Raw genomic sequence first — 288,358 nt, forward strand, 5'->3', positions numbered from 1 at the left:
GTGTTTGCACATACTTAAAACGGGGGTCCCCAGAATGCAATGCCTCAAGTGCAACAAAACGTGATCACCATGAACATGGATAAAGCACATGATTAGTATTGAAAGAACACAAGGCCTTAAATTACTCCTGGAGTTTTATCTTATTTTGTTTTGTCTCAGTCATTTATAAGATAAATTTAAATTACTCACCAACATACCCAGATACATATTTGTTTCGAACACATCTTGGTTGAACCCAGTTTCACATCAATGCTGAGTCTGATTTTTGGGTAACAGGTGCTTAAGCAAACTGTATTAAAGATTACTGACTAGTTTGTGAATGGCAACAACTTTTCTTTTGAAGTCAGATTTTACCCCATGTACAGTAATACCTCGTGCATTTGCGTTTCTGGATTCACGAAAGTTTCATTGGAACCTAACTAACTGCTGGAAGGGTTGGAAGTAGCCAAACACACAGCAGGGTACCAGCTTTCCTCGTTGCTGATTGGCTTGTAGCTCGGATGCTTTGTGTACGTACTGTCACTAGTACATGTATATGAGTGAAGCCGCGGTTCATCTTCCCGCATCTCAGTTCAACAAGCGCGTATTCCGTACAAGTGTGGTAAGTGTTTTCAGTGCTTTTTTCCTTGGTTTTTACTTAATTCTAAAAACCCTCAAGATGCCTAAACGTTCCTAGCAGTGTTCCTAAGCGTCAGAAGAAGGTGATGACACTAGAGGAAAAAGTAAAAGTTTTAGATTTGTTGAAATCTGGAAAGACTGCTACAAGCGTAGGACGCCAATATGGCGTGAATGAAAGCACCTTCCTGACAATGACAAAGAAAACGTCAGTCATTAAGTTTACAGTCCCATTCGTTACTTGGTTTTACTTTACTGTGAGTGCAAAAGAAAATGGCAGCCAATGAATCAGCATAGGGGTAATCTTAGTATCTTCTTGGCATCCGTCCGTCTACGGGAGACGATGGCGTAGCTCCAAAGTACGCTTTTGCTTATCCTTCTTTTTAGCTCTCTTTTCAGCTTGTTTTATTCTTCTCTTTTCCTCTGCGTTTTGAACTCCCTGCCTGACAGCTAGACGCCAGCTGCAACGGTTGTTTGCACAGCTCTCCCAGTCGTTGACATTGATGTTTGCTGTCTTCATATCCTTCTTGCAAACATCTTTGTAGCGCAGATGTAGTCGTCCAGTTGGTCGTGCACCTTCTGCTAACTCCCCATATAACAGGTCCTTGGGAATGCAACCTGGGTCCATTCTCTTGACATGGCCGAGTCAGCGAAGGCGCCTCTCGCTGAGTATGGAGAACATGCTGTTCATGTTGGCGCGTTCTAGAACCTCTGTGTTGGGTACTTTGTCCTGCCACTGGATGTGCAGAATGCGCCGCAGACATCTCAGGTGGAAGCTGTTGAGTTTCCTCTCGTGTGTTGCATAGGTGGTCCATGTTTCGCTGCTGTAGAGAAGTGAGCTGAGCACGCAGGCTTGGTAGACATGCAGTTTGGTCTTCTCTGTGAGGTTGGGGTTGTTCCAGACCTTCTGGTTAAGTCTGGCCATCACTGCTGCTGCCTTGGCAATCCTGCCGCCCACCTCAGAATCAATGGAGAGTGAGCTGGAGATGTTAGACCAGAGGTATGTGAAGTTCTTGACAACTTCCAAATTGTACCCATCGACTGAGACAGAGGGAGGGGAGTCTGTGTCCTGTGCCATGACATTCGTCTTCTTCAAACTGATGGTCAGTCCAAATTCCTTACATGCATGGGAGAGGCGGCATACCAGCTGCTGAAGTCCATCTTCCGTGTGTGATGTCAAGGCTACATCGTCGGCAAAGAGCAATTCACGGATGAGTACCTCTGTGACTTTAGTCTTAGCACGGAGACGGGCGATGTTGAACAGCTTGCCGTCAGCCCTGGTATGGATGTACACTCCCTCGCTGCAGTCCTTGAATGTGTACTTGAGAAGCATGGAGAAGAAGATGGCAAAGAGCGTCGGTGCAAGGACACAGCCTTGTTTGACTCCGCTAATGACTGGGAATGTTTCAGATGTTGCGCCATTGAAGCACACTGTGCTGTGCATGTTCTCGTGGAACGACATAATGAAAGCAAGCAGACGTGGGGGGCAGCCGATCTTCTGCAGCAGTCTAAGGAGTCCACTCCGACTAACCATATCAAACGCCTTCGTCAGGTCTATGAAGGCAATGTAGAGGGGCATCTGCTGCTCGCGACACTTCTCCTGCAGCTGACGTAGTGAGAAGATCATGTCTACAGTTGACCTGCTGGCTCGAAATCCACACTGGGACTCTGGGTAGACGCCGGAGGCTAGGATCTGCAAACGTGCCAAGGCAACACGGGCGAAAGCCTTTCCGACGATGCTGAGGAGGGAGATGCCCTGATAGGTGTTGCAGTCGCTACAGTCTCCTTTGTTTTTGTACAAAGTGACGATGTTGGCGTCACGCATGTCCTGTGGGATGTATCCCTGTTCCCAGCAAAGGCAGAGGAGTGTGTGAAAGGGGCTGGAGCAGTGCTGGTTTTCCACTCTTGAGGACTTCAGGCGGAATGCCGTCGCTTCCAAGAGCCTTCCCACAGGCAAGGCAATCGATGGCTTTTCCGAGCTCTTCCAGGGTGGGCTGTGTGTCTAGCTCCTCCATGACAGGCAGGTCTGGAATGGCGTCCAGGGCAGTTCCAGTGACATTGTTTTGGGTTGCATATAGTTCGAGATAGTGCTCAACCCATCGCTACAGTTGTTTCCCCTGGTCTGTGATGACTTCATCCGTCTTGGACTTGAGGGGGGCGGTCTTGTAGCTGGGGGGGTCTGTCGCCTTTTTGATACCCTCATACATTCCTCTTGTATCCCCGGTGTCAGCAGCTGTCTGTATACTGTTGCAAAGGTTCAGCCAGTAGGTGTTGGCACAGCGGTGGGCGGTCTTCTGGGCGTTATTCCTTGCAATCCTGAGGGCTTGTAGTGTTCTGGGGCTAGCTGCAGCCTTGTATGCCAGGAGGGCTTTCCTCTTTGCCTCAGTCACGGGCTCCATCTCCTCCCAGTTTGCCTCATACCAGTCGACATTCTTTCGCTCCCTCTTCCCGTAAGGTGTGATGGCTGAATTGTACACAGAGTCACGGATATGGGACCACTTGGAGTCAATGGTGTCATCAGGTGTCACTTTGGTGAGGGCTTCCTTCAGTTTGCTGATGAACTGCTGTGTTTTCTCTGGGTTGCTTGCACAGCAGGTGTTGATGCGTGGGTGACCCTTCTTCTTGGCGTGGTGCAGCTTCTTGGGTAATATTTGCACCTTGCTGGCCACGAGGGAATGGTCCGTGTCACAATCGGCACTGTGGTAGCTGCGGGTAAGGAGGACACTGGCCAGTTCTGCACGCCTGGTGATGACGAGGTCTAGCTGGTGCCAGTGTCGTGAACGTGGGTGTCTCCACGACACCTGGTGGATCTCCTTGCATTTGAAGAAAGTGTTGGTCACACATAGGCTGTGGGAGCAGCACATCTCCAGTAGTCGCTGACCATTCTCATTGATCTGGCCCCTTCCGTAAAAGCCGAGACAGGTGGACCAGGCCTCATGGTCAGCTCTCACTCTAGCATTGAAGTCTCCTAGTAAGTAAAGGCTTTCATTGTTGGGGATACTGGATATTGCCTGATCCAGAGCCTCATAAAACTTGTCTTTCTCCTCGTAGGTGGAGCAGAGGGTTGGGGCGTACACACTGAAGATGTTGACCGGGCCTAAGGATGTTGACAGCCGGAGGGCAAGGATTCTCTCAGTACCTGATGATGGAAGTTCAGTGAAGGCGATTAGCGTGTTCTTGATGGCAAAGCCTACACCATGCTGCCTAGGTTCATCCAAGGGCTTACCCTGCCAAAAGAATGTGTAATTGACTTCCCTGATGGTGCCGCTGTCAGCCACTCGGGTCTCCTGGAGGCAGGCAATGTCGATGTTCAGTCGGGAGAGTTCTCTGTCAATGACGGCAGTCTTCCGTGCATCGTCGATCTGCTGTAGGTCAGTGGTCAATCCAGGACACATGGTCCTGATGTTCCAGGTTGCAAAACGAAGAGTTGCAGTCTTTTTATTTCTTCTTTTAGTCTTTCCTGGTGCAGAGTTTTGTGGCCCACTTGTCGAGATGGTTCTCTAAGCTCCACGCACCTAGTGAAGCAGGCAGGCCATGGCGGGCAGCACCTTACTGACTGGGGGCAGCCCAGCTTGAGGCGGGCGGTAGCTGTCCAGTGAGACCTGGTGATCTCTCCCACCGTCAGAGGTAACCCCTGGCGCCAAGCTCTACGCCCATCGAGCTTTGACTTAGAACCGGTAAACTGCTACTTCTCGTGTTGTGCCGACGCCGTACGACGACGCTGGAGTGTCCTCTCCAGTGGAGCTATGAAGCCTGGGCAGGGTGGTATGGAGAATCAGCTGTTGCCCATGGGGCGCTTGTCTCCCACTCCCACCCCGGGCAATGTCAACCTTAGACCACAATATTAGTATACCATACTGTAAATGCGCTAGTGTGGCAAATACCCATTAGGCGATACTGTACTCTATTTTTACGTCAACCATTTATTTCTCTTTTTAAGGGTAATCTATTAAGCTAACTTTTAAATGAAATTAAAGTGCTTTGGGAGCACGATTTGGGTCATATTTAGGGTTTAAACCCTAGAAATAAGCATTTATTAGCATTTTTAGTGACTCGTACCAAACATTCGCGCTTCCTCCTGATCCGCGACTGGTTCTGGAACCTAACCTCACGAATGTTCGAGGTATTACTGTACAAAAAATGAAAAGCATGATTATTACAGTTGCTTGAATAGTGTCCAAATGTCGAAGGTGATTTAGGAAGCAAAGCAAGCAAAACTAAATTTCAGAACTCTTTCTTTGACAGTTTTCTTTGTCAAGCATGCCAGCAAAAAGAAGGGGCGTAGGAGGATTTGATTCTGGACACATATGGCAAACAATTTATTGGCTCATGATATCATTTCTGTGTGTACGATCAAATAGGAGACCATCTTTATGTCAAGATATTCGACACATTGAATTGAACCTTCCCATTAGTTAATTGACCTATGCTTTTCAGTATGATTTTATCAATGGAATAGATTGGCTGACAGACAATAATATGCACGTGCTTGTTTTTTGAACAGTTGCTTTGTGTTGTTTAAAAGATTAACTATCTGTACTCGACAGGCATTTAATTGTAATCCGGGCTTGTGGAATTTTAGTCAGGCTTGTGATTATTTTATAGTCACCAGCCCTGGGCATTTGTTGACATTTTTAATAGGTATCTGCTTTAACACAAGCAATAATTTAAGAAAGAAAAAACAAAAAGTGTTCAAACTGGAAATTGGGGTCCATCATCCCAGACACACAAAGCTGAAACTGGGGTCCCATAAACGCCAGTTAAAATTGGGGTCCCAAATGCATATCGTGCATGCACAAATAGTTTATTTCCCTAGAATACAAAATGAAAATTATTTTTTTTTTACAATATTGTGATTTAAATCCCGAATAGTGCTAAAAGTTCGATCACAAATCCAAATGTTTAAAAAAAAGTGTTAAAACTGGAAATTGGGGTCCCATCACCCCAGACACACAAAGTTGAAAATGGGGTCCCATAACACTCTTAAAATTGGGGTCCCAAATGCCTATAGTGTATGCACATGCTTAAAACTGGGGTCCCCAGAATAGTGACTCAGTTGCACAAAACCCCAATCACCATGAACATGGATAAAACACATTATTAGTGTTGAAAACACACACGGCCTTAAATGACCCATGGAGTTTTATATTATTTTGCCTTTAGTCATATAAAGGTAAATTTAAATTTACTCACCGACATAACTGGATATGTATCTTTTTTTCGAACCCATCTTGATCCAGCCCCATTTCACACCAGTACTGGGCCCATTCTTTGGGTGAAAGGTTTCTCATGCCAGCCTAAAATAAAATAAAGGTCCAATAAAGAGTCAAACTGGACTTAAAATCTTCTAATGGTCAGTATCCAGAATTATCTGCATAATAGACTAGTCTACATTTCTAAAGATTTCATAACTGGTGGCTACAGCACTTACTGGGCTATAACTTATTTTAAATCACATGCCCCCAGCCCCTTTTAATGTGTATTCTGGGCAAATGTTTGTCATAACAATTAATTGGTAGGCCTATGTACATGAAGTCAAGTAGGTTACAAAATAATAGGTGTTCTATAGCAGCAGAGAGGGTGAACAGACCACTTAAGGGAGTGGTCACCCTTGTGTTTGGACCAAAAAAAAATAGTGACCGTTCATAGAGGTCAATACCACGTCTACGATTATTGTTTGTCCCAAACATAACCGTAGACGCCCCCTCTCTGCTGCTATCCATGTTGTAAAAGAAATTTTAAGTTTGATGAATATTTTTCTTTTCATCTGAATCATGGGAATCTTCATCTGTTTCATCTTCATCTGTTTCATCTTTATTTGTTCTATGTTTCAAGTAATATTCAAGTTCTGATGGTGGTTTTTCTATTTTTGGATTTATGTTTTTTCTTTTTTTGTAATATATCATCTAACTTCTGTATCGATCTCCACCGCAATTTTTGCAAATCTGATATAATCCTCTAACGCCGTTGTTACATCCAACACATTTTCGTGAACCAGCATGAGGGTTTTTCTTTATAAGATAATTATGTTTTTTGCAATATTCTCCACGACACCTTTTGTTGCATTTATCTGTTGTTCCTTGACGCAGCCACGCACAATTGTTCATTATGTTAATGATATCAGTTTAATTTTATCATCACCCCTTTGGCTGTTATAATAATTAAATCATTATGTTATAATAAAATGGTACATCCGGAATCTTATACTGCAAGGATAGCTCGAGAACGATTAGAAGCAATTAAAAAATTTCTTCCTGTTAGAGATTCATTTAGAAAAAATCTACAAGCGCAGCAAGAAGCTCAAGTTGAGTACGAAGAAGAAACTAAAAAACTGTTTAAGCCCGTCACAGCAGCTACTGAGAAAGTTACAACTGTCATCAAAGAAGATCTTCTTCCGGTATCAAAACAAACTGCGGCGCAGACTGAAAAAATAGCAAGAAGAACTAAACAGACAAAAAAGATTTTACGAGATCTTCCACCTGGCATAGCCAGGGAAATAGCTGCGGCTCAGCCTCCACCTGTCGGTGAAGAAATACTTGAAGGTATTGAAAAACTTCGTACTGAAGTCGCCGACGTGAGAAAAAAACATACATCTGAATCCAAACCAGTAGGAGAAAACTTAGAATTAATTGCAAGATTTAACGAAGGGGTTGTTGATGATATTAGAAATACTGAAAGAGAAAAATTACCTGGGATGATATTATTTGGTATATTTAATAAATCTAGTATTTTAAAACCACGTCATGAAAAAGTAAATGATGATAATTTCATTAAATGGATATATCGCGTATATTACAATAAAAAACAAGCTAGAGGTCCAGAATACGAAAGTCTTCATGAAGAAGTAAAAAGACTTTATAAAGAGAGAATGAAACAACTAGGACAAGAACAACCCTCCCAGCGGAAACTTCCTCCACCTTTACGTAAAATTCCCGCGCCCGAAATGACATTTACACCGACGGATTCACCACATGGATTTCGAAGAAGTGACTCCCCGGTCGTCACTGAAGTACTTTCTCCGGTAATGCAACCACCAGTATTTAAAACACCTCAAGATGAACCTAAAACAGGATCTGGTTTATGTCCTGATAATATCCTCAATGACTTGTCACGGTTAGAGGTTCTCATAGGAGGAAAACGTGCCGGAAATAATTCACCAGAAATAACCAATGAAGCAGCTGATATTTGCCGGCGACTATTTCAAGGTGGTATCATGGATATCGGCGTTTACCGAGAACTTATTGATGAGCTCGTTGATGATTAGTCACCGCGATTAGATAAATGGTAAACAAAATAAGATGATCGTACACAATAATCATCGTAAAACCCGTACAGGTCAGAGCGGTAAACTCACGATTACCAATCTATAGTGTTATTTACGGAGATGGACTTGGTGATGTCATTCGGGGATTATTCACAAGGATAGCTCCAAAAGTAGCACCTATTGCAAAACAATTATTGATGAAAGCTATTGATATTGTTCGTGAAAAAGCTCCTGGTGCAATTGTCGATGTTGCTGGTAAGGCGTTCTCGGCGATCAAAGATAGACTAGCACGATTATTGCGACGAAAACGACAACCACCAGTGAAACTGGCAAGTACTGATATTATGCCCGCAGACGTAAGTAAAATAATAAATCAAGCTGCAAATCAAAAACTAGCAGCGTTAGCAGATCAGGGACTCGGTGAATCGGGAAATAATATCTCAAGTTTGATATCCGGAAGTGGAACTTCCCGAAGTGGAATTTTCCGAACGCGGTAATCAACGTGTTAGACGAAATAATTATAATAAAATGTTCAAGCGCGTATCCGACACAGCATTTGACATGGAAGCACCTGTCCTTAAAGATGAATCGGTACGTGATTATCAGTTTTATTCTTATGACGCACGAGTACCAGATCAAAGTGGAAGAACTGAACTACAAGTTCATGACACAAGTAGATACTTTTTACCCGCTGAGGCCTTTATTGAGGTAGAAGGTACAATTATAAAAACGGATGATACTAATTACGCAGGTGCAGTAAAAGTTGGTTTTGTCAACAACGGGATCATGGCATTATTTGATAGTGCCACGTATATGATTGATGGAAAAAATATTGAATCGATTGAGAAAGATGTAGACGTTGCTACAACAATAATTGGTCTAGCAAGATATTCTGATGATTATACAAGATCAGCAGGTCCCACAATGATGTTTGTGAAAGATAACTCCAATCACCCTGAAAGCAATCCGTATAATATAAGACGACCAAGAAACGATACCGATACCGCTGATGCTCCTGTGTGGCCAGTAGTTCATGGTTCTAATGAAAATTTCAACTTGGGATTTGCAACGCGTAGAAATATGTTGTCAGGAGACAATAGAGGTTTTTCATGTACAATTCCACTATCGCACATTTTTGGATTTTGCAGGAATGTTAAAAGGGTTATTTTTGGAGCTAGACACACGGTTGTTCTTGTAAGAAAAGTTAATGATAACGACGCTCTGTGGAGACCTGTTGGTGATGCTGGTAAAGTAATATTATCGAAACTTTCACTGTGGATGCCGGTAATGACTCCAACGATCGCAGAAGAACAAAAATTGATTTCCTTCATGGACACAGGTGGTAAATCCTTGTTGTCATGGTTGATAACAAGCACAGATAGTATGTAAACTAACGTTAACGGTCAGTTTACATGGCATATAGCATCACAACAAGGTGTTTCTGCACCACGGCATATTTTTATTGCGTTTCAGGAAACTAATCGTTTAAACTCACAAACTCACTCTCATATGATATTTAACCAACTGGGTCTCACAAATATTTCCTTACGGATAAACGGACAACAAGAACCAACGGAGAATATACAACTAAATTATGCACAAAATCATGTAGGACGTGCATATCATCGTTTGATGTCATTTATGGGGCATGATCAAAATGTAGATACTGGGTTGCAAATATCACAATATGATTTCAGAACCTTGTATCCGATTTATTATTTCTCACTGGAGCATCTTGATCTATCAAAACAATCTGTCGTTGATATACATCTTAAAGCAACATTAGATACAGGTGGTGTTGATTACAGAGCAATCGCGGTTATACTTAGCGATAAAGCCATGTTACTTGAAGGTGGTAGTGGTCGAATGAGAGTCGTTGATGCACCAGTGGAAAATCTTTAATCGTGTTATTTAAAAACACGAGTATTATCATAAAATGCCATATCAACACGTTAGTGTCAGTCTGACTCACGGTCAGATTAAAAACCTTCAATCAAATTCAGCAAAAAACTGCGGAATGAAAATATCACTAAAGCGAGATCAGATCACGGGTGGTCAAAATAAACTATCATTATCAGAACGCCAGCTTAAACATTTCAACGACGCTAAACAATCAAAAACAGGCGTCAAACTCAATCTCTCTGCGGGTGCGGTTAAAGACTCAATTAAAACAGGCGGTATATTTCCACTTCTTGCGGCTATTCCAGCGTTAATAGCTGCTGCCGCGCCAGCCGTAGCAAAAGCAGCCGCGTTAGGTGCTGTTGGAACAGCTGCTGGAATGGCTCTAAAGAAAGCAACAGGGCAAGGATACAAAAAAAAGGGACGCGGCTTAAGATTGCCAGGATCTCGTTGGGGAAGAGGCCTGAGGCTTCCACGTTAGACGTTCCAGCATCAAATTTTGATTTACTTGATGCCGCTAAACGATTAAAAATAAAAGCCTTTAGAGGTGTTTTCATGCGAGATCAATTACCAAAACAACCAAACAAACTCGAAACAGGTATTATTAATCTCGACGAACGTTCCGGACCTGGTACTCATTGGGTATCATACGCGGTTGATCCACGTGGAATCGTTTATTTTGATTCATACGGGTTAGCTCCGCCTGTTGAATTTATCAAGTATGTTGCACCACTTCAAGCAACAACCAAAGTTTGGTATTGAACGCTACCCAAACAAACAATGACAGATCCGCCAATATGCGGCCGTGAAGTAATTAATGTACTCGACGCTATATGAAAATCATCCAGGCCGCTACATAAAGTTGTGCATGATTATACAAGCAACCGATTCGTTTTAAACAACAGGTCTTATTATAATGGTTGATATTTACGGAAGATCTTCTTCACGTGTTAAGAAAAAGCCCGGCGACGTTGATCTATGGAAGTACGCGACTAAGGATGACCTCGCTGATATTATGAACCTGGCTGGAGTTGACCCAGATGAGGTTGTTATTTTTCAGGATCGACATGGTAAACTAAAAAGCAGCAATATTAAATGGAATGATATAGTTCGACGAGTACTCGGTGTAGTTACAGATAATATTCCTGTGTTCACTGACGGTGGTAGAATCAAAGATTCGAGTATATCGTTTACAACCATTAGAGATGAAATTACTGCAGCTGCTGCTAATCGCGTAAAATATACCGGTGACACAATGACAGGTGAACTCAGCATGAACGGAAATAAAATAGTAGTTTTAGGAAATCCAACATCCGGTGAAGATGCTGCAACGAAAAATTATGTTGACACCGTAGATAATAAATTATCCACGTTACGGGCTGAGTATGACGCTCACGTGGGCGCTTTTGCAAGATTTCGCAGAAACCATCAAAGAACCACAGAAGAATTCTTCGGAACTCCGTTTGTCGTTAACATAAAACTCGTTGATATCAAAACCAACATTGACACGATCAAACAAACACAGCAGGATATCAAGACCAACATTAACACGATTAAACAAACACAGCAAAACATCGTAGCGGGAATTCCTGAGATCGTTAACAAAACCAACTTGATTAAAATTCCAACCGGAATAACTTCCGGGCATATCACAAACATCGTGTACACGGTATCATCGGGATTTGCTACATGGTCGCAGCAAAATAATACAATCAAATATACCGCAACAGTCACTGGCGTGTACAGGCTGTCTGTGTTTAGTGCTGCAAAATTTGAAATATTTACAACGTTTCCATGGCGTCATTCCACCGACAGGTTTTCCGGGGTTGTATCTGTTATATTAAATAACGGAACCGAAGAAATATTTATTCTGGAAGCAGCTGATAAGAAATTAACCGCAACATCTTACTGGTGGTGTTTGGAATTTGTAGCTGAAACACCTCAATTGGTTACGGCATAAAATATAGTGAGTGCTATCGACGTTCAAGGATTTAGGTACGATCAAGCGCGTGAATGGCAGGCAGCGTTGAAAGATCGAGTCGAACAATATACAGTAAAAATAAAAAAGTATCAACGACGATTAGTTATCATCGACGTCGTTGTTTATTCGGTATCCGCTGTTGTTGCCGGAAGTGGAATAATATTATCCGCGGTAACAATGATGGCACCAGTAGCTGTGACTATTTGTGTTTGTGCAACTACGACAATTGCAGGTGTGCTTAATATCGTTGCAAAAAAAATATGTACTTGCACGAATGAAAAATTATCCGATTACAAGATAAAATTACACATAGCAACTGTCGCATACACGAGGTTATCCTCGTTGTTATCAGCGAGTCTCAATGATGGAATTATATCCGATTTTGAGTTTTCAATGATGATCAGCGTATACAATTGCGCTGGTATTAAAGGTACGAGTATCAATAATGACGGAATTACTACAGCAGATCGTGACGAACACAACCCCGCACAAGACCACGATGATCTCGCTAAGCTCGATTAATCCTGAATTTAACATCAATTTTCCAACAGCAATTCGCGCGAATGAAATTGCGCTAGCACAATTACGAGTATATTACAGCTGGCCAAATATCAGATCGAGATCATTTAATGGTACACCAGCAAATAATTCGCTTGTATTTGCTGATAAAAACAAACCCGATGGAACACCTGACTGGGTTGTTGTTGGAATACCAACTGGCAGTTATGAGGTCGAACAAATCAATGATGAATTTGCTCGTAGAATAAAATCAATAACGGGAAAAGAAGCAAAAATATCAATTAATGTTCATGAGCCGACCCTGTCCTCAACGGTTGAAATAAACTCGCCTGATTACGTCGTTGATATTTATCAATCTTCAATCAGATCCGTACTAGGTTGGCCTGAAATTCCCCCGGTGTATGAAGGACTACCAGAACCAACTCGGGATAATTTTACATCATCGAAAAGTTTTCATCATAATATTAAAATGAATTACACAAGTTTTTGGTGGAATATAGAAAAACGTGTATGGGATAAACGGGATCAATTTCATGTCAATAATATTGGTGAATACTATTGGCTCTTACACAACGTTGATGGTGGTAATTTATTTTACGATATAAATATCAATAACGTCATTAATATCATAAATTCAGATCACGAAGAACAACTGGTTAATTTACGTGATAGTTTTCATGAATATTTGTCTGATTTGACATCTACGCGTGAAGAAATTATTAAACGAGTGGAAATTTTAAATCATATAGCTGATACTATTGAATATTTTCATAACAGAATCATAAACCTGGTTTTTGAATCATCAGGCGATTATAGAAGATTTTTCGCAACCAAATACAAAATATCCGAAGCTGACATTGTAACATTTAAATTTCCTGATTATAATCCGGATAAATTAAGAAAATCTGTCATTGATGTCATTGATGAGTTTTTTCCTAAAATACTCGATGCATGGAGAAAACTAGCACCATATCCAACTGTTCTCAGACATAATAATGATCCACTCGGCGGCGGTAGACACGTATCTCCGGGAATCGTTGATATAACATCGACGATCGCGGTTAATCTAGTTTGTGACGTAATCGAAGGCAGTTATCAAATAGATCTTGGAAAATCAAATCAGGCTCAACAAGGATACATCCTATACACGTTCACACCACAAGTTCCCCCTGGCGATTTGATCGTACAAGTACCAACCAATCCTGTTTATCTACGCACACATAATCAGTATTTGTCACGAATAAATTTCAAACTCACGGACCACCTTAATCGCTTAATTGACCTACGTGGAGAAGAGCTTGTAATAAATCTGTATGTGAAATCGTAGATCTTTATGTAATGGAGTGTTTTTATACACGAGGATTTCTTAACAGAGATCAGACTCAAATTCGATCAACTTAAAAAAAATAAATAAAAAAATATTTTATTACTGATACAAATTAATCGGCCTTGCAAAAAAAATATTTTTTTTCTGAAAATTTGATCATTTTACACTACACGTGGTCAGCGTTGACAGGGACCCCAGTTACCAAAACTTTCATTTTCATTATCACCAGTAACGGGGTTACTTTGGATCGTTTCACCAGTAACGAAGTTACTCTCTGACATAATTTTTCTTAATTGTCTTATACGAGTACTAATCGTTTTCTTTGCCTCGTACTCGCTGGATAACAGCGATCTAATTTTTTCCACTGCGGCGGAGAGAGGAACGAACTCCTTCACATGATCATCTTCTACGGTAGCTAGCGACTGAAACATAGCTGCCTGAATCCGTTTCATGAGCTTATATTCAGATGATAGTGTGTGTATTCCTTGGTTTTTACGTTCTTATAAAATCTCAAAATCAGAAACTATTTTTTCAGGATTTAGTTCATCAGATATATTAATTCTGTTTTCTTCTAGTTTTTTTATAGCAACAATTACATCATTGATATTTTCATGGTTCATTATATAATATATAAATCTTTAAAATAAAAAATAGAACCCCTATCGAGTTCGTCGGGACAGATTATGAAATGAATGAAAGACAGTACAGCCAAGAACTCGTAGCTTGCCACCGCATTCTACCAAGTTCACCAGGCACACGAAACATTACCCTCTATGAGAGCCCCTAACCCGTCAAACAACGGTCTAGAGGCCCAAGAGGGTAAAGATAATCCTCATTAAACTCGCAGATTGCCACCGCATTCTACTGAGTTTAGAGGACACACAGAACATATAAAGACAGCACAGCCAAGAACTCGTAGCTTGCCACCGCATTCTACCAAGTTCATCAGGCACAAGAAATCCCATAACTCCTAGTTTGCCACCGCAACCTAGCAAGTTCAAGGATATATATAAAGACAGTACAACCTCATAACTCCTAGTCTGCCACCACAGACTAGCAAGTTTAGAGGCGGCCCCATAACTCCTAGTCTGCCACCACAGACTAGCAAGTTTAGGGGCAAAACACAGCGTATGAGGCCAGTATATATAGTGGAGAAACCTGGAAAAACCCATAATTGGGGGAAAACCCAAGAAAAATCACTCATCATCACTACAACAGATCTACTATTACAAAATGAAAACGGTCAAGGGGAAGTAACCCAGTTGCATGAATATGCTCAACGGAGTTATCCCCCTTCAGGTAAGTAGTAATTTCTGACCAAAAAAATAAATAAATATAATTCAATGTGGTGATGATAATTATTGATACTGAAAGATGATTTTCTGTTTATATTTCTTTGAGAAAGCAGATCTGTATATATTTTCTGCTACTTTTTGTACCGAATGCGGGCAAATATTAAAATATTTCGCAGCAGCACACATCGAACGAAATATAATTACTTCGCCAGTTTCTGTGTTTGTAGCCTTGATCACCCTTCTAGAAACTGTCTTACATCTTCCAGTATTACCACACGCAGAGTTCACGCTTTGTGTGACAGCTCGAAGATTGGATAAATTATTGTTCTGAGGGTTCCCGTCAATGTGATCGATCACAAGACCCTCTTTGATCAATCCGTTGTGACACTCGAAAATAAATCTATGACAGCGATAATGTTTCTTCCCAACAGTAAATATGAGATAACCATGATTATTAATAAAACCAACTTGTTTTTTCAATCGACAATTTCTGATCATACCATCAATATTTGATTCGTAGTTTGTTATTGTAGGATGTTGGACAAATTCATTTTGCGCCATATATGATAATATTATTTGTTTAAATCATTGTTTGTCTGAAAACTTAGTTAGATAATCCTCCACGGATTTTATAGCATTTTCACCATTATTATTTTTTTTGTCATAATATCTTTTAAGTTCTCTGAACCGTTTTCCGCCGCACATTCCACATAATTCTGTTTTTCGTCGCACTCCAATACCACACCGCAGACATGGTAGTGGTCCTAGACTTCCTCGTCGTATGTTTTGTGAGTGCATCCAGCAAAATTCCTTTCTGCAGGATTTGTTGCATCGATTTACTGAGCCGATCATCAACCATCTGCATTGAGACATTGTATATATAATATTTTTTATTTTAAATATTTGTTTTAATTATATGAACGAGTTTGAGAGATTATCCCAAACTAGGCCTGTTAAATATAAATTAAACCTCGACAGATTATCTCCAGACTTGCAAATGCGAGATTTGGTTGATCCGAAAAATAAAAGTTTGATCTCGAAAATTCACGACGCCAAGAAGGAATTTTACACGGATGGTGCATCTCATACATGGTCAACGTTCAAGATTATACGCCCTGACGGAGTCAAGGAAGCTGACAAAGTCACGGATGCCACAATGAACGACAAGCGAGTGGCAACTATCATCAACTACATCGCTGAATACGAGGGTAATCAAAAATATTTCTTCAGAGTAAAATTTATTGTATTAACAGAAACAGGTAGTTGGATTATCCGTGACAAATATGATCCTGTCCTTGGTAATAATAAAACTGTCATATTAAGTAAAAATTCCAGACCGGGTCTACTGACGGGTATTGACAAACCGTATTATGAGCGAGCGTATCCTGTAACAGCGGTTATTTATGGAATCTATGAGATAAATAAAAAACCCAATGTTGATAAACTAGCGCCGATGAAATTTTCAAGGTTAAATTGTGTAGCCGAACGAGTAATAGAACACTTTACAAACGCGATGCGTGGAAATGGATTAACTGATTTAAGGCGTGAAAAAATAAACTCGTGGGCTGATTCAGTTAAGGATACTGGTGCTACAATAAAAGATGTTGCTGAACTTGGAAAACTATTAAAATTTCCAATAACCGTAGCGACAATAACGGGAGAAATTCTGTATGAATCTAAATATAAATCGAAAGGAGCTCCAATAAATATTCTCGATCATAACGCGCACTCATGGACTAACGCAGTAACAATATTTCCACGTGATCGAACTGTTAGATTTTACCCCTCAGATATGTTTGATTTTATTAAAGAAATAAGTAAAAACGATCCTGTATCGGTATGGTTATTTAAAAGTAATGAGGAAGGTGAATTTGATCAGTTTGTCAGACCAAATGGTGAAATATATCGCACAGAATCCCTCCATGACGAGATGAAAAATCTTGCGGAGATGTTTTTAGAGTGCAAGCACGCGGAAAATACTGACAAATTACTAACTAATTGTTTTACCGTTCCATCTGTTGCGGCTCATTTTGCTAGAGAAAAAAATTCATGGAAACCGACACGATTTGATTTACTCGAGGACGTACGCGTAAGTTGCGTCGAATACGGACATGGCGGATTATGGAATACCAAATATAATTACAATGATGTTATTTCGGTTGATATGGTTGCATGTTATCCAGGAAGTTTTCTGGGATACGGAGATTGTTCTGTGTACTTTGAAAGATTTGGTCACCCAACAAACGAGATGACGCGAGTGGCAATTAATGGACCATTACCTGAATTTGATCTGACTGGATTCGCCTGTATTGAATCATTCGAGTTTAACGAAAATCTTCACAAGATTTGTTATGTTTGGTTTGGTAGACATTTTTGTGAAAAACGTTGGGCACCTATAGTTTTATTACGATATATGCTAGATTGTATGATACTGACATCGTTGGTAGTCAGTGAGGCAATTATATCATCTCATGCACAGACCAAAGTTTGGTTGCCCATGTCAGATTCTGAAGTTATTAGCGAGTTTAAGGATGTTTCCGAAGATGATATTCCTAATAAACTCAAAACCGCAAAAGATCTCGGTAGAAAAATTATAGGTAAATTTACTCAAGGTGGTGCATATGATTATAAAAGACATCACGCACGATTAATTCTAGATGATGCCGAGTACGATTTTATAATCGCTGATACAACAGCGAAAAATATATTTGTAAATCGAGAAAGTGTTTATTTATCCGACGGAACAAAATTGGGTACGATCGTTAGTTACATAAATGACGCCTCCCCACAGTATACTCATCTAAGATCTTCCATGTTGGCTTATGTTTCCATAAATTTATTATCGATGATTAATAGATATCCCAAGACCGCAGTCGGAGTCGCAACAGACTCATTTTATATTTCAAGTAAATATTTAGAACCTGTTATGAAATTTACAAGTGATGATAAACGATGGGGTTCGTGGAGAATAAAAAAAGAACTATTACACAATTACACACAATCAGCAGATGTTCCAATGAGAGATTTTTATCGTAAGGGTAATAAAATATCAGAAATGTCGAAAGCGCCATCGTTGAGTGATCCAATAACTAGATATAAGACAGTATATCTCAATGGACCTGGTGGATGCGGCAAAACGACTCGAGCGATTAATGTTTTTAGAAATTCAGATATTATCGTGCTGACACCCACACATAGACTCGCACGTGAGATGAAACAGCGGCAAGTACAATCGTGTACGTATCATAGTTTCTTTCGGTGGCGTGGCGATACATGGACTCCTGAACGGATGGGAGAAAAATATATACCTAAAATAATTATTTGGGACGAGATATGTACGGTGTCATTGGATACATTAAAAATGTTTCTTGATTGGTTGTTGACGAAAAATACTGCTATAATAATGTGTGGCGATAATGGTCAACCGCCGCCTTTTGTTGGACCATCTCCACATGATTGGTTAAAAAATTTCGTTGATTATTATGAAGAAATAGATGATGATCATAGAGCTCTCGATGCAAATTTAAAGGAGTTTAAAAAATTAATCAGATTGCAATCAAACAAAATTCAGTGTGAAATAATACGTGGAGTGATCTCAGAGACATCAATGGGTGATTTTTTAAATTTATGGAGACCCACCGATTTGATCGTAGCAAGTAGAAAAATAATCAGAGACAATTTACAACAACAGTTATTTCAACTACATAAAGAAAAATACTCAGAATTACCCGTACCGTTGTGTTATAGACCATCAGATACACGAAAACAGAATATTAATGTTGATATTCCAGGACAGACTGAAAAACAGAATCTCGTATTAAATGATATTGTCGCCGTTGATATCAGTGTGGTTGAAGATGCATTACACGCTGACAAATCTCCATGGGTGTTGGGATACGCCATGACAATCCACTCGTCTCAGGGATTAACTATTTCTGATACACGAGTCTGGATTGTAGACGATCGTATCGAGTGGTCAAATTTAGTTTATTTAGCGGTATCGAGGGTCAGAAAAATATCTCAATTACGTAGAATTATAATTCCTGAAATCGTTGATAAATTTAACATCATCGATGATGATATAATAAGAAAAAAATTAATCGGATACAAACAATCTGACAAAAAAAATAAACGTGACTTTGATCTTGATGTTGAATTTATTATTGAGTTAAAACAGCAGCAGAATAATCATTGCGCCAGTTGCAATTGTATAATGCTGTGGAGGTCTTCGAGTAATGATTCAAGACAATTTACCGTAGCAGAAAAGATAATAGTCGCGGTCATATACGAGAAAATACCATGTTGACCTGTCTTGAGTGTAATCGACGTAGAGGCGCCAGCGCCCTGGGTGCTAGTTAAGTGATCGAAATCAGTGAAGTGATTTTGGCGGTAATTGTGTATCCGTGGGGATTACTTGTAATTGTTCACGTACAAATCCGCGTTGAGGAGCAGCCGAATCTAATCTGTAGATTGCAGGTCTACCTGAGGATCTTGTCACGGTAGATATTTTGTGTGTGGTAACGCTCCAAATAGGATCAGTCGGTCTCGCGCTACCACCTTCAAGTTCGCCGGGCTCAAATAAATATCTAACTGTAACATCACCCAATATTTTTTGTTTTTCAATATCTTTTCGTTGTGTTGGTATATTTTTTTTTGTGACCGCGCTAATGGGTTTCATGTTGGTTGTTCGTGTGATCTCGCTATTTAATGCAGCTATCACGCTTGGTAATCTTGCCACCCATTCACGAGATCTTTTATCCTGAATCAATTCCCTCGCGTACTGATATCCAAATAACCGCTCAGCGAGTGTTCGATTAAATCGCTCAACAATTGCCTGATCACGATGAATTGCAGTATGTTCTCGTCGTATTTTGGTATTATGTTGTTTCATCAACGATGATACTGGACCAAGAAATTCCTTGCCAGGATCAACCTGTAGCAGCTGTGGCCATCGCAGACCACCTTGTGGTCTGGGTCCTCGTTGATAAATTCGTTTAAATGCGTCGATTACTTCAGCAGCTGTTTTAGTCGCTAACCGTTCTGCTTCTTTATATCTACTTGCAACGTCAATGACAGTTAACGCGTACTTGTACGTTTTTCCACGCACAGTATCATGCGGTAAAAACAGAATATCATCTTGATGAACTTCATTGGGAACACTGACATCGAAATACGCGTACTTAATTTGTTTAGGACGTGGTAGATAAATTTGCCATATTGTCTGCCTGGACAACCACGCGCTAGCAGTAGAATGTTTAACCGCTGCTGCATCAGCAAGTTTACCAATTGCTGCTTTACCCTTCCAGTATCCAATTGGTGAATAATAAATCGATTCCATTATATATTACCAGCCCCTAGCGCTAATTTACTTTTCATCGCAGATCTTACTAACCAATTAGCTAATGATTCTCTGATACTTTTATTTTTTATAGAATGTAATGCATGAATTAATTTCACATCTGCAATATGCCTATCTTGTAGATTTTTACTCTTATAAGCTACATTATGAACATGACAAGCTCGATCAATAGCATTTATTGGTTCCTCGCCTGGTTTTGGTTGATCCTGATTATCAAGCCTGATATCGAGTCGAGTACCAGGACCGCAATAATTATATCCCGGTAGATGTTTTTCTCCGCTGTATTTAGCCCATGGAGCACCTGGAAACTTTGACATCAAATTAGCAATATCACCACCGCGCCTATTAGGTAAAAACGAAAATTTCTTTCTACCGCATGCAGAACATTTTCCACCATACGCTATTTTTTTATTTTTTGTTATAACCGTAGGTAAATCAGTGGTTGGAGTTTTAACTTTACAGCGTAAACAATATAAATTCATGTTTTAATATATATGGATATAATTGATTTCTCAGCAACTCGGCAGCGAGAGCCAGTTAAGCACCATCCTGCACTACCAAATTCCACCAGAATGATTATCATGGGACCATCTGGATCGGGTAAGACGCAATTATTACTTAATCTGATAATGAGATGGTTGAAATGGGATAAGTTGTATTTGGTAGCACCATCCGCTGATGATCAACGAATTATGAAGTACTTAAAGATTTTAACGAAAACGCGCGATTACTGGACGAAAATAATGATGTTATAGAGTTTATAACAGATATTGATGAAGCACCGTCCGTAGATGTTTTAGACGGATTTATTAATAATTTAGTTGTATACGACGATGTGATGCTAGATAAACAGTCAAATCCAGCCAGAATATTTTCTCGCGGCAGACATAAAAATACAGATGTGATCTATGTTACTCAACGATACACACAAATACCAAAAGTGATCAGAGATAACTGTAATATTTTAGTTGTGTTTAATGGCGTAGACACATACACGTTGCGAAATATTCATCAAACCTGGTGCAGCGGTGACATGGATATAATTAAATTCAGAAACTTCTTTTCACGAGCGCAAACTACTCCGCACGGGTTTATAACAATAAATTTGCACGATCCTAGAACAAGATATCGTATTGGACTTGATAAAATATTTGGATAACAAGGTGATGATAAAATTAAACTGATATCATTAACATAATGAACAATTGTGCGTGGCTGCGTCAAGGAACCACTAACAAATGTGATAAAAAATGTCGTGGAGAATATTGCAAAAACTTAATTATCTTATAAAGAAAAACCCTCATGCTGGTTCACGAAAATGTGTTGGATGTAACAACGGCGTTAGAGGATTATATCAGATTTGCAAAAATTGCGGTGGAGATCGATACAGAAGTTTGATGATATATTACAAAAAAAGAAAAAACATAAATCCAAAAATAGAAAAACCACCATCAGAACTTGAATATTACTTGAAACATAGAACAAATAAAGATGAAACAGATGAAGATGAAACAGATGAAGATTCCCATGATTCAGATGAAAAGAAAAATATTCATCAAACTTAAAATTTCTTTTACAACATGGATAGCAGCAGAGAGGGGGCGTCTACGGTTCTGTTTGGGACAAACAATAATCGTAGACGTGGTATTGACCTCTATGAATGGTCACTATTTTTTTTTGGTCCAAACACAAGGGTGACCACTCCCTTAAGTGGTCTGTTCACCCTCTCTGCTGCTTCTATTTGTAGCATATTTTACTGTATAACTTTGGCAAATGTATGTTATCTGCATACAAAGCCATACATATGAGGTAAAGGGTTAATTATGCATGGTATTCTGCTTTTTCTACTGTTAGGGGCCGTCCATTTAGTACATACGCATGGTGGGGGTGGGGTGTTAACCCAAATGCGTACGCCTACGTATGATGGGGGGGGGGGTCTACTGATAATGTACGTACGCATAGGAAATGGGTGGGGTGGGGATGGTTTTGAAACCTCGATAATGATTTGTCTAATACGTAACCTGTTCGACTGGGTTCAGTTAGCGTTTGAATTTTAGCAGACACTAGACAAATGTTTTAAAGTTACGCAGCTTATTTCTTTGATGCAGCCAGATATTCTGTGGACTGTTTTATTAAACACATTAATATTATTATTAATCCTTGATCGTTTCTGCATGGATTAAATATAGGCCATTCTATATAATTTGGGGTGTGTGGGGGGTCAGCTATTGCATCAAGTGTACGTACGCAGGGGTGGGTAGGTAAAAAAGTATGCAGGTGTACAGGGAGGGGTCAAGCTTTGCCAGATCTGTGTACGCACTAAATGGATGGCCCCTTATGACTCTATTGTCTTTAAATAATAAAAAAAGAGCAAAAAGCAACAAGTGTGTGTGTGTGTGATTTGGTTTTTTAATGTAGCTTTAACCCTTTCATCACTGTAGACTGGTTTTCTGGTCATGGGGAAGTAAGTCCGTAAACTCTATGGACCGCTTTACCGGTCTGGTGCAGTGTGCTTCTTTACAGTCATAGTAGCCGACTATATATATTTTGGGATATCTCTAATAACTTCCTTCCTGTAATGGAGATATTATATTTGGATTATCTCATGAGTTAAGCTTGAATACAACTAGAAATCTTGAGGCAAGAGGACACTTTTTGAGCATGTTTTCCGAATGGTGAATTTCTATTCAAAATGGCAGAGATCAAAGTAAGATGAGAATGAAGCGTCAAATTATGAATTATCAAAATATTTTGTTGTTGTGATCTAATACAGTTGATTGAAAATGAGCGAAAACATCTGTAGAGGCATTTGAATGTGCTTGTGGGTGACAGTAATGACGATGAAGAGGACTTTGAAGGTTTTCTGGACGAACCAACGGGATTTATTTCAGTTTTCTGGGAGAGTTGGACCCACCAGAGTGTTAGATGGCTCCAGAAAAGCTCTGGAATACTTTCAAATCCTTGATTTAGATGAAGTTTTTGAAAATAATGTTCATGTAATGAGGCAAATAAAAAATTGCTTGTGCATTTTACCTGTTGTGTTACCTGTTTGCACCTGTATTTTAACAGTTATAATATATATACAAATTTGATTGAATTAGTCATACAATTTGACTTTTAACCTTTATTTTGATACTTAATCCATCCAGATATCTTTAAAATTGTCAAAGTTATATTATTTCAAAATCCACAGGTCATTTTGCTTTAAAAGTCTAAAGTTACTTAATATGTGTTTAGGGCTCTATGCCTGCAAAGTTACTTAGTGATGAAAGGGTTAACAGTTTTTCAGTCCTCCCCAGTCACATAGATTTTTATTATATCGTGCCGACCAGTCCTAACACTGATTTCTTAATGCTAAGCGCCTAGCGAGGTGAATAGCAACAAGTTGTGCCAAATTCAACAAATAGTTCATTTCCCTAGAATACAAAGTGAAATTGAAACAAAAAAATTTAAAAGTTACAATACTGTGAATTAAATCTCGAACAGTATCTAAAACAAATCCAAATATATGAAGTTCCAATTGAATTCCAGTGGTATTCCAAATAAATTCCAATACTGAATGTGCTGATGTGCCAAGTCAGAGGAAACTTGGATTATGGCTTGGAGTGTGGTGATGTGCTAATAGTCTTCTGATGTTTCACAGTAATATAATCCAAAATCTGAATTCACTACAATTCCAAATTAATGCTGAAGTTCAAGAATATTATTGAGCATTAATTCCAGTGAATAACAATTTGAAATAAATCCAGCCAAATTAAAACCTGAACACAGCAATAAGACCGATTTTGCTTCAGATGTTAATGCAAATATGCACAATTTTTCAAGTAAACAAAATAAATAAAAGCTAAGACAATAATACAGCCAGGATGTAGGCCAGTTTCCTTTAAGAAAAACATTTAAAGTTGTCCACAAGTTTAGGAATTTCCCAGTGGAAAACTATTGTCCTTTACTCTGATTCAAGAAAACGTCTACTTCCATCGAGAATGATCTGAACATTTAATCTATGATCTTAGAGAAATATTATCTTTGTATCATGTTGTTTAAAAAATAAAAGTCACTGGTCAGGTACAGCATTAACTTGATTTTGGACAAGTACAAAATACAAATATGCAATGATATATAATCATTAAGAAAAGCAAGCAAACAAATATACATAACCTGATAACATTACATGTACATGTAATTTCAAGACACCCTGAATCGGGGACTAACCAGTATTCCGTCTGTTTTTGTCCATCTAAAGTACATTAAACTCAAATTCATCATTTTCAGGCTCAAATGGTATATCCATGAACACTTCTCCAGCTCCAATAATCTGAAGTACTTCAAAACTTCAAAAATGAGTCAATAGCCAGTTTTTCCCCAATAAAGATGAACCATTTGCAGTTTTCTAGGTAACCTTTATTTAAACACGCATTTGTAAAACTTCCTTGTTGAATGCAAGGTCAAAACTATGAGAGATTGATTGTTCCAAGGCCAATCAAAATTAGGTTAAGAACCATTTATGTCAAGAACAATGAAGCGTCATGACAAGAACCACAAGACTTCTACTGGCAGCATGACTCACGACAAGCACTCTGTATAATGCGCAAAGTACATTTAAACTACTGTATATACTTGTGCATAAGCAGAATAATTTTGTAAAAAATAAAAGCCTGGAGGGGGTTGGGGGGTTGTGCAGCTCATACATGGGCCAAAGTATATATCTGAAAATGTTACTTTTTTGGGTTGGTTACCATAATGGCTGTAAATCTTGAGACATGAAAAGATAAGTATTTTTCCTGCATCCCAAGACTTACATGCATGTACAAAATAAAAACAACACTTTTAGTGTCCCAACACTTGTAGACACAAAAAATGTCATGACAAAATTGTCATGATTGACACAGGTCAAACAGCAGTGACCAGATCTTTCAATAACCACATCAATAAACTGTTAAAAACTGCTATGATTTTTTTTGTAATTATTTGGAATGTATGTATTTTCTGATTTCTCCAACATGAAATTAAATAAAGGTAAACAAAGATTTCATAATTCTCAGGCTGGTTCGAGCTAACCCAGGAGACCTAGCTGGTTACAATATAGTAGTACTAAATATGTAGAATTATAAGTAATATTTAATTTAATAAGAGTAAATGAGCTTACATGACCACGTTGACATGCACTTTAATTAACTTAAGAGTAATCCATGTCCAGTTCATTGGAATTGTTAATTAAATATGTCTCATGTATGTAGTTATTAATAGTGTATGCAAATTAAGTGAGCAGTCAACAACTGAGAAAATGGAGACTTAAAGTGTTAACATTCAACAATTACTGATTCAAATCTAATCTACATGTATCAGTATACCTCTAAATATAGTCACTTATTTGATGAGTGTCTTTGAGTATCATCATGACATCAGTTTCTGAGCAGCCATTGTATTTCATTGATATCACGTAGCTGATAATGCAGTTTTCGTAGGTTTCCTTGACAGTTATGTCATGCTTTGCTGCAAGTATAGAAAATGCTTTGAGCTTGTCTAAATCCCATAAATATATACTTTAAGCATAACAATGACCAAAACACATCAAACTGCCTATTACACTTTTATACCCATTCAAAATATCTTTACTTTTTTATAATGTCAGTGAATTGAAACCCTTGATGCAACTTGTTTGTTGCTGTCTAATAAATAAAACAAGGGAATTTCTTATTTCTGCTGACTTCACATTTTGTTTATCCTATAGAAGCCCATTAATGAAATATCAATTTCACTTGAATTTAATGACATTGTTTTGTTCTTTCCTAATTTCCAGTATTGAATAAATATAATATATTGAAATCAATATATTTTCAATAAAGATAAATATTTAAATTTTGGTACATTAATATTTACATAATATTAGAAACAAAACAGTATCAAATGCCATTCGCATCATTTCAGAATAGTAGAAAACTGCATAGTTGCTATGACCAAGAATCTTTAACAAAAACATACAACGATGTTAAGGTGAAGAAAATACTGATTCATATTAAGATTATTTATTGCAATAATCGCCATTGTTGCCATTTAATGTGGTCGTACATTTCTTATCTCATATCATTGATGGCCACAAGTGGTGCTGTGATCAACCACTTTGAAACTGATGATGTTATAAACAAGGAAAGCAAAACGCGGTACCAATAAATAAAATCACAGAACAATGTGTGCAGCAATGAAAAGTTTAAAATTTAGAAATTTGGTACAGGTATAATGATTCTTCAAAGTGTAAATGATCTTTTAATCACACTAACATTGTTTATGACGTATTCCGCGATTTGTTTAGGGCTCAGAAACATATTGGATGATATACTGGAGTGATTTGCGTAACAAGACGTGCCGGACAATGACGTGAAGATTCAATCAGAAACAGACGCAGATATCATTCGCTATGCTGTGCGGAACTAACATATAACCGTTAGCCTCACCGAGGGTATCGTAGCTAGGAAGGGTCAGAAGAAACTCAGATTTGGTAGAATTGACGCAAGCCTGATTCAATTCCAATTTTCACTGATTGTCTGTGCTGACTCTACCGATGTGAGTGTGAGTGTTTATGTTAAAATGTTTAAGTGAGATATAAAAAAATGGTCAGCTTGAAAACGCGAACCAATACTGTGACGCTGAGTATTTTGATGTGGTAAGAAAAAATGGTACAACACACACACAAAGAGGGCTTGTAAGTTCACATTTCAGTCTGTCTGCACTGTAATGGTAACAACGCAAGAACATAGGGATTATTATGCCACACAGTCCTAGAACAAAACAATGCATCACCCGTTGTAAGCCATTTCATTGGCTATACTTATTTTCTTACCGCGTTCACTTCGAATTGACTTGAGTAGCTATTCACACAGTGACGAGAATGGCCATGCTTTACTGGGTCTATCCTATAGGCGATTTATATAAAAAAATATTTTAAAAAATTAAACTAATGCACGAACAATCGTAGCATGGGCGATCCCATGGAAATTGTGTCCGTCTTATTGCAAAATACATCAACATTTAATTTAACCGTGCAGAACGCTAGAACAAACCTCTGATAATATACATTTTGAAAAGTGTTGTGTGACATGGATCGCCATTGTCGCTTGGTGTCTGCTTTCTTGTTCGAAAAGAGATCGTTTCGTCTTGACTATAAAAATTTAATTTGACTAAGTTTTGCGCACTACTTGAACTCATACATTTACGTTGTAGGTGTAAGCCGTCGTTCTCAATTTTCTGGAAGTTCGTTTTTGCGTTTCTCAGATGTGATACTATTTTTTATGGACCGAACGAAATTTCTTTTGGCGTGAATCAGGACTCGTGGTTTTGTGGCATAAATGGAGAGCATTGATTAAAGCTCAGTTATGTCGTCTTCGAAATCACTGACACGGATTTGAACTAACACTTCAGGTTTTGTGTGAGGCGATACGGTACATTATTGCCTTTTACTTTCTCAATGAAATCGTTTCATCTTATTGCAAAATTACATTTGACTAGGATTCATACGCAGCAGGTCCCTGTATATAGGGAGAGTGTCTTAGCGTCAGAGTATTCATTCCACTCTCAAACAATCAAGAAGACGGAAGAGTCAGCACAGATCGACCTGCTGGTCAAATATTTGCTAAAAGTCATACAAAAGCATAATTCACATGCGAAAGTGGCAACAAAACTTACTCTTTTGGTCGTTGATTTGATGAGCGTCATACGAAAGTGTGTAAGTGCTAATGAAGTTTGCTATATCTGCAAAGGTAAATGGGTATTTGTCTCCAGAATACCTGCTTCGTCTAAGAAAGAGAGACAAAAGTCAAGATACCTAATATCGTTGTCGGGAGAAAGGACACTGGGATTCAGAGTGCCCTACGAGAAAAGAGAAGAAACAGAAACAAAACGAAATAGAGAAGAGGGATTCAGAAGAAGAAGAAATTGAAGATGATGAAGAACTTGTGCCGGTAAAGACATGGAAATGGAAAAATTGACAATGTGAGCCGATGCGTTGGCCCTGATGTGAAATTTCATACTACCTTCTAAAAGAGAATAGACCAGAAAGAAAACATAAGTGTCTCTTAGTCTTGACATTCTATAATAAGGATGGCGTGATTTGTTTTTTACTCACACTTTATGAAATTGTGCTCTTTCACCTATCTCTATCCCTCCGGGACATGTTTTAGTTAGAATTGAAATGAAAGGATGTTTTCCTTCACGGACGCTCTTTAGGCATGCAAGTCGGTAAACAATAGTCAGTCTATTCATCCATCATTTTGTGTCTTGATGTTTCCTAAATCACACACTGATGCCATAAAATAACGGGTTAAATGGGTTTTGTAGTGTTGGGGGTGGGGTGGGGTGTAGGTGCTTGGCAGAGTTGGTCATTGCAGGTGAGGGCTTAGGTGCTTTCAAAAAACTTTTTCTTCTTCACTGTGTTGATGGAATATAATGGGTTATTTTCTTCATTCTATGTTGATAGTATATATAAAGGTTTATTTCTTCACTCCGTGTGGATAGTGTATAATGGTTTTCTTCTTCCCTCTGTGTGGTTAGTATATTATGGCTTTTTCCTCTTCCCTCTTTGAGGATAATGTATATTGGGTTATTTATTTCTTCCCTCTGCGTAGATTGTAGATATGGGGTTTATTTTATTTACATCTCACCTCCGTGTGGATAGTAGGTATGGGATTTGTATTCTTCCTTTTCCATGTGTAGATAGTATATCTGGGGTTTGTATTATCTCCCTTCTGTGTGGATAGTATATTTGGGGTTTGATTTTTCCTCTTCCCTGTGTGTGTGTGTGTGTGTGTGTGTGTGTGTGTGTGTGTGTGTGTCTCTGTGTGTGTGTGTGTGTGTATTCGCATACGTTGTGTACATCGTATATTTGGTTGTTTTTTTCTTCTTCCTCCCGAGTGTAGATCGTATATTTGGGGTTTGTCCGCGTTAGAGACGTTGTGTGGATAGTATATGTGGGAATTGTATGCGTTCGGGTACGTTTGTATGGAAAGTATATTTGTTGTTTGTATGCGTTTGCATACGTTTGTATGGATAGTATATTTGGGGTTTGTATGCGTTCGCGTACGTTTGTGTGGATAGTATATTTTGGAGTTTGTATGCTTTTGCGTACGTTTGTGTCGATAGTATATTTGGGGTTTGTATGCGTTCGCGTACGTTTGTGTGGATAGTTTATTTGGGGTTTGTATTATCTCCTTTCTGTGTTGATAGTATATTTGGGGTTTGTTTTTTCCTCTTCCCTCTGTGTGTGTGTGTGTGTGTGTGTGTGTGTTCGCGTACGTTGTGTAGATCGTATATTTGGTTTTTGTTTCTTCTTCCTGCCGAGTGTGGGCAGTATATTTGGTGTTTGTATGCGTTACCGACGTTGTGTGGATAGTATATTTGGGGTTTGTATGCGTTAGCGACGTTGTGTGGATAGTATATTTGGGGTTTGTACGCGTTAGCGACGTTGTGTGGATAGTATATTTGGGGTTTTATGCGTTAGCGACATTGTGTGGATAGTATATTTGGGGTTTGTATGCGTTCGCGTACGTTTGTATGGATAGTATGTTTGGTTTTGGTTTTTTCCTCTTTCCTCTGTGTGTGTGTGTCTTTGTCTGCGCGCGTACGTTGTGTGGGTGTGTGTGTATTGGTCTCTGTTTGTTCCAATAAAACTCATTTTATCCCTGTCAGATACACTCTACCTACCTACCTACAGTAGCATGTATTCAGGTCAGCCACTTGCAACACTGTTGACATTTATCCCTTAGTGTTCAGTACAGTGACGTCACTGACGCTGGAAATTTTGAGACTATAAATATGGACTTGGGGATTCCACAGGTTGTAGCTATACATATGTATTAGAGTTCATAAACAGGAACGTCACTCAAGCTGAGGCTATGAAAAGATAGTGGGATTTTCCAAAGGAATAATCCACAAGTTGGAGCTATAAATAGATAGTGAGATTTCATAGGAACTTCAGCTGATTATAGATACATAGTTATTTATCCACGATCGTCACACAAGTTGATATTGTAAGTAGTTACTAATTTTATCCATTTTATAGTGGTTGTGTGTGTGTGTGTGTGTGTGCGCGCGCGCGCGCGCGTATGTCTGCGCGCGTACGTTGTGTGTGTGTGTGTGTGTGTGTGTGTGTATTGGTCTCTGTTTGTCCCTATAAAACTCACTTTATCCCTATCAAATACACTCTACCTACCTACCTACAGTAGCGCGTATTCAGGTCAGCCACTTGCAACACTGTTGCCATTTATCCCCTAGTGTTCAGTACAGAGATGTCACTGACGCTGGAAATTTTGAGACTATAAATATGGACTTGGGGATTTCCACAGGTTGTAGCTATACATATGTACTAGAGTTCATAAACAGGAACGTCACTCAAGCTGAGGCTATAAAAAGATAGTGGGATTTTCCAAAGGAATAACCCACAAGTTGTAGTATAAATAGATAGTGAGATTTCATAGGAATTTCAGCTGATTATGATACATAGGTATTTATCCACGATCGTCACACAAGTTGATATTGTAAGTAGTTACTAATTTTATCCATTTTATAGTGTGTGTGTGTATGTGTCTGTGTGTGTGCTTGTGTCTCTCTCTGTGTGTGTGTATTCGCGTATGTTGTGTAGATCGTATATTTGGTTGTTTTTTTCTTCTTCCTCCCGAGTATAGATTGTATATTTGGGGTTTGTCCGCGTTAGCGACGTTGTGTGGATAGTATATTTGGGACTTGTATGCGTTCGGGTACGTTTGTATGGAAAGTATATTTGTTGTTTGTATGCGTTCGCGTACGTTTGTATGGATAGTATATTTGGGGTTTGTATGCGTTCGCGTACGTTTGTGTGGATAGTTTATTTGGGGTTTATATTATCTCTTTTCTGTGTTGATAGTATATCTGGGTTTTTTCCTCTTCCCTCTGTGTGTGTGTGTGTGTGTTCGCGTACGTTGTGTAGATCGTATATTTGGTTTTTATTTCTTCTTCCTCCCGAGTGTGGGTAGTATATTTGGTGTTTGTATGCGTTAGCGACGTTGTGTGGACAGTATATTTGGGGTTTGTAAGCGTTCGCGTACGTTTGTATGGATGGTATGTTTGGTTTTGGTTTTTTCCTCTTTCCTCTGTGTGTGTGTGTGGGGGGGGGGGGTGTCTGCGCGCGTACGTTGTGTGTGTGTGTGTGTGTGTGTGTATTGGTCTTTGTTTGTTCCTATAAAACTATTTTATCCCTATCAGATACACTCTACCTACCTACCTACAGTAGCATGTATTCAGGTCAGCCACTTGCAACACTGTTGACATTTATCCCTTAGTGTTCAGTACAGTGACGTCACTGACGCTGGAAATTTTGAGACTATAAATATGGACTTGGGGATTTCCACAGGTTGTAGCTATACATATGTATTAGAGTTCATAAACAGGAACGTCACTCAAGCTGAGGCTATGAAAAGATAGGGGGATTTTCCAAAGGAATAACCCACACGTTGGAGCTATAAATAGATAGTGGGATTTCATAGGAATTTCAGCTGATTATAGATACATAGGTATCTATCCACGATCGTCACACAAGTTGATATTGTAAGTAGTTACTAGTTTTATCCATTTTATAGTGGTTGTGTGTGTGTGTGCGTGTGTGTGTGTGTGTGCGCGCGCGTATGTCTGCGCGCGTACGTTGTGTGTGTGTGTGTGTATTGGTCTCTGTTTGTTCCTATAAAACTCACTTTATCCTATCAAATACACTCTACCTACCTACCTACAGTAGCATGTATTCAGGTCAGCCACTTGCAACACTGTTGACATTTATCCCCTAGTGTTCAGTACAGAGATGTCACTGACGCTGGAAATTTTGAGACTATAAATATGGACTTGGGGATTTCCACAGGTTGTAGCTATACATATGTACTAGAGTTCATAAACAGGAACGTCACTCAAGCTGAGGCTATAAAAAGATAGTGGGATTTTCCAAAGGAATAACCCACAAGTTGTAGTATAAATAGATAGTGAGATTTCATAGGAATTTCAGCTGATTATAGATACATAGGTATTTATCCACGATCGTCACACAAGTTGATATTGTAAGTAGTTACTAATTTTATCCATTTTATAGTGTGTGTGTTTGTGTGTGTGTGTGTGTGTTCGCGTACGTTGTGTAGATCGTACATTTGTTTTGTTTTTCTTCTTCCTCCCGAGTGTGGGTAGTATATTTGGTGTTTGTTTGCGTTAGCGACGTTGTGTGGATAGTATATTTGGGGTTTTATGCGTTAGCGACATTGTGTGGATAGTATATTTGGGGTTTGTATGCGTTCGCGTACGTTTGTATGGATAGTATGTTTGGTTTTGGTTTTTTCCTCTTTCCTCTGTGTGTGTGTGTGTCTTTGTCTGCGCGCGTACGTTGTGTGGGTGTGTGTGTATTGGTCTCTGTTTGTTCCTATAAAACTCATTTTATCCCTGTCAGATACACTCTACCTACCTACCTACAGTAGCATGTATTCAGGTCAGCCACTTGCAACACTGTTGACATTTATCCCTTAGTGTTCAGTACAGTGACGTCACTGACGCTGGAAATTTTGAGACTATAAATATGGACTTGGGGATTCCACAGGTTGTAGCTATACATATGTATTAGAGTTCATAAACAGGAACGTCACTCAAGCTGAGGCTATGAAAAGATAGTGGGATTTTCCAAAGGAATAACCCACAAGTTGGAGCTATAAATAGATAGTGAGATTTCATAGGAACTTCAGCTGATTATAGATACATAGTTATTTATCCACGATCGTCACACAAGTTGATATTGTAAGTAGTTACTAATTTTATCCATTTTATAGTGTGTGTGTTTGTGTGTGTGTGTGTGTGTTCGCGTACGTTGTATAGATCGTACATTTGTTTTGTTTTTCTTCTTCCTCCCGAGTGTGGGTAGTATATTTGGTGTTTGTTTGCGTTAGCGACGTTGTGTGGATAGTATATTTGGGGTTTTAATGCGTTAGCGACGTTGTGTGGATAGTATATTTGGGGTTTGTACGCGTTAGCGACGTTGTGTGGATAGTATATTTGGGGTTTGTACGCGTTAGCGACGTTGTGTGGATAGTATATTTGGGTTTTTATGCATTAGCGACGTTGTGTCGATAGTATATTTGGGGTTTATATGCGTTCGCGTACGTTTGTATGGATAGTATGTTTGGTTTTGGTTTTTTCCTCTTTCCTCTGTGTGTGTGTGTGTATGTGTATGTATGTCTGCGCGCGTACGTTGTGTGTGTGTGTGTGTGTGGGTGTGTGTGTATTGGTCCCTGTTTGTTCCTATAAAACTCACTTTATCCCTATCAAATACACTCTACCTACCTACCTACAGGAGCGCGTATTCAGGTCAGCCACTTGCAACACTGTTGCCATTTATCCCCTAGTGTTCATTACAGTGACGTCACTGACGCTGGAAATTTTGAGACTATAAATATGGACTTGGGGATTCCACAGGTTGTAGCTATACATATGTATTAGAGTTCATAAACAGGAACGTCACTCAAGCTGAGGCTATGAAAAGATAGTGGGATTTTCCAAAGGAATAACCCACAAGTTGTAGTATAAATAGATAGTGAGATTTCATAGGAATTTCAGCTGATTATAGATACATAGCTATTTATCCACGATCGTCAAACAAGCTGATATTGTAAGTAGTTACTATTTTTGTCCATTTTATAGTGTGTGTGTGTGTGTGTGTGCGCGCGTATGTCTGCGCGCGTACGTTGTGTGTGTGTGTGTGTGTGTGTGTGTGTGTGTATTGGCCTCTGTTTGTTCCTATAAAACTCACTTTATCCCTGTCAAATACACTCTACCTACCTACAGTAGCGCGTATTCAGGTCAGCCACTTGCAACACTATTGCCATTTATCCCCTAGTGTTCAGTACAGTGACGTCACTGACGCTGGAAATTTTGAGACTATAAATATGGACTTGGGGATTTCCACAGGTTGTAGCTATACATATGTATTAGAGTTCATAAACAGGAACGTCACTCAAGCTGAGGCTATAAAAAGATAGTGGGATTTTCCAAAGGAATAACCCACAAGTTGTAGTATAAATAGATAGTGAGATTTCATAGGAATTTCAGCTGATTATAGCTATAAATAGATACATGGGTGTTTATCCTCGATATAATATTAAGGATATATTAACATAAAACCTAAGGCCCTTTTCAGAGCCATTCATAGGTCTCGAAAAGATCTTGACTTTCATTGCCTACCCCTTTCTATTTTTTATTTTTTTTTAAAAAAATAGAGACCCCTCCCTATTTCAATTTTCGTATGTTCCCTTTTCATAGACCCATCTGGTCGGGACTGTATTAAAATGAGGTCCCGACCCTGTTCCATTTTCCCTTGTCGCTCAACAGTCCCAAATTATATTTCCCATGTTAAATTCCCCTTGTCGCTCAACAGTCCCACGATTTATTCCCCATGTTAAATTCCCATTGTCGCCAGGGTACAAACCTTTTTCTCTAATGTTAAATTTTCCATTGTCGCCAGGGTACAACCCCCCCCCCCCATTTTAACATTAAAGTCACATTGTCGCTAGGGTATCCCCATTCACTACTTCTGACAATCAAAGAAATATTTTTTTAATAAAAAAAACTCATTTGTTGACTTGCTTCTGGAATATATGTTTCAGATCTTTGTGTACATTTCTGATAGTACTATATATTTTGTCCCATTTGTAGTAACGATATAGTATCGTCTTAATTTTGTCAACTAAATAGTGATTGATGTCAAATACAGACATGGCGTCCGTATATACCGTAGTAGGGGCCCCGAGTGGCCGAGTGGTCTAAAGCGCTCACCGTTACGGATCACTACCATCTCACCTCTGTCTGCGTGGGTTCGAGGCTCGGGCTCGGCCAATGTGGGTATGTGAGAAAGCTTGCCGGTAACTTCTCGTGGGTCGGTGGTTCTTTCCGGGATTTTCCCGGGTTCATCCTCTACCATTAATGCTGGCCGCCATGCAAAATGGCGTTAAACCCTATAACAACAACAACATGCTGTATTCCATATCTCAGTTATTGTAATAATTTATCAGATGTCTAATATATCTATATGTTATTAGCAACCTCATTTTATCTCTTTTATGTTGTTGCAGTAGACTTCTGGTTATTTAAGTATTGATAAATATACTTTACTTCTATTTTCAAATTTATGTCACGATCTGGTCAGGGTAGACCATAACAATGTGCAATTTGTAATTAGTCATGTAGACATTGCTTATTGTATTTTTTTTTTAAATGTGTCACAAAATATTAAAGTACATCCCTTTACGTAGAGGCCGCATAAGTTACAGACGGACTTTCAGTTTTAAATATTAACATGACATCTTATACGTAATGAAAATCCCCCGTTTTTCCTGACTCTCTTAGAAGGGAAAAATAGTGTGACTCATTGTAATTTGGTTTTTCTTAGACCTTTACAAGACCTAATTGGTTAATATCTTTTCTCAAATGTTTGGATTCCATGTCTTTTAAATGTTTTGTGGTTTCTGTGAATTAGTCATCCTCGAGATTTGGTAAAAGTTGTTCTAACGTATGTTCTATGAACCAGAATGTATCAGACATTGTCCTCTAAACAACAACATATTTAGCATTACTGCCAAATATATCCTGTACTGAAATATATACTTTGCAAAACATATTTATTTTATTGTTTTGCGGTATTGTCACTCTTTAATCCGGGTTGTTTTTCACCAATTTATTGATAAACAGATGAGAATCAGTCATTCACATCATAAACATGCTATATATATATATATATATATATATATATATATATATATATATATATATATATATATATAATATAATATAATATAATATCTTTTTTTTATTTTTTATTCCCGGTGGGTCGAGCAAAAGAAATCGAAATTTTAAAGTACTAAACAGATGTTAATTACATATGTACTACAAATATCTACAAACCTTATCAACTGCCATTATATGATATTTCCTGAATATCTTTATAGTTAATTACCAAAGGCAGAATTTGAATTTACCGAACGTCTGTTTAGATATCAAACTGTCACACGGGGCATCCATTTATCGATGACCTCTAATGAATTCAGCGCCAGACGCGGCAAAATTTAATACAAGATTTTGCTTATTTGCGAACCAAAGTATTTGAATAGACGATGTAAGGAAATCAATGTGAAAGTTCCAGTTTTAAGAAATTATCCTGTTGAGTTGTCATTATTACCTGAAAACAATCTATACATGTAAATATCCACCTCATGTACTTATTCTGTTTGGGTTATAATTTATAATTTTATCTTATCTTTGCAGAGTATTATTTAAAAGATCCAACTTTTTGAACTACACTAAAATAAATTCCATGTAAATTGAAAAAGGAAAATCGCTTTTCCAAGACAATGCATGAAGCCAAAGGTATTTAAGTTGTATTACGTCATTGCCGCATTGTTTTTGATGAAGTAGGCCACGCGATAATATGATACCATTGAATCACGCTTGGGTATGCGTCTACGCAATTCTAAATATTCTCTACAAATTATAATAAATAGAGACGTGTTCAGGTCGACCGTCAAGTTGACCGAGGCGATTCACTTCTTTAAAAAAAAAAATAATTTGCTTGATATTTCCAAGAAAATTCTACAAACATCGAGCTATGGTCGACTACAGTTGAAATTCCGTTCGTTATAATTAAGATATACTTTACACTGAACCACTTAGGTATGCTAGGCTATAATAAGTACGACTAAATTACATTATAAAGATCATAATTGGAGGCAGTTGTTTCGCACGAAATTATGCCACCCTCTCACTACAAAATCTTGATTATGAGTCTCGTACCTGATAAAAAGGGTTGTTTGATGGGAACTTTGAACTGTAATTTGGTACGCCCTCCTCCCTTCCCCCCAACCTCCTTTCTAAACAAAAATTCAGAACTTTATAGACAAAGGTTTTGGTATCACCCCCTCTGAGGGTGTCACCCGGTGCGGTCCACAAATCCCCATCCCACCCCCAAGTGACACCACTGCCCCACCCAACTCATATTCCCACCTACTATATACCTTCCCCCACCCAACCTCCACGTTTGAGAGAAATATATTGAACACCAATGAGGGACACAACTAACATACATAAATAAGTTATTTAAAATTCATGCAGAAAAAATCAGTTTTATGTTAATATCCATTCTACAGAAATACACAGAGGAAGTTTAACTGTCACTGGAAAGGTACGTGTCTCAGTATTGATATCATTTGTGCAATAGCTGTATTCTGTTCTACGAGACAGTGTCTATTTAAACGCGTGTGTAATAAAATGTTCCTGGCTTTTGTTCAATCTGATATTTGTTCAATGTGTTTTCCATATCTACCATTTTCCACTTCTTATGGTACATGTTTAGGCTCGAAAAAACAGTAACAAAGAAAGAGTGAAAAGAAAATGCTTTAAAAAAGTTAACAAATAATTTACTTCCCTGAAAAATGCTTTAAAAAATAAAATGAAAAGAACTTACGGTTTTAGGAATCAAATTTAAAAATAACCCAAGAATAATCCACGAATTAACTTTTAGAACTCCTATTAATGAAATGTTCTAATGAATTTAATTTCGAGTCCCGACGAAGAATCTAAGATGTAAGGTGATGAAGTATACTATTTCCTTTGTGGTGTTGTAAGGTCAACAGTTCTGTTATTCACAAAACAATAATCCGGTGTTTGAATTTCCCAACAAAATTTAATAAAACGTCTTTGTCCAAGAATTATGTGTGAGCACTCATATATTTCCAGGAAAAAGAATTAATAATTTTGAATCCAAATAATTCGAATAAACATCAAAATGTAATTCCCAAAACTGGTTACAAACAAACGAACCCCTTGACATCAAGTGGTTTAAGCCCAAACTGAGAAAAATCTCTATAAACAATGATTATACAGTAACTCGAAACGCAAAATAAATTCCCGGATAAGGGTAAACTTTACAGAACGTTCGAGAAGTATTTACGTATAAAATCACTTTGTCCCATTATGACCTTGACAAAACCCAGTCATTTTACTCTAAGAATAGGATACAAATTAAAAGTTATTTATTTCCCTCACTGATTTCTGAATCAAGGTCGAGAACTAGGTCAGCTTTAGGTGTTTACAAATGAACCGTCAAGGTCAAACTATTTTCTGGAAAAGTATCGAGTTCCATGTTAACAAAACTACATTATTTTGACATATAATAAATTTAAAAATAAAATGATTTTCAACTTACAGACAAGTTAAAACAAATATAAATTAAATCAAATATACATAACACTCTATTTTGCAACTTAAGATGTTACCATTTCTTTTTATTTACCATGCTAAATTTACAACAGCCGAAGCAGCAAAAATAAGTCGTACTTGAAATATTTGAAGGCAGAGCCGTTTTATCCGATAGATACAGTAGATCGTGTGACCGCTCCGGTGGTCTTTTGGTTAGAGCGTCCGCCTCAAATACGGGAGGTCGTTTGTTCGATCCCCGGCCGAGTCATACAAATGACTTACAAAAATGGTACTAACAGCTGCCTCGCTTGGAGTTCAGCATTAAGAGGTTATTGTTATGACTGATCGGCCTGGTGTCAGAATAATGTGACTGGGTGATACATCATGCTACATGTCTGCGGCATGATGCCCCAGTGCTAGACATCACTATAAACTGGCACATTGCAGACATTGTAGCGATATGACTGAAAAATTGTCAAAGCTACGTTAAAAATCAAAATCACATCACATCACATCCTTAGGAATGTCTGAATTGTATGCCTGAATCATTTTTATCGTCTTTACGGATTTAGAATGAATTGCTCGTTTGTAATCTGCTTGGAAGCGAATTTAGAATAAGTACGTATCGCTAATAGTCGCAAAGATGGCTGCGACATTTCTCAGTTGTACACAGTTATAATCGATAAATCCACATTGTCTGGCTTTTATCCTTTAGAAAATAGAGAACAAAAGAAACCGTTTTTCGTATATTTATATAACAAGCTGTAAACGTACTTTGCACAAAAAGTCATTTCTAATTTAAACATCGTTCAATCAAATCCATGCTGGAATGACGTCACACATTACAGCTAACTGAGTAAAAGTCTTGGTAGACAATTCAACCGGTACTTTGGTAACTGTTCACGATAAAAAAAAAATAATTGGAGAATTCTGCTGGACTGAGTTTCACGTATTTGTCAACAAAAGTACATGAAAACATCTGCTCTGTATTGAACATGTAATCTGTCAAATAACACTGCATATTAGCCATATATGTAATTGTCTACCTCTTCTTTACCGAGTGTTTGACATATATTTACGCAATGTTTCTCAACCAATCTACGGTATATTTCACGATATTAGTACATGTACTTAAAAATTTATTTCGGAGGAATAATCTAACATACCTTACTTTAAATATTTCGACAGGCCTAAACTTTTGTCAGAATTTTTTATTCCACAGTCTTGCTGCTGCTATATATTGAGTCGTGCACACATATATACATATACATGTAAAACAATTATTTGTCTTCAACCAGGATGTTTGGGATTTGCTTCGTTCAATTTATTGACTGACACTTTAAGTGAAAATTCTAAACAGTATGGTAGTTACGTAGCTTCAGCACATGCGCTGAGCCTACTGTAAAATGATCCAGTGTTGGATCTTCTTCCATTGTTAAAAGTCAAATAAAGCTCTTCGTGATAAAACTGTAATTTCACACCATGTCAGTGACATGCTACGTCAATGAATAACTTTTCAAAGCATTAAAAAGTAAATAATGTACAGTATGGTGTTTACTGCTTAGAATGCCAGCATATACTGATGCTATATGACCTATACAAATGATGCGTAAAACTGAAATGTATGTAATATTACATATTTTATTAAACTGAAAGCGCTTTTCGAAACAAGATAGAAATGTCCTTGAATGTCTCAAATGAGCACAACCATGTATTTTGTCAAGAAACCACTTTACAGACAAGATAGAGGAATACAGTCCTACCGATACCTCGGTTCGTATGTCAACCCGAACTTGATATGACTAAGGTAAATCCCCTACCTAATTGTAAATGTGCAAATAATCTGAAGTATGAATGTAAATATAAATTACTGTACATAGAAGGAAGGACAATCCACGATTCGTTCTGAAATTTCTTTTCAATTTATAAAGTTTGAAGTATACATCCAAAACCTTACGTATCACACTAATTAAATTAAGAGCATGTTCATTTTGGGACGTTTACTATCTATCTATCTATCTATCTATCTATCTATCTATCTATCTATCTAGCAATCTATCTATCTATGGGCAGACAGACGAAAGGACGGACGGACGGACAGACAGACAGACAAGCAGACTGACAGATAATTACAAATATGAACCGATATAGGTTTGAAAGTGCCATCTCTGGATCCTACCGGAGAATGCAAAATTGTATGTATGTATGTATGTATGTATGCATGCATGCATGCATGCATGTATGCCACACACTTCAACAATAATAACAAATAACTTTAAAGTGTTGACAAAACGCAATTTGTGACTCAATTATTATTTCTACCAAACCATTGATACTAAGGTGCAATAGTCTACCTAGAAGAGAAGACGGAAATGCAACTTCCCTTACTAGGCGGTACACAAATGATGTTACCTATCTCATGATGCATTTTCTTAATTTTTTAAATATAGTATAAAGTTCCCAAAAGATCATTTGTAAGTATTATAATGTCCGAAACCCTCTCTCTCTCTCTCTCTCTCTCGCTGTTAAATGTCAGTAAATATTCCAGTTTTATCTCAATTGACCGGCATCGTCTATCTCGATGTCTCTGCCTCTCTGCCTATCTGTCTCTCTCTCTCTCTCTTTCATGACCTTTTGTGGCTTAGTTAGTAAGCCTAATTTGCTATATATATATACAAATTTATACATATTGTTGGAGGAGGAAGTGCTGATCCTTTGAATCACCACCGCCTAGCACAATGATAGTAATTAGGAAGCAACAGCTGATGATTTTTTTCATAATTTTAGAATATAGAAAAATGGAATGTTCTCTGCATAACGTGAGTGTGCAAATTTCAAAAATGAACCCATCTGTATGATATCTTTTCAAATAAATTCACAGGAAGCATTCAAACACATGTACCGTCCACCATTTTTAATATTGGTCTTTGGCAATTTTTGAAAATTCTTGACCTCATGTTATTTCAAGCTGAATTTTGCATATTTCTTACATATATTTTATATAGAAATGTGTTGTAAACATTCAGCTTTAAGAATAAATTGACATTTTATATGTTCCAGGTACTTCACGAGCCCCCCTCGTGCCTTTTTTATCACCTCCCCCCGCCCCGAACATTTTTGCATGAAATGCTATATTTTTTAGTCATACACAAGTTGAAATTATATGTTGCTTTTAAAATGGAATATTTCCTGCTTAATTTGAGTGTGCAGATTTTAAAAATGAGCCAATATTTATGATATATATTCAAATAAATTCACAGGTAGCATTAAGACACATGTACCGTCCACCAGTTTTACTATTGGTCTTTAGGCACCTTTTTCTGTGAAAATTCTTGACCTCATGTTACTTCATGCTGAAAGTTGCATATTTTTTAAATATGGTTATATAAATAAATGTGTTATGAACATTCAGCTTCAAGAATAAATTCACTTTTTATATGTTCCAGGTACTTCTGAAGACTTTATGTGCCTTTTTATTACACGCCCTCTAACATTTTTGCATGAAATAGCATAATCATGAGTCATACCAGGTTGAAATTGTATGTTACTCTTAAAACCAATAGTGCATATTCATTACAGTGTTCTTGTACATATATACATTTACCTGAAATCACAATTTAGTAAATAACAATTGCTATTTTAGAATTTAATTATCATAAGATATATTTGGTCAGTTTTCATATCTATAAAATAAAAATCAATGACAAAAGGTTTTCCACTAAGTTTTCATCACAGTAAGTCAAGATTTCATTCGTGTCGACTTAGGATGGTGCAACATTAAATTTTGGATGTCCTAAATTTGCGATATTTTCATAATAATTCTGAACATTGTTTTGAGCAATATTACATAGTTCATGAAGTTCATGAAGTAAAGACAATTGTGACATCAGAGATAGATAAGAAACTGGCACTGAGTTGGTTCTCAAGAAATATTTATGATCATGTATTTGTTTAAATGGAGAAATACTACAGATCGATTCTTTATTCCTTATGATGACTATATTCATACTGATATTCACAAAAAATGGCATGACAATTTTAAATGAATTTGTTTTCATTCTTCAAAATTCAGAAAAATAATTGAACTTTTACCTCTTTTCCGTCCCTACTAAACATGAACATTTTAATTTTAATACCACTGTCTCTATTATCAATACGTCTAGTATCACTGAGTCGGTGAGTGATACTCCCGTCGAGTCTCTAACCTCGAAAATATATTACACAACAAAAGATGTACAAATATTTTGTAACAAGTTTGGTAAAATGAATGACAGTACGTCTGTATAATCCGATTCCTTGCTATAAACGTCTGCCTTTTCATACAATCAAGTTTTCATGTGTTTTTGACACCAAATTATATCGTATTATTGTCATTGTTTACATTTTGTACGTACCCATGTGCCGGGAAGAGTTACTGTTCTTGCTGGCATGGGTGACCTTTGAAAAAGACGTAATTCGTAGGTTTTCCGCAAACTTTCGCTCACATTTTGCCATTATTCTCGTAAAAAGAACTTCAAAGTATTTAAAAAGTAGACGTAGGTGAGCGTATATGTTCGTTTATTTAGTTTTTCAGCGTTTTGAAAAATTCGTTTTTCGTTTTTTCCGCAGAATAAGCTGTAGAAATGGCCAGAGTGTCATATACGCTAAATCTAGACATTTGGACTTTCAACCATGAATACATTCGGATGTAATAATGCCGGCATTTACATATTAAAGCGGAGAAAGTACTGGGTGAAATGAGGTTGGCATTTTGAGAAAACGTTAATCTTGATCGCCAATGCCCTCTAGCAGCGTCCCTTGTTGCTAAATTAGGCGACACAAAACGTTGCAAGGGTCGCTTCATGAAGGAGAGACGCGTTAAGCAAGAAAATGTAAACAGTGAAAAACAAAAGATAGACAGATTCGCAAGAAACCAAAAGAAACTTAATTTCTTTTTATTCACTGAAGTGTATTTGTTTATTCTGCATGCACGTTCTGCATCTGCATGTGTAGTAGTGTTACAGAAGGCGTTTATCATTGTTAATACTGGTCTGGGGCCTCACCTTACATTCTCCCTCCTTTTTTACCAGATTAGGGATTTACAGGACGCATTTAACCACGAGTCGCAACGCGTAGCCCTAAGTTTTGTTGATTAGGAGTTGCCCCTCCCCCGCAATCAGGTATGGAATGAGGAATCATAACCAGTTATCTAACCAGTATGTGGGGAGATTCAGATAAACCCAGTCCTGATATTTGGTTGAATTCAGTCTGACATTTCTTATATTTAACTGTTATTAATTGTGCAAAGAAACTATGCCTTAAATTTGACTGAATTTTTCTAACGCACTGCCCACCCACTGATGCATTGGTTTTATATCAGAGAAACGTACATCCAGATATTATTGAGCAACACTGTTGACAGTATTACTTTAAAAACTCATTCATCATTAATTATATAAGACATCAGTGATATCAGTTTGTTCACTTTAGGTATCACGCCTCTTGTCAAAAATGATCGAAGATTACAGCAATATCCATTTTGCATGGACCAAAGAACCAACGCCAGGATTTTATCAAGTGAAAACCGTACATTGAAATGAAGAGTTCGATGAAAACTCTACAGGAAAAAAGAAATAAACAAACGTCCACGCTATTGTGGGTGAATAATCATATACTCGTGGATTCACAGTGTAATATTAAAACGCAAATACATTGAGCCCATTAATAAGGAAATCGAAAAAGTGTTTGCAAAGATTCTCGAGACGCCGAAAAAATTCACCATTGCAGGATCATGATGGAGTCTGAGCAGATGCGTGGACGTTCAACTACATATTTAACAGTAAAAGCCTTCCGCAGGACAAATTATATTAAAACACCAGTATGTATACCGTAGCGACCTGTAATCAATGTGGAAAATGATGACAATCGATGATTTGAAGTGGCACTCCTATCCGAGCTGCATCTCGCGACCGATATCAAGAGAAACTTCGAAAACACAAGACATACCTGAGCGAATTTAAATTTGGTAGCATTTAATTTTCTTTACAAGTTTGAACGACTAGATCCAGACATCGCTGAAACTGTGCTTGTGTTTGGGAACAAAGGCCTGCAACCGATTCGACTATACATGTACACATGCAGTCAGTTTAATATTGATTTTCTATTGCTGCACGGTTCAGAAACGCGGTATCATTGCGTGTCAATAAAAGATTTTTCATGAATTTCATACAAGTATAGTAAGTGAATTTAGAGCTGGGCAACGAAACATGAGGGTGCCATGTATCATTCACGTGCACCTCGAATGCTTGAACGTTGCTGTGGAAGCCTCGCGTTTCAGCGACCAAATAGATACAACGCAAGTAGCTGAACATAGTCCTTGCGGGGTTTGCTACACTGTAGTCAGATGTGATGGAATGTTTGAGTCACCAATGTTTCACCGTGTCCAGAACTCGGTTGAGGTTTATCTAAACTCGCTCAAAGTTACCGCGCGATGGATCCTACACCAGCTCTTTTCGCCTGTGGAAATGACTATGACCAATAATAATATTCACAAACTGCCTACGGCAACCCATTGCAGGAACTTTGATGGGCCCTTTGACACTTGTGGTATAGTTTCCACATCACTGGTGCATACAGAGGAGCCTCACACAGCGCAAGCAATCTAACGTTGTGAATGTAAAATAAAACTACCTGTTGTGTTTCATAACATGCGTTGGTATGATGGTCAACATATCAGACAAGGAGTTTTAGCAGCATCAAAGGCACCAATAAGATTATTCCCCAACAACATAGAAAAATACGTGTCTATAGGGACATGTACAACTCCGGTTTATTGACTCTTGCCTGAACATATAAGTAAACAACCGTCTGGCAAATAAATACAATCCTTTTACAATCACTTCTGTATATAGTGTTGCTGTTGATGATGTAATGTTTGCCTTTCTTACTCATAAAGGAGTGCATCGCTATGAGTACACGAAGGACAGGGACAAGTTTTCAGAAACCCATTTGTCGCACATTCATGCATTCGATTCGTCTTTGTCTCAAGAAGATATTAACAATCAACGACTATGTACTTGCAAACAATTTCCGGTCCGCCTTTGGTTGTCAGATTATGACGATCTGCATTTGAAAAATGATGTGCTTCTGCTCGTGGATATCTTGGAGACTTTCCCTGATACTACCAAGCGCGTTTATATACTTGATCCTGGACATTACGTTTTGTCACAGGAATGACTTGGGACGTATTGTTGTATAAAATCAAAATTAATTTGGCATTGTTCAATGATATTCATCAGGATACGTTTGTGAAACGTGGAATTCGTGGCGGGATTTCAATGGAAAGCCACCGATATGATTAAGCCAACGATCCGCTTGTTGACTGATTTAAACCTTCTGTCACAAACAGTTACATGTTTTTTTCTTTACCATAACTCGTATGACCCTGATGTACCTCACCAAAGAAAAAACGATTATCCGCTAGCACCGAAAGCGATGTCAGTGTCCCTTGAGTGGTTGTCCACTTATCAGGGTAAAATATGGATGATTTTCTGGTAGCAAGTTTACAGAGTACGTTGAGATATTTCTGAATCTGAGAACTAAGAACTGTTATTTAATACGTGATTTCCAAATATATCTGAGATTAGGCATGTATATACAGCGAATCCATCATGTACACACGATTCGCCAGAGCGAATAGATAACGCATTACATAGAAATGGGTACGGATACGCGTACCACGGTAACCAACGAGTGTCGAATATATTTCTTTAAATTCACGAAGAACGCTTTGTTTCGGAAAAAAGTGGATAATCTACGCAAGCGTATCCACTTTGACCTTGTTCAGCACAGTGAGCAAGAAAACCTTCACTTCCCTATTACTGACTCTGCGTTCGAGTCCCAGAAGATCTTCGACGGATGATTCATTGTCGTACACAGTTAAAGGCAACAATAATAAAACTAACGAAAAATATTTATGGTGTCTAGTTTGTGTTCGACTTATCCAAGGTGCTCATGTAAGTTATGCAATGATAAAATCAAGTCGCAGCACGGTAACAGCATCAATATGTTGTATACTAATACAGATTCTTTGCTGATGCACATCATAACCAATGACGTGTGTACGGAAATGGCGGACCCATTTCTCGATTTTGACACGGGAGTATGCGAAGGAGCACCATGCGTGAAGTGCAAAAGCATCTCCGTCACAATGTACATTTTGCAGGTAACGGTGACTTTCTTTGAACGAACTGACTCAGCGGGTTTAACCGATTCGTGAGTGTGGTTTCATTTTTTTTTTCACTCTCTGGTGAGTGATGTAATTCATGTCACCTTCTCATGAAACCGATCTAGTGTACTCGCACATCCGGCCTGAGTCATTATTAACAATTCCTGCGCTCAGTGATGCGAATAGTCTCCGAATAGTAATCGTTTCGCAAGTGTACAGTTAAATAGTAATAATACTAGTATGTTCGCGATGTACGTTGACATGGCAAAAGCCAACATACAGCTTATGTTTTCTTAACAACACAGCATCGGCTCCGATTCATTCTGTCTCCAGATTCACCTGCAACAGCCGTGGCCATATTAGTATTAAACGTGTGTAAAGTCATTTAAGCGCATGTGCGTCACTCTCTGAATCTATAGACTTCAACGGCTTCTTTTTTTTATCTGCTGTAAACATCTGCTACGGTCAACGCGTAAGTGTATATTCATCCGCGTACGAGATCATATGGAATAAACTAATGATCAACATGATAAACTTCGTTGGGAGTTTTCATACCAAATCATGTACGGGAGATATTCATCGACGCAGGTAGATAAATGTTCCACAACATTTGTTTGTCCATCTATGCTTGAGCTAACCAGTGAGTGGCTTTTCATCGGAGGTTTCAGACTTCCGATAACCTCGAAGACTGTAGTAGATCGGATCTATATCAGATATATTACAGTTTTACCTCCAATAAGTGGTGCGCTAGCGACCATGTGCGGATCTTCAAGTTCGCCAAGTGCAAATCTTAACATTCGTAACTCCATTGATCATCCATCTGGTAATTATTTCTCCTAGTGTATGATTAATACCGTTCGAGGTATGGATGAGATCTATAACAGCACGTTGGTGTCAATGGATATCAATTGATACTTGGTATGCGAGATTAGGCCGGTAACGTGCATATTTTTACATGATTTATTTGTGCTTCTAAAGGCTTTGGTTGGTTGTTAAAATCAAGTGATATATCAAGTAATTTTCCAGGACCGCAATAATTATAACCATGAATATGTTTTTCAGCAGGGTATTTAATCCACGGTGTCCCAGGTAGCTTTGATAACTCAGCAGCGATCACCGACAATATAGTATAACCTGCGTTGGCATTTACCTATGGACACGCCAGATCGCGCAAACATAAACTTCTTTGCTCCACACACAACACCAGTTCGAAGATAGCATCTGAATTGCATTGGATGTACAGTACACGTACATCGCAAACAGTATGTGGGAATGATGGTGTTATACAACAGGTGACATTTAACATGGCATCACGCAAGAGGAAATTCAATGTCATTCACTTCTTTCCCACGGCAAGGCGCATATCACTCGAGTACGGTGATATGTTTCAAACTGAGGTCACGCTCTGATTATTCGCCCAGCCGGATCCGGGAAAAAATTAAACTTTATTAAATCCGATCATTGGATGATTAACTTGGATGCCCGAAATGCGCTTGCACCGTCGGCGGAATGTGAACCACGTGATGATGTCCACAAAGATTTTTTCGGAAGCGCTTCAGTCATCAAAGATATCGTCATCGTACACCATTGATTGTGTTTACAAAATAGACGAAGATACTGCCATCAATCTCATTGACCTGAGCGTGAATAATCTTTTCGTGTATTGTTTTGAACACCAAGACAACCTTGCGAGAATATTCTCCCAATGTCGACACAAAGACACAAGTGTAATATATGTGACTCAACATTACGCACACGTGTTAAAGTGATCGCTGAAATATACAATATGTTGATGATATTTCGTGGTATCGATGCTCATGGTCATGAAAAGATTCACTGGACTTGCTGCGCCACAGAACACTCGTGCGATGCGTTTCGGAATACGTTTGTTGAGGTCACACAGTACCCGTTAGTTTTGTCATTATTGACTTAACTAGAACTTCCGGAAAGATCGCACCGGTTCGGATATGATTTAAATGTCTATGGTAAATATATGGTCAAAACTACCAGTAATTTCACAACCGATTATGAGAAGAGGCGCCCTAAAGCTTCCCAAGAACACATTGAACTGATCCATAATGATATATCAAAGATATGTTACAGCACAGCCAAACTGTACAGGAAGATCCCACAGAATGTTTCAAACAAACATTTGCACCGGAAGCCACTCCAGCAAAAGCAGTTGTTGCCACGATTGCGGAAACGACATAAAAGACAAAACAAAGTTGCGAAACCATGGTGGGGATAGTGGGAACAGAAGGATAAATGGATTCGATTCTCAGTACAGCCCTAGCCATTGAACAGGTGCCAGCGAAATTAGAGTGAAAATGAGACCCAGTAACTTGACGAACACGTTAGTGTGGCAGTTGAAAATTCTATGCGACCACTGCAACCATATACGAGTCAATGATGAAACAGAAACACAACAGCAAGTTAATGGACGAGGTCACATGTGGATATTTGAAAATTCCGACAAATACCGTTTATAAGGCATCCCCCTGAATGGAACAGTACGTGTTGGAAAAGCCATCGAATGTAAAAGAAGGATGGAAAAATGGATATAGATGGAAAGCATTAGGTTTAACAAAGCCGCTAGCTCGATTTCTTATTTTTATAGGATACTTAAAACGCTAGCGGAGACGAAGGCGTGTGCTTGCACATACACTTTCAACTTAACATTTGTCTTCACTGGTACAACTGCCATGACATTTTAGGAAAAAATATCATTATTGCTAAATATCACCAGTGTATTAGTTCATCAGTGATTCGTGCTGTCGAATGCAATAATGTTATGGAATCGTTCACATTGCATGATCGATATCTTTAGTCGCTGGACACGAAATTCAGTTCGGAGTACTCAGTACAATATCTTTTTAAGCTGACGCTTAATTGTTTTTTTCGCGTGTGTTTAAGATTTATCATAATATATGCGTGATAGATTCTGAACATAGACTCAAACTGTAAGCTCGCATATCATTTAGGGCAGGAACAATCGGACCCGAGTAGCCTTTATATATACGTAATGTTTCGTCGCAGCATTAGCATAGCTGATGGGTTATTGCATCTGTCCAATTCGATATCCGTTTCGACTTATTTCTACCTTTTAGTTCCGTATGCTCATCGACTTAGTCTCCCTCGTAAATAATCAACACGTGGCGATGTAAGCCAGTACGAGTAAAACTACAAAGATGTTATGGTGTTGTCGCGTACGCGTCCGAGTGAGATGTAGGTCCTGTTGACGATACCGGTTTTCACGTGAGGGGGGGCTCTTCTAAATAAGTTCATCCCTCGTAAGGACTTTATCGAATTTGTAAGCTCAAGAAAATCAAAATTGGACATCGGATGCACGGCAAGCTTCAACCCGCCTGGGCAGTAGGGGACCATTTCTTAACCTTAGATGACCTTAAACCTTCTTTATCAAAACCATACCGGATGCGTTTCTGAGGGCCCCTAACTCAACAGCTTTGGAATCGCAGGGAATGAGAATATTTGTGTTTCATCGCCCCCACCCTCCCAAAAAAAAATTTTAAAAAATGCAGAAACCTCGAAAGGTATGCCAAAGCCTCGACATACGACTGCTGTGAACAGTTGCTCCTGCGTTAGTGTCAACATAATTGGTTTGGTTCCGAGTAATTTGTCACTGTTTGTTGTTTCATCGTGTTGCAATATTTTTAGTTTACTTTGGCTTAACGTGACAAAGTTATCCTTTTGTTATGTTTTATTTGAAACGCTACATGTTTAATTACCCACAATGATGTTGGAGGAATTACTAAGATTTAACGAAACCCAGTAAAACTGTATTCTGGCGCGTCAATGACCTTCTTACGACCATCCGAGCACTACACTAATATACTCATCGAGGGCACCCAAAACATAAGTTTGTATAACACAAATTTACCGTCGGCAAAGGGCACCAACAAACAAAAATGCATTGTTGTGCTTGGCCTCTAAAAAAATTTGCCAACGTCGCTGAAACATCTGAATATGTGCGTGACTAGGCTTATGCAGGAAAACTCCCACGAAAGTTAATCTGGCTCGTCGCGATGCAAAGCCTACGTTATAATCAGGATTGTCTTCGGTTATGTTTAAGCGGCGATATGGATGTGTCTTTGTCGAACCTCAGAGAATAATCAGCGGTTCTTGCATAATCGTCCCTGCAACTGGCGAGTCCAAGAACTGCCGAGCAAAGTCAGAGGTGTCAAAACAGACTTCACGTTCCTTCCCCTCGAAGAATCCAGATCCACCTGCAACAGCCGTGGTCATGTTAGTATTAAACGTGTGTAAATTCATTTAAGCTCATGCGCGACACTCTCTGAATCTACAGACTTCAACGGCTTCTTTTCTTTGTATCTGCTGGAAACATCTGCTACAGTGAGCACGTACGTGTATATGCATCGTCTTACGAGATCATGTGGAATAAACTAATGATCAGCTTGGATGTTTTGCCGTTTGCCGGCGTGTACAGGCTTTAATTGGACTTCCGAGAATGCCGCGCATGAAGAAAGTGTGTAGTGTTCCCTAGCCCAGTATGAATAATCTTGTTAATTTTGAATGCTTCTATCTCACACCACAGGCGGGTCCATGTTCCACCCGGGTTTATATATATATATATATATATATATATATATATATATATATATATATATATATATACACACACACACACACACACACACACACACTAGAGAACCTTAATATGCGCCACAATACGAGATTTGCAGTCCTTGGATCAGTATTGGCTTGTGCCAGATGGATGGTGGAAGCATGTATGCATGCATGGTTTGATATTTTTCTCATGTTTCAAGAAACTAATGAAGCGTTATTAAGAACAGTCATTCAAAATGTATGAAGAAATCGTTTATTGTAAAACAAAGAATGTTCTTGCTAATAAATACTGATAACAAGTACCTGCCGCAATCATTTCAGTATTGATGTATTATTTTGAAGTGTTATAAAATGTGCATTTCATTGTTGAATTGTGAATATCGGATTGCATTGTTACGTTACAATATGCCGTACATCCCTGAAGGTCCAAACAGCGTTTACAACAGTAGGAGTTGGAAGAAAGGTCCATCGAATATATATGTAGCTCGCTACGTTCACACTGCGCATTTGATTGACAAATTACGCTTGAACAATTATAATTTGGCATATCAAGGGTGACATTTCCTGCAAAAGAGAAAGTAAAAAAGTAGTATTCATGACTGTCGCTATTTGGTCACAAAACATACTATTTTAATTCTGAAATATGAAAGGAGATATTTTAAATTTTATTCTTACGTACACAGGAAAGTTTTTCCACCTATGGTTTAAACAAGAGCATCTGGTCCTATAATATGTCATTATTTTGTCATTAGTTATATTAGGTATACAACTAACAAGAAGATCGAATTTATCAAACCGTGTTTGGAATTTTGATGATGAACAACGTATATTATCGCAATGATGGTGACCTGCAAACTTAGTCTTGGATTTCTAGGTATAACTTCAGAAGTTAAGTCGGTGATGTTGCCGTTAATATACGTTTTTAACCACACATATTTTAAAGTTTCTGATTTATTATTAAAATGTTTTACCAGATATTGTTGCATATATATTGACGTCCAGAGTTATCCTGCTTAGTAATGACGTATTTGTGGAGTTGTTTGTGATGGTTATATTATACTCCCCTCCACTGCTGCAATTTGCAGATGGTCCAATTAGTGTAATACTTGTTTTATCCTCTTTGGAAGTGTAATTAATGGTCCATCCATCGCTATATGGATTCTGCAATTAAATAAAGTGATAGAAAGAAAACAAAAGAAAAGGGCATGAAAACAGTAGTAAACATTTTCCACCTAATTAAATGTCTATAGTAGATTTAGTAACGACATAACAAATATGCCCAATTTGTAAGAAATAAATGAAAATGCCCTATATAGCAACTATGCAAAAAGCTTTCTTTACAATGATAATTTGTGATTTGTCGCTATCTCTATTCGATTTTCTGTCCTATAGTAATTGATGTGTTTATATGTTTGCATGCGGTGGTGGTAGTGTGTGGACTTAACGCCATCTTTCAGCGCTTGATAGGCTATACACAGCGGCCAGTATATACAGTGAGGAAGAACCGTCGACCCACTGGAGGCCAATGGTATGCTTACTCACATGTCCACATTGGCTGAGCCGGAGACTCGAACCCATGCGGACAGAGGTGAGATGTTTTAATGTATTCGTTCGTGTCTTAAATACATTTGCCTATATACTAGGATATTTCCTTGCCTGCTAAATGATTCTCCATGCTGATGGACATATATTTTTGAATAAAGTAGGCTGCTTCGATAAGCTCACAACTCATGTATTCTAGCTATCTTTTTGAATTTCACAGCATTATTTAATATGTTTGTATGTCTATAATTACAGGTGCATATCTGAGTATGTCTATATTTGTACGAATATGTGTATATGTACCTATTAATGTATATCCGATTGTGTGTATATAAGTGTATGTAGGTATGTCCTAATTTTATAATCAGAACTTGATTTTATAAGATCGGTAAAACAAAATGTGTCAACACAGTTTGAAATTATTTTATTTATACGTATTACGCAGATAAAGAAACACTGAAAACAATTAATGAAATATTTGAAGAGACATCATTTTAATTAAAGTGTGTATATATATATATATATATATATATATATCTATATATATATATATATATATATATATATATATATATATATATATATATATATATATATATATATATATACTGTACTTGGTTATGAGTATTTGATAAGAATGGGACTTTCAGCTGTATCACTGAGTTTTGATATACGGATTATTGTCACTAACACAAGGAATGTTTAACTTTACATGAAGTAATATTCCCCATACTCACAAATAATTTAAAATAACATATTTGTTTTTATGTCAGACACCTTTCACTAGACTGCTCACTAAGCATTATTTATGTGAAATTCCCATATTCTGTAGCGTGCTATTAGGGTGTGGGTGGAGGTGGACGTAGCTGTTGCCCCGGGCACCAGAGATCTTAGGGCGCAAAAACAGCTGATACAAATTAAATTGCAGGAAAATGGATGGCGAGAGAACCTTAATATGCGACATGCTGACTCAGCCAAACATTATTAAAGCCTTTATCACAACATGAAAATCAGAAGTATTGCTTTGAAAAGTATTGATGAAGGTCAAGAAAATCAAACATGTTCAAAAATACAAAAATGTAGACAATGGAGGCATACAACCCAACGAACTCTTCTTATGTCAGTTGATATTTGACATTTCTCTCTAGATTTGATGACACAATTGCATTCCTTTAGAGGTCATGGCAAGGTAAAGACGGTTTACCAAAACCTCTTTGGTTAGAAATGGTAGGTACTAAATGTTACGCAGCAGCTAAGTCATGTTGGTGGCGTACTCTTGTCTACACCATTTACAGCGACGTGAAAAACATACCAAACCATTGAATCAACTAATACTGTACGGACATGCAGGGTAATATGTCATTCCCCCACCACTTTTTCTACAGTCAGTTGGAACTAAGAAGTATATGTGTACAGCTTGACCTGGCTATCACTTAGTAAGTACACATGACCTGGCTATCACTTAGTAAGTACACATGACCGGGCTATCGCTTAGTAAGTGCGAATGACCTGGCTATCACTAAGTAAGTACACATGACCTGGCTATCACTTAATAAATACGAATGACCTGGCTATCACTTAGTAAATACGAATGACCTGGCTATCACTTAGTAAATACGAATGACCTGGCTATCACTTAATAAGTACGAATGACCTGGCTATCACTTAGTAAGTACACATGACCTGGCTATCACTAAGTAAGTACACATGACCTGGCTATCACTAAGTAAGTACACATGACCTGGCTATCACTTAGTAAGTGCACATGACCTGGCTATCACTAAGTAAAGTACGCTCCTACTTCAAAGAACAAATTACATTCTCGAAAGGAGCGTCCCTCGACCAGAACGAGCTCTGGCTGACTTTTGATGAAGTTTTCTGGTTTGTATAGTGGTATCGAAGTCGTAAAATAAATCCTCTGTCTACTGAAGTGATACAAAATTGAATTCTTATAAAATAGAATACAGCAGTCAATGAAATTAATAAGCTTTATTTCATTACCTGGCTTGTCAGTTTTATAACTTCGGCGCTCGAAGGAAGGATCATGAGGATGCTGATATTGGACACATTCTTAAACGTGGTGTTACAAACGATCGTAAGGTTCTTACCGAACTCAACCCCATAAGCTATGCAGGCTGAAACATTTAGATTAATTGTATAAATATTGTGATCTTGCCCTGAAAAGATTGTAAAAGACAGCATCTGTGTAACAATACTGAATTAGTATAGAAAGGATACTGACTACACTGACCTAAAATATATATCAAAAACAATCATCAATTGTATACATTTGTAAATTATCAGTTTATTGTGCAGGAATATATATATATATATATATATATATATATATATATATATATATATATATATATATATATATATATATATATATATATATATATATTCTTTCGTGCACAATAGACTGATAATTTACAACAGCATACAACCATACAATTTGTATGTATATGCCCATTCTCTTTGTATAATGCATAATTGGTGGATATAGCTTACGTGTGAAGAAAACGTGTAATTAATGGTTAATTAGGAGACATGGTATTTTTTAAATATTATAACAAATACCGATAGATCACAGCCAGTCAGACATGGCTGAAATTATAATCAAAAATGAATATAAAAGCGAGTGATATTCAAAAGACGAATTAAATACTTAATGAATAATTTCACAAAAGAAATTATAGTATCATCGAAATTTCAATGTCTTCAACACGACATGCTCATAACTGCGATAGCTATCTATCTATCTATCTATCTATCTATCTATATATATATATATATATATATATATATATATATATATATATATATATATATATATATATATATATATATCTTCCTTTCTATCTCTCACTCTATCAGAATATTTGAATGGAAATTAGTCTATATAAAATTCGAATCAATTCCATTTTTCTAAATAGTCTCATTAAAAAATTCAGTGTGCTGATGTCATTAATTAATTACACGGCTAAAATAAATGACATTTGTAACATATATTGTGTAAAACACACGCTATATGAAATGATATGAGGATCCCGTTTCCTCGAGCGTGTCGTCTCTGACCCATAATGCTTCGCACGGGTGCGCTGACCGTGTTGATCAGAATCAGCCCAGAACCACTGGCAGCAATATCAGCAGGCATTTGGTTATAGTGCCAAACGGCATCTGCGCATGGTACATTTCAGGCTGACAGCAAAGGCTCTAAATGTGCAAGTCAAGAAGAATTGTACTTTGGGTCATCAGTTGGTCCCATTTCCTGAGGTCAATCTCAATAAAATCAGATCTCTTTTGTCCTGTGTGAAGGTCTAACAGCGACCGCTTAGGGGACATGTTCTGGTGACCATTGTATTAGCCAAAGAAATGCATCTGTCAGAAATCCGAAATTGAATCAAATCGTTCGGCACAAATTGATGCTCTTCAGCTATACTGCTCACTCTCCCAAGCGTGAAGATATAAGCCTTCATCTGATTGTCTGACACGATTAGCGATTATGGTAATAACATATGTCACCTGAACATGACCCCTAAATGGTCGCTATCATATCTTCACGTAGGACAGTGGAGATCTGATTTTAATCAGATTGACCCTTGGGTTTGCTTGTGTATGGGGAACACGACACACCGATAACAAATGTGAACTGATGCTCTGGGCATCAACCCTTCAGCTGTCTCTCCAAGACGGTCTCCTGGCCCTTGCAGATTCATTGCGTAGCCAGTCATGCTACATTGTCATGCCGACAGCTTTAAGTTGTCCGTTTTCCTCTTCTACAAGACGTACATGTAGATAGATAGATAGATAGATAGATAGATGGATAGAGAGGGAAAAAACAAGTAAGCATGTGCGTGTGTGCATGTGTGCACGTGTTTGTATATAACAGAATCGTCAGTTCTAATATTTGTTTGTTCGTTAAATCTTACTTGCTGTGTCAGTAGTAGCCATATCTGCAAATAAAGAAAATCATGGAACAAATTTGATGCGTATGTCAAGGACAGAAGAACATTTAGTAATCAATCAATCGTTTAAGGAATCATTATGCCCGTCTTTCCCACTATCCGTTCATCTCTACGTATCCCTTATTCTCTCTTTTTGTTGCTATTGTTGGGTTAACTTAACTCTTCATCAGATGAATGGTTAAACGACGGCGGTCAGTTTATCGAGTGGAAAAATCCGGAAAACCCCAGAAAGAACCAAGCTGTGATGGAATTTAACAATTATTAGTGATCATGGATCATCTAAATGTTCATATCTCAAGTAAAGTCGATATTATGTCTTTTGTGATGTTATTGATACAGTGACGGGTTTACATCCTTCATGACTTATTTGGGGCGCAGTTTTTAAACGAAATGTAACCATCACAGGTATGTTTGGTGTAATTATAAAACAAATGAGAGACAGACAAACATACATACTTGGTATGTTTGAGACTTTTAAACCAACAATTGGATTTATGGATGAAATATGTAGAATCAGCAAGCGTGTACTTTGTTCAGCTCAAAAAAGATTACACGATGATTGAAATATGCATTTAAGTTTTATGTTCAACAATGTGTTTAGAGCCATACCTGGAGATTCGTATTTTCTAAGGAAGTGAATGAGAACGCCAATTCCTGCTGCACACAGAAGAAGAACAACAAAAAAGAAGCACACCCTCATCTAGCAAGTAAAAGAAGAAAACAATGTTTAAACTTCATTTATTCATATGCACCACACTTTGAAATAAATTAAAAAAATGAGATTAAGTTAGAAATTTGTATTTAACTTTGAGCCCCTGAGACTATCTTTTAAAAGGCACATTCTGGCAAGGCTCGCATGGGGATTGCCTATCGTTTGCCTATCCATTGCCTATCCATATAAACAGATCAATCTTCATTCCAACCGGCAAACTGTGCAAAGTCTCAAAACTATCGAAACACTTTAATATGACACATATCTCGATGTACATCTGAGGAAAACAAATATGTATTGTCTTTACACACACACACACATACACACACACAGAATGTGTTTGACGATGATTTTATACGGTATCATTGCAATTCAGTGTCTTGAATTTTCATCTCGCTCGTGGAAATCAATGAATTGATCTATAATTTGTATGCCTACGTGTATTTATATTTGTTGCGGTTTTGCATTCCCAGTTATATTTGTGAATATTAACGTAACCATATATGAGAGAGAGGGAGAGAAAGACAGTGAAACAGAAAGAAGAAAAAAAACATACGTATGCAGGCACTCCAGTTGTCTTCTTGTTTTGGTCATATTCGTGTGATGTCTAAAGAGAGGAAAAGGTTACATCAATAATTAAATTGTCTAATTTATCCTATTTAAATACGAATACTATCTTTCCTTTCAATGAAAGTTTCAGGAGAATTTATTCTGCGTTTTAGGGAAATGCATCTAGTAAAAAGTACCTTTTGACCTTTAAGGTAGAATAAGGGTCAGATCATTAGAATGTCAATTAGTCATAAAGAAGGATTAAGTTAAAGATAACAGTTGATATATCAGTTTGTGTCGATCAACACAATCTTAATTTGAAATATATGAATGTAGAACCAATTGATTATTATAGTCATGATTATATGATATCGACTGTTTGACTTCAAACTTTGGAGCAGAAACATGACTTTAAGGATGATGTGAAATTCTTCCTGTCAAAGCATAGTTAAATAAAGACAATGGAAACACATTTCTTGAGAAGTTAAATCTGATTAGAACTCGAAACTGTCACAAGTTTAACAAAGCACCCAAAAACTTGATCTTCTAGATTTCAGATTTCTGACGCAAAGAAAAGCTTTTAAAACGACTTACCCTTTTGGAACTACTCTTGCTTTTTGATGTATTAGTAACACTGTCTTGCACAAGTTGAGATCTTGCTTTGTTTCGTATAACGTCTCTGAGTGACTTGGATAGATCCTTAAATAAAATGATGAAATTAATACTACAATGTTTTATTCCCTAATGGAATGGTGATTTATTGCTACTTCTACGTAACTGCTGTTGTTTATAAGAACAGAAAAGATAAAAAGAAGAACCCAGAAGATGTCGATGGTGATGTTACTGCTGGTGATGATGGCCGTAGCAGTTAAAGGAAAATACATGAAGACTTGCCAAATATATAAAAGAAAGTAAGCACAAGAGTTATAAGACTATTAACAGTTGCATAATTGTTTGCACTTTTCTGAAAATATTTATTGACAATAGCAAAACAAAAGGACCCGTTTTCGAGTCCTTGACTGATAAACTATTCGTGTCAGCCCGACAAAAGATAACGTGTAACTGAATATAATTTACGTGTAACTGAATATAATTTCAAATGTAGAAAATATTACCCTGGTACGGCTTTGTCCTATTTAAGTTTTTTTTCTCCTTTTTAGGAAATACCCCCTACATCTTCACGAGGATTGCAATAAAAGTAATTATGTGTGCACACAGGAAATTATTATTCTTTTACGGCATTCATTTATTGGAATAAATGCGATGTCTGGTAACATCGGTGAAAACAAAACTCATCATGTGAGATTTGTTTTATTTGATAAACAAACAGTAAACGGTTTATTTAGTCAGTACGTTTAAATTTAATTGAAATATGGAACCTGTTATAGGAACGGTTGCAACAACCATGAGGTGATTAATGAATATTTTGTACAATTACGATCTCGATGGTTTCGGTACTTAAGTAGGCAGTTCTTGTTGAATAGAAAACGTCGAAATAACTTTCTGATCTGAGACGTGTGATGTCATGTAGCACGCATCTGAAAACCATTAAGGGCGTTTCTCAAACCATGAAGTGTCCTGGCTTATATAGTTAAGAATAATACCCTTGAAAACGGTGTACTTAAGACAGAAAATAATAAAGCACAAAAACAAAAATAAAGCTTGCATATTAAGCTGCATCAATTAGGGAAGTCAAATATGTCAAAAATTGTCTCAGGTGATAGCGGCTTAATATTCTAACAAAACATATGTTGCTACACAAATAGGTCGGGGCAATTGTAAATTTGTTTACACACTGTTCATGAATTAAAATAAAATAAATGTAGGCATCACAATTACCTTTTGTATACATTTATTTACATTCTTCATTTAAACGTTTCTGCAGGGTGTTTTAACGATCCATAACCCAAAATGTTTGGCTTCTTTTAACAAACTCTAATATTTTTTAAAAAAGAGTTAAACAATTCATATGCGCGGCATAGATGTAATTTTGAAGAAACAAATACGTTGAATTATGTACAAAACTCTATCAAATACAATACCGTCATTAGATCGCTCCCCTACGTTTTTCTATTACTTTGCCTTATTTAATAATAATCAATCTGAAATTTCACTTTATAAGAACCATTGCTGGATGTAAATGTTTTTAAACCAATACCGATTTGGTCTTTAATATACTTACATCCCTTTGATTGTTAGTTACTGAAACTACACTCTCTTGCTTTCCTGAATCATAGCCTTCGGTTCCAAAGCTGCCATTTATTTCGTTTATTCCATTAGCAGACCCACGTCGTGCGTCATAATTCTGAATGGAAATAAATTTTGTCAAATTTGCGGGAGTGCAGGTTTGAAAAGACATTAAAATATACTGATATAAAATATGTAAATTTTGAAACAAAAAGTTAAATAGATGCAGTATTCTCTGTGCAACACAAAGACAGGAAAAATGTAGTCATGTTTGTGTTTTCTACTATATTTCTACAAAGACCGACGAAACTTAATTCCACCATGAACAGGCGAGGCTATTAAGGTAATTAGCGTGACAGTATGAAATGTTATCAAAAAGAAATCGCCCCTTTAGCAACAAAAATGTGCAATTTGATCCTCACGATTATGTCTTATCTCACCGTGTATATTTACTACCTTAAACGTCACCTGTACTATTTTTTTTCAGTTATGTATAATAATGGTATACGTACGACAAAAATAATTACAACTGGAAACGTGCTCATCAACAAGACGTTTACATTTTTGGAGTAAGAAAGAAACAAACTTACTTTCTGAATATTTATTTTGCTGAAGTCTCGTGGGGGTTTTCCGTTCATAATGATACGCTGTGTGCTGCTTTCCGAGCTAAAGGACTAAACAGAATTGTTGTGAATTAATAAAACAATGTTTTATTAATATCATCTGAACATGAGAATCCTAATATATAGAGGATCTCAAATGGGTAATGATTTAATACTGAGGATATCAAATGGGTAATGATTTAATATTCAATTTATGAAACGAGTTGAATAATGTTCAGCTTTAGCTCACCAAAGCTCGCACAAGATGGACATTATTTAAAGAGTTTCATAAATTGAATATCAAATCATTACCCATTTGAGATTCTTTTAATCACTTAGGTTTTATTTCAGTGGAGCAACCGCTTCGGTGGCCTAGTGGTTAGAGCGTCCGCCTCGGATGCGGGAGGTCGTGGGTTCGATCCCCGGCCGAGTCATACCAAAGACTTACAATAATGGTACTAAAAGCTGCCTCGCTTGGCGCTCAGCATTAAGAGGTTAGTGTTAGGACTGGTCGGCCCGGTGTCAGGATAATGTGACTGGGTGGGACATCATGCTACATGTCTGCGGCATGATGCCCCAGTGCTAGACATCACTATAAACTGCCACATTGCAGACATCGTAGCGATATGACTGAAAAACTGTTAAAGCTACGTTAAAAATCAAAATCACATCACATCACATTATTTCAGTGGAAATTGTTTAGATAGAAAGAAGAATGAAGAATTTCGTTCAGACTGACAGACGGTGCACTTTCATTTGCTGTGCATAAATATAGGCTCAAACAATGTTGATCTAGTAAAGTAGATTGTACTCTTTTACAAACTATAACTCAAAGAACAAGCATCCATCCGAATAAACAGAACATTTTATAACGACAAAATCATTTTTAAAAACAGAATGATCAATGCGTGCGATGTCACATTGTTTGACGATACACAGTAGCCCTAGATTACTTGTTTACCCTAAAATGTCACATTCACAATTAAACATTACATTGTTGCGATTGTCATGTGAAATAAGATTACTGGATGTAGAAATTCCCATATTTACTGTAATATATTTGTGACCGGATATTTGCAGTATTTGATTTGGAACAGTAGACTATACAAAAGACGTAAATCAAAAATCTTTCTGAGTCAGATTTACATCACATATATACTGCGTAACTATGCTGCGGTTGGATAACGCTGTCAGGTGGGAGACCGGTTTATGTCCACATTCTTGTGTGAACAGAGGTGGGTTTATTTACTTCTGTAAGTTAATATTTAAACAATGATTGTATATAGGGTGTATGCTATGTCACATATATACCGCCGCGCTCCACCCCCAGCCCGCACACTATCAGATGAGCTATAACCTTAGTTTTACTTCTACTTGTTCTTCTTTTCTTGGAGTTTCACATCATTTTTCTCATGTTGATATTGACATACATGACATAACAAACCCATGTCGAGGTAAACTGAACATATTCTGACAGAAGAGATAATTTTTCCTCGATTTCCTTTCGCGAATCGGGTTAAAAACAACCGCCAACATTTTCATTGAAAACAAAACATTCCGTAAGGTGAGGTTGAAAAGTTTTTTTTTTTTTCATCGCATCCAATCAGTAAGGAGAATACTGCCCAATAATTTCATGGGCTTATTTGGACCAATCAGAATCACATACCTGTATATATATATATATATATATATATATATATATATATATATATATATATATATAGAGAGAGAGAGAGAGAGAGAGAGAGAGAGAGAGAGAGAGAGAGAGAGAATAAACAAGCAGTCAAACAAACAGGCAGAAGATTGACAAACAGATAAATGTATATTTATAGAGATAATTTGATAAATAAATAACGCTTTTTGAAATATATTTAGTTCCAAAACTGATGGAGTAAGGACTTGTATGGATAATAGTTGTTGCTGAATGTCTCAAGTTTCAGTAAATATTTGCAAATTTAAAATAAAAACATCACACAGGCACGTGACAACTACTATAGCAAGTAAATAGCGTGTGCGATTGAGTCTAACATCGCCACCTCCACGAATGAAATATCGCATCATCTTTTTTGAAATATCCAAACTTGTAGCTCATTGGTTTGCCATTTTACTGTTTGTGATAAGTTCTTGAAGACATTTCTGATCCGACGAATTCTCGAACTCGCATAAATATATCGAAATGGGCAGTAGAAGTCAATATTGATAAAAGAAACATTAAAATAATACCGAATATGTCGACAGTACAATAAACAATTGTTAAAGCATCGTGAAATATTGGATAGGTTATAATAGTCCTCAACAATATTCGTGTTTGCATCTTTTTGCGCTTTTCCTTATTGGCATGAAAACTGAATTAGGACCGAGCAAAAAATGTTATTCAATGTATATTGCTAACATTGATCCTTAACTTGCATTCCTAATTATCGTGCTGATGAAGATGGCATGACGTGTGTTCTTCTATATTACTTACGGCTAATGAATCCATGCTCACTCTGGTCTCTGTCAGTTCTCCTGCGCCACGGGTTGTAATCTTTGATGGCTTCTTGAACTACTGAAGCAAAGCCGAAGCATATATGTTCGTGTCTCCTGATGCATTATTATTTCAAGGAAACGTGCTATAAAGACACATGCTTTTAGAAACACCTATAATTTTAAAAATACTATAGATCCTTTACTGTAAATGATTCCGAAAGGTCACCGAGCATTTAGTGGAACCTCTTTTATTTTTTCCAATATTCCAGACAAGATATGGGAAACGTAAGGATAGTCGCTAGTTCGTAATAACGAGTATGGTTCAACCAAATGCGTTCGGTGCTATAATTGTGGTACGTACAAACTAAAATAATCTACGGGTTTTGTTACGAGTTAGAAGAAAACACGAGTCCAATAAAACTCAAGGATACATCGATGTCATAAGGCCAAGACGAATATAAAAAGAATACCCGCCCCCTCCATTTTTTTAGCAACGAATTAAGTTTGGTATTTATTACACGATTTCCCGTGATTTTTTGTTGTACAGTTTGTAAATGAATATCAAAACCAAACAGGATTTTTTCATAAGTTCGAATTGGATGCCTCTTGCAATATCGACGCACGGACTAAACGAAAACACTGAGAATCGAACCCACGAGGACAGTGGTGAGATGTCAGTGATTCATTGAGGCGAGCGACTTAAACAACTCGGCCACCTGCGTCCGCTGGATACGATGATGAGCAGGTATGGTTGCTGGTCAGTAAGATGGTGCAATTGTCAATTTAAAAGATAAAGTACAATTCTTCTCGAATGCATTTATTTGAAAATGCTATCAAATAAACCGATATATTGTGAGGATTTAGAGTGATAATAAGTGACTGCATGAAACATTTATATGGGAACAAAACAAATTTCATACTAGCATGCTCTCGTGCTTAGATGTTTAATGCGAGTTGGACCTAATCAAACCTTTGGAGAACATAAACTAAAATCAATCATTCAGTCAGTCAATCAATCGAACAGTCTATTTATATATATCTATCTATCTCTCTCTCTCGATCCAACCATCCATTTATCTATATATATATATATATATATATATATATATATATATATATATATATATATATATATATATAGATATATAGATAGATAGATAGATAGATAGATGGATAGATAGATAGAAGAGATATGTAGACATTTTTAGAGACAGGAAGGGAAAGAAACAAAGTAAGTGAATGTATTTATGCGGAAAGAAATAAAAATGTTATTTTGTAAATTCATCTCTTAAATAAAATAATTACGTACCTGTAAAACTGATAGACCTAATTCTTCCTGTATTTCTTCGATTGCCTCTATTCTTTCGGAACCCTTTCTATTTCCCTGCAATTGAAATTGAGCAAATTAAGAAATAATATATCATTGGATGGATGGATGGTTGTAAAATTATTTGTATGTATGTTCTATGAGAATGTACTTACATTCACACCTGATAAACTTGACGCGTTAGACGATGATCCATCCATATTTGTTGGAACAGAGAGAGTCGAGAGATTTATCTGCAAAATATGAAAGCTGTTTCATTAAAATATGAACAAGATTAGTTCTACTTTAATTCAAGATATTACATATCCCGCCCCGTTTTCTTTGTTTTATATGTTGTTTGGTAAGTTCGTCCGTTCATCTATCACTCTAGATTGTTAGCTAGCTATCACATATAAGTATATGACAATATATCTGAAATCCAACGTCATTTTTGTTCTCCTTTCCGGAACTGTTACTCATATTTCTTGTAGAACAATCGTGTGCATCCATGGGTATACGTATATTCTATCCCAGCACTAAATAATTATCTGACAGCCAGAGAACCAATATATGATGGCGCAAAAAATAGAGTACTAAATATTTCATAAATGTAATATATGTACTATATTTCATGACAAGTTATTTACTTTCATTTTAATGTACTGTATTTAATTTCTTACTGCCAGTATACCATGTTGACTCTTGATGCGATGGTATGTTATTAGGTGCAGACAGGAAGTCTCCTTGGACAACAACACATGCTCCAAAGCACCAGTTTTTCACGGCTGGAAATGTATTGTTCTAAATCTAGTCAATGGAGCCATGTGTGGCTTGTATGCCAACCTATGGAAGAACTTCTTTGTATCTTTTAATATATTATCATTAAATTATATGGGAAATTAATTCGTGGTCTGTCCATATATCACTATATCTCGATAGATATATATCTCGATAGATAGATAGATAGATAGATAGATAGATAGATAGATAGATAGACAGATATAGATATATGGATAGATATATAGAAAGGTAGGTAGGTATATAGTTAGGTAGGTAGATAGATATGGATGGGCGGACGGACGGACGAACAGACATACGGACGGACGGACTGTCAGACAGACAGACAGACAGATTGATTGATAGATAAATACATACATACATACATACATACATACATACATAGGTAGGTATGTAGGTAGGTAGACAGACAGACAGGTAGGTAGGTAGAATGACAGACAGACAGATATATAGATATATTGATAGATATATATAGGTAGGTATATAGTTAGGTAGGTAGATAGATATATATATAGATGGGCGGGCGGACGGACGGACTAACAGACATATGGACAAACAGACAGACAGATAGATAGATAGATAGGATGCAACTACTTCGGTACCATTTGAGAATGAACAATGGCATTTATTTCTTTATTTCTAAGGAGCTACACACGCATTGGAGGCTACATCGGTTTGCATTATTAAATTAAATTTCTATTCATCTATTTAACTTTTCTTTCGTTTGAAAAAATAAATTACTGTAGCTTTTGTAACACAGCTTTTGAATAACTCTGATAAACGATTAACCTATACCGTTGTCAATCGATTATTAGTTGTTTTGAAGTATCATATATTTCTGTACAATAGGCACGACAACGTCAATAAAATATTCTATTGTGACTTTGTTTGTTACGTGCTTAAAATAATTCAGAGTCGGAGCTAGCCAGCAACTTCCTTGTTCGATGTGACCACAAAGAAAACTGAGTATATGTTTCGCTTCACATACTAGTTTGAATAGCATGCACTTTTGCAAGGCTATCAATAGAATATTAAATTCCGAAATATTTTTTTCACAGATTATATCAAGATAGTAAGGTTAAAACAGTATGAGGAAGAGAAAGGATGTAATTACGTTGTTTGTTTCGGCTTATCTGATTTCCCACGCCTTTTATGAACTCTTATTTAATTCTCGTTTACTGACCTTTTTAATACTCAATACTTAGCGTGAAGAGGATTTTGATATAAGGGCAAAAGGGACAGAACTCTACCACCAGGAAGAAAACGCCTTTCCTTTGTATTTCTGCCATACCTTAATTTCAGTTTTGACTGTGTAGAGTGAAGATTAGATCTTGCTACTCCACAAGCCTTTGACAATATATATTTGAAATCAGAACTATTGTGAGAAGATTAAACCCTGAAACTTCGGTTGAAAGAAGTTTCTCTTTTAATAACTTCAATAGTCCACGGACATGATGTCCAAAAATTAGTTCAAAAAGACTAAAACCTAATGATTCTTGAACTGATTCCCTAAAAGCAAACAGCAGCAAATGAACAACCTCTTCCTGGTATTTTCTTGTTGTAAAGCAATATGATTAAATCATATTCTTCAAAGTTCAATGAAATCTTTCTAAAGCCCATCCTCCCACCCCCGACTTTCAAGACGATAGGCATAATACTTAAACTATTGCATGCCTTATTCATAAATAATTTGCTGAAAAATTACAGATATAAAATTTGACCCATGTATAGGTTGCGGATATTTGGAAAGGCCAGAAATTGTAAACAAAACCTTTATCATAGCTTTTATTATGGTTTTTTTTCTAAAAATATTTTTCAATGGAAGTGTCTCTGGAAATATTGAGGACGCAAACATTATGTTCAAGAAGTATTGGTTACCTGACGTCTTATTAGGTAAGGGACCAACACAGCCTAGCATTATTCTGCTAAATGGTTAGTCAAATGTAGGAAAAGATTGCAGATGGGTCTTGTATATCTTCTGACTGGGTTTTCCTACCATCTGACAAGTATGACAAGATCTACAGCATTTAGAAACATTTAATCTTTGGCCAAAGAAATGATTCAAGATCCTGTAATAAATCTTATTGACTCCTAAATGATCAGCCAAATGTTTTCAATGGGCTAGACTAAGAATTTCCTGTCGATATGACTTAAGAAGAACAATTTGATAGCTCATTGACCACTGGTCACCATCGGGTACCTCAGATGGTATCCATGGGGTTCTCATAATGACCCCATTGTTAACAAAATAACAAGCAGGTACTGGTATGGCTACAGTAACGCTAGGAGCCCTCTGAGACAAACAGGACATTTCAGGATCGTATTCCTGTTCGACAACAAGTGACCGTCTTTTGCCACCCTGATTAGAATAAGAGAATCAGTAGTAAAAAGAGGATCAATGTGACCAATACCTCTTGATTGATCAATACCAGTAGCAAAATTGAACTCATTCAAAAACTGACCAAAAATGTGTCAGCAAAAGGAATAAGTTCCTGATAACATCATTTTCATGAATTCGTTCGGATATGCTCTAGTGCTGCACAAGCAAGATGTAAATCAGGAATTTCATTTTCAATAGGACCGACTTTTGATCCAAAAAAGGCATGTATGTTACAAGAGGGTTACTCACAACCTTACTTCCAGATAAGTCATTGGCTAGTAATAAATGAATACTCTCGATGGGTAACGAAGTATTGGTTCCGACTGTCACGGGTTATTAGCCTAAGTCTGATGACAAATTTACACAATGGAGAAAAATGCTTTCTCTATAAGAAGACGTCTCATTTAAAGGCAAAGTACCTGATAAGAAACGACTCTGATAATCTCTTGTATTCCTTAATATTTTAACAGTGATAATCGTAGCAGAATCACAAATAAGCGAGATAGAACATTTCGACATGAACGGTTTATACTTCTCCATAATGAAATCAGACTGGGTTTTCTTTGACTTAACATAATGTATTGTTCAGTGCATGACTGTCAACTCGACTTCTTTTAAATAAGAACATTTGGAATAGCTCTGCCTTTATTATGTTCCTTACTGTTCAATATATATAAACCAGAAATAACGTCCCCTTTCTTCTTACAAGAGAAGTGATAAGGATTCTGATCAGTCCTGTCAGAAGTTTGACTCCTTAAAGTTGTGCCAGATTCAGATTTGGAAGTATTCGTATGAGACTGAGATTTTCTAAACAAACTGCAGAGAGAAAGACTTATACACAAATGAAACTTTGTGAGTCAAGGAATAGTCATCAACGGTTCAAACAGCATTTTATAAGGTTTCGACTTTTTCCTCCTTAACGTAGGTCTTGGAGTCACTGTGACAATTCTTTAACTCTTCAACTAATATGATCAACCTAATCAACCGAACACCACATAGCAAATAATTGTTATTTTTACCTTGCAAGGAGGACTTGAGGGTGTCCATTTTATTTTCTTCAGTTCCTAAACCTTTGTCGAAATGCCTCAGGTACCAACTCATCATCCTACCAGATACATTCCTTAACTACATCATAATTGGGACTTTGTTGTACAGACAGTGAAGTGTATTCTGCACGAGCTTTGCCATTAAGTACACTTTGTCATAAAAATGTCCAGTACTCTCTGGGACAATTCAAATGTTCAGAAACTTTTCTCAAAATGAGAAAGCTTTTTCATTTACTTATTTTTCTTTAAAAGGGGTACAAACCAAATATTTCTGGCAACATCAAAACCAAAGCTTTGCGTAAAGGGGGAGGGTGTGCTTTCCGCTTGCCAGTTCAAATTATTTAAAGTCTAAACTGTATTTTCCTTTCTTCATTCTGCATTTATATTTATATTTCTTCTTTTTTTCTTTCTCTTTTCATCTGTATTTCCTTTTCGGCTTTTTCTCTTCGCATTTTCCTCTCTTTCTGATTCTCTCTCTCTCTCTCTCTATCTCTCTCTCTCTCTCTCTCTTTCTCTCTCTCTCTCCGCCTTCAGCAATTGCATCATTTCCTTCTGAAGCTGAAGTTTTTTGTACTAAAAGTTAGTTTATTAAAAACTTTAATAAGAAAACAAATAGAATTATTCAGTGTTATGTTTTACAAAGTTTTATACCGGATTATCTCTCCAATTTTCTTCTACGACTCCGTGTATGAAACAAAGTAACATGTAAGAGCGAAAAACAACAAGTTTTATAAATTGCAACAAATCATTCATTTCCTCTGAACACAAAGTGAACACAAAGTGAAATTTAAAAAGAAATTACACTTTTGTGAATTAAATACAGAATGGTCTTAAAAGTTCTATCCCAAGTCAAAAAGTATAGAATATTCTGAATGAGCCCTAGTGGTATTCCGAATGACTACCAAGTTCGAATGTGCTGATATACCAATAGACTGGAATAATGCTGAGTTGCTAACAGTCTTGATGTATCACAGTGATATAATCTAAAATGTCCTCAAATGAGTTCGTAATAATTCCAAATTAGAAATTTAGTCCTAAATCAATGAGCACAATGAATAATTTAAGTAAATAAATATTAAATCTTCTCAGCTGAATATAACTACAATTGGTTCCGCTTAGACTGATATAAAGATATGAAATGAGTAGTTCTGAAGAAAACAACTGTAAATACCTCTCCACCTGACCTATGTCGCAACAATCATTTTCTGAAAACACTGTCATCTTAATGGAATTTGCCATCAGATTAGCAAGTTACATCGGAAAGGGCAGGTAGACCATGTTTTTTTCCCATGCTAATACCAATGTCCTGAATTCATCCAACATGTTTACCTCAAAACAGTAATAATCTTAATATATAATCGAAAAACATAGTCAATACTTAGCTTTTAAATGTGTTGTTTACGAAACAGACATTAATCAGGTAGGCCCAAAATGCAAACCCTTAATTATGGATAAAGGTTAATCTCACAATACAAATTAAATCTACATAACACTTTATAAATCTAGATGTTTTGCGCAAGTGACATACCTTCCTTGTCTGCTGTATGTACATCTAGATGTCTTACCTAAGAGACATAACTTCCTTGTCTGCTCTATGTACATCTAGATGTCTTACCTAAGTGACACAACTTCCTTGTCTGCTCTTTATAATCTAGATGTCTTACCTACGTGACATAATATCCTTGTCTGCTCTATATAGATCTAGATGTCTTATCCAAGTGACATAACCTCCTTTTCTGCTCTATATAAATGTATGTCTTGCCTAGGTGGCATAACCTACTTGTCTGCTCTGTCTACATCTAGATCTCTTACCCAAGTGACATAACTGCCTTGTCTGCTCTATATATTATTTTCTAGATTATACCTTTTGCATAAATTTTATAGTGTAATAGTGTTCGATTCACACTTTGTATTACCGACCTTTGTGCTGTTGTAGTATAATCGATTCTTGTTTTTAAAAAAAATGCGTAAGCAATTAAATGTTTAAAATACAAAATGGTCGCTAAAAGGTATGAAAACGTAGTGTCTATATACATTTCAATTGTCCCAAATAATATAACTGTTTTAATTCTTCTTCTTCTTCTTATGAGTATTATTATTATTATCATCGTTGTTGTTGTTGCTGTTGTTTTTTATTATTATTTATGAACGTGTTTTCAAAAATAGTTACCTTTGATATTTATTTTAAATTTTTGTTAGTACTTACATCTACATAAGTTTGGGGTCTGCATTTTCGGCCTGCTGAAGTTTTTAGTGGTTCAAACAATCTTGTCAATCTTTACAAGGCGTTCTGACAATTCCCAACCTCGTCATTAGCTGTAAGCATCCATTTTGGATAGGGCCTTGCTCGAAATAGTGCGGATGTGCTTCCCTTTTATTTAATAAGCAATTTGCATTATACATGTAGGCATCTAGGATGTGTGCTATGACTCGAGAAATAATACCAGTACTTTGTATTCAGCACTCTCCATGTCGTTGTTCTGTTTTGTTTTGGTTTCTCTCTCTTTTTTACAGTATTGGGATAATGAGAGGTTATGTTGATGGTGTTGAAGAAAGTCGATAAGGATGATAGATTTGCTTTACCTTTATATCAAAACAATTTGATTTATATTCCAACGTTTGAGAACATATAGGCTATTCCTTGGTACTCATTGACTGTGAAACTGTTCATCCCCTCTTCGGATAGATCATGTTAATTATTTGTTTGGGTATCGAGAGGAGTCTGAGGATAATTTCTTGGTCATCAGTAGCTGTACTATGTTTACACTTTTATAACTATTGCACTGAAGATAGAAACTATAGCATGGTTGAGTAGTGGGTGAGTCTGCAACGTAAACTCCCATAGTGGGAACGATATAGCCACTCTCTCCCTCCCTTCCCCAGAGTTGCCATACTTTCTCTTCACCCGTTCTGCCCAATGCTCTTACTGTGCTAGGGCTTCGTTTTATTGACATGATACACGAATTCTCTACATCTCATTATTGTATTTACGCGTTTATAATGTATCACTTTTCTATGCATTTTACTTTTGTTATCTTTAGTTGATCACAGTAAATATGCTGCATTATACTATCCATACAGTAGTGTATATTTTAACGTGTGTATGTATGTATGTATGTATGTATGTATGTATGTATGTATGTATGTATGTATGTGTGTGTGTGTGTATGTATGTATGTATGTCTCTCTGTGTGTATACTATATATATATATATATATATATATATATATATATATATATATATATATATATATCCTAGCTTACATGATAAACATGGTTGAATTCTACATCAAATATGTTCATGGAGAGCTATCACCCATGTTTCAACCAGACAATATGCAAATGCGTGAAGATCATTCTTTGCATCCATGATTTAAGTAAATATTAGAATTTATATATTCTTTTCAGGATGTATCCGTTTAATTTCGGTTTTAGTTTTATGATTGAATCTATTTTGGGGTCTTTCTTTTCTTTGCATATTTCCTCAATCTTCCTGCATGTGGAAATGACATTTTGCGTTTCTCAGTTTCCTTATAATGAACATATGCACATTCAGACAATATGCAAATGCGTGAAGATCATTCTTTGCATCCATGATTTAAGTAAATATTAGAATTTATATATTCTTTTCAGGATGTATCCGTTTAATTTCGGTTTTAGTTTTAAGATTGAATTTATTTTGGGGTCTTTCTTTTCTCTGCATATTTCCTCAATCTTCCTGCATGTGGAAATGACATTTTGCGTTTCTCAGTTTCCTTATAATGAACATATGCACATTCAGACTACCGTTAGATAGGATGCAAAAGGCACTGCTGAGTCTTCCTATACCATAGTCCTGTCAGTAAATTTGTATTAACTATTAATGTAGATGCCATAATACGTCATCTACATATAACCAGCATCGTATACTAAATATTGATCATTACACAAGATATACCCAAGTCAATGCATATGTTCAAAATCTTTAATCTTGGCTCCAGGGTTTAATTGGAGCCACGTGTTATGTTACAACTGGTACATCCCGAAAAAAAAAAACCTAACCAGGGACCTAATCGTATACCCATCAATTAAAATAGAACGCCTTGCACACAACTTAATGTAATGCCAACCTGAGGAAATGTACCCAAACGGTGCGCTTGATATCTCTATAAAGGATGCACCACTCGCTTCACTTCCCAGGATAATAACATACATGAAAAACATAAATGTGTTGCAAGGAGGAGTTCCTTTTCCGATTGAATGTACCAAGTAAACTTTTCAATTTGAACTGCAGAATCTCCATCGTGTCAGACTATTATGATCATCATGGCGATTCCAGAATTCCTGCATGTCATGACCAAATACAGTGGACACAATTTTTTTTATATAAATTGAAAAATTTGTTGATCAAATTAATTTGATCAAAGCATTTTAAAGCATTAGTGGATTTAACTAATAACAAATCCAGTATTGCCTGACTGATATTTAACAAAATTTCATACTGTCTTTTTTAACGTGATAGACTTAGAAACAATTAAATTCGAAAAAGAGAGAAAATAATTTTGATGGAGCTATAGGAGCAAAGCAGAAGCACGTGATACAGTCGCGTGTCTGTTTATACACATGTATAAATGGCGGGACTAAACGCAAGCAACCAGTGTTTACTACAGAGATAATTAATGTTATGCAGACTGAACACATTGGTTAATTTTAAAATGTGTTATAAACTCTATGTGTCTGTGCCCACCCACCCACCCCATCCCTCCAGTGTAGTGGTACAACATGGGCGCTGTGACGTCATTTGTTTGGAGTCACGATTACGCCTGGGGTCTTCGTAGATGCCAGATAGACAAATTTTATTTAGTACCCGATTAGCGTTACATAATAAGAAACATTAGCTTGTCGCAGCTATTTTACCAGTTGCAAACGATAATATAAATTACTTCAGCAAACATACATATTAACAATCATTTTCTAGTATATACAGTTATGCCTCTATGCTAAAGCTGTATACTTATTGTTATTTATATTCTGATATTCTATATTTCAGGAAAAACATTTTACATGAAAAGATTCTACTCTCTCACCAACTATATGCAGCGTTAAAATGTACATGAGTAATGAATGGGCCAATGCACACTTCAGATAGTCCCCTCCCCCAAATTGATACTTTTTATTTTGTTTAAAACTTCAATGCAGAGAAATCAATTAACATGAATAGACTACACCCATCACTTACGTGCAGTGTTAAACTATACTGGGCAAAGTAATGGCTGTGCAATACATTTAAAATATGCCATCTACATGCATACTGATCTTTAAGTATACAAGGAAAAGGAGTAGACTATACAAAACACACAAAACACAGATTAAATGATAAGATGACACCATGCTAATAATAATTTAAAGTCTAAGCATTTAGTGCAAACTGTGTGTTAGCGAATTACGATAATCTGGGTAATATATACGATGTAAATGTGTATTTGTCACATAGCCTTTATAGATAAATATGTTTGATTAAAAATATTGTAAAATTTTGCCTAAGCATTATACATGCCTGCTTGAGTTCTGTGGAGGCAAATTCGTGTTTATTCGTCTTCTTCTTGAACATTCTGGAAATTAAGCATTTTATAAAGAACTAACTGCACAAGCGTCGGCATTGATGAATATTTTTAGACATTTTACACCTATCAATAACTAACTTTACACATTATTGCAGAAAAAAAAATAAATGAAGTAAATGAAATAAAATAAAATCATTCCCATTTTCAAAGATATCGATTACTATCGAAATTGTATATGGTATCGACTAGGGTAATATATAATACGTAAGACAAACAAGATCTGATCTGAACTATAGAAAGCAAAACGTTAACAAGTATGTTCATGCACAATATATATATATATATATATATATATATATATATATATATATATATATATATATATATATATATATATATGCGGGATGCGGGAGGTTGCGGGTTCGAACCCCAGCCGAGTCATACCAGAGACTTATAAAAATGGTATCCGCAGCTTTCTCGCTAGGCGCACAGCAATTAGAGGTTATTGTTAGGACTGGTCGGCCTGGTGTCAGGATAATGTGGCTTTGCGGAACATCATGATACGTGTCTGCGGCATGATGCCCCAGTGCTAGACATCACTATAAACTGCCACACTGCAGATATCGTAGCGATATGACTGAAAATTTGTTAAAGCTACGTTAAAAATTCAAATCACACACTCTCTCTCTATCTCTCTCTCTCTCACACACTCACACATAAAACAAACACTATCTATCTATCTGTCTGTCTGTCTGTCTTAATGTCTGTCTATTCATCAAACTCTCTCTCTCTCTCTCTCTCTCTCTCTCTCTCTCTCTATATATATATATATATATATATATATATATATATATATATATATATATGGAGAGAGAGAATATCTAAAGATATTTATTGCAACTTCACTTTTATGTAGGGGAGTTGTGTTAGCTATTTGGTATTAAGAATGACTCGTACGCCCAGCAGACTCTCCATTTGTGGATTGGCATCTAGCTGTCATTCTGCATAATGTAGTCATTATTGTCCTAAAAATGCCGCTCAAAACCACCACGCAACCATGAACATGGTATTAAGCAACCAGGAGCATACCACATACTTGCCATCTGAGCAGTGGCCTTGCTAGGATATTTGGGCCCCTATGTAAGACCCTTATGCAAAACTTAACCGATCGGTCCCTGCCGAATCTATATTGCAAATAAAAAAAGTTCAAAAGCTCCTACGCTTTGTACACTTTTTTAATGGACGCTACGCCCCTGCCCCTGGCAAGGAAAATAAAATCGCTACACGGCTGGCCACCCTACAATTTGAATTAAGTTTAGAATTCAGCCATGAATTTGTTGTAATAGTTATAAAGAGAGATAATTCTTCCGATTCTTTGTTGCTTGTTGAGTAAAAGTAAATGAAAACAAAAAGGTTTACATACCTGTGAAATTGTTGGTTATCTCCAGAGGTTTGATTCTACTCAGTGTCCAAACAAGATAGTCATGCTGCATACGAAAATATCTGCCAACCCGTTCTTTCCTCTTGAAATAAACCCGGAAGAAGAATAGCAATACCTCAGTCGCATGATCGATTCGTAGTTGAGTTCATAATACATATAACTCTCATGGGTATTATTCAGACTTATTCAATTGCCCAATATCAATACGAGTACATGAATCGGACGAGAATATTGATCTAATATGCTGACTCGAATGTCGTTTTATTCCGATCAACGAACCATGCAGAGTATACAAAAGTAACCATAGGAAGGTTATTCGGTGTTAGGTAGTATAATAAAGTTTTCTTAAAAGGACATCGTAACGACTGCCGTACGCATTCATATGGAGGACTACAGTAGGAATACAGTTTGGAAGTAAGCCTTATGGAAGTCAGTATATATATATACATATATATATATATATATATATATATATATATATATATATATATATATATATATATACACGTTTTAGGTGCGTTGTGGGCAGTCATCCCGAAAGTGGGTTTACGGGAAGGACATGATATAGTTTACATTTCAAATCAAAATACATATACATAGGTTGTATTTCTTACATAGTAATTATGTATATGTTGAAAATAAGTATATACACTTATGTTATAGTCCTATTCATGTTTTCGGTTCGTGGGCAGATATATATATTTCATGGGCAGTTTTGACCTTTAGGTTGAAGATGACAAAGTAACTGCCCAAAAATACGTTCACGAAGAACAAACATATAGCATTCTGCCCGTGAATACGGTCACGGGAACAATATATAGCGTACTGCCCACGAATACGTTCACAAGTAACAAATATATAGCATGACTTTCCGGTGTGCGCGCGCAAAATGGTTGTCAAGACACGACGATAAACATTAATCTATTAAAGCATCCTTTGCAATGGCCAGCGTACATATAGCGGACGTGAGGTTCGTTTTTCACAGCTTGTTTGAAATAAATGGATGATTATATATCCAGTGTAACAACTTGTCTTGACAGCTTATGGATGCTAATGTTTGACATTTATTGTGAAGATGATTGTTCACTGCTTGTTGATGAATTCGTAGCTTCTGTTAATCGATGCTATAGCTCAATTTAACTGTCATACACTGATATGTTTAAGTCTGCTTGCACAGTTAACTATGCAGAGTTATGGAAATATAACAAATTGGTTTTAATAACTTTCAGAGTTTGTTTTACTATTACTCAATATTTGTTTCAAGTACTATAAAGGCTGTGATAGGTTGGGTGGCTTAGATTACAAATCAGGCCCTTCTCACTTGGGGGTGGGGTGGGGGGTGGGTACTGCCCATTATGAATATTACTGGTCCTAGATGTCCAACCTGATATTTATGACATATAGGTTCAACATCTTACTGCCAGCAGAAATGGTGTTCTGTAGTATTTTTCCCAGTCAATAGTTTATGGATATATTATGTCATGTACTATGCTTGTTTAATTCTCTCATCTCAGTTCTGACGTTACCATTGAATGCTATAATGTTCCCAGACATCCGGTATTCTTGGTTATTAAAATTATATATATACACAGATAACTGAAGGTGAGTTCTCATTATTCCCTAACAATTGTAATTAGTGGGGCTGTAGCAATTGATGGTCTGAGAATTCAAGTTAACTGGTTCAAAACTTGGGTAAACAACAAACTGTTTTCTTCCTTTGACAGGCATCATAAAGTTTTGCATCTTTGTCTCTCTGATGACTGTGGTACACAAGTTACAGACTTTGCCTTAGAATGAGCCTGATTTTTGATACTTGTTACTGAATGGGGTGGGGTAGGGAAGTAACAAAATTATTAAAGGTGGAATGTATGCAAACCATGCTGGAAATAGATATGTGCCAGCAACTGCAACATGTAAGCTTCAATCAATTTGGAAACTATAAGCTTTATCCTGTAAATATTAACAGTTCGCACCCTGTATAAAAGGTGATTTTGTGTTTGATTAACTGGAACTGTTAATTTATTATGTTAAGGAATTTATTGTTTTAACCCTAGTAAATGTAATATAATTAGGTCAAAAGTTCCAGTTTGTTTATTGTTTCCAGAGTTGATTATTGTAACTGGAAGAACCTGTTTCTAAGTGTTAAATGAAACGAAAGAGATATTGTTTACTCAAGTGATATAAAAAAAAAGTTTAAAATGAACTGAAAGAAATATTGTTTATTCAAGTGATACAAAATAGATGCAAAAGTGTATATTCATTAAGAAGTGTATTGTCAATTGCAAATAAATGAAGATTTATCTTATTTTGTTCTTTACTTGTGTACAAAATTATACCTGGATTGGGCAATAATTACTTGGACTCCATTTGGAAAAGAAAAATCTATATGTCCTAAATACCTAATGTTCATATCATAATGCTCTTTTAATGGATGATTATGCTTTTCAGCTGACGTTACCATATTGCCAAGTGAACTAATAGTATGGCCTTCGGTGTGGCCCACTAATCACATTTGTAAATGAATTATGCATACAATAGAGAAATAGCTCTTAAAATATCTTATGAGTTGAACAATGTGTGTACAGAAATAAACATGAAGCAAATCTTTGAACTTGTATGCCACACATGCAAGTGAATTGGTGGTTTTCATATGTAACTTGTGTACTCTTATGGCTTTTGTCTATATTACTTTTAGCCATTTCTATTCACACACCAGAACACAACCTTTTTTGTCTGATTCAGGTACTAATGCAAAACTTATTTCAGCTGTAACTGAAGTATACAGAATTTTTCCTGACGTTGAGGCCTACTGTGTAGACAGTATAGCTGTAAGTCATCAAATCAAATGGAAGACAACAGTGTGCAGTTGAAGAAAATGATATATACCCAGTACCATTTAGAGTTATCTTAAAGAAAAGTCACAATGCACACTGATACAAGTAGTTTTAGAAAATGCATTTGTTCCACATACATTTTAACTTAACCCAAAAGTTCAGTCTCTTGCCTAAAATTCAATCAGATGTATGCATTTATTCCATAAAACACAAAGATATAATGAACCAAATCATTTTCATTATTGAGTTAGGTAGTAGGCTATGTTAAAGAGTGCAATCACTTTATCGATTTTTTTTTCCATTACATTTTTATTTATTATAAAATGACATTTCTTAGTGGAGTGCTAGCAACTGTAACTTGAGGAATATTTTGTACATGCTGGCCTAAGTGTCATGAATATACTGTGCTACATTTTGCTTTATTAGGTATAATACTATCATGAGACTTGCTTGATTAAATCCTGAATTTGTCAGTTACACTTACAAGTCCACTGGTAGAATTTAAAATCTGTGACAGTTTGGGAACTTTTTTTGCAGTAACTGCAAATCACTTTGCCTTCACAGTCAATGAATTCAAGCCATTGATAATTGTCAAACCATTGTGACTGAAAATGTGATTGTCTCTTAGTTGTGTCCTATTTGATAATTTTGCTGCCACAGAGTCTGGATTGTGTCTCTGAAGAAATAGTTCATCTAGACTCTGTTGCAGTATTACATTTTATATGTTCAATTTAATGAATTTTCTTTCTTTGAATCATTCTTATGTCATAACTTGCGAAAATAGTTTAGTTAACAATATTTATTCAAACAGAAAAGATAACCTCACTTGACAAATCATCCTACTAAAGTGATCATGGCATACACTTTTATCTTTGAAATTCAAATATTGCCCACTCGTTAATTAACATAACTAATATTGCACATTGAAGGTGATCATATGTATCATCAGTTTTAAAAAAATAAAGACATAATACTATCATTTAATCACTGCATACAGGAAACAGACACTTGTGTCTGTAAAATGCCTTTCATTGGATTACTTTGGTTTATTAAAACCAAACAGCAATCCACTCAGGATTTTCTAGGATAGATACAGAGAATATATTATGGTCATTCAGAACGCTATCAATACATCAGACCAGATTGTTTTTATTATTATTTAGGCAAAATAACTTAGTAAGTCAGATGGCAAACATGAGGATGGTGATAGGTTATGTGGAATTTGCATTGAATCATCTGATCCCAGAAGATTTGATACAATGTCACTGGCTGTGGTAATCATCAAGTGCAGTTGCACGGCACCATAAGACTTATCAAGATACCATAAGCTAGAAAGATGAAGAAAAAGAAAAACGATGACCCAAAGACAAATCCTGCAAACTGTGTGCAAAAATGATTCCACAGATTATAGATGAAAACTTTACTATATTTAGCTTCAAGATATTAATAAATTCGGATTACTTCCTCCAGTCTGCTACAGTAATTCATGCCCATTGCACTCATAAATTGATTATAGTCCTTGCAGTATTTTGTGTGGGCCACAATATTTTAATTGATGCAGCTGATGCTCCATTCTTCAGTTCAGTGTTGATTCAAACATAGCAATGTCCCTTTGGGATGTGTGCATAAATAAAGAATGCCTGTCCCTTCATTACCACACTTGTTGAATTTATCGTGTCTCTCTGAAAACTGTACCATGTGAGAAAGAATTTTATAAACAAACTGGACATAAGTATTGCTAGACATATACTCAGACCTGAGACTTCATAAAAGACTGCTTACTTGTGAGGCATTATTAGTGCTAGGGCTTGAGGTAATAACTTGCTATATGTTTGGTAAGGCAAAATAAGGGGCCTTATGACTTAAATTGAAACTGTGAAAAAACAAAAGGTTCAAATGCAATAAACTTTTGTTTTACCTCATTTGTTATATTACAGTGCCATGAAAGGTCATTTCTTTTATCTTTTTAATCCCTTGCCAATTTTAAGTCATCATCACTAACCAAGTCTCTAAATCAATTCTTGGCATATTTAGCTAAAATGGTGTCTACTGTTCCATTATATCATTGATTGTTTAGCTTGCTTGTATGGAGCTTAACACCATTTTTCAGGACATCATAGACTTTACATGGCAGCCAACATATTTATTGGAAGAAATCAACACACATAACGCTACTGGCAAGCTTTCTCATATACACACATTGGTTGGACTAGAGAGAGTTGATTAGTGATGTGTATGCCTAGACCATTCTATAATCCAGGGCCCCATGATTGAATACAGCTTAAAGAAATTAACCCTAATTCAATTTCCTTGTTGCATTTAAATCATAACACCCACCATGCAAAGTGACACATGTCTCAAGATTTTCAAATTTGTATATGTTTTGCAACTTTTAATTCTGAGTTGATGCATGTGGATGTGGAAATTCAGTTACTGAATACTTAGCTACTTATATAAGGAGCTCTCACACTGGTAAAAGCATGCAATTGGGATTGTATTTGCAAGAGGGCAATTAATTGTTCAAAATACTGTTTTAGCTAACTACATATGCGAAGGGTTGATGTATAAAAAAGAGGATCAAGAAATCCTAGCTGGTAAAGATAATTGTATCCAACTTGACAGAAAGTGAGAAGACCTTTTAATTTTGTACAGCAGTTTCATTAAGGAACCAACTATAATACCATTAGAAGTTTATGAGCAGCAAAAACCACATTTAGGACCAACTAGACATCAAAACCATATGCATAGTTCCATTTACGGCCAACCAGACATCAAATAGGTCATCTAGTGAAAGCACAATGTCAAAATGACCAGCCATCTAGGAGAAGTAGCAAGGAAGGGGTTTTCCAGATGCCCATTAAAACAGCCATATTGGAGGTTAGATTGGCACTATTTTCATTTACGTCCAACTAGACATAAGAAGTCTTTCACTGATATGACGATTCATTCAGGAGAAGTAGTTATACCAAGATTTTCAGGATGGCCACATTGGTGGCCTTATAGGATGTCTGTACAGCACCATAATTCTCATTCAGGACCTGCTAGACATCAACATAAGTATTTTGTACACATGTTGACATGCTGACACAATTATCCATTCAGAAGTAGCGATAAAAAGTTTCTTAATATGGCTACTGTGGCAACCACATTGTATGTGTGAGTGGCACCATCTTGTTTTTTCTTCCAGATATTTTCACACAAATATCATATTTAAAGATAACATGAATTCATACAAGATCTTGTCAGTTTATTTCATAACAGATTTTTCCCTCATATTAATATAATCTTTTGAAAACATTTATACATTATAGTTCTAGAAATTTTTCATGCTCTCAGAAACTATTAAAATCACAGCAGAAAGTGTTATGTTATATCTTTATTCAGCACTGAAAAATATTTATGAACTCTTAAAGTTTTTTCCCCTATATTAACTTAATTTAATGAAGATTTTCAGACTATAACCTTTCCATTGGATTTATTTTTTCAAACATGGCGTAAAAAGTATGTTATAGTAACCAATTTTTACATTGCCTTCACCATTGCAGAAATCTCTATAATCAATTTCCTAGTAAAGAAAAGCCAAGAAAATAAATGGACAGTTAATATTCACTTCAGGATCACAGACCTGAGGCAAATATGTCATTGTTAAATCAAACATTTTTATTGTGTTTCCTTAGACCTAAATATATATATATACTTGCTGTTACTCTAAACGAAGGCTGGTGATCCAGTTGATAACCTTTTGGGGGTTTTAAGGATGTCTTTAAAATTAAGGCCTTAAAAATGTTGAGATCTTATATTAAAAATGACAATTTGAGCCTTGCAGATTCATGTCCACAGGTGCCCAAATAAAAAAAAAAGGGGGGGGGGGTGCAAGGGGCAAGCTTGTTGGTGTGTTATAAAATAACTGACTTATCATCGGTGTGCTGACAGGTGATGTGTAATTAAATCACTGTTGTAATATTAATAATGAGTGAGTCTGCACAAAGGAATTTCATACAGCTAAACTAGCTCAACAACTAGAGGCAATTAAGAAATATATCCACATTCGTGATTCTGTCAAATGGCAGATACAACAGCATCAGGAAGCTCAAGTGGCATTTACAGAAGGTAAAGAGCCGCTATACTTGTTATCTTTTTAGGGATGTGCTTGGATTTTGCCCTCAAGCTGGAGCAGTCATAGGATATATAATAAATCACCACGGTCGGAATTTATCCCCAAGCTGGGGTAATCGATGGGTAAAGTCTTATCCACAGTTGGGGTTTTATTCAAGCTTCAGGTGCAAGTTTTTGTGCATCTCCATGCCCTTGCATAAAACACAGTTACACGTTTTTTTATATAGATATTTTTCAGTTGTAGACAGGAATAATAAGTATTTGCGAGTGTTTGAAATGAATGGGTTCATTATGAATTGAGTGGCACTACATTTCAAAAGCAAAATTGGATTGAAATGCAAGAACTGTAGTACGGAATTAGTGTTGGTTCTGGATCGTAGAATGGAATTGTGTGTGTGTGATTGGATTTTTAACGTAGCTTGAATAATTTTTCAGTCATATTGCTACGATGTCTGCAGTGTGGCAGTTTATAGTGATGTATAGCACTGGGGCATCATGCTGCAAACATGTAGTATGATGTTGCACCCAGTCACATTATCCTGACACCAGGCCGATCAGTCCTAACACTAACCTCTTAATGCTGAGCGTCTAGCGAGGTAGCTGTTAATACCATTTTTGTAAGTCTTTGGTATGACTTGGCTGGGGTTTGAACCCATGACCTCCCGCTTCTGAGGCGGACGCTCTAACCACTAGGACACCGGAGTGGTCAGAATGGAATTGTAACAATTACAATGGAAGCAATTTGTATTATGCTTGTTGGGGCATTCCTCACTGATGGCTGTCAGTGACATCATCATGGGAATGTGTAACAGCCACATTTTGTAAGAACAAGGTGTAGTTGGTGAACAATACAGACACTTTTCTGCCATTTCCACTGGCATCATCTCATATGATGTTATTTAAAAAAACTTCCTACAACATACTCACAACATATAAAACCTATATGCAAATCTGATGAAAGCTGCTTGTGTTTCTGAAACACATATTCCATACTGGTGGCAAGAATGTCCAAATCTACATTACAAAAATGAAAACATTACCATCCATCTAGGAGTTGCAAATGTATGAAATCCTCTTGTTGGGTAGTTTTACTAACAGGCTTTACAGCAGGGCCTTCCATTAGATTTAAATGTGGCAGGTAAGTTGACAAAGTAGGGTGGGGGGTTGGGGGGACCTACCCCAATGGGGATAATTCATTTTTTTTTTAAAGTAGCATGGTGTAAAGTAAAAGTAGATGGACTGATAAGGAATCCACTGAATTTACAGACTAAAGGTTCAGACATTTGTTTTTAAGAGAAAAATGAAAGAAGGAAACAATACAACAGATATTTTAATATGACTTTAATGTTTATTTTCTAGATTTAATTAAGATTATGAATCAGAATCAGTCTCCAACTCCACTGTAAAGTTTATCTATTACTTCTTCTGCTCAGGCACCTGCAAATTAAAACAAAATTGTAATGCTTAAATAAAGTCATATCATCTCAGCACTAGTTACATATGCAGAAGTCATGTTAATCAGCATTATAAAAATGTATGAAATTTTCTTCACTGCACTTGTGCTTCCCTTACTATCGTTAAGCCATGATACAAGATAACTTTGCACTTACTTGTCATTTCTGGCAAGTGGATGGTGCAATCAATTTGCACAAAGATGAATTTATTTCATCCAAATATTTCATGTGAATAAAAATTCCAAATGGAGGCACTTGTCCGATCAGACAAGATATATGCATATTGTAGTTAGCTGGACTCTAGCTCTGATAGTCCTGGGCAATAGGATAAGCTGATTTTGTTATCAGTTTAGAAATGCATCCGCTTTGCAAATACTATGCTTTAAAAGACGAAACTGAATCCAATATTGATGAAATAAGAGTCATTTGGATTACCTTGTTTTTTATCATTCTGCGTTGGTTGGGTGCATATTTGAGGGTCTCTGATATGGTCTCTTCCATTCCATTTGCCTTTGCTTTGCCATTAGTTTTCAAGCAGGCTTCTGCATGAGTAATACAATGTTTTAAAATAAGTTTCACAACAAAGGATGCATTGCATTTTTCTAAATGCCAGCAATAATCAATGGAATATTTTTAAAACATGTACTTTGAAATGTGTCTCAAGTTACTTTATCAATTCATTTAAAAATCTCTGGCAAGTCACATGAAAAACACAATTTAAATCAAGCCATACTTACTTATCAAAGACTTTCTCATTCACATCCTTTACCTCACACAATAAATATCAGCAACACCAACATTAAATTCACACAATCAGTACAAAACCTAGGTGTTACTCTGGACAGTACTCTCACATTGCACCAACATGTCATGAACATATGCAAGGCTGCGTATCTTGAGCTGAGACGCATCAGCTCCATTCTCAGATATCTTTCAGTTGATGCCACTAAAACACTTGTGTGTTCATTACTGCTTTCAAGACTGGACTATGGTAACTCAATTCTGTCTGGTTCATCTTAATATCTACTGCAGAGACTTCAAAAAGTTCAAAACATAGCTGCTTGGATCATACTTAGAGTACCACAATCAGAGCACACCTCCCCGCTGCTCTGTACCCAACACTGGCTATCCATTCGATCCAGAATCAAACACAACATTAGTTCTCTGTGCTACGTTTCACTGACAGACTCTAGTCCAACATACCTATCCGACCTCACCTATGTGTACACACAAGCAAGATACTTACACTCCTCTTCCGACAATCATATACTCATTATTCTCACCATGAAAACAAAGTCACATGGACAGCATTCTTTTGCATACCAGGGCCCAGCAACATGGAATGAATTGCCCACTGAACTTAGACACAAAGACGCAGTGATCCCATTCAAGAGTGCTCTCAAAACTACTTATTCTGACTACAAAAACAAACTTAATGACTTAATAATGTTAACTACCTTAAATATTCTCAGCATGTTTTTTATGTTTTCTAATTTCATGGTGTTTGTTTTTGTAATCATATCATTGTGTATGTTTTTATGTTGTCTAATGTTGCAAAGCGCTTAGAGCTTCTAAAGATTAGGCGCTATACAAAGTCCTCATTATTATTATTATTATATTTAGCTTGGATGAATATTTTTTAAATCAGTGGCCATAACTAAAAAATGGGATTTTGTTTTATGATCATAAAAGTATGTTGGACACCATCCATGATGTACAATGCTGTCTGACATTTCTATGCACCTAAGGTTTCCATCTCAAATATTAAAGCAAAATGCATACCGAATTTGACAGATTGATGAAAATAAAAAAAAGCAATGCTTACCATTTGAAAAGAGGCAATTGTCACTAGAATATTCTATTCAAAATGATATTAATTTTGGACACAGGGGATACCACCCCCATGTTTTCCTGACTCGTGATATGTCGGCCTATTCTGTGCACAGCTTTAAAAGATGTAATGTTTATCCATCGAGCTATAGAAATGAAATACATTTACTGTAGACTGTTTCTGTCAGCAGTTAAGTTGAGTAATTAGGTCAGGTTTATAGCTAGTTTACAAAATTCAATGTAGAATGCCAATAAATGACAAGATGTATTTTTGCAAACTAAAGTGATCTTGAAAAAAGATTAGTAAAGTTTAACATTTTATAAAAAATAAGCTATTATGTGGAAAAGAAACAACAATGAAATAGGATGCAATGTGTTTACGTCTAGTTTTGGAAGGTACCGTCTCTAAGGTACCGTCATAATTGTACCGTAGTTTAATGGGTGGAAAGGCCATTGAAAGGTAAGAGCAGTGCGGAGACCATCGAGTATGTTCCAGAATAGCTGAATCTTTGTAGATACATAGATCCATTCGTAACTTCAGTCCGCAAGCGAAACACTGTACTTCGTATCCCAATCCTGACTCGGGTCCGAAGTAGACAAATCCTGTTCTAGCTAAAACATACGAAGAAGGTAATCCTTCCCTATCCGTAGGCTATTTTTGAAACATGTCCAATCGACGGGCACAATCACAATAGTCAGGTAAGAAGACTGGAAAATGGTAGGTTTTGAACTTGGAGTTCTCACTGGATTTCTCACTCGATTCTTGCTGCGGCGAAGTCATCCTTCTGGTGGGTGGCTATCCTCTTACAACCAATGTTTTATACCGACATGTCCATACGGCAAAGTAAAGTGGGTGGGAAGCCGCACTCGCTTCTGCTACACGATTTGATAGACTTTTTCCAAGGGTCGACTGACGATGTGGTGTGTGGGTAAACGTACAATCTTGTTGGGTTGATAGGTGGTCACTATCTCTAGACTGCAAGGCTTCTTTCAATATGCCAAAGTTGACCACTCGACTGGTACGATAATTCAGAGTAAGTCCTTTCACTTTACACTTCGTGTGCACTTCTCCTTGTTTGGCCCAGTATTCGTAGCCGTAATTTTTGGGACCACCACTAACGAAACTTAGAATCTTGTCATCGGGGTGCTTGTCTGTCCAGGCTCCTAAACGGTCTCCTTCGATGTCAGGGTGCTGTTGACTCGGGTGATCGATATAAATGCAACTGTCCATGTCAAAGTACAAGACACGTTCCCCTAACAGTTCTAAAGCTTCGTACAATTTTAAGCGAGCATGAGCTGTCATGTAAGCTGCAATGATGACATTTCCAAAGGGGTCATCTTCTACAAAGTTCAGATCTTCTTCGTAATTCACCAAGATCAAATCCTCACGAACGACGTCCACGTGTTTCATGAATTTGGCTTTGTCGTGAATCATCTGAAAGTAGCGGGAAGGTTCGGTCAAATACTCCGTCTTGGGTAAACACGGTCATTGTGCCATTTTACCCCACAAGCAATTTAACATCACTTTGGCAAACGATCGCCTGCCTTCGTTTTTCTCAATGTGATCTGAAGTAATGCCTTCTTGTGCCCAGAATTTCTCTCTGAATGTCTTTTGGTCTTCGGGAGTGTGACACCAGGACAGATAGCCACTGGCTTCTTGCTCAGTTTCAAAAAGGCATCCACGTAGTCTGCGAAAATGCCTTTCTGCGTGGGGTCACCCTTGTGGAATTATTGTGTCTTGGGAAAGTGGCAAATTTCGTACACTTCTAACAGTTGGTATCCCATGTTCAGAGCTTTGAACAATTCTACGCTGACCCATGTCCCAGTCAAGGCCCGTTCTTCCTGGGTGTGATGACAAGGTTGATCTTGGTTGCACGTTTCAGCACAAGTACGGCACAAAGGAAACATAAGTTTGCTTTGGCAATGGCGAGGTAAGACGGGATGGTATAGGTTCATGGGAGGCAAAACTTTGCACTTGATCAAGCCTTCGTATTGTCGAATGTTTTTTAGGTCGATGTGTTCGGTGAACAATTGTGGGTGCCCTGCAGGAAAGCAACAATATTTGCACACGTAGGGATACAGTGAACACACGTCCAAGTATATGATTTCTTCTCCTTTCTCTTCGTCAGCTTGGTACAGCAAACAGGTGGCATTGGTCCTTCCTCCGTACAAACTATTACTTGGGTTCAGGGGGTCCACGAACTGGTAACTTTCCATGAGGCGTTTAAACTCGGGATCGGTGTTCAAACGGTGATTGTATTTGTGTTCCCACATTTCCACCACTTGGTATCCTTCCTGTTCTAACTTTAGGCGTGGCTGACAAATAGCCTGGTACAAGTCTTCCATGGTTCGTTGTAAGAACTGATTTTTAGTGCCGCGGTCAGGGTAACAGACGGGACATCCGTGAAATAAGCAACCGTTAAACTCGTACATGATCTTGGGGTTTTCTAAGTCCCAGCCATTGACCGAATGCATTCCGATGATCTTTCGCCCTGTCCGTTGCGGGCATGCTGAATCCATTTGTCTTCCTTGTCGCACAAGTAATGCAACCAGCATGGGGCTTTGACCGAGTATTGACGTTTGACATAGTTGGTCGTTTGAGGACTGATGACAGCCACAGTGTTTTCAAGCATGAATCGTTGTCGGTAGACTAAGGAACACACTTTGGCAATGGTGCAAGCCTCTTTTAAATGATCAACCCCTCCGTGTTCCATGAACAGTTCTCGAAATTTTCCACAGCATCGCCGTAAAATGTCCATGTCGGAACGACGATACTTTAGCATTTCTTCCTGAAAGTCGAAAGGGTCGGAGGCGTGAGCCTGGTACCAAGCGTAGAAAGTTTCTCGTTCGGTACGCATGTTGTCAGGGTCGTAATAGTGAGCCTGAGGCAAATGGGGTAGAACGGCGTGTTGATTGGCTTCTGTATTGAAAAAGTGTGGAAAGTACCCTTTAGCCATTTCTGTCATTCCAAACATTTTAGGCATTCGACTCAAAGGCATGGCTAAGTAGCTCATCGAATCTTTAAACTGCACTTGTCCCACTTGCATGAAAATGATTTTGGCTCCGTTCAAAGTGATTTTAGGACGCTCGATGCCACGTTCCGTATAACATCTCAAAAGAAACTGTCCATCATATCCGGAGAAATTGTGAGCCATCACCGTGGCATGACAATGACAATCTCCATAATAATGTTCGATGTCCTCTTGGCTCCACGTCTTGTCGATGGGGTCTAAGACCCATTGTGTGAAATCAGCTAGTGTGTTCGGTCCTTGAAAGATTTTTTCACGCCCTCCAGGAATCTTACTGCAGTGAGGGCAATAACTCAAGATAGGTTCTTGAATCACTTCTCGCACGCTCGATGAGCCACGCAGAAATTAGGAATGTGAATACTGATCTCTTGCATGCATTCGAAATCAAAAAAGATGAAATTGCTTTTCTTCTTCTTGTGACCATCCTCTTTCTCTGGTTGGGATTGGTATTTTTGTATGTAGCATTGGTGTTCCAAGTCCACAATGCAGTGACAAATGTGACATTTTTTCTTTCCTGAACATACGTGTGCCTTGGTACTGTTGATACATAGACCTTGTCCACACATTGGGCACAATCTCAGGAGTTGACAAGCACATTTCTTCTGTGAACCTTGCATCTTCAGATGTTGTTGGTAACAGGCAGGGCTGACAAATGTGCGCAGACAAGCAGGACAATGCACTGGTTCTTGCCCTTCGCTCAGACAGGGTTGAGAGGCCAAACATCCTGAGCATTTCGATCCACAATGTTTGTGTTGCTCTCGATTATTATAACCATCATAAGTCACATTTCTCACAGTAATATTTGTATCCCAGGAATCCAGTGATAGTGGTAATGGTATCGAAATGGTCATCGTGATGATAGAGGTGAATGTATTTTCCATCCTTAAAGTCTTTCCCTCGAAACAACAGAGACCCGCGCACTTCTTGAGGGTGCACTTTCAAGGTGTATCGTGGAGCTAGGGCATCTTGCAATTTTTGCATCTCAGGAATGCCACAGGATGTGTCTTTGGACAGGCATGCTTGTTGTAACAGAAGTTCTGCTTCATTTCGTTGTTTGGCTCGGTTCGATTTTCGAATGTTCTCCCAGGCTCTTTTTCATTCTACCGTGTCGTTCTTGTCGGCATAGGTTCATCCCACCACGATGGCTCGGGCTAAACACATGTGGTCTTGAAAATTGTTAATTTGGACAAGACTTGTTTTGGTAATGCGAAGGTTGTTGACCAATAAGGTCTTTCTGCATTGTCCGGTCCCTTGAGGAGGAGAGACGTGGGTCATGTCCAGTGTGGCTTTTCCATCGGTGATGTCAAACTGGTCATTAGATTGTTGCACGTGTTGAATCTTGTCCATGACTTTGGAAGTGGTCAATTCTGCAGGGCTGCTAAACTCGATCCAAACAGGGGATTTCAAGCCGTCATGTTGTATGGAAAGTCTCAAGCGATCATCTTCTTTGGGTTGACATTGTCGCTTGAGTGTGGTGAGCAAAGAATCCCACATGTCGGTGATGAACCCTTTTGCTTTCTCTAACAGTACTTCAGACTTGAAATCTTTAAACTTCACTGTGTATTTGTAAGCCGTAGTTCTAAATTTTCTAGAGGGACGCTTTTCCGTCTCTCGAATGTCATAGTACTTTTCAGGGTTGACTAAGGGTGGTAAACTTTGTTTAGAGGGTTTGGATTCTGGTTCACTCATGTCCTCTTCAAAATCACTGGCATGAATTTGTGCCAAGACTTCAGCCCTAGTACGAGGCGATAGATCACGTTTCTGCCTCTTACTTTCTTCTTCTTTCTTCTCAAATGAATTGGATCATTTCATCTCGATAGCAAAAAGTCAAATGACTAAAGTTTAAACACCATGGATTAATTTATAGTCATAGCAGACCAGCGTATATAAAGGGTATGTGTCTTGTCCTTTCACTATTCATTTCACTCTCAAACTGAGCACAACAATGGAAGAGACTACCAAGATTGAACGTTTCATCAGAGCTTTGCGAGGGGTCATTAGAAAATTCTCTTCAGACCAGCCGAGGGACTACTCTCCTTCCTTTCAAGATAAAAGTCAAGATACTTGCTATATCTGTCAGAAGAAAGGGCATTGGTCTTCAGAGTGTCCAGACCGTCAAAAAAGAAAAAAAAGGGGTTAGAAGAGACAAAAGTCAAGATACCTGTTATTATTGTCAAGAAAAAGGACATTGGTCACCAGACTGCCCAAAAAAGAAACAAGAGGAGTCAGAAGAAGAGAGGGATTCTTCAGAGGAAGAGGAAGAAGAAGAGGAAGAAAACAGACAGGTGAAGAAAAAGAAACAGGAGAAGAAAAGAAGGGAAGAAAGTGAGGAGGAAGAGGAGGAAAAGACTATGACGGTGAAGAAATTAAAAAAACAGAGAGTGAACAATGAGACAGAATAAGTCTATGAACTTTTTAAAGTGCTCTGTTGTGAATTGTGAATTGTAAATATTTATAAAAGAATAAATTAATTATAAAAGGTAAGTGTCTTTGGGTTTTGATTTTAAAATAAGAACCTACACTCACGCACACTCATACACAGACAGGTACTATTGGGTAAAATGTTTTTTTTTAGTTATTGGCAATTGAAAGCCTATCTCTTTTCGAGAGACGTGGATGGCCCTGAAAAGGGCCTTTTTTGGTGTAAGGGGTGAGTTTAAACAATCAACTTTAACTGTCTTAAGCCTTTGCCATGGCCAAGGCCTACTTCTGGACTGCGTACTGTTGATGATGATTTCGTTGAAATCACTAAGGATGGTGCAGTAGGCGTAGTCACAGGGTTGGAGTGTTTAGCTTGGGAAGGTCGTATTCTCTTCGGCCGTAATAAAGAAGTCTGATACATCTGTTTCAGACTTCTTAACTAAAATGTCTAACAGTACCGTGACCGTTTGATTTTGACACCCTTGTTTCTTTGCTGCTGCGTCTTCTTCTTCTTGTTTTTTTCTTACCTCTTCTTCTTGCTGCTGTTGCTGTAGGAGAAAAGCTTGTTCCGCTTCCTTTTGCTGTTGTATAAATTTCTCCAATTCTTCTTTCTGTCTCTGTCTAAAATTTTCCATGTGCAGTAATGAAGGAGAAGGTGACGAAGGTTCAGAAACAAATTCTTGCAAGGTAAAAAAATCCACAAAATCCCAATTCACCTCTTCTGAAAGTAAGTCTGGGTTCCCTTGGGTAGTCTCCACCATCAGTGCACCCAAACTGATCGTTTTCTGAGTTTCCGTCATGTTGAAAAACTGTCGCTTAGATTGACTACGCACAGGCGCTAGCGAATCTATATAGACTATGTGACGTCACAGACTGCTCTCTTCGGATTGGACGTGGGCTGACTGAATTTTGTAACGCGTGTTTGGATTGGTCAACAAACTCAATCCGTTTCAATCCTTCCTCCCCCTATAAATAAGTACAGTTCACTGCATTCCTTCACCTGTTACTCAGCACCCCAACATGTGGACCGATGTACAATCTTCAACGCTTGTGTCTTCGATGATGTTCCAGACGGACATATCAATGTATGTCCGATCCAACTGGACAGTTATCCACAGGACAGACACCAGCCTGTGGATGCGAAGAATCTTATGTGGAGCATCAAGGATGCCTCAAAAGAGTCTTAATCTATGGTCCTGCAGTCAGGCACAGCCTAAGGTCAAGAAGAAGATGTCACAGATGCCCTTTATGTTAAGGGTATATTAACATAAAACCAAAGGCCCTTTTCAGGGCCATTCCTATCTCTCGAAAAGATCTTGACTTTCAATTGCCTACCCCTTTTTTTATTTTTTTGTTTAAAAAAATAATAAAAAAATAGAGACCCCTCCCTGTTTCAATTTTCGCCTGTTCCATTTTCATAGACCCATCAGGTCGGGACCTTATTAAAATAGGGTCCCGACCCTGTTCCATTTCCCCTAGTCCCAAGACAGTCCCACGATTTATTCCCCATGTTCAATTTCCCTTGTCCCTAGAGTGAATAGTTTTTTTTCTTTCTCCCATGTTAAATTCCCCTTGTCCCTAGAATGGATATTTTTTTTTTTTCTCCCATGTTAAATTACATAGTCCCCAGAGTGGATATACCCTTTTTAACATGGAAGTTCCCTAGTCCCTAGACCGTCCCTATTCACTACTACCATTGTCATTACCAGCCTGAAACCAAATTTAATGCCATTTGTATAAATTCATTTCAAATAAATATTAAGATATAGTTGAAGTGTAAAGTCAAGCAAGTATTCTGTTTGCAGATTTTACATTTTAGATATTATAGTAAAGTCATATTTTCTCTTGTTTAGTAAACTTTATTGCAACTGGTTCCAAAATAGTAAATCTTATTTAATGTTCATTCACCAGAATAGGTATTAATACAATCCCGAATTAACTGTATGGTACTAAAATATACCCTGATCTTGTGTGAGATTGTAATATACAGAACTATACCTCAAGACAACAATAATATATTGAATTTATATTGTATCAAGACTGTCATGGTTATGAACTCCAACTTTATTCAGGTTTTTTCATAATAAATGATCATCTTGTGCTATGGTTGAAAAGAAATCAAAGTTCAGTTTAACTCCATTCTCTCCACATTTGTAAGTTGTTAAGAGGCATACTCATCCTCAGTGTTATAGTAAAATGTAATCTTATTTGGATCAATCTTGGTGGTGTAATATATGAATGGAGAAAGAATATTATCATCCAGATTAAAATATGTTTTATTCAGACTCTACTAAAATTTTTAGTTGGATATGGGTTACGGAGCCTGATGTGTACGAACAAAGCAATGTGTACCATGACCTTTTTAATTTAACATTTTAAACTCCTGCAGAAGAAAGAGATTTTTTAGATCCATTAATCTGTATTAACAAAAACATTTCTTCAGTATGATTTTCAATTACTTAGTATTGACAAAACTCATATTTTAAAGTTGTTGTTTTTTTGTGTTTGGTTTGGCCTTTTATGGTAAACCAACACAAGTAAGTTATTTAGTGCCAAGGCACTTTAAGTATAGTGCCTTGCCCAAGGACACACCATGGTAGCTAACCCAGGTTGGTCTGATGGTAGAATTTGAACCTACCTTATTTCACAGGTCCAGAAAGCTAACCACTGAGCCACTACAGCTCCCCATCTTATAGTGGAATGCTGGTATACTTTATGATCAAGAAGGATGGGTTGGGGTATGCATGTTGCATCTGAAAAAAGTGATGGAATTTTTGTTTACATAATATTTTAGTCATACAATATGAATCATTTTCTATAGATTTAAGATGTATCAGATCAAGTTAAGAAAAATCATATATTCTGTTTCCTGGGAATGTACTAAAATTCACTGTTATTGTTTGATTTTTTGGTAGTAAGCTTACTTGGTAGTTTTTTCTTTTTAACTTGAATACCTAATTTGTTAACATCCTATTCTAAATCTTCAGAGTTCTGTCTATTAAGTGACAACTGTTGATACATGTAGGGAAGTTTTTGTTTATATCTTTTGATTTTTGTGATTCTGGAAGTTGCAGTATTTGTTGTTGTATTATAACCATTTCAGTAATTTAATGAATGCAGAGTATACTGCTCTATAAATGAAATTTAAGTGAAAATAATGTAAAAGTATGTTTCACTGCAAATATAAATTGTTTAAAATAATATATCATTTATCATATGACTATTCAATTGTGGTAACTAGTATTCCATCCAATATCTATATATTAAAATATGTCTTTTCATACAGCTGGTGATCATTTAGATACAAGTCCAATTGAACATAATCAAATTATCAATGCAGGTGTTTTTATTAGTAGTAGTATTGCAAGTATAAGTGTTAGTATTAAGATTTCATATACAGGTATGATAAGTGTATCATAATGTTTAAATGATGCTCCTTGTTACAACATAAAATATGTTCATTGAAACAAATGGTTCACTGGTAAATTGGCAGCAAAGGTCTTCACTGAATTATGTTGCATAAACTATTTTACAATAAAACATATATGATGCATCTCAATTATGATGAATGTGAGGAGGAGGATTAATAATAATGCAATTTAAGTTATCTTCATAACATAAGTTCTAGCAGATGTGTAATTTTTATGTGGTTCATCATCAGTTTGAAACTGGTCTGTGATTTCTGGATCTGGACATACCTGGTCCCCTGCTGTTGTGCTGCTATGGTCTTTACAGTTCATTAGGATATCAGTTACACTTGGTTTACATTTAGAACCCCATGGGATGGAATGCCCAGTTTGAAACTGAGAGAATGGTTAATTATCCATAATATAACTCCTGCAGTTATTATTAGGTTTGATATCAAGGTCTTTCTTTAAAAGCTTTTCAACTCAGGTTCTGTTCTACCATACAGATAAATAAAGTCAAATTCAAGGCTTTCAGATTTGTCCAGTTTGTTTCATGTGTTGCGGCAGACAGACTGTATATTGCCACTGTACCATATAAATATCAGTGCTTAGTCTGCTCTCAGTTGCTGTGGTTTGATTAGTTACAAGTGTCATCACATGTGACTAATTATTGACCAATGTAATGAAACTTGTATAATTAGAAGGCTGTATTTAAAAACTCTAAAGATCTTAAAAAGAAAATTGGATCGGGGTAAGTAAAACCTTTTACTTTGACCATTTGGCTAGAAAATAATTTTCAATAAGTTTAAATTGGATAATAGTAATATAATAATTAATTACACAAATCAGAATAAAAGCTATTTGCATATCCCCTTACAGCTGTTGCTTTTTCATAGTACTAAGTAGAATAAAGTATAGTTAAGACAGATAGCTTTAAGCTAGAATTAAACTCAAATAAATTGCAAGAAATCAAAACAAACCCAGGATTAAAACTAAAGAAATATCCCGTCATATATACCTTACATCAAATAAAGAAACTCAAGATGGATAACAACAAAATTAATGTCACATCATCAAATAGTTATCTCAGCTGCCTGGTCAACCTAAAGGCAGATAAACTAAGGCAAACTTACTCCGAAGCAGTCTCATCCCCCCTAAGAGAAAAACGACAGATACAGTTCTTAACGCCAATTTTCAACTCGACCCCAACTGACTCGATGAGTAGACTCTACCTGTCACCAAGCGTAAACGAGAATGTGGACAATCTACCGAGTAACCGCAAAACTACATCCGACATGAGTACCCAAACTGAGGAACAATACTCAACAAGCACAAAAACAACCCAGACCACGCTGGTTAAAAACACTAGCAGCCAGGGGACTCAAACTGAGAACCTACTAGATGAAACAGAACGCCCTCACCCTACCACAAATAAAGCAGTCACACACGACTCAACAAAAGGTAAGAATAATAGGAAAACCAAATCCCAAATACCAGTTAGAAAGAATAAGGAACACACTAACTGTCAGAATACAAGACCCAGCAAGCCGGTTATGGACAACGAAACAAAGTCAGCTAAAGAGACAAACACCAGGGGAAAAAAGACCAGTCTGCAAAATATCCAAAACAAGAAACACCCCGCTGAACTGACTCTCTTCGTCAAGGGAGTAAATTCCAAAATAACGAAGTTAGCCTTTAAAACCATAGCATGGCAATTGAACAAACATCACCAAGGAGAATTCACGCTTAAAAGCACTAGAGACGACTTGCTGATAATCAAATGCACCACTGAACAACAGATTGCCAAATATATGGAAATTGAAAGAATAGACCAAATAAATGTTCAGGTCACTAGACACAACAGAACAAAACAACACATAGACCCAAACCCCCCAAAAACACACAACAAAGGAGTCATATACGTATCAACTCAAAATAAAACCAATGAAATAGTAGACTACATAAGGAGTAAAGGACAGGAAGTAGAGAAAGCAATCCGCCTAAAAACAAGAAGGGGAAAGGATAGCACTGCAGTGGTACTCTTTTTTAAGGGCGCCACCCCAGAAACTATCAAAATAGCCGAAAAACTCGAGGCTAAAAAAATTTTTGCTTTCAAAAACAAACCACGGTTCTGTGGCAACTGCAAAAATTGGGGGCATTACTCTAAGAGTTGCGGAAACCTATTCCGGTGCAATCAATGTGGTCTTCACCACCCAGACCGGAAAACATGTAGCGCCACCAATCAGCACTGCGCTAACTGTAGTGGTAACCACAAACCAAACCACGCAGAATGCCCCAGGGCTCTTAGAGAAGCCCTAATAGTCGAATATATGATCTCCCATGGGGTAAACTATAAGCAGGCCAAAACAAAAATCAGGATACCAAAAACAAAATAAATAGGTAGCACCCTCACTGGTAGGAAACACGCATAAAACGAAAACAACAGTAAATTAAACAAACTATTAAGACTTTTTGCACTAGAGATGGATTCCAGAGCAGAAATCAAAATATGGCAATGGAATGCACGCGGCCTTAGGGCCCACGCTGACCAACTAAATAACAAAATACTTGAACAGGAAAGAAAACCAGATGTTATATGCATACAGGAAACCCACCTAAATGATACCTCACGTATCCCAAACATCATAGGCTACAACACCAAATACCTAAAGCATCGATCCCCCACAGCAAGAGGAGGGGGGTTAGCAACCTTTGTTAGAGATGGAATTACATCAGAAATGCATAAATTAACAGATAGTAGACCGCCCAATGACTTCGAAATACAGATAGTCAAAATAACCGCTCAAACTAAGCAGGTACTAATCGTTAACCTCTATGAAACAAATGAGCAGCGCAATTTAAGTGCAGACGAAACAATCAAAATGATTAAAGACTGTGGAGAATGGGTGGTAATATGCGGGGACTTCAATGCGCACAATGAACTATGGGGGAGTCAAAAGACGGACATTAAAGGAAAAATTGTAGAAAAATGGGCACAAAAATGCAACTTAGTTTTTCTAAACAACGGAATGCACACCCGGATAGATGACAGAACAGGCCACACATCAGCAATAGACCTATCTCTATGCACACCAAGATTAACAGGCATTTCTGATTGGCAAGTTGATGAAAGCGACCCTATGGGAAGTGACCATTACCTTATAAATATAGAAATACAAATTAGAATACCTCAAAATAAAGCGTCCTTCACACCAAGATGGAAATACGAACAGGCCAACTGGATTAGGTTCAAACAGATAGGTGACTCAATCGACCCAGAAACCATATATCACCGGGACATTGACACCTTTAATGACAAATTAATAGAAACCATTAACACAATGGCCCAAGAAACAATTCCTAAAACTAAAGGAGTAGCACCCAAACCCACGGTGCCCTGGTGGAATAATGAATGTAAAATAGCAATTAAAGAGAAAAAAAGAGCTCTAAACAAATTCAAAAGAACTAAAAATAATAGGGACTTTAACTACTACAAGGAAAAGGAAAAAACTGCCAAACAAACTATTATGATAGCTAAACAAAACTCATGGAGAGAATTCTGCTCAAAACTAGATATTAACACAAAATCGAAGGAGGTGTGGCAAAGAATTAAAAAAATGAGAGGCAAAACTAAATCAATAACCCCCAACATACCTGGACAAAACAACAAACATAAGGCAGAATTATTCGCAAACTATTTCGCCAACATGTGTAGCAATACCAACTTAGAGGATAAGTTTAAAAATCATAAAAGGCAATTTGAGGAAAGCAACTCTGACAACATAAAGGAAGCAGGAAATAATGACGGCCCACTAAACCTTCCGTTTACAGAAGCCGAATGGAGAAAGGCCCTCGCCGGCAAAAAGACCACATCCCCCGGGGAGGATACTTTGGGGTATGAAATGTACAAGAACCTACCCAAAAAACTTGTCACAATTGCACTTAACCTCATTAATAAAATATGGGAAACCGGTACCATACCTATAAGATGGAAAAAGGCAGTAGTGGTCCCGATTCTTAAGCCTGGAAAACCCTCAAGCGATATAAAATCATACAGGCCCATATCACTAACAGACAATATATGTAAAATAATGGAAACTATGGTAAACAACAGGCTGAAATACCATTTAGAAAGCAAAGGACTACTAGCTAATACACAGAGCGGGTTTCGCAACTACCGAAGCACAATAGACCAACTCATGAGACTAGAAACCGCTGTCAAATTAGCATCTAGAGAAAAATTTTAAAAATCCAGATATGTTACAGCCATCTTCTTAGACATGGAAAAAGCATATGATCTAATGTGGACTAAGGGACTGATAAGTAAATTTAAACCATACGGAATAACTGGCAATATATACAAATTTATTGCTAACTTCCTAACCGATAGAAAGATACAAGTCAGACTAGGACAAGACTACTCCGAACGATACAAACTGGAAAATGGCACGCCACAATGAAGCGTAATCAGCCCAACTTTATTTAATATAATGATAAACGACCTGGAAACAGCGGTAAAACCCAACCACCTTGACTTATCCCAATTCGCCGATGACAGCGCCGTATGGAAAACTGGCAACCCAGCCAGCAGAGAAACGACCAAGCACTTACAAAAAGGACTAAACGATATAGGAAATTGGACAGATAAATGGGGATTTAAATTGTCACCTCTAAAAACAGTAGGCATAGTTTTCAATCCGGGAGGTGGCCACCCCCCACCCACTCCAAACTTAACCCTAAAGGGGGTACCCATCAAATTCGAAAAACAAGCGACACTCCTAGGTATGGTATTCGACCACGAACTCACGTGGGCAGCTCATATCCAAGAACTCGTAACGAAGTGCAAACGAGACATCAACCTCCACAGAAACCTCAGAGGGGTGAATTGGGGGGTTGATCAAAAAACACTCGTTACCCTATATAGAGCACTTATAAGAGCAAAATTGGACTACGGTTGCCAGGTATATGGAGCGGCGAACGCCACGTTACTAAAGAAACTAGACACAGTCCAATCAAAAGCGCTAAGGGTATGCACCGGCGTCCTAAATGGTACCCCCACACAAGATATCTTAATAATAGTAGGAGAACCCCCGCTAGACCTAAGGCGGAAGGAATTGATGCTGCGATACTCGACTCGAATATCAATACACCAACCCAACCACCTCACGCTACAAGCCCTCTTAGCATGCGACAAACCATTCGATACAAAAGGAAAAAATAAAAAAATACCTAGTGGGAAAATAATTATAGAATTAAAAAGGAAATTTCAAATAGCAAATATCAACCCAGAAAAAATAAGGTACTACCCAGACCCCCCGTGGACCTGTCCCACACCACAAATAGATCTTAGCTTACGTAAACTAGGACAAAAACAAAATGACCCGATAGGACTAAGAGCATCAATACTAACGTACATTGACAACAAATACGAGACATACACGCAAATCTTCGCAGATGGATCAAAAACCAAAAATCCAAATAAAACTGCAGCAGGGATAGTGATCCCAAAATTAGATGTCGCCGTTGGAAAAAGACTCCCAGACCAATGCGCTATATACACGGTAGAATTCATGGCAATACTAATGGCATTAACATACGTCAAAACATACCCCACAACTAAGGCAGTCATTCTAAGCGACTCTTACAGTGTACTACAATCGTTAGCAACAGACCAATCCAAGAGCAGACCTAATATGATTAATCATGCAAGATCGCTACTTAAAGAGATTGAAAAAAACAACAAACACGTTGAATTCGTATGGATACCCTCTCACATCCATAATCCCAGGCAATGACAAAGCAGATGCAGAAGCAAAAAACGCCACAAACGAATCAAAAGCCCAAAATATAGCATACAGCGTCACTGAAATCAATAACATGGGACAAGATCAATGACATGTGGCAAGAGCTATGGGAAAAATCGGATGCAAACAGTCTAATACACACGATGATGAAAAAAGTAAGTAGAAAAGTCGAAAGTCCGACCTTCAAAAATCCACACGATATAACAATAATAAATAGAATAAGAACAGGTAAAACACTATTGGCAGGATGCGCAGGGAAACACATAAAAAGGGGACCAACCAAAAACTGCCCCTACTGCCCAACTCCAGAAACAATCGCACACTTAATAAATATATGCCCCAAATACAACCAGGAAAGGGCCGAACTAAAATCTCAACAGGAACAAATAGGAGAACGGTGGACATACCCGGAGTTACTTGTGGCAAAAAACAATAACATAGGAATGACCTATAATAACATCATGACATTCATTAACAAAATAGGCAAAAGGGGACAAATCTAAACCGAATGAAGGGTCGGGTATAAAGAGAGACCATGTAAAGAAATTAAAACCAATAAACCTAAAAGATCGAACCAAAAAAGAAAAAAACCAATCAAAATATTACAAATCACTGTTTGGGAATTGTGACGGCCGGCTCGGGCTAGTGGGTTCACAGACTGACACCGCCGCTCATAATCCGAACAATAAAAACCAGATAAGGACGAATATTACAAAATCACTGTTTTGGAATTATAATGGCATGCTAGGCCCCGTAGGTTCAAAAAAAAAAAAAAAAAAGAAAAAAAGGAAAAAAAAAAAAAAAAACAAAAAACAAAAAAAAAAATATTAAAAAGTAAATCAAAGACCAGTCAAAATATTACAAATCACTGCTTGGGAATTGTGACGGCCGGCTCGGTATCGTGGGTTCACAGACTGGCACAGCCGATCATAACCCGAACAATAAAAACCAGATAAGGACAAAATATTACAAAATCACTGTTTCGGAATTATAACGGCATGCTAGGTCCCGCAGGATCAAAAAAAAATAAAAAAAATATAAAAAAATAAAAATAAAAAAAATATACATTAAAATAAATCACAAATAGCTAAGCTAAACAAAAATAACAGGTAAATAGCCAAGTGGTCAAAGCGAAGGGAAACAAAGGCAATCAAACCACCTCCCTCGAAGAAAACATCTCACGGCGAACATGGCAGTATCAAAAGGACGAGAAGACCAAAATAGAAACGGACACGGGATAAGGCAGAAAGAGCTGAAATAAAGAAGAGCAGGAAAAGGCACAGGATGAAGTTAAACGTCCTAAGGCAGTAAAAGAAGAAAGAACAGGACACTTGCAGACCTTGGGGAATGAAGGCAGAAACAATGAAAAGAGTATGCCTCAAATAATCAAACCACCCCCACCCCCCAGTATGAAAAGAATTGCCTTCCCGAAATCAAACAAAAGAAATAAGGCCACCCCCCCCCCACATCTACTTATAAGTGTGAATGAGAAAGTGAGCGTGAATGTGTGTTGTCGGGATATGTGGGAAAAGCAGAAAAACGAACAAAAATGTCTATAGCCATCACACAAATATAGCATACACACTCCCTACCCACCTTTTTTTTCTTTTCTTTTCTTTTTTTTTTTCTTTTTTACAAACAAATTTTACCACATAGGGCTTTCATTCTGACCCACGAAAGCCCTCTTTTGACCAACAACTTACTGGCCCTGAAACACACTGATTGGTTTAAAGCCACACGTACGAAATACTTAACCAAATTGAGATCTCCAAAACAAAATAAAGGGCTACTAAAAGCCTACTAGATGTGAAAAAATTTTCGGAAAATTCAAGTACGCAAAGTACACAAAATTTAATAGACCTTACAAAAGATAGGAAAATTCACAACTCAGGAATATCTGAAGCGTATGTGACAATCACATGTTTGGCAAGATAGTACAGGAATAGCCCAATAAATATAGGGAACTGGGCATTGATTGCAACGAAAATTTCATAATACTGCTGCTGGTGTGCTTCGGTTACTGCCTGAAATGAGAGAGGAAGGAGATGCAGGATGCAGAAACAGACCACCAACGGAGTACAACGATGGAGAAGGTTGCAGCGATGAGAGCCTGGGCGGGACCTTTTGGGGCACCTGGGCTTCGGCTTGCTTGCTTGGGGGCATTGTATAAGTTAATCGCTAAATTCAAAAAGTACACAAACGTGTACAAACTAAACAGTCGCACATACCGAAAGGTGCACGTGACTTTAATCCAATGAATGAATGAAATGTGTGCTAGAGGGTAGGGTTAGCAGTTATACTCCCAATTATGTTTGTGATGAGCAAAAGCAGCTGCACAAATTTGAGCTTTTAGTTTGGTTCTGGTAGGGTCAAAGGATGCAGGTACATTTTACATTCATTTTTTACTAGAAATAGCTATTTTCAATATTTTTCTGTGACAAGGCAACTAAAAGAATCAGTATGTGCGTTATGCATGAATAAAGTTCACTAGTACTATAACAAATTAGCATACTTTTCATCACCCCTCTACCATCAAGATTTTTTTATATTTACCTCTGTAGCAGACACAAATAAAAGTCGGCAGCTCATTTGCAGACTAAGTTACGCATATGATCTCCAATGCTCATCTAACTGTGACAGGCAGTCACCAACAAGCCAACCTATTTCCATGCCTAACTCAAAGTAAATCTGAACCACATTATAGATTTAGCTTATGTGTAAATTTATAAATGCTAGGCTTGTGATAATTAGGTTCATGCCTTCTACCTTAAAAATTAGAGGGATGTCAAAATACGAAACTATCCAGTGAGACCTATGATGTTAATTTTAATCCCTATGGGATTTGTGACATAAAAAACCCAAATGCTTTATGTATTAAAAGGTAACTAATGGGGGCAGGATCTGCAGTGAATCAATGGTTAGTATGCTAGACTCCTGATAAAAATGTTTGTGTTAAAATCCTGTTATCAAGTCAACCAGGTTACCTACTGCAATGTACCCTTGCCTTACTCCAATTCCCTCAGTACTCAGTAAACAACTAGTGTTGCTGTACATAACAAAACCAGTCCATATTGATTTTACATATTTTACTAAATCCTGACAAAAATAATTCTCTAAATAAAGAATGATTAATATGTGATGGTCTCACATGTAATCAAACTCTTCCAAGCTTTTAATGATATGAACCGATTTATCAATGTTTATCAAATTTGCATGAAAAACTATTTCTTATTTGTCATCAAATATGTTCAATGTTTTGATCATATAAGCATTTCTGCTACATTAGATCAAAATAATCTTTTTGTCAGAAATAGAGCCCTTATAGTATTTGCAAGGTCAACCAATCAGATGCAGAATTTGAGTTTAATATGAATGAATATTTTTTTTACAAAATTGCTCTTTTGCTATATCTTGATGAGATAAATCTATTCACCAAGTCTGATGAAATTAATGAGAAATAGTTTTAAGAGCAGTAGCAAGAATGGCTAGTGAGATGTAGAACCACCACATTATATGCATAGATTTTGCTTATAGCCTCAGACATACAAGCAAATAATTAAACAAGTCAGATCTAAATTGGATCATAAACACTGTTGTGCAAATCATAAGAAACTCTGCCAATCAGGTGCAAGGTCACTTCACTACCATACCTTTATCACACTCATAATAAGCATCATTGTGAAACTTGACTCTATAAGCCCAATGGCCAAGCATGATCAAACTTGAATCAGCAGTAGTGGTTATAACCTCATGTATTTGTATGCATCTTCACTTCTTCAATCTAGATCTCATTTATATAAGCATGTATTCTACGTTTAGTAAAATCTGCACTACATGTATAAATATTGCATGCGGTGGTAACATACTCAGATGAAAGATCACCTTATTATTATTAATGGTTAACACTCATCAAACTTCAAGGACAACTTAATGATTTTAGCCTATATTGTGGAAGTATGGCTTTTAGGCTGGTTAAAAAACTCAACTAATCTTATACATGATCACATGTATATACTTGGATTTTGCTCATTATTAGATTTATCCAAGATGTTGATTTAAGCCCAAAACCAAGTTTTATATAAACAAATTGATCAGAACTATGGACTCCAAAGTAGCTAATTTCTTACTGTTGAAAGACAGAAGGGGATGTGAAATAAATAACACACTCTGGACCATTACATAAACCCACTTAGCCTTTTGACCAGTTGAGATAAAATATCAACAATAATGTTAAATAAGATTGATAAATTATGTTTTCTCACATTACCTCTAGCCCTTTTCAACATGGATGGTATTTTTCTTCCACATATGTCAGCTCTTAATTAGTGGCCCTTTCCCATCATGAATGTTGTAGGTGAAACTCTCAGAATTAGGCTTTTTAATTTATATCTGTAGAAGAAAAAAACTATTGGTCTGCATATATCAATGTCACCATTTCTGTATTAGATTAAAATACCATATGTGTGTGTGTGTGTGTGTGTGTGTGTGTTAATTTTAGAATTTAAGCAAACTTGTCTCCATGTGTTTATTTTAAAACTGATGATGATAACACATAACAGGTTCAATGGATAAAATGTTATTTCTTACTTCTTACAACTGCTCATTATATCTGAATTTACATTCAATGTTTGTTTTAATTAACATATTTGGGATATTGGGCAAATTATTTATTTTGTAGTTTATCATTATATCATTTACCAGTCTTTATCATTCAAATATGTAATATAGTACCATTATACTGACTTCATATTCTATATGATATCCCAGCAATACATATTAAGCAGATAAGTGCAAATAAAAATGTTCAGAATGTAAAATTTACTCCAAGCTCAAAGAAGATCAGCAAAAGATAATATCCAACAAATTACCAAACAAAAAGCGAAGTTAACGCAGTTACCTTTATTATGACGTCTCCAACACCAACGGTACTGTACAGCTACGTCTTCTGAGTTTTACCGTCATCTTGTCTTTCAAACCAGAATTAATTTCTTGAGCTCTTACAAAATGAAGAAACTTTTAAATACTATAATTTAAGCAGCTTCTTTACATGCCATCAGATAAATTATGGCACAGTGTTATGTCTGTCAGCAAAACGCAACTTCACATTTGGACGGCGCGCTGTGTGGGCATCGCCGACACAGCAACTGACATGAATTCTCTATTAGCAGACAATGATTCGGAATAAATCCTTCGCAAATCTAACATTCTCGATTTTTCATAGTTCCACTTTTCATTGTTGCATCTGTTTGATTGTACAATTGCTAATGATGTTCAATGAATCAACTTCAATTCATCTGCTGTCTGAAATCCCGGTTCAGTTGGTATTTTCTTCCGCGCATGATGCCGTGTAAATAAAAGATACGGTCGACATTCAAAGTGGTTTAGGTTAATTTATTATTTTTCTTTATTAAGGTCATTTGCAGAAAGTGTTTCGCTAGGGTGAGAAAAAAAAATATAACAAAAAGAAAACTTTCTTTTCCAACGCTAATACTGTATATATTTCAATTTGTGATTGATGCTATAAATAAAAAAAAATGATAATAAAGCATTTTAGCCCGTGGCTTCGGCACGGCACTCGTTTTTGTGGGTTTTTTAAAATGTTGTTAGTGTTGTTTTGGGGTTGTTTTTTGTGTGTGTACCACACTAAAAAACATACCAGGTATTAGGCCTAACGTAGGAAAAGAAATTATCCTCTATTTATTACTATTCTTACTGTCAAATGACGCAAAAGTGATCAAATTGCTATTAAGATTTTGTTTTGTATAACACTTACCGCTCGTTTTCCTCGAGATAAAGCAGCCACTTCAAAATGATTATAAAATCTGTGACAGATGAAAAACGTGGTTTAAATAATTCGTAATCGCCTGCCTTAAAATACTGTAGGAATTTGCTAATGTATTTCATGGCCCTTGTTTAAATAGATACCAACGATCATGTATATCGACCAAATTTTGTATATTCCTGCCCACAATCATGTATTTTGTATTAAACCGTATATTACACGAGCGCTCTGTGGCAAACTCGGGGGGGGGGGGGGGGGGGTCTCTATTATACCCAGAGGCGTAGCTATGATATTTTGCGCCCGGGGACGAACTATAAAATTGGCGCCCCAGCCCCCTCCCCGTTTAATCACATTTTTGAATATTACCCTTGTTTACTTATTATAATGTAACGTTGTAAGCCTCATTTTGGCGCCCCTGTACCTTGGCGCCCGGGGACATATGTACTCCCCTCCCCCCCCCCCACCCCGCTACGCCTCTGATTATACCTGCTGTATCAGTTGAGAAATATATTGAACAGATCAGGCCCCAATACTCTCGCTCTGAAAAACATTAAAATAATTATATGCAGAATATCGGTAGGTCTCCCTCTTGCCGAAAATGTCAGCACCATATATATTTTGCAAGTAATGTAATGGGTATAATAACACACACACACACACACACACACACACTTTTTTGGGAGTGGGGGGGGGGCAACGGACAGATGCCCCCATTTCCCAAAAAAAATAAAAAGTATTTTATATTTGTGTATTTCCCCCTCAGATGTGTTCTACGTTTTATTAAAACAAAATTTTATATAAAAAATTTAGTTTTTAGAATTTTTGATGGGGTATTTATGTTTCCATAGTGTTATCTAAAGGGTTGTTCGTCCGAGTCTGGTTTCCCTCACCTTGCTCGAAGTTCATTCCCTTGAAATGTTTTGTAACCTTTGCTATATGTCGCCTAGGTCTCAGTGTTTGCTATATGTAATGGTGTTATATTGTGTGTATGCTATATTTTCTTTATGTTTGAGACAGCAAGTATAGATCAAATATCTTTCCCAGTTGTATTTCTTCCTTTATGATGTTATATTGTATCTTTTAATTTGTTTTATGGTTTTCTAAATTTGACGATGGAATGGTGTACTATTTAGACTTTGTTTAAAAAAAATAATTTCCTATTTTATTATTCGAGTGATAATATGTGTCGTTCCTCATAATAGTCTTTAAAGATGTTGATAGGTAGGTTACGCTCGATCCAAGGTTCACGCTTCTTTATTCTCTATGTGTTTTTCCTGGGTCGCGTTAGGCCTCCTTTATTTAGTTTATCTGATTATGCTTTATTGAAAGATCCAAACGTATTTATGAGACCACATTATTCTATAGTGGTCAACCATGCAGTGCGGGAGAAGTTAGTAGGGTTTTAAACTAAGTGTTATACAGTATGTATTTGTGTCTTTATTTTGTCTGTTTATGTTCTACATTGGGTGTTTTCAAAGACTCATGATGGGCCTATGCACTTCACTGAGCCCTGTGACTTAGCCCCATGTTGTCATCGCCATTTACTTCCCCCTTATATTTTCCCTGTATCCCTTCCTATATATGTCTTTAGAATTTTCTTTCAGAGAAAGAAGAAAAAAAATTAAATTACAAAATTCTTTTATTTTTTTCTTTCTTCCTTTCTTCCCTTTTCTCTTTTAAAAAAAAAAGTTATATGGGTTTCTTTGAAATATTTGAAATAGAATTTGAAATTTTCTTTGAAATATGGCTGTTGTGGGGTGCGAGGAGGGGGTATGGGTATGGCATCAGCTCGCAATTGCGCTACGCGACCCTTCGGTCTGTAATACCTATTCCTCCCTCCCCCTCTCTCCCCCAATTCCAACATCAATTGCGTTATATCAACCTGACGGTAAGTATCTATTCGTCGTAAGACGTACTGAGTTCTTGTTGTGGTTAATATTCTTATTTTTACCACGTATCTTATTTAAAAATCTTTATCACCTGTCCACAGGATATCATCGTAGTTACTATATAGTCTATACATTTTAGAACGATTTTGTTTTCGTAGTCTAAATCTATGAATAAAATGTTATTTTTGTTATACTTATATTTTTTGCAAATTTTCATTATTAACTTTATCCTATTATGTTTAGATTTATCACATTGGACAATCGTATGTAGTTTGGTGAAGTTCGCTGTTTTACATAAAGGGCATTTCGGCATTATCCTCAGCATACGATGTTTGATTGTTTCTTCGCCTGTTAGCCAGGTGTTGTGCAGGTATTTAAAAATTATACTTTGTGTTTTGACAGATCTTATTTTCCCCAATTTTTCCAATTTTTTGTCCAATTTACCCCCTCAGTTGTCCTGCTCTACTCTACATTTTATATTTTTGGTTACCTCCTCCCTAATCCAAGCGTGACTTTTACTTATTAAATTTTGCATAAATCTGTTTTGTCTCTATATTTTAAAATTAGTTCTCATATGTTTGCGTGGCACTTCGATTTTTTTATATTAATTTGTTATTTTTGTATATCTCTGGTCGGTTTCTCAAGGTGAAGCCGAACCAGTAGATGTACGGTGCTTCTCACGCTGTAGCCGGGTCTGAGTGCATTTTTTTTTTAATCTATTGATTATGTTAGTTAATTATAGTAGTAGAGGGCTCGGCAACCCCAAGCCCCCTCTACTTTTGGCCCTATATAATGTCTCTTTTTTTACATGATGCATTTTATGATTCCATATATAATCTATTATTTCGTTGTCTGTTTTGTTTAAAATTGTATTATCCATATCTATGGATTTAATTATGTAGTTAATATTTGAGTATAAATAAGTCTTGGCCACTTGGGCCCGCTCCATGATAGGTAATGGCGCCATGGCCAGATTTTCACATTTTCTCTTATTTTATTGATAATATGTTCATAATTTTCTACAGCTTCTTTTTTTTATTACCAAAGTAAACCCCTAGAGCCTTTACAGTGTCTCTCAGTAAGTGTGTGTGTGTGTGTGTGGGGGCGATAATCCAGGGTGGTTGCCCCTCCAGTTAACTATTTTTAAGATTTCGTGCTTGTTGTGGTTTATTTTGGAACCCGACGCTTATAGCATTTCCCCTCTCTTATAAAGATGTTGCAATCATATGCATGTTAGAGCATTTTTTAATTCTTTTTTAGGTTTGGTATTTGTATGCCTTGTATAATCAGGGGCGGATTAAGGCTCACTGGTGCCCTAAGCACTGACAAATCTTGGCGCGCCCCTCTTTTCCACGTACACCTGAGAAGATAACCCTAGGGTGTACCATGATCAAGAAACAGAACATCATGATCAATTTGCACTAGTTGTATCAGTTTTTTTTTACAAATCTTCATTCTTTTTTCTTTCTTTCTTTTCACCCTTTTCTCAACTTTGTGGTGCCCCCTTTGGCCCTGGTGTCCTATGCACGTGCTTAGTCTGCTTAATGGTTAATACGCCCCTGCTTGCACATCTGGGTTGTTTCTTATCGTGTGACGTAGGATTTATATTGCCATTACGTATTCTAGCATTGATAGTGGACATCCTTGTATCACTGATCGTTGTATTTCAAATTCTTTCGTGCATTTCCCGTTTAATTATCCCAGTGTGTAGGATTTTGGTCCATTTTGGAAATTGGGTCCGAAACCAAATTTTTTAAAAACATTCTTTATACAGTTTTGTTCAAATCAGTCGAAAGCTTTCTCCTGGTCGAAGAGTACCATAGCACTCATCATACCAGTTTCATTTATGTAGTTAATTATAGTTTTAATGTTTAAAATATTGTTTTGTATATCCCTCCCCCACAAGTTTGATTTACATTAATTATCTTGTTTATCCTACCCTTTACTGTATTTGTTAAAATCCTACTTAAAATCTTATAGTCCGTGTTTAAAAGTGATATAGGCCTCCAGTTTTTAATCTCGTCTCTATTCCCTTTCCCTTTGTATATAATTGTGATAACTCCCTCCCTCATAGATTTAGTCATTTTATTTTTACTTAAAACTATATTATTATACAAAGCGTTTAAGATCGGCGTCAGTTCACCGTGGAACTTTTGGTAGAATTCCACGATGAGTCCATCTTTCCCTGGTGACTTTTGTGAGTGTTGATATACTTTTTGTGATTTCTTCATCTGAGATGACATCATCACATTGGTCTCTATGTACTGCTGATGTCATCTCACAGTCGACATTTTTTAAGTAGCTGTCGATTGTGCTGAAGTATATGTTCTGTGTGGTGTGTGGTGTATAGTTCTTTATAATATTTGGAAATATTATTTAGGATATCTTCTTTTACAGTATGGGTTACATTGTTTATTTTGATATTGTTTAAAATTGTATCACCCCCTTTTCTAAATTCTTCTCGCTTATATACGTTTTTTGCCTCGTTGTAGATCTCTGTAAATTTTCCCGCCCTTATTATTCTCCCCTGATTTTCGTCTTCTTCAACGATTTTAATTTTGTCTGTCAATCGTTTTTTTTTTTCTTTCTCCATCGTCGTTTGTTGTTTTGCTTAGTTCTAATTTGAGTTCGTGTTTGTCTTTTTTTTCTGGGGTTTTTCCGCCCTCTATTTGAGTACTGAATATTTATTCCTTTTATTTTGTTTTTTAAAACATCCCAATCAATTATTATATTAATATTTTCTTCATTTTTGACGGTTTCAATTTCTTTTTTTAATTATTATTTCGACATATTCTTTGTCATTTAAAATCTTATTATTTAGTTTCCATAGTCCTGACCCACATTTTTCTATTTTTTTCATTTTTAGGTCAATAGTGAGCATGAAATGGTCTGATAGCTTTTGGTTGGTTATTGCAGTATTAATATATATTAATGGATCATAAAAATTTCCGTAAAATTTATCAATCCTGCTAGACTGGTTTAATTTATAGTTACCCAGTTGAAATCTCCCCCTATGATTAGATTTTCCATCGAATATTGTTGTAGGTAGGTGTATAAGTTTTCTTTAAAATTAGTTTCTTATTTCTATTAGCTGGCATGTACACATTTATAATATGCCAATTAAACATTTTAACACGTAGCAACCGTCCCTTAAAAAATTCCCCCCTCCTCAAACCTTTCCCAGCTTTTTAAAAATATTATTGTTGCAACCAACTCTAATATCATTATTTGCAAAATTGTTGCATATCTTTATTGCGTTAAGTTTGTCTTCTACTAAAATTTCGAACTCTGGCTTAATTCTATAGTGTGTTTCTTGTATCATTATTACACCAAAGTTTGTTTCTTTGGCTACTTTGTCTGCTTTCGCTTTGTCTATCCCATTGCTGTTGATAGTAGCGATCCGGAAATTTGTTTCTTCCATTTTTGCTTTACTCCCAGGTGCCGCATCACTTTTATATAGAATTGAATTGTATATATTTCAGTTAAAGTTATTATATTCCATTTGTTTTTGTACACACACACCCGCACGCTCGACAAAGAGCGCTTGAGTAATATACAGTTTGATACATCCTACATGGTAGTGGGCAGGAATACATATATAGGTCGTTATCCTTCTCGACCGAAGTAGTAACATTGTTCCAATGCTAACACTCGACGTCCTCGATTTGTGCTTCATCGTATTTGCAGTCTATACACTTAAAGTTACAATGGAAAAGTGTACATGAACATATTTATACCATAGACAGAGCCTTGAAGTACTACTTTTTTCGGTCTAAAACTGTCCCCCAAAAAAAAGAAAAAAAACCCAGCATGTAATAGTTCATTTCGATACAGTTGCACAGAGCATTTGACGTTCATTTTGATGTCAATATATATTGATATCGATTAAGTGCGATTTGTTTTCAAAGCTGCTTTATTGCTGGTAGTGCTTCTGTTTTCAAGTTCGATATATAATATACCCATGGAGCAGTAGTAATACAGAAATCAGAACAACAACCATCATCATCATCATCGGGAGTATTATTATCGTATATGTTGGTCACATCGATGATCATTAATAAAAAGCGGTTGAAATATGAACAATATTCCATCTCTTCAAATAGCAAATAACTAAGCAAAGTGTGTGTGTGTGTGTGATTTTTAACGTAGCTTTAAAAAAAAATGCAATCATATCGCTACCATGTCTGCATTGTGACAGTTTATAATGATGTCTAGCAATGTGGCATCATGCCACAAACATACAGCATTTTGTCCCACCCAGTCACATTATCCTCACACCAATATCTTAATGATGGGCGCCAAAAGAGGCAGCTGCTAGTACCATTTTTATGTCTTTAGTGTGATTCGGCAGGGGTTTGAATCCGCGACCTCTCGCATCCAAGGCGGACGCTCTGTACAGACACTGCACCACCTGAGCGATCGCTTAGCAAAGAATGTACGATACTGTTTCCTGTTGTTCATAACAACTCGACCTGGAGACCCACCTGACGGAAAATGAAAGCGCATTATAACGTTATAATATACGAATCCGGAATTTTTTTTGATTATTATAATTTTCAAGAAAGTTAGTGCCTTTTAGCATTTGACAAAGTGTGCTTGCAGTTGCATACTAAGGGGAGGGGGAGTTTACAACATACTTCGATGCTGACTACTGATTTGAAGCATAAAATTAAAACTAAACAACAGCATAACATGTTTATATATCTTATTAAATACGTCTTCATTTGTCTTTCCGTGCGCCAAAATGCCTTCCTACACGAACATGTTCCATATAGGTAAATAAGTTGTACCAATCGTAAACAACCACCGATTTCGACATATATGATATCAATTTATAGGTTTCTCATCAGTTTAAATCGATCTGTGCAAAAAAAAAAAAAAAAAAAAAAAAAAATTTAAAAAAATGTGTGAAAATGAATAATAAAAAAGTTGCTATTTGCGACTCATTGTCGCTTGCGACTTTACCGATCTTCGTATCCTTGATGCTTCCATCCTTCCCGTTTAGGGATGGTAGCACCTACTTGGATGCTAATACTATAGATTTGAAGCATATAATTAAACCTGTACAACAGTAAATAATATGTTTATGTATCTTCTTATTAAGTACGTCTTCATAATGTATGTTCGTGCGCCCAATGCCTTCCTCTACGAACGGTTTCGATATACACGAATAAGTCATACCAATAGTAAATAAACACCGATTTTGACAAATTTCATATTAATATATAGGTTTCTCATCTGTCTAACTCGATCTGTGCCAACAGACATGTGTGAACATGCAGAATACAAAAAAGTGTACTTTTTACTGAATATTGGGTTCGACTTTACTGATCTTCATATCCTTGCTACGTTCATATACCGTTCCCGTTCTGCGATGGTAGCACATACGTCCATGCTAATACTATAGATCTGAAGCATAGAATTAAAGCTGTACATAATTATAAAATATGTGTATGTATCTTATTAAGCACGTCTTTATCTGTCTTTCCGTGTGCCTACATCTGACCTATACGAAAGTTTTCCATATGGGCGAATAAGTCATACCAATCGCAAAGAACGATTTTGACACGTTTGATATCAGTTGATAAATTTTTATCAGTCTAAATAGATCTGTGCCAATATAAATGGGTGAAAATGCAAAATAGAAAAGTTGGTATTTTTCACTCAGTATCGCTTGCAACGTTACCGATCATCGTATCCTTGCTATGTCCATCTGCCATTCCCGTTTTGCGATCGTATCACATTTTTTCGATGCTAATTCTATAAACCTGACACATATAATAAAAGCTGTTCAACGGTAAATAATGTGTATGCGTCTTATGAAGTACGTCTTCATTTGTACGTCCTTGCGTTTAGTGCCTTCCTAACCGAATATTTTCCATATAGGCGAATAAGTCATACCAATCGCAAACAACCAACGATGTTGACAAGTTTGATATCAATTGATACGTTTCTCATGATTCTAAGTCGATCTCTGCCAATAGACATGTGTGAAAATGCAAAATAAAAAAGATTGTTCTTTTTACTGAATATCGGGTGCGACATTACCGATCTTCATATCCTTGGTACGTGAAACTACCATTGCCGTTTTGCGATTGTACCACATATTTCGATACTAATACTACAAATTTGAAGAATATAATTAAAGCTGTACAACAGTAAATAATATGTGTGTGTATCTTATTAAGTACGTCTTCATTTGTCTGTCTTTTCTCCTAATGTCTTCTATACGATCGTTTAACAAACAGGTGAATAAGTCATTACAATAGTAATAAACACCGATTTAGCAAAATTTGATATCAATTGTTAGGTTTCTCGTCAGTCTAAATCGATATGTGCCAACAGAAATGTGTGAAAATGAAAATAAAATAGTTTGTATTTTTGACTCGATATCGGTTGCGACTTATACGTGCCTCTACCATTGCAGTTTGCCACGGTACCACATATTTCAATTTTAATATTATAGATCTCAAACATATAAGGAAAGCTATACAACAATATATAATATGTGTATGCATCTTATAAAGTACATCTTTGTGTGTCTGTATGTCCGCTCAATGTCTTCCTCAATGAGCGTTTTCCATATAGGCAAATAAGTTATAACATTAGTAATTTTTTAAAAACGCGATTTAGACGAATTTGATATCAATTGATAGGTTTCTCATCAGTCTAAATTGATCTGTGAAATATATAAATGTGTGAAAATGCAAGTAAAAAAGTTGATATTTTTTACTTGGTGTCGCTTGCGATATTACGGATCATCAACGGATCATCATATTCTATATTCTACCTACGTGCCTCTACCCTTGCCGCTTTGAGATGGTACCATATAATTCGATGATAATCATTTGAATGTTAGTGCTCCTAGATCTTTACAACACGAACGTTTATCTTAGAGTCGAATAAGTCATACCAATCGTAAGCACACACAGATTTTGACAAATCTGGTATTATTTGGTAGGTTTCTCATCAGTCTAAATTGATCTATGCCTACAGAAATGTGTGAAAATGCAACCTAGAAAAGTTTATATATTTTACCCAGTATCCTTTGCGACTTTACCATTACCAATCTTCATATCCTTGTTACGTGCCTCTAGTATTGCTGTTTTGCGATGGTATCACATACCTCGATGCTGATACTAGTGATATGAAGCATATACTTAAGCAATAAAACAGTAAAAAATTATGTGTATGTATCTTATTAAGTACATCTTCATTTCTCTGTCCGTGCGCCTATATCCTTGCAACATGATCGTTTTCTATAAGGCTAAATATGTCATGTTAATCGTAAAAAAAGCTACAAAGATTTGGACCTATTTGATATCCAGTCATTGGTTTCTCATTAGTCTAAAACGACCCGTGTCAATATAAATGTGTGAAAATGCTACCTTGAAAGTTGCCTTTTTTGTCTCGGTATTGCTTGCGACTTACCGATCTTCATATCTTTGCTACCCGCTTCTACCCTTGCCGTTTTTTGATGGTTTGTATATAACCAAATAAGTCATGCCAATTGTAAAGAACCACCGATGTTAACACATTTGATATTAGTTTATAGGTTTCTCATCCTCCAAATCTTTCTGTTTTTAAGAAACGTTTTTCTAATTCAACTAACGGGTCATCACGCTAAAATTACGCTACTGACAAATGTCACCTTAATATCCTACATACTAAACTTAGACAAGCAGGTAGTCTCCTGAAATCCGACCTTTACATGGTGAATTTAGTTAACTCTTTCACGTGTGCATGTGCTTATGATAATGAAGAAGTTGAACACTTTGTCTATTGCCCCTTACCTAATGCCAAAGATCCCAGCTCTTTCGCTCTACCTTTCAATACACTTCTTGGTTAAGTCTAGATTTATCATTGAAAAGTGACGTGACTACTCACCTACAATAAGATGTCTTTCTGCTTGTGTGATGACCCGTTAGTTAAATTAGAGAAACGTTTCTTAAAAATAGAAAGATTTGGAGGATTTCGGATATCATCAGGCAGAGAGTTCTAAAGACGAATCGTATATGGTAAAAGGTCGTGTGAAAATATAAAGTTTGGTTGAGATTGGTGTGATACTTTGAGAGTAACGTAGACGATAATTAGATGCCTCATATCTCCTTTGTGGAAGAAGTTCGTTTAAATAGTTAGGTACTTGAGTATTTATAATCGAATACATAATGCATAATCTCTTCCTTTTCCTTCGTTGTGCAAACCAAGCAGTTTCCGCATAAAGAGACTATCTAGAAGAATTAATGGGTATAGATCTGGAACGATCCGTGCATCTTCCATCTGATTTTCCCCCCTTTATTCTGATCTTTCCGAATCTTCAATAGAACAATTATCCCAGACTCCAGAAGTATATTCTAAGGTTGGACTTATGAATAGTGTATATAATTTAGCTGAAGTCAACAATTAGTCTGCATTTAGACGGTAGTGTTTTATCTCCTTTCCTATACATCGGTATGTCATACGCTAGCTTGCACTGTGTTAGGAACACGCTGGCTGGGAGTGATTTATTTAAATGTATTTGCAATGGAACATACATTTCTTCAACTATACTTGTACAAGTTTATTACTTATTGGATTGGTTCCAGCGGTTTTGTTTAGGTCAAGACTAGTTACTATATCTATAATTTCTTGTTTATATATAATGATGGCAGAAATAAAAGTTTCATTTCTAACTTCAAAATGCGGTAACTGTTTATCATAATTTTTTAAACGTGTAACATATCAAACTTCCGAGTTCAACAGGTCGCACTTCTCCTGATCACTTGTTGCAAATTTAGGTGATCATTTCGTACGTTTCAGTGGAGGTAATAGGTTCCATGTCTTTTTAGAATGTACTTGTTATCTCATTATTTTCCAAGAAGGTCGAGGATTTGATCCGATGGCAGGGGTTGAACCTGCATCCTTTCGGTCGCAGGTCTGAGACGCTAACCACTGAGCCAATGTTGCTCCTCTTAAGATTAATATACCCATATGATATTTTCCAGTATCATACGTAACTATATGATACGTTTAATAACACCCAGTAACTCAGCAAATGCCGGCATGACGACATATGAATTGAAGGTGTAATGACGAATGCAATTTAAAGTCAATTATGTAACCTATTTTTATGCTTTTTATTGAATATCATTTCTGTCATGTGATACACATAACATAATCTTACATTTAAGTTTATTTAAAATGAAATTTATGAAATTCGTTAAATAGTTTCAATCTTTTGCGACTCTCGTGAAAAGATCCTTCATTGCTGTTCATGTAATTTTACATGTCATTATATTTCTTTATTGATTTGCACTTTGGTTACAAAAGAGACAACTTTTGCAATTTAAAACTTATTTCATCTATACTACACTAGTATAGCTCATGAAATGAAGGCAGTTTACTTGGCCTCTAATTCATCTATAGGGAATGATACCTGCGGGAGACTGCTCTATCTGACCAGTGTGTAACTATGGAAACGGTAATTTAGTGACCTCTTCTCCAGCCTCGAGCTTTAGGTTAAGACTGAAATTCGCTGTCTTATGTAATGTTCTGTATCTGTAGTTTAAAGCTGGGAGAATTATACAAAGAGAATAACAAGTAAACCCTTCTGTAAATGGAGCAAACTCGCACTTTTACACTGTAAAACTAATTTATCTTACAATCATTTATGAATAATTAAAAATTACTGAGTAGTAACTAAGAATATATAAATTCTTTAGATGGAGACCCAAATTTCATTTTTTAAATTATCGTATTTTTTATGTTTACTTTCCAGATACATTTTTAAAAAAATTCTCAAGAAAATATGAAATCTGACAAAAGATAACGAAAGTCTTATTATTTTGATTTTTTGTAAAGAGCAAAGAAAGAAAACTATTAATGACATAAGCTTTCATCATGACATATACACACTAGCCTCCACAGAAGTACCTTTATGACAGTACGGTTAAAATAGAAATAAATATGCATATACAGTTGTAAACTTTCCCGATTTATGACTAAACATTTATACTGTGATAGGGTATTCTTAGTAAGTAAAATGTGTATTATACAATGAATGAATAGGAGGTATTCGATGAATGGACTGCACGCATTTCAGGTGCAGTGGCTACTCAAGATTATTTACTGATGCACAAACTAGTTATAGTTGTCATACTGGTTGTCATTCCAGGGATACTGACAGTCAGTGATTTCCACCTTGTAAAATCTTTCCTCTAGGGCGGACAATAATAATAGTTTCTGAAGCTGATTTTATTAGCAATGGTTTGCAAAATAACAACAAATATCCTTGTGTTTTATCAACTCATTATGGTTCCGCTGCTTTGGTAGAACAAAAAGGAATGTTCTTTATTGTTTTATGAATTTTATGCCCTGTGACAATGGCCAACATTTTGTAGGTCACGATCACTTTGGCATAAACTTATTTTATGCATGGCAGTTGGAAACTACGAAAATCTTCTTAGAGGCGAGCTGTATAATCGGCAGTTACATTGTTATTCTGAAAGAGTTCTGATAACTAAATAAATAAGTAAATAAATAAAAACACCATCTTTTATCATTAAAAGTTGCCAAGTGTTGTTTATACATTGTACATGGCGTAATTCGTAAGTTTACTCGGCATATTTTCAACTCGGTAACGCCTGGTAACGGTCATACTTTTACCTAAATATGTGCGTCCTTTGAGAGCATCGTAAATGTATGGAGGAAAAGAAATAATTGTATTTTATGCTCATCTCAAAAGATTTGTTTGTATTTCTGCGAAATAGTCATGCCTAACCAGATAATAGCACAGACCCCCCCCCCATTGTAACTACAAAGCCTTGAGCAAGTGCGAAGTTACCAGTTAATTTTATTGTTTGTTTCTATTTTTCAAGTTGTCTTCGTGTGTGCGCGCGTAAATTGAAAGCTTGTTATTACCAGTCAATATCGTCAATCATATTTGCTCCATTATTCCATGCAGATAAGAAAGGAACTAATTTTGTGTTGAATTTGTGCCCCCCCCCCCCCCATCCCACCCCGCCCCGGCACGGTACAATAAACAAACACTTGATTGAAAATAAAATAAAAGAAACTAACCTTGCATTGTTATAATGTATTCCTTCTTTTTTCATCATGCGAAATTTACAGAACAAAATATATCAACGAACTCCGTAAATGTAGCGGATGCCGGCATGCGTATGCATCCTTACTGTGTGTGTATCGCTAATGTCAGATAAAAAAAATATCGCAAAAGAGACGAAAATATCACCAGATTGCTTGAAGGCGCCTGCCATTCACGCATGATAAGTTTCAAGGTGCAAACGGACCAAGATTATATTGTATCCAGGTTAACTATACGACGATATCTCGCAAATAAAAAAAAAAATCATTATTTTAAAGAACATACAATGTGAGTGCAAATGATAATCTTTCGCAGGTATGAGTTACGAAAGTATCATGGGGGGGGGGGCACCAGACAGATGACCCCCACCACATAAAAAATAAAGTGTTTTCATGTACTCTTGTATACCCCAAGATGTGTGTGCTTGTTTAAAGTTTAAAAAAGGAATTTTGATCAAACTTTTAGTTTATAATTAGTCCTAGTGTTTTCTAAAGGGTAGTAGTCTGAAACATGGGTCTTATTCCCATTTTCAGATTTCATATCCTTGATTTTTAGTGATCTTTGTCAAGAATTTTCTATGTTCCGTGTATGCTATGTGTATCAATGCTATGGTGTGTGTATGCTATATAGTCTGTGTGTAGGGACAGCAATACTATGTCAAATTTGTCTCTGTTGTCTTAATATATATTTTTCTATGGACTTTTCAAATTTATTTGTTTGTTCTGGTATAAATTTAGTTGCTTTTGAATTAATTTGCAATTTAGAATTCCGGCGAGATGAACGGTATACTACCATTTGAAATTAAAATAAAACCTTTTGTTTTATGTGATTGACTATGGTGTGGTGTTTCTCACATTAAAGTCTATTTTCAAAATGAGGTAGGCTGTATTCGAGTCAGGGTCCGCACTTTCTTTCTTTATTTATTTGTGTTTCTCCCGATTCGAGTTAGGCCTCCTCTCTAGTATTTAATTTATAATGTAAAAGAAGTAAATATCCAACCCAAAACCCCTTAGGAAGCTTTATACATTTACTGGTTTGGTTTTAGCATGAAAAACATAAGTGACATCTACAAAAATAATAAACTGTTAAAAAGACTAGAAACAACAAGGACCTTTAGAAGTATAAAGGAACTTTTATGTAAATATAGGGAAAATGAGGAACTTTGGGGAATTGAAACTAAGGAAACATATAATTGGATAAGGGAAAATTTAACCTCTAAAATTAAAAATAAAGTTGAGGAGGAAATATCTCGGTTAATTGGGACAGACCTTAGAGGTACTGGACCAACATCGGCTCTCCAAAAATACAAAGCTTGATATTCAAATATCTACACGACATATGCATACATGTAAATTATCTCATGCGCAAATGTGCGAACTTCACAAAATATCATGCGATGGCACAGTGCGAGTTTAGGAAACAAGACAGGATACAATTAATTATGGAGATATCCAAGAAATAAAAATACAGAAGAAACCAAGTTTTATATCAAGACGGCAACTTTAACAAAACTTTAATAGGAAAAATAACAGATAACATAACTAAAACCATGATGGCGTGTGACCAAGTCATAAACATAAAAAAAATGAATAGGCAAATTTTTTTGTAATCCTTTCAAATTAATTAGAAAAAAGAACTTCTAGGAAGATTTGTGAATGGGAGGGACGGGGCTGCAAAGGGTGAAAAGAAGGGGAGGGAGATGGGGCAATGGATAATCTCCCCTTAAAGGGGACCATCACAAAGTGAACCCTTGCCCTCATACCCCCACCCCGGATTGGAATCTGCTGTAGCCGCCACCCTTTTAGATTCTTATAAATTTTCCTAAACAGCTTCAGTTTCTTTTTATTATCCATTACAATTAAAATTAAATAATTAAATAGACTTTAATTATATTACGTAAACTATCACAAATCCTAATTATCGGGACAGAGAAACTATATGGGAAAAGAACGAGATAATGACGTCATGGGGCTATGAAAGAGTCGGGAAAAACACCTCATATAGGAAACTTTACATACATACACGAAAACAAAGGATCTAATAAGTCTCTCTTCTAATTCTATTTGCTCAAAATGTGCAGCTGTCGCACTGCACGGTAAATCCCCACTGTGTGTGTGTATGTGTGTGTGTGTGTGTGTGTGTGTGTGTGTGTGTGGGAAGAACAACCATTTTTAGAGATTTTGGCAGAAATCCAATAAATAATTTGAGACGGCCTAACTCTAGGTGGGAGAAATACAAGCAAGTAAAAAAGTGTATGGACTCCAACTCGAGTACAGCGGATTTCAATTTACAAATCCAATATGTGAATAATGACACAATATATTTGCACACAGAACACATTAAGTTTTTTTTTTCTTAATTAAATTATAATACACCGTTACTTAGCCAAAATTCAGAAATATATTAAATAAATAAAAATAAACCTTTTCTTGATCCGATTATAAGGTCCTAAGATTACTGGGGAGATTTGGGAAAAAATAAAGGCTATCCCAACATGGAAGCAAAATATAGCATACACAAACTATAGCATATATATATATAGCACACACGGGATATAGGCGACCTCTAGCCAAGGTCAACCAAGAGTATAGGGAAGGGATTTCAAGTCAGGTGATGGAAAGATGGAAACCTATTCGGAAAAACAACCCTATAGATAAAACTAGGTTTTAAAAGAAATACCCCGTTAAAAAGGAGAATTAAATTTTTTTGACCTAAATTCTTTTGCATAATATAAAACATACAACACATGGGGGGGGGGATAAATACACATAAAACACTATAATTTTTTGGAAAAGTGGGGTGGGGGGTCTGTCTGGTGCCGGCCCCCCCCCCCAGTACTTCGTCTTGTGGGGATAAATGTACGTCATTTCCTGCTGGCGTCCTCTATAGGTGGAAAATCGTATCTAAGTAACAGTGATGTATACTTTTATTTCGAGAAATTAAATTATTTTTTCTGTACACTTTATAGGTTTTTTTTGGTTCTTTTTGTTCAAGTATAACTACTTTTAATCATGTTATGCAAATCTGATGTATAAAGAAAAATGTTGGTGCATGGCCGGTAACTTTTATACGTCATGGCAACGGAAAATAAATTCCGCGCATGCGCATTTTGTGTGGGAGCACCAAAAAAAACCCCACACAAAAACAAGCAATTTACTAAAACAAGCCATTACGTGAGAACTTGGCCTGAAAAGAGCAAATATAGGTACTATAAAATATTGCTAGTCTCGGATTTGACAAGCCTTAGTTTTTTATGCTGATGAAACATTTTTCAGTAGAATTTTTTTTCCTACAGTTTAAATGCCTAATTGTACTGTTTATAATCATACATGTTCAAATGTACTGGTCACATATAACAATATCGTCGAAATATTAACTGATACCATGCTGGATTTATATAGAATGTCTAAATAATCATAAAACTAAAGGTGTAATTGATTATAACCAATATATATTTTTTGCAATAACAAGATAATGAGATCCGAACATTGACCAAACAGTACTTAGAGAAATTCAATATCGATTAGTTCATCCTCAACCTCCAACTGATATACTTTATTGCAAGGGGTAAATGGTACCGTATTGAAAGACGTGTTAGGATAAAAGATACCGTTGTTAAAGAATATCCTGACCGACTGAGATCTTAACATCGTACATCATAGCTGCAAACAGTGCAAGCCAATATACACATTTGCATTATGCTCACGCAAGAAATATTGTATCAACCAAATGGGTTTCTTGACCGAGCGATGTCAAGCCCTTGCGCGAATCCCGCTACGAGTCATAGGTTTCCCCGATTCAAAGGAATCCTGTACAACTACTTCTGCAAACTGGAAAGTCCAACGCGTCCAATCTATCAGTAATGTTACTCTAATTAATACATGACCACAAATCCCAACTTCCCAATTGTATGTCAATGTCACAACTGCAAAGCTTCTCTTCGTTAACTTTCCGTAACTTACCGCCAGTATTTCACGCCGTGAAACTATACAACTCAACAACCTAATACAGGGAACCGTTTTTACTACGCCACCTTAGGCCTTTTAAATCATGATTTTTAGCTTCATTTCGCCTGTAACTTTGTAACATATTTACCACCACAGCAACAATAAATGGCGCCCGCCGACGGCGGAACAGTCCTTTTCTGTTGATTCCATTGTATAATTTACCAATCTCCAGTCATAAATACTGCACCTGGAGTCACACGATCAATTCACGCAATTAGATTTGAATAGGGACTACTGAGTGACAGGGATACTCATGCGGCTCTTACCTGAATTCACCAAAAGTAAACCATGTCATCTTGAAACTCACTTACACTTCACTCCGTAACGTTTGCCCCTAGTAATTGGCTAATTATTTTGGTCTAAAGACTATAATCCCAGCACCGACTTCCCATATTCAAGCAAGTATATAAGGAATCCTTAAAATGGAGAGCGGTAAACAAATGCGCATACTCCAAAATATATTACAATATTATACATACCTTGGAATTTTATTAACTATTTTTGTTTACATATTTTCATTGTACTCGTGGATGGGTAATGTGATTTTGCGTTCTGCCTTGCTTATAAAATGTATTGTCTTTGGTCAACAAAAGTTGATTTAGAGAGGATAAGAAAAGAAGTTTTGTTAAACGATGATGGAATTAAATAAACACTGGGGACAATATCGTACGTTGCACATAAATCGCAGAGATTAATTGAGATTTTGCTTAACGGTCAATCAGTCCGCACTCGAAGTAGGGAAATAAGCGAATAGTGCAAAAGCCGACCATTGTCTGATAATCGTCGTACATCTGCCACAGCCATATATTGTAAAAATCCCATTACTACAGGTAAAAAAGAATTAACTACAACTGCTTCTTTGGGGCGTCATGTGTGACCAGTGTATATTATTAGTACTGTGTTAGAAAAATATTGCGACAAACCAAAGTAAAGAAAACAGTCACTTTTATCAATCAGTCCATATCGTTTTACAAATTATACTGAATAACTGACTTCAGTAGAACTCAGAAGAATGTATTCCTGTAAGCACATCACGATTGCGGTGTTTGTACATTTATATAAAGTGGGATCATTTTACAAGCAAAGTATACATTTAAAAATTAACACTACAAATGAGACAACGCTTAAGTACATACGGATTATAATCGTGAGATGGCAAAGAATGGTTCATATGTTGAGAGGTAACCAATACACCAACAAAATAAGAGTTTGTAAGAACATCTTATTTCCTTCTTAGATATACTTAGCCATAATGCAAATTGTTTCCTAATATGAAACATGTAAACATATTCCGACCATGCTGGAAACAAAAATAGTAAATTTAATTTAGTTCAGCGTAAACTGTAAGTTAGTTCTTTCCTTTTGGCATGGTGTCTGAATAAAAAAGTATATTTCTCAAATTTGCTAACCACTACACTGTCATTATGTAATTAGATACCTAATTGATGTACCATGGTTGTATACATATATCTATAAATATATATAGTTTTGTGGACATGTACGGTTGAATAATACCATCCCGTGTTTGTGTAGGGAAATGCGTACATCACAATCGCACTCGTAAATTTGAATCAATACCATCTCATGAATGGTTAGGGGCCGTCCATTTAGTATGTACGCATAGAGGGGTGGGGGGGGTAACCCAAATGCATAGGCTTGAGCATGGAGGTATACTGATAATATATGTACGCATTTAAGGGGGGGGGGGCGCTGAAACCTCGAAAATAAGTTGTATAATACGTAACCTGTTCAACTTGGTTCAGTAGGCTTTTGCATTTTAGCGGACATAAGACAAACTTGTCCCACCCAGTCACACTATCCTGACACCAGGCCGACTAATCCGAACACTAACCTCTTAATGATCGGCACCAAAAGAGGCAGCTGCTAGTACCATTTTTATGTCTTTAGTATGATTCGGCCGGGGTTTGAATACGCGACCCCTCGCATCCGAGGCGGACGCTCTATAGACACATTGCACCATCGGAGAAGTCGCTTAGTAAAGAATGTACGATACTGGTTCCTGTTTTTCATGACAACTCGACCTGGAGACCTACCTGATGGAAAATGAAGGCGCATTATAAGGTTATAATATACGAGTCCATAAATACATAAATATTTTTAAATTATAATTTTCGAGCAATTAGTGTCTCTTAGCATTTAACAAAGTCTGCTTGCAGTAGCGTACTAAGGGGAGGGGGGTTACAACATACTTCGATGTTAATACTACTGATTTCAAGCATAAAATTAAAGCTAAACAACAGCATATAACATGTTTACATATATTATTAAGTACGTCTTCATTTGTCTTTCCGTGCGCCAAATACCTTCCAACACAAAGATTTTCCATATAGGTAAATTAGTTGTACCAATCTTAAACAACCATATATTTCGACATATATAATATCAATGTATAGGTTCCTCATCAGTTTAAATCGATCTGTGCCAAAAAAAGTCGAGAAAATTAATAATAAAAAAGTTGGTATTTATGACTCATTATTGCTTGCGACTTTACCGATCTTCATATCCTTGATATGTGCATCTACCCTTCCCGTTTTGCGATAGTAGCACATACTTGGATGCTAATACTATAGATTTGAAGCATATAATTTAAGATGTACAACATTAAATAATATGTGTATGTATCTTATTAAGTACGGTTTCATATGTCTGTTTGTGCACCCGATGCCTTCCTATCCGAACGGTTTCCATATAGGTGAATAATTTATACCAATAGTAAACAAACACAGCTTTTGACAAATTTCATATTAATATATAGGTTCTCATCTGCCTAAATCGATTTGTGCCAATAGACGTGTGTGAAAATACAAAATAAAAAAGTTCCACTTTTTACGGAATATCGGGTGCGACTTTACCGATCTTCATATGCTTGCTACTTTAATACACCCTTCCCGTTTTGTGATTGTAGCACATACTTCGATGCTAATATTAGAGATCTGAAGTATAGAATTAAAACTATACAATATTATAAAATGTGTGTATATATCTTAATAAGCACGTCTTTATTTGTCTGTCCGTGCGCCTAGATCCGACCTATACGAAAGTTTTTCATATGGGCGAATAAGTCATAACAATCGCAAAAACAACGGTTTTGACACATTTGATATCATATGACAAATTTGATTTTAATTGATATGTTTCTAATCATACTAAATCGATCTGTGCCAATAGACATGTGTGAAAATGCAAAATAGAAGGTTTTGTTCTTTTTACTTAATATCGGGTGCGACTTTACCGATCTGCATATCCTTGCTACGTGAATCTACCATTGCCGTTTTGCGATCGTACTACATATTTCGATGCTATTGCTATATATCTAAAGCATATAATTAAAGCCGTACAACTGTAAATAGTATGTGTATGTATCTTATTAAGTATATCTTCCTTTGTCTGTCATTTCGCCTAATGTCTTCCTATACGATCGTTTTCCATACAGGTGAATAACTCATAACAATAGTAAATAAACCCCGATTTTGACAAATTTGATATAAATTGATAGGTTTCGCATCAGTCTAAATCGATCTGTGATAGTAGAAATGTAAGAAAATGCAATATGAAAGTTTTGGTATATTTGACTCTGTATCGCTTGTGAATTTAACAATCTTCATAACCTTGATACGTGCATCTTCCATTGCCGTTTGTCTCGGTATCACACACTTCAATGTTTATAGTATAAATCTGAAGCATACAAGGAGAGCTATACAACAGTATATAATATGTGTATGAATCTTATTAAATACATCTTGATGTGTCTGTATGTCCGCCCAATGTCTTCCACAGCGAGCGTTTTCCATATTGTGTATTGTTCCACTTCCTATTTTTACACTACCTAATTTTGACCTAGTTTAATAAACACCCATTTCTACAGAGGACACATCTGTCGCAGCCTCGACATTTTTTTACACTTATCAGCATTGAGTCACTCGGACAAAAAGATTTGTCAAAAGTCATATCATTATTATTAATGAAGTGAAACAAGGACACATACGATGAAAAAAATAATACATTTCTCCAATTCACTTTTTTCCAACCAGGAAGTCCTCTTAAAATCTTTACCAGCTATTCTGACAAGGCAAATACGATTTGTTCCATACCAATCATCCAGTCTGCTACTCAACATGTGTTAGCTATGTGACTCACAGCTGATAACTGCATCTCCATCACCTTTTTAGAATTGTGTTTTGTGTTTTACGTGAATATGTCATTACTGATTTTCTGAGGTGGTTCTTGGGTATTTTACTTTGGAGTAATGAACATGAAACACACGTTTATGGTATATTTCATAAATAAATCAGCATCCTCTACATTACTGCTAATTTAAATAAAATTACGTGTATTACTATTAGGATGTTTCTCTCAAAAATAGGCAATTTTACTTTAATAGTAAATTTTCAAACGTCCATTAAACTAATCTTGATATTTAACTTATTTTGACAAATTAATTCTTTCTAAATGTCTTCTGTCTCCTATTATTTGCACTATTAGAGAAATAAGTTATGAAGTATGCAAAACAGTTTTGTACCTTAAACAGTACATGTACATTAAAGAATTGGGGTTCTGCATATTCACAATGCCATTTAATTATTGCAAGGATGTTGTACACTAAATCCAGTATTCTTTTATTATAAGTAAACAATTGTATTATTATACCATCATGATTTTCCCCCAATTTTATTCTTTCAGCTTTTCCAACAAAATATCTGTTCCAAAACAAATTTTTTGATAAATATAGGAACAAATTCTGAGTAAACACCATTTTTCTTTTGTTGTCGTTGTTAATGGTAGACTGAGAGAAGAAAATGCAGCAGCATATAATATGAACTTAAGTGAAGTTATGAACTTACTAAGCCTGGATTTAAATAAATGGTATCACTTGTATTTCTAATGACAGCCACAATCCTCTTAGTTTGGGCTCAAGACCAGCAATAGTGAATAGAGGTATTTCGAAAGACATATAACAGCTCACTCATTATAATGTTACTAATTAGCATTATTGAAAACTTCTTAGATATCAAAATAAATAGTATATATGTATGGTGCTTGTTGGCGACATTGGCAGATTATTCACTCCACATCCTGGTTCCCGGGCAGTTTTGATCTCTCACAATAATAATCACGGGCATAGTGGCTCGTTACAAAGAAAATCAACAGATTTGGGTTCTAACCTGTAACACTATTAACATATTATATTGTTACAGGTTAGAACCCCATCCCTTGATTTTCTTTGTAACGACCCCCTGTCATCATGGGCAGTAAATTTGAAACATACTACTTCCGGGTCAATCTATTTTTAAGGTGCAATATATACTAGTACATAATGGGAGGTAACTCAAGTTGTGCTATTCAATTCAATTCATTAATGAAAAAATGGAAATAAATAGGTAAAAAGGCAATTATTTATTTTGCAGATGAATATTTATCGAATATTTAACATTCAGCAGCATAAATATGCATTTATTTTATTGATATTTGTGGCAAGAGTGCAGAAAAGGACGACGTGCTTCGTGGGCAGATGGAAATCTGCCCACGAACTTTTATCTGCCCACGAAACCGTCTGAGGACGACAAAACTGCCCACGACCCACCTTAAATAATAGTATATATATATATATATATATATATATATATATACACGTTTTAGGTGCGTTGTGGGCAGTCATCCCGAAAGTGGGTTTACGGGAAGGACATGATATAGTTTACATTTCAAATCAAAATACATATACATAGGTTGTATTTCTTACATAGTAATTATGTATATGTTGAAAATAAGTATATACACTTATGTTATAGTCCTATTCATGTTTTCGGTTCGTGGGCAGATATATATATTTCATGGGCAGTTTTGACCTTTAGGTTGAAGATGACAAAGTAACTGCCCAAAAATACGTTCACGAAGAACAAACATATAGCATTCTGCCCGTGAATACGGTCACGGGAACAATATATAGCGTACTGCCCACGAATACGTTCACAAGTAACAAATATATAGCATGACTTTCCGGTGTGCGCGCGCAAAATGGTTGTCAAGACACGACGATAAACATTAATCTATTAAAGCATCCTTTGCAATGGCCAGCGTACATATAGCGGACGTGAGGTTCGTTTTTCACAGCTTGTTTGAAATAAATGGATGATTATATATCCAGTGTAGCAACTTGTCTTGACAGCTTATGGATGCTAATGTTTGACATTTATTGTGAAGATGATTGTTCACTGCTTGTTGATGAATTCGTAGCTTCTGTTAATCGATGCTATAGCTCAATTTAACTGTCATACACTGATATGTTTAAGTCTGCTTGCACAGTTAACTATGCAGAGTTATGGAAATATAACAAATTGGTTTTAATAACTTTCAGAGTTTGTTTTACTATTACTCAGTATTTGTTTCAAGTACTATAAAGGCTGTGATAGGTTGGATGGCTTAGATTACAAATCAGGCCCTTCTCACTTGGGGGGTGGGGGGGTGGGGGGGTACTGCCCATTATGAATATTACTGGTCCTAGATGTCCAACCTGATATTTATGACATATAGGTTCAACATCTTACTGCCAGCAGAAATGGTGTTCTGTAGTATTTTTCCCAGTCAATAGTTTATGGATATATTATGTCATGTACTATGCTTGTTTAATTCTCTCATCTCAGTTCTGACGTTACCATTGAATGCTATAATGTTCCCAGACATCCGGTATTCTTGGTTATTAAAATTATATATATACACAGATAACTGAAGGTGAGTTCTCATTATTCCCTAACAATTGTAATTAGTGGGGCTGTATTAATTGATGGTCTGAGAATTCAAGTTAACTGGTTCAAAACTTGGGTAAACAACAAACTGTTTTCTTCCTTTGACAGGCATCATAAAGTTTTGCATCTTTGTCTCTCTGATGACTGTGGTACACAAGTTACAGACTTTGCCTTAGAATGAGCCTGATTTTTGATACTTGTTACTGAATGGGGTGGGGTAGGGAAGTAACAAAATTATTAAAGGTGGAATGTATGCAAACCATGCTGGAAATAGATATGTGCCAGCAACTGCAACATGTAAGCTTCAATCAATTTGGAAACTATAAGCTTTATCCTGTAAATATTAACAGTTCACACCCTGTATATAAGGTGATTTTGTGTTTGATTAACTGGAACTGTTAATTTATTATGTTAAGGAATTTGTTGTTTTAACCCTAGTAAATGTAATATAATTAGGTCAAAAGTTCCAGTTTGTTTATTGTTTCCAGAGTTGATTATTGTAACTGGAAGAACCTGTTTCTAAGTGTTAAATGAAACGAAAGAGATATTGTTTACTCAAGTGATATAAAATAAAAGTTTAAAATGAACTGAAAGAAATATTGTTTATTCAAGTGATACAAAATAAATGCAAAAGTGTATATTCATTAAGAAGTGTATTGTCAATTGCAAATAAATGAAGATTTATCTTATTTTGTTCTTTACTTGTGTACAAAATTATACCTGGATTGGGCAATAATTACTTGGACTCCATTTGGAAAAGAAAAATCTATATGTCCTAAATACCTAATGTTCATATCATAATGCTCTTTTAATGGATGATTATGCTTTTCAGCTGACGTTACCATATTGCCAAGTGAACTAATAGTATGGCCTTCGGTGTGGCCCACTAATCACATTTGTAAATGAATTATGCATACAATAGAGAAATAGCTCTTAAAATATCTTATGAGTTGAACAATGTGTGTACAGAAATAAACATGAAGCAAATCTTTGAACTTGTATGCCACACATGCAAGTGAATTGGTGGTTTTCATATGTAACTTGTGTACTCTAATGGCTTTTGTCTATATTACTTTTAGCCATTTCTATTCACACACCAGAACACAACCTTTTTTGTCTGATTCAGGTACTAATGCAAAACTTATTTCAGCTGTAACTGAAGTATACAGAATTTTTCCTGACGTTGAGGCCTACTGTGTAGACAGTATAGCTGTAAGTCATCAAATCAAATGGAAGACAACAGTGTGCAGTTGAAGAAAATGATATATACCCAGTACCATTTAGAGTTATCTTAAAGAAAAGTCACAATGCACACTGATACAAGTAGTTTTAGAAAATGCATTTGTTCCACATACATTTTAACTTAACCCAAAAGTTCAGTCTCTTGCCTAAAATTCAATCAGATGTATGCATTTATTCCATAAAACACAAAGATATAATGAACCAAATCATTTTCATTATTGAGTTAGGTAGTAGGCTATGTTAAAGAGTGCAATCACTTTATCGATTTTTTTTTCCATTACATTTTTATTTATTATAAAATGACATTTCTTAGTGGAGTGCTAGCAACTGTAACTTGAGGAATATTTTGTACATGCTGGCCTAAGTGTCATGAATATACTGTGCTACATTTTGCTTTATTAGGTATAATACTATCATGAGACTTGCTTGATTAAATCCTGAATTTGTCAGTTACACTTACAAGTCCACTGGTAGAATTTAAAATCTGTGACAGTTTGGGAACTTTTTTTGCAGTAACTGCAAATCACTTTGCCTTCACAGTCAATGAATTCAAGCCATTGATAATTGTCAAACCATTGTGACTGAAAATGTGATTGTCTCTTAGTTGTGTCCTATTTGATAATTTTGCTGCCACAGAGTCTGGATTGTGTCTCTGAAGAAATAGTTCATCTAGACTCTGTTGCAGTATTACATTTTATATGTTCAATTTAATGAATTTTCTTTCTTTGAATCATTCTTATGTCATAACTTGCGAAAATAGTTTAGTTAACAATATTTATTCAAACAGAAAAGATAACCTCACTTGACAAATCATCCTACTAAAGTGATCATGGCATACACTTTTATCTTTGAAATTCAAACATTGCCCACTCGTTAATTAACATAACTAATATTGCACATTGAAGGTGATCATATGTATCATCAGTTTTAAAAAAATAAAGACATAATACTATCATTTAATCACTGCATACAGGAAACAGACACTTGTGTCTGTAAAATGCCTTTCATTGGATTACTTTGGTTTATTAAAACCAAACAGCAATCCACTCAGGATTTTCTAGGATAGATACAGAGAATATATTATGGTCATTCAGAACGCTATCAATACATCAGACCAGATTGTTTTTATTATTATTTAGGCAAAATAACTTAGTAAGTCAGATGGCAAACATGAGGATGGTGATAGGTTATGTGGAATTTGCATTGAATCATCTGATCCCAGAAGATTTGATACAATGTCACTGGCTGTGGTAATCATCAAGTGCAGTTGCACGGCACCATAAGACTTATCAAGATACCATAAGCTAGAAAGATGAAGAAAAAGAAAAACGATGACCCAAAGACAAATCCTGCAAACTGTGTGCAAAAATGATTCCACAGATTATAGATGAAAACTTTACTATATTTAGCTTCAAGATATTAATAAATTCGGATTACTTCCTCCAGTCTGCTACAGTAATTCATGCCCATTGCACTCATAAATTGATTATAGTCCTTGCAGTATTTTGTGTGGGCCACAATATTTTAATTGATGCAGCTGATGCTCCATTCTTCAGTTCAGTGTTGATTCAAACATAGCAATGTCCCTTTGGGATGTGTGCATAAATAAAGAATGCCTGTCCCTTCATTACCACACTTGTTGAATTTATCGTGTCTCTCTGAAAACTGTACCATGTGAGAAAGAATTTTATAAACAAACTGGACATAAGTATTGCTAGACATATACTCAGACCTGAGACTTCATAAAAGACTGCTTACTTGTGAGGCATTATTAGTGCTAGGGCTTGAGGTAATAACTTGCTATATGTTTGGTAAGGCAAAATAAGGGGCCTTATGACTTAAATTGAAACTGTGAAAAAACAAAAGGTTCAAATGCAATAAACTTTTGTTTTACCTCATTTGTTATATTACAGTGCCATGAAAGGTCATTTCTTTTATCTTTTTAATCCCTTGCCAATTTTAAGTCATCATCACTAACCAAGTCTCTAAATCAATTCTTGGCATATTTAGCTAAAATGGTGTCTACTGTTCCATTATATCATTGATTGTTTAGCTTGCTTGTATGGAGCTTAACACCATTTTTCAGGACATCATAGACTTTACATGGCAGCCAACATATTTATTGGAAGAAATCAACACACATAACGCTACTGGCAAGCTTTCTCATATACACACATTGGTTGGACTAGAGAGAGTTGATTAGTGATGTGTATGCCTAGACCATTCTATAATCCAGGGCCCCATGATTGAATACAGCTTAAAGAAATTAACCCTAATTCAATTTCCTTGTTGCATTTAAATCATAACACCCACCATGCAAAGTGACACATGTCTCAAGATTTTCAAATTTGTATATGTTTTGCAACTTTTAATTCTGAGTTGATGCATGTGGATGTGGAAATTCAGTTACTGAATACTTAGCTACTTATATAAGGAGCTCTCACACTGGTAAAAGCATGCAATTGGGATTGTATTTGCAAGAGGGCAATTAATTGTTCAAAATACTGTTTTAGCTAACTACATATGCGAAGGGTTGATGTATAAAAAAGAGGATCAAGAAATCCTAGCTGGTAAAGATAATTGTATCCAACTTGACAGAAAGTGAGAAGACCTTTTAATTTTGTACAGCAGTTTCATTAAGGAACCAACTATAATACCATTAGAAGTTTATGAGCAGCAAAAACCACATTTAGGACCAACTAGACATCAAAACCATATGCATAGTTCCATTTACGGCCAACCAGACATCAAATAGGTCATCTAGTGAAAGCACAATGTCAAAATGACCAGCCATCTAGGAGAAGTAGCAAGGAAGGGGTTTTCCAGATGCCCATTAAAACAGCCATATTGGAGGTTAGATTGGCACTATTTTCATTTACGTCCAACTAGACATAAGAAGTCTTTCACTGATATGACGATTCATTCAGGAGAAGTAGTTATACCAAGATTTTCAGGATGGCCACATTGGTGGCCTTATAGGATGTCTGTACAGCACCATAATTCTCATTCAGGACCTGCTAGACATCAACATAAGTATTTTGTACACATGTTGACACGCTGACACAATTATCCATTCAGAAGTAGCGATAAAAAGTTTCTTAATATGGCTACTGTGGCAACCACATTGTATGTGTGAGTGGCACCATCTTGTTTTTTCTTCCAGATATTTTCACACAAATATATTTAAAGATAACATGAATTCATACAAGATCTTGTCAGTTTATTTCATAACAGATTTTTCCCTCATATTAATATAATCTTTTGAAAACATTTATACATTATAGTTCTAGAAATTTTTCATGCTCTCAGAAACTATTAAAATCACAGCAGAAAGTGTTATGTTATATCTTTATTCAGCACTGAAAAATATTTATGAACTCTTAAAGTTTTTTCCCCTATATTAACTTAATTTAATGAAGATTTTCAGACTATAACCTTTCCATTGGATTTATTTTTTCAAACATGGCGTAAAAAGTATGTTATAGTAACCAATTTTTACATTGCCTTCACCATTGCAGAAATCTCTATAATCAATTTCCTAGTAAAGAAAAGCCAAGAAAATAAATGGACAGTTAATATTCACTTCAGGATCACAGACCTGAGGCAAATATGTCATTGTTAAATCAAACATTTTTATTGTGTTTCCTTAGACCTAAATATATATATATACTTGCTGTTACTCTAAACGAAGGCTGGTGATCCAGTTGATAACCTTTTGGGGGTTTTAAGGATGTCTTTAAAATTAAGGCCTTAAAAATGTTGAGATCTTATATTAAAAATGACAATTTGAGCCTTGCAGATTCATGTCCACAGGTGCCCAAATAAAAAAAAAAGGGGGGGGGGGTGCAAGGGGCAAGCTTGTTGGTGTGTTATAAAATAACTGACTTATCATCGGTGTGCTGACAGGTGATGTGTAATTAAATCACTGTTGTAATATTAATAATGAGTGAGTCTGCACAAAGGAATTTCATACAGCTAAACTAGCTCAACAACTAGAGGCAATTAAGAAATATATCCACATTCGTGATTCTGTCAAATGGCAGATACAACAGCATCAGGAAGCTCAAGTGGCATTTACAGAAGGTAAAGAGCCGCTATACTTGTTATCTTTTTAGGGATGTGCTTGGATTTTGCCCTCAAGCTGGAGCAGTCATAGGATATATAATAAATCGCCACGGTCGGAATTTATCCCCAAGCTGGGGTAATCGATGGGTAAAGTCTTATCCACAGTCGGGGTTTTATTCAAGCTTCAGGTGCAAGTTTTTGTGCATCTCCATGCCCTTGCATAAAACACAGTTACACGTTTTTTTATATAGATATTTTTCAGTTGTAGACAGGAATAATAAGTATTTGCGAGTGTTTGAAATGAATGGGTTCATTATGAATTGAGTGGCACTACATTTCAAAAGCAAAATTGGATTGAAATGCAAGAACTGTAGTACGGAATTAGTGTTGGTTCTGGATCGTAGAATGGAATTGTGTGTGTGTGATTGGATTTTTAACGTAGCTTGAATAATTTTTCAGTCATATTGCTACGATGTCTGCAGTGTGGCAGTTTATAGTGATGTATAGCACTGGGGCATCATGCTGCAAACATGTAGTATGATGTTGCACCCAGTCACATTATCCTGACACCAGGCCGATCAGTCCTAACACTAACCTCTTAATGCTGAGCGTCTAGCGAGGTAGCTGTTAATACCATTTTTGTAAGTCTTTGGTATGACTTGGCTGGGGTTTGAACCCATGACCTTCCGCTTCTGAGGCGGACGCTCTAACCACTAGGACACCGGAGTGGTCAGAATGGAATTGTAACAATTACAATGGAAGCAATTTGTATTATGCTTGTTGGGGCATTCCTCACTGATGGCTGTCAGTGACATCATCATGGGAATGTGTAACAGCCACATTTTGTAAGAACAAGGTGTAGTTGGTGAACAATACAGACACTTTTCTGCCATTTCCACTGGCATCATCTCATATGATGTTATTTAAAAAAACTTCCTACAACATACTCACAACATATAAAACCTATATGCAAATCTGATGAAAGCTGCTTGTGTTTCTGAAACACATATTCCATACTGGTGGCAAGAATGTCCAAATCTACATTACAAAAATGAAAACATTACCATCCATCTAGGAGTTGCAAATGTATGAAATCCTCTTGTTGGGTAGTTTTACTAACAGGCTTTACAGCAGGGCCTTCCATTAGATTTAAATGTGGCAGGTAAGTTGACAAAGTAGGGTGGGGGGTTGGGGGGACCTACCCCAATGGGGATAATTCATTTTTTTTTTAAAGTAGCATGGTGTAAAGTAAAAGTAGATGGGCTGATAAGGAATCCACTGAATTTACAGACTAAAGGTTCAGACATTTGTTTTTAAGAGAAAAATGAAAGAAGGAAACAATACAACAGATATTTTAATATGACTTTAATGTTTATTTTCTAGATTTAATTAAGATTATGAATCAGAATCAGTCTCCAACTCCACTGTAAAGTTTATCTATTACTTCTTCTGCTCAGGCACCTGCAAATTAAAACAAAATTGTAATGCTTAAATAAAGTCATATCATCTCAGCACTAGTTACATATGCAGAAGTCATGTTAATCAGCATTATAAAAATGTATGAAATTTTCTTCACTGCACTTGTGCTTCCCTTACTATCGTTAAGCCATGATACAAGATAACTTTGCACTTACTTGTCATTTCTGGCAAGTGGATGGTGCAATCAATTTGCACAAAGATGAATTTATTTCATCCAAATATTTCATGTGAATAAAAATTCCAAATGGAGGCACTTGTCCGATCAGACAAGATATATGCATATTGTAGTTAGCTGGACTCTAGCTCTGATAGTCCTGGGCAATAGGATAAGCTGATTTTGTTATCAGTTTAGAAATGCATCCGCTTTGCAAATACTATGCTTTAAAAGACGAAACTGAATCCAATATTGATGAAATAAGAGTCATTTGGATTACCTTGTTTTTTATCATTCTGCGTTGGTTGGGTGCATATTTGAGGGTCTCTGATATGGTCTCTTCCATTCCATTTGCCTTTGCTTTGCCATTAGTTTTCAAGCAGGCTTCTGCATGAGTAATACAATGTTTTAAAATAAGTTTCACAACAAAGGATGCATTGCATTTTTCTAAATGCCAGCAATAATCAATGGAATATTTTTAAAACATGTACTTTGAAATGTGTCTCAAGTTACTTTATCAATTCATTTAAAAATCTCTGGCAAGTCACATGAAAAACACAATTTAAATCAAGCCATACTTACTTATCAAAGACTTTCTCATTCACATCCTTTACCTCACACAATAAATATCAGCAACACCAACATTAAATTCACACAATCAGTACAAAACCTAGGTGTTACTCTGGACAGTACTCTCACATTGCACCAACATGTCATGAACATATGCAAGGCTGCGTATCTTGAGCTGAGACGCATCAGCTCCATTCTCAGATATCTTTCAGTTGATGCCACTAAAACACTTGTGTGTTCATTACTGCTTTCAAGACTGGACTATGGTAACTCAGTTCTGTCTGGTTCATCTTAATATCTACTGCAGAGACTTCAAAAAGTTCAAAACATAGCTGCTTGGATCATACTTAGAGTACCACAATCAGAGCACACCTCCCCGCTGCTCTGTACCCAACACTGGCTATCCATTCGATCCAGAATCAAACACAACATTAGTTCTCTGTGCTACGTTTCACTGACAGACTCTAGTCCAACATACCTATCCGACCTCACCTATGTGTACACACAAGCAAGATACTTACACTCCTCTTCCGACAATCATATACTCATTATTCTCACTATGAAAACAAAGTCACATGGACAGCATTCTTTTGCATACCAGGGCCCAGCAACATGGAATGAATTGCCCACTGAACTTAGACACAAAGACGCAGTGATCCCATTCAAGAGTGCTCTCAAAACTACTTATTCTGACTACAAAAACAAACTTAATGACTTAATAATGTTAACTACCTTAAATATTCTCAGCATGTTTTTTATGTTTTCTAATTTCATGGTGTTTGTTTTTGTAATCATATCATTGTGTATGTTTTTATGTTGTCTAATGTTGCAAAGCGCTTAGAGCTTCTAAAGATTAGGCGCTATACAAAGTCCTCATTATTATTATTATTATATTTAGCTTGGATGAATATTTTTTAAATCAGTGGCCATAACTAAAAAATGGGATTTTGTTTTATGATCATAAAAGTATGTTGGACACCATCCATGATGTACAATGCTGTCTGACATTTCTATGCACCTAAGGTTTCCATCTCAAATATTAAAGCAAAATGCATACCGAATTTGACAGATTGATGAAAATAAAAAAAAGCAATGCTTACCATTTCAAAAGAGGCAATTGTCACTAGAATATTCTATTCAAAATGATATTAATTTTGGACACAGGGGATACCACCCCCATGTTTTCCTGACTCGTGATATGTCGGCCTATTCTGTGCACAGCTTTAAAAGATGTAATGTTTATCCATCGAGCTATAGAAATGAAATACATTTACTGTAGACTGTTTCTGTCAGCAGTTAAGTTGAGTAATTAGGTCAGGTTTATAGCTAGTTTACAAAATTCAATGTAGAATGCCAATAAATGACAAGATGTATTTTTGCAAACTAAAGTGATCTTGAAAAAAGATTAGTAAAGTTTAACATTTTATAAAAAATAAGCTATTATGTGGAAAAGAAACAACAATGAAATAGGATGCAATGTGTTTACGTCTAGTTTTGGAAGGTACCGTCTCTAAGGTACCGTCATAATTGTACCGTAGTTTAATGGGTGGAAAGGCCATTGAAAGGTAAGGGCAGTGCGGAGACCATCGAATATGTTCCAGAATAGCTGAATCTTTGTAGATACATAGATCCATTCGTAACTTAAGTCCGCAAGTGAAACACTGTACTTCGTATCCCAATCCTGACTCGGGTCCGAAGTAGACAAATCCTGTTCTAGCTAAAACATACGAAGAAGGTAATCCTTCCCTATCCGTAGGCCATTTTTGAAACATGTCCATTCGACGGGCACAATCACAATAGTCAGGTAAGAAGACTGGAAAATGGTAGGGTTTGAACTTGGAGTTCTCACTGGATTTCTCACTCAATTCTTGCTGCGGCGAAGTCATCCTTCTGGTGGGTGGCTATCCTCTTACAACCAATGTTTTATACCGACATGTCCATACGGCAAAGTAAAGTGGGTGGGAAGCCGCACTCGCTTCTGCTACACAATCTGATAGACTTTTTCCAAGGGTCGACTGACGATGTGGTGTGTGGGTAAACGTACAATCTTGTTGGGTTGATAGGTGGTCACTATCTCTAGACTGCAAGGCTTCTTTCAATATGCCAAAGTTGACCACTCGACTGGTACGATAATTCAGAGTAAGTCCTTTCACTTTACACTTCGTGTGCACTTCTCCTTGTTTGGCCCAGTATTCGTAGCCGTAATTTTTGGGACCACCACTAACGAAACTTAGAATCTTGTCATCGGGGTGCTTGTCTGTCCAGGCTCCTAAACGGTCTCCTTCGATGTCAGGGTGCTGTTGACTCGGGTGATCGATATAAATGCAACTGTCCATGTCAAAGTACAAGACACGTTCCCCTAACAGTTCTAAAGCTTCGTACAATTTTAAGCGAGCATGAGCTGTCATGTAAGCTGCAATGATGACATTTCCAAAGGGGTCATCTTCTACAAAGTTCAGATCTTCTTCGTAATTCACCAAGATCAAATCCTCACGAACGACGTCCACGTGTTTCATGAATTTGGCTTTGTCGTGAATCATCTGAAAGTAGCGGGAAGGTTCGGTGAAATACTCCGTCTTGGGTAAACACGGTCATTGTGCCATTTTACCCCACAAGCAATTTAACATCACTTTGGCAAACGATCGCCTGCCTTCGTTTTTCTCAATGTGATCTGAAGTAATGCCTTCTTGTGCCCAGAATTTCTCTCTGAATGTCTTTTGGTCTTCGGGAGTGTGACACCAGGACAGATAGCCACTGGCTTCTTGCTCAGTTTCAAAAAGGCATCCACGTAGTCTGCGAAAATGCCTTTCTGCGTGGGGTCACCCTTGTGGAATTATTGTGTCTTGGGAAAGTGGCAAATTTCGTACACTTCTAACAGTTGGTATCCCATGTTCAGAGCTTTGAACAATTCTACGCTGACCCATGTCCCCGTCAAGGCCCGTTCTTCCTGGGTGTGATGACAAGGTTGATCTTGGTTGCACGTTTCAGCACAAGTACGGCACAAAGGAAACATAAGTTTGCCTTGGCAATGGCGAGGTAAGATGGGATGGTATAGGTTCGTGGGAGGCAAAACTTTGCACTTGATCAAGCCTTCGTATTGTCGAATGTTTTTTAGGTCGATGTGTTCGGTGAACAATTGTGGGTGCCCTGCAGGAAAGCAACAATATTTGCACACGTAGGGATACAGTGAACACACGTCCAAGTATATGATTTCTTCTCCTTTCTCTTCGTCAGCTTGGTACAGCAAACAGGTGGCATTGGTCCTTCCTCCGTACAAACTATTACTTGGGTTCAGGGGGTCCATGAACTGGTAACTTTCCATGAGGCGTTTAAACTCGGGATCGGTGTTCAAACGGTGATTGTATTTGTGTTCCCACATTTCCACCACTTGGTATCCTTCCTGTTCTAACTTTAGGCATGGCTGACAAATGGCCTGGTACAAGTCTTCCATGGTTCGTTGTAAGAACTGATTTTTAGTGCCGCGGTCAGGGTAACAGACGGGACATCCGTGAAATAAGCAACCGTTAAACTCGTACATGATCTTGGGGTTTTCTAAGTCCCAGCCATTGACCGAATGCATTCCGATGATCTTTCGCCCTGTCCGTTGCGGGCATGCTGAATCCATTTGTCTTCCTTGTCGCACAAGTAATGCAACCAGCATGGGGCTTTGACCGAGTATTGACGTTTGACATAGTTGGTCGTTTGAGGACTGATGACAGCCACAGTGTTTTCAAGCATGAATCGTTGTCGGTAGACTAAGGAACATGCTTTGGCAATGGTGCAAGCCTCTTTTAAATGATCAACCCCTCCATGTTCCATGAACAGTTCTCGAAATTTTCCACAGCATCGCCGTAAAATGTCCATGTCGGAACGACGATACTTTAGCATTTCTTCCTGAAAGTCGAAAGGGTCGGAGGCGTGAGCCTGGTACCAAGCGTAGAAAGTTTCTCGTTCGGTACGCATGTTGTCAGGGTCGTAATAGTGAGCCTGAGGCAAATGGGGTAGAACGGCGTGTTGATTGGCTTCTGTATTGAAAAAGTGTGGAAAGTATCCTTTAGCCATTTCTGTCATTCCAAACATTTTAGGCATTCGACTCAAAGGCATGGCTAAGTAGCTCATCAAATCTTTAAACTGCACTTGTCCCACTTGCATGAAAATGATTTTGGCTCCGTTCAAAGTGATTTTAGGACGCTCGATGCCACGTTCCGTATAACATCTCAAAAGAAACTGTCCATCATATCCGGAGAAATTGTGAGCCATCACCGTGGCATGACAATGACAATCTCCATAATAATGTTCGATGTCCTCTTGGCTCCACGTCTTGTTGATGGGGTCTAAGACCCATTGTGTGAAATCGGCTAGTGTGTTCGGTCCTTGAAAGATTTTTTCACGCCCTCCAGGAATCTTACTGCAGTGAGGGCAATAACTCAAGATAGGTTCTTGAATCACTTCTCGCACGCTCGATGAGCCACGCAGAAATTAGGAATGTGAATACTGATCTCTTGCATGCATTCGAAATCGAAAAAGATGAAATTGCCTTTCTTCTTCTTGTGACCATCCTCTTTCTCTGGTTGGGATTGGTATTTTTGTATGTAGCATTGGTGTTCCAAGTCCACAATGCAGTGACAAATGTGACATTTTTTCTTTCCTGAACATACGTGTGCCTTGGTACTGTTGATACATAGACCTTGTCCACACATTGGGCACAATCTCAGGAGTTGACAAGCACATTTCTTCTGTGAACCTTGCATCTTCAGATGTTGTTGGTAACAGGCAGGGCTGACAAATGTGCGCAGACAAGCAGGACAATGCACTGGTTCTTGCCCTTCGCTCAGACAGGGTTGAGAGGCCAAACATCCTGAGCATTTCGATCCACAATGTTTGTGTTGCTCTCGATTATTATAACCATCATAAGTCACATTTCTCACAGTAATATTTGTATCCCAGGAATCCAGTGATAGTGGTAATGGTATCGAAATGGTCATCGTGATGATAGAGGTGAATGTATTTTCCATCCTTAAAGTCTTTCCCTCGAAACAACAGAGACCCGCGCACTTCTTGAGGGTGCACTTTCAAGGTGTATCGTGGAGCTAGGGCATCTTGCAATTTTTGCATCTCAGGAATGCCACAGGATGTGTCTTTGGACAGGCATGCTTGTTGTAACAGAAGTTCTGCTTCATTTCGTTGTTTGGCTCGGTTCGATTTTTGAATGTTCTCCCAGGCTCTTTTCCATTCTACCGTGTCGTTCTTGTCGGCATAGGTTCATCCCACCACGATGGCTCGGGCTAAACACATGTGGTCTTGAAAATTGTTAATTTGGACAAGACTTGTTTTGGTAATGCGAAGGTTGTTGACCAATAAGGTCTTTCTGCATTGTCCGGTCCCTTGAGGAGGAGAGACGTGGGTCATGTCCAGTGTGGCTTTTCCATCGGTGATGTCAAACTGGTCATTAGATTGTTGCACGTGTTGAATCTTGTCCATGACTTTGGAAGTGGTCAATTCTGCAGGGCTGCTAAACTCGATCCAAACAGGGGATTTCAAGCCGTCATGTTGTATGGAAAGTCTCAAGCGATCATCTTCTTTGGGTTGACATTGTCGCTTGAGTGTGGTGAGCAAAGAATCCCACATGTCGGTGATGAACCCTTTTGCTTTCTCTAACAGTACTTCAGACTTGAAATCTTTAAACTTCACTGTGTATTTGTAAGCCGTAGTTCTAAATTTTCTAGAGGGACGCTTTTCCGTCTCTCGAATGTCATAGTACTTTTCAGGGTTGACTAAGGGTGGTAAACTTTGTTTAGAGGGTTTGGATTCTGGTTCACTCATGTCCTCTTCAAAATCACTGGCATGAATTTGTGCCAAGACTTCAGCCCTAGTACGAGGCGATAGATCACGTTTCTGCCTCTTACTTTCTTCTTCTTTCTTCTCAAATGAATTGGATCATTTCATCTCGATAGCAAAAAGTCAAATGACTAAAGTTTAAACACCATGGATTAATTTATAGTCATAGCAGACCAGCGTATATAAAGGGTATGTGTCTTGTCCTTTCACTATTCATTTCACTCTCAAACTGAGCACAACAATGGAAGAGACTACCAAGATTGAACGTTTCATCAGAGCTTTGCGAGGGGTCATTAGAAAATTCTCTTCAGACCAGCCGAGGGACTACTCTCCTTCCTTTCAAGATAAAAGTCAAGATACTTGCTATATCTGTCAGAAGAAAGGGCATTGGTCTTCAGAGTGTCCAGACTGTCAAAAAAGAAAAAAAAGGGGTTAGAAGAGACAAAAGTCAAGATACCTGTTATTATTGTCAAGAAAAAGGACATTGGTCACCAGACTGCCCAAAAAAGAAACAAGAGGAGTCAGAAGAAGAGAGGGATTCTTCAGAGGAAGAGGAAGAAGAAGAGGAAGAAAACAGACAGGTGAAGAAAAAGAAACAGGAGAAGAAAAGAAGGGAAGAAAGTGAGGAGGAAGAGGAGGAAAAGACTATGACGGTGAAGAAATTAAAAAAACAGAGAGTGAACAATGAGACAGAATAAGTCTATGAACTTTTTAAAGTGCTCTGTTGTGAATTGTGAATTGTAAATATTTATAAAAGAATAAATTAATTATAAAAGGTAAGTGTCTTTGGGTTTTGATTTTAAAATAAGAACCTACACTCACGCACACTCATACACAGACAGGTACTATTGGGTAAAATGTTTTTTTTTAGTTATTGGCAATTGAAAGCCTATCTCTTTTCGAGAGACGTGGATGGCCCTGAAAAGGGCCTTTTTTGGTGTAAGGGGCGAGTTTAAACAATCAACTTTAGCTGTCTTAAGCCTTTGCCATGGCCAAGGCCTACTTCTGGACTGCGTACTGTTGATGATGATTTCGTTGAAATCACTAAGGATGGTGCAGTAGGCGTAGTCACAGGGTTGGAGTGTTTAGCTTGGGAAGGTCGTATTCTCTTCGGCCGTAATAAAGAAGTCTGATACATCTGTTTCAGACTTCTTAACTAAAATGTCTAACAGTACCGTGACCGTTTGATTTTGACACCCTTGTTTCTTTGCTGCTGCGTCTTCTTCTTCTTGTTTTTTTCTTACCTCTTCTTCTTGCTGCTGTTGCTGTAGGAGAAAAGCTTGTTCCGCTTCCTTTTGCTGTTGTATAAATTTCTCCAATTCTTCTTTCTGTCTCTGTCTAAAATTTTCCATGTGCGGTAATGAAGGAGAAGGTGACGAAGGTTCAGGAACAAATTCTTGCAAGGTAAAAAAATCCACAAAATCCCAATTCACCTCTTCTGAAAGTAAGTCTGGGTTCCCTTGGGTAGTCTCCACCATCAGTGCACCCAAACTGATCGTTTTCTGAGTTTCCGTCATGTTGAAAAACTGTCGCTTAGATTGACTACGCACAGGCGCTAGCGAATCTATATAGACTATGTGACGTCACAGACTGCTCTCTTCGGATTGGACGTGGGCTGACTGAATTTTGTAACGCGTGTTTGGATTGGTCAACAAACTCAATCCGTTTCAATCCTTCCTCCCCCTATAAATAAGTACAGTTCACTGCATTCCTTCACCTGTTACTCAGCACCCCAACATGTGGACCGATGTACAATCTTCAACGCTTGTGTCTTCGATGATGTTCCGGACGGACATATCAATGTATGTCCGATCCAACTGGACAGTTATCCACAGGACAGACACCAGCCTGTGGATGCGAAGAATCTTATGTGGAGCATCAAGGATGCCTCAAAAGAGTCTTAATCTATGGTCCTGCAGTCAGGCACAGCCTAAGGTCAAGAAGAAGATGTCACAGATGCCCTTTATGTTAAGGGTATATTAACATAAAACCAAAGGCCCTTTTCAGGGCCATTCCTATCTCTCGAAAAGATCTTGACTTTCAATTGCCTACCCCTTTTTTTATTTTTTTGTTTAAAAAAATAATAAAAAAATAGAGACCCCTCCCTGTTTCAATTTTCGCCTGTTCCATTTTCATAGACCCATCAGGTCGGGACCTTATTAAAATAGGGTCCCGACCCTGTTCCATTTCCCCTAGTCCCAAGACAGTCCCACGATTTATTCCCCATGTTCAATTTCCCTTGTCCCTAGAGTGAATAGTTTTTTTTCTTTCTCCCATGTTAAATTCCCCTTGTCCCTAGAATGGATATTTTTTTTTTTTCTCCCATGTTAAATTACATAGTCCCCAGAGTGGATATACCCTTTTTAACATGGAAGTTCCCTAGTCCCTAGACCGTCCCTATTCACTACTACCATTGTCATTACCAGCCTGAAACCAAATTTAATGCCATTTGTATAAATTCATTTCAAATAAATATTATGATATAGTTGAAGTGTAAAGTCAAGCAAGTATTCTGTTTGCAGATTTTACATTTTAGATATTATAGTAAAGTCATATTTTCTCTTGTTTAGTAAACTTTATTGCAACTGGTTCCAAAATAGTAAATCTTATTTAATGTTCATTCACCAGAATAGGTATTAATACAATCCCGAATTAACTGTATGGTACTAAAATATACCCTGATCTTGTGTGAGATTGTAATATACAGAACTATACCTCAAGACAACAATAATATATTGAATTTATATTGTATCAAGACTGTCATGGTTATGAACTCCAACTTTATTCAGGTTTTTTCATAATAAATGATCATCTTGTGCTATGGTTGAAAAGAAATCAAAGTTCAGTTTAACTCCATTCTCTCCACATTTGTAAGTTGTTAAGAGGCATACTCATCCTCAGTGTTATAGTAAAATGTAATCTTATTTGGATCAATCTTGGTGGTGTAATATATGAATGGAGAAAGAATATTATCATCCAGATTAAAATATGTTTTATTCAGACTCTACTAAAATTTTTAGTTGGATATGGGTTACGGAGCCTGATGTGTACGAACAAAGCAATGTGTACCATGACCTTTTTAATTTAACATTTTAAACTCCTGCAGAAGAAAGAGATTTTTTAGATCCATTAATCTGTATTAACAAAAACATTTCTTCAGTATGATTTTCAATTACTTAGTATTGACAAAACTCATATTTTAAAGTTGTTGTTTTTTTGTGTTTGGTTTGGCCTTTTATGGTAAACCAACACAAGTAAGTTATTTAGTGCCAAGGCACTTTAAGTATAGTGCCTTGCCCACGGACACACCATGGTAGCTAACCCAGGTTGGTCTGATGGTAGAATTTGAACCTACCTTATTTCACAGGTCCAGAAAGCTAACCACTGAGCCACTACAGCTCCCCATCTTATAGTGGAATGCTGGTATACTTTATGATCAAGAAGGATGGGTTGGGGTATGCATGTTGCATCTGAAAAAAGTGATGGAATTTTTGTTTACATAATATTTTAGTCATACAATATGAATCATTTTCTATAGATTTAAGATGTATCAGATCAAGTTAAGAAAAATCATATATTCTGTTTCCTGGGAATGTACTAAAATTCACTGTTATTGTTTGATTTTTTGGTAGTAAGCTTACTTGGTATTTTTTTCTTTTTAACTTGAATACCTAATTTGTTAACATCCTATTCTAAATCTTCAGAGTTCTGTCTATTAAGTGACAACTGTTGATACATGTAGGGAAGTTTTTGTTTATATCTTTTGATTTTTGTGATTCTGGAAGTTGCAGTATTTGTTGTTGTATTATAACCATTTCAGTAATTTAATGAATGCAGAGTATACTGCTCTATAAATGAAATTTAAGTGAAAATAATGTAAAAGTATGTTTCACTGCAAATATAAATTGTTTAAAATAATATATCATTTATCATATGACTATTCAATTGTGGTAACTAGTATTCCATCCAATATCTATATATTAAAATATGTCTTTTCATACAGCTGGTGATCATTTAGATACAAGTCCAATTGAACATAATCAAATTATCAATGCAGGTGTTTTTATTAGTAGTAGTATTGCAAGTATAAGTGTTAGTATTAAGATTTCATATACAGGTATGATAAGTGTATCATAATGTTTAAATGATGCTCCTTGTTACAACATAAAATATGTTCATTGAAACAAATGGTTCACTGGTAAATTGGCAGCAAAGGTCTTCACTGAATTATGTTGCATAAACTATTTTACAATAAAACATATATGATGCATCTCAATTATGATGAATGTGAGGAGGAGGATTAATAATAATGCAATTTAAGTTATCTTCATAACATAAGTTCTAGCAGATGTGTAATTTTTATGTGGTTCATCATCAGTTTGAAACTGGTCTGTGATTTCTGGATCTGGACATACCTGGTCCCCTGCTGTTGTGCTGCTATGGTCTTTACAGTTCATTAGGATATCAGTTACACTTGGTTTACATTTAGAACCCCATGGGATGGAATGCCCAGTTTGAAACTGAGAGAATGGTTAATTATCCATAATATAACTCCTGCAGTTATTATTAGGTTTGATATCAAGGTCTTTCTTTAAAAGCTTTTCAACTCAGGTTCTGTTCTACCATACAGATAAATAAAGTCAAATTCAAGGCTTTCAGATTTGTCCAGTTTGTTTCATGTGTTGCGGCAGACAGACTGTATATTGCCACTGTACCATATAAATATCAGTGCTTAGTCTGCTCTCAGTTGCTGTGGTTTGATTAGTTACAAGTGTCATCACATGTGACTAATTATTGACCAATGTAATGAAACTTGTATAATTAGAAGGCTGTATTTAAAAACTCTAAAGATCTTAAAAAGAAAATTGGATCGGGGTAAGTAAAACCTTTTACTTTGACCATTTGGCTAGAAAATAATTTTCAATAAGTTTAAATTGGATAATAGTAATATAATAATTAATTACACAAATCAGAATAAAAGCTATTTGCATATCCCCTTACAGCTGTTGCTTTTTCATAGTACTAAGTAGAATAAAGTATAGTTAAGACAGATAGCTTTAAGCTAGAATTAAACTCAAATAAATTGCAAGAAATCAAAACAAACCCAGGATTAAAACTAAAGAAATATCCCGTCATATATACCTTACATCAAATAAAGAAACTCAAGATGGATAACAACAAAATTAATGTCACATCATCAAATAGTTATCTCAGCTGCCTGGTCAACCTAAAGGCAGATAAACTAAGGCAAACTTACTCCGAAGCAGTCTCATCCCCCCTAAGAGAAAAACGACAGATACAGTTCTTAACGCCAATTTTCAACTCGACCCCAACTGACTCGATGAGTAGACTCTACCTGTCACCAAGCGTAAACAAGAATGTGGACAATCTACCGAGTAACCGCAAAACTACATCCGACATGAGTACCCAAACTGAGGAACAATACTCAACAAGCACAAAAACAACCCAGACCACGCTGGTTAAAAACACTAGCAGCCAGGGGACTCAAACTGAGAACCTACTAGATGAAACAGAACGCCCTCACCCTACCACAAATAAAGCAGTCACACACGACTCAACAAAAGGTAAGAATAATAGGAAAACCAAATCCCAAATACCAGTTAGAAAGAATAAGGAACACACTAACTGTCAGAATACAAGACCCAGCAAGCCGGTTATGGACAACGAAACAAAGTCAGCTAAAGAGACAAACACCAGGGGAAAAAAGACCAGTCTGCAAAATATCCAAAACAAGAAACACCCCGCTGAACTGACTCTCTTCGTCAAGGGAGTAAATTCCAAAATAACGAAGTTAGCCTTTAAAACCATAGCATGGCAATTGAACAAACATCACCAAGGAGAATTCACGCTTAAAAGCACTAGAGACGACTTGCTGATAATCAAATGCACCACTGAACAACAGATTGCCAAATATATGGAAATTGAAAGAATAGACCAAATAAATGTTCAGGTCACTAGACACAACAGAACAAAACAACACATAGACCCAAACCCCCCAAAAACACACAACAAAGGAGTCATATACGTATCAACTCAAAATAAAACCAATGAAATAGTAGACTACATAAGGAGTAAAGGACAGGAAGTAGAGAAAGCAATCCGCCTAAAAACAAGAAGGGGAAAGGATAGCACTGCAGTGGTACTCTTTTTTAAGGGCGCCACCCCAGAAACTATCAAAATAGCCAAAAAACTCGAGGCTAAAAAAATTTTTGCTTTCAAAAACAAACCACGGTTCTGTGGCAACTGCAAAAATTGGGGGCATTACTCTAAGAGTTGCGGAAACCTATTCCGGTGCAATCAATGTGGTCTTCACCACCCAGACCGGAAAACATGTAGCGCCACCAATCAGCACTGCGCTAACTGTAGTGGTAACCACAAACCAAACCACGCAGAATGCCCCAGGGCTCTTAGAGAAGCCCTAATAGTCGAATATATGATCTCCCATGGGGTAAACTATAAGCAGGCCAAAACAAAAATCAGGATACCAAAAACAAAATAAATAGGTAGCACCCTCACTGGTAGGAAACACGCATAAAACGAAAACAACAGTAAATTAAACAAACTATTAAGACTTTTTGCACTAGAGATGGATTCCAGAGCAGAAATCAAAATATGGCAATGGAATGCACGCGGCCTTAGGGCCCACGCTGACCAACTAAATAACAAAATACTTGAACAGGAAAGAAAACCAGATGTTATATGCATACAGGAAACCCACCTAAATGATACCTCACATATCCCAAACATCATAGGCTACAACACCAAATACCTAAAGCATCGATCCCCCACAGCAAGAGGAGGGGGGGGTTAGCAACCTTTGTTAGAGATGGAATTACATCAGAAATGCATAAATTAACAGATAGTAGACCGCCCAATGACTTCGAAATACAGATAGTCAAAATAACCGCTCAAACTAAGCAGGTACTAATCGTTAACCTCTATGAAACAAATGAGCAGCGCAATTTAAGTGCAGACGAAACAATCAAAATGATTAAAGACTGTGGAGAATGGGTGGTAATATGCGGGGACTTCAATGCGCACAATGAACTATGGGGGAGTCAAAAGACGGACATTAAAGGAAAAATTGTAGAAAAATGGGCACAAAAATGCAACTTAGTTTTTCTAAACAACGGAATGCACACCCGGATAGATGACAGAACAGGCCACACATCAGCAATAGACCTATCTCTATGCACACCAAGATTAACAGGCATTTCTGATTGGCAAGTTGATGAAAGCGACCCTATGGGAAGTGACCATTACCTTATAAATATAGAAATACAAATTAGAATACCTCAAAATAAAGCGTCCTTCACACCACGATGGAAATACGAACAGGCCAACTGGATTAGGTTCAAACAGATAGGTGACTCAATCGACCCAGAAACCATATATCACCGGGACATTGACACCTTTAATGACAAATTAATAGAAACCATTAACACAATGGCCCAAGAAACAATTCCTAAAACTAAAGGAGTAGCACCCAAACCCACGGTGCCCTGGTGGAATAATGAATGTAAAATAGCAATTAAAGAGAAAAAAAGAGCTCTAAACAAATTCAAAAGAACTAAAAATAATAAGGACTTTAACTACTACAAGGAAAAGGAAAAAACTGCCAAACAAACTATTATGATAGCTAAACAAAACTCATGGAGAGAATTCTGCTCAAAACTAGATATTAACACAAAATCGAAGGAGGTGTGGTAAAGAATTAAAAAAATGAGAGGCAAAACTAAATCAATAACCCCCAACATACCTGGACAAAACAACAAACATAAGGCAGAATTATTCGCAAACTATTTCGCCAACATGTGTAGCAATACCAACTTAGAGGATAAGTTTAAAAATCATAAAAGGCAATTTGAGGAAAGCAACTCTGACAACATAAAGGAAGCAGGAAATAATGACGGCCCACTAAACCTTCCGTTTACAGAAGCCGAATGGAGAAAGGCCCTCGCCGGCAAAAAGACCACATCCCCCGGGGAGGATACTTTGGGGTATGAAATGTACAAGAACCTACCCAAAAAACTTGTCACAATTGCACTTAACCTCATTAATAAAATATGGGAAACCGGTACCATACCTATAAGATGGAAAAAGGCAGTAGTGGTCCCGATTCTTAAGCCTGGAAAACCCTCAAGCGATATAAAATCATACAGGCCCATATCACTAACAGACAATATATGTAAAATAATGGAAACTATGGTAAACAACAGGCTGAAATACCATTTAGAAAGCAAAGGACTACTAGCTAATACACAGAGCGGGTTTCGCAACTACCGAAGCACAATAGACCAACTCATGAGACTAGAAACCGCTGTCAAATTAGCATCTAGAGAAAAATTTTAAAAATCCAGATATGTTACAGCCATCTTCTTAGACATGGAAAAAGCATATGATCTAATGTGGACTAAGGGACTGATAAGTAAACTTAAACCATACGGAATAACTGGCAATATATACAAATTTATTGCTAACTTCCTAACCGATAGAAAGATACAAGTCAGACTAGGACAAGACTACTCCGAACGATACAAACTGGAAAATGGCACGCCACAATGAAGCGTAATCAGCCCAACTTTATTTAATATAATGATAAACGACCTGGAAACAGCGGTAAAACCCAACCACCTTGACTTATCCCAATTCGCCGATGACAGCGCCGTATGGAAAACTGGCAACCCAGCCAGCAGAGAAACGACCAAGCACTTACAAAAAGGACTAAACGATATAGGAAATTGGACAGATAAATGGGGATTTAAATTGTCACCTCTAAAAACAGTAGGCATAGTTTTCAATCCGGGAGGTGGCCACCCCCCACCCACTCCAAACTTAACCCTAAAGGGGGTACCCATCAAATTCGAAAAACAAGCGACACTCCTAGGTATGGTATTCGACCACGAACTCACGTGGGCAGCTCATATCCAAGAACTCGTAACGAAGTGCAAACGAGACATCAACCTCCACAGAAACCTCAGAGGGGTGAATTGGGGGGTTGATCAAAAAAACACTCGTTACCCTATATAGAGCACTTATAAGAGCAAAATTGGACTACGGTTGCCAGGTATATGGAGCGGCGAACGCCACGTTACTAAAGAAACTAGACACAGTCCAATCAAAAGCGCTAAGGGTATGCACCGGCGTCCTAAATGGTACCCCCACACAAGATATCTTAATAATAGTAGGAGAACCCCCGCTAGACCTAAGGCGGAAGGAATTGATGCTGCGATACTCGACTCGAATATCAATAAACCAACCCAACCACCTCACGCTACAAGCCCTCTTAGCATGCGACAAACCATTCGATACAAAAGGAAAAAATAAAAAAATACCTAGTGGGAAAATAATTATAGAATTAAAAAGGAAATTTCAAATCGCAAATATCAACCCAGAAAAAATAAGGTACTACCCAGACCCCCCGTGGACCTGTCCCACACCACAAATAGATCTTAGCTTACGTAAACTAGGACAAAAACAAAATGACCCGATAGGACTAAGAGCATCAATACTAACGTACATTGACAACAAATACGAGACATACACGCAAATCTTCGCAGATGGATCAAAAACCAAAAATCCAAATAAAACTGCAGCAGGGATAGTGATCCCAAAATTAGATGTCGCCGTTGGAAAAAGACTCCCAGACCAATGCGCTATATACACGGTAGAATTCATGGCAATACTAATGGCATTAACATACGTCAAAACATACCCCACAACTAAGGCAGTCATTCTAAGCAACTCTTACAGTGTACTACAATCGTTAGCAACAGACCAATCCAAGAGCAGACCTAATATGATTAATCATGCAAGATCGCTACTTAAAGAGATTGAAAAAAACAACAAACACGTTGAATTCGTATGGATACCCTCTCACATCCATAATCCCAGGCAATGACAAAGCAGATGCAGAAGCAAAAAACGCCACAAACGAACCAAAAGCCCAAAATATAGCATACAGCGTCACTGAAATCAATAACATGGGACAAGATCAATGACATGTGGCAAGAGCTATGGGAAAAATCGGATGCAAACAGTCTAATACACACGATGATGAAAAAAGTAAGTAGAAAAGTCGAAAGTCCGACCTTCAAAAATCCATACGATATAACAATAATAAATAGAATAAGAACAGGTAAAACACTATTGGCAGGATGCGCAGGGAAACACATAAAAAGGGGACCAACCGAAAACTGCCCCTACTGCCCAACTCCAGAAACAATCGCACACTTAATAAATATATGCCCCAAATACAACCAGGAAAGGGCCGAACTAAAATCTCAACAGGAACAAATAGGAGAACGGTGGACATACCCGGAGTTACTTGTGGCAAAAAACAATAACATAGGAATGACCTATAATAACATCATGACATTCATTAACAAAATAGGCAAAAGGGGACAAATCTAAACCGAATGAAGGGTTGGGTATAAAGAGAGACCATGTAAAGAAATTAAAACCAATAAACCTAAAAGATCGAACCAAAAAAGAAAAAAACCAATCAAAATATTACAAATCACTGTTTGGGAATTGTGACGGCCGGCTCGGGCTAGTGGGTTCACAGACTGACACCGCCGCTCATAACCCGAACAATAAAAACCAGATAAGGACGAATATTACAAAATCACTGTTTTGGAATTATAATGGCATGCTAGGCCCCGTAGGTTCAAAAAAAAAAAAAAAAAAAAGGAAAAAAAAAAAAAAAAAAACAAAAAACAAAAAAAAAAATATTAAAAAGTAAATCAAAGACCAGTCAAAATATTACAAATCACTGTTTGGGAATTGTGACGGCCGGCTCGGTATCGTGGGTTCACAGGCTGGCACAGCCGATCATAACCCGAACAATAAAAACCAGATAAGGACAAAATATTACAAAATCACTGTTTCGGAATTATAACGGCATGCTAGGATCAAAAAAAAATTAAAAAAATATAAAAAAAAAAAAAAAAAAAAATATACATTAAAATAAATCACAAATAGCTAAGCTAAACAAAAATAACAGGTAAATAGCCAAGTGGTCAAAGCGAAGGGAAACAAAGGCAATCAAACCACCTCCCTCGAAGAAAACATCTCACGGCGAACATGGCAGTATCAAAAGGACGAGAAGACCAAAATAGAAACGGACACGGGATAAGGCAGAAAGAGCTGAAATAAAGAAGAGCAGGAAAAGGCACAGGATGAAGTTAAACGTCCTAAGGCAGTAAAAGAAGAAAGAACAGGACACTTGCAGACCTTGGGGAATGAAGGCAGAAACAATGAAAAGAGTATGCCTCAAATAATCAAACCACCCCCACCCCCCAGTATGAAAAGAATTGCCTTCCCGAAATCAAACAAAAGAAATAAGGCCACCCCCCCCCACATCTACTTATAAGTGTGAATGAGAAAGTGAGCGTGAATGTGTGTTGTCGGGATATGTGGGAAAAGCAGAAAAACGAACAAAAATGTCTATAGCCATCACACAAATATAGCATACACACTCCCTACCCACCTTTTTTTTTCTTTTCTTTTCTTTTTTTTTTTCTTTTTTACAAACAAATTTTACCACATAGGGCTTTCATTCTGACCCACGAAAGCCCTCTTTTGACCAACAACTTACTGGCCCTGAAACACACTGATTGGTTTAAAGCCACACGTACGAAATACTTAACCAAATTGAGATCTCCAAAACAAAATAAAGGGCTACTAAAAGCCTACTAGATGTGAAAAAATTTTCGGAAAATTCAAGTACGCAAAGTACACAAAATTTAATAGACCTTACAAAAGATAGGAAAATTCACAACTCAGGAATATCTGAAGCGTATGTGACAATCACATGTTTGGCAAGATAGTACAGGAATAGCCCAATAAATATAGGGAACTGGGCATTGATTGCAACGAAAATTTCATAATACTGCTGCTGGTGTGCTTCGGTTACTGCCTGAAATGAGAGAGGAAGGAGATGCAGGATGCAGAAACAGACCACCAACGGAGTACAACGATGGAGAAGGTTGCAGCGATGAGAGCCTGGGCGGGACCTTTTGGGGCACCTGGGCTTCGGCTTGCTTGCTTGGGGGCATTGTATAAGTTAATCGCTAAATTCAAAAAGTACACAAACGTGTACAAACTAAACAGTCGCACATACCGAAAGGTGCACGTGACTTTAATCCAATGAATGAATGAAATGTGTACTAGAGGGTAGGGTTAGCAGTTATACTCCCAATTATGTTTGTGATGAGCAAAAGCAGCTGCACAAATTTGAGCTTTTAGTTTGGTTCTGGTAGGGTCAAAGGATGCAGGTACATTTTACATTCATTTTTTACTAGAAATAGCTATTTTCAATATTTTTCTGTGACAAGGCAACTAAAAGAATCAGTATGTGCCTTATGCATGAATAAAGTTCACTAGTACTATAACAAATTAGCATACTTTTCATCACCCCTCTACCATCAAGATTTTTTTATATTTACCTCTGTAGCAGACACAAATAAAAGTCGGCAGCTCATTTGCAGACTAAGTTACGCATATGATCTCCAATGCTCATCTAACTGTGACAGGCAGTCACCAACAAGCCAACCTATTTACATGCCTAACTCAAAGTAAATCTGAACCACATTATAGATTTAGCTTATGTGTAAATTTATAAATGCTAGGCTTGTGATAATTAGGTTCATGCCTTCTACCTTAAAAATTAGAGGGATGTCAAAATACGAAACTATCCAGTGAGACCTATGATGTTAATTTTAATCCCTATGGGATTTGTGACATAAAAAACCCAAATGCTTTATGTACTAAAAGGTAACTAATGGGGGCAGGATCTGCAGTGAATCAATGGTTAGTATGCTAGACTCCTGATAAAAATGTTTGTGTTAAAATCCTGTTATCAAGTCAACCAGGTTACCTACTGCAATGTACCCTTGCCTTACTCCAATTCCCTCAGTACTCAGTAAACAACTAGTGTTGCTGTACATAACAAAACCAGTCCATATTGATTTTACATATTTTACTAAATCCTGACAAAAATAATTCTCTAAATAAAGAATGATTAATATGTGATGGTCTCACATGTAATCAAACTCTTCCAAGCTTTTAATGATATGAACCGATTTATCAATGTTTATCAAATTTGCATGAAAAACTATTTCTTATTTGTCATCAAATATGTTCAATGTTTTGATCATATAAGCATTTCTGCTACATTAGATCAAAATAATCTTTTTGTCAGAAATAGAGCCCTTATAGTATTTGCAAGGTCAACCAATCAGATGCAGAATTTGAGTTTAATATGAATGAATATTTTTTTTACAAAATTGCTCTTTTGCTATATCTTGATGAGATAAATCTATTCACCAAGTCTGATGAAATTAATGAGAAATAGTTTTAAGAGCAGTAGCAAGAATGGCTAGTGAGATGTAGAACCACCACATTATATGCATAGATTTTGCTTATAGCCTCAGACATACAAGCAAATAATTAAACAAGTCAGATCTAAATTGGATCATAAACACTGTTGTGCAAATCATAAGAAACTCTGCCAATCAGATGCAAGGTCACTTCACTACCATACCTTTATCACACTCATAATAAGCATCATTGTGAAACTTGACTCTATAAGCCCAATGGCCAAGCATGATCAAACTTGAATCAGCAGTAGTGGTTATAACCTCATGTATTTGTATGCATCTTCACTTCTTCAATCTAGATCTCATTTATATAAGCATGTATTCTACGTTTAGTAAAAACTGCACTACATGTATAAATATTGCATGCAGTGGTAACATACTCAGATGAAAGATCACCTTATTATTATTAATGGTTAACACTCATCAAACTTCAAGGACAACTTAATGATTTTAGCCTATATTGTGGAAGTATGGCTTTTAGGCTGGTTAAAAAACTCAACTAATCTTATACATGATCACATGTATATACTTGGATTTTGCTCATTATTAGATTTATCCAAGATGTTGATTTAAGCCCAAAACCAAGTTTTATATAAACAAATTGATCAGAACTATGGACTCCAAAGTAGCTAATTTCTTACTGTTGAAAGACAGAAGGGGATGTGAAATAAATAACACACTCTGGACCATTACATAAACCCACTTAGCCTTTTGACCAGTTGAGATAAAATATCAACAATAATGTTAAATAAGATTGATAAATTATGTTTTCTCACATTACCTCTAGCCCTTTTCAACATGGATGGTATTTTTCTTCCACATATGTCAGCTCTTAATTAGTGGCCCTTTCCCATCATGAATGTTGTAGGTGAAACTCTCAGAATTAGGCTTTTTAATTTATATCTGTAGAAGAAAAAAACTATTGGTCTGCATATATCAATGTCACCATTTCTGTATTAGATTAAAATACCATATGTGTGTGTGTGTGTGTGTGTGTGTGTGTGTTAATTTTAGAATTTAAGCAAACTTGTCTCCATGTGTTTATTTTAAAACTGATGATGATAACACATAACAGGTTCAATGGATAAAATGTTATTTCTTACTTCTTACAACTGCTCATTATATCTGAATTTACATTCAATGTTTGTTTTAATTAACATATTTGGGATATTGGGCAAATTATTTATTTTGTAGTTTATCATTATATCATTTACCAGTCTTTTATCATTCAAATATGTAATATAGTACCATTATACTGACTTCATATTCTATATGATATCCCAGCAATACATATTAAGCAGATAAGTGCAAATAAAAATGTTCAGAATGTAAAATTTACTCCAAGCTCAAAGAAGATCAGCAAAAGATAATATCCAACAAATTACCAAACAAAAAGCGAAGTTAACGCAGTTACCTTTATTATGACGTCTCCAACACCAACGGTACTGTACAGCTACGTCTTCTGAGTTTTACCGTCATCTTGTCTTTCAAACCAGAATTAATTTCTTGAGCTCTTACAAAATGAAGAAACTTTTAAATACTATAATTTAAGCAGCTTCTTTACATGCCATCAGATAAATTATGGCACAGTGTTATGTCTGTCAGCAAAACGCAACTTCACATTTGGACGGCGCGCTGTGTGGGCATCGCCGACACAGCAACTGACATGAATTCTCTATTAGCAGACAATGATTCGGAATAAATCCTTCGCAAATCTAACATTCTCGATTTTTCATAGTTCCACTTTTCATTGTTGCATCTGTTTGATTGTACAATTGCTAATGATGTTCAATGAATCAACTTCAATTCATCTGCTGTCTGAAATCCCGGTTCAGTTGGTATTTTCTTCCGCGCATGATGCCGTGTAAATAAAAGATACGGTCGACATTCAAAGTGGTTTAGGTTAATTTATTATTTTTCTTTATTAAGGTCATTTGCAGAAAGTGTTTCGCTAGGGTGAGAAAAAAAAATATAACAAAAAGAAAACTTTCTTTTCCAACGCTAATACTGTATATATTTCAATTTGTGATTGATGCTATAAATAAAAAAAAATGATAATAAAGCATTTTAGCCCGTGGATTCGGCACGGCACTCGTTTTTGTGGGTTTTTTAAAATGTTGTAAGTGTTGTTTTGGGGTTGTTTTTTGTGTGTGTACCACACTAAAAAACATACCAGGTATTAGGCCTAACGTAGGAAAAGAAATTATCCTCTATTTATTACTATTCTTACTGTCAAATGACGCAAAAGTGATCAAATTGCTATTAAGATTTTGTTTTGTATAACACTTACCGCTCGTTTTCCTCGAGATAAAGCAGCCACTTCAAAATGATTATAAAATCTGCGACAGATGAAAAACGTGGTTTAAATAATTCGTAATCGCCTGCCTTAAAATACTGTAGGAATTTGCTAATGTATTTCATGGCCCTCGTTTGAATAGATACCAACGATCATGTATATCGACCAAATTTTGTATATTCCTGCCCACAATCATGTATTTTGTATTAAACCGTATATTACACGAGCGCTCTGTGGCAAACTCGGGGGGGGGGGGGTCTCTATTATACCCAGAGGCGTAGCTATGATATTTTGCGCCCGGGGACGAACTATAAAATTGGCGCCCCAGCCCCCTCCCCGTTTAATCACATTTTTGAATATTACCCTTGTTTACTTATTATAATGTAACGTTGTAAGCCTCATTTTGGCGCCCCTGTACCTTGGCGCCCGGGGACATATGTACTCCCCTTCCCCCCCCCCCCCCCCCCCGCTACGCCTCTGATTATACTTGCTGTATCAGTTGAGAAATATATTGAACAGATCAGGCCCCAATACTCTCGCTCTGAAAAACATTAAAATAATTATATGCAGAATATCGGTAGGTCTCCCTCTTGCCGAAAATGTCAGCACCATATATATTTTGCAAGTAATGTAATGGGTATAATAACACACACACACACACACACACACACTTTTTTGGGAGTGGGGGGGGGGGCAACGGACAGATGCCCCCATTTCCCCAAAAAAATAAAAAGTATTTTATATTTGTGTATTTCCCCCTCAGATGTGTTCTACGTTTTATTAAAACAAAATTTTATATAAAAAATTTAGTTTTTAGAATTTTTGATGGGGTATTTATGTTTCCATAGTGTTATCTAAAGGGTTGTTCGTCCGAGTCTGGTTTCCCTCACCTTGCTCGAAGTTCATTCCCTTGAAATGTTTTGTAACCTTTGCTATATGTCGCCTAGGTCTCAGTGTTTGCTATATGTAATGGTGTTATATTGTGTGTATGCTATATTTTCTTTATGTTTGAGACAGCAAGTATAGATCAAATATCTTTCCCAGTTGTATTTCTTCCTTTATGATGTTATATTGTATCTTTTAATTTGTTTTATGGTTTTCTAATTTTGACGATGGAATGGTGTACTATTTAGACTTTGTTTAAAAAAAATAATTTCCTATTTTATTATTCGAGTGATAATATGTGTCGTTCCTCATAATAGTCTTTAAAGATGTTGATAGGTAGGTTACGCTCGATCCAAGGTTCACGCTTCTTTATTCTCTATGTGTTTTTCCTGGGTCGCGTTAGGCCTCCTTTATTTAGTTTATCTGATTATGCTTTATTGAAAGATCCAAACGTATTTATGAGACCACATTATTCTATAGTGGTCAACCATGCAGTGCGGGAGAAGTTAGTAGGGTTTTAAACTAAGTGTTATACAGTATGTATTTGTGTCTTTATTTTGTCTGTTTATGTTCTACATTGGGTGTTTTCAAAGACTCATGATGGGCCTATGCACTTCACTGAGCCCTGTGACTTAGCCCCATGATGTCATCGCCATTTACTTCCCCCTTATATTTTCCCTGTATCCCTTCCTATATATGTCTTTAGAATTTTCTTTCAGAGAAAGAAGAAAAAAAATTAAATTACAAAATTCTTTTATTTTTTTCTTTCTTCCTTTCTTCCCTTTTCTCTTTTAAAAAAAAAGTTATATGGGTTTCTTTGAAATATTTGAAATAGAATTTGAAATTTTCTTTGAAATATGGCTGTTGTGGGGTGCGAGGAGGGGGTATGGGTATGGCATCAGCTCGCAATTGCGCTACGCGACCCTTCGGTCTGTAATACCTATTCCTCCCTCCCCCTCTCTCCCCCAATTCCAACATCAATTGCGTTATATCAACCTGACGGTAAGTATCTATTCGTCGTAAGACGTACTGAGTTCTTGTTGTGGTTAATATTCTTATTTTTACCACGTATCTTATTTAAAAATCTTTATCACCTGTCCACAGGATATCATCGTAGTTACTATATAGTCTATACATTTTAGAACGATTTTGTTTTCGTAGTCTAAATCTATGAATAAAATGTTATTTTTGTTATACTTATATTTTTTGCAAATTTTCATTATTAACTTTATCCTATTATGTTTAGATTTATCACATTGGACAATCGTATGTAGTTTGGTGAAGTTCGCTGTTTTACATAAAGGGCATTTCGGCATTATCCTCAGCATACGATGTTTGATTGTTTCTTCGCCTGTTAGCCAGGTGTTGTGCAGGTATTTAAAAATTATACTTTGTGTTTTGACAGATCTTATTTTCCCCAATTTTTCCAATTTTTTGTCCAATTTACCCCCTCAGTTGTCCTGCTCTACTCTACATTTTATATTTTTGGTTACCTCCTCCCTAATCCAAGCGTGACTTTTACTTATTAAATTTTGCATAAATCTGTTTTGTCTCTATATTTTAAAATTAGTTCTCATATGTTTGCGTGGCACTTCGATTTTTTTATATTAATTTGTTATTTTTGTATATCTCTGGTCGGTTTCTCAAGGTGAAGCCGAACCAGTAGATGTACGGTGCTTCTCACGCTGTAGCCGGGTCTGAGTGCATTTTTTTTTTAATCTATTGATTATGTTAGTTAATTATAGTAGTAGAGGGCTCGGCAACCCCAAGCCCCCTCTACTTTTGGCCCTATATAATGTCTCTTTTTTTACATGATGCATTTTATGATTCCATATATAATCTATTATTTCGTTGTCTGTTTTGTTTAAAATTGTATTATCCATATCTATGGATTTAATTATGTAGTTAATATTTGAGTATAAATAAGTCTTGGCCACTTGGGCCCGCTCCATGATAGGTAATGGCGCCATGGCCAGATTTTCACATTTTCTCTTATTTTATTGATAATATGTTCATAATTTTCTACAGCTTCTTTTTTTATTGCCAAAGTAAACCCCTAGAGCCTTTACAGTGTCTCTCAGTAAGTGTGTGTGTGTGTGTGTGGGGGCGATAATCCAGGGTGGTTGCCCCTCCAGTTAACTATTTTTAAGATTTCGTGCTTGTTGTGGTTTATTTTGGAACCCGACGCTTATAGCATTTCCCCTCTCTTATAAAGATGATGCAATCATATGCATGTTAGAGCATTTTTTAATTCTTTTTTAGGTTTGGTATTTGTATGCCTTGTATAATCAGGGGCGGATTAAGGCTCACTGGTGCCCTAAGCACTGACAAATCTTGGCGCGCCCCTCTTTTCCACGTACACCTGAGAAGATAACCCTAGGGTGTACCATGATCAAGAAACAGAACATCATGATCAATTTGCACTAGTTGTATCAGTTTTTTTTTACAAATCTTCATTCTTTTTTCTTTCTTTCTTTTCACCCTTTTCTCAACTTTGTGGTGCCCCCTTTGGCCCTGGTGTCCTATGCACGTGCTTAGTCTGCTTAATGGTTAATACGCCCCTGCTTGCACATCTGGGTTGTTTCTTATCGTGTGACGTAGGATTTATATTGCCATTACGTATTCTAGCATTGATAGTGGACATCCTTGTATCACTGATCGTTGTATTTCAAATTCTTTCGTGCATTTCCCGTTTAATTATCCCAGTGTGTAGGATTTTGGTCCATTTTGGAAATTGGGTCCGAAACCAAATTTTTTAAAAACATTCTTTATACAGTTTTGTTCAAATCAGTCGAAAGCTTTCTCCTGGTCGAAGAGTACCATAGCACTCATCATACCAGTTTCATTTATGTAGTTAATTATAGTTTTAATGTTTAAAATATTGTTTTGTATATCCCTCCCCCACAAGTTTGATTTACATTAATTATCTTGTTTATCCTACCCTTTACTGTATTTGTTAAAATCCTACTTAAAATCTTATAGTCCGTGTTTAAAAGTGATATAGGCCTCCAGTTTTTAATCTCGTCTCTATTCCCTTTCCCTTTGTATATAATTGTGATAACTCCCTCCCTCATAGATTTAGTCATTTTATTTTTACTTAAAACTATATTATTATACAAAGCGTTTAAGATCGGCGTCAGTTCACCGTGGAACTTTTGGTAGAATTCCACGATGAGTCCATCTTTCCCTGGTGACTTTTGTGAGTGTTGATATACTTTTTGTGATTTCTTCATCTGAGATGACATCATCACATTGGTCTCTATGTACTGCTGATGTCATCTCACAGTCGACATTTTTTAAGTAGCTGTCGATTGTGCTGAAGTATATGTTCTGTGTGGTGTGTGGTGTATAGTTCTTTATAATATTTGGAAATATTATTTAGGATATCTTCTTTTACAGTATGGGTTACATTGTTTATTTTGATATTGTTTAAAATTGTATCACCCCCTTTTCTAAATTCTTCTCGCTTATATACGTTTTTTGCCTCGTTGTAGATCTCTGTAAATTTTCCCGCCCTTATTATTCTCCCCTGATTTTCGTCTTCTTCAACGATTTTAATTTTGTCTGTCAATCGTTTTTTTTTTCTTTCTCCATCGTCGTTTGTTGTTTTGCTTAGTTCTAATTTGAGTTCGTGTTTGTCTTTTTTTTCTGGGGTTTTTCCGCCCTCTATTTGAGTACTGAATATTTATTCCTTTTATTTTGTTTTTTAAAACATCCCAATCAATTATTATATTAATATTTTCTTCATTTTTGACGGTTTCAATTTCTTTTTTTAATTATTATTTCGACATATTCTTTGTCATTTAAAATCTTATTATTTAGTTTCCATAGTCCTGACCCACATTTTTCTATTTTTTTCATTTTTAGGTCAATAGTGAGCATGAAATGGTCTGATAGCTTTTGGTTGGTTATTGCAGTATTAATATATATTAATGGATCATAAAAATTTCCGTAAAATTTATCAATCCTGCTAGACTGGTTTAATTTATAGTTACCCAGTTGAAATCTCCCCCTATGATTAGATTTTCCATCGAATATTGTTGTAGGTAGGTGTATAAGTTTTCTTTAAAATTAGTTTCTTATTTCTATTAGCTGGCATGTACACATTTATAATATGCCAATTAAACATTTTAACACGTAGCAACCGTCCCTTAAAAAATTCCCCCCTCCTCAAACCTTTCCCAGCTTTTTAAAAATATTATTGTTGCAACCAACTCTAATATCATTATTTGCAAAATTGTTGCATATCTTTATTGCGTTAAGTTTGTCTTCTACTAAAATTTCGAACTCTGGCTTAATTCTATAGTGTGTTTCTTGTATCATTATTACACCAAAGTTTGTTTCTTTGGCTACTTTGTCTGCTTTCGCTTTGTCTATCCCATTGCTGTTGATAGTAGCGATCCGGAAATTTGTTTCTTCCATTTTTGCTTTACTCCCAGGTGCCGCATCACTTTTATATAGAATTTAATTGTATATATTTCAGTTAAAGTTATTATATTCCATTTGTTTTTGTACACACACACCCGCACGCTCGACAAAGAGCGCTTGAGTAATATACAGTTTGATACATCCTACATGGTAGTGGGCAGGAATACATATATAGGTCGTTATCCTTCTCGACCGAAGTAGTAACATTGTTCCAATGCTAACACTCGACGTCCTCGATTTGTGCTTCATCGTATTTGCAGTCTATACACTTAAAGTTACAATGGAAAAGTGTACATGAACATATTTATACCATAGACAGAGCCTTGAAGTACTACTTTTTTCGGTCTAAAACTGTCCCAAAAAAAAAAGAAAAAAAACCCCAGCATGTAATAGTTCATTTCGATACAGTTGCACAGAGCATTTGACGTTCATTTTGATGTCAATATATATTGATATCGATTAAGTGCGATTTGTTTTCAAAGCTGCTTTATTGCTGGTAGTGCTTCTGTTTTCAAGTTCGATATATAATATACCCATGGAGCAGTAGTAATACAGAAATCAGAACAACAACCATCATCATCATCATCGGGAGTATTATTATCGTATATGTTGGTCACATCGATGATCATTAATAAAAAGCGGTTGAAATATGAACAATATTCCATCTCTTCAAATAGCAAATAACTAAGCAAAGTGTGTGTGTGTGTGTGTGTGTGTGTGTGTGTAATTTTTAACGTAGCTTTAAAAAAAATGCAATCATATCGCTACCATGTCTTCATTGTGACAGTTTATAATGATGTCTAGCAATGTGGCATCATGCCACAAACATACAGCATTTTGTCCCACCCAGTCACATTATCCTCACACCAATATCTTAATGATGGGCGCCAAAAGAGGCAGCTGCTAGTACCATTTTTATGTCTTTAGTGTGATTCGGCAGGGGTTTGAATCCGCGACCTCTCGCATCCAAGGCGGACGCTCTGTACAGACACTGCACCACCTGAGCGATCGCTTAGCAAAGAATGTACGATACTGTTTCCTGTTGTTCATAACAACTCGACCTGGAGACCCACCTGACGGAAAATGAAAGCGCATTATAACGTTATAATATACGAATCCGGAATTTTTTTTGATTATTATAATTTTCAAGAAAGTTAGTGCCTTTTAGCATTTGACAAAGTGTGCTTGCAGTTGCATACTAAGGGGAGGCGGAGTTTACAACATACTTCGATGCTGACTACTGATTTGAAGCATAAAATTAAAACTAAACAACAGCATAACATGTTTATATATCTTATTAAATACGTCTTCATTTGTCTTTCCGTGCGCCAAAATGCCTTCCTACACGAACATGTTCCATATAGGTAAATAAGTTGTACCAATCGTAAACAACCACCGATTTCGACATATATGATATCAATTTATAGGTTTCTCATCAGTTTAAATCGATCTGTGCAAAAAAAAAAAAAAAAAAAAAAAAAAATAATTAAAAAAAATGTGTGAAAATGAATAATAAAAAAGTTGCTATTTGCGACTCATTGTCGCTTGCGACTTTACCGATCTTCGTATCCTTGATGCTTCCATCCTTCCCGTTTAGGGATGGTAGCACCTACTTGGATGCTAATACTATAGATTTGAAGCATATAATTAAAGCTGTACAACAGTAAATAATATGTTTATGTATCTTCTTATTAAGTACGTCTTCATAATGTATGTTCGTGCGCCCAATGCCTTCCTCTACGAACGGTTTCGATATACACGAATAAGTCATACCAATAGTAAATAAACACCGATTTTGACAAATTTCATATTAATATATAGGTTTCTCATCTGTCTAACTCGATCTGTGCCAACAGACATGTGTGAACATGCAGAATACAAAAAAGTGTACTTTTTACTGAATATTGGGTTCGACTTTACTGATCTTCATATCCTTGCTACGTTCATATACCGTTCCCGTTCTGCGATGGTAGCACATACGTCCATGCTAATACTATAGATCTGAAGCATAGAATTAAAGCTGTACATAATTATAAAATATGTGTATGTATCTTATTAAGCACGTCTTTATCTGTCTTTCCGTGTGCCTACATCTGACCTATACGAAAGTTTTCCATATGGGCGAATAAGTCATACCAATCGCAAAGAACGATTTTGACACGTTTGATATCAGTTGATAAATTTTTATCAGTCTAAATAGATCTGTGCCAATATAAATGGGTGAAAATGCAAAATAGAAAAGTTGGTATTTTTCACTCAGTATCGCTTGGAACGTTACCGATCATCGTATCCTTGCTACGTCCATCTGCCATTCCCGTTTTGCGATCGTATCACATTTTTTCGATGCTAATTCTATAAACCTGACACATATAATAAAAGCTGTTCAACGGTAAATAATGTGTATGCGTCTTATGAAGTACGTCTTCATTTGTACGTCCTTGCGTTTAGTGCCTTCCTAACCGAATATTTTCCATATAGGCGAATAAGTCATACCAATCGCAAACAACCAACGATGTTGACAAGTTTGATATCAATTGATACGTTTCTCATGATTCTAAGTCGATCTCTGCCAATAGACATGTGTGAAAATGCAAAATAAAAAAGATTGTTCTTTTTACTGAATATCGGGTGCGACATTACCGATCTTCATATCCTTGGTACGTGAAACTACCATTGCCGTTTTGCGATTGTACCACATATTTCGATCCTAATACTACAAATTTGAAGAATATAATTAAAGCTGTACAACAGTAAATAATATGTGTGTGTATCTTATTAAGTACGTCTTCATTTGTCTGTCTTTTCTCCTAATGTCTTCTATACGATCGTTTAACAAACAGGTGAATAAGTCATTACAATAGTAATAAACACCGATTTAGCAAAATTTGATATCAATTGTTAGGTTTCTCGTCAGTCTAAATCGATATGTGCCAACAGAAATGTGTGAAAATGAAAATAAAATAGTTTGTATTTTTGACTCGATATCGGTTGCGACTTATACGTGCCTCTACCATTGCAGTTTGCCACGGTACCACATATTTCAATTTTAATATTATAGATCTCAAACATATAAGGAAAGCTATACAACAATATATAATATGTGTATGCATCTTATAAAGTACATCTTTGTGTGTCTGTATGTCCGCTCAATGTCTTCCTCAATGAGCGTTTTCCATATAGGCAAATAAGTTATAACATTAGTAATTTTTTAAAAACGCGATTTAGACGAATTTGATATCAATTGATAGGTTTCTCATCAGTCTAAATTGATCTGTGAAATATATAAATGTGTGAAAATGCAAGTAAAAAAGTTGATATTTTTTACTTGGTGTCGCTTGCGATATTACGGATCATCAACGGATCATCATATTCTATATTCTACCTACGTGCCTCTACCCTTGCCGCTTTGAGATGGTACCATATAATTCGATGATAATCATTTGAATGTTAGTGCTCCTAGATCTTTACAACACGAACGTTTATCTTAGAGTCGAATAAGTCATACCAATCGTAAGCACACACAGATTTTGACAAATCTGGTATTATTTGGTAGGTTTCTCATCAGTCTAAATTGATCTATGCCTACAGAAATGTGTGAAAATGCAACCTAGAAAAGTTTATATATTTTACCCAGTATCCTTTGCGACTTTACCATTACCAATCTTCATATCCTTGTTACGTGCCTCTAGTATTGCTGTTTTGCGATGGTATCACATACCTCGATGCTGATACTAGTGATATGAAGCATATACTTAAGCAATAAAACAGTAAAAATTATGTGTATGTATCTTATTAAGTACATCTTCATTTCTCTGTCCGTGCGCCTATATCCTTGCAACATGATCGTTTTCTATAAGGCTAAATATGTCATGTTAATCGTAAAAAAAGCTACAAAGATTTGGACCTATTTGATATCCAGTCATTGGTTTCTCATTAGTCTAAAACGACCCGTGTCAATATAAATGTGTGAAAATGCTACCTTGAAAGTTGCCTTTTTTGTCTCGGTATTGCTTGCGACTTACCGATCTTCATATCTTTGCTACCCGCTTCTACCCTTGCCGTTTTTTGATGGTTTGTATATAACCAAATAAGTCATGCCAATTGTAAAGAACCACCGATGTTAACACATTTGATATTAGTTTATAGGTTTCTCATCCTCCAAATCTTTCTGTTTTTAAGAAACGTTTTTCTAATTCAACTAACGGGTCATCACGCTAAAATTACGCTACTGACAAATGTCACCTTAATATCCTACATACTAAACTTAGACAAGCAGGTAGTCTCCTGAAATCCGACCTTTACATGGTGAATTTAGTTAACTCTTTCACGTGTGCATGTGCTTATGATAATGAAGAAGTTGAACGCTTTGTCTATTGCCCCTTACCTAATGCCAAAGATCCCAGCTCTTTCGCTCTACCTTTCAATACACTTCTTGGTTAAGTCTAGATTTATCATTGAAAAGTGACGTGACTACTCACCTACAATAAGATGTCTTTCTGCTTGTGTGATGACCCGTTAGTTAAATTAGAGAAACGTTTCTTAAAAATAGAAAGATTTGGAGGATTTCGGATATCATCAGGCAGAGAGTTCTAAAGACGAATCGTATATGGTAAAAGGTCGTGTGAAAATATAAAGTTTGGTTGAGATTGGTGTGATACTTTGAGAGTAACGTAGACGATAATTAGATGCCTCATATCTCCTTTGTGGAAGAAGTTCGTTTAAATAGTTAGGTACTTGAGTATTTATAATCGAATACATAATGCATAATCTCTTCCTTTTCCTTCGTTGTGCAAACCAAGCAGTTTCCGCATAAAGAGACTATCTAGAAGAATTAATGGGTATAGATCTGGAACGATCCGTGCATCTTCCATCTGATTTTCCCCCCTTTATTCTGATCTTTCCGAATCTTCAATAGAACAATTATCCCAGACTCCAGAAGTATATTCTAAGGTTGGACTTATGAATAGTGTATATAATTTAGCTGAAGTCAACAATTAGTCTGCATTTAGACGGTAGTGTTTTATCTCCTTTCTTATACATCGGTATGTCATACGCTAGCTTGCACTGTGTTAGGAACACGCTGGCTATGAGTGATTTATTTAAATGTATTTGCAATGGAACATACATTTCTTCAACTATACTTGTACAAGTTTATTACTTATTGGATTGGTTCCAGCGGTTTTGTTTAGGTCAAGACTAGTTACTACATCTATAATTTCTTGTTTATATATAATGATGGCAGAAATAAAAGTTTCATTTCTAACTTCAAAATGCGGTAACTGTTTATCATAATTTTTTAAACGTGTAACATATCAAACTTCCGAGTTCAACAGGTCGCACTTCTCCTGATCACTTGTTGCAAATTTAGATGATCATTTCGTACGTTTCAGTGGAGGTAATAGGTTCCATGTCTTTGTAGAATGTACTTGTTATCTCATTATTTTCCAATAAGGTCGAGGATTTGATCCGATGGCAGGGGTTGAACCTGCATCCTTTCGGTCGCAGGTCTGAGACGCTAACCACTGAGCCAATGTTGCTCCTCTTAAGATTAATATACCCATATGATATTTTCCAGTATCATACGTAACTATATGATACGTTTAATAACACCCAGTAACTCAGCAAATGCCGGCATGACGACATATGAATTGAAGGTGTAATGACGAATGCAATTTAAAGTCAATTATGTAACCTATTTTTATGCTTTTTATTGAATATCATTTCTGTCATGTGATACACATAACATAATCTTACATTTAAGTTTATTTAAAATGAAATTTATGAAATTCGTTAAATAGTTTCAATCTTTTGCGACTCTCGTGAAAAGATCCTTCATTGCTGTTCATGTAATTTTACATGTCATTATATTTCTTTATTGATTTGCACTTTGGTTACAAAAGAGACAACTTTTGCAATTTAAAACTTATTTCATCTATACTACACTAGTATAGCTCATGAAATGAAGGCAGTTTACTTGGCCTCTAATTCATCTATAGGGAATGATACCTGCGGGAGACTGCTCTATCTGACCAGTGTGTAACTATGGAAACGGTAATTTAGTGACCTCTTCTCCAGCCTCGAGCTTTAGGTTAAGACTGAAATTCGCTGTCTTATGTAATGTTCTGTATCTGTAGTTTAAAGCTGGGAGAATTATACAAAGAGAATAGCAAGTAAACCCTTCTGTAAATGGAGCAAACTCGCACTTTTACACTGTAAAACTAATTTATCTTACAATCATTTATGAATAATTAAAAATTACTGAGTAGTAACTAAGAATATATAAATTCTTTAGATGGAGACCCAAATTTCATTTTTTAAATTATCGTATTTTTTATGTTTACTTTCCAGATACATTTTTAAAAAAATTCTCAAGAAAATATGAAATCTGACAAAAGATAACGAAAGTCTTATTATTTTGATTTTTTGTAAAGAGCAAAGAAAGAAAACTTATAATGACATAAGCTTTCATCATGACATATACACACTAGCCTCCACAGAAGTACCTTTATGACAGTACGGTTAAAATAGAAATAAATATGCATATACAGTTGTAAACTTTCCCGATTTATGACTAAACATTTATACTGTGATAGGGTATTCTTAGTAAGTAAAATGTGTATTATACAATGAATGAATAGGAGGTATTCGATGAATGGACTGCACGCATTTCAGGTGCAGTGGCTACTCAAGATTATTTACTGATGCACAAACTAGTTATAGTTGTCATACTGGTTGTCATTCCAGGGATACTGACAGTCAGTGATTTCCACCTTGTAAAATCTTTCCTCTAGGGCGGACAATAATAATAGTTTCTGAAGCTGATTTTATTAGCAATGGTTTGCAAAATAACAACAAATATCCTTGTGTTTTATCAACTCATTATGGTTCCGCTGCTTTGGTAGAACAAAAAGGAATGTTCTTTATTGTTTTATGAATTTTATGCCCTGTGACAATGGCCAACATTTTGTAGGTCACGATCACTTTGGCATAAACTTATTTTATGCATGGCAGTTGGAAACTACGAAAATCTTCTTAGAGGCGAGCTGTATAATCGGCAGTTACATTGTTATTCTGAAAGAGTTCTGATAACTAAATAAATAAGTAAATAAATAAAAACACCATCTTTTATCATTAAAAGTTGCCAAGTGTTGTTTATACATTGTACGTGGCGTAATTCGTAAGTTTACTCGGCATATTTTCAACTCGGTAACGCCTGGTAACGGTCATACTTTTACCTAAATATGTGGGTCCTTTGAGAGCATCGTAAATGTATGGAGGAAAAGAAATAATTGTATTTTATGCTCATCTCAAAAGATTTGTTTGTATTTCTGCGAAATAGTCATGCCTAACCAGATAATAGCACAGACCCCCCCCCCCCATTGTAACTACAAAGCCTTGAGCAAGTGCGAAGTTACCAGTTAATTTTATTGTTTGTTTCTATTTTTCAAGTTGTCTTCGTGTGTGCGCGCGTAAATTGAAAGCTTGTTATTACCAGTCAATATCGTCAATCATATTTGCTCCATTATTCCATGCAGATAAGAAAGGAACTAATTTTGTGTTGAATTTGTGCCCCCCCCCCCCCCATCCCACCCCGCCCCGGCACGGTACAATAAACAAACACTTGATTGAAAATAAAATAAAAGAAACTAACCTTGCATTGTTATAATGTATTCCTTCTTTTTTCATCATGCGAAATTTACAGAACAAAATATATCAACGAACTCCGTAAATGTAGCGGATGCCGGCATGCGTATGCATCCTTACTGTGTGTGTATCGCTAATGTCAGATAAAAAAAATATCGCAAAAGAGACGAAAATATCACCAGATTGCTTGAAGGCGCCTGCCATTCACGCATGATAAGTTTCAAGGTGCAAACGGACCAAGATTATATTGTATCCAGGTTAACTATACGACGATATCTCGCAAATAAAAAAAAAAAATCATTATTTTAAAGAACATACAATGTGAGTGCAAATGATAATCTTTCGCAGGTATGAGTTACGAAAGTATCATGGGGGGGGGGGGCACCAGACAGATGACCCCCACCACATAAAAAATAAAGTGTTTTCATGTACTCTTGTATACCCCAAGATGTGTGTGCTTGTTTAAAGTTTAAAAAAGGAATTTTGATCAAACTTTTAGTTTATAATTAGTCCTAGTGTTTTCTAAAGGGTAGTAGTCTGAAACATGGGTCTTATTCCCATTTTCAGATTTCATATCCTTGATTTTTAGTGATCTTTGTCAAGAATTTTCTATGTTCCGTGTATGCTATGTGTATCAATGCTATGGTGTGTGTATGCTATATAGTCTGTGTGTAGGGACAGCAATACTATGTCAAATTTGTCTCTGTTGTCTTAATATATATTTTTCTATGGACTTTTCAAATTTATTTGTTTGTCCTGGTATAAATTTAGTTGCTTTTGAATTAATTTGCAATTTAGAATTCCGGCGAGATGAACGGTATACTACCATTTGAAATTAAAATAAAACCTTTTGTTTTATGTGATTGACTATGGTGTGGTGTTTCTCACATTAAAGTCTATTTTCAAAATGAGGTAGGCTGTATTCGAGTCAGGGTCCGCACTTTCTTTCTTTATTTATTTGTGTTTCTCCCGATTCGAGTTAGGCCTCCTCTCTAGTATTTAATTTATAATGTAAAAGAAGTAAATATCCAACCCAAAACCCCTTAGGAAGCTTTATACATTTACTGGTTTGGTTTTAGCATGAAAAACATAAGTGACATCTACAAAAATAATAAACTGGTAAAAAGACTAGAAACAACAAGGACCTTTAGAAGTATAAAGGAACTTTTATGTAAATATAGGGAAAATGAGGAACTTTGGGGAATTGAAACTAAGGAAACATATAATTGGATAAGGGAAAATTTAACCTCTAAAATTAAAAATAAAGTAGAGGAGGAAATATCTCGGTTAATTGGGACAGACCTTAGAGGTACTGGACCAACATCGGCTCTCCAAAAATACAAAGCTTGATATTCAAATATCTACACGACATATGCATACATGTAAATTATCTCATGTGCAAATGTGCGAACTTCACAAAATATCATGCGATGGCACAGTGCGAGTTTAGGAAACAAGACAGGATACAATTAATTATGGAGATATCCAAGAAATAAAAATACAGAAGAAACCAAGTTTTATATCAAGACGGCAACTTTAACAAAACTTTAATAGGAAAAATAACAGATAACATAACTAAAACCATGATGGCGTGTGACCAAGTCATAAACATAAAAAAAATGAATAGGCAAATTTTTTTGTAATCCTTTCAAATTAATTAGAAAAAAGAACTTCTAGGAAGATTTGTGAATGGGAGGGACGGGGCTGCAAAGGGTGAAAAGAAGGGGAGGGAGATGGGGCAATGGATAATCTACCCTTAAAGGGGACCATCACAAAGTGAACCCTTGCCCTCATACCCCCACCCCGGATTGGAATCTGCTGTAGCCGCCACCCTTTTAGATTCTTATAAATTTTCCTAAACAGCTTCAGTTTCTTTTTATTATCCATTACAATTAAAATTAAATAATTAAATAGACTTTAATTATATTACGTAAACTATCACAAATCCTAATTATCGGGACAGAGAAACTATATGGGAAAAGAACGAGATAATGACGTCATGGGGCTATGAAAGAGTCGGGAAAAACACCTCATATAGGAAACTTTACATACATACACGAAAACAAAGGATCTAATAAGTCTCTCTTCTAATTCTATTTGCTCAAAATGTGCAGCTGTCGCACTGCACGGTAAATCCCCACTGTGTGTGTGTATGTGTGTGTGTGTGTGTGTGTGTGGGAAGAACAACCATTTTTAGAGATTTTGGCAGAAATCCAATAAATAATTTGAGACGGCCTAACTCTAGGTGGGAGAAATACAAGCAAATAAAAAAGTGTATGGACTCCAACTCGAGTACGGCGGATTTCAATTTACAAATCCAATATGTGAATAATGACACAATATATTTGCACACAGAACACATTAAGTTTTTTTTTCTTAATTAAATTATAATACACCGTTACTTAGCCAAAATTCAAAAATATATTAAATAAATAAAAATAAACCTTTTCTTGATCCGATTATAAGGTCCTAAGATTACTGGGGAGATTTGGGAAAAAATAAAGGCTATCCCAACATGGAAGCAAAATATAGCATACACAAACTATAGCATATATATATATAGCACACACGGGATATAGGCGACCTCTAGCCAAGGTCAACCAAGAGTATAGGGAAGGGATTTCAAGTCAGGTGATGGAAAGATGGAAACCTATTCGGAAAAACAACCCTATAGATAAAACTAGGTTTTAAAAGAAATACCCCGTTAAAAAGGAGAATTAAATTTTTTTGACCTAAATTCTTTTGCATAATATAAAACATACAACACATGGGGGGGGGGATAAATACACATAAAACACTATAATTTTTTGGAAAAGTGGGGTGGGGGGTCTGTCTGGTGCCGGCCCCCCCCCCCAGTACTTCGTCTTGTGGGGATAAATGTACGTCATTTCCTGCTGGCGTCCTCTATAGGTGGAAAATCGTATCTAAGTAACAGTGATGTATACTTTTATTTCGAGAAATTAAATTATTTTTTCTGTACACTTTATAGGTTTTTTTTGGTTCTTTTTGTTCAAGTATAACTACTTTTAATCATGTTATGCAAATCTGATGTATAAAGAAAAATGTTGGTGCATGGCCGGTAACTTTTATACGTCATGGCAACGGAAAATAAATTCCGCGCATGCGCATTTTGTGTGGGAGCACCAAAAAAAACCCCACACAAAAACAAGCAATTTACTAAAACAAGCCATTACGTGAGAACTTGGCCTGAAAAGAGCAAATATAGGTACTATAAAATATTGCTAGTCTCGGATTTGACAAGCCTTAGTTTTTTATGCTGATGAAACATTTTTCAGTAGAATTTTTTTTCCTACAGTTTAAATGCCTAATTGTACTGTTTATAATCATACATGTTCAAATGTACTGGTCACATATAACAATATCGTCGAAATATTAACTGATACCATGCTGGATTTATATAGAATGTCTAAATAATCATAAAACTAAAGGTGTAATTGATTATAACCAATATATATTTTTTGCAATAACAAGATAATGAGATCCGAACATTGACCAAACAGTACTTAGAGAAATTCAATATCGATTAGTTCATCCTCAACCTCCAACTGATATACTTTATTGCAAGGGGTAAATGGTACCGTATTGAAAGACGTGTTAGGATAAAAGATACCGTTGTTAAAGAATATCCTGACCGACTGAGATCTTAACATCGTACATCATAGCTGCAAACAGTGCAAGCCAATATACACATTTGCATTATGCTCACGCAAGAAATATTGTATCAACCAAATGGGTTTCTTGACCGAGCGATGTCAAGCCCTTGCGCGAATCCCGCTACGAGTCATAGGTTTCCCCGATTCAAAGGAATCCTGTACAACTACTTCTGCAAACTGGAAAGTCCAACGCGTCCAATCTATCAGTAATGTTACTCTAATTAATACATGACCACAAATCCCAACTTCCCAATTGTATGTCAATGTCACAACTGCAAAGCTTCTCTTCGTTAACTTTCCGTAACTTACCGCCAGTATTTCACGCCGTGAAACTATACAACTCAACAACCTAATACAGGGAACCGTTTTTACTACGCCACCTTAGGCCTTTTAAATCATGATTTTTAGCTTCATTTCGCCTGTAACTTTGTAACATATTTACCACCACAGCAACAATAAATGGCGCCCGCCGACGGCGGAACAGTCCTTTTCTGTTGATTCCATTGTATAATTTACCAATCTCCAGTCATAAATACTGCACCTGGAGTCACACGATCAATTCACGCAATTAGATTTGAATAGGGACTACTGAGTGACAGGGATACTCATGCGGCTCTTACCTGAATTCACCAAAAGTAAACCATGTCATCTTGAAACTCACTTACACTTCACTCCGTAACGTTTGCCCCTAGTAATTGGCTAATTATTTTGGTCTAAATACTATAATCCCAGCACCGACTTCCCATATTCAAGCAAGTATATAAGGAATCCTTAAAATGGAGAGCGGTAAACAAATGCGCATACTCCAAAATATATTACAATATTATACATACCTTGGAATTTTATTAACTATTTTTGTTTACATATTTTCATTGTACTCGTGGATGGGTAATGTGATTTTGCGTTCTGCCTTGCTTATAAAATGTATTGTCTTTGGTCAACAAAAGTTGATTTAGAGAGGATAAGAAAAGAAGTTTTGTTAAACGATGATGGAATTAAATAAACACTGGGGACAATATCGTACGTTGCACATAAATCGCAGAGATTAATTGAGATTTTGCTTAACGGTCAATCAGTCCGCACTCGAAGTAGGGAAATAAGCGAATAGTGCAAAAGCCGACCATTGTCTGATAATCGACGTACATCTGCCACAGCCATATATTGTAAAAATCCCATTACTACAGGTAAAAAAGAATTAACTACAACTGCTTCTTTGGGGCGTCATGTGTGACCAGTGTATATTAGTACTGTGTTAGAAAAATATTGCGACAAACCAAAGTAAAGAAAACAGTCACTTTTATCAATCAGTCCATATCGTTTTACAAATTATACTGAATAACTGACTTCAGTAGAACTCAGAAGAATGTATTCCTGTAAGCACATCACGATTGCGGTGTTTGTACATTTATATAAAGTGGGATCATTTTACAAGCAAAGTATACATTTAAAAATTAACACTACAAATGAGACAACGCTTAAGTACATACGGATTATAATCGTGAGATGGCAAAGAATGGTTCATATGTTGAGAGGTAACCAATACACCAACAAAATAAGAGTTTGTAAGAACATCTTATTTCCTTCTTAGATATACTTAGCCATAATGCAAATTGTTTCCTAATATGAAACATGTAAACATATTCCGACCATGCTGGAAACAAAAATAGTAAATTTAATTTAGTTCAGCGTAAACTGTAAGTTAGTTCTTTCCTTTTGGCATGGTGTCTGAATAAAAAAGTATATTTCTCAAATTTGCTAACCACTACACTGTCATTATGTAATTAGATACCTAATTGATGTACCATGGTTGTATACATATATCTATAAATATATATAGTTTTGTGGACATGTACGGTTGAATAATACCATCCCGTGTTTGTGTAGGGAAATGCGTACATCACAATCGCACTCGTAAATTTGAATCAATACCATCTCATGAATGGTTAGGGGCCGTCCATTTAGTATGTACGCATAGAGGGGTGGGGGTGGGGGTAACCCAAATGCATAGGCTTGAGCATGGAGGTATACTGATAATATATGTACGCATTTAAGGGGGGGGGGGCGCTGAAACCTCGAAAATAAGTTGTATAATACGTAACCTGTTCGACTTGGTTCAGTAGGCTTTTGCATTTTAGCGGACATAAGACAAACTTGTCCCACCCAGTCACACTATCCTGACACCAGGCCGACTAATCCGAACACTAACCTCTTAATGATCGGCACCAAAAGAGGCAGCTGCTAGTACCATTTTTATGTCTTTAGTATGATTCGGCCGGGGTTTGAATACGCGACCCCTCGCATCCGAGGCGGACGCTCTATAGACACATTGCACCATCGGAGAAGTCGCTTAGTAAAGAATGTACGATACTGGTTCCTGTTTTTCATGACAACTCGACCTGGAGACCTACCTGATGGAAAATGAAGGCGCATTATAAGGTTATAATATACGAGTCCATAAATACATAAATATTTTTAAATTATAATTTTCGAGCAATTAGTGTCTCTTAGCATTTAACAAAGTCTGCTTGCAGTAGCGTACTAAGGGGAGGGGGGTTACAACATACTTCGATGCTAATACTACTGATTTCAAGCATAAAATTAAAGCTAAACAACAGCATATAACATGTTTACATATATTTACATATATTATTAAGTACGTCTTCATTTGTCTTTCCGTGCGCCAAATACCTTCCAACACAAAGATTTTCCATATAGGTAAATTAGTTGTACCAATCTTAAACAACCATATATTTCGACATATATAATATCAATGTATAGGTTCCTCATCAGTTTAAATCGATCTGTGCCAAAAAAAGTCGAGAAAATTAATAATAAAAAAGTTGGTATTTATGACTCATTATTGCTTGCGACTTTACCGATCTTCATATCCTTGATATGTGCATCTACCCTTCCCGTTTTGCGATAGTAGCACATACTTGGATGCTAATACTATAGATTTGAAGCATATAATTTAAGATGTACAACATTAAATAATATGTGTATGTATCTTATTAAGTACGGTTTCATATGTCTGTTTGTGCACCCGATGCCTTCCTATCCGAACGGTTTCCATATAGGTGAATAATTTATACCAATAGTAAACAAACACAGCTTTTGACAAATTTCATATTAATATATAGGTTCTCATCTGCCTAAATCGATTTGTGCCAATAGACGTGTGTGAAAATACAAAATAAAAAAGTTCCACTTTTTACGGAATATCGGGTGCGACTTTACCGATCTTCATATGCTTGCTACTTTAATACACCCTTCCCGTTTTGTGATTGTAGCACATACTTCGATGCTAATATTAGAGATCTGAAGTATAGAATTAAAACTATACAATATTATAAAATGTGTGTATATATCTTAATAAGCACGTCTTTATTTGTCTGTCCGTGCGCCTAGATCCGACCTATACGAAAGTTTTTCATATGGGCGAATAAGTCATAACAATCGCAAAAACAACGGTTTTGACACATTTGATATCAGATGACAAATTTGATTTTAATTGATATGTTTCTAATCATACTAAATCGATCTGTGCCAATAGACATGTGTGAAAATGCAAAATAGAAGGTTTTGTTCTTTTTACTGAATATCGGGTGCGACTTTACCGATCTGCATATCCTTGCTACGTGAATCTACCATTGCCGTTTTGCGATCGTACTACATATTTCGATGCTATTGCTATATATCTAAAGCATATAATTAAAGCCGTACAACTGTAAATAGTATGTGTATGTATCTTATTAAGTATATCTTCCTTTGTCTGTCATTTCGCCTAATGTCTTCCTATACGATCGTTTTCCATACAGGTGAATAACTCATAACAATAGTAAATAAACCCCGATTTTGACAAATTTGATATAAATTGATAGGTTTCGCATCAGTCTAAATCGATCTGTGATAGTAGAAATGTAAGAAAATGCAATATGAAAGTTTTGGTATATTTGACTCTGTATCGCTTGTGAATTTAACAATCTTCATAACCTTGATACGTGCATCTTCCATTGCCGTTTGTCTCGGTATCACACACTTCAATGTTTATAGTATAAATCTGAAGCATACAAGGAGAGCTATACAACAGTATATAATATGTGTATGAATCTTATTAAATACATCTTGATGTGTCTGTATGTCCGCCCAATGTCTTCCACAGCGAGCGTTTTCCATATTGTGTATTGTTCCACTTCCTATTTTTACACTACCTAATTTTGACCTAGTTTAATAAACACCCATTTCTACAGAGGACACATCTGTCGCAGCCTCGACATTTTTTTACACTTATCAGCATTGAGTCACTCGGACAAAAAGATTTGTCAAAAGTCATATCATTATTATTAATGAAGTGAAACAAGGACACATACGATGAAAAAAATAATACATTTCTCCAATTCACTTTTTTCCAACCAGGAAGTCCTCTTAAAATCTTTACCAACTATTCTGACAAGGCAAATACAATTCGTTCCATACCAATCATCCAGTCTGCTACTCAACATGTGTTAGCTATGTGACTCACAGCTGATAACTGCATCTCCATCACCTTTTTAGAATTGTGTTTTGTGTTTTACGTGAATATGTCATTACTGATTTTCTGAGGTGGTTCTTGGGTATTTTACTTTGGAGTAATGAACATGAAACACACGTTTATGGTATATTTCATAAATAAATCAGCATCCTCTACATTACTGCTAATTTAAATAAAATTACGTGTATTACTATTAGGATGTTTCTCTCAAAAATAGGCAATTTTACTTTAATAGTAAATTTTCAAACGTCCATTAAACTAATCTTGATATTTAACTTATTTTGACAAATTAATTGTTTCTAAATGTCTTCTGTCTCCTATTATTTGTACTATTAGAGAAATAAGTTATGAAGTATGCAAAACAGTTTTGTACCTTAAACAGTACATGTACATTAAAGAATTGGGGTTCTGCATATTCACAATGCCATTTAATTATTGCAAGGATGTTGTACACTAAATCCAGTATTCTTTTATTATAAGTAAACAATTGTATTATTATACCATCATGATTTTCCCCCAATTTTATTCTTTCAGCTTTTCCAACAAAATATCTGTTCCAAAACAAATGTTTTGATAAATATAGGAACAAATTCTGAGTAAACACCATTTTTCTTTTGTTGTCGTTGTTAATGGTAGACTGAGAGAAGAAAATGCAGCAGCATATAATATGAACTTAAGTGAAGTTATGAACTTACTAAGCCTGGATTTAAATAAATGGTATCACTTGTATTTCTAATGACAGCCACAATCCTCTTAGTTTGGGCTCAAGACCAGCAATAGTGAATAGAGGTATTTCGAAAGACATATAACAGCTCACTCATTATAATGTTACTAATTAGCATTATTGAAAACTTCTTAGAGATCAAAATAAATAGTATATATGTATGGTGCTTGTTGGCGACATTGGCAGATTATTCACTCCACATCCTGGTTCCCGGGCAGTTTTGATCTCTCACAATAATAATCACGGGCATAGTGGCTCGTTACAAAGAAAATCAACAGATTTGGGTTCTAACCTGTAACACTATTAACATATTATATTGTTACAGGTTAGAACCCCATCCCTTGATTTTCTTTGTAACGACCCCTGTCATCATGGGCAGTAAATTTGAAACATACTACTTCCGGGTCAATCTATTTTTAAGGTGCAATATATACTAGTACATAATGGGAGGTAACTCAAGTTGTGCTATTCAATTCAATTCATTAATGAAAAAATGGAAATAAATAGGTAAAAAGGCAATTATTTATTTTGCAGATGAATATTTATCGAATATTTAACATTCAGCAGCATAAATATGCATTTATTTTATTGATATTTGTGGCAAGAGTGCAGAAAAGGACGACGTGCTTCGTGGGCAGATGGAAATCTGCCCACGAACTTTTATCTGCCCACGAAACCGTCTGAGGACGACAAAACTGCCCACGACCCACCTTAAATAATAGTATATATATATATATATATATATATATATATATATATATATATATATATATATATATATAGTGTCGGAATTGTAATGAACTACACATAATAATACCAAAAATAACCAAATAAAAGATGTTATTGCTGCCCAGTCATACAGATAAATGAACGGACGTGTATAAAGACAAATAGGAAGTTAAGAAATTTTGCAAGCTTAAATGGTGTAACAAAAAATAAACAGGTTAGTGAAGAAATTTTCGTTGTTTGAATAAACAACTATCCTGGCGTACATTTGCAGTGAAGTCTGAAAGGTAAAATGGAAGTAAACAACAAAAACAAACATATCAATAACAAATCGGATAAGGAAACAAACAGAAATATGAAGCTACCAAGCAAATGACATCTCTTCAAGCACTGTCTGACCGATAATATTTACTTATATTCTACAAAAATAGATAAACTGTTGTCATTCATTTTCTTAGATGAAAAGGCAATGAAACTTTAACAAATAAATTAAAATAAACTTGGAACACTGATGTAACCGTCTCATCAATAAAACATTAGGTATGTTACATTTTTTCAAAAGGTCATCTATAAATTCGACTAACATATTAGTCAAATCATTTTGATAAGCTTTTGTGTAACTTAGAACAAGCAAACATTATTTTAGCCAAAATGGGGGCATTATTATTTTTAAAAAATATGTATGATTTCATACTCTTAAATGGATTGATACTGAACATAACAAATATGTAACAATTAAATCAAATAAGTAATAATTGAATCAAGTAAGTAATAAATGAATCAAATAAGTAGTCCCCGAAAACCTTACATATGCTCAAAATATAGCAACTCCCTGTATGTATATTTTGAATGAATACGTACGACCTCAGGGTATATAAACTCTATTATACGGTCAGATATGATTAAAATCTAAGTCTCTCATCTGTCTATAATATATAATTGGATACATCCAGCTTTTCTTTTTTTTTTTTAACCGAAGAGTCAGTTATAAAGAAAGTAGTCGAATCAGCAAACAAAAACTCTATTGTTTAAACGTTTGTAACAAAACATACACTTAATGCCTTCGATCAAAACATTTTGAACTCCAAAGCTACAAATAGCAGCGCAAATACCGATTCGTGCTTTTGACAGTTTACTTCACAAGTTGCCAAACACTTGCAATGCATATAAAACCACATTACGATAGACAGTGACGAAGCAACATCTATCAAAGTAGTCGCTCGGGTGGAACTGAGACCTGAATACAACACTTTGTATGATGGCATACATAAAAAGATACAACAAGGGCATTGCTCAATAAAGATTCTTTTGAAAATTGATAAAGTGATTAAGTGGCATAGAATAAATATTGAGACAATGATTGACCCGAATCGACTGACACAGAAACTTAAAGCTGAAAGAGACGGTTGATAAACACAAACATACGCACGGATCAACAGGTAACACATCGGTTATATTCGCATACGAATAGGTAAACAGCTTTCCAGCTACCTAATTGGATCCAATATTTAAATTAAATATATAGGTAGCTGTAAGTCGAATAGAAAGATCTATACATATGTTGTTTACAATAAACCTATCCTCTTCTAATACAGATCAGCGGAAGAAAGGGGTTTTATTTTGTAATTGTTAACGTTGTGGTATGTGCGATTTAAGGGATTGCCATAACATTCCCATTATATATGTATGTATGTACGTATGTATGTATGTATGTATGTAGGAGGACTTGCAATCTATAAATTTACCATTTTACTAAATTTCTATTATCAAATTTTTAGCAATTTCTCTGTAGCATCATATATATATATATATATGTGTGTGTGTGTGTGTGTGTGTGTGTGATGTATGTTGTCTGTCATTAATCCTGAATGTATGTATTCCTATGGATTTTATGAATCTACAAATGTAGGTATTCAAAACGATTAAACGAAACTGATGTTATATCCTGCCCTTAATTGTCGCAGCAGGCAGTACTGGGTTTTGATTCAATAACATGTTAACACATTTTCTGACTATCGGTTGAAGCCTTCTCCCATTTCTCGAGTTTAATCGGCAGACCATGTCCCCCGAAACTTCCAACTTAATCAGAATGAACCGAATCGAGATCCTTGTAGATTTTCTTGAATGCTTTATTCAAAACATTAATGTATCTTTATGCAAGAGAATCCCATTTGCTTTTACTTTAGAATTCAAGTCCTTGTTTCAGGACCTAGGCAAAATCCTGCAGCTATTTTGGCCTTACTTTTTCTAGGTTGGTGACAATGCATCAGGTGATGTGATGTTTTTTTGCAACACAAGGAATCACAACACGATGATTTACAATAGGTGTAACAAAATGCAATAGTTGTATTGCAACACACTGTTGTAACTCAAAGCTAAAGCTAGCATGGCCACAAAGCAACTATGTTTGTGTTACATTTAACGGATCTGGAACTAGATGCCTTTCATTCAGTGATCGTGATTTAACTGCAATGTACACAGAGGGTTTCATTTATATTGCCCTCTTTAGTATGACAACTCTTCTAAACGGTACGACACGAAGGCATTACACCTTAACTATGGCCCTACTAAACACCGCACAGAGACAGGGCAAAGACATGACAAAGACGTACATATATATTTTATCCCAGTTCGAGTTTAAAGAAAGGAACATGAATACTTTCACAGAGCCCAAAAAGCGGTACAAAAGCTGGATATTTTTTCGACATGTATGGAAGATTTGCAGATTTCTAAACAAGACATCGAACACCTACCAGAAGAAGAGAACTTTAATATCCTCCAAGAAAGAAAATTCCTGATGTTATTAATGCTGTACATCTAGATAAGATTCAGTGACTTCCAAAATAAATCGAGCACCTACAGAAACTTACGTATTCTCAAGGAAAGGCATATCTTTTCCGTTTCTTATTCTTTGAATGGGAAATCTGAACTCACCTGCAAGTACGTTTCTCCAAATGAAAACAATGCACAGCAGGATATAAGAAATTTTAGTCATGATCAACAGCTTTAGAAAATATCACAGTCAGTCACAGCCTGCAGAAAATATCACAGTCAATCACAACCTGCTAATAAATAATCAATACATGTTAACTTCCGAATTCCATGTTTGGAGTTGACAACTAAAACGTTTATCATGAACCTTTTTTTTTGAGGATCTGCGATTTCTTCTGTCTGTATTTGCATGTATGGAAAGATTTCCTGAACATGCAAAATGTAAATATGATCTCAGAGCAAAATATACTTTAAAATAAAATTTCTATATGATATATAATGCATCCTAGATTTTATCCTTCCGCTGTGTGTTTGTCAGGTGGACAATTTCGCGGCTAACACACGTAATATTTCAGAAAGTTAAATAATTATAGGCGGTAACTACTTACATATGTCTTATTTTACATTATTGAGACAGGACCTGTGCCTAGTACAAGACCTTGCGACGCCACTCGTTTACACAGCTAAGAAAAAATCGTCGCAAATATTCTGTCACGACGTCAAGTCTAAAATTACTAGGGGAGAAACATTACACTTTCTAATAATAGACTAGGTCTGACATCAACGGATCTGAATTCTAAATGACGATGCGACTTCACACCTCAATGATACAATAATCAGAATTTTAAGAATCGAATGTCCTCTCTACACACTCCAAAGAACCATAGGCAAAACATTTTAAAGGGAGACAACAAACGGTGACTAAAGTCGAATGACTGCAAGGGCAAATACCTGATATACATTTCTCCGTCGCGGTAACCAAAGAAATATTACTAAAACCAGGACATACATAGAGAGAATCTAATATTGGAAATTAATTTGGACACGTTTCCACTCATATACATTTAACTGACACATTTTGAGTAAATATAACAATCGGTGTCAAACTCTGCTGTACGTTTTAATTTCGTCTATCTATATATCTATCTTTCTGAATTTAAAGTGTGCCGCTTTTTCTGTATGTATGTATGCATGCATATGTCTAACTACATAAAGATCTGCACACATGTGGCGCATACACCATTATGGACTCGGGCCTTCATCATTTTTGTACTATTTGTATGACCTATAACGATGTTAGCTGAACTAGTTCGTCTGGTTCCTGGTAGATACGTTTTAGCTGCAAGAGATTGCAAGATTAGAACAAAACACTGTTTTTTAAACCCTAATATTTGACACACCATTAGCATGTGTGCTTATGTGCTTGCGTGGTATCCCAATACGTTAAAACGATGCAAAAACAAGAATACTGCGTTTGGGCCAGAATTATAAACATTTTATCAAATGTAGTAGGTTTTTTCAAGTATATTATAGTGTCTTTTTAAATAGTTCTTTTTACTATTCAACTTTCTTGATGTTCACATCGATAAGGCTGCCATAATATTCAATACCTTCGAATCTAAAAATATGCAGTGAAAATCCAGTGAATTCTAATTTTAGAGGAAAAAAAAAAAAACTTTAAGGGGAGACATCAGTTTAATTCAAGATAAATCAGAGGCGAACTTTGGCAACTAACGCCTTTCTATTCAAAATTACTATTGCACAGGGCGTTGGCAACTAATAACTTTCTATCCAAAATCAGAATTACACAGGATTTTGGCAACTAACGCCTTTCTATCAAAAATTAGAATTACACAGGGCTTTGGCAATTGACACCTTTCTATCAAAAATTTTGAATTACACAGGACTTTGGAAACTAACGGCTTTATCTCTATAGTTAGTATTAGACGGAACTTTGGTAACTAATAGTTTTCTATCCAAAATTAGTACTGCATAGTACTAGTTCTTTTACTTTGTAGACATTCTCCAGAAACATTGCAGTGAAATAAAACTACCTTTTCTGGAATAATTTGCTATCTGTGATTAGGAATATGTGTTCACATGTTCAAGATGGTAGTTTTGCTGCCGAAAGCATAATTGTATATGAAACTAATAATGGCCAGGTAGATAGAATTTTGGAACAATTTTTTAAATGTTTTATCAACACAATGTGATTTAGAAAAGTTTTCCTGTATTGCAAAGCTTTAAATGATATATCAACATCCATTGTAAAACATAAAAATACATTTGAATAATGGATAACAAACGCGATGGAAGTAGAGAAGTATGGCTTCCATATAATACACGTTTGTAATTCCATTTACGTCGGTGACTGTTGAACGTGTGATCGGGGTGATAGTAGAGAGCGAGAACGGGCCCTGAGGTAAGAATCACCCGGGCCTCTCCTAGTTCCTGTTAAAAACATTCTTTTATAAAATTGAAATGTGTTGTTCGATCCGGACCACTTTACGGGCCCGGGCCCCGATGATATATCCCCGGTTTGCCCCCCCCCCCCCTTTACAGCCCTGCGTGTAATTCGTTAAGGATGATCTGTAACCTATCGGTGTGGTATATCATACATGCATTCTCGATAATTGTAGAAGTCAGATTATCAATAATAGCAATATATTCAAGTACCTTTTGTAAATTATGATATAAAAGTTATAGGTACCTTTTAGTAATAGAGATATTATAAGTCTGATTTGTCACATCTTATTCTTCTCTCTCTCTCTCTCTCTCTCTCACACACACACACACACACACAAGAGAGAGAGACTGCCAAAATACCTACATATATTGCATACTGTATTTATATATTGTAAGATATCGTACCTAGGGCTATTCAACCCCCATACTGGGCTTCCCTGTCGGAATGTTTTTATGTTATAAAACTGCATGTTCATTTTATTGGTTATGGTAGCAACTGGCAATCACTTCTCTTTTACACATGCACCCAAGTTAGTGATTTCAAATCAATAAATTATACAGAACACTGTAGAATAGAAATTCCTCCAGCATGATTGCTAAGATAAACGCATGTAACGCAAGCTTTATATTAGTAATTCGAAACTGACATTAATTTCGCACTCTGCGACATAGACGCTGGATATTAACCATGTGCCGACCAACACGGGGTAGGCTGAGAACTAAGAGTAGGTCACGTCGGTAGGCTAAGAGCAACAAATTAGTTCCAAATTACTTTATTCATTTTCATGACTTGTTAAGGTCAGTCTGATATCTCTCTCGATCGTTGTTGAAACTAAGCACAACTCTTCGCAGAAAAATATGTGAAGTGTTTTTGTAAAGCGTAAATTGTCCATCCGTACTGGAGCACTTCCGCTGTCAAATCTTCATTTTCAGAGGTACATAGTTTTGCACGTTGTTAAACTCCTCAACTTCGGAGGTAAGTTAATATTGCGGGTAGTCCGTTTGGCCAATAAATCAGCACATCCCCGTGATGATATTGATTTCGGTTTAGGGGCTGGTATCACCTATTCATTAAAACATGCAGAGGTCTGCAGACACTTTTTGCTGCACACATCGTAGTCCGAGTTTCCTCTGACCCTTGCCACCCCATTTTTTTATATTTGGACATTTGTGTTGGAGTGTAGGGTCAGAGCGCATTCCCTATCAAAAAGTTGGAATTCGCCGACACCATTTGGTGTCGGCATGGGGTAGCCGCTTTCTAGCCGACCCAGCACACTTTAACGACCTTTCATCGAGATATACCTGCATGAAATCGATAGGAATATGATTTATTTTCTCAAAAATCGTGAGCCTAGCATTCGTCATGTCTTTAATCCCCTGATACACGAGACGAAAGTACGTCGTTGCTAAAATTTGACCTGGATCTGGCCATTTGTATTCCTATTCACATGACTATACAACTCTCGCAGCCAACATCTGAATGACATCAGAGGTCATCAGTCACGTGATATCAACAACAGATCTTTTCTAGTGTTGCTGTAGGAAAACAAATCGAACATATAAATAAAAGTAATGTAATTTTTATAGAAAAATTAAAAAACAAACTTCTCAAAATATTTATTGTGAAAACAACGACGAAAATCTGTAAATGTTGCATAAATTTTGAAGAAAACTAGATTCACTATGAAGAGCACGTGTCAATGTGATAGTCACGTGACACCGACAAAAACATCGCTGACACGTGTTGGGTACTTCTTGAAAACGGTTTTCTCCACCCTGCTGCGATACCGACAGCTTTCTGTTCGTTGCTCTCAGAATAAATATGTTGAGAATTAAGTGTGCATTATATTTATTTACAAATATTAAGTGACTTCTATATAATATGTCCAAATTCTATGTACAACAACTTGGGAAATTTGTTTATTTCGATATCACGTGACTATATGACCTCTGATGTCATTGACATGTAGGTTCCGAGATTTGTATAGTCATGTGACTCGGAATGCAAATGACCAGATCCAGGTCAAATTTCAGCAACGACGTACTTTCGACTAGTCTGTCAGCGGATTAAAGACATGACGACTGCTATGCTCACGATTTTTGAGAAAATAAATCATATTCCTATCGATTTCATGCAGGTATATCTCGATGAAAGGTCGTTAAAGTGTGCTGGGTCGGCTAGAAAGCGGCTACCCCATGCCGACACCAAATTCCAACTTTTCAATAGGGAATGCGCTCTGACCCTACACCCCAACATAAATGTCCAAATATCAAAAAATGGGGTGGCAAGGGTCAGAGGAAACTCGGACTACACACATCGTTGTACAAAAGATGCACTTACCAGTATTTATCGCGGCTCTGAAGCTACCATCGGCTGAATGGTTCTTTTGGTGGCACGTACATTATATTTCCGGATCAAATCCTAAGTTTCGTTACTTGTAAATGGAATAGCACTAGCCTCTGTCTTCTGGCTATTTTGAATTTCGCGCTCGATATTGCTGTTACCAACTTGGGGTATGTGTATAGAATGTACGCAGTTTTGTTCCGGAAAGATTTGCAGGCAGCAAAATTGTAAATTGTAATGAACAAGTGACATCAGAATTTTTTAATTAAAATGTGAATTTTAATAAACATGCTGATTGACAGAGATACATATTATTGATCTATTACATATAATGAAAGTACGCAAGTAATCGAATTACAAGTACAATGGTTTTGTATAACGTATTTCACATCTTAGTATCCTGCATTTGCTCGTGTGTTCGTGGCAAGTAACTGCTCATATTATTCTAGGACATGATTAATATTTCTCATTTAAGACACCATCTTTTGGTTTATACTTGTGTTATCCAGTCCTTAGATATTTACTAGTGGAAACTCAATAGTTATTTAAGTCTGAAGATTTCCACACCCATCCACCACCTCACCCATCCCTACACCCCTTTAGCCCGGCACAAGTAGGTGGATCGAAATTAGGCATTTGTTGTGCATGTATATAGTTTCACAATCGTGTCTAAAAGGGTTTTGTATTTTAAAAAAGATAACTGAAAACAAGCACCATTCTCGAGAAATGCACAATAAAGTAATTAATATGGGCAAGAACTGTAAATGAATATCTTTAAATCCACAATGCAGGGCTAGAACTTACCTTAAGAATATCCAACACACACACGTGTTAATTGGCGACATCAGATAAACAATTTATAATTTGTTCCTTCTATATCTTATATCGACAATCATACACATTAATTATTAAAACACACATAATTTATATATGTAATAATTTCAGAATTTGGGCAGGTTGTTGTTGTTGTTGTTGTAGGGTTTAACGCCATTTTTCAGCGCAAAAGAGGCTATACATGGCGGCCAGTATAATTGGTGGAGGAAGAACCCTGGAAAACCCCGGGAAGAACCACCGACCCATGAGAAGCTACTAAAAGGCTTTCCCACGTACCAACGTTAGCCGAGGCTGAGACTCGAACTCACGGAGACAGAGGTGAGATGGCAGTGATCCATAACGGCGAGCGCTTTAGACCACTCGGCCACTCGGGGCCCCCGAATTTGGGCAGGTAAGCATACACAACTGCATGGAATACAATATGAAATATACATATATGTGAAATTCTTGCATGTACCGAAAATGAAATTATATGAAAATAAATATTTGACTTAATGTGTATTATAACATATTGGTTTGGAGGAACAGTAATATGGATTTAATCGATAAACTTACCGTGACAATAGAGGGAAGTCGTGGCTTGTTTTGTTTTTTTTTTTGTTTTTTTTTGTTTTTTTTTTTTGTTTTTTTTTTAGAGAATCCGATTTGTGCGAGCCAGTATCTTTGTCCTAGATAAATATCATTGTAGTGAAATACCATACCATTGTCGTAACAGTATCTGAAAGATTTGTTTTCTGTGTCAAAGTTTACTGCAGGAAGACGTCGCATTTTATCATTACTAACCGTGTGGAGAGAAAACGAACCAGCAAAGATTTCCGGCAACTATGAAAAACGAATGGAAAATATATAAATCTCTCTGAATTTAGAAGGCTGTCTGGAACTCCCTTAAGAGTTATTTTAGGAACCTATCTTTGCTAATTTACTCATTCGAATCCAAAACATAACTTGCTGTTTCTTTCCCTGTTGTTGTTGATGATGATGATGATTGTTTTTATTGTTGTTCAAGAAGCAAACAATAACTCATCAGATAGCTTCACATTTAACTGATATCCCCGCTACGGAAATGACGATTTACTTTAGTAGATCAAAATTACATTAGAAAGAGAGTGTAAACTTAAATAGTGTCCAGTAATTCCATTGATTAATGAAAACCTCTGTAACCTTTGATTTATAATTAGCTTGATAAATACCCAGCCACTGCTATAATTATATATGCATATATATGTTTTCCCCCTTTGCAATTTCTCTCAAAAGAGCAGACATAAATGTTTCAATCTGGGTGATTTTGCTATCGTTCTAGAGAATTTGTCATTGCAATCGTATATAAAACATTCTTTAAAAAAATGTAAAACTATTTACGTCAAGGATAAGTTAAAAGGTAGCACACACGAATATACAACTACTAAAATCTATATGTCAGTCTCTCTCTCTCTCTCTCTCTCTCTCTCTCTCTCACGCACATTATCAGCATAGTTCTTATTCAAAATGTTCGAGCTCGTTACATTTTATGTAAAAATAAAAACAAACGTACATTGAAATAGTTTTCCTGGGTATTAAAGGGGCATCATCTTATTGTCTAGAATTCATCTGATAATAGATTTTATGCTGTACGTAGTCAAATCGCAGAGTTGCTCCATGTTTACCGTTCTAAATCTCTTCACACTAACAATATGTACTCAAGATATCAGTAGTATCAGATTTGTATACGCCAGCCATAAAGCGGATCGTATTATATATATATATATATATATATTACTATGTTGTTTCCGCACCATAACTCAGGTCTCGGCCATATAGTTTTACCAAACTTTGCAGATGGCTTGGACTTTGGGAAAAGAAGATATTTTTCTATTTCTGGGTTGAAAGATCAAAGTTCAATAATCATTGTTACTCAGATAAGAAGAAGAAAAAAAATTTCTGCGCAACAAAATTAGTTATATTTCGCATACCTGGACAAAACGTTTGTGGATGGTTTGCACATGTGGCAAGGAAAAGGCTGGTTGATATGGGAGTCTAAAGGCCACATGTCTAGGTCAATGTAACCGAAGGGAGAAAAGTGGTTTATGCGCAATAATATCAATATTGGTTTGCAAAACCTTGACTAACATCGAAGGTTATCGAAGAGGTATGAAGATTTGGATCAAAAGGTCAAAGCTGAAAGTCACTATACCTGAAAGAATAAAAAGTTTCCTTCCAAAAATTGGTTCACGAGCACGCACTTTCTCCACAACTCGTAATGACAAAACAAAATTAGTTATATTTCGCATACCTGGACAAAATGTTTGTGGATGGTTTACACATGTAGCAATGAAAAGGCTGGTTGATATGGGAGTCTAAATGCCACATGTCTAGGTCAATGTAACCGAAGGGAGAAAAGTGGTTTATTCGCAATAATATCGATATTGCTTTGCAAAACCTTGACCAACATCGTAGATAGTTGCACTTGAGGTTATCGAAGAGGTATGAAAATTTGGGTCAATAGGTCAAAGCTGAAGGTCACTATACCTGAAAGAATAAAAAGTTTCCTTCCTAAAATCGGTTCACGAGCACGCACTTTCTCCACAGCTTGTAATGACATACATTGTTTATAATGAACGAAGCCCATTGAAGAGTTCTTTCATTTAAAAGGTCAACAAGATCAAGTCCGGAAGGAACACATTTTTTCTGCATAATAACTTGTGTTCTAGGCCGCTCATCTTGACCAACGTTTGTGGAGGCAAAAACCATCAAATATGAAAGAAATCTTTGATCTTTGGGTCCAAAGTTCAAAAGGCAAAGTCAGTGTGCTCAAACAAAAGCAGGTTTTAAACAATAACTTTTGTTCTACGGTACTTTTTATCCCAACGTTTTGAATAGCATGCACTTTGGACAATAAAGAAACCTATATATTCTTGGTCTAAAGGCCAGAGGTTGTAGTCATGCTAAGTCTAAAATAAGAAAATTGTTGTTTCTGAATAGCAAGTTTTGTTCGAGACAGCATATCCTGACCAAAGGTCCAGGTCATTGAGACGCTTGATCAACAATCTTCAGAGTTATCTATGCCTAACTAGTAGCTACAGAGAAGGCTATTATACGTGGGGCGTGCATATAATGCTCCGTTCAGTACACTCTTGATGATAATAGTTGTAACGATTTCTAAATGTTCAAAAGCAGCTGGTAATTTACATTTGTATCCTAATGCTAAATCTTGAAACATGTTTTAAGAAAGGTGGCGAATGAGGTGAAATTTCCTTTATTTACCCCATTCAGTTCAATCACATCACCATCCGACAAGTCGAAATGATCGTTGATAACAGTGCATACTCGTGTTGGATTATCCTTGTTTCTATCGTTTTCTGTGAATCTCGACAGGCCCATACATGGTAGTTTCCTGTCTGTGTATCTGGTGCCAAAGACTGCAGTATATATCTTCAAATAACTAAAAATGTATAGCCAATCGTGTGCAGAAAAATGGCGTCAAACCCCAATATATATATATTGCTGTTGTTGGGGTTTGACGCCATTTTTCAGCACACGATTGCACACATGGCGGCCAGTATTAATGGTGGAGAAGAACCCGGGAAAACCCTGGAAAGAACCACCGACCCACGAGAAGCTACCGGCAAGCTTTCTCACATACCCATACTGGCTGAATTCGAGACTCGAAACGGCGAAGACAGAGGTGAGATGGCAGTGATCCGTAACGGAGAGCGCTTTAGACCACTCGGCCACTCGGCCCCCCCCCCCCATATATATATATATATATATATATATATATATATATATATATATATATATATATATATATATATATATATATATATATATATATATATATATATATATCAGTCACGCTTTGACAATGTAGTACTCCATTTTGTGTAACGATTCCCCTTGTACACTTCTTCAAAAAACTAAAAATGTATTAGCTTTGCTATGAAAAAGTAGGACTCAATGAGCGTAACGACTCCCTTTGTGCACTTCAAATAACTCAAAGATATTAGTTTTGGGTGACTCACTGGACATAACGTGTCCCCTTGTACACTTCAGATAACTCTAAGATGTTACTGTATACCCTAAATGTGAGTCGAATTTTGACAATGTAGTACTCCCTGTACGTAAAGAACCCCTTGTTCACTTCAGATAACTCGAATATCGTGATATTTAGCGCCTACACATAAAACGTCATATTTAGCAAAACTAAAGTTCTATATTCGTTTTATTATATGATGTAGAGAATAAAAGTACAATTTATTTTGCCTTACAATTGTATAAATGCCATTTTAACTGTACGACGCGCAGAACCTAACTATGTAATGTTAGACTGAAATCATGACCATGTGATACGAAGAATGATCATACAATCATCCTATTTAGCAACACGAGTTAACAGCATATTCCATAAAACTGATTGGTTGAAGTGATAAAAATGATAACAAGAATAGAAGGTCAGAATCAGAAAAAGATAACTGACAAAATCAATCTAAAACTATATACCGATCAGAAATAACCGCTAGGAGATCAAGCTTGACCGCTTAGATATCTTTTTGATATATACCGAGTATGCTATTAATTTTATGACGTAAAACAAGAGGGATCATACGCAATTCACTTCAGTGTACGTTTGCTTTTTTGGCGTATATTATCTAGATTGTACAGAACGCTGTTGATTGAGGACTAGTATCACTGACAGTTTTCTGATTCAAGTGATTATCGAACGTTTTTCCTGTGACTTGGTACATCTACAGAAATTTACGGGTCTTGCACAGTTGTGATTTGTATTACTGGTACCGTGAGCGTTACTCATTTAGAATGATTTCTTATGGACTTATTCTTGAGCGTGCAGTGATTTACTTTGATTTAATCATATATTTCGTAATTTACATGAATACCATTTATAGTAAATACACATGAAAACTTTTGAATCAAACGGAAACAAACTTAAAGACCTAATAATGTTTCCTACCTGAAATATTCTCAGCATGATTTTCATTGTTTAATGTTTTTCTAATTTCATGTTGTTTGTTTTTGTAATAATATTATTACGTTTCTTATCTTATAGGTGTTGTTTAATGTTGTAAAGTGCTTAGAGCTTCTAAAGATTAGGCGCTATACAAAGTCCTCATTATTATTATTATTATTATTATTATTATTATTATTATTATTATTATTTCTTTTAAAGATACAAGCAAATGTGACTGAAGAAATCAAAGGTATGCCAAATTTAGAAATATGTACTGCATAACTTTTCTAGTGTCTTAAAGTGTGAGTTGTGTTACATATATTTGATTTAATTTATATTTGATTTAAGTTATGTTTGATTTAATTTGATTGTTTGTGGGTTTTGGAGTCTTTTTGTTTTCTGTACATGTCAATACTGTAATTTTGTTTACTAGGAATTTGATAATTTCCAGAAAATTCTGTTTAATCTGACTTTTCCTTAGATACCTAATAACAGAAACACTTGTTTCTGTGTCTGACTTAGTTCCTGGGCCTTGATTGAGGGTCAAGTAAACAACTTTTTATATAAGTAAAATGATTGGTTCTTATCAAGGACATGCAGGAGCTATGCGACTTTTACATGTAAACATGATCACTTCATTCTCCATTTCGCAATTAGGTATTTCCGAAGTTGTGAAATACTTAGTATTAATAGTGATATTGAGAGAGTTGTTGTTGTTGTTGTTGTGGGGTTTAACGCCATTTTTCAGCACGATAGGCTATACATGGCGGCCAGTGTTAATGGTGGAGGAAGAACCCGGAAAACCCCGGAAAGAACCACCGACCCACGAGAAGCTACTGGCAAGCTTTCTCACATGCCCACATTGGCTGAATCTTAGACTCGAACCGCCGCAGACAGAGGTGAGACGGCAGTGATCCGTAACGAAGAGCGCTTTAGACCACTCGGCCCCGATATTGAGAGAGAGAGAGAGAGAGAGAGAGAGAGAGAGAGAGAGAGAGAGAGACCGGGCTTTTAAATACTTGATGTCAAGTTGTTTTCTTCTGTTGTGGCCAGTATTGAAATTTTGTGTTTTTGAGTTATGTTAATTTTTCTTCAGATTATTTGGACTATAGAAGATTAATTCGTTTCTCTGGACATTTTATTGCATTCATACAGAACTCTTGAACAAGGACGTTTGTTGAAAATTTTATTTGGATTTCCAAGACCGGATGATTAATTATTATGTTTCTACAAGGAACTGTAGACGTCAAAACAGTACATGCTACATCATACGTCATCGCCTTCCATCTTTGATTTTTCGTTGGGACTCGAACTTGGAATCATTAGAACATTTCAATATTAGGACTTTAGAAATGTTATTCATGGATTAATCTTGTATTAGTTTTGGATTATGATTCTACAAACCGTAAGTTATCATACTTTTTCATTTTTACAGTATTTTGTCCAGGGAATTAAATTATTTGTTATATATTTCAAAGCTTGTTGTTTTCACTCATTCTTGTGTTACTGTTTATTTGAGCCTAAACACGTAACGGTTGTTAGTATTAAACTGAAGTGCCACTATTTAGATGTTCAAATGATTCATAATTTGTCTCTGTTTGTGATATGGTTTCTCAAATATTTACATAGTTATATTAAAAGTGCATAGCAATTACCACTCCATTCCATAGAACCTCTTTACTCCTCTTTTAAAGTTTAAAGCACACAACAGCTCTATTTTTTATTTCTCTTTAATGTCTCTTGAAAGATCGGATATAAATTATAATCTAAATGAAGCATTAAACGGGACGGCAACATAGCGAACTTTACCTTGAATTTCATTTGCTTCAATATTGTCTTAAACATAATCAAATTTTCGTAATCACCTAAAATTCATCCATTTTGCTTCTAATCTTAACGTCATCACTATTACTTGTAAGGAGACTGCTATTTTTTCATTCATTCGTTTAATTTCTCTCTTAACTTGACTGGTCGTAGGGGTGCCACTGTTGATTTAGCTAGAATCTCTCTCCATTTGTCCCTGTTCTGCACAGCTCTTTGGGACTTTGGTAAAGTCCATGCTTTGATGTTATCTTCCCCTCTCTTCTTCTGTCCACCTTGTTTTCTCTTTGCTCTCACTGAGCCCTGTATGACTGTATGTCACCGACCAGATGAGCGTATGATGTGACTATACCACCTTATTTTGCGTTCGTTTACATTGATGTGCAGATCCTCATATTGTCGAATTGTACCTTGGATTCTAATGCACACCTACTTATTAGAAACGTGGTCTATGTATGAGAATTTCAGGATCCTTCAATAACAGATCAGCTCTAATGCATCGATTCTGCTCTAGTTCTGCTGTCAGGGTCCATGTTTCACGTATGTACATGAATATGGACATGACGAGGGAGCGCATAAGCTTGATCTTGGGCCCAAGCATGATGTTCCTGACCTTCAAAACAGGTTTCTGCTTATCCCGTGCAGATGTTGTCTGTGCAATCCTGGACATCATGTTGCTGACCTTTGAACCTTTATCAGAAGCGCTATCACCTAGGTACATGACGCTAGCCACTGTGCCCAGCTTCTGTCCATTCGCTCATATTTCTTTTTGAATGCCACTCGGGTGTATCCAACCCGATACATTAGTTTGGTCTTTTCAGCGCTGATCTCCATGGACTACTTGAGGGATGCTTGATCGAGACGGTTCACTAATTTTTCCAGTTTTTCACCTCCTGCTAAACTTTCCATATCATCAGCGAAGCGTAGTTTGGTTATTCTGCCTTCAACATCTACAATGTCATCTTTGTCTTCCACAGTATCGGACATGATCCTTTCCAGGTAGAGGTTGAAGGGTGGGTGAGAGGAGACACCCCTGACTGACTTCGACTGTGTTTCTGAACCAGTCTCCTATACTGCATTGATGAAAACTGCTCTTGACGCCTTGTCATACAGTGTTTATATTGTGTATCTGCATGGTGACCAGAAAGGCTGCATGTCATACCTTGTCGAAAGCATTATTGAAGTCAATGAAGACGTGATAGTCGGTCCTGTTCATGCTGCATATACATTTCACAGAAGATTTTAAAACGATGATGACACGAACGACAACGAAATGAAGGATTGTGACACTGGCGATTACTCAGGTGAAGAGTGATAATTGCTACATATATCGGGGAATAAAAATAATATACAAATTTCACTTGACCTAAGACACTTGATTTGAGTTATTTCTAATTGGAAAATACCATGAAATTGTTTCTAGAATATTCTGAACTCTAAAAGCTATATCAACATTTTATTCACAACTTACAACGTTAGACAAAAGTTAGTAATGGAAAGATGTTGTTTACAAATGACCATTATCTTAAAGTACAGTATACAATGATGGACAAAAGGTAAGCATACAAAATGGTTATACATTACAATTGCTTGAATTGTTTGCTCCGCATACGAAAAACGGTTGTTGTCTAAAGATTCACCTTTTTAAAATAAAGAAATGAAATAACACAATAGATAAACATCTAGCAACACGGATTCTAAAATTACTAATATTTAATGAGCCAGCAACATGATAGTAATAGAAATCACTGTCACTGCAATGCATGTAAAATGAAAGCTGTCCTTTCTGCTTTTAAGCAGTAATCAATCAGCATGTTAGCTAAAAAGAAATATTTTAATGCAATAAATATTAACAAAAGGGGTATTGTTACACATTCTCAAATGTTATAATAAACCTTTTGAGTACAATCGGTAAGAAATTTACCTGGAATAATGGAAGTAAATTAATATAATTTTATAAAATGTTATACAAACATACACAATTCAGGTAAAATAAGTGAGAGAGAGAGAGAGAGAGAGAGGGAGAGGGAGAGAGAGAGAGATGAAAAAATGCATGACCGTGACTGAAATTGGACAAGAGTGCATACACAAATCAATATATGCGATAGTTTTTTTTTAAAAAGTATGTTTTTATCAAAACGTTAATAAACAGTTCAACAGATTACGATAACTTTTAAAGGAAGTATACATCGCATCCAAACCACAGGTTCTTGGTTCATTCAACAGAACAAGGAAACTATAGGTATCACCCTAGTCAACTGCAAGTTAACACAAGGCAACAGACCATGTTCACTTTTTATTCTATTTAGACACTCGTAGCTATCAACACCGTAAAATGAAGCATTCCAAACCTTTTCCACATGTACGATTTAAGTACCTTACTGGTTTTGTAATGGCCGTATTTACTCGAAATTTCTCCTTTGCGTCGTGTCTTGTATATTTTAACGCTGTTTAAAGAACAACAATTCAGGTTTACGCCGGAGTGAATGCGACTATGGGTCACCGTTTATATAAAAATTAATACCCACAAAGAAAACAATTAAAATTTTAATGAAAATCAAATGTATTGTCATTCAAGCACATTTGGAAATAACACTTCGTACATTATTTCAAGTAATCTGTCCATTTACCCTATTGTTCACTTATTCGTAGAGGCATGATCTTTTAGTCATTTGCGTAGAGGAAAAGATATCAATGAGGCAAAAACAATCTAGACGCATTCACACCGAATTAGACCGGAAATATTAACCACAAATCAGTGTAAAATTAGATAAGACATGAAACAACGGAGGGACGGGCAAGCTTTCTCACATACCCTTATTGGCCGAATCCGAGACTCTAACTCACGCAGACAGAGGTGAGATGGCAGTGATCCGTAACGGAGAGCGCTTTAGATCACTCGGCCACTCGGGACCCTATGCAACAAAACTGAACAGTTGTATTTTATTCCTTTTCATCTGACATGTAACTTTTTCTGCTTAAATGACTTCAATGCTTCTAATGGTTCTATTACAATCATTACTGCAATTTCAACTTCCCTGAAAGCTATTATTGTGGCGCTTTTACTAATACCACCACTGTCATCACTACTACTACTACCACCACCACGACACTACTATTACAACTACTGATATTACAGTAAGACGTGCAAGATGAGCCAATTCCGTTTTTTTTTCTTTCTTCTTTTATTCTAATTTTTTATAATCCTCATTCCAGTTTTGAAAAAAAAAAATGAACAACACCTTAATTTCGAGTAATTTTGATTGCAACGAGCGCTGAATGAAATAGTATCCATAACTAAAATAAGTCTCTGCAAAATGGCGGCAAGCTATGAGAGTTGTTGGGGTTGACCCAGTTATTCATGGAAACAAAGAACAGAGTCACAGCGAAAACAGTGCACTTTCTAAAGCAAAATGGATGAGATCTGTCAACTTTTTAAGTCGTTGACCATATAAATCCCAATGTGGTCCTACCTCGCTTAACCTTTTCGAATCAGTTACGAATAGACTGAAGTAATAATGTTGTGTAAAGTGGAATTAAAACCTGCAACAAACATTATCTGTTATATATTTTAATGATTATTTGAGCAATCAGCAATTGCCATCTTGTATGTGCATTAATAATGTTGTTCTTTCTGTAAAATATTGACTACATTTTGGAATGTTTTCTCACGTAATTAGCTTAGCATACTGATCAAGACCAATATGTTTTACTCTCAGTTGGTAGGTAACCAGGTAAATATGTAAGTAGATATAAATGTCGAGAATTTACCTGGACAACTCTTAGAACAGTTCATCACCGCACACAGAGGGGCACAGGGATCACAGTTCCCCGTATGTGAATCAAAATATTCATTTCTCTGGCATCGATCTAAACAAAAGAATGAATTTTACATGCTCAGTAAGCATGGGCTGGTGAAAAGTGAAAGTGCAACAAAACTGAACAAAGTTTTAATTGTTCTTCTTTCATTTGACATGCAAACTATCTTGCTCAGAACATTTGAAATGCTTCTAGTTCTTTGTATGACTAATGCCACAACCGCTAATGACGTTGTAGTAGTATGCGCAATGTCTTGAACAAAATGTCCAGCTATACACTACCTTCGCGGACCTGACTAATGCATTCGACACTGTCAGCCGGGAAAGCCTTTGGAAGATCATGACCAAATTTGGATGTCCAGAAGTCTTCATTGAAATGGTGAGACAGTTTCATGATGGCATTCTTGCCAGAGTCCAGGACGAAGGGTAACTATTCCAAACCCTTTGCAGTTACGAATGGTGTGAAACAAGGATGCGTCTTTGCCCCCACTCTCTTCAGCCTCATGTTCTCCGCAATGTTGATGGATGCTTTCAAGGACAGCGATGTTGGAGTAGGTCTCACTTACCGTCTGGATGGAAAGTTGTTCAACCTGAGGAGGCTCCAAGCCAAAACCAAAGTCCAAGTTGAGAACATTCGCGACCTTCTGTTTGCAGATGACTGTGCCATCAACTTCAGCACGGAGGCAGGCATGCAACAGAGCATGGGCCGTTTTTTCCACAGCGTGCTCCAACTTCAGACTCATCATCTCTACCAGCAAGACCGAGGTTCTGCATCAGCCAGCTCGTAGAGAAGAATACCTGGAAACATCCATCACTGTCAATGGCCATAAGCTCAGAAATGTAGACGGGTTCACATACCTCGGCAGCACCCTCTCACAAGCAGTCCACATAGACGATGAGGTCAACACTAGGATTGCCAAAGCAAGCATAGCATTTGGTAGACTCCGCTCAAATGTCTGAGATAGGAGAGGCATCAAGCTTGCCACCAAACTCAAAGTCTACGCAGCGGTTGTTCTCCCCACCCTCCTCTATGCTTGCGAGACACGGACTGTGTATAGCCGCCATGTTAAAAAACTGAACCACTTCCATATGTACTCCCTTAGGAAACTACTGAAAAGCAGATGGCAGGACAAGGTGCCAAACACAGAGGTGCTCACTAAGGCCGGCATGACAAGCATCCACACCATGCTGTGCAAGGCACAACTCCGATGGGCTGGCTATGTTGTCCGCCTGCCGGTAGAACGCCTACCTAAGAAGGTCTTTTGTGGAGAGCTACAACAAGGCAAAAGGTCTCATGGTGGTCAAAAATAGAGATACAAGGACACCGTCAAGGCTTCGCTGAAGAACCTAGGCATTGATCCTGATAGCTGGGAGAGTGTCGCTGCTAATCGATCAGCTTGGCGCAGTCAAGTCAACGCTGGTGCGGAAGCCTTTGAGCAGAAAAGACTGGTGGAAGCAGCTGAAAAACGTGATCACCGCAAATCCAGGAACATCAGTTATGCAACTCCCGGCCAGCAACCTGCACATCAATGTCCCCACTGCAACATACTCTTTCGGGCCCGGATCGGACTGATCAGCCATCTCCGGACCCACCCCCAGTGAATCGATGACATTAAATGTTCCTCATCGACACCAATGGACGAACATCAGTATGCGCAAGATGAAATAGTGTCATTTTTCTTTTCTTCTCTTTGAGTACTGCAAATCGTAGTCCCAGTTTTTGTGGTTTATTTTCTGATTTTAGTATTGTAATAGGGTAAAAAATTCAAATTGATGTGAGTAATGTTTACAGTAGTATTGTAGTTTTAAAACTGTTATAAACTGATGTGAATAATGTTTGAACAATATATTTACTGAGGAAACAAATTCTTTGTTGTGTGATAATTATATCGCCACAACAATATTCACAGGTGGTAAAATAGAACATGACTTCTGTGGATTGCTTAAGATACGTCTATTTATGTAGGATGCTTTGTTTAGGAGAAATAAAAATCGACAATGTAATAGGGAGTTGTTTGCAAAAATTAAGATATACTATGCAATCAGGAGAGTAGGCCTGGAACGACCCAAAAAATCTTGATTTTGTTTCCTCCCGGCATGAGAGTAGAAGGTATGGATGTGTTACGAAAAGGATAGTTTATATCATAACCTTCTTCTCATTTCTTGCTACGAGAAGGAATCAATCATCATTTAAGAAATGTCTTTGCCCATGGTGAGAGAGAGAAGAAAAGAGTTATGGGCTCTCTTGAAAGAGGGTGCCACTCATAACGGTGTAAATACGGCTACATCTTGGGGAATCTTGGCTTGCGAGAGGTACTTGGGATGCTGTAAAGACAGAAGCCTGTTTGAGTTTCTGGCGAAGGAACTTTTATTGAAATACTCAACATATAAAATTACATTCCAATATCAAACTACATAAACTTAAATTACAGATATAAGAGATACGTATAAAACTACAATATTCTCTCACTTTCCAGCATCATACATTGTATAAGTTTAGCCTTTTAGAATATAATATAGATAATTAAATATCGAATAAACTCACGCTAGCTAAGAATCTAAAATTCAAGATTTCAGACTAATATAGTAATTGAAATATATTTTACTGAATTTATTCTAAAATGACAACATATTAAACTATATTATTTAAAGAGAGCTTTATTTCTAAATTAACTATTACTGAGTATTAACTTGGTAGAGAACGTTGCTTTTTACTATAATCAATAATATAATTACAAGTAAATATAAGTCCTTCAAACAATTAAACTTTCCAATACATTATATTAAAGAATAGTAAAGAAATATTAAAAATAATCTCATGTTTAAACGTACTGATGTTAGATTAACATCTTAACAGTAAAAATTATTATAACACTAAAAATCCTTATACTATATAAAAATTGTACATTGACGATACTCTTACCTGTAAAGACAGAAATCTCTTTGAGTTTCTGGCGAAGGAACTGGCATGCCCGTGGGCTGGGGCTTTTTATATCATTTTTTTAGGATAAAGCCAAATATGGACATGCGCCTAGTTCTTGTGTACGCCAGAATCTCAAAGTGAGGTTTCATAGTTTCTTACAGATTATTGTCTGGGTCTATGTACGTCATTAGGTAAATAATTCTGCAAGATCAGCTCATTTACCCATCTAGAAAAATCTTTGGAATTCGTCTAGTTCATCTATCTACACAACTTATCGAATGTAGTTTGTTTTTTTTGCTGACTTTATGATAAAGGGAACTGTATGTATAAGACGGTTGTGTATTTTGTTCACAAGGGGCACAATCTTTATTAAATAGTATAGAATTGTAATACCGAAATAAATGAATTTAATCTCAGTATATTGTAATAGAAAACTACTTTCAATGTAATTTAATCAAAACTTACTTTTAATACAATTTAGAGAAACTTTCAATATTATTACTTGTATTTCACGTAAACTGGTTTGGTGTGGTCCAGTACAACTTTGAAATGGGCGTGTATTACCGAAGTTGCATGTGACGTAGCAAGGAGAATGTATCGCCGTTATGGTTGCAAACAAACTAGACCCAGAAGATGGCCGTACGTATGCCAATAGCTGTTCATGTCTTATGAGAGCCATGCAACACGGGAAACTCGGTGTCGAGCAATCGCTCCGACGCTTTGACTATTTATCATTCAACATACATATATAATGAACAACACGACAGCATCAGTCAATGTTACCTAACCAGAGAAGGTAACACCTCTGAAGGCATTAGAGCTGTTTCTGTGGTGTTATCGCTGAGACACAATACCATAAGGTACACATTCATACGATTCGTATGAAAACGTGAGAGAGAAACCTCAATAACATTATCGAACCCCATTGGGCTGACAAAATAAACAACGTCTGCGTCAATATGTTTGAGACGGCTAGGCGGAAGTTAACAATTCTCCCTAAGGTAGGCGAATACGATAAGACATTGTTAAATGTTTGTAGGCAGCGAAACATGTATACGGTGGTTTCAAATTTCAGTACGAACAGGTTTGATGTAAAAGCTTAGTCTGGAATGCAAGTTAAAGTCGGTAGGTTCATTCACTCTCTGTAGTGGAAACCTTAGCTAGCGCGATGAATGTTACTGACGTAGATATAGAAGAAGTTATTGCTACTAAATAAGAAATTAAATACAGCATAAATTAGATGAGTTATTTGGAAATATTTTGAAATTAACGCACAAACCTTGTAATTTTTGTAAGTCATGATACAAAATATGGTATAGCAAAAACATACCTGTGTGAGAATTACCACAATTCAGAAATATTCTCCTTATGAAACGAATTGTATATTAAATGGATAGTTAACAATACACGTATTGTCTTTAATACAGAAAGAATTCAAATTGTAAAAGTTCAAGTCACTACCACTGGAAAAGAAACTGTCATTGCGTCTGTCGTTGACTTGGGGCCTAGCGGAGATGTCGCTATTGGACCCATGGATATCTATGTTTGTGGCATGGATAGATTTCAGCCTGGGTTGCAGGTAGCTCGAATTCGGGGCTGGACTAAGTATAGAATGCATTCGACATGTCTGGAATTTCAGGTGTTACTGCAAGGAGAATTCTCACCGGCGATGTATACATTGTATACTGGAAATCATATCAGTTGCAATGTGCTTGTTACCTTTGTGATGTTTCTGGCGCTGATGTTTCAGAACAGACCCGTTTTGTGTGCGAAAAGTGCGAAAATCACAAGAATTGTCCAGTCGTTCCGGAGTTAATGTTGGGTAGCAGGGCGGCGTGACGTCTGATTGTCGCAAAGGTTTTTGGTTCGAGTCTCTCTCGCAAATCATCATTATGCGGATTGATACCTTTACCCATGATATTCGTCCACCACTTCTCCACCGGCTTTTATGAAAAAAGATTTATCCATATGGTTTTATGGAACGGATTTTCTCATAAACTCTTGATCAAGCTGCTTCCATGAGCCAATTGAGAGAGAGAGAGAGAGAGAGAGAGAGAGAGAGAGAAAGACGAAGTTCAATCCTCTTGAAAGATGTGTCACGTGACAATGAAGATATGGCTACATCATGGGAATTTCAGGTACTCGGGATTGACTGTAAAGACAGAAGTCTCTTTGTGTTTCTGGCGAAGGGACTGAAATGCACGTGGGCTGGGGCTTTTTATATCAGTTGTTTTAGGATAAAGCCAAATATGGATATGCGCCTAGTTCTTGTGCACGCCAGAATCTCAAAGTGAGGCTTCATAGTTTCTTACAGATTATCGTCTGGGTCTGTTTACGTCATTAGGTAGAAAATTCTGCAAGATCAGCCCATTTACCCATCTAGAAAAATCTTTGGAATTCGTCTAGTTCATCTATCTACACAACTTACCGAATGTAGTTTTTTGTGCTGACTTTATGATACAAGGGAAATGTATGTATAAGACGTATGTATTTTGTTCATAAGGGGCGCAATCTTTATTAAATAGTATATAATTGTAATACCGAAATAAATGGATTTAATCTCAATATATGTTAATAGAAAATTACTTTCAACATAATTTAATCAAAACATAGTTTTGATACAATTTAGAGAAAATTTCAATCTTATTACTTGTACTAAAAACTTCTGTCCTTATAGATGCATAAAAGAATATGAAACAGCGATTTTGTGAGCAAGAACATGATTTTGCTCAAGGTTACAATCTGAGCCAAGTAAACGTTTATTATTTTTCAATTATTTACATACATTTCAAATATTTTTAATTTTTTTTAAAAAAATCTCCCATTTTCCAATAATTGGTCCATAGCCTTAAACGCTGTATTATCTTGTTACTTAATGCTGTGTTCGCTACATATTAAACCGTTTTGTTATTGCTTCATAGTTACAATTTGTAAAGTTTTTATGACTCTCCCTTTATCAAGTCCTATTTTTAAAAAAATCTGTAATTCAAAGAGTGTAAATGTAAATAAAATAGCATATAGTGGCAGACCCATATTAACGTATCATGGGACAACTACTATTATTGTGGTATAGGCCTAACTTAGGTATGGTTGCACGCAGGTATTATAATAAACAAATTTTCAACTTATCTGTAAGAAAGAATGTCCCTGCTTGCACGGGCTGAATATTTTCCCCTAAACGAAAGGATCTAATGATTAAATTGAATGCACAAATGTAATTAAAGTTGAAATACATGAATAACAGTACAACATAATTAAAAAAATATTTAATTTTACCCGATTTTAAATGCAATGTGCGTAAATAAACGTTTATTAAAAAATCTTATTAATAATTTATATTGAAAAATTACATATTTAAAAACGTTTAAACTTAATGTTTTCCTATTTCTGTACAATAAGTAGGATTATAAGCACATTTTGTCAATTTTGGTCCAAATTGGCTATCATGGAATGAAAGTCCAACTGTAATATACAAATATGGACGTCACCGTCGACAAAAGACCTATAATCAAGCATCAGACGATGGTACATTGAGTGTATTTTATAATCAAGTCCAATGCAGATATAGCAGGTTTAATAAGAGTTTGGATGTGATGATCAATGGAACTGAAAAAAAGTGATGTTCGTTGTTTTTCAGTGTAGAATTACCAAACATATTGACATTTTTGAGGAAATTGTGCTCTGACAAATTTGTGTCCTTCCTGGCTACAGCTTTACATCTGTAAACAACCAATAGACTGAAAAGTTTCAAAGTTATTCTGGAAATCAAGTTTGCCATGATAATACAGTCCCCGCGATAATATAGCGTTGGAATATACTATCTTTTTAGTATTAGTTTTTAAAAGTTAACCCTTATTGTTCTCCTCAGAGCCTTTTCCCATTTTGATCCTGATATGCATTGATTTCATCTTATAATTTTATAGAACCTGCCAATAAAGATTTCTGTTTCCTGCTATTCTTTAAAAATAAATTGTTTAATGTATTGTCACCGATCCAAATCAGTCTCACTCAAATAGACCATCAAGCAGACAAGATAGCGTGTAAATAAACTACCATATATACCACACCTACATAGACACTGATCTGCACTCACATCGTGTGTCTGCAGATATGGGTCTATGCAGCAAGGATTATTGTGTGGAACAAACAGACCCTGATCCCGATGATGACCTGCCAGTGCATTATGCAGTGGCAAATCAGTGTCAACGATTTTTGCAGTTCGACCCGATTTATAGGCCAGTATATATGGTACATTGATTTTCATTACATTTGTAATGTAAATAAGTGGATGAAAAGTAGTTATTCAGAGCACATCCATAATTAAAGGAGCACTACTGCATACATTCTCACAAAATATTACTTTGCTTTTTTCTGTCTGATTCAAAATGTTGAAAAATTTGAAAATCCCACGTTCCATCCAAAAAGACTGAAAATGTGTTTCAAGATGGCAGACATTGATGTATGTAGGGCTTTCTTGTCTAAACAAATAGAGCTTGACTATGCATACTGTGATCTTGTGACAAATTATTTAAGTCACAAATAGCATGAAAGTAGATGTTGATGCTTTCAGATTAATTTAGGAGATAATCAAAGACTATGTAATGCCGTCGTCAATGGGATTTAATAGTTTTAATACATATTAATTTACTATTCTTGAAACGATGCAGTTTTTTTATTGAATTTTTAGAGCAACTTATATAAAGCAAGTAATTTGTCGTGTAATGGGATCATGGGGTCATCACAAAGTGTTACAGATTGAAAGTTTACATTATACCAGGTCACTATCCATCTCTCTCTCTCTCTCTCTCTCTCTCTCTCTCTCCCTCTCTCTCGTAACACAGAAAAAAATGATCCACCTATTATTCTGAAAAACACATTCATCTTTAAAAGTCACTCCTAGTGCATGTGTAACGTTAATTGGCTAAGCTGTATAGGAGTTTTAGCATGGACAAGTTAGATGGATCCATAGACAGATGGGCGAAGTAACGCCCATATTTCACCAATGTGATGGCATGAAAGTGTCAAAGGCAATATTTTGATCAGGTTGCAATTCTTAACTTCTTGCCAAAATATGAAGAGGATTTTATAGGAGTAACTGAAACATGCTTTAAAATAATAAAGTTTGGCTAACTGTGCTTACAGAACTTTCATTAGGACTTGTCTTAGTAATTCTATGATTATTTGGGATTTAATTTGCAATACTGTAAGTTATTCTTACATTTTCTTTGTATTCTAGGGAAATAGATTATTTGTTGAATTTTACAAAACGGACTGGTTTTCGCTCTTTTTCTATTACTTATTTCTTGACAGATTTCAAGTTACGAGACAAGGGTAATTGCCCTACTCAAGAGGCATCACCCAGTATACTGGCTGGATATACAAGTGTATCAATTCCCTTGTGCCCATTAAATGCATATATAATTTTAGGATGTAGATCATTACAGTTTCCTTGTTTGAGCCAGGGTCAAGTATTTAACCAAGGGGCACAACCATGGGTCTGTGCAGAATACATATCCAAGTTTGTCTCCTTGTGCCCTTCATATCTATATGTAGCAAAAGGCTGGAGATCTCTACTGTTTCCATGTGATGACCCAAGAGCATGTTCTTTCCTCAGGGTCAGTACTGGAAACGAGTCTGATTTCTCCTCATGTCCTTGAACAAGTATATGGTTAGAAGGTGGGGATCTCAGCTGTTTCCAAGCTGTGTCTCTTGGGATATCAACATTTTCGAAGTTGTGATTCAGGTCAGCATACTCACGTGGACCATCCTAGGCAGGGCCAAAGAGTGTAACCCAGAAACCCAATGCATATGTTATAGCCTTGACCTTGAATTTGACAAGCGGTCTAATAGATCTTCACCTGCAGTACTTCAAATGATAAGAATATTTGAAACCAATTACTATCTTGAAACACTGGTCACATCAACCACCGTGTACATTTCCCAAAGTTTCTAGTCTGACTCAAAAGGTGTAGGATATATACTGTATACTACATTAATAAATATAGGAACAGAAAGATAGAATGGCAGGAAGACTTAATCCTCACTTTTAAATATGCATGGGGATAAAGATTATTGCTATTTTTATTTACTTAATCGTTATGACTGTCATTGATAAGTATGAACAAATTTCCAACACAATCAAAACATTGTGAAAAATCTTTGAGTGATATCTTTGAGTGACAAAGTACAACTTGTTTAAAACATCTTTTTTAAAATGAGAAACAAAACAAAGTTACATACATGTATATAAGAACTTTTATGATATAATTATAGCAAAAGTCATACAGATCATGTATGCACATTATTAATTTTAAATTGAATATAAAGTGTTGTTTTAAAATATAATACTAATTTTATTTAGCCAAAGTCTATTCAATCCTAATTGTTTAATGTTCTGTACCTTAACTGTCATCAAGAAACGTCCAGATGAAAATTATAGATTGCTATGGACTATTTATAGTGGTGGCCAGGTACTGAACTGGTTCAAGAAAAGAGCAAGTAAACTCTAATTGTCACAGTATATTGTAGTACGAATTTGTTTATCAATATGCATTACTGTCATTGTGACACCACAGCGCGCGACATTCAATCTGGACTGTACTGGATCACACTTCTAGGTTGTTATCGTCCAAAAAATGTCCATGTACTTTAACATTTAATTTTGCTGTATGTACGTCTCGGGATAATTATCTTCCAAAAGAATATGTATGCACGAGGATCCAAATAAAGTGAATAAATTTAAAGGTACGTAAAATTAAATTCTAAAACATTATACCCATTAATATTCAGTGTTGAACGTCTACATGTCCTGTATGACATTTACTATAACTACACACATCATTATAAGAGCAGACTTAGGTGCAAACTCACAACGATTCCTACACTAGTTCATAACATTAATATAATGTGTAAATGATTCGTTACAATTCCAAAGTAATTTATTTATCGTCTAAAAATATGTAGAATAAAAATCTGACATCACAACGAATGACTTCAAATGACTATTGGTATTAACGATACATTAAAAAATATCATGCAATCTGTATATCATATGTTTGAAATATTCTACACGATGAACGTTATACACTCACACATGTAACGATACCTCTTCGACACTAAAACTATCCTACTTAAGAACTTCGAATTTGTAATATTGATGTATTAAAATTACAAGAAATAAGAATACAATAAATTGAAGGTATACTCACAGTTAACACGGGGCCCCGAGTGGCCGATTGGTCTAAAGCGCTCTCCGTTACGGATCATTGCCATCTCACCTCTGTCTGCGTGGGTTCGAGTCTCGGATGCGGCCAATGTGGGCATGTGAGAAAGCTTGCCAGTAGCTTCTCGTGGGTCGGTTTTTCCTTCCGGGGTTTTCCCGGGTTCTTCCTCCACCGTTAATACTGGCCGCCATGTATAGCCTATCTTGTGTTGAAAAATGGCGTTAAACCCTAAAACAGCAACAACAGCAACAGCGCAGTTAACCCATTTTTTATCTCTACGCGTTAAACAATGTGGTAAATGACTATACTTCTTCTATCTCTGGCTATTCTGCAGCAATAATGCCTGGCTGTACGAGATCTTTATATTGAGAAGTTCGTGCTAACGCTCGTTCATGCACAACATATCACGTATCGTGTACCTGAGTAACTTGATAACTAATTACAAGGCATTATCTATACTGCATGATTTAAGATACCGATACAAATGTACTTTCATCTGACAGCTAAACAATAAACAATTATGTATGTAAAGTTTTAACAATTATGAACTTTTCTATTAATTTGTGACAAACAGGAAAACTACATATAACAACTTATGCACATTGCAGTTGAATATTATTATAGCCTCCAGTTTAATAATTGGAAAAGAATTTTTAAAAATTCTAAGTTTGTGGTTTTTGTGTGAAGTTGCCTGTAGGTGATTTCACGGTATTTGTGGTAGCCTGGTGCCTCAAATGACTTGAATGTTCAAAATCTACTGATGAATATTTGATTTCTTCCCTTCAGGTGATGATTTTAAAAAATACAAAAATTATAATCTATAATATGGTATTCGACGGCATCACTGATTTACAAGCAAACATTTATACAAAATATCGTTTTCCTCTTTTCAAGAACACATATTTAAATGTACTTTGTAAACACAGACAAAAATCCTCCTCTGGATGCACTGTAGGTAAATTATAGATCTGAGCAAGATAAAAATATGTAAAGAATCCTTCACTACAAGAATTAACTTCTGTAGATGTTAATTTCAATATCAGTCTAAACTGACAAAATGGTTTTGGATTCTAACATATGAGAGTCACTGCCAGGTCTCTGTTAAGCTGGCTTGAATAATTGTGTTAAACACTGATGTTAAAAGGTCCGTTATATCATGTGATACCTGAAAAAAAAATGAATAAGGAATATAAACTAAAATAAATTTATGAAGTATGACGCCCTTCTGAATGTATCTAAGGTCCATAAAATGCACAACAAATATATATTGAGGAAAGCAACTGAATCGTGGTTTAATTGGAACAGCTTCTGAATTAAACAGTATTAAAATAGATTAGAAACAGTTTCTGGTTATCTACATGTAGATAGCATGCACTGCAGTCATGCACTCAGTTTAAGGTCAAAAGGATGAGAGTATATATTTACGCCTTCACTTACCTTGATAATTTCCGGTAATAATAATTTATCCATTATATTGAACGCATATTCCACCGTCTCTAATATAAAATAGTGTGACTTAAATTTGCTGGAAGCATCATTTAGAAGTTAAGGTACCAGTTAGATCATTAATCTAGCATTTGTGTAATTATTTTTAGGGTGCCCTTCATTGTCTCGTTTCAATTTACCTTAAGCTGTTTTCTGGCGGGTTTTGAAGCAGCTAGCTCCATTGTATATTTTATACTGTCTGCTATTTCTTCTTTCTCTGTTTTCTTGATCAGTCTAATCCCATCTGTACAGGCAATTGTTCCACAATTTCCACAAAACATTTCTTTTAGGATGTGGATCTTCACCACTCTCACATTCTCATGGAGTCATCGGTTTCCATGGTAACAGCCAACATTGTTGGAATGTATAGGTATGCATTGTTTCTGTGCGCTATTTATAAAAAAAATAAAAAATTAAAACGAAATCACTCTTAAAAATTGGAAGTTTGATGTTGATTTTCTATTTAAGTCTAAACGTTTGACATATACTTTATGGGTCGTAAAGTTGTATTTGTACAAGGACAACACTCCTTTTAAGTTTTCTGGAATTTTATAATTTTTCATATTATCCAGTAGTTCTCCTTGAACTCTAGGGTTGGCAAGGTCAAGTGAAGACTGTATGCTTTTTCTAAGTGTTACTACTAGACAGTTTGTGACCAACCTAAAGCATAATTGTAACATGAATTTCATTCTGTTTTCATTACAACATTTCTAAGGTGTTTTTGTTTCCGATAAATATAAAAACAACTGTGATGTACTTCAAAGACAAGTGTTTGGCAGCTATACATTTTTCCCTGAGCATTCTTTTGTAATTTACAGGTGTGGAAGATGCTTTCTGTACAACCAGCAAGGTGCTTATTGTATCTGTTCATAAACACTCTCCGGGATTGTTTCCATGTGTGAATTCGTTGCACTTCCTGTCTCAGTTTGGTTATATAAGACATATATGCTTTAAAAGTGATGCATTTATTATTCCATTGTTATGCCTCACTGCACAAAGCAAGGCACATGATTTGGTAGTGTACATTTTTCCATCTGTACATGCATCAGTCCATCCCTAGAAACAAGTTTGCTAGGTTGCAGAAAGCCACTGAGCATAGACAAATACAGTTTTGCTAGAATTATCTTTCTCTCTCATTCCAGAGTTTTCAATATTAATCCCATTATGCAAAAGAGAGAAAGAGATGTAAATTTGATATGGTGCTAAAAGACCAGCTAACAGAGAGACAGACAGACAGAGACAGAGGGAGAGAGAATTAAGACAAGGACATTTTGGTTATAATGAATCCCTATTTTCCTCTGTTGATCGATTATTCTGCTTCCTTGCCAACCAACACAGTGCGAAATGCGATGGGGGCGGCTTTCGGACATTTTCACATTTAAAAACAATCGGTTTTATAACCTTAATAAGAATATTCTTCTCTCCAAGCATATGTGTGCCTCAAAACCAAGAAATATACCTTATAGTATATCATAACTCTATTGCAACTTTGTATTATTGATAACATAAACACTGTAAATAACTCCCAGGGAAACTGTGCACATAAAAATACGACTATTCGGGTTTTTGTATGTCACTTGGTGTAATATCAGGTTAAAGGGTCTCGCCACACCGAAGTTATCTTTCTCCCTCACTCCAGATTTCTGCGTTTTCCCCCCTTATGCATGTGTGTGTGTGTGTGTGTGTGTGTGTGTGTGTGTTTATGCATGAGAGAGAGAGTGTGTGTGTGTGTGTTTATGCATGAGAGAGAGAGAGAGAGAGAGAGAGAGAGAGAAATTGTTTGATAAAACAATACGGGTTTTATACCACTTTGTTTTATACCAAAACTTTAAAAGCTATGTTATTATTAATGCCTGTGGTATAAATATAGAATATATGCAAAGTATGTACGCTGTATCATTGATATACCATGAGATGCATAAATTATTCATATTGCTTATATTGCTGTAAATATTTGATGTAAAGAGTTCGAATAGCGACGTCAGATTCCTCTTTTTCCGATTTATAAAGGAAGCAGTAACTCCACCATCCAACACCCCTGGTCTGTCAAGATCAATGTTCAGCTCTTGAGAAAAGTTAGTGCTAAGCCACATTTAAACAATTATAATCTATGACATGATATCTGCAGACACATTTGAAAATACAAAATAAATTTTAAAAAATTGGCTTATTTTGTGACCTCAGGCATGGATGTGAGGTGAGGAAGGCTGTTATGTTTTCAATAGTGAATAAATACTAGTCTTGATAACCATCTTCGCTAGCCAAGGTTCCGATAACCCTATCTACACCTTGGCATATCGAGTAGATATTTCTGTGCTTAGAATCTGTGAATTTCATTGGATGCGGCGGCAAGCCACCGCACCCAATCACAATTAAGCTGTTCAAATTTGAACACTGTTTCTACGTGATCGAGACAAGGGGAGCACATAATTTAAATGGACTGATAAATAAGCAATTTTCCAGTGCCGGTTCGGATTGGCACAACTACATTTCACCAAAATAGACATGTAATGGCTTCCCTCTGGTACACAGTCATACTTTCAATGTTAAATTTACGAAGCATCCTTGCCACCACTATTTTCGGCCGATCTGTTGGTTTGTTGGAATTTCATACTAAACGAGGCTACACATAAAAATCCAATAGCTGTCTCTAGGACAAAGCACCGATATAGCTGTTCGATTCGCCAGTAGATATGGTTATCGGAACCTTGGCTAGCGAAGATGCTTGATAACATAGCATTAAAACCAATATTATAACAATAAATCCATTTCTTTTCGTTTAAACAATACAGGAATACATTTGACCAATATAGGAAACTCTTACCCTCCCCGCCCACTAACCTTGCAATCTCTGCCATGGGGACCCCTTGCACTGATTTGTGTTCAGTTTATCTTGTTAATCGCTATATTATTTATCATCTCCCACTTAATAATTTACAAACTAATGCAAGCTCAAGTTTAACCTAATGCTAATCACACAACCGCCAGTGCTGTGACGTTGCTTTGTTTTGTCTGCCGTTTTGCGAATACATTTGACATCCATTGCATCCTTTTAGGGGGCCATGTTAGCAATGCCAACATTTATGTCTAAGCATTTCTTCTTTGGTACTTACCGATTTTCAAATGCCCCTAAAATAGCCAGCAAAACACTAAATTTTCGAAAATATAATGTTACTCGCTGCTTGATTCTAACTCAAGAATTAGGGGGGGGGGGGCATTGTATCTCATGAATCACGGGAATGCGATTGTGCCCTGTGCATTGCCACGGGACACGAATCGGATTTGCGACACGAAAATGCGATGTTTTCCGAAATCTTGGGCGCGTTTTGGCTCTATCCAGAAAATTCTTCTCCAAACATTTGTTGGCCGTCTGTATTTGTAATCTAAATCAGTGACTAAAGAAAACAAATTTATTTTTAGAATTCATCTGAACTAAAGTAACGAAAATGTATGATCGAAGATGAACCCCATTTCTGATCACAATAGCCTAGTTCACCCCAGACTTTTTAAGGCATGTGCTGATTTAATTAATATTGTCATATCATACAAGTTGGAATTTCATGAATAGATTGTTTAAACTTCATTTCCTTTGTCAGCACGGCGGATTTCAATCAACTATTATGATAAATATTCTACTCTTGTTCAATAATAATAATAATAATAATAATAATAATAATAATAATAATAATATTTAAAAATTATTATTATTATTATTATTAATATTTGTAGTAGTAATAGTAGTAGTAGTAGTAGTATGTACTACTACTATTAATATTGCTTTGAAAAATGTCTTCTGTTGCTCAAAGTTCAGTTATGTTATAAATTTTACATGTTGCTAGTTAACAAACTAAATTATTTTTATATCAGCTGCAAATCTATTTGTGACCTCATAACATGTTGGGTCATTTAGACCAATCTTTTCCCCAAAGTATTTTATAATTTCTATCCCATCTTTCGCTCTTATTTTTACCAAGTTTACAATCAGTAGTAATAGCCATAAAAGACCTGAAACACTCCATGGAAATTGAACCAGACTGTCGTTTTTGTGTTGTTTTTATTTAAATGTGTTATTCTTGTTTTTTGTTTTTGTTTTTTATCACTATTTCGTCCAGGGATGAGAACATTACAAATGAAATGTAACAAGCTAGTTTAAGATTCTGTTCTCAGCTGCCTTGTGAAAATGAATTTCATTATCAGGTAGACTGCCGTTGTTGAGGGCAAGGTGATTATTGTGCGCATTAACAGCGTATCCGATTTCTCCTTTGAAAGTCAATAATATGACTTCCCATTTTGTTTTGTTTTGAAACATGCACATCTCATGAAAGTCCAAGAAGTGTACTCTATACCCCAAGTACATTCTTGGACCAATATAAAGGGTATTAAACATTATTTTAAAGATACCAGAGATGTATTAGGTCTCTGTTAAATTACTAGGATATCCAATGAGGAAAACCATGGAAATTCTTTTATGTTCATAAAGCTGACCACGTACGAAGTACGAAATTGTAGAGCGAAACCTTCAGATATATAGGAACATTTGTGCCATTTCTTTTCTTTTTCATATCATCGTGTGTGATTATCTCAGTACAGAGCTACATTAACTGTGATGCTATATATTACACTTGGCTAACTCTGTCTATTTTGCTCTTGTTTAAAAAATATGCCTTGTGGTAGATTATGTGCAGAATGTCCTTAATTTTCGTGAAAGAAGAAGAATCTTAGAACATACATTTGTAATCATAAAGTGAATGTAAATATAAAACTGGTGGATTAAATGAAGGAAAATCATAGCACAAATGTTTGTTTCCTATATTTGCTTTTGTTGTTGTTGTTTTTTGTTTGTATTTTTGAAAGAAAAAGTCATTTGTAATAAAGTTGAGAACAAAATGATGAAAAAGCAGATTCGCTTACTACTAGTTATTGATGTTAGAAGACTTAACAACCGATTTACCATTTGTTGTTTGATGTTACGGAATCAGTTTGACAATCATTGCTTTGTATTCCTTTGGAGCTGGTTTCATGACATACTGTCCGTGGAACATTAAGTTATTGCAGAGGAACTTCTTTCAAATGAAGATTCAAATATTAATCTCCTTGGCTATATCTCTGATTTAAAATAGAAGTTGTCAAAGGCTTGCAAACTAGCAAGATGTATTCATTGCTACCCAGTCAAAATGAACTTAAGGCATGACAGAAATACAAAGGAGAGGAATTTTCACCCTTTTCGTTGGGTTCTGAATCCCATATCTCAAGCAGGAATATTTAGAAAAGAAATTCATTGTTAACTAGGGAATGATTTTATAGAACCGAGTGAAGGTAACTGGAGGTCACCGTGTATTCTTGTGCTTAAAGTAGATAAGAATACATTTCGCATGTGTGCTGACTAAAGAGAAGTCAACAGTGTCACGAAAACGGGTGTTTTCGCAATGTGAAAATTCCAATATGGCAGCGGCTAAGTGAGCACCAGTACGTAGTGGCCTTGAAAATCTACTCTGTTATAGCGATATCAATAGTTTATCTTAAAACTGTTTATACCATCAGTATGAGCCATACGCATTCAATACCTTTTCAGTCCTGGTTATCTGTGTAGATTGTTTTATCTTGCGAGGTGCAGAAGAATTATTCTAGTGCGTGCGTGTAAATGTTCTAGTAACCTTGATCATGGTATGGCAAGACTATCCTTCCAGACCTAACAGCCATGAGAATATTCTTCCTTTTGTAGATTTTCCTTTTCCAAATTATATTTTATTATCCGTTATATTGAATGCTATATGATTTTCACTGGATACTACACAATTGGAATGATAGCTGTGGTAGCATCACATTCTGGAATCGGATGTCGATGGTGTGTCGTGTGGGTTGGGTCCTACACATTGTGTCGTTTTGCAGCAACACGGTGTGATATTGTGTGACTCAGAATATTTCAACATTCAAATGAAACAAAAAGTATAAAATGTAGGCAATTGATGATTTCAAATTGATAAATGCAATTGAGTGGATATTCGATAAAACCAATCCTACAGATTTTAATGGACTTGACTACGGCAATGCAAAACAGACACATATGTTCATGATGAAACAGCGACGGTGACTTCATTCAAATCAATGTGTGGAAAATTTGTCCGATATGAAGAGAGGAATAAACGTTAAAACAACCCGAGAGATTTATTATTATCAATATTGGTGACGTGTCTTAGCGGCAACGTTTGTACTGGACAATGTCTAATGAAAACCGTGTTTTCTACTAGTGGTCGGCGGTGTGTCATCGCGAAGACACACTTGAACACAGGTGGTTAACGCAGAGTCCAACAAAATATGAAAGAGCTTGTCTGAGCTGCAGCATCGTCCCTCAGACTTGTCAGTTTAATAACACCACATGTATACCTCCCAAGTCCAGTTTGGTGTACCCAGTACAGATCACATAAACTTTGTCATCCAAATTGTAGTTTATCTAAACAACTTTTTTAATTTATTTTATAAAATCAGAAATATAATTTAATAAAATACAATCTTAGTAAAATATAAAAGCTGAGACGGGTGAAAGTTTGACATTTTATTAATAGTGGTCATTGTGCCATAAATAACAGTATAAACGTATTACAAAATGTTCATGTACAAATTAGAAAAGTAAAATGTTCTGGTTAAATGGCATGTTTAAAATTTCAACAGCAGTACACTCTCAAAAGCTTTAAAAATGTTAACAATTTTAAATTAAATAAAATTTTGTAGCAAAAGTTGTTTCCAAGCCTGAATAATTATGTGAATTAAAACTTTTTAAATGATTTTAAATTTCTGGGCATAGTGGATAGTTTCTTTACCACATTCCCTATACATGGCTTGTATTTACCTCGATTTTTAATTTAAATTTGCCAGAAAATGAATACTAGTTATATTTCTAATTGATTCACTATTTTAAAAGACAACCAAATGAAAGTCAAAACATTTTCTAAACTTGGAGTTCTATTGCATCAAAATGAATACAGTTGTATTTACTATTCAATACCATTTTGGAAAGGAAACTAAGTTATTTTATCATTTACCTGAGATATTTTCCTTCAAGGATTTAATAATATGTTAGGAGGCTACTAATGATCGCGTTTCATTTACATGCGCTGAAACAAATACTTGTAATTCTCTCACCCTATTTTAGATATGAAGCAAATCAAAAATATGTAAGAAGTTTACAATAAGTTTTCAATTATGAAATAAATCCACCGTCAACCAAACTTTAGATGGGAGTTGTTATTTAAAGACAAATTGTAACACGCTAACTCAACACCATCCATTATCTGATGCCTGCTGCTCTAATTATTAAAGTAACCAAATGATTTGATTTATTTGTTTCAAGATAATAATTTTACAAATAAATTTGGTTTAATAACAGTTACAGGTAACAGTAGATTTCCGGCCATTCAAACTATGGTAATCAAATGTTCCATTTTAACTTATGACGAATATATTGTTGAAAGCAACATCAGTAAAACAACCCATCAACTTCTAAATAAACCGAAATTTACTAAGTAAAATAACAAATATTGAAAGAGGGAAAATTTCTTTGTACATGTGCATACATCTTGAGTAATTGTTTTAAACAAAACAAAAAAAACAAAAAAAAAACGGAAAAGCTTCAGAATGCATTCAAAATTTTAAAATGATGATAGTAATAGTTGTAAAATAATAGTAGTAATAATAATAATTTACCTCATATAGTGGATATATAGGAGTCATATTCTTTTAGTAATATATAACGTCTTAAACAGCTTAATTCTTCATAGATTGCGAATCACTAAAACAGTGAAATTTATTTGAAAAATAAAACTACTTTTGAATTGTTTTTGTAAAAATGAATTTGGATGGTCAAAACAAAAGAAGCGAATAACAAGATGTACAAAACAGCTGTTGGTAGATGATGCTAGTTGATGATTTGAGTAAAGAACCAGTCATCCGTCCAAGGGTAAAAAAAAAGTTTCTTACATGTGAATCAGCTGACTGATTAATTGAACCCTGATCAATTAAACGACAGCTTTCCACACGATTAAACTCCTCCTGAATACAAACCCTATATAAAATCGGGTCTAAAATGTTCATGAAATCCGGATGTTGAAATACATTTATTTCAGTAAAGCTTAAATTGTATTTAGAGGTGGAATATAATGTGAATACCCAATGTTGGATCTTATTATGAAGTCTTATTATGAAGTTCAGTCACAGAAGAACGCCAACATGATGAATGGGGGGTCACCAGTTTTGAAGCAAAACTGGCTTTCATTCTGTTTTGTCCATTTACCTGAAACAAACAATCACATCCCTCATTAAAGGTTGACTTCCGCCATGACTGATTTAAATATCAAGAAAATAAACTCTACTAGAAACTATCCCCACCCAGACAGAATAATGACAACTAACATTTTTAACTCAAAACTGAAAGGGACAAGGAAATGGGGCCAATGATTCTCTCATATAATAATGTTAACATGCTGCAGTGTAAACAAAAAGGTGGACAAGTAGTCGTACATATTGAATAATTCCAAAATTAGTAGAATTTAATCCAAGTTGTTTCAACATCATAGCAAGCTATTTATTTTATCCGAAGGTGTTTAGTGCAGAAAATAAGAATCGTGTTCTCTAACTTATTTTGATTTTACCCTCTTATGCAAACATTCCCTATAATCTACTACCAACTTGAAAATGAAATAACAGTTTTGGAATAAATATTAAAAGCGTAAGGTAGCTTATTGCTTTTGAACTTTATAACTTATTTCTTTACAGTCTAATTTTGTTGTCGGATGTCTGCTTTTATGTTAAAATAAAACTGGAACCATACGATTAAACGTTTTAATGATTGGAACCAGTCCCTAAGCTTGTCCAATATAACTGATGATAAAAAGTTATGTTTGGTGTTGAGTGTATTGTGGAATAATTTGTGCTTATTTTTTAATTTCTTCTAAAATCATGTAGAAATCAAATCTAAAACAACAACCATGCATAGGAAACTAATAGATAAGAATAAACTTTCACTAAGTAAATCCTCTTGTCTAATTTATAGTTTATATAAATAAGTCAACATGCCGGGTTATAACAATGTTGTCTAATTTATAATTTATATAAATAAGTCAACATGCCGGGTTATAACAATGTTGTCTAATTTATAATTTATATAAATAAGTCAACATGCCGGGTTATAACAATGTTGTCTAATTTATAATTTATATAAATAAGTCAACATGCCGGGTTATAACAATGTCACAATACAGCAATCTAAATGAACATTTAGTGTTTCATTTGAACATTAGTTACACCTAATTCACAAAACAAATTTCCTGTGTATAACATTCCTAGGAAATAAGTAAAGGTTAGGTTGTATACATGTATAAATACAACCATTAAACAATAAGATGAAAAACCATTAGTAGGCAATTATTGTAAACAAAACATGCATTAAACTGTTGATACATATATGTGATCACGGCTGGTGAAGAAGAAAACAAATGAGAATAAAGAAAGAAGAAAAAAAATCTATTTAGATTGCGTGTGGATGTAGAAAATGAAGAATATACAGGTATACACGTATTCGCCATTAAGTCTGAAAAGGAAAGAGAAGTTTATTACTGAAACGGTTTCATTCAATATCATGTACAATTATATAAATAAATAAAACTTGTATCCTTATTTCGAGAAAAAGGTCACTAAATAAAATGTACTACCTTCTGAAATCTCCATTGCGTTTAATGATTTCCATTACGTAATAGGTCAGAAACATTTATGTGAACAATTCTTTGATTAAATTTGCATTATTTTAAAAAATAAGTATTCAATTTTTACGTCTTGATGTTAATTTGTCACCAGAAATCATATTTATTTCAAACATTGACGAAACAGTGTTCAGATACAATTTGTTGATTTCCATTACGTATCTTATTTCCATTACGTACCATTTTTCCATTGTGTATTTTAGTCCTACCGGCCATTAAATGGTGTGTGCCTGGTCTTTGCGTTCCGAGCACCATGGAAGGGCAGGGTAACAAGACTAGCCATGACGTTTAGCACTGATGGACCTAGTTACATTTACAAATCATGTATTCTTGTTTAGTTTTGAAAAATCCGTTGTTGTCTTGTTGGTTTTCGTGCTTCTCATTGTTTATGAAAGGAAAATCGAGTCGAAATCAAATGTCAGTCAACTGAATCATAATTGTGTTGTGTTTGTTTCGTTTAATCTTAGATGTGAATTTCATTTATTTTTTTTTTACCAGTTCACATCACTGTAGCTTGTTACAAAAAAATTAGGAGTATCCGTTAAACACTTGAGGGCTTTGGGTGTAACGTTGTTACAGGTTAGACCCGCCCCCCCCCCCCCCATCGCCCTCAGTTTACTGACGGGTACTCCTAATTTTCTTTGCAATGAGCCCCCTGTGCCATAATCAAGTAACTTAACCTTTGAAAACGTTCCCAAAAGCTAGCTTTGGCTTACACACAAGTCATTCGAATCCAAACGAATATATCGGAATTATTTAATCAAACACACACCCAGTATTTTGACAAGCGATCACAATGGCAGCATATAGGACTGTTAGATCACGAATTAGTTTGTTATATACTTTAGGTATCACCTTTTGACCATTTATGTCAATTTTATGACGAAAGCTTGAAGCGGTAGAAGTATTGTCTTGACCAAGTAATATATCTATCTTAACCCTTTTTAAATTATGTCACCAATACATCTTATAACCCTACATAAATCGAAGATAGAATCAGGGACTGATTTCTGATGGTGTTGGGGAATGAGGCGGTGTGTTCAAATACGAACACGAATCGTTTACAAGGGTATGTTTTCTTTAAAGTTAGATGGTTAAAATTATGCCGAGGACATGTAAGTTGCAAGAGCTGACGTATTCATAACTCACAGGGGCTAGTCGTAGGTTTCGTCCCAAAGGCTCCACACCTTATAGTATATTTAAGATGAGTAAACGCGCATACGTGATTTGTACGAGTTTTACTATAGCCGGGGTTTACTAAACGTTATACAAGTCTTAAATTAAATATAAACTGTTGCTTTAAAATATAATTCTAATTTTGTTTAACCAAAGTCCATTCAATCCTGATTATCGAATAATATGTACATTAAGTGTCATGAAGAAACTTCAAGACCACAATTATCGATTGCTGTGGACTTCACAATGGTAGCCCGGTACTAAACTGGGTCAAAAAAGAACACATCGAGTCGAATTGTCACAATACAGGGTTGTACCAATTTCCTTATACGCATGCGTAGCTTTCATTGTGACTTCACTGCTCGAGACATTCGATATCAGGTTGTACTGGATCACACCTTTTGGTTGATATCGTCCAAATTTATCTACCATTTTAACACGGGGAGTGTGAATAGTTCCAAGCGATACATACATGCTCGGGTTTGCTCCTTAAAACAGAATTAAGTAACGCCAGCCCTTCCAATAAGGCTTACAATGTTGTTTTCGCATAAGTGACAAATAGATAACTACTGGTAGGCTGTTTTAAAATCTAATGTACTGAGTTATATCTTGGCATCTGTTCCCATTCTAGAACCATAGATGCAGTTACAGATAATGATGAATTTGCACGTGTGACCAACGTTAACCAACTTACGAGACCACTTGAAAACTGTTGGGGTTCCTGCGTTATAAGTATATACCCATATAGATGGTGTCAACGGTTCAGTTGATAGGCAACTGCAGTTTTAATGAGGTTGTAATTATTTCAATGCGCAGCTACTGTATCTCTTTATATTAAATTGTTTATAACTTTAAGAAATTCACACAGATTCGCCGACGATAAACGAGTTTCTTTTCCCAATTTATAATCCCGTAATCTAATTGTACATGTGATATGATCATTGTTCGGGGTGAGCGTTAAGGCTCTCATTAACGCAAAGAGAATTCCTAGAAAAAACTTCACATGCGTGGACAAACTTTTCTGATCCCAAACATAGGAAGGTAGAACAACACCACTGAGTTTGCTTGCATTGGAAGAACACGTACTGTTAATTACCACCTACATTTCAACCACTGTATTTATCAACAAAATCCGGATTCTCTAAGTCATCCCAGTCACTAAGATAGCTAATATTATACTGGTTTGGAGCTTAAAAAGATGCTTCTGAGAGGAAATAAATAATTAAACATTCATTTACAAAGATGATCACCACTGATATGTTGCTAGTACTTTTACGAGAAAAAAAATGTATATCCATCAGGTTTTATGAGACCAATAGTCTCATAAACTCTTGGTCAAGCTGTTTCCATGACCCAAGAGAGAGAGAGAGAGAGAGAGAGAGAGAGAGAGAGAGTTCAATCCTCTTGAAAGAGGTGTCACTTGACGATGAAGATGTGGCTACATCTGGGGAATTTGGCTTGAGAGAGGTACTTGTGATGCTGTAAAGGCAGAAGCATGTTTCAGTTTCTGGCGAAGGAACTTTATTGAAATACTCAACACATAAGATTACATTCCAATATAAAATTACATAAGCTTAAATTACGGATCTTGTGGTTCGTCAGAACCTCAAAGTGAGGCTTCATAGTTTCTTACAGACTATCGCTGGGTCTATGTACGTCATTAGACAGACAGTTCTACCAGGGCAGCGCGTAGAGCTTATAGCTTAGTCAAGAATTTTTGGCTTCCGCGATGCGGTAACTTACACAACTTCGCGAGTGTAGTTTTTGCTGACTTACGAAACAAGGGAAATGTATAAAGAGTTTTGCCTTTGCTCATACGGGCGCAATCTTTATTAAATATTATATGATTGTAATACGGAAATAAATAGATTTGATCTCAATATATTTTAATAGAAAATTACTTTCAATATAATTTCATCAAAACTTACTTTTAATACAATTTATAGAAAATTTCAATCTTATTACTTGTACTAAAAAAATATGTCCTAATAATACCGTCCGGGTCATATGAGCCGAGCCATGCAACACGAGAACTCTGTGTCGAGCAATCGCTCCGACACTTTGACTATTTATCATTCAACATACATATATAATGAACAACACGACAACATCAGTCGATGTGGCCTAACTAGAGAAGGTAGCACCTCTTTGCCTGGTTTGAAGGCATTAGAGTCGTTTCTATGGCGTTATTGCCGTGACACAATACCATAAGGTATACATTCATACAATTCGCATGAAAACATAAAAGAGAACCCTCAACAACATTATCGAACCCTATTTGGCTGACACACTAAACATCTGCATCAATATGTTTGAGACGGCAAGGCTGAAATTACAATTGTCCCTAAGATAGGCAAACAAGGTAAAACATTGTTATATGTGTAGGCTGCGAAACATGTATGGGGTAGTTTCAGATTTCAGTACGAACAGGTTTGATGTAAACGCTTAGTCTGGAATGCAAGTTAAAGTTGGTAGGTTCATTCACTCTCTGTAGTGGAAACCTTAGCTAGCACGATGAATGTTACTGACGTAGGTATAGAAAAAGTTATTGTTACTAAATAAGAGATTAAATACAGCATATATTAGATGAGTTATTTGGAAATATTTTGAAATTAACGCACGAACCTTGTAATTTTTGTAATTTGTGATACAAAATATGGTATAGCAAAAACATGCCTGTGTGAGAATTACCACAGTCCAGAAATATTCTCCTTATGAAACGAATTGTATATTAAATGGATAGTTAACAATACACGTATTGTCTTTAATATAGAAAGAGTTCAAACTGTAAAAGTTAAAGTTACTATCACTGGAAGGGAAACTGTCGTTGCCTCTGTCATTGACTTTGGGGATGATGGAGATGTCGGTGTTGGACCCATGGAAATCTCTGTTTATGACATGGACATATGTATTTCAGCCTGGGTTACAGGTAGCTCGAATTCAGGACTGGACTAAGTATAGTATGCATTCAACATGTCGGAATTGCAGGTGTTACTGCAAGACGAATTCACACCGGCGATGTATACATTGTATACTTATAATATATTTGTTACCTTCGTGATGTTCCTGGCGCTGATGTTTCAGAACAGACCCTTCTTGTGTGCGAAAAGTACGAAATTAACAGAAGAGTTGTCAAATCGTTCTGGTGTTGCGTAGCTGGGCGGCATGACGTCTGATGGTCGCAATGGTTTTGGGGCGAGTTTCTCTCGTAGATCATAATTGTGCGGAGTGACACCTTTATTCCTGACATTTGCCCACCACTTCGTTTTATTCTCCACTAGTTTTTACGAAAAAAATATTTATCCATCAGCTTTTATGAGACGGATTGTTTGTCGTATAACTCTTGGTCAAGCTGTTTCCATGACCCAATAGAGAGAGAGAGACAGACAGACAGAGAGAGAGACAGACAGACAGAGAGAGAAATCTGATGAATTTGGCTTGCGAGAGGTACTTGGGATGCTGTAAATACAGAAGCCTGTTTGAGTGTCTGGCGAAGGAACTTTTTTGAAATACTCAACATATAAGATTACATTCCAATATCAAACTACATAAGCTTAAATTATTGATATAAGAGATACATATAAAACTACGATATTCTTTCACTTACCAACATCATGCAGTTGTATAATTTCTGCCCTTTAGAATATAATATAGATAATTAAATATCGAATAATTTCACCATAGCTAAAGAATCTGAAATTCAATATTTCAGACTAATACCGTAATTGCAATATATTTTACTGAATTTATTCTAAAATATCAACATATTAAACTCTATTATTTAAAGAGTGTTTTATTTCTAAATTAACTATTACTGAGTATGAAGTTGGTAGCGAACTTGCTTTTTACTATAATCAACAATATAATTGCAAGTAAATATAAGTTCTTCAAACAATTAAACTTTCTAATACATTATATTAAAGAATAGTAAGGAAATATTAAAATAATCTAATGTTGAAACGTACTGATCTTAGATTAACATCTTAACACTAAAATCCTTATACGATATGAAAAATTGTACATAGACGATAATCTTACCTGTAAAGACAGAAGCCTGTATAGGTTTCTGGCGAAGGAACTTGCGTGTCCGTGGGCTGGGACTTTTTTTTATCAGTTTCATAAGACAAAGCCAAATATGGATATACGTCAGGTTCTTGTGGTTCGTCAGAATCTTAAAGTGAGGCTTCGTAGTTTCTTACAGACTATCGTCTGGGTCTATGTACGTCATCAGACAGACAATTCTACCACGGCAGCGCGTAGGGCTTATAGCTTAGTCAGGAATTTTAGGCTTCCGCAATGCGGTAACTTACACTTATCAATTAGCATGTGTTGATTTTGACCATTTAGTTACATTAGTCCTAAGAAACTGGAATCATATTTACTTCAATTAAAAATACAACTCACCATCTTGAATCAATGTAACGTGATTAAAACTGACCTCTTCTTACATTACGACCCGACAATCATAAAGAAAATTCGTGTTTAACATCTTTTTTGCTAAAAGCCCCTTAGAGTATATCATCGTGAAAATTAACACGTATGTAAATTCAAAGGTCACATACATTTTGTTGTATTAGTGTAGTGTTAAATTAAAGATCACATGTATTCTATTACGTGTTTTTGCATCTTATTGTTAAAACATAGCTATAAAACCGAGGTTAATCTAGATGGACGGACGAACGAACAAGCATGTGAACCAAAGTAATCGATTCTTCAATGTCATCTAATCGTTTTAAGTGTTTTCTAACAATGTTGGGAACACTCTCATAACTTATCAGTTGGTATTTGGTATGTTGTAAGACAGGTGTGAGGTAATTCTGCTAATTTAAAGAATACTTATTATTTAGAGAATTGATCAAAATATTTATTTTTAGTTTACTTTGAAAAGAAAGGAAACAACGGTGAAATAAATTAAAAAATAACCTGCTGCGAATAACAAGAGGTAAATTCATAACTCCACTGTTCATGTTTACAATCATTTCAGTTTCGAGTCATTAATGACAGTCTTCATGCTTCTCTGGTAATGAAAGAACGCTTTGTTATGGGTGGGGTGGGGTGTCTTTTACATTAAATTTTTCATTCAATCAAATATGCTTGTAATTGTTCAAACGAAGATGTTTCACCACTCAAATTAAAACATGTCATTTTCTTGCTTTATTCATGGTTTATGATTGTTTGGTATAATGACACCATTCTACTGTTTAATATGTCATGTTCTTGTTTTATGCATCTTCTTGTATGCATGATTTGTCACTGTTTGTTATGACAACACAGTTATACTGTATAATCTGTGATTGTCTTATTGTACGTATTTTTTCATTTTCCTTTTGTATAATAACATAATTATGGTGTATAATTTATGTTATGTTCTAATTTTATGTATATTGTTATTGTTGGTGTAATAAGACGATTATAATGTATATTCTATGTGTCATGTTTTATTTTAAGCAATTGTTTTCACTGACTGGTATAATAACACGATGTATGATCTTATCTTAGTTTATGCATTTTTTTTAAATATTTCTCTTTTTTATAATAATACAATTATCCAGCATAATCTATGTCACTATATTATGGCAGTAAGTTCTTGCTGCATGTGCGCCCGCAGGATGATTTGCAGGGGGATCAGTCAGTCAGTAAGCAGTCTAAAACTAAAGATAATATTTACTAAGCGTTTTGAACAGAATCTTGTGACATATTTTCAGATTCATTTGATTGATTAAACTTGTCGAAACAACGAAATCAAGCAACTAAATGTTAGATTGTATCATTCATTCACTTTTATTCATGTTTTTATGTATTACATAATATTAAATATGAATGTTTATATTAATAATCAAGATTTTATCTGATACACTTGATGTTGTATTCATTCGATAGCACGGTAAGAATTTATTAATAACTGTCCAAACTCTTACTAGCCGCCATGTATTCAAACACTATGATACATCGCACTTGATTAAGAGCAGCTTCATTTCACTTATGAATATCTCTAATTTGTCCAAATGTAAACTTCTGACACCCATGCATAGCTACCTGTCTAAGGTATGAAACTCAAAATGTGAAATACAGCAATCAATAAGCTGAGATAATGCTTCAATTTATGCCAAATGGAATTATTAAAGAAACTTACAATGGAAACACAAGCAAACCGTTCGAGGAATAAAGAACGCCAGATTGATATGCATAAAATATACAGCAAAAAATAAAATACTTTATAAGTTTTAATTTTTCAGATAAAAAAAATAAGTGTTAGAGAGATATGTGTCACAATATCATAAAATCAACAGAATTAGATAAGCACTCGCTTAAAAATGTCCATCATTCACTATTGTGTTTCCTTCATTTAGAAAAACATCCATACTATATATAGAGAAATATCATTCATTCTGGTTTTGAGTCAATGTTTACCATACAACTTGAAGGGATCTGCAAACATTAATTTGCTTTCGATGCATGTCAAAATTAAAATGTTTAAGTCATAATGTTTTGCTTAAAGTAAATGATGAAATGTTTGACAGCATTGTTAACTTTTCAACCACATACACGAACACTTTAGAGAAAACTAACCTTATGTTTTCGTCCTAACCTTAAGGATTTCATCATCAGATAGATTTAATCTCTATTGACTTTTAATATCACTGGATGGAATGGTCAGAGATGTTAACAAATAAAGTCCTTTGCGTGAGGACGAAAGCTTCAATGTTAGCTTTTTCTAAATTGTTTTGTGTACGTGGTCGAAAAGTTAAAAATAATGTCAAATATGAATAATATTACTACAGTCAAGTTTTCACCAAAGCAAATGATGAAATGTTAAGAAGTCCTTCAAAACCTGTATCTAGTAACAATCAATAATTAAAACAAAGTGTATCACTTAAAATACACATTGCTGAGCATGTAATGTAAAGATTAGAAACTAAAATGCTATAGATCACAATGTCAATTAACAGTCATAGATAGAACGCATGATTAGACCAAAAATATATAATTTACAAAATCCAGTTAAAATCGTGTTTTGTTTTTAAAAAAATAAAAACATAGCTATAAAACATAAAATGTAAACATCAGAAAATAAAACACCGTATGAATGAAATCTCAGTTTGAAACTAATTTGACATGGCAGATATAAGGACACAGAATACAGAATGTTATAGCAATTGAAAATTGATAGAAGGTATCTGTGCTAAGAATAAACTATTTATTTTGACTTGAGTTCACAGCAAACAATATGGTGAATATAAATAAGATAGTTAATACACCTGACCCTGACCTCTAATTGTTTGTTTGCTTTCATGAGAATGTTTGAAAACAAATATGTCCCATAATTTGTATGCTCTCAGTTTTAAGGGAATTTTTCAAAATAATGTGATTCCTAAAGGCTTGTCGTTGGACTATCTGTAGATATTTGCAAATGTCACTCTCTTATGAAGCAAAACATCGCTATTAATATAAATTTTGGAGAGGAATGGTACAGACTATAGCACAGATGTACGACTGTCAAAAGCTTAAGTGTCACTTTGAAGATGCAGCTGTAAAGTGATACCCATTGCTCAGGTGGAGATATTACACTCTCAAGAATATTGGTCTCTTACATTGTGCGTACAGAGACTACAAGTAAAAATGAGTACACATAATACAAGTATAAATGATTACACATACTACTAGTATAAATGGATACACATACTTCAAGTATAAATGATTACACATACTACTAGGATAAATGATTATACATACTACTAGTATAAACGGGTATACAGATTAGTAATAAAAATAAGCATAGAAGCTGCTAGCATAAATAATACATAGGACATAACTTACGTTTGAATTTATTTTGTATTATTAAAACAGACAATATACTGTATTTGATCTTGAACTGGATCCGAAAATTCGATGAAATTTGTGCGGGCACTGGGCATAAATCGTCGAACGATTCGTTTTGGCGTTATCTTACGGCGCTTAATATCGCTGATGACGCAAGCAATGCAGAGAGTATGAAGGTCTTAACACAAAATTGATACAAGGCCAGAAGTACTTTATTGATTTAGCGATAGTCGCTTTAGAATAAGCATTATATAATGTAATTTGATTGAGTGCACTTTGGTGTTGTTTGGCTATCAGTCTATCGTCATCACTGCATTCTCAGTGATGACTGTCATGCTTACTACCTAGATTGTAATTCTCTCTCTCGCTCGCTCTCTCTCTCTCTCTTTATATATATATATATATATATATATATATATATATATATATATATATATATATATATCGAAAGAGATTTTGTTTGATGATGTTTAACTTTACCCAATAAGAAAGTCCATGAAAAGTGAACAGAAAGACCTAAAACCCAAAACAAAACAAAACACTGGTGATGCCGTCGGTAATTTTGACATCAATAAGCTAGTTTAATCCCCTCTGCTGTTTCCTCACACGGCATCAAGTTTATTAAACACTTTGTGATTAATAATACGTTGCATTTCGAGGTACGCGGAGGAGATAAAGAAGACTTTCTAAAGTGAAGTGGAGATCAATGTGTTTTACGGATACAAGAAGGGGAAATAAAGCTTAGTACGATATAAACAAAATTCTTATGCTGCATTTCCTGTTTTAAACTGTCAATCGAACTAGTATTAAAGTTAAAAAACTCAGTCAATTAGGACCTGCGTCTAAGACCAGTTTTACCAATCGAGATGCATACATTTTCTCATGACTTTTGCCAAGAGAAGAAACTGTTATTGTCTATGCCTTCTGCAAATCAGGAGCCCAGAAATCGCGCAGCTCAAAGCACTTGTGGAATTTGTTGATAATGAACTGTTTCTAAATTCAATGGATTGTCCATCTTTTAAGACAACAATTGTTTGACCATTGTCATCTCTAATGTCCCCACGGGTCGATGAGCGAAGTGTAATGGAATACCATGAACAGTGCAGAGCAACCCGTTCATCAAACAAAATCTCTTTCGCTTGATCATTTGATAGATTTGTTCGAAATGTCTTTGACATTATACTGCGTTTTGAGTCATTCATTAACTTTTCTTCAATGTCCAAGTCAAATGACCCACTAGTAGCATATCGAGAAGAAGCATGCGCCGCTTGTTCCGCCCCGTTGATCACAATTCCCAAAAGCAACACACCTTTGGAACTTTTAAACTCCATGGCATCCAAACCTGAACCTCTAAACCAATTACGACTATGGCTGCTAAACCTCATAACTCTTTCCATTTTATGAAACCTTGGTATTCTCTCGGTGCGTGTAAAACTTTTATTATCTAGATTACAACTGCCAAGAAAACCTCGAAAAAAGTACACCTTCTCCGCCATGGTTAAAATCGCGTCTGCAGCTACTTTGTCCGCAAAATATCGTGCATTCATCACTGAAAATCTAATTAGATGCCGTAACTCACCCAGAACTTGCTGGATGTTTTTGACACTTGGTTCAATCTTTTTCGTCGCACATTTTTTTCGTGCCCAATCCTTCATTGCTTCATATACCTCTTCTTCGTTAACCTCAAGCTGATCTTGTTTCAGCACCATCTCTACGCACTCAGATGATAAATTTCTGAACGATGGGTGTTTGATGACAGACCCGCCATTGTCCATTATGAACTCTAGACATTTGCCCCGAAGATCTCGCTCATCAAATGCATGAGCTTGCTCCAGAATGACGCAGGCATTATCAGGACTGAGACTTTCTTCCAGCCATTTTAGACACCTGTCAACAAGGCACATAACGGCATACTTTTTTGCGACATAAAGTAAAGCGAAAATGGAGTCCCCGTTTGGTTCAAATGCTTCATAGTAGACAAACCTTTAAAAAGAAATAACATACAATATGTTATTATAAAATGATTAAAATTATGGCTTCGTCCACGTTGAATTACCATCCAAAAAATTGTTTTCTTTCCACAGTTCACTTTAAAAAACTTCTAAAGACAAGAAATTATTGTATCATATCTTTTCCTACCATACATAATATATTGAACGAATTTTTACGCGTAAACGTTTTCTTAACAAATCTGTCAGATTACCATTACGAACATAAATATAGAATAGTGCGGAAATGATGTCTTGTTTTAGAATCGAACAGTGAATAAAGGATATGGTTTCATTTATCTCGAAAGAATATCTTTTACTACAACATTTTTAAATTTCCATTGCTTATTGAGTACTTCCACTGTCAAATCTTCACATTCGGAGGCACGTAATATTTGCACTTGTTGGTATGTAGATCTTGCATGCAGTTCATAATGCCATAATGCCTAAATGTAAGTTGTCTAATTTGAAAAACATTTTAGCATACGATGTTTTGCTTTTGAATGTGACATTTTGGAATGGACCGAATTATCTCACTCATGCGATAGGGAAATTTAGCTGATTTGCTAGCCTTACTGTTGTTATATCAGTCTAGTTGTCTTAGCCAGGTTGTTTCAGTTCTGGTGTCCTCTCGCTAAAAACATGTCTTCTTGTATTTTACTGTTTCGAACGGAGTTTTGTTTATTAAAAAAGTCAAAGCGCCTTATTGGCTCTCCATTTTGGGTACTTATCATACGAACATTTTGAGGAAGAGAGAGTAATGTTTACAATACATTTACATGTGGTTTAAGACGACTCCAGGTGAGTTACATGCAACAAATCACACTTATAACTGTTAAACTGTTCTTTGATTTCTGTTTGTTCTTCCCGAGTGGAATATATATTTGGATTCTAAAGAAATGGTTGTTTATATTTTCATAAATTATTATAAGACAAAATGACCCATATAAAAAATTGAAGAAGCATTAGTACCAGATGAATACTCTATGCGTCCATGTGATAAATACATTGCAAAAGTGAACTTGAATGAAACAAAAAGGGGTGAGGAAAAAATATCTATGATGGGGTTGCACCAAGACAAGGAAATCCCAGTCAAGGGGTTATAGTATTTGTCTCCCGGCATAGGCTCTAGCGGAGACGAAAAACGTAACCCCTTGACTCGGATTTCCATGTGCAATCCCAACATAGATTTAATCATGGGTATTACAATATCCTCCATAAATGCACAGTGCTTCGCTGATCTGAAAAACGAACGATATTGAAATTGCTGGAGATCATAATATTGCTGTTTGCTATTTACGATAAACCCACGGTACATAAGATACTTATCGCATAATCAACGGTAAAAAGTGAAGCAGTCTTTTGTAATGATTGTTCATCTTCTCTATGCATTGAAGTCTTGAACGTTTCTATAAGATTACTCCACACAGAAAAGTGGGTTCTCTGTAGAATATTTGATTTATAGATGAAAGTGATGATAATGAGATTAGTTTTATAAGAATATAAAGACTGAATGTCGATAATACATTAATTTTTTAAACGTTTTGGATCAAACTATTTAGGAATAAGACGATAATATGTGTAACTGGTGGAGACTTTAATTATCGTTATAAATCATGTAATTGATAAAACGGGACGAAACAAAATGCTAACCACAAGTGAAAAGGACTTTTGATATGATAGATCAGACGGACCTGATCGTTATAGGGAATGATCAATCCAGCAGCATGCAATTTTACATTGCACACTAATTACTAATTATATATTCTTGTAGTTTTGAACATTTCCTCGTTTGTTCCGCTTAACTTAATCTATTGGTGATTGAAAAAGAAACTCTACCAAACATTATAAAAGATCATTGTCGAGTGTTAAATTGAGTCTGTACTTCATAACCTACAGGTAACTGAACTCTTTAAAATATAACGGTAGCTTTCTTCTAAAGTTAGATTATGAAGATTTTGTACATAAGGGATATCACTCTTTTAAACGAAATGTAATTCGAAGGACCAAATGGGAAATTCTTTAAATTTACTACAAGTAATGTTGCCTATGCAATATAAAGTAGGCGATTAAAAGATAGAAGACGAATGAATCACTGAACGAAATTTAAGCTCTTAGAAAAGATTACGAAAACAACTGTTAATGCAAGCATCTGATGAGAAAATAAGAGTTAAATGATACTGTTCACGAAATCGTGAAGGGGGTTTTAAGATAAAAGACTAAGTGGAACGAGGAAAGATAATAAAATACAAACTAACTTTCAAATCTGGAAAGACTACAGTTCCAGTTGGTGGTTTTGTGGTTTTGACGCGATTTGTAGCACGTGAAATGCTATACATGGCAATCGGTATATTTGGTGGAGCAAGAACCCGGGAAAAAACCAGCGAATACCCACATTCCAATGGGAAGCTACTTTCATGATATTTCATATACCAACGTTGGTCGAGCCGAGACTCAGACCAACACGGACAGAGGTGAGATGTCAGTTCTCCGTAAAGTCGAGCGGCTGAAACCACTCGGCCACCGGGACTCCCAGCTACAGGTGAAGCGAAAGTAATCTTTTCGTGAGCACCGTTTTAACAGTTCAGAATGTGAATATATATGTATATGTTTAGCTTTCTATTTCCTTTCACGCACGGACGGTCTGACATGGCGTAAGATCATGTCCGTCACATTCTCTCGTTAGGATCTCTCTATCGCCTCGTTCATAAATATCACTTCGTGCAAACCACACATGAGCTCAAAAATAATATCCAGCATACCTCAGAAACTGTTCGAAAACCTCTGGCTCAACGTCTGGTATGTTTATTGGTCCAGTTTCTTGGAGAGGGCCACACAACATGGCGTGAAATACGGAACTGCGGCTTATGAGGACATACTTGTGGACAGTCACTTCTTGTCTTTGCTTGCCGATGTAGAATGTGACATCACAAGCCACGTGGTTCTCGAACATGTAGCGATTGCTGCTCAAAACATCTCGCTGTGCTTGCCAGTCAGTATAAGCTGTAAAGAAGAGAAGATAGTATTGATTTGATACACAGGTACTGTAAAGTCATCAGTTAAATGAATCTGTATTATTTGCATTATATTCAATACTCCCAGTAAATTCAATGTTCAGTTAGCAACACATCTATACCAACACTTGCATACAAATGTCACAAGAAATTCGTTTCTTTGCATACTACCTTGTCTTTATGAACATAAATAAATAATTAAAAAAGATTTTAAAAAAAATCTATTTGATTAACTTTACCCATTCATCCTTCATAATTCCGAAGTTATTTTCTCTCTTTCTTTGTAAATTTGCTTTTCTCCTCCATTTACCTAAGTTGTTCATTTTGCCGCAAACTGACGAATATCAGCTTTGCTTTTTTTCATGATCACACAGTTATGGTTAAAGTTGTACATGGTATCCAGAAGGTTTTCTGAAGAGGTGTTCACGCATACCTCCATTTTTTAAAAATGCTCAGCTTTCTTTGTACTTAAAACAAGAATCGTTTTAATTCTTATGGTCATCATAAAGATTTTTTCCTTATATCAATATGAATGAATTTGATTGAATCGGGTCAAAACGACACACAATCGGAATTTTGATAGCAATTTCGATCCGAATTATAACTTCTAACGATCTAACGAGAAAGCAAATATTTAGTCTCACCTAGGAAGATTGCTGAGCAATATAGGGTTACTTCGAGGAAGCCACTCGTAATTAGGCAGTAAAACTTAGAGGGAAGATTCTAAGAAAAGACAAAGCGTCGTAAAGGAAGCTTTTGAGGGGACAGAACTTCCGGTTCAGTTAAGTCCCGAGCTTTTAAGAGAGGTGACGGAAGTAAGACTAGCAGAGCAGTCTAGTCTAGTAGGTGAAGAGAGTCGAGGAGGAGGTGGAAAGGTGTCGGGAGGAAGAGAAGAACGAATCTGAGGAATAAGAGAGAAGAATACACAGATGAGTAGAATACAAGGACAGGTGGAAAACTATCGCACATGACTAATTAAGTAATGCAATAGGCTATCACAGGGTCGAGTGGAAGGAGAGTACTTGGGAAATTTTAATCATTTGACTATTGTATTGTCGTTAAATTGTTATTCGTTGAATTTCACTTTTTTGTATATTCAATCATTTAACCGTCGACATTGCTGACTGGGGGCTCGGAACTTTACATCTATCTTTTACTACTTTAACTTCCAGCCGAAATCGAGCCTGTGTAGACTTCTATGATAATTTAAATATAATATTGGGAGCACCACACCCCAACCATAGCATACCAATCACAGTGGCGGCATTATAACAGTAATTCCACAATATATATATATATATATATATATATATATATATATATATATATATATATATATATATATATATATATATATATATATATATATATATATTGTGGAATTACTGTAAATATATAACGGTTCTACAATCTACAGGTCTGATACAATACAAGTACAGGTCACATGGCTGAAAAATGAAGACTAATATTTGGTTTGGTTCGCCAACAGTATTAATTCTATCAGGAATGAGAGTACTACTACTGCTGTTGTAGCTAATATTAGTCTACGAATCTCTTCCAGATAAATGCCTTGGACTTTGCATTTGGATTTAAGTGATTTCTTATCATCGATTACATTTTATCGGTACCGCCTTCTTCTCTTACCATCGCTGCTAATGTTTGATGATTTTAAAAAGAAACAAGAAGAGTTGAAACTTTTAAACAACTCCTATAAGAAGATAAGACGACTTTCCTACCAAAACAAATGAGGAAAGAAAACAACAAGAAGTGATGAACACGTTGAGCAGTGAACATAATAAGGGGGGCGAAACAGTTGTTAATGTGTTACATGATATTTTGGAGCAGCTATTACACTTGAGAGCAATGTACGCAACCGCTTTGGCGAAACTCAGGAGAAAACGAGTTTCACAGTCAAATACTTTTTAAACTTCTCTGACATTGACTACTACCGAATCTTCAGAAATTTCAAATAAATTACAATGTGTCCATTTTTTTCCTTTTAGGGATATCTTGTTTTGAAACCCATTCCTGGGACGGGTTCTTCGTCTGCTTCCCAAATGTCCTCCTTTTTCTATATCTTCACATTCTATTTCAGTGTCTTTGAGGTAGGAGGGTTCTTCCGGTTCATCTGAAAGTTCCGTCACTTGCTTTCTTTGGACGTTTTAGAAACTATGAAGACCAGTGTCCTTTGTCTTGGCGATAATAACAGGCATTTTCAATTTTGTCTCCTGACATGTTTTCTCCTTTTTTTCATGTTACTTTCCTGTCCTCTTGACATTATGTAGCTCAATATAATTTCTCTTCAAAGACATAACATACATCTTCACTTTTACCTCGAAAAGCCTAGTCTCATCATAGGTCTGGTTCGATGTGTTTATACGAATTGCTCTGGGTGGGCCTTTCACTAGAATTGTAATCTTCTGTATCTTTTCCATATTCACAGATTCGCAGATTGAATTTGAAAATTGAATGGCAGTATCCTCATACGGACGACTTCTATGTATTTTGATCATACATGAATCGACCAACGTCATGAAACTATATATGTCACCCAATACACGCCAAGAAGTTTGGGATGAAATTCACCGAATCAATGTTGAAGGAGAAATAACTGATCCTTACTGACATCATTAACCTACTTTTCCTTCGCAAGACCGCGAGTGTCGCCATCGTCCAAGAAATAAATTCTTTCAGTAACCCTAGTAAAATATTTTTACACTCAGCTAACTGACAAGGCGACCTCATATTCAATTTACAAAGACTGTTAACGATTGCACTGCCACAATTAAACAATACAATATCACCTTGCACAGAAAGACGTTACATTTGTTATAAAGTTATCGGAGTCTATGTTAAATGAGTTGATAAAAAGTCCAAGCTGTAGTTCAAGATCATTTGCAAGATTTTTACTCAAGAAAGTTTCACATCTCCGGGTACACCTTTTGAATTACTATCTTCGAAATCATGGATGAAGTTCAACATTTTCATTAATCCAACGATGACGTTGACACGACCAATGGAAAAGCTACCGATCACATAACGTACATTTCACCTCCTTCGGACAGCGGAGAACGTAAAGCCTTTTTGTTGATCAGTTTATCGGTACCAAAAGAAGTATCGTGGAGACTAACAATGGCCAAGATCACATGTGCAAGTTTGCATGATGGTCGCATCAGTAGCTTTTGCAGAGAAAACTAAGACATCGGAAAGAAAACAATTATGAAACTCAGCAGGCAATCATAATGTGCAAAACAAACAACGGAAAGAAGCAGAGATCCTTTAGAAACAAGTAAGAATTTCTAAAATGTGGACCACATGAGATTCTGAAAATTTAAGAAGTGTTAGCTCCTCCTTGTAAAAAGAAAGTTCATCCTCGACTAATTTTCGGAAATGCGTTTCGAGGACTCTCCTTTCTAGACATACAATTCATTCAATTCTAGCATTACCAAAATCATCATTCCGAGGCTATTACCAGTATTAAAGGATTTGTCGGATACGGTTACAACTTTGACAAATGTGTCCCAGGCTTTAGCAATCGCGAACAGCAAATATTGTGTGGATAGAGATATCCTGACTACTTAGTGTCGTGACCTTCTTTTACAAAGGTGTCAGATGTGCAACAAGAGTCTATTGCAATCTTTTACGAATCGAACGGAATTTTCGGAAACGAAAAGATCACAACAGTAAGTAATGCAATGATTTCAACAATTTCACTTAAACTATTTAGACCACACTGCCAAACCAACACTGAGTGATGTCAAGATTATGATGAGAACCGAAGAAAGAACACCAGCAATAGCTATCATTGCAACAGGCATGGTCACGAGTATTGAAGAAAAAAGATCATAGAATGTCAAACACCCTATGCACACACCTAAATCCTGCCGCCCTGTTAACACGACAGGTGCGTGGAAGTTACCACTCTCTCCTTCAATTGGATGATATGAACGTAGTAGTCTTAAAATCAATATTTGACTTAACGATTTTACAAGGAGTCACCGAGAAAGACAATGACGTAAACAATGTCAAAAACATTCTCCGCAAACGTCGTATCAAATAAGGCAAAGTTAGATGGAAAGCGAATCTCCCCAGTTTCGATTCTTTTTTATCAATACCTAATGAAAAGAAGTAGAAGCTATGAATTTACTGCATTCCCTTCACCAAGTTCATCTCCAAAATTATGTTATCAACAGCCTTTGTGGCTTGGAGAATATGTTCCTAAAATACAAATGAATTTTGTTTGTCTGTCAGATCTTTGTGTTTTATTGTAAGATTGGAGCAGCGATATGAAACTTGCGTTTATTACATGGGGGTAAAACAATTGTGTATCATTTTACTGAGCAGTCATGTCTGTGATCTTGTTCGCAATCCGTTGTTGAAATTTACGAAGATACGAAAGGCTGATCTGCAAACTATTCATTCATTTAACCAATCATTTGACCAACCATTTAACGGAATAGAGGTAAACTGTGGCGGTACCTTTCCTACGGCCAAGTCAAAGAAGTAACTAAGGTATGGCAGAAATACAAATGAAATAAATTTACAACGTGGTGATAGAGCTCCGGCACTCTTCATCATACCTCAAAGTCCTCTTATGTCTAAGTATTATGGTCCTTATAAAATTAGAAAGAAAGTGAGTGATTTAATGCTCCTGCAACTACAAGTAAAGAGTGAACTAAAACAGATAGTATTTGGATACGAACACTTGTTTCCAGATGTTACGACGCGAACAAATAAAATATACCAACATCTTGAAATTGTAGATGCCACTCCTGCGAAACAGAATCCACACTTGATGAATCCTCTCAAATAGGGATGCTTTACAAAAAAAGTTCAGTATTTGCTGGAGAATGGTTGCATTAGGAGAAGTGACTGGAGTTCACAATGTACCAAAAACAGATAATACTTTCTGTATATGTACTAACTATAGAAAAGTGTACAGTGTACAGTGTGACCAAAACAGATTCATTTAATTGGCCAAAATTAGAGGACTACATTAATATAATTGGAAATGCAAAATATGCCACAAATTTGAATTTTTGAAGGATTATGGCAAATTCCACGGACAGAAAGAGCAAAGGGAATTTCGCCATTTGTGTTTCCAGAAGGACTTTATCAATATAAAGTGATGCCGTTGAGATGAATGATTCTCCTTTCGCTTTTCGACGTTCAATGAACATGATTACATCTGGTCTAGATAATCGTGATGCTTACATCGTTGATGTGATCCTCTACAAAAACACCTGGAAAGATCATTTAGGGACAATTTGGAATTTTTTTGACAAACTCACTGGTGCCGATATAACAAGTGATTCATCAAAAAGTGAGTTTTGCCGTGATATGTTACTTTTCTTAGACATTTTATTGTACATGGACAAGTTAAACCTATAGATGATAAGGTCAAGGCTTTCTCTAATTTCCATATGTCTATCAGTATAAAACAACTAATGTGATTTTTGGGTATGAGTGGACACTATCAGAAATATGAAATTTTGTTCCAGATTTTTTGATAATTGCTGAACCCCTGACCAGTTTGATGTGTAAGAAAACTAAGCTTCATTGGTCTGACAAATGTCAGGAGACTTTTGATAAGCTAGAGGTCATACTTAAGATTGCACTAGTTCTTTAAGCTCCAAATTTCAATAAATCATTTCAATTTTCGTTGATGCAAGTGATGTTGGGGTTGGTGTAGTTTTGATTCAAGAAGACGAAAATGGGGTAGAGCATTGACTGTGCTATGTTTCTAAGACATTGCAATGGTACTTGAGAAATTGGTCCACAATCGAGAAGGATTATATGGCCGTGATATTGGCTTTACAACACATGGAACTATATATTAATTCAACTCCTTTTACAATTAGTGTATTTTGTGATCACAAACCATTTATTTCATTGGCAAGATGAACAACAAATCAGAGATTAATAAGGGTGTGCTTGATGTTGCAATAATAAAATATTGATAACAGGCACCTCAAGGTAAAAGAAAATCAGAAATATTATATTGTTTAATGTTCACTTTGTATTACTCATAAAAATTCATCTTGTGCTATTTTTATCACATGTAATTATGACCTGATGTCAGGTAGAGAACTATAGTCTGTTACGAGTCTATGCTCTCAAAATAAGTAACACAAAAGAGTGAAGACAGCAAGCTTTGAAAAATGTAACAAATACAAAGTAATAAATCAGAAAAAGGACCTATAATATTGCGAATTAAATCCAAAACTAATCCAAGAAATAAAGACACGTTTCAAGTAATAAAAAGTCCTGAATTAAACTCAGATCAAGTCCCAATGAGATCCAAAATTGAAGGCGAAGACATGTATGTTATAGTCTACAAAGTACTATGTGTCAACATTATCTTGTTGAATCACAGAAATATTATTCCAGGTTTGAATTCAATGTAAATTCTAGTGAATATCGTTATCCAAGAATTCTTTCAGAGCACTTTTGCATTTTGAGAGGATAATCACTTGAATTCAATAATTTGAAGAAAATACAATTCAGCCCAAAATGGTTACAAACATAATACAACTTAAGTTAGATGTTAAAGCACGACTGGCAAAATCCTCACAGTCACAATATAATATAGTTCTATGTTTGCGCCCAGGTGACAAATACGTATTTTCTAAACTCAACCATTACATAATGGAAAATAATCTTCTATAATGATCTAATGAGCCTTGTTTACTTACAGCAAACAGCCTATAACATTCACTTTGGAATCTCCAAAACCCTGACCCAAATGAACATGTTTACCTGAATAATAATTCGGTTAATACGTTCATACAAATAGAGAATAATGAAGCTATTATAAGCTGATCACATAAATGAAATCAATTTTTTTTAGAAAGTCAGTCAGGTCAAGCATAAATGAACTCACTTGTCCAGCAAACAATGCCGCATTACAATAACATGTAATGAAATAAACAAAATCTAAAACTAACTGACAAGCTATTAAATTTAATATCCATAAAACTTCCCCTGATCAAGAAAAAGAAAGATTTTTTACAATAAAGCTTTCTTTTTACTATTGGTGAAATATGCATGTGGTAAATAAAACAACATAAGATGAAATCTTATGAATGACACAAATTTTTCATGAAACATAATATTGATAAATATGTGAAAGTGCATCTGCTATTAAATTGTTTTTCCCAAGATGTGCCTCATCTGAACAGTATACACCTGCAACAACAGACTCTAAATGAATAGTCTCTGATTTTTATTTTTCATCTTTCCGATAAAAGTAAGGGGTTGTGATAACTAACCACAATAATTGGTGAAGGAGCAGAACTAATGTAAACTTCAAAAAAATATTGTAATGTCAATATCAAAGCCAAACATTCCTTCTTGTGGAATAATTTCTTTGTTGCTTATTTAATTTCTTATATCACACTGGATTATCAACATCAGTTTTATATTCTTGAATCAATACTGATTAAACCCAAACATCACTTGCATCAAAAGACAGTTTAAATCATTGGATAAAATTTAGAGCTGTAAGAACTGGTGCACTCTTACGTATGGCCTTTAACTTACCAAAAGTCTCTTAACATTTTTCAGACCAATTAAACTTGACTTTTTTGTTTAATAAATTGTCAGGGGTTCAGCAATCATAGAAAAATTGAAACAAAATTTCCGATAGTATCCAGCCAGACACAAAAATCGCATCAGTTGCTTTTTACTGATTGGCACATGGAATTCAGAGAAAGCCTTGACCTTAGCATCTATAGGTTTAACTTGTCCATGTCCTACGATATGTCTTCGCTTAAATTCTCAATGAGTGGGACATGTACACTTAATTTAACTACATGATTAACCTGGCTATCTCTCTCAACATACTCCTTCATCATATTTATGTGGCAGGGTTGTTTTGTCTTCGCCTCCAAGGAGTGTATATGATATAATTTAAATCATTTACTTTTTTCAACTGTGTAAGGACCATAATACTTAGCCTAAAGAGGATTTTACGGTACGGGCAAGAGAGCCAAAACTCTTATCACCAGACTGACAACTCTTTTCCTTTGTATTTTTATCATACCTAAATTTCATTTTTGACTGAGTAGATTGCAGATTAGTTCTTGCAACATCGCAAACCTTTGACAACGTTTACTTAAAATTGGGAACATAATCTAGGAGACTGATTTCATTATCTTCATTAGAAAGAAATTTCTCTTTTAACAACTTCACTGGTCCACGAACAGTATGTCCAAAGAGTAGTTCAAAGGGAACGAATCCTAAAGATTCTTTAAATGATTCCCTAACATCAAACAAAAGTAAATTAATGGCTTCATCCCAATCTTTACCTGTATCAAAACAATATGACCGAATCATATTTTTCAATGTCTGATGAAATCTTTCTAAATCCCCCTGGCTCTTATGGTGATAGGTAGAAGACTTGAATTTTTGGATGCCTAATTCGTACATAATATGTTGGAGTATTCCAAACATAAAATTTGACCCACGATCAGATTGGACAGATTTGAGAAGGCCCAGCTGAGTAAAAGAAACTTTATCAAAGCTTTTACTATTGTTTTAGTTTTCATATTCCTCAACGTAATCGCCTCTGGGAATCTTGTTGACACACACATTATGGTGAACAAGTGTTGGTTACCTGACTTGGTCTTAGGTAAGGAACCGACACAATCTACCATTCTTCTACTAAATGGTTCGCCAAATGCAGGAAGTGGTTGCAGCTGAGCCTTAGGTATCTTCTTCTGATTGGGTTTTCCTACCATTTGACAATTATGAAAAGATCTGCAGTATTTACAAACATCACTTTTAATTTATGGCCAATAGAAGTGATTTAAGATCTTGTGATTGTCTTATTGATCCATAAATGACCTACCAAAGAAGTTTCATGGGCCGAACTAAGATTTTCCAGTCTGTATGATTTTGGAACTACAATTTGAAAGTTCACTGATCACTCGTCACCAGCAGGTATCTCGGGTGGTCTCATTTAGAATCAGATTTTAATGAAATAACAGAAAGGTGCTTCTATGTCTCCAGTTTCACTATTGGCCCTTTGAAACAAAATGGAGATCTCAGAATCTTTTTGCTGGTCGACGACAAGTGGTTGTCGTTTATCACCCTGATTAGAATAAATAGAATGAGTAGTTAAAAGAGGATCATTGTGATCAATACCTTCTGACTGATCCAAACAAGGAATGTGTGTGACCTCATCAAAAGCCTGACTGATACATGTATCAGCTAGAGGAATACGTTCCTCAATAAAAAAAAAAACATCATTCACAAGAGCTCTATTTGCCTATGCAATGGTAGCTGCACGAGCCGAATATAAATCAGGGATTTATTTTTCAATAAGATCGACTTCCTGATCCAAACAAGGCTTGTCAGTTATAAGTGGATCGACCACAACCTTACCTTCATATAGTTAATTGTCTTGTAATAAATGAATACCCATCAATGGGTAAAGCAGACACTGTTCCGACGCTCACGGGTCCTGAGACTAGGTCTGATGAAAACTTTAAACATTCGAGAGGAACATTAAGAAAACCACACTGTACTTACTGAATAAGAACACTCTCATTGGAAAAACACTTCTCAGCAAAAGGCAAAGTACCTGATAAAAAGAGAATCTGAGAAGCTCCTGTGTCCCTTAATATTTTAATAAGGATGGGATTGGCTGAATCACTCATGAGTGATATAGAACCCTTCGACATGCATGGTTCATAATTCTCCATAATAAAATCAGACTGGTTTATCAGACCCAACAAATGTATTGATTTCAATACATGAACTTGACCTTGACCTCTTAGAAATAAGAGCATTGGGAATATGTCTTTCTTGATTATGATGCTTATTTTTCAATTTGTAAATTTGCAGCAATCAGAAATAACGTGTCCTTTCTTCTTGCAACAGGTATTCGAAGAACGATAGAAGGATTTCTGATCAATCTTATCAGAAAGTTGATTTCTAAAAGTTGTGCCAGATTGAAATTTGGAAAGGCCTGTATTAGGCTGAAATAATATTTTACCAGACGACTGTTGAGTGGAAGACTTACTTCTAAAAGAAACATTATGAGCTAAGGAATACTCGTCAGCTGTATGAGCAACATTTTTCAAGGTTTCGACCTTCTGCTCATCAAGATAAGTCTTAATGTCACTATGGAAGCAATTCTTGACTCTTCAAGTAATTCTAGTTGTCACAGATTTTCATAATCTTGATCAGCTTTCCTGGCTAAGCACCACCTATCAAACAACTGCTCTTTTTCTCTTGCCAATTCGACTTGAGTTCCTGCAGCTTCGTTTTTTATAGCTCCTGAATGTTTGGCCGATAAGCTCCAGGGACTAACTCACAACCCTTTAAGACGCATTCCTTAACCAGATCATAGTCAGCAGTCTGCTTTACTGACAGGGTAGCATATATATCTCGGGCTTTGCCAAAAAGTGCACTCTGTAATAAAAGAGTCCAATGGTCCCTTTGCCATTTCGAATTTTTCAGCAATTTTTTTCAAAATAAGGAAAATATTTGTCTACTTCGTTTTCTCTAAAAGGGGGCAATAACCTAAGATTCTTAGTAACATCAAAACCTGAATTTGTATGTAAAGTGGGGATGTGCCTTTCACGTGCCAGGTCTAATTCTTTTAATCTAAATTGATGTTCCCTTTCTTCTTTCTCTCTTCAATTCTCTGTCTTCTTTTTCTTTTTGCATTTGTCTTTCTCATTCCTCTTTGTCCAACTGCATTTGTTTTTCTTCTTGCTATAACTGCACTTGTTTCTCTCTCCTCGTTCTCCACCAGCATTTGTTTTTCTTTGTTCTGTAGTAGCATTTGTTTCACTCGCTCTTCTTTCTACAACAGCTTTATTTTTCTTTTATCTTTAACTGCATTTGTTCTTGTCTTTCTCCAGCTGCATTTGCATTTATTTTTCCTCTTTATCTTTCTGAAGGTCAAGCTTTCTTAACTCTAATTCCATCTTGTATTTTAATTTTAATTCCTTTATTTTGATATTAGAATATGATAGACTTACTAATAAAAAAACAAAGCACTTTTATCCAAAACAGTCTTTTCCTCCAAATTTTGGGCCAAAATAGTTTTTATGTTTTGCCTTGTTAAATAAGCTTTTGAATGAGAAAGATAATATTTTCTTGCAGATGAAGTAATTCATCTGTTTTCAAACAGTCTAAATGCTCCTGTGTAGGATTTGAAATAAAACTCTCCACTTTTGATGACATTGTACAAAGCTTGATCATTTCACTAAAAATGTCCAAAATGTAAAATAATACTTGGGATTTAGAAAATTCCGAAACAAGGTGAATTTAAATTCCAAAAACAAAATTTTCTGTAATATATTAGACAAAATATATATCCCAAGACCGAGCGCCCAATGTTTTCTGTTACGAGTCTATGCTCTCTCTTAAAATAAGTACCAGAAAATAGTGAAGCCAACAAGTTTTATAACATTTAACAAATAATATATTTCTCAAGAATACAAAGTGACAAATCAGAAAAAGAACTTATGGTATTGCGAATTAGATCCAAAAATAATCCAATAACTAAAGATACAATTTTTAGCAATAAAAACTCCTGAATAAAACTCAGTTCAAAGTCACAATAAAATCCAAAATTGAAGGCGATGACGTGTCTGTTATAGCCTACGAAGTACTATGTGTCAACATTATCTTGTTGAATCACAGAAATATTGCTCCAAGTTTGAATTCAGTGTAAATTCTAGTGAATGTCTTTGTCCAAAAATTTTGTCAGAGCACTTTTGCATTTTCAGTGAAAAGAATCACTTGAATTCAATAATTTGAAGAAGATAAAATTCAGCCCAAACTGGTCACAACATAATATAACTTAAAGTTTTAGATGTTAAAGCACGACTGGTAAAATCCTCACAGTCACAAGGTAATATAGTTCTCTGCTTGAGTCCAGGTCACAAATTAGTATTTTCTAAAAGCTATCATTACCTAATGGAAAATAACCTTCTAGAATGATCTACTGAGCCTTGTTTACTTACAACACAGTAGCCTATAAAATTCACTTTGGAATCTCCAAAACCATGACCCAAATAAACATGTTTACCCGAATAATAATTCGGTAAATAAGCTCATACACATAGTGAATAATGAAGCTATTATTAGTTGTTGACATAAATGAAATTAAAAAGAAATTAAAAAAGGTCGATCCGGTCAAGCAGAAATGAACTCATTGCTAGACAAGGTCAAGTCCAGCAAACAATGTTACATTACAATAACATGCGATGAAATTTATTCTTTTTACAATCTAAAATTAACAGACAAACAATTAAATTAAATATACATAACAAGTCTAAATCTATAGTGAGATTCAAATAAGGATATAGTCTTGAATTGTATTATTGTGACTCAATGTGTTTTGTGGCCTTCGAGAAACTGGACCAGTTAACATACCATACATGGAGCCAGAAGTTCTTCTGAAGTATGCTGAATATCATTTTTGATTTCATGCAAAGTTTGCACTAATCATATTTCTCAACGCAAAGAAAGTCATTGAGAGATCCTAACGTTAAAATGTGAAGAAAAAACTATCTTACACCATGCAATGGTCTATGGGTGAAAGGAAATGAAAAGATAAGGATATGAATATATGTCCATTTCTTTTATAGTTAAACCAGCGCATACTGGACTCAACAATAATACAACTCATTCTGCTCAGATCTTACTGCACGACTGAATAATTACTAGATAAACAAGATTATACAATATTCTACTTGACCTCAGGTCACAATTAGCATTTTCTGGGGGGGGGGGAAGCAACAGGTAGAATCAGCATTTCATGGGAAATCTCCAGTGTTCTGGACTCAGATTGAGATAAACATATCGTTTACAAAACCAAAATCAATGATTAGGGTCAAGTGGAAAATGAACTCGATTTTGGACAAAGTCACATCCAAAATACAATTATCCATACAATATAATGAATAAATAAACCTAACAAACAATGCAATTTATACATACATAACAGGCACCAGACGTCATCATAGACGAACGTAGCACAACTAATGCCCCTGTGTTACGGAGGATACATTGCACTGGACACGATTATCAGTGTGTGTGTGATCTGGATTTTTAACGTAGCTTTAACAATTTTTCAGTCATATCGCTACGATGTCTGCAGTGTGACAGTTTATAGTGATGTCTAGCACTGGGGCATCATGCCGCGGACATGTAGAATGATGACCCACCCAGTCACATTATTCTGACACCAGACCGACCAGTCCTAACACTAACCTCTTAATGCTGAAAGCCAAGCGAGGCAGCTGTTAGTACCATTTTTGTAAGTCTTTGGTATGACTCGACCGGGGATCGAAGCCACGACCTCCCGCATCCGAAGCGGACGCTCTAACCACTAGGCCACCGGAGCGGTTGATTATCAGTATGGGTATAGAATCAATTACGTCTTCAATGAGAGTAAATATATATTTTGTTTTCAGCTTCATTTACAGTACAAGTTCAGGATTCTGTTAATTTCACAAGGTCAATATATACAGATTCGACCAAAAATAGAATTAAAATTTATTGAGATCAAAGGTAGAGTCAAAACACTTCCTGATAATTCGGTGTATGAAGTATTTTATTTTAGAATCAGCGATAAGAACAGAAAATATTCACATTAATCTGAAATCTCCTTTGCGTTTGAAGGGATTGGTGTAACTTTGAAGAAAGAAAAAATGAAAATAAAAGTAAATATTGTAGACGAATCTTTTGATTGCGTACTGATATAAACTAAAGACAAAAAATCAGGCGTAAAATATTCTCGGGATATTTTTAAACTGTTGAAAGCCATATAAGAAAAGTTCATCTTTCCATCGGAGACGTACGATATCATTGAAGAGATCTTTAGCTAGATATATCAAATCGATTTTCTCAAACCAACATCAGTCAATTGAGGCAGCAAATAAAGCACAAGCTTATTGAAGGATACAGTAACAGTCGTCACAGGTCAATAGACACGACCATACAACTCACACATCAATAGACACGAATCCAGTTGAAGGAAGCAAGCAAGAGAACACACAAAGAGTATGCAACAACTTATTCAATTACTTGACAATGTATACACTTGGAGCGCCTAATTTTAAAATAGGTGAAACAGTCAGAATTTCAAAATACAAAACAGTTTGACCTCAATGTTATGTCATTAAAACATAATAATAGTATGCTGAAAGAAACCAAACCTTCCAATAGAAATATTCGACAGCTTTACTGTATGAACCATATAGCACGACTTTATATACACATATAGCAAATGACAGAATGAAAAGTTAATTAATATATGCCGTCCGTTTGCTGATCACGGTCTTTACATTACATAGATACATACGGTGACATACACAAAAGCATAAAGTGCGAAATATAGACAAACTTAACTCTAACAATGTTTTAACATATTAATCATTCTCTGGTTTATTACCTCGTATAAGTACACCCCTAATCTTTGCATGATATAATCGCCAATGTAATAAACTGTTGTAATCGTGAGTTTATATAACACTTATAAATGCAACTTAAAAAATCACCGAACCTTGTTTTTAAATTGCTTATTCAATCCACTTTTCCGATCGGATTACTCGAGATCGTGTATTCAAGCCTCACAGACGTGCATTCGTGTTTTCTCAAATAAGTGATCAAGTGATTATAACGACTTCTCCAACTGCCTCGCTCTATATCGCGTCTGTCGCTAATTCACGTTATAGATCTGCTGGCTTACAATCTAGATGCATTACGTTGAGTGTCAGTTTCTATTGCGCGATTTGGAGAACTCGAATGCTTTAATAGAGCTGTCGATTCCATGACTTGAAAAGATCATATGTGGTTGAAAAGTATCTTCTGATTTGGTCTACCGAATTCGCGTAATTGAGTCTCGAGATCGCATAGCGTTTCCACAATCAGAGTCGCAATGGCTTGCTGTAAACGTTCCAAATTGTTTCATAACCAACTTTTAGTATCGCATTTCTACCTGGAAATCAACCACTTTCGATTTAATAAGGAAGTGTGACGTTCTCTTGACTTCAATAAAGGTCTAACCTAAACATATTACTTTGTCAAAATCATGCTTCTAATATTTGAACACAGATTTCATTTTCAAAAATTAGATACATAGTCACATTTTCTTTCCTGAAGTACTGCGTAGTCTGATTTGTAACTGACTGATTCGTAACTCTGACAAACTTACCTTCTGCCATTGTGATGACTCATTTGAAACGGATGTGGATGTTTGATCCAGAAATCAATGCTGGGACTATGTTTATTTGAAACCGGTGAATCTATTCACATTTACAAGGATTAGGTTATATCGTTGCGCGCGATTTTTCTTACGGTACAATGCTACTCTGTAACAACTTCCAGCAGGTACGATTGGCAACTTGAGATATGTCGATAGTAATTAGTATTGCTAGTATTAAGTATCTTTGGGAAAAAATGTCCGGATATGTTACCTATTGGACACAGCTACGATGGCCTAAGTAGTTCGAGCGTACGCCTCGAATGCGTGGGCCGCGGGTTCGAACCCCGGCTGAGTTATACCAAAGACATTTTTTTTTTTAAATGGTATTATCCGCTGCCTCGCTTGACGCACAGCTAAATGTCAGGATAATGTACCTGGGTGGGACATCATGCTACTAGTCTGCGGCATGATGCTCATGTGCTAGACATTACTTAAACTGCCACACTGCAGACATCGTAACGTTATGAATAAAATTGTTAAAGCTACGTTAAAAATCCAAATCACACACACACAACTGGACGACATCGTTACAGCTGTAGATGTGTTATCTGCAGATTGGCGGTTTAACAGTTTGGTTTACGCCTGACATTAAAAAACCTGGAAGAATAAATCGCGTTATTATAGTTTTAACGAAGCCTTGTTAAAATGTGCTTCCTCAGTTTTAAAGTTATATATAAACTAAATTGTGCAAAGGCAAAAGTGAAGAGTCGTTTGGTCAAACATTATCACATAGCCAAGGTTTATTGCGAGAGGAATGCAAAGAGGGAGAAGGAGAAAGACGATGATATAGAAAAGAATGGAGTAAAACTCAAGCTGTTTGTGCGCGTCAACTTTCTTAATTCTTTGGTTGATTATATATAGTGGTGGATTAAAGGGTTTATTAACTTCACTATAAATTGTTATGGATTCCGTTTTAAAAAGGTTGAAAGATACAAGCCAATTATTTGACTGATGAGAATTTTTGTACTAGTCAAAGTTGATGTTGATGTGCTAAATAATGTCAGAATGAATGTAATGAAAATTCCATTGTTGTCTTTAGAGAAAGATATAGTAAAATCGTAGTGATAAGCAGTGTAAGTATGCATCAGTTCCAGGTATATAATAAACAGCTTACATAGAAAACGCCCCAAAGAAAAGAAATGAATATAACATGCGCCAGTAGTGAATGGGGTCACCCTACGGACAATGGGAATTAGCATTACAGGGACCCCTGGGTCACTCTACGGACAATGGAAATTTAACATGGCGAAAAATCGTGGGTCAATCTACGGACAAGGGGAATTTAACATGGGAATAAATCGTGGGTCACTCTACGGACAAGGGGAATTTAACATGGGATTTTTTTTTTAAATTTTAAAAAAATTTTTTAAAAAAAAGGGGTAGGCAATTCAAAGACTATCTCTTTTCGAGATATATGGGGGCCCTGAAAAGGGCCTTTGGGTTTTCTTCTTCTAATTTCTTCTTTTCCTCCACCAACTTCTTATTTTATCTCCAACACTCTTTCTCTTCTTTTTTTTCTCCTTCTCTTCTTTCTTCTCTTCCTCCTCCTCTTCTTTCTTCCTCTTCTCATTTTCCTCTTCTTTTTCAATTTTTTCGTTCCATGTTCTTATTCTTATCTTTTCCTCTTCATCCTCCTTCTCCTCCTTTATTTCTTTCAACAGATCACTGATGATTACCTTCATTTTTCGTAAATTGTTTATCTCCATCTTCACTCGATGGGGACTATATGAATAGTGATCCTCGTTTAGGTTAACCAACATTTGCTCTATCATTCCTAAATTGTCGAGGACGTTTTGCAATTTTTCCATTTTGTCCATTTGGTTAGAAGCCATCTTCTTTGTATTCTTTGCAGAATGGTTTGAACAACGAGCACTGTGGGTTCTTATACGAAAAGCGCGAACGTGAAGGAAAACATCCCCCTAAAACATAAAATGGATCTTACCTAGATGATGACCCAACATCGCGCGTACGTGAAGGAAAACATCCCCCTACTTTCTCATTTCATATAATAAAACCCTAACTATACTCTTCACATACGCTAAGAAACCCATAATCTACTATTCACACTAACATACCTGAGCTCTTACAAACACAAACACACAAACTCATACCCTCACACTATCTAAAATAAGAGTTAGTGTTTATATACACACTACTCTACCTACACACATTGGCAAATTAATAGTTATTTCTTTTCTGGAGTATTGGGTAGCCCTGAAAAGGGCTGTTTTTGTTTGGAACTTCATGGACACCTGGTTAATGGTGGCACCTTCCAGGCCTGGCGCCACATACGCATCTTATCCCCCAGTTACTTTTTACCTTTTGGGGGGAGAGAGCAGAGGCAGGATATGTCGCTTCAGAATCCCAATTTTCGCTCTCTGGGATTTTGAAATTTCTTCTCTCCTTTTCCTCCTCCTCTTCTTTGTTTCTTCTTTCCTCTTTATATCTTCTTTCTTCTTCTTCTTTATATCTTCTCTCCTCCTCTTCTTTCTTTCTTCTTTCCTCCTCTCTTACCCTTCCCTCCTCGACAATGGCTTCCGCGGCCAGTTCATTTAATATGCGCCTGGCATATTCCAGATGCACATGAAGCTCCAACAGTTTCTCAAGTCTCGTGTTCATTCTTCTGTCTGTGTTGATCAATCAACAAGGGTAGCTGGACTGCCGAACGAGTTTCAATTTATACTGAAAGCGCGGACGTGATGGAAAACATCCCCCTAATAACATAAAATTGATCTTACCTAGATCATGACCAAAAAACATCAACAACGCGCGGACCTAAAAGAAACACTCGCTCACTTTTTTATGCTACCCATCACTTCAATAGACTATCCACATACGCAAAGCAATCCAATCTAACCCAAAATCTTCACCTCAAGCAGCCAAAAAACTAACATCATTTTAATCTACTATCCACACCAACCTACTTTATCACTTACAAACACAATCACACAAACACATACCCTCACATTTTTAAGAAAGAGTTAGTGTTTATTTTCACACTACTCTACCTACACATTGGCAAATTAATAGTTATTTCTTTTCTAGAGTATTGGGTAGCCCTGAAAAGGGCTGTTTTTTTGTTTGCTATGGTATTCTTTTTTAGTTTCTAAGAATGCGATGTCCTCTGATTATAGACTTTCTGGCAATAGGTCTGCTTCTTCGGAAAGAGAAGAAGAACTCTTTGGTGTCGATACGGCAATCGACAAAGCCTCTGTCAGGTTCAGGTTGCTGCTGCTGCTGTTGTTGTTGTTGTTGCTGCTGTTGCTGCTGTCTCTGAAGTCTGTACTTCTCTGTCCATTCTTCTTTCTCCTTGTTCATTTCTTCTCTGAAGAGCTCTTCTATCAGGTCTTCAGTGATTTTTAACATTCTCACGTTCTCTATTTCTTCTGGTTTCGGTATCAGACTGTGTCTGACCCTATGCAGATTCACGTAGGCTTCGTTGAGCTTAGCTAGTTTGGAGCACATCTTCGTAGGAGGATGAGTCGACAATGGATGGTTAGACTGGGAACAACCCGGTTCTTAAAGTGAAAGCGCGGACGTGAAGGAAAACATCCCCCACACGGTTTTCGAGCCACAACGTTCATGAGAGGGATAGTAAGAAATGAAAGAGCATCAATTCAACATTCTTATAGCTAAACAAAAGACAAAGGCATTTTTTTCAAAACACAACATTTTTTATTCAAAAATCACTTAACACTAAACAACAACATTTTTAACAATAATTCAACATGATAACATCAAATAAATTTTTTCAAATCACAAACTTTTTTCTCAATGGACAATCTACTTTAAACAGGGCTGACAACGTTGTGAATGAAATTGTGATTTCCACTGTTGGAAATCATTAGGCCATTGATGGACACTACGTTTCCTAGCTTGAGACAAAAGATAAGCATAATGGTCACAAAACCATCGATCTACTTTCACATCGTTTCTAGCAGAAGAACGAGGATCAAAATGAGTCACTAAATGTTCTAAGGAATAGCCCAGGCTGCGATGATGCAGAAAATACACACAGTACTGTCCACACACCAAGGAATCTGTGCCTTGTAATTTCACGTTATTGAATCGGGTGGTTTGAGCATTTCTTCTCATAAAGTCGATGATATCGTCTTCCAAAGGGGGCAATCCGTACGAATCGAAATATTCCACACATCCTTCTTGAGGAAAGTAGACGGCTACCCAGTGGGTTCCTGGGAGATGACTTTCGTCCGTGTTGATCACGTAAGCTTGATGGTCTTTAGGTTTGCGATGAGGGAGTTCATCTTTAGCACAGACGACAGGATTCCAAGAAGCCGTATACGAACTATGGTTCAAAAGGTAATAAAGTTCCCAGGTATCCATTGATTTGTGTTTTTTTTCTTCTTCACAGGTAATAATAAGTCGTCAATTCGATCCTGACTTTTTGCTTGAAAATGTCTGACGAATAAACGGTTATTCGTTCTGTTTCCTCACTCTGATTCAGGAGAGCTTCGATACGATGGATCTCTTGAGTGGTTAATGGTGGACAAGAATGTTCACGCAAGTCTTTATACCACTGGTGCAACACGTCTTTGTTCGAGATGAGACTCCAAGCTTCGTCCAGATACTCGTCCAATTTTTCTTCTTGACTCAACATCAGGCATTTATCGTGTTGAATTTGACTGGGATGATCGTTTTGACATCCATAACAATTTTTCTTGATCAATTCCGTCATTTTGTCGACCAAGTGTTTGGCAAAACAGGAGACTAAATGAGCTTCTTGTTCTGGCCATTTCGACTTCATCATGACAATTTCTTCGTCTTTGTCTTGGGATTCTCCTTCCACGGTCTCCTCACATTTCATGTCCAAAGTTTCTTCACTAGGTAAAGAGGGATAACAGTCTTCCATGGCTTCTAGTAATCTAGAATGACTTCTCTCAAACTGTTGATTTCTATTGTATTGTCAAATTCTGCATACAGGATCACGTTCAACGTTGGATCAGCAGGGTCTCGATTTGCAAACTGAATTTCCACACGAATCTGGCCAGATTTTATAGGGTGGAAATGTCCCTCGTCGCTGCCTTGGTCTGGAGTGAAATCAAAGGCCCACAAAGCATAGCCTCCTGCATAATCTTCGTACGTAATACCGTGACTGGTATTGGTTCCTAACTGTCCGGTGGCTTCGTACAGGGACAAGTACGATCTCAAGTAATTGTTCTGGGCAAAGTTAGGCTCAAAGGGTCGTGTACACAAGGTCTTGCCGTCACGACTGACTTCGATTTTGGACACGCTAGAGTGTCGAAACTCAAAAGGATTTTCGTTATGAAGTCCATTGAAAGCTGAATTCCTGACGATACCAACGATCAAACGCTTGGGTAACTGTCCTTGGAACAGATGATCTTCGATCATGGATCGCTGTCCAACAGGAATGGTGAATGTTTTCACTTCCACACGTCTTATGGGATACTTGGCGGTCGTTCTGCTCAACGTCTGACTGATATCGTTTCCCACTTTAGGTAACACTTCCACACGGCGTACGTAAAGTCTGGCTTCTTGGATAACAGTTTTGTATTCGTTGGCATGGGCCATCAAATGGAAAGCGGCAGTGCTACGATTCAGTCTCAGGCGAATATCCACTCCGTTCAGTAAATACTTTTCTTGTAACCACATGTCCAAATGCAAACGATCCATCAGTTCTAAACTACGTCCTTGCAAAATTTTAGTTCTACGTGTGTTAAACCCCACATTGTGAGGATTGTCATCTTCTGTCAGGGCTGTGTCGCTAAACGTGCCTGCACCTGCCGTGTCAGGTTTCCATACCACGCAAGCATCCAGATGAGTATTCTTGGCTTCTTTTCCGTACGTCAAGAGATTTTCCAAGTAGGCACGATATGGGTAAGTATCCATGCTGCTGCTGACCAGTTTGTTATTCAAGTACAAGTCCACTTCGCTGAACAAGGAATGCATGAAATTGTTGACGGGCGCTACCCTATCATTGGCTCCAGGATTGGTGTTGTCAGTTTTGATCACTTTGACTTTCAAATACAGGTAACTGCTATTCAGATCGATGTAATCTTCGGGTTGTCCTTTGATTTCGAACTCGATGGGAGCGGAATCCGTCAAAGAGGAGACGGGATGAAATTCCACCCACTGGGATTCTTGCATCGTCATCATGGTGGGGGGCATGGCAAACATATCCAGTTCCGTCTTGGAACAAGCACATGACTCTCGGTGCATCATTTTTTGTTGCTGTGTCTCAATAATCGAAAACGTCTAAGTCTCGAACGGTTCTTCTTTTCTTGGCCTTTCTAGCTTGAAGTCTGGTGAAAGGGTATTTTCTTCGTCGTCTCTTTCTGCCTTGTCCTTGCTGAATGCCTGATTCGGTAGCGTGCAGGGCATTTATAGGTGTGTCTCGTCGGCCTAAAATGTCTTTACCCGTTTGCAGCAAGACATTTTTGCCTGCCCTCATGAAGGCTTCTTTAGGGTTTTGTTTGTCGATGATGACATTTTGGAGAAATTCTTTGCCTTGCGTCAGTGCCGCATCTTTCAAGGCGTGCAATCCGCGTGTCACCATCGGTTTCAACACTGGAGCCACCGAACGAAAGGCCGATTTTAACATGTCTCCTAAACCGTGTCCTCGCTGTCGTGCAACCCCTTGGTACACTGGATACATGACTTGCTTACGAATCGTGAGAGAACCGTTTTCGAAAATGGAGTTTCACCGTGACTTTTCCTTTGGTGAATGGAATATTTTGTCCCAAATCTCCTTTTATAGTAATGTTGACCGTGTCCAAATACGACTTGCTGACCGGCAAATAATGAGGATGGACAAATTCGCGGTGAACGTGGTAAGTGTTTCCACCTTCCTCGTCAGCGTTTGCGGCAGAATCCACTTTGAAAGGAATGACACGCAGTAACGGCACGGAGGTGTGTCCCACCACGTTGTATTCCACCACATCGGAGTACACGAACATCAAATTCAGTCCTTGGTTCAGTTCTACTGGGGTACGAAATAACTTGCTAAAAGACTCGTTGTCGTAAACAATGGGTAATTCGTTGTTCTTGAGTATGGTCATTCTCAGGTTCATGTCTCCGCCCAACATGTCAAACAATTCAGGACAAAATAAAATGGACATGATTTTACTCCGCTCAAATCTCATCGAGAAGCGACGAGCTACTTTGTGGTACTCCATGGTGACACTTATTTTGGCATGCTCCAAAGCTTTCCCAAACACGCCATTAAACTTGGCAGCTATGACGTTGACCAAATGTTGACCACTGAAATAATAACCTGGGGGAATTAAAAAGTGGTAGGTCCATTTTTGAGTTTTCTCATTATAGATTTTATTGTCATACGTGACTTTCTTATTCAACTCCTGTTGCAATGACTCGTCATGAACTTCCACATTAAAAAAATTTTGATTGGGAAGGACATTGAGGACTTGGGTCGGGTGAATGATTTCCACTAAAGCCACTTCCCAATGGGCTTCGTGATCTAAGGGGATGGCCTGAGGTAATTTGGCCGTGTAACAGCACAACGTGTTGTGGGGAAACACCTCCATGGAACTGTCACTGGGTAAGGTTAAGTAAAATTGGTTTTGGTGACTCATAATTCCAGAGTTCTGTGGCTGTCCGAGGGAATATTAGTGGATGTCAGAGGTGTGTCTCCGCCCAAAATGGGGTTCTGGTTGTGGTTGTTGGAGTGGTGACTGGCACTGGCACTGGACACAACGTTCCCGTTCGAGGAGAATTTCAGGGAGGGATTGGGAAGCAGGTAACCGATGCAACTGCTCAATAAAATGGTCCACAATTGTTTGTCTCCTTGTTGCAAACTCAAATTGGCGATGGCTGCCCCGATGACACAATACACCACGAAGATTTGGCAGAAAAAGACGATTTGCGTTTTAGGCACACGTTCTCCACACCACACCCACAAGGGTTGTTTTTGTAAATCTTGCACAGAAGAACTAGGGGAAGAAGGACTGGTCGACGTAGCTGCGTCTGCTGCTGTGTGAAAGGGCATGATGGTCACTTCTTCTTTTTATAGTCGATGACTTGCGAAGCGTCGATCCAAGAATCGAAACTGGGTGGATATCCTTTCCAACGTACTTTGACTTCTTTGACACGTCGTTTGCCCACTTTACGGGTTCTGCGTTCGAGAATGCTTTCGATGTCGTACACGTCGTCTTCTTTTTTGGTGACACGTTGTAACTCGGGCAAATAAAACGTTCCTTTGAGTACTTCTCCGTTCATGTCTTCCAATTTATAGACGGCAGGATGACGGCCATGTACTCGTCCAGTGACGCGAAACAGTTCGGTCGTCCAGTTAGGTAAGTAACCTTTGTCGAAAGTGCGTTTGGTTTTGCCAATGCGCACCCAATCTCCCACGGTCAACTCTCCACTTTTCTTGGGGACAGCCCTCGTCGGGGACGTACCGAACAGGCGCTCGAACACCAGCACTTCGTTGTCGGGAGTCACGTCTTGCGGGGCACGTCCGATGCTTCGATGGTAAGATTGGTTGTACGCTTGCACCAGGTGCGGTAAGATGTCGATGTACTTCAGAGTGTGGTGATGCGTAAAATATTTCCACATGCGTTCTTTCAAAGTACGTTGAAAACGTTCCACGATATTGGCTTTGGTTTCGGGATTCTCGGTGGTAAAAAAATGAATGTCACGTTTCTTTAATTCTTTTTGGAAAGCTTGGTTCAGAAATTCGGTGCCTTTGTCCGTTTGCCATCGAAGAGGGCGACGACCGCTTTGTTTCAACACCCGTTGCAGGGCTCGCACTAACTCGCTGCTCGATTTGGAAGTCAAGGGCACGACCCAGGCAAATTTGGAAAAGACGTCGATGACACAAAACAAATATTTGTAGCCGCGATTGTAGCTGGCCAAATGAGAGACATCGGCTAAATCGGCTTGCCATTGATGATCGATGCCTTCCACTCGGGTGCGACTTCTGGCAAACTTGCGTCGAATGGGTTTGTGTAAAGTGTAGGTAGCTTGTTCTTGTAACCATCGTTGCACTTGAGGTAAACGGAGACTTTTCAGTCGAGTTTTGGCAGCACGATACAATTTTTGAACTCCTGCGTAACCTGCAGGATGGGAGGGATCGTAGTAAATGCTGGCTAAGACTTTTTCCATTTTTTGTGTTGGTTGACGTGTTAATAAGGCACCCACTCTTGGAAGAGGCTACTCTTTTTCTCTTGGGGTATTTTCTTGGATTGCAAGGCTTTGCGTGTGCGGCCAGCAATAGGTGTCGAAGAGGAGGAGGATGTCTGAGCGGGGGATATCGGTTCTTGTTTCACTTCTGTCTTCACTTTCTTTTTCTCTTGTGAGGAAGAAGGGGTGGCCATCATCTTTTTAATCCATCCAATTCTGGAGGTAGGTGGTGTTGTTAACTTGCGTACTTTTTCTGGTGGAGTTAGAAACCCTTCCTCTTCTTCTTCTCCTTTTTCTGTCTTGACCACTGGTACTGGTACTGGTACTGGTACTGGTGATGGTGCTGGACTTTTCATCAAGGTCTTAAAATCTTTCAGAGTGGGTAGAGCTGTTTCGTCTAAAGCTTTCTGGTGAAAGAGTTGCAATCGTTGCAAGAGTTGACCGTACTTTTGCGATTTTTCTGTTTCGGACAAATCTTGGCGATCCATCAAGGACTGCAATTCGTGTTGTAACTGGGACATTTCGCTCAAATTGGGATTGGGAGGTAAATGCGGGGTGCGTTGTTCTTGCCACCGATGGTATTCCATCCATCGTTTGTAAGGCACTAAAGCTAGTTTTCGTCCTTCCATGGGGTTGTCAGGGATGAATTCTGAGATCTTGGGACTTCCGAAGGCCTTTTTATCTTGCTCCCATCAGTCCTCCCAACATGGTTCCCAAGACTCCTTTTAGTATGGGGCCTAACAAGAGAGGTAAAATGCCTCCACGTTGGACCAACATCTTCTTTTTTTGACGAATGGGAATTTTCTTTCGAACCATTTGGCGAAGAACGTGACGATGCTTGCTTAAGCATTGTTTCTGGTGTTTGGACAAAGGGATCGTGCCTTTCAAGACGTTCAAACAACATTCGCACACGGTATCGATGACCTCTTTGGAGGCCGTTTGAATGAGTTTTTTTCGTAGGGGTGGAGAAGCTTTGGACAGGACAGATAACAGGTCCCCATGTTTGGCTAAACGTGGTGGCAGTCCTTTCCTTTTTTTTCCTTGGGGTTTTCTGGAGGGTGACATTTTTGCTTGTGGGTTCCGGGACATTCACCGAACAGACACTAACGTCGATGACTTAACGCACACCCTTTTATCTTTTTTTTCTGGGACTATCGCTTTGTCATAAAGGTGACAATGTTTTTCCGAAAATCGCCAAGGAATCCTCCCCTTTGTTGACGCCTCTTTTTCTTGGAACGACTGTGTCTTTTTTTAGGGTAACGTCGATGCTTGGCTAAGCGCTTTGTCGGATGACGCGTCTGCCTTTGTCTCTTTCTTTTGTGGCTTCTTGGAGGTGACATCTTTTACAAGTTCACTGATACCCCCGACTTGGTCACAGGTCTTTTTATACTGGAACTCGTCGCCACTGATTGTCTTTACGTTTTATCAGTTTGAGGACAGGCATGACACGTCGTGCAGGGGTACGTAACGGACTAAATCGAGCCAGTTCTTGCTTGGACAAATCCAGTAAACTTTGTAACATGCCCGATCTTTCATGGACTTTGATTTTGGGAGAAGGTACTTTGTGAGCAGCAGCCACTGCCGCTAAATTGGAAGGTCCTGCCACTGGGGAAGTTCTTTTGGGGGTCATCAACGGAGAAGTTCTTGGTGTGATCAACGTCTCCAAGTACTCTTCAGTTCCTGGTGACATCAACGGAGAAGTGGACAAACGTGAGGCTGCCGGAGACGCTGTGGCAGGTCGTGGCTTGCGAGTGTAAGGTTGCGTCCTGGCCGAAGTGCCTCTCTTGCGACTAGTTTTCTTCTTCTGTGGACTTTTCTTTTTCTGAGGACTTTTTCTCTGTTTCTTTTTCTGGGGGCTTCTTTTCTTTTTCCGGGGTGATGGTGGTGGTGTCTGGTAAGAGGAGGGTCCTGCCACTGGAGAAGTTATTCTTCTTGGGGACTTGGTCTTTTTCTTTTTCTTCTTGGGGCTTCGTTGAACTTTTGTCTTGGGGATAACTTTGGGGGCATTAGGATCCCATCTTAAGAGTGAGCGAATGATGACCCCTCCTAGAGTACCGCTCCCTCCAGGTTTCAAAATGATTTGTTTTTTGGTTTGAGTGTCGATGCGGGGATCGGCCAGTTGGACCAAAGCGACTTTGTTTCGATCGAAAAAGCGTTGGGTTTGATGAGGAATCTGAATGATTCCTTGGAGTAATTGACGTGCCGTCACCGTGAACCATCGTAAGACTTCTTTGAGACTAGCTTCTAAGACACGGGCTCGTGTTTGTGGATCTTTTTCTCGGCTGATGCCATACAAGGCACGAATCAATTTGACGGGAAGATGCGACTGAAGGGACGTCATGTTCACACTGTGTGAGACAGACGAAAAAGGGTCTGAGGTTTTTATAGATTTTTTTCATGGGGAGTGAAATGAAGTCGAGGACGGAGACGTGTACAGGACAGGCCCTCCGTCTTGGCACCAGTGGTGAAACAAGTGGGTACGAAATCGCAAATCCTCGGGAGTCGTAGGTTTCAAATCGACGAGTAAATAGGCGTGTGGCGTTTGAGTGGCATCGTCGTACGCCTGAGTCAGCCAAGGCGTTCCTAACTGTTTGGCTAAGACTTGTACTTGCGATTTATCTCGAGGGCTTTTAAACAAGACCACGTAATGCGCATTGAGACTGATGGTGCGATGGGCTTTACTTTGTTGAAACAAATTTTGGGTGATGTAAACGACACTGGCATTACGGTGATGCCCTTTGCGCGTGAACCACAATTTAATTTCTTCTTCGTCTTCTCCTAACATGTCGTCGAAAATGACCAAATGGGTTAGACGGGAGTCAGAGACGATGCCATCGTCTTCTTTAGGAATGCCTTCCACAAACACGATGGAATCGCCTTGACTTTCTCGCAAGAGGCTGTACGCCGATTGCCACTCTTTGTAACACCACACGATCCGTTGAGGGGGTCGATCGATCAAATGATGTTTATGTTCGATCAAACGTTTGACGAATTCGGTTTTGCCCGAACCGCTAGGTCCAGCAATGAGCATGTTAAAGGGATGGCGAAGATACAAAGCCTCCCAACTGGCACGATCTAAGTGTTCGTCGATGACTTTGACAGTGGAGGAAGAGGGAGCAGAGACAGCAGAGGTAGCCATGGTATGAGAAATGTCACTTGTGACACGAAAAAACAAACAAGACAAGAGTTTATATACTTTTTCAGAACACGTTTATTGAATGTTTTTTTCAAATATGAACACGAAAGACAAAAATACATACAACCCAAATAGTGATGTACAGGAATATAAAACACAGCAAAGCGATCAAAGTGGAATATAAACAAGTGTCTGTACAACATGTTTTGGGTAACCAAGATGTCCTAGGGACAGTGTGTAATGTTCTTACAGTCTCTACATGAGGTATTGTCACACAAGTGTCCTCCCGGAATGACCTTTCAGGCATGTCCATGACAGTCCTGTCCTGAAGCGAGTGGTTGTTCTCGGTGACGGGTTCTTCTGGCACCGTCACTAACACGGGTTGAAAAGTAACTTTTTTCCTTGAACAACTCTTGTGCATACTGGGCCACTTCTTGGGTCCAAGCCTCAAAACCCCCTTTTTTCCAATCACGAACATCTGTCCAATGAGGGTGTAAGTCACAAGCTACACACACATCGTCATACACGTCTTGGGTCGCTAAAAGTTGACGAATCTTTTTTTCCTGTTGAGGTCGAGAAGTATCCAGATGAAAACGCAAGGCTTTGAGCAAAAGGAGTTTTTCGTGACCATTTAAGGCCATGGAGGTGGTAAGTACTGATCGTAAAGAGTCCACAAAGAATCGGCTGGTAAACGAAATCCCAGAAAACAAGTCACTAAGACACACACCACTTGTCGTCCAAAATTGATTGGATACAGTTCTTGTAATAATTGATGGTAATGATCCACGGTTTGAATATGGTCATTGAGTTCCTTCCACGGAATCTGTTGGATGACATGTGACATAAACCGTGGCATGGCAGCCTCTTTTTATATTCTCTTTTTTTCGGATGCAATAGACGTACTTTCTAGCCAGAGATCTTCGTTCTCCAGTAGGGAATCTAAATCTTGCATACTGTAACCGAAACGTCAGAGTTCGTTTAGGTGTTTCCTCTTCCTCTAAGTAGATTCCACGTAAAATATGTTTGTAATCCTTTAACTTGTCTTCCTCAATGCGTTGCACTAGGTGAATCTCGAAGTAACCATAATTATGAACATGTCGATCATTAGCGACCTCAAAGTGTTGAACAATGTCTGACCATTGAAAGAATTTCTGACGAATCAGTTCTCTTATACCATTCAGGTACCAGTGGTTAAAGATCTGGTGACGTAATGGATGCAATTGTTCTTTACGTTTGACTTGTATTTTCACCAGCTCTCGGTAAATCCTTTCTCTCAACTCCTCAGGCAAAGCACGAATGTTCTCTAGCAAAGTATCCATGAATAGGTCATACTAAATCCTCTTTGGTCTGACACAAGAAATGTACTCTTTGCACAAACATGGTTTCACTTCAGTGTCGAATTTAAATCGTTGAGTCACTAATCTACACATGACAATTCGTTCAGAAGTTTCCTCTTTCACCAAGTTGACATTGCGTGAAAGATGTTGGTAATTCGTTAACTCTTCCTCTGGAATTCGATGCAGTACGTTTACAATGTAGTAGATAGAATCGTCAATACCAAACCATTCCTTTTTATAACCAGGAGGTCGTTGATCAATGTCTGTCCAATGGAACACTTTCAATTGAATCAGTCCTTGTATAGCCTGAAGGTACCAGTGGTTCAAACACCGGTGACGTAACGGATGCAATTGTTCTTTACGTTTCACTTGTATTTTGACCAGTTCTCGATAAATGCGTTCTCTCAACTCCACAGGCAAAGCACGAATGTTCTCTTGTAAAGTATTCATGAACAGATGATTATGGTAAAAAGTTACTTCAATGTCTCGGTCCCACTAAAGGTAAGTAATGACAATTCGGTGACCATCGAGCATGTTCTACGTAGGCCGAATCTTGCGGTTCCCAGTGGTGAAGTGACACACCGCAACTGAAGCACTTGACTTTATCTCCTTCGCCCAAGTAGAAAAATCCGGCTCTGGCTAATTCTTCGGGGGTCGGTCCTCCCAGATACTTTGGCCATTTTCCTTTGAACGATTGAAGACGATTTTCAAAGTCGCAGTATTCCGACAAACGCACAGGAAACGAATATTCGTCTTTCACAGGTTCGTTTCGATGAGGGTTGAGTGACATGGGTAGGAGTTTGCTCAGGGCTGGATGACATCCGTAAGGGGGTAGACGTGAAGGTGGACATTCCCCTTTAAAACGAAACCCAGTAAAATGTCCAAGAGGACGAGCAGCATCACTTTCGCATCCCACAGGTCTGACACGCACAGCATCACTTTCCATGATAGGGGTAGGGGTACTAAAGTTCCCATGATGCTTTACGGCATCGCTCAGGTCACAAGGTACAGCATCGGTCCCATCGCAAGGCTCACAATCGCACTCGTCTGCAAACTCCGTTACGCAATTACAATGGTAACCACATGGACAATCGCAGTTTCCTTCCGGACATTTTCCGTCGCAATGCATGGGTCTTATCCATCCAGTATTAGTCACACTAGAGGAAGATACAACTTTTTTACAATCCCCAAACTGAAACGATGTCTTTTTCAAAGTATTCATCTTGTTCGCTCGGTCTTGGTAGTCACAATGAACTATCGATCTTGACCATAGCCCCTTTTTTATACTAGTCTCAATGCAGTCTCCAACTTGTACATCTTTCCTTTTTTACGTTTTTTATGTCCTGTTCTGGAAGGTACCGTCTCTAAGGTACCGTCAACATTGTACCGTAGTGTGATGGGTGGAAAGGCCATAGAAAGGTAAGGGCAATTCGGAGACCATCGAGTATGTTCCAGAATAGCTGAATCTTTATAGATACATAGATCCATTCGTAACTTCAGTCCGCAAGCGAAACACTGTACCTCGTATCCCAATCCTGACTCAGGTCCCAAGTAGACAAATCCTGTTCTAGCTAAAACATGCGAAGAAGATAATCCTTCCCTATCCGTAGGCCATTTCTGAAACGTGTCCAATCGACGGGCACAATCACAATAGTCAGGTAAGAAGACTGGAAAATGGTAGGGTTTGAACTTGGAGTTCTCATCGGGTTTCTCACTCGATTCTTGCTGTGGCGAAGTCATCTTTCTGGTGGGGTAACTATCCTCTTACAACCAATGTTTTATACCAACGTGTCCATACGGTAAGGTGAAATGATTGGGAAGTCGAACTCGCTTCTGGTACACGATTTGATAGACTTTTTCCAAGGGCCGACTGACGATGTGGTGAGTGGGTAAACGTACAATCTTGTTCGGTTGATAGGTGGTCACTTTAAAGTTTCCATCCTCTCCCGATTGCAAGGCTTCTTTCAATACCCCAAAATTGACCACTCGACTGGTACGATAATTCAAAGTCAGTCCTTTCACTTTGCACGTCGTGTGCACTTCTCCTTGTTTGTCCCGGTATTCGTAGCCGTAATTTTTGGGACCGCCACTGACGAAACTTAGAATCTTGTCGTCGGGATGCTCGTCTGTCCAGGCTCCTAAACGGTCTCCTTCGATGTTAGGGTGATGTTGAATCGGGTGATGGATGTAAATGCAACTGTCCGTGTCAAAGTACAGGACGCGTTCTTCTAACAGTTCTAAAGCTTCGTACAATTTTAAGCGAGCATGAGCTGTCACGTAAGCCGCAATGATGACATTTCCAAAAGGGTCGTCTTGTACAAAGTCCAGATCTTCTTCGTAATTGACCAAGATCAAATTCTCTCGAACGACGTCCACGTGTTTCATGTATTTGGTTTTGTCGTGAATCATCTGGAAGTAGCGGGAAGGTTCTGTCAAATATTCCGTCTTGGGTAAACACGGTCGTTGTGCCATTTTACCCCACAAGCAATTTAACATCACTTTGGCAAACGATCGCCTGCCTTCGTTTTTCTCGATGTGGTCTAAAGTGATACCTTCTTGTTCGTAATATTTCTCTTTGAATTGTATTTGGTCTTCGGGAGTGTGACACCAGGAAGGATAGCCGCTAGCTTCTTGCTTCAGTTTCAAAAAGGCATCCACGTAGTCTGCGAAAATGCCTTTCTGCGTGGGGTCACCCTTGCGGTACTGTTGTGTCTTGGGAAAGTGGTAAATTTCGTACACTTCTAACAGTTGGTATCCCATGTCCAGAGCTTTGAACAATTCCACGCTGACCCAGGTTCCCGTCAAGGCCCGTTCTTCCTGGCTGTGCTGACAAGGCTGGTCTTGGTTGCACGTTTCGGCACAAGTACGGCACAAGGGAAACATCAGTTTGCCTTGACAATGGTGAGGTAAGACGGGATGGTATAGGTTCGTGGGAGGCAAAATTTTGCACTTGATCAAGCCTTCGTATTGTCGAATGTTGACCAGGTCGATGTGTTCCGTCAGCAATTGCGGGTGCCCTACAGGAAAGCGACAATATTTGCACACGTAGGGATACAGCGAACACACGTCCAAGTATTTGATTTCTTCTCCTTTCTCTTCGTCGGCTTGGTACAGCAAACAGGTGGCATTGGTCCTTCCTCCGTACAAACTATCCCTCGGGTTCAGCGGGTCCATGAACTGGTAACTTTCCACGAGACGTTTAAACTCGGGATCGGTTTTCATACGGTGATCGTACTCGTGTTCCCACATTTCCACCACTTGGTATCCTTCCTGTTCTAACTTTAGGCGTCGCTGACAAGTGTCCTGGTACAAGTCTTCCATGGTTCGTTGCAAAAACTGATTTTTAGTGCCACGGTCAGGGTAACAAACAGGACATCCGTGAAATAAGCAACCGTTAAACTCGTACACGATCTTGGGGTTTTCTAAGTCCCAGCCATCGACCGAATACGTTCCGATGGTCTTTTCACCCCCTCCGTTGCGGGCATGCTGAATCCACTTGTCTTCCTTGTCGCACAAGTAATGTAACCAACGTAGGGCTTTGACCGAGTATTGACGTTTGACAAAGTTGGTCGTTTGAGGGCTGATGACAGCCACGGTGTTTTCAGGCATGAATCGTTGTCGATACACTAAGGAACACGCTTTGGCAATGGTGCAAGCTTCTTTCAAAGGATCGACCCCTCCGTGTTCCATGAACAGTTCTCGAAATTTTCCACAGCAACGCCGTAAAATGTCCACGTCGGAACGACAATACTTTAGCATTTCTTCCTGAAAGTCGAAAGGGTCCGAGGCGTGAGCCTGGTACCAAGCGTAGAAAGCTTCTCGTTGTTCGGTACGCATGTTGTCGGGGTCGTAATAGTGAGCCTCAGGTAAATGGGGTAGAACGGCGTGTTGATTGGCTTCCGTATTGAAAAAGTGTGGAAAGTACCCTTTAGCCATTTCTGTCATTCCAAACGTTTTAGGCATTCGACTCAAAGGCATGGTCAAATAGCTCATTGAATCTTTAAACTGTACTTGTCCCACTTGCATGAAAATGATTTTGGCTCCGTTCAAAGTCACTTTAGGACGCTCGGTGCCTTGTTCCGTATAGTACCTCAAAAGAAACTGTCCATCGTATCCGGAGAAATTGTGAGCCATCACCGTGGCATGACGATGACAATCTCCGTAACGTTCGATGTCCTCTTGGCTCCACGTCTTGTCGATGGGTTCTAAGACCCATTGTGCAAAATCGGCTAGCGTGTTCGGTCCCCGAAAGATTTTTTCACGTCCTCCAGGAATCTTGCTGCAGTGAGGGCAATGACTGAAGATAGGTTCTTGAATGCACTTCTCGCACGCTCGATGAGCCACGCAGAAATTAGGAATGTGAATGCCAGTCTCTTGCATGCATTCGAAATCGAAAAAGATGAAATTGCCTTTCTTCTTGTGACCGTCCTCTTTCTCTGGTGGGGGTTGGTATTTTTGCACGTAGCATTCGTGTTCCAAGTCCACGATGTGGTGACAAATGTGACATTTTTTCTTTCCTCGACATACGTGTGCCTTGGTACTATTGGTACGTATGCCTTGTCCACACGTAGGGCACAATCTCAGCAGTTGACAAGCGCATTTCTTCTGTGAACCTTGCGTCTTCAGATGTTGTTGGTAACAGGCAGGGCTGACAAACGTGCGCAGACAAGTGGAACAAGGCACTGGTTCTTCGCTCAGACAGGGTGGAGAGGCCAAACATCCTGAGCATTTCCATCCACAATGTTTGTGTTGCTCTCGATTATTATAACCATAGTCACATTTCTCACAATAATAAACATATCCCAGGAATCCAGTGATACTGGTAATGGTATCGAAATGGTCATCGTGATGATAAAGGTGAATGTATTTTCTGTCCTTAAAATCTTGGCCTCGAAACAATAGAGGCCCGCGCATTTCTTGAGGGTGCACTTTCAAGGTGTATCGTGGAGCTAGGGCATCTTGCAATTTTTGTATCTCGGGAATGCCACAGGGTGTGTCTTTGGGCAGTCCGGCTTGTTGTAACAGGAGTTCTGCTTCGTTTCGTTGTTTGGCTCGGTCGGAACGTTGAATAGTGTCCCAGGTTCTTTTCCATTCTACCGTGTCGTTCTTGTTGGCATAGGTTCGTCCCACCACGATGGCACGGGCTAAACACATCTGGTCATGAGGGTTGTTAATTCGGACGAGACTCGTTTTGGTGTTGCGAAGGTCGTCCACCAATAACATCTTTTTGCGTCCTGTCCCTTGAGGAGGAGAGACGTGGGTCATGTCCAGTGTGGCTTTACCATCGGTGATGTCAAACTGATCATTAGATTGTTGTACGTGTTGAATCTTGTCCATGACTTTGGAAGCAGTTAATTCTGCAGGGGTGCTAAACTCGATCCAAACAGGGGATTTCAAACCGTCGTGTTGTATGGAAAGTCTCAAGCGATCGTCTTCTTTGGGTTGACATTGTCGCTTGAGTGCAGTGAGCAGAGAATCCCACACTCCGGTGATGAACCCTTCTGCTTTCTCTAACGGTACTTCAGCCTTGAAATCTTTAAACTTCACCGTGTATTTGTAAGCCGTGGTTCTAAATTTTCTAGAGGAGCGCTTTTCCGTCTCTCGAATGGAATAGTATTTTTCAGGGTTAACTAAGGGTGATGAACTTGGTTTAGAGGGTTCGGATTCTGGTTCACTCATGTCCTCTTCAAAATCACTGGCATGAATTTGTGCCAAGATCTCAGCCCTGGTACGAGGCGATAGATCACGTTTCTGCCTCTTACTTTCTTCTTCTTCTTTCTTCTCGAATGAATGGGATCGTTTCATCTTGAAAGCAAAAAGTCAAATGACTCAAGTTCAAACACCATAAACTACTTTATAGTCATAGCAGACCAGCGTATATAAAAGGGTGTGTGTCTTGTCCTTTCACTATTCATTTCACTCTCAAGCCGAGCACAACGATGGAAGAGACTGACCAGATGGAACGTTTCGTCAGAGCTTTGCGAGGGGTCATTAGAAAATTCTCTTCAGACCAGCCTACGGACTACTCTCCTTCCTTTAGAGATAAAAGTCAAGATACTTGCTATATCTGTCAGAAGAAAGGGCATTGGTCTTCAGAGTTACCAGACCGTCAAAAAAGAAAAAAAACAGGGGATAAAAGAGACAAAAGTCAAGATACCTGTTATTATTGTCAAGAAAAAGGACATTGGTCTCCAGATTGCCCCAAAAAGAAACAAGAGGAATCAGAAGAAAAGAGGAATTCTTCAGAAGAAGAGAGGGGTTCTTCAGAGGAAGAGAGGGATTCTTCAGAGGAAGAAAGAAGACAGGTGAAGAAAAAGAAACAGGAGAAAAAAAGAAGAAGGGAAGAAAGCGAGGAGGAAGAAGAGGAAAAGAGTGTGACGGTGAAGAAATTCAAAAAACCGAGAGACTAAACAAGGAGAAAAGAAGAAATTAATGAACTTTTTATTAAAGTGTTGTGTTATAAATTGTGAATTGGATTGTAAAAAATGGAGAAAAGAATAAATGAATGATATAAGGTAAGTGTCTTTGAGTTGTGATTTTAAAATAAGAAGCTACACTCACGCACTCATACACAGACACGTATTAAAAGGGTAACATGGGTGAGGTTTTTTTTTGAGTTATTGGCAAATTGAAATTGTATTTCTTTTCGAGAAATGTGGGTGGCCCTGAAAAGGGCCTTTTTCTTCATGGTGTAGGGGTGAGTTTAAGCAATCAATTTTAACTGCCTTAAGCCTTTGCCACGGCCAAGGCCTACTTCTGGACTGCGTAATGTTGATGATGATAATGATTGGGTTGAAATCACTAAGGGTGGTACGGTAGGCTTAGTCACAGGGTTGACGTGTTTGGCTCGGGAAGGTCGTATTCTCTTCGGTCGTGATAAAGAAGTCTGATACATTTGTTTCAGACTTCTTAACTCCGCTAAAATGTCCAACAGTACCGTGACCGTTTGATTTTCACCCTCTTGTTTCTTTGCTGCTACTTCTTCTTGCTGTTGTTGCTGTTGCTTTTTTCTTACCTCTTCTTCTTGTTGCTGTTGCTGTAGGAGAAAAGTCTGTTCCGCTTCCTTTTGTCGTTGTATAAATTTCTCCAATTCTTCCTTTTGTCTCTGTCTAAAATTCTCCACTTGCGGTAATGAAGAAAGTAACGAAGGTTCCGGAACAAATTCTTGCGAGGAGAGAAAATCCACAAAATCCCAATTCACCTCTTCTGAAAGTAAGTCCGGGTTCCCTTGGGCAGTCTCCCCTGCTGGTGCACCCCACTGGATCGTTTTCTGAGTTTCCGTCATGTTGAATCACTGTCTCGCATAGATTGACTGCACACAAGCGCTAGCGAATCTATATTGACTACGTGACGTCACAGACTGCACTCTTCGGATTGGATGCGAGCTGACTGAATTCTGTAACGCGTGTTCGGATTGGTAAATGAACTCAATCCGTTTCAATCCTTTCCGCCCCTATAAATAAGCGCCGTTCACTGCATTGATTCACCTATTCTAAGAGCCTCAACATGTGGACAGACGTTGAATCTTCAACCCTTGTGTCAACGATGATGTTCAGGACGGACATGCTCATGTATGTCCGATCCAAGTGGACCGTTGTCAACAGGACCGACACGAGCCTATGGATACGTAGAATTTACGTGGAGAGGCAAGGATGCCTGAAAAGAGTTTTAGTTTATGGACCTACCATTCGACGAAGCCTAAGAAGAAGAAGATGTTGCAGATGCCCTTTATGTTAAGGGCATATTAACATAAACCCAAAGGCCCTTTTCAGGGCCCCCATATATCTCGAAAAGAGATAGTCTTTGAATTGCCTACCCCTTTTTTTTAAAAAATTTTTTTAAAATTTAAAAAAAAAATCCCATGTTAAATTCCCCTTGTCCGTAGAGTGACCCACGATTTATTCCCATGTTAAATTCCCCTTGTCCGTAGATTGACCCACGATTTTTCGCCATGTTAAATTTCCATTGTCCGTAGAGTGACCCAGGGGTCCCTGTAATGCTAATTCCCATTGTCCGTAGGGTGACCCCATTCACTACTTGCGCCTTCTTGTCACTCGTATTAGACCATTTTGAATACCGTGGAGTGTAATTAAACAGAAGCATGATCTATGATATATTTTCCCAATGCCCTGATTCAACGGTAAATTAGCTTTTACAAGTCCTAATTTTCAGTAGAGCAATGTATATCATTTTCTTTTGCGACATTATGCAATCTTCCAAATTCAAGGACGTTTTTTGTTTCGAAAACATAATAGTTTCATCACTTAGATGATTCACATTCTTGCACATTCCATTAAATAAATACAGGAGTTTTATGTGTGGTGTGGGGGCGATTTAGCGGATTAATCAAGGTATAACATATACATGACTTTTCCGGAGATTTGTAATGTTTCTTTGAAATTCATCGCAAGTTACAAACCCAAGAATTCACACGCGTAAAGCAGAATTGGCAATGTTATATTATCGAATATTTGTAATTCGAATATGAGAGTAAGTATCTTGTCGAATCAAAGATGTGCTGTTTTGCGAAACATATTTGACAGTGTGTTCCATAGCTTTAAAAAATCTGCGTTGTCTGAAAATATACTCGGATGTATTTGAATTCATTACAAATATATATGGCATTTTTACCAAGTTTGAAGGCGTCGCTATCGTTGTTCAGAATAGCGAAACTCACGATTTTGGTTTTGGCATATCAGTAGTGAAGGGGGGCACTTTACGTACAATGGAAATTAGCATTACAGACCCCCTTGGGGCACTTTACGTACAATGGAAATTTAACATGGCGAAAAATCGTGGGGCACTTTACGTACAAGGGGAATTAACATGGCGATAAATCGTGGGTCACTCTACGTACAAGGGGAATTAACATGGTGATAAATCGTGGGTCACTTTACGTACAAGGGGAATTTAACATGGGAATAGAGTTTGGGCTTGTTTAGGGACAAGGGGAATGGAACATGGGATTTTTTTTCTTTTTTTTAAAAAAAAATTTTTAAAAAAGGGGTAGGCAATTCAAAGACTATCTCTTTTCGAGAAATATGGCTGGCCCTGAAAAGGGCCTTTGGGTTTTCTTCTTCTTCTAATTTCTTCTTTTCCTCCACCAAGTTCTTATTTTATCTCCTACACTCTTCTTCTCTTTCTTTTTTTTCTTCTCCTCTTCTTTCTTCTTCTCTTCCTCCTCTTCTTTCTTCTTCTTTTCATTTTCTTCTTCTTTTTCAATTTTTTCGTTCCAATTGCGTATTCTTATTCTTTCCTCTTCATCTTCCTTCTCCTCCTTGATCTCTTTCATGACACCACTAATCTTGTCCTTTGCTTTCCTTAAGTTATTAATTTCCATCTTCACACGATGGGGACTATAGGAATAATGGTCTTCAACCAGTCTTAATAGCATCTGTTCCATTATTCCTAAGTTGTCTAAAACGTCTTGCAAGGTTTGTAATTTGTCCATTTGGTTTGACGCCATCTTCTTTTTATTCTTTGCAGAATGGTTTGAACAACGAACACTATGGGTTCTTATAGTGAAAGTGCGGACGTGAAGGAAAACATCCCCTTAATAACATAAAATGGATCTTACCTAGATCATGACTAACATCGCGCGGACGTGAAGGAAAACATCCCCCACTTTTCTCATTTCATATAATCAAACCCAAACTATACTCTCCACATGCGCTAAGAAACAATAAAAAAACCTATAATCTACTATTCACACAAACATACCTGAGCTCTTACAAACACAAACACACAATCACACAAACACATACCCTCACATTTTTTTAAAAAAAGAGTTAGTGTTTATATTCACACTACTCTACCTACACATTGGCAAATCAATCGTTATTTCTTTTCTAGAGTATTGGGTAGCCCTGAAAAGGGCTGTTTTGTTTGGAACTTCATGGACACCTGGTTAATGGTGGCACCTTCCAGGCCTGGCGCCACATACACATCTTATCCCCCAGTTACTTTTTACCTTTTGGGGGGAGAGAGCAGAGGCAGGATATGTCGCTTCAGAATCTCAATTTTCGCTCTCTGGGATTTTGAAATTTCTTCTCTCCTTTTCCTCCTCCTCTTCTTTGTTTCTTCTTTCCTCTTTATATCTTCTTTCTTCTTCTTCTTTATATCTTCTTTCCTCCTCTCTTATCCTTCCCTCCTCGACAATGGCTTCCGCGGCCAGTTCATTTAATATGCGCCTGGCATATTCCAGATGCACATGAAGCTCCAACAGTTTCTCCAGTCTCGTGTTCATTTTTGGTGTTGATCAATCAACAAGGGTAGCTGGACTGCCGAACGAGTTTCAATTTATAGTGAAAGCGCGGACGTGAAGGAAAACATCCCCCTAATAACATAAAATTCATCTTACCTAGATCATGACCAAAAACAACAACAACGCGCGGACCTAAAAGAAACACTCACTCACTTTTTTATGCTACCCATCACTATTTTAAAATTTTTATAAATCACTTCAATAGACTATCCACATACGCAAGGCAATCCAATCTAACCCCAAATATACACCTCAAACAGCCCAAAAAACCAAACATCATTTTAATCTACTATCCACACCAACCTACTTTATCACTTACAAACACACAAACACACAAACACACAAACACATACCCTCACATTTTTTAAGAAAGAGTTAGTGTTTATTTTCACACTACTCTACCTACACACATTGGCAAATCGATCGTTATTTCTTTTCTAGAGTATTGGGGTAGCCCTGAAAAGGGCTGTTTTTTTGTTTGCTATGGCATTCTTTTTTTAGTTTCTAAGAATGCGATGTCCTCTGAGGATAGACTTTCTGGCGATAGGTCTGCTTCTTCGGAAAGAGAAGAAGAACTCTTTGGTGTCGATACGACAATCGACAAAGCCTCTGTCAGCTTCAGGTTGTTGCTGCTGCTGTTGTTGCTGTTGTTGCTGCTGTTGCTGCTGTCTCTGAAGTCTGTACTTCTCTGTCCATTCTTCTTTTTCCCTGTTCATTTCTTCTCTGAAGAGCTCTTCTATCAGGTCTTCAGTGATTTTTAACATTCTCACATTCTCTATTTCTTCTGGCTTCGGTATCAGACTGTGTCTGACCCTATGCAAATTCACGTAGGCTTCGTTGAGCTTAGCTAGTTTGGAGCACATCTTCGTAGGAGGATGAGTCGACAATGGATGGTTAGACTGGGAACAAACCGGTTCTTAAAGTTAAAGCGCGGACGTGAAGGAAAACATCCCCCACACGGTTTTCGAGCCGCAACGTTCATGAGAGGGATAGTAAGAAATGAAAGAGCATCAATCCAACATTCTTCTAGCTAAACAAAAGACAAAGGCATTTTTTTCCAAACACAACATTTTTTATTCAAAAATCACTTAACACTAAACAACAACATTTCTAACATTTTTAACAATAATCCAATACTATAACATCAAATAATTTTTTTTCAAATCACAAATATTTTTTTCTTAAACTACAATCTACTTTAAACAGGGCTGACAACGTTGTGAATGAAATTGTGATTTCCACTGTTGGAAATCATTAGGCCATTGATGGACACTACGTTTCCTAGCTTGAGACAAAAGATAAGCATAATGGTCACAAAACCATCGATCTACTTTCACATCGTTTCTAGCAGAAGAACGAGGATCGAAATGAGTCACTAAATGTTCTAAGGAATAGCCCAGGCTGCGATGATGCAGAAAATACACACAGTACTGTCCACACACCAAGGAATCTGTGCCTTGTAATTTCACATTATTGAATCGGGTGGTTTGAGCATTTCTTCTCATAAAGTCGATGATATCGTCTTCCAAAGGGGGCAATCCGTACGAATCGAAATATTCCACACATCCTTCTTGAGGAAAGTAGACGGCTACCCAGTGGGTTCCTGGGAGATGACTGTCGTCCGTGTTGATCACGTAAGCTTGATGGTCTTTAGGTTTGCGATGAGGGAGTTCATCTTTAGCACAGACGACAGGATTCCAAGAAGCTGTATACGAACTGTGGTTCAAAAGGTAATAAAGTTCCCAGGTATCCATGTATTTTTCTTCTTCACAGGTAATAATAAGTCGTCAATTCGATCCTGACTTTTTGCTTGAAAATGTCTGACGAATAAACGGTTATTCGTTCTGTTTCCTCACTCTGATTTAGGAGAGCTTCGATACGATGGATCTCTTGAGTGGTTAATGGTGGACAAGAATGTTCACGCAAGTCTTTATACCACTGGTGCAACACGTCTTTGTTCGAGATGAGACTCCAAGCTTCGTCCAGATACTCGTCCAATTTTTCTTCTTGACTCAACATCAGGCATTTATCGTGTTGAATTTGACTGGGATGATCGTTTTGACATCCATAACAATTTTTCTTGATCAATTCCGTCATTTTGTCGACCAAGTGTTTGGCAAAACAGGAGACTAAATGGGCTTCTTGTTCTGGCCATCTCGATTTCATCATGATTACTTCTTCTTCTTTTTCCACGGTCTCCTCACATTTCATCTCCAAAGTCTCTCCACTAGGTAAAGAGGGATAACAGTCTTCCATGGTTTCTAATAATCTAGAATGACTTCTCTCAAACTGTTGATTTCTATGGTATTATCGAATTCTGCATACAGGATGACGTTCACTGTTGCTGGTAGTTCTTTTGCAAACTGAAGTTCCACACGAATCTGGCCAGATTTTATAGGGTGGAAATGTCCCTCGTCGCTGCCTTGGTCTGGAGTGAAATCGAAAGCCCACAGAGCATAGCCTCCTGCGTAATCGTCGTACGTAATGCCGTGACTGGTGTTGGTTCCTAACTGGCCGGTGGCTTCGTACAGGGACAAGTACGATCTCAAGTAATTCATCTTTGTGGGATCAAAGTCAGGTTCGAAAGGTCGGGTACACAAGGTCTTGCCATCGCGACTGACTTCGATTTTCTTCACGTCGAAGTGTTTAAAGTTGAAAGGATTTTCAGCGAAGGCTCCGTTGAAGGCTGAATTCGAGACCATACCAAGGATTAAACGCTTGGGTAACTGTCCTTGAAACAGATGATCTTCGATCATAGAATGCTGTCCCTTGGGAATGGTGAACGTTTTCACTTCCACACGTTGTATGGGATACTTGGCGGTCGTTCTGCTCAACGTTTGACTGATTTCGTTACCTACTTTGGGTAACACTTCCACGCGTCGTACGTAGAGTTTGGCCTCTAAAATTTGGCTTTTAGGATTGCCAGCAGCAGCATCAGCCAACAAATGGAAAGCGGCACTGCTACGATTCAGTCTCAAGCGGACATTGACCCCGTTCAGCAAATATTTCTCTTGCAACCACATGTCCAAATGCAAACGATCCATCAGTTCTAAACTCTTTCCACCTAGGATTTTGCTTCGTCTTTCCACAAAGCCGTCATTGTCTTTATCTGTTTCCTCAAATGCCTTCGCTTCATCAGGTTCCCACAGCACACAGGCATTGAGATGAGTATTCTTGGCATCTATTCCGTACGTCAAGAGATTTTCCAGGTAGGCACGGTAAGGGTAAGTATCCATGCTGCTGCTAACCAGTTTGTTGTTCAAGTACAAGTCCACTGAACTGAACAAGGAATGCATGAAATTGTTGACGGGAGCTATTGGCTCAGTGTCTGCTACTTCACCATTATCCTTATCTAGAACTTTGACTTTCAAATACAAGTAACTGCTGTTCAGGTCGATGTAATCTTCGGGCTGTCCCTTGATTTCAAACTCGATGGGAGCAGAATCGGTCAATGAGGAGACGGGGTGAAATTCCACCCACTGAGATTCTTGCATGGTCATCATGGTGGGGGGCATGGCAAACAGATCCAGTTCCGTCTTGGAACAAGCGCAAGATTCTCGGTGCATCATTTTTGTTGCTGTGTCTCAATAATCGAAAACGTCTAAGTCTCGAACGGTTCTTCTTTTCTTGGCCTTTCTCGCTTGAAGTCTGGTGAAAGGGTGTTTTCTTCGTCGTCTCTTTCTGCCTTGTCCTTGCTGAATGCCTGACTCGGTAGCGTGCAGGGCATTTATAGGTGTGTCTCGTCGGCCCAAAATGTCTTTACCCGTTTGCAGCAAGACATTTTTGCCTGCCCTCATGAAGGCTTCTTTAGGGTTTTGTTTGTCGATGATGACATTTTGGAGAAATTCTTTGCCTTGCGTCAGTGCCGCATCTTTCAAGGCGTGCAATCCGCGTGTCACCATCGGTTTCAACACCGGGGCCACCGAACGAAAGGCCGATTTCAGCATATCTCCTAAACCGTGTCCTCGCTGTCGAGCAACCCCTCGGTACACTGGATACATGACTTACTTACGAGTCGTGAGAAAACCGTTTTCGAAAATGGAGTTTCACCGTGACTTTTCCTTTGGTGAATGGAATATTTTGTCCCAAATCTCCTTTTATAGCAATGTTGACCGTGTCCAAATACGACTTGCTGACAGGCAAATAATGAGGATGGACAAATTCCCGGTGAACGTGATAGGTGTTTCCACCTTCCTGGTCACTGGTTGTCGTACTATCCACTTTGAAAGGAATGACACGCAGTAACGGCACAGAGGTGTGTCCCACCACGTTGTACTCCACCACATCGGAATACACAAACATCAAATTAAGTCCTTGGTTCAGTTCTACCGGTTTTCCAAAAGCTCTGTAAAAATCCATATTATTGTTGATCTTAGGGCTCATATTTTGTGCGACCATTGTTGGATGTCCACCCAAAATTTCAAACAAACTACCATTGAACCTGAAGGACAACATTTGGGTATCCTGAAATTTCATCAGTAAGCGACGAGCCACTTTATGGTAATCCAGGGTGACACTTTTTTTGATTCTGTTCAGGGCTTTGCCAAAGGCGAACTCGAACCTGTCCACAATAGTGTCCACCAAATGTTGGCCACTAAAATAAAACCCTGGTGGAATTTTCAAGGTGTAGATTTTGAAGGGTGGATTGCTGGCTTGTTTTGTGTCCCCTGAAAACCCGATGTCATTCATGGTTTCTTGCAATTGTTCGTTCAGGATTTCCACCTCAAAAGTGTTTTGCTTTTCGGTGATGTTTTGGATTTGTGTAGGGTGAATCATTTCTACTAAAGCCACTTCCCAATGGGCTTCGTGATCTAAGGGGATGGCCTGAGGTAATTTGGCCGTGTAACAGCACAACGTGTTGTTGGGAAACACCTCCATGGAACTGTCACTGGGTAAGGTCAAGTAAAATTCGTTTTGGTGACTCATAATTCCAGAGTTCTGTGGCTGTCCGAGGGGATATTACTGGACGTCAGAGGCGTGTCTCCGCCCAAAATGGGGTTCTGATTGTGGTTGGACTGGTGACTGACACTGGCACTGGACACAACGTTCCCGTTCGAGGAGAATTTCAGGGAGGGATTAGGAAGCAGGTAACCGATGCAACTGCTCAATAAAATGGTCCACAATTGTTTGTCTCCTTGTTGCAAACTCAAATTGGCGATGGCTGCCCCGATGACACAATACACCACGAAGATTTGGCAGAAAAAGACGATTTGCGTTTTAGGCACACGTTCTCCACACCACACCCACAAGGGTTGTTTTTGTAAATCTTGCACAGAAGAACTAGGGGAAGAAGGAGTGGTCGACGTAGCTGCGTCTGCTGTGTGAAAGGGCATGATGGTCACTTCTTTTCATACTCGATGACTTGTGAAGCGTCGATCCAAGAATCGAAACTGGGTGGATATCCTTTCCAACGTACTTTGACTTCTTTGATACGTCGTTTGCCCACTTTACGGGTTCTGCGTTCGAGAATGCTTTCGATGTCGTACACGTCGTCTTCTTTTTTGGTGACACGTTGTAACTCGGGCAAATAAAACGTTCCTTTGAGCACTTCTCCGTTCATGTCTTCCAATTTATAGACGGCAGGATGACGGCCATGCACTCGTCCAGTGACGCGAAACAATTCGGTCGTCCAGTTAGGTAAGTAACCTTTGTCGAAAGTGCGTTTGGTTTTGCCAATGCGCACCCAATCTCCTACGGCCAACTCTCCACTTTTCTTGGGGACAGCCCTCGTCGGGGACGTACCGAACAGGCGCTCGAACACCAACACTTCGTTGTCGGGAGTCACGTCTTGCGGGGCACGTCCGATGCTTCGATGGTAAGATTGGTTGTACGCTTGCACCAGGTGCGGTAAGATGTCGATGTACTTCAGAGTGTGGTGATGCGTAAAATATTTCCACATGCGTTCTTTCAAAGTACGTTGAAAACGTTCCACGATGCTGGCTTTGGTTTCGGGATTCTCGGTGGTAAAAAAATGAATGTCACGTTTCTTTAATTCTTTTTGGAAAGCTTGGTTCAGAAATTCGGTGCCTTTGTCCGTTTGCCATCGAAGAGGGTGACGACCGCTTTGTTTCAACACCCGTTGGAGGGCTCGCACTAACTCGCTGCTCGATTTGGAAGTCAAGGGCACGACCCAGGCAAATTTGGAAAAGACGTCGATGACACAAAACAAATATTTGTAGCCACGATTGTAGCTGGCCAAATGAGAGACATCGGCTAAATCGGCTTGCCATTGATGATCGATGCCTTCCACTCGGGTGCGACTTCTGGCAAACTTGCGTCGAATGGGTTTGTGTAAAGTGTAGGTAGCTTGTTCTTGTAACCATCGTTGCACTTGAGGTAAACGGAGACTTTTCAGTCGAGTTTTGGCAGCACGATACAATTTTTGAACTCCTGCGTAACCTGCAGGATGCGAGGGATCGTAGTAAATGCTGGCTAAGACTTTTTCCATTTTTTTGTGTTTGTGTGTTAATAAGGCACCCACTCTTGGAAGAGGCTACTCTTTTTCTCTTGGGGTATTTTCTTGGATTGCAAGGCTTTGCGTGTGCGACCGGCAATAGGTGTCGAAGAGGAGGAGGATGTCTGAGCAGGGGATATCGGTTCTTGTTTCACTTCTGTCTTCACTTTCTTTTTCTCTTGTGAGGAAGAAGGGGTGGCCATCATCTTTTTAATCCATCCAATTCTGGAGGTAGGTGGTGTTGTTAACTTGCGTACTTTTTCTGGTGGAGTTTGAAACCCTTCTTCTTCTTCTTCTTCTTTTCCTTTTTCTGTCTTGACCACTGGTACCGGTACTGGTACTGGTACTGGTGATGGTGCTGGACTTTTCATCAAGGTCTTAAAATCTTTCAAAGTGGGTAGAGCTGTTTCGTCTAAAGCTTTCTGGTGAAAGAGTTGCAGTCGTTGCAAGAGTTGACCGTACTTTTGCGATTTTTCTGTTTCGGACAAATCTTGGCGATCCATCAAGGATTGCAATTCGTGTTGTAACTGGGACATCTCGCTCAAATTGGGATTGGGAGGTAAATGCGGGGTGTGTTGTTCTTGCCACCGATGGTATTCCATCCATCGTTTGTAAGGCACTAAAGCTAGTTTTCGTCCTTCCATGGGGTTGTCAGGGGTCGATTCTGAGATCTTGGGACTTCCGAGGACCTTTTTATCTTGCTCCCACCAGTCCTCCCAACATGGTTCCCAAGACTCCTTTCAGTATGGGGCCTAACAAGAGAGGGAAAATGCCTCCACGTTGGACCAACATCTTCTTTTTTTGACGAATGGGAATTTTTTTTCGAACCATTTGGCGAAGAACGTGACGATGCTTGCTTAAGCATTGTTTCTGGTGTTTGGACAAAGGGATCGTGCCTTTCAAGACGTTCAAACAACATTCGCACACGGTATCGATGACCTCTTTGGAAGCCGTTTGAATGAGTTTTTTTCGTAGGGGTGGAGAAGCTTTGGACAGGACAGATAACAGGTCCCCATGTTTGGCTAAACGTGGTGGCAGTCCTTTCCTTTTCTTTCCTTGGGATTTTCTGGAGGGTGACATCTTTGAGTCTTTAGGAGCACCAAAAAAACACTGATACCCTACTCGGTCACAGGCCTTTTTTTATACTGGAACGCGTCGCCACTGATTGTCTTTACGTTTTATCAGTTTGAGGACAGGCATGACACGTCGTGCAGGGGTACGTAACGGACTAAATCGAGCCAGTTCTTGCTTGGACAAATCCAGTAAACTTTGTAACATGCCCGATCTTTCATGGACTTTGATTTTGGGAGAAGGTACTTTGTGAGCAGCAGCCACTGCCGCTAAATTGGAAGGTCCTGCCACTGGGGAAGTTCTTTTGGGGGTCATCAACGGAGAAGTTCTTGGTGTGATCAACGTCTCCAAGTACTCTTCAGTTCCTGGTGACATCAACGGAGAAGTGGACAAACGTGAGGCTGCCGGAGACGCTGTGGCAGGTCGTGGCTTGCGAGTGTAAGGTTGCGTCCTGGCCGAAGTGCCTCTCTTGCGACTAGTTTTCTTCTTCTGTTGACTTTTCTTTTTCTGAGGACTTTTTCTCTGTTTCTTTTTCTGGGGGCTTCTTTTCTTTTTCCGGGGTGATGGTGGTGGTGTCTGGTAAGAGGAGGGTCCTGCCACTGGAGAAGTTCTTCTTCTTGGGGACCTGGTCTTTTTCTTTTTCTTCTTGGGGCTTCGTTGAACTTTTGTCTTGGGGATAACTTTGGGGGCATTAGGATCCCATCTTAAGAGTGAGCGAATGATGACCCCTCCTAGAGTACCGCTCCCTCCAGGTTTCAAAATGATTTGATTTTTGGTTTGAGTGTCGATGCGGGGATCGGCCAGTTGGACCAAAGCGACTTTGTTTCGATCGAAAAAGCGTTGGGTTTGATGAGGAATCTGAATGATTCCTTGGAGTAATTGACGTGCCGTCACCGTGAACCATCGTAAGACTTCTTTGAGACTAGCTTCTAAGACACGGGCTCGTGTTTGTGGATCTTTTTCTCGACTGATGCCATACAAGGCACGAATCAATTTGACGGGAAGATGCGACTGAAGGGACGTCATGTTCACACTGTGTGAGACAGACGAAAAAGGGTCTGAGGTTTTTATAGATTTTTTTCATGGGGAGTGAAATGAAGTCGAGGACGGAGACGTGTACAGGACAGGCCCTCCGTCTTGGCACCAGTGGTGAAACAAGTGGGTACGAAATCGCAAATCCTCGGGGGTCGTAGGTTTCAAATCGACGAGTAAATAGGCGTGTGGCGTTTGAGTGGCATCGTCGTACGCCTGAGTCAGCCAAGGCGTTCCTAACTGTTTGGCTAAGACTTGCACTTGCGATTTATCTCGAGGACTTTTAAACAAGACCACGTAATGCGCATTGAGACTGATGGTGCGATGGGCTTTACTTTGTTGAAACAAATTTTGGGTGATGTAAACGACACTGGCATTACGGTGATGCCCTTTGCGCGTGAACCACAATTTAATTTCTTCTTCGTCTTCTCCTAACATGTCGTCGAAAATGACCAAAAAAATGGGTTAGACGGGAGTCAGAGACGATGCCGTCGTCTTCTTTAGGAATGCCTTCCACAAACACGATGGAATCGCCTTGACTTTCTCGCAAGAGGCTGTACGCCGATTGCCACTCTTTGTAACACCACACGATCCGTTGAGGGGGCCGATCGATCAAATGATGTTTATGTTCGATCAAACGTTTGACGAATTCGGTTTTGCCTGAACCGCTAGGTCCAGCAATGAGCATGTTAAAGGGATGGCGAAGATACAAAGCCTCCCAACTGGCACGATCTAAGTGTTCGTCGATGACTTTGACAGTAGAGGAAGAGGGAGCAGAGACAGCAGAGGTAGCCATGGTGTGAGAAATGTCACTTGTGACACGAAAACAAACAAGACAAGAGTTTATATACTTTTTTTCAGAACACGTTTATTGAATGTTTTTTTTCAAACATGAATACGAAAGACAAAAATACATAAAAGCCAAAGGCTTAAGTACAAGGATAAAAGGCACATGATAACGATGAACGTGGAATAAACACAAGTGTCTGTACAACAATCACATCTTTTGGGTAATGTTCTAACCAGTTCAACAGGGGGTAAGGTCACACAAGTGTCCTCCCGAAAGGGTCTTTCAGGTCTGTCCACGACAGTCCTGTCCTGGGTGACGGGTTCTTCTGGCACCGTCACTAACACGGGTTGAAAAGTAACTTTTTTCCTTGAACAACTCTCGTGCATACTGGGCCACTTCTTGGGTCCAAGCCTCAAAATCCCATTCTTTCCAGGCACGGACATCTGTCCAATGGGGATGTAAGTCACAAGCTACACACACATCGTCATACACGTCTTGGGTAGCTAAAAGTTGACGAATCTTTTTTTCCCGTAGAGGTCGAGAAGTATCCAGATGAAAACGCAAGGCTTTGAGCAAAAGGAGTTTTTCGTGACCATTTAAGGCCATGGAGGTGGTAAGTACTGATCGTAAAGAGTCCACAAAGAATCGGCTGGTAAACGAAATCCCAAAAAACAAGTCACTAAGACACACACCACTTGTCGTCCCAAATTGAATGGATACAGTTCTTGTAATAATCGATGGTAATGATCCACGGTTTGAATATGGTCATTGAGTTCCTTCCACGGAATCTGTTGGATGACATACGACATAAGTCGTGGCATAACAGCCTGTTTTTATAGTCTCTTTGTTACGAAAAGAATACACGTACTTTCTAGCCAGTGATGTTCGTTTTCCAGTTGGGAATGTAAATCTTGCATACTGTAACCGAAACGTCAGAGTTCGTTTAGGTGTTTCCTCTTCCGCTAAGTAGATTCCACGTAACAAATGTTGGTAATCCTTTACCTTGTCTTCCTCAATGGGTTGCTCTAGGTGAATCTCGAAGTAACCAAAATGATCAACACGTGAATCATCGGGGGCCTGGAAGTATTGAACAAGGTCTGACCACTGAAACAATTTCTGACGAATCAGTTCTCTTATACCATTCAGGTACCAGTGGTTAAAAATCTGGTGACGTAACGGATGCAATTGTTCTTTACGTTTCACTTGTATTTTCACCAGCTCTCGGTAAATGCGTTCTCTCAACTCCACAGGCAAGCCCAAAATGTACTCTTGTAAAGTATCCATAAGTATATACACTGTTTTTGGAATCGTTGGGTGGTAGCCAATAGCCTCGTTTAACTTTGTGCCTAATGTAATATCCACTCATAATCAGTCTTCTTGTACTTTGGAACAGAGCATAATTTAAAAACGGATGAATCACTTTGAGTTTGCGTTTCACTTGTATTTTGATCAGTTCTCGGTAAATGCGTTCTCTCAACTCCACAGGCAAAGCACGAATGTTCTCTTGTAAAGTATCCATGAATAGGTCATACTAAATCCTCTTTGGTCTGACACAAGAAATGTACTCTTTGCACAAACATGGTTTTACTTCAGTGTCGAATTTAAATCGTTGAGTCACTAATCTACACATTACAATTCGTTCAGAAGTTTCCTCTTTCACCAAGTTGACATTGTGTGAAAGATGTTGGTAATTCGTTAACTCTTCCTCTGGAATTCGATGCAGTACGTTTACAATGATGTAACTACAATCGTCCATACCAAACCAATCCTTTTTAAAACTAGAGGATCGTTGATCAATGTCTGTCCAATGGAACACTTTCAATTGAATCAGTCCTTGTATAGCCTTCAGGTACCAGTGGTTCAAACACCGGTGACGTATCGGATGCAATTGTTCTTTACGTTTCACTTGTATTTTGACCAGTTCTCGATAAATGCGTTCTCTCAACTCCACAGGCAAAGCACGAATGTTCTCTTGTAAAGTATCCATGAACAGATTATTATGGTAAAAAGTTACTTCAATGTCTCGGTCCCACTAAAGGTAAGTAATGACAATTCGGTGACCATCGAGCATGTTCTACGTAGGCCGAATCTTGCGGTTCCCAGTGGTGAAGTGACACACCGCAACTGAAGCACTTGACTTTATCTCCTTCGCCCAAGTAGAAAAATCCGGCTCTGGCTAATTCTTCGGGGGTCGGTCCTCCCAGATACTTTGGCCATTTTTCTTTGAACGATTGAAGACGATTTTCAAAGTCGCAGTATTCCGACAAACGCACAGGAAACGAATATTCGTTTTTCACAGGTTCGTTTCGATGAGGGTTGGGTGACAGGAACAGGAGTTTGCTCAGGGCTGGATGACATCCGTAGGGCGGTAGACGTGAAGGTCGACATTCCCCTTTAAACCCGGTAAAATGTCTAAGAGGACGAGCGGCATCGCTTTCGCATCCCTCAGGTTTGACACGCACAGCATCACTTTCCATGACAGGGGCAGTGAGGCAATGCTTTACGGCATCGCTCAGGTCACAACGTACAGCATCGGTCCCATCGCAAGGCTCACAATCGCACTCGTCTGCAAACTCCGTTACGCAATTACAATGGTAACCACATGGACAATCGCAGTTTCCTTCCGGACATTTTCCGTCGCAATGCCTGGGTCTTATCCATCCAATATTAGTCACACTAGAGGAAGATACAACTTTTTTACAATCCCCAAACTGGAACGATGTCTCTTTCAAAGTATTCATCTTGTTCGCTCGGTCTTGGTAGTCACAATGAACTATCGATCTTGACCATAGCCCCCTTTTTATACTAGTCGCAATGCAGTCTCCAGCTTGTACATCTTTCCTTTTCTACGTTTTTTATGTCTTGTTTCGGAAGGTACCGTCTCTAAGGTACCGTCAACATTGTACCGTAGTGTGATGGGTGGAAAGGCCATAGAAAGGTAAGGGCAGTGCGGAGACCATCGAGTATGTTCCAGAATAGCTGAATCTTTATAGATACATAGATCCATTCGTAACTTCAGTCCGCAAGCGAAACACTGTACCTCGTATCCCAATCCTGACTCAGGTCCCAAGTAGACAAATCCTGTTCTAGCTAAAACATGCGAAGAAGGTAATCCTTCCCTATCCGTAGGCCATTTCTGAAACGTGTCCAATCGACGGGCACAATCACAATAGTCAGGTAAGAAAACTGGAAAATGGTAGGGTTTGAACTTGGAGTTTTCATCGGGTTTCTCACTCGATTCATGCTGTGGCGAAGTCATCTTTCTGGTGGGGTAACTATCCTCTTACAACCAATGTTTTATACCAACGTGTCCATACGGTAAGGTGAAATGATTGGGAAGTCGAACTCGCTTCTGGTACACGATTTGATAAACTTTTTCCAAAGGTCGACTGACGATGTGGTGAGTGGGTAAACGTACAATCTTGTTCGGTTGGTAAGTGGTCACTTTAAAGTTTCCATCCTCTCCCGATTGCAAGGCTTCTTTCAATACCCCAAAGTTGACCACTCGACTGGTACGATAATTCAGAGTCAGTCCTTTCACTTTGCACGTCGTGTGCACTTCTCCTTGTTTGTCCCGGTATTCGTAGCCGTAATTTTTGGGACCGCCACTGACGAAACTT

The 288,358-nt window shown here is 37.0% G+C and overlaps 2 protein-coding genes and 4 long non-coding RNA genes across 10 annotated transcripts in view; 1 reads left to right on the forward strand and 5 right to left on the reverse strand.

The window, feature by feature from the left end:
- LOC149782757 (uncharacterized) overlaps nucleotides 1-6,125 on the reverse strand; it is a 9,817-nt gene extending 3,692 nt beyond the window's left edge. Inside the window, exons 1-2 of the long non-coding RNA XR_016414618.1 lie at nucleotides 6,047-6,125; nucleotides 5,809-5,912 (exon numbers count right to left, since the gene is read on the reverse strand). This is a non-coding gene — a long non-coding RNA (uncharacterized LOC149782757). The remainder of the gene's footprint in view (nucleotides 1-5,808; nucleotides 5,913-6,046) is intronic.
- Nucleotides 6,126-51,541: 45,416 nt separating this feature from the next.
- LOC149782758 (uncharacterized) lies at nucleotides 51,542-183,370 on the reverse strand. 3 transcript variants are annotated; one of them, XM_089934251.1, is made up of 15 exons: nucleotides 183,353-183,370; nucleotides 75,830-75,929; nucleotides 74,400-74,454; nucleotides 64,816-64,893; nucleotides 64,643-64,717; nucleotides 63,332-63,409; nucleotides 60,853-60,936; nucleotides 60,258-60,380; nucleotides 58,670-58,774; nucleotides 58,083-58,133; nucleotides 57,424-57,514; nucleotides 56,779-56,802; nucleotides 54,848-54,981; nucleotides 52,276-52,465; nucleotides 51,542-51,868 (listed from the first exon to the last, which is right to left on the reverse strand). In XM_089934251.1, the coding sequence occupies exons 3-15, from the start codon at nucleotides 74,451-74,453 to the stop codon at nucleotides 51,636-51,638; spliced, it is 1,320 nt and encodes a 439-aa protein (XP_089790377.1). In that variant the 5' UTR covers nucleotide 74,454; nucleotides 75,830-75,929; nucleotides 183,353-183,370; the 3' UTR covers nucleotides 51,542-51,635. The 3 variants fall into 3 exon arrangements, with proteins under 3 accessions (XP_089790377.1, XP_089790376.1, XP_089790378.1); XM_089934250.1 differs by lacking the exon at nucleotides 183,353-183,370 and having other exon boundaries at nucleotides 75,830-76,155; XM_089934252.1 differs by lacking the exons at nucleotides 63,332-63,409; nucleotides 183,353-183,370 and having other exon boundaries at nucleotides 75,830-76,156.
- On the reverse strand, nucleotides 84,124-106,030 carry LOC149782759 (uncharacterized). The gene is made up of 5 exons (XR_016414619.1): nucleotides 105,640-106,030; nucleotides 105,010-105,131; nucleotides 94,170-94,284; nucleotides 84,687-84,793; nucleotides 84,124-84,234 (listed from the first exon to the last, which is right to left on the reverse strand). It is a non-coding gene; the product is annotated as an uncharacterized LOC149782759 (long non-coding RNA).
- On the reverse strand, nucleotides 136,922-158,820 carry LOC149782760 (uncharacterized). 3 transcript variants are annotated; one of them, XR_016414622.1, is made up of 5 exons: nucleotides 158,430-158,820; nucleotides 157,797-157,918; nucleotides 146,968-147,082; nucleotides 137,485-137,591; nucleotides 136,922-137,032 (listed from the first exon to the last, which is right to left on the reverse strand). It is a non-coding gene; the product is annotated as an uncharacterized LOC149782760 (long non-coding RNA). The 3 variants fall into 3 exon arrangements; XR_016414620.1 differs by lacking the exons at nucleotides 136,922-137,032; nucleotides 137,485-137,591 and adding an exon at nucleotides 143,527-144,020; XR_016414621.1 differs by lacking the exons at nucleotides 136,922-137,032; nucleotides 137,485-137,591; nucleotides 158,430-158,820 and adding an exon at nucleotides 143,527-144,020 and having other exon boundaries at nucleotides 157,797-158,317.
- Nucleotides 183,371-190,560: 7,190 nt separating the features above from the next.
- Nucleotides 190,561-196,613, forward strand: LOC149782761 (uncharacterized). Its single transcript, XR_016414623.1, has 3 exons — nucleotides 190,561-190,730; nucleotides 195,501-195,531; nucleotides 196,378-196,613. It is a non-coding gene; the product is annotated as an uncharacterized LOC149782761 (long non-coding RNA).
- A 32,623-nt stretch (nucleotides 196,614-229,236) lies between these two features.
- Nucleotides 229,237-251,512, reverse strand: LOC149782762 (BTB/POZ domain-containing protein 6-B-like). Its single transcript, XM_089934253.1, has 3 exons — nucleotides 251,484-251,512; nucleotides 236,051-236,291; nucleotides 229,237-233,283 (listed from the first exon to the last, which is right to left on the reverse strand). Exons 1-3 carry the CDS (start codon nucleotides 251,491-251,493, stop codon nucleotides 232,209-232,211), a joined length of 1,326 nt encoding a protein of 441 aa, XP_089790379.1. The 5' UTR covers nucleotides 251,494-251,512; the 3' UTR covers nucleotides 229,237-232,208.
- Between the last annotated feature and the right edge of the window lie 36,846 nt (nucleotides 251,513-288,358).

Source organism: Sinohyriopsis cumingii, chromosome 15 (genome assembly GCF_028554795.1).
Source record: "Sinohyriopsis cumingii isolate HCF-2022 chromosome 15, ASM2855479v2, whole genome shotgun sequence".
Classification (NCBI taxonomy): domain Eukaryota; kingdom Metazoa; phylum Mollusca; class Bivalvia; order Unionida; family Unionidae; genus Sinohyriopsis; species Sinohyriopsis cumingii.

Bases quoted from the DNA above. Each gene is read 5' to 3' on its own strand.
- LOC149782758 (XM_089934251.1), bottom strand. From the start codon at position 74,453: ATGTTCAAGAAGAAGACGAATAAACACGAATTTGCCTCCACAGAACTC. The intron at 56,803-57,423 runs GTATGGCTCTAA...CTTTATTTGCAG, and splicing joins TAGAAAATACGAATCTCCAG to ATATGGCTACTACTGACACA. The intron at 52,466-54,847 runs GTAATGAAATAA...ATTTAATTGCAG, and splicing joins TTATAAAACTGACAAGCCAG to AATCCATATAGCGATGGATG.
- LOC149782762 (XM_089934253.1), bottom strand. The intron at 233,284-236,050 runs GTATGCTGGATA...TTCTTTTTAAAG, and splicing joins GTTTTCGAACAGTTTCTGAG to GTTTGTCTACTATGAAGCAT.